We start from the raw sequence: 288,358 nt of genomic DNA, 5'->3' as shown, positions 1-288,358 counted from the left end.
ATGCACCGCGATGGCCGACTCGCTCCGTTTCACTAATTAATCATTCACTAACTCACTCACTCGTTCAGTGACTTACTGACGCACTCACATTTTCTCACTCAATCACTCACACTTATCGTTTTCGTTAACTAACTGACTCTGAGCTTTTTCCTTCATTACACGTTCACTTACCAGTTGAAAGGGGTGGCCCAGTGGTTGAAGCGATCGATCGTCACGCCTAAGACCCGGGTTCGATTCCCAATCTCATTAAAATCAGGTCTTAGTTCTCGCTACAGCTAAACATAGATCTGAGGACATCCCATTACGGGTCACGTCAGACCGACCTTGCACGAACTTTGACCGACCAATGGAATGACTAATCAGAAGGCGGCTTTCTCGTGCTTTACGTCACTAATTTCAAATTGGCGACTACGCTTCGAAACATATTTTGACAAATTCTCGATTGCAAATTTGAAACCTGAACAAAAGAAATTTCTGGAATGGCTAATAGATGGTCTAGATTGTAACTATTGTTCGGAATATCCCGTGTTAACATTTTCGAGAAGAAGGCAGAGATTAATGCGCCTTGAAGGGGATGAAATGGACTTCTCAGTTCGGGGTCAGTATTAATGTGTCTGAGCGGGGTGTCCATGTAAATCAGTGGGCTGGCACGATAAAGCCAGCAACAATCCGAACTAGTACAGGCAGCCACACACACAGACACACGTGCATGCACGTCGCTATGTAAGTGCAATAATCTTGCACGCGACGTTAAACCCAATTTCACCTCACCTCACATACATTTGTGGGGATTCCGGGATAGAATAGTGAGTGAGTGAGTATGGTTTTACGCCGCTTTTAGCAATATTCCAGCAATATCATGATCACGGCGGGGGACACCAGAAAGGGGCTTCACACATTGTACCCATGTCGGAAATCGAACCTGGGTCTTAGGCGTGACGAGCGAACGCTTAAACCACTAGGCTACCCGACCGCCCCCCGTGGTAGAATAGGTGACATGAGCTGGTCGTAAGAGGCGACTTAATGATAGTGTGGCCAGACTCGGTGACCTGGTCGTTAGCGTGTCATCGAAGCCTGACGGCGTGGATCGATGAGAACAACAACTGGATTGTCTGATCTGGACTCGATAATTTATAGACTGACTTAATATCTTAATATAGTTGAAATAGTGCGGCACAAACAACAAACAGACATACATACTTGAATCTCCTGTTATCAGTGGGATAAATATACGGTACAATTAACCATATATAAAAGCCAGTGTTATTATATCAATGATATTTTGAGTATGTTGCGAGACGTGAATTCCGTTTTTGAATATTGCTTTAATATATCGAAGTGCAGCAGCTTTTGACAATCATCATCAAAACATCTGGTGGCAATGAATTCAAAAATAATTTTCATGATTCCGTTTTTTGTACTGAAAAATCAGTGAGTCAAGTTGCGCTACGCTGGTTGCTGCAGAAGGATATTGTACCAGCCGTGTTGATTGGAGTTACCTCCCCTGAACAGCACCACGAGAACATTGTCGCTGGTTCGGGATGGAAACTCTCTATGGAGGTGAGAGGTCTGATGGATACGTGTCGATGAGTTGGGTTTAGCGCTGCTATGAAGACCCGTGGAAAAGAATTTGCATAGCGTGTGCGTTTATGTGTGTGCATGCGTCCGTCCGAGTGTGCGTGTGTGAGTGAGTGAGTGCCTGATTGCGTGCGTGTGTAATCCTGAGCCCATTTGTCAATTGGCGGAGGGGGAAGAATCCCCCAAACATCTTTTCGGCAAACGGTTTTTCACATTAATTTCAATGAAAATACACTTCCACGCGACGAAAGTTGGTTACTATCGAAAAATAATCGTTGACCTAACTATATATACCACTTTTGTATTATTTCATGTCCCAATAAAAGTCCTGAGAGATCTGGGCCCACTTGCACAGAACAATCTTAGTTACAATCGATCTTAGGCGGCTACAATCAACTTTACAATCACCATACAATTGTCCTATTCCACTTGCACAAACCGATCTTAGCACGATTGTAACACAGCTTGGAGTTAAGATCGTGATCTTAGCTAAGAATGAAATCTTCAACGGTGGAGGTACGAATATTTTAAACTCAACTCCTGTCTACAGTTGTCTGCAAACGCGCACAGTTTGCTGCGCTTACAACAAGTGGAACCAGTAACGACACGCAACACGTACCTCCCTCCATCGCACTTTGCAGTTTCAAGAAAGGTCCCAATTATTTGAAGGAAACCATTACTAGAATGAATTCATATATTCTTGTCGGCATTAATACTGTCGTGATTAAGGAATTGTTTTCTATTTCAACAAGAGAAATACCTACTCATGTTTTTATTCAAAGTATTGAAATACGAATAAATATATTATTTAGTAACACAACTATTATGAAAATTAAAACAAATAATAATAATATTTCCTAAAACCATAACGTCTAAATGCATGATCGTCATCTATTTGGGGGAGCTTTTCGTAAAATCCTAAATATATCCTTCATGTTTTCGTTTCGTTGCTACAACAAAGGATGTTATACGTTATGACTACCATTTCATAACACAGAAAGACGGGAACTTTCAAAAACGCATAGACGGGAAATAAGAATAATGAATAATGTTTTGAGACAGCAATTGTTTATATATATTCACTTGGTATTAATTTTATTTTATTTTTTAAATGTGAATTTTATTTTTGCTATTCAAATGTTTCATCATGTATATTTGCTTGTTTGATGAATAACTGTATTTTTTTTCTTTTTAACTCTGATATTTAACCGCTCGTCCCCGTCCCATTTGATTTTAGATTTAAACAGGTATGATTTGCTCTTCAGCTTGTATTTATTTGTAGATTACCGGTAATTTAATGATAAACTAAAGACAAAATAACTCACACAAATGTGACCCAAAAGAAATATAGGGGGAGCTCAGCGATTCAACAACATTGATACACTGGGTAAGGTAGATTGTACTCTATGGGCTTATACAAAGGGAAACCACACCCATCTAGAGTATAAACTAAGATTAGCTGCCCTTGATTTATCAAAAAGGTCACTGACGTTACAAATCGCTTGCGGGACGACTTAGGTTTTTATCCTTCCCTTGTTTAGCGAAAAGGTATGTTGTTCCACATTTCTTTCAGTATTGAGTCGGATGAGAGTATTCCTTTTAGCTATCGACTCGATAGTTACGTGTTTAACTATGGTAATTAACGATATTTATGACGTTAAAACTGTGGTGCGTTCTTCATGTTGTTAAAGTGTCGATTCGATTTATAAAGTTTAACAAGGTAAAGAGGCAATGTTGGAACGTAAAGCAGATTATTTATGTGAAACAGACCAAGCCTTGCACGCCATTTTGTCAAGTTTATTCAGGGACTACAACGATCTTAGCTACTTAAGATTGGTCCGAGCCAATTGTAAGTTTCGATTGTAGCTTACAATGATCTTAGCCAACAATCGCTTTGTGCAAGTGGATGACAATTGTAGCCTAAGCCTAAGATCGTTATCTTAAGGATTTACAATAATTGTAGCGCTAAGATCGCTTTGCGCAAGAGGACCCTGATCTAGTTGTATGCAATGTACTCAACAAATAAAAGAACATGGAGTGTGATTTTCTTTATGATTCCCGTTTAAAAATCTCAATACACCTTACGAATAATATCATAAACATCCTTTGCAAGGTGTTTCCACGTTACACACGATTTCTCTCCTGTTCCGATAGACCCGTGAAGATCCCGGGAGAGAATAGGTCTTCAGCAACCCATGCTTGCCGTAAAAGGCGACTAATGAGCTGTGAGCTTTGAGTATGAATTACGCATGGAAGTATCCTACATGCGTATAATTATTATGTACACATTAAACAATTTTAAATGCAGCAAAGAGGGTTTGAGTGAGCCTGGCACAGCCAGGCTGGTTAGGCTCATCATCAGCTCAGGGCCCTTGCCCCCTCTACACGCAGCCCAGACAGCGAATGGGACTTCTCCCAGGAAGCGCTGCCTAGTCAAACCCACCAAGACATTTTCGGAGATGTGAAGACTCCCCAACACTGCAGCCTTCTGCATTACCCAGATTGCTGTATTCCTGGCACCAAACTCGGCTACTTTCCCAATGTCAGTCAACAGACACGGAGGTACCAAACCTAAGGCACCGAGAACAATATAGAGTCGGACAACTTGGTACTTAGGATGCAAGCGTGACATTTCAAAAGCGAGGCCCCAAATCTTGTCAATAAAATGAGTGTCAAAAGGGACAGAAAACTTAATGATTTCATTGGATTTATCAAACAGGACAAGATCAGGTTTGTTGGCCTGATAGGTCTGTTTATGGACCTGTTCCAAAGAATTTTGTATTTAAACTTTTTCCATGACGCCCTCTACATATTCCGGGTCGTACACTGGGTGGACCTCTGTGGCAAAACCACGAGCATGGCGATTACGGTAATAAAATGATCGAGCCAATCGATCTTGTGTTTGTGCCAAAGTTGGGCATCCACTGACAATGTATTGGACAGTTTCATGAAATTCATCGCATGTTCTACATTTCATGTTGACATTTTGATGCCAAATCACACATTGACCTATTATTATGATTATGATTATTATCATAACTACTGTTATTATTTGTCATCACATTGTCATTCGGACTACTAGTTTTTTCTAGATTAATTTCCTACTCTGGTTGTGGTCATGATTCTAAGAAATACGGTTTTTCCTGAGCCATTTGACTGCTAAATATGAGTATTCAGTAGTACAGTTTAAAAACTTGATCTCTTAATCATATGGGTTTTGGTGTTAAACATATTTTTGCACATTATTACCGTGTTGATGAACGCTACACATCTTGACAATAATAACATGTATACGAGACTTTTCAACATGCTTCATAGGTTTCCTTTTCAGAAGAACAGTAACAGAGCCAACCCCTTCGTTGGACGACTGTTCATGGTAATAATCAATATCACTGGTCTTGTGGAGGAATAGGTCCTTAACAGTTCCTGAGTTGTCTCCCTTCCATCGTTTAACTTCAAGCTCCTTCCCAGCGCGTGACACCTTCGTTACATTCTCGGTAACATCGCTGCCACCAGTGTGGGTGCGGCCATTACAAGAATCTTGAAATTTGCCCTCTAACCCCAAATGTAGTAACGTTAATACTTTTGTTTATGTTTTGGGGAATGCCATCATATTTCATTTTGAAAAGGTTTACAACTGACCATGTTTTCCAGATGAATTTACTTTGTTTTTTTAATAATCAGATTGGTTCGAGATTGCAGACTAACGGAAAATCAACCAACTTCTCCCTTACATTCTTACTATATCAATGACATGATAGATTTAATGAAGTAGAAATTCAAATTGACAAACGGAGAAAGTAATTTAGCAGGGTTAAGTGTGTTCGGCGTCGCGACAGTCGTCACTTGTTTATAAACATAACGGTCCGTCGGTTGCGAGAACAACTCTAAGCATGGTTGTGGCCACCTATCACAGTGGGGAGTTTTGACAGGTGGCAGCGATTGTATAGAGAGCTCCGCGAACGGGCTATCGCTGTGAGGAGCTTGGTTCAACTTGATTCATAAACAGTGAGTGAGTGAGTTGGGTTCAACGCCGCTTTTAACAGTATTCCAGTTATATCATGGCGTGTCAGCTTCATGTGGAAGGAAAGTCCGAAGTGATGAGGTCTCAGACGTTTACCACTTCGGTGAAACCCACGAGCACGGGTATGGTGCTGACAAACCTGGAAACATAAACGGGGCGAACCGGGATTCGAACCCAAAGTCACAGGTTTCTGGCGTGCCCAAGGGACGCAACTCTGCACAGCGAATCGCGGCGCCTTTGACGACTGGGCCACCCGTGCCCCCGATTCATGAACAGAATAACTTAATGGTAAAAAACGGAAAATTCAATCACTATGATAATGTGATGTTGTCGTAGATGTCATTATTGGGTTTTAGAGGTGTTCTGTTGTTATATCAATCAGATCGGTTATCATTCAGTCAGTAATACATATGAATAAAATATGCTACTATTATTCTTCGTTATTAGTTGTAAATAGGCGTCAGTTTAGTTTAATATTGGACGCGACGTTAAACCCAATTTCACCTCACCTTTAGTTTAATAGCATCTGCTTGAAACACAGGACACGACGTATTTAAAGTGAATACGTGAATGAATGGTTGGATTTAATATGGCTTTCAACAGTATTTCAGTTATAATGATAAACTGAGATTATATGTACTTGAGAGAGAGTTATCAACATACAACTTGACAACATATATTTAACCCAAATTGAAACCTTCCATGACGTCATCTATTGTGTTATCCTATGTTGTATGTATTATAACTTTAGATTTGGAACCTCTGAGTTCCTAATGTAATCGTATGACGTTACTTTCAAACACCCCTCTCAGTTTACAACTACTCCGGTATTGAAGCGTTCTTGAGAAATATATCATTCCTTGTATTCTAGCCGATGTGTAAGAAATTATTACGTGAATGATTCTAAATCGCTACCCCCCGGGGTAGAATTAGGTCCCATAAGCTGGTCGTAAGAGGCGACTTACTGATAGTGTGGCTAGACTCGGTGACCTGGTCGTAAGGGGCGACTTACTGATAGTGTGGCTAGATTCGGTGACCTGGTCGTAAGAGGCGACTGACTGATAGTATGGCAAGATTCGGTGACCTGGTCGTAAGGGGCGACTTAGTGATCGTGTGGCTAGATTCGGTGACCTGGTCGTAAGAGGCGACTTACTGATAGTGTGGCTAGATTCGGTGACCTGGTCGTAAGAGTCGACTTACTGATAGTGTGGCTAGATTCGGTGACCTGGTCGTAAGGGGCGACTTAGTGATCGTGTGGCTAGACTCGGTGACCTGGTCGTAAGAGGCGACTTACTGATAGTGTGGCTAAATTCGGTGACCTGGTCGTTAGGGGCGACTTAGTGATAGTGTGGCTAGACTCGGTGACCTGGTCGTAAGGGGCGACTTACTGATAGTGTGGCTAGATTCGGTGACCTGGTCGTAAGGGGCGACTTAGTGATAGTGTGGCTAGATTCGGTGACCTGGTCGTAAGGGGCGACGTACTGATAGTGTGGCTAGATTCGGTGACCTGGTCAAAGGGGCGACTTAGTGATCGTGTGGCTAGATTCGGTGACCTGGTCGTAAGGGGCGACTTAGTGATCGTGTGGCTAGATTCAGTGACCTGGTCGTAAGGGGCGACTTACTGATGGTGTGGCTAGATTCGGTGACCTGGTCGTAAGAGGCGACTTAGTGATCGTGTGGCTAGATTCGGTGACCTGGTCGTAAGAGGCGACTTACTGATAGTGTGGCTAGACTCGGTGACCTGGTCGTAAGGGGCGACTTAGTGATCGTGTGGCTAGATTCGGTGACCTGGTCGTAAGAGGCGACTTACTGATAGTATGGCTAGATTCGGTGACCTGGTCGTAAGGGGCGACTTAGTGATCGTGTGGCTAGACTCGGTGACCTGGTCGTAAGAGGCGACTTACTGATAGTGTGGCTAGATTCGGTGACCTGGTCGTAAGAGGCGACTTAGTGATAGTGTGGCTAGACTCGGTGACCTGGTCGTAAGGGGCGACTTACTGATAGTGTGGCTAGATTCGGTGACCTGGTCGTAAGGGGCGACTTAGTGATAGTGTGGCTAGATTCGGTGACCTGGTCGTAAGGGGCGACGTACTGATAGTGTGGCTAGATTCGGTGACCTGGTCAAAGGGGCGACTTAGTGATCGTGTGGCTAGATTCGGTGACCTGGTCGTAAGGGGCGACTTACTGATGGTGTGGCTAGATTCGGTGACCTGGTCGTTAGAGGCGACTTAGTGATCGTGTGGCTAGATTCGGTGACCTGGTCGTAAGAGGCGACTTACTGATAGTGTGGCTAGACTCGGTGACCTGGTCGTAAGGGGCGACTTAGTGATAGTGTGGCTAGACTCGGTGACCTGGTCGTAAGGGGCGACTTAGTGATAGTGTGGCTAGACTCGGTGACCTGGTCGTAAGGGGCGACTTAGTGATCGTGTGGCCAGACTCGGTGACCTGGTCGTTAGCGTGTAATCGAAGCCTGACGGCGTGAATCGATGAGAACAACAACAACTGGATTGTCTTGACTCGATAATTTATAGACTGACTTAATATCTTAATATAGTTGAAATAGTGCGGCACAAACAACAAACAGACATACATACCTGAATCTCCTGTTATCAGTGGGATAAATATACGGAACAATTAACCATATATAAAAGCCAGTGTTATTGTGTCAATGATATTTTGAGTATGTTGCGAGACGTGAATTCCGTTTTTGAATATTGCTTTAAAATATCGAAGTGCAGCAGCTTTTGACAATCATCATCGAAACATCTGGTGGAAATGAATTCAAAAATAATTTCCATGTTTCCGTTTTTTGTTCTGAAAAATAAGTGAGTCAAGTTGCGCTACGCTGGTTGCTGCAGAAGGATATTGTACCAGCCGTGTTGATTGGAGTTACCTCCCCTGAAAAGCACCACGAGAACATTGTCGCTGGTTCGGGATGGAAACTCTCTATGGAGGTGAGAGGTCTGACGGATACGTGTCGATGATTTTGGTTTAGCGCCACTATGAAGAATTTGTATAGTGTGTGCGTTTATGTGTGTACATGCGTCCGCCCGAGCGTGCGTTTGTGAGTGAGTGAGTGCCTGAGTGCGTGCGTGTGTAATCCTGAGCCTATTTGTCAATTGGCGGAGGGGGAAGAATCTTTTCGCCAAACGGTTTTTCAAATTTATTTCCATTAAAACATACATCTACGCGACGAAAGTTGGTTACTATCGAAAAATAATCGTTGACTATAAATACAAGTTTTGTATTATTTCATGTCCGAATAAAAGTCGTGAGAGATCTGATCTTGTTGTATGCAATGTACTCAACAAATAAAAGAACATGGAGTGTGATTTTCCTTATGATTCCCGTTTGAAAATCTCAATACACCTTACGAATAATATCATAAACATCCTTTGACAAGGTGTTTCCACGTCACACACGATTTCTCTCCTGTTCCGATAGTGTTGGTATAGCCAGAGGTGTAGGTGGACCTGGGGTCATGGATGCAGCAAGCGTGTTTCATACACTTTATGTCATTGTTGTGAGAGGGTAAACCGCCTGTTACTTACACAAAACCCATCCCAACCCCAACCCCAACCCCACTACAAGGTCACGTCGACGGTCAGAAAAATACATAAAAATGAAGAAAACATTATTTGTCGTACATGAAATATTACAAAACTGGTAACTTGAGTTAAGTGAAAGAGTATTGTTCGATAATAACCAACTTTCGTGACTGTGTGTTTTCCAGAAACTAATTGTTAAAAACTGGGTGCCAATTTCACCTCACCTCACATGCATTTGTGGGGATTCCGAGGTAGAATAGGTCACATAAGTTGGTCGTAAGAGGCGACTTAATGATATTGTGGCCAGACTCGGTGACCTGGTCGCACGTTGGCATGTCATCGAAGTCTGACGGCGAAGCTCGATGAGAACAACAACTGGATTGTCTGGTCTGGACTCGATGATTTATAGACTGACTTAATATCTTAATAAAGTTGAAATAGTGCGGCACAAACAACAAACAGACATACATGCCTGAATCTCCTGTTATCAATGGGATAAATATACGGAACAATTAACCATATATAAAAGCCAGTGTTATTGTATCAATGATATTTTGAGTATGTTGCGAGACGTGAATTCCGTTTTTGAATATTGCTTTAAAATATCGAAGTGCAGCAGCTTTTGACAATCATCATCGAAACATCTGGTGAAAATGAATTCAAAAATAATTTCCATGTTTCCGTTTTTTGTTCTGAAAAATAAGTGAGTCAAGTCGCGCTACGCTGGTTGCTGCAGAAGGATATTGTACCAGCCGTGTTGATTGGAGTTACCTCCCCTGAAAAGCACCACGAGAACATTGTCGCTGGTTCGGGATGGAAACTCTCTATGGAGGTGAGAGGTCTGACGGATACGTATCGATGAGTTTGGTTTAGCGCCACTATTAAGACCCGTGGAAAAGAATGTGTATAGTGTGTGCGTTTATGTGTGTGCATGCGTCCGCCCGAGCGTGCGTTTGTGAGTGAGTGAGTGCCTGAGTGCGTGCGTGTGTAATCCTGAGCCTATTTGTCAATTGGCGGAGGGGGGAGAATCTTTTCGCAAAACGGTTTTTCAAATTTATTTCCATTAAAACATACATCCACGCGACGAAAGTTGGTTACTATCGAAACTTAATCGTTGACTATAAATACAAGTTTTGTTTTATTTCATGTCCGAATAAAAGTCGTGAGAGATCTGTATCCAATGTGCTCAACAAATAAAAGAACGAAGAGTGTGATTTTCTTTATGATTCCCGTTTAAAAATCTCAATACACCTTACGAATAATATCATAAACATCCTTTGACAAGGTGTTTCCACGTCACACACGATTTCTCTCCTGTTCCAGTACTGCTGGTATAGCCAGCTGGTGGTGTAGGTGGTGCATTCAGCAAGCGTGTTTCATACACTTTATGTCATTGTTGTGAGAGGTTAAACCGCCTGTTATACACCCAAAACCCATCCCAACCCCAACCCCAACCCCAACCCCAACCCCACTACAAGGTCACGTCGACGGTCAAAAGAATACATAAAAATGAAGAAAACATTATTTGTCGTACATGAAATATTACAAAACTTGTAATTTGAGTTAAGTGAAAGAGTAATGCAACTTTCGTGACTGTTTGTTTTCCAGAAACTAATTGTTAAAAACTGGGTGCCAGGATGATTGTTCACGGACTATAACATTGCTTATATCAAATACTAACAAGAAGGTATGAGGTTAGCCAGCTAGTGTTATATGATTCCCCTTCGTTGAACCCACGAGCATGGGTATGGCGGATGTTCATCAAGGGGAATGCTGTTATTAGATCCCACGATCATAGGATTCTGACACGACCTATGGCAGCCCTCGATACAATAAATCCTCTCAGACATTCCCAATCTGTAGCTTTGGGTTTTTGTACTCATAATTTGTCATTTATATTCCTGAAATGCCCGCACTATGAAATAGTCATGCCAACATCCAATGTCCTCTATAGTCAGGGATGTCGGCGTTATCCATGATGAAGAGCCCTCTCTGGATGACCACATTACTAAGGTTACCAAACTCAGCTTCCTCTTCTTCAGAAACATCGGTAACATCCGTAAATATCTCACAAAACAATCCTCATTAATATTGGTGTTATCCCTGGTAATGTCCAGACTAGAATATTGTATCAGTCTGCTGGCAGACTTATCCATGATACATCTGTAGCGGCCACAATATTTCAGAGGTTAACAACGTCAGCAAGCTGACGAGATGACATCCTTACCTTATCAGCTTGCTGACGGGGTTAACCTCTTTGGTCATGTCCGATCTCTGATTCGAAGGTCCATGGTTCGAATCCCATCACGGAATTTGGAAATTTTATGGCTGCTACACATCTCAGGGAGAAGTTTTACCCATTCTAAGAAATATGACCACCTCACGCCAGTGCTAGGAGAACTTCACTGGCTCCCAGCAGAAGAAAGAATTACGTTCAAGATGATTTCTTTCGCATATAAAGGCTTATCTGGAGTTACATCCGCCTTTCCGTACGACATGCTTGAACGCTTCAGTCCGACCAAGTCACTCCGATCAGACAACAAACACCTTTTCCAAACCACTGAAGTCAAGACGGTTCGTGTTGGTCAGATGTATTTGCCTCCACAGAAGCAACAACATGGAACACTTCAATGTCCAGAGCCAAACTCAAAATGCATCTCCCCAAAGCTACATCTAATCCATAGTTCTATAATCGTGCTTTTACTGCTGAACTTTATATTATCCCCACCATTCTGTGAGCTTTGAGAATGAATTACGCATGGAAGTATCCTACATGCGTATAATACAAATGTGCACATTAAACAGCGAATGGGACTTCTCCCAGGAAGCGCTGCCTAGTCAAACCCACCAAGACATTTTCGGAGATGTGAAGACTCCCCAACACTGCAGCCTTCTGCATTACCCAGATTGCTGTATTCCTGGCACCAAACTCGGCTACTTTCCCAATGTCAGTCAACAGACACGGAGGTACCAAACCTAAGGCACCGAGAACAATGAAGAGTCGGACAACTTGGTACTTAGGATGCAAGCGTGACATTTCAAAAGCGAGGCCCTAAATTTTGTCAATAAAACTAGTGTCAAAAGAGACAGAAAACTTAATGATTTCATTGGATTTATCAAAAAGGACAAGATCAGGTTTGCTGGCCTGATAGGTCTGTTTATGGACCTGTTCCAAAGAATTTTGTGTTTATCATTTTCCATGACGCCCTCTACATATTCCGGGTCGTACACTGGGTGGACCTCTGTGGCAAAACCACGAGCATGGCGACTACGGTAATAAAATGATCGAGCCAATCGATCTTGTGTTTGTGCCAAAGCTGACAATGTATTGGACAGTTTCATGAAATTCATCGCATGTTCTACATTTCATGTTGACATTTTGATGCCAAATCACACATTGACCTATTATTATGATTATGATTATGATTATTATCATAACTACTGTTATTATTTGTCATCACATTGTCATTCGGACTACTAGTTTTTTCTAGATTAATTTCCTACTCTGGTTGTGGTCATGATTCTAAGAAGTACGGTTTTTCCTGAGCCATTTGACTGCTAATTATGAGTATTCAGTGTTACAGTTTAAAAACTTGATCTCTTTATCATATGGGTTTTGGTGTTAAACATATTTTTTCACAGTATTACCGTGTTGATGAACGCTACACATCTTGACAATAATGACATGTATACGAGACTTTTCAATGTGCTTCATAGGTTTTCCTTTTCAGAAGAGCAGTGACAGAGCCAACCCCTTCGTTGGGCGACTGTTCATGGTAATAATCAATATCACTCGTCCTGTGGAAGAATAAGTCCGTAACAGTTCCTGAGTTGTCTCCCTTCCATCGTTCAACTTCAAGCTCCTTCCCAGCGCGTGACACCTTCGTTACACTCTCGGTAACATCGCTGCCACCAGTGTGGGTGCGGCCATTACAAGAATCTTGAAATTTGCCCTCTAACCCCAAATGTAGTAACGTTAATACTTTTGTTTATGTTTTGGGGAATGCCATCATATTTCATTTTGAAAAGGTTTACGACTGACCATGTTTTCCAGATGAATTTACCTTGGTTTTTTAATAATCAGATTGGTTCGAGATTGCAGACTAACGGAAAATCAACCAACTTCTCCCTTACATTCTTACTATATCAATGACATGATAGATTTAATGAAGTAGAAATTCAAATTGACAAACGGAGAAAGTAATTTAGCAGGGTTAAGTGTGTTCGGCGTTGCAACAGTCTTCACTTGTTTATAAACATAACGGTCCGTCGGTTGCGAGTTCAACTCCAAGCATGGTTGTGGCCACCTGTCACAGTGGGGAGTTTTGACAGGTGGCAGCGATTATATAGAGAGCTCCGCGAACGGGCTATCGCTGTAAGGAGCTTGGTTCAACTTGATTCATAAACAGTGAGTGAGTGAGTTGGGTTCAACGCCGCTTTTAACAGTATTCCAGTTATATCATGGCGTGTCAGCTTAATGTGGGAGGAAAGCCCGAAGTGATGAGGTCTCAGACGTTTACCACTTCGGTGAAACCCACGAGGGTATGGTGCTGACAAACCTGGGAACATAATCGTGGCGAACCGGGATTCGAACCCAAAGTCATAGGTTTCTATCGTGCCCAAGGGACGCAACTCTGCACAGCGAATCGCGGCGCCTTGGACGACTGGGCCACCCGTGCCCCCGATTCATAAACAGAAAAACTTAATGGTAAAAAACGGAATATTCAATCATTATGATAATGTGATGTTGTCGTAGATGTCATTATTGGGTTTTAGAGGTGTTCTGTTGTTATATCAATCAGATCGGTTATCATTCAGTCAGTTATACATATGAATAAAATATGCTACTATTATTCTTCGTTATTAGTTGTAAATACGCGTCAGTTAGGTTTAATATAGCATCTGCTTGAAACACAGGACACGACGTATTTAAAGTGAATACGTGAATGAATGGTTGGATTTAATGTCGCTTTCAACAGTATTTCAGTTATAATGATAAAGTGAGATTATATGTACTTGAGAGAGAGTTAGCAACATACAACTTGACATCATATTTTAAACCCAAATTGAAACCTTCCATGACGTCATCTATTGTGTTATCCTATGTTGTACGTCATATATTGTGTTATCCTATGTTGTACGTCATCTATTGTGTTATCCTATGTTGTACGTCATCTATTGTGTTATCCTATGTTGTACGTCATCTGTTGTGTTATCCTATGTTGTACGTCATCTATTGTGTTATCCTATGTTGTACGTCATCTGTTGTGTTATCCTATGCTGTACGTCATCTATGGTGTTATCCTATGTTGTACGTCATCTATGGTGTTATCCTATGTTGTATGTATTATAACTTTAGATTTGGAACCTGAGTTCCATAATGTAATCGTATGACGTTTTTACTTTCAAACACCCCTCTCAGTTTACAACTACTCCGGTATTGAAGCGTTCTTGAGAAATATATCATTCCTTGTATTCTAGCCGATGTGTAAGAAATTATTACGTGAATGATTCTGAACTCGCTACCAAATCAAATGAATTTTGAGGGAAATGTCCTTGAAATTTTACTCACACCCATTCGGAATCAACAGTGATTTCTCTGACAGATGTTATAGTGTAATACATGTCATGTAATATGTATAATTTATCTATAATTTTGCGTAATGGCTTATAGCTTTACTTGTTAAAAATACAGGTTCAGAATGGCCAGTGAACTCCTGGCCCAGAATCAACTGCAAGAACGATAGCGTGACGTCATCGTGATGGTTCAAGCAAGGCTAACTCATTCAAACGAGTTGTCTCCCTTCCACGTTCAGTCGATGATAAGAAGGAACGCTCAATATATTACATCCATGCAGTGTAACCATACTAACGCCATAAGAGTCGAATGTTGTATCACTGTTTAACGATGTACAGGTCTTGTTGACACAGGTGCATCAGTTAGCTGTGTCAGCATGGGCCACTTAAACAAAATTGGCATCAAACCTTCTCCTTAAGGCCGATCCCCCCTTTCCGAAATGATAGATGTTGGTGGTGAAAAACATTCTGTTAGGTTCTGCCTCTCCGGGGATTACAAAGGACACGTCTATCTAACATATTGTTCATGTTAATTCATCGTATGTCAGATACATTATTATTATTATTATTATTATTATTATTATTATTATTTAGCTCTCACCTTTTCTCTCTGATTCGTTATCTCTTACTCTCATTCACTCTCTCATTTCTCTCTCACTTTCGCTGATTTATTCTCTTAATCTCACACTCTCACTCACTCGCATTCTCTCTCTTTCTCTCTCTCTCTCTCTTTCTCTCTCTCTCTCCCTCTCTCATTCACTTACCAGATCACTGTCACTTTCACTCCTTGTTATTAACTAACTCACTCACTTGATCACTTTTCCCCTCTTTAGTTGTTCAACTGGCTGACTGACTCTCATGCACCGCGATGGCCGACTCGCTCCGTTTCACTAATTAATCATTCACTAACTCACTCACTCGTTCAGTGACTTACCTACGCACTCACATTTTCTCACTCAATCACTCACACTTATCGTTCTCGTTAACTAACTGACTCTGAGCTTTTTCCTTCATTACACGCTCACTCACCAGTTGAATGGGGCGGTCGGGTAGCCTAGTGGTTGAAGCGTTCGATCGTCACGCCGAAGACCCGGGTTCGATTCCCGATATGGGTACAATGTGTGAAGCCCCTTTATGGTGTCCCCGCCGTGATATTGCTGGAATTCTGGTAAAAGCGGTGTGAAGCCATACTCACTCACTCACTACGTTTGAGGCGTGTATGTGACAAAAATATCCCCATGCTAAGCATTCCCAGATTGTTGACTTCAGCTGAATTGATCTTGTTCGTGCATGAGTGAACTCATTCGGAATCGTTAGATACCATGGAGGATGGAGTCATATCCCGGAACAGACACTGGCCTCAGGCCATGGGGAGGAAACACGTCAATAACACCTGCATTTGCATTAGTCCCAGCCACTCCTGTTTGTCGTAAAAGCCATTACTCGATTCCAAAGTAGTCCATGCATCGTTTGGAAGGGAGACGAACCAAGTACCGCATGTTTGTCGCAAAAAGTAGAACAGTTTTGCAATACACCATACGCGTCTTAAGCGACAGAACATATGAATAGTCTCAGTTTCACATGTTTGTCACAACTGACAGTACACAACCCCAGTTTCACATGTTTGTCACAAGAGACAGTACATAACTCCAGTTTCACATGTTTGTCACAACAGACAGTACATAACTCCAGTTTCACATGTTTGTCACAAGAGACAGTACATACCCTCAGTTTCACGTCTTTGTCACGAGAGACAGAATATAACCCCCACAAGAGACAGTACATAATCCCTGCTTCACGTGTTTGTCACAACAGACATTACACACCCTCAGTTTTACATGTTGGTCACAAGACACAGTACATAACCCATGTTTCACATGATTGTCACAAGAGACAGAATATAACTCCAGTTTCACATGTTTGTAACAAGACACAGAATATAACTCCAGTTTCACATGTTTGTCATAAGAGACAGAATATAACCCCAGTTTCACATGTTTGACACAAGAGACAGTACATAACCCAAGTTCCACATGTTTGTCATAAGAGACACTGCAGACCTTCAGCTTCACGTGTTTGTCACAAGAGCCAATACACACCCCAGTTTCACGTGTTTGTCACAAGAGACAATACACACCCCAGTTTCACATGTTTGTCACAAGAGACAGTACATAACCCAAGTTTCACGTACTTGTCACAATAGACAGTACATAACCCCAGTTTCATATGTTTGTCGCCAGAGACAGTACATAACTCCAGTTTCACATGTTTATCACGATAGACAGTTCATATTTCCAGTTTCACATGTTTGTCACAAGAGACAGTACATTATTCCAGTTTTACATGATGATCACAACAGACAGTACATAATCCCTGCTTCACATGTTTGTCACAACAGACAGTACACACCCTCAGTTTCACATGTTGGTCACAAGACACAGTACATAACCGATGTTTCACATGATTGTCACAAGAGACAGAATATAACTCCAGTTTCACTGGTTTGTCACAAGAGACACTGCAGACCTCCAGCTTCACGTGTTTGTCACAAGAGACAATACACACCCCAGTTTCACATGTTTGTCACAAGAGTGAGTACATAACCCAAGTTTCACATATTTGTCAAAATAGACAGTACATAACCCCAGTTTCCCATGTTTGTCACAAGAGACAGTACATAACTCTAGTTTCACATGTTTGTCACAAGACACAGTACATAACCCATGTTTCACACGTTTGTCATAAGAGACAGAATATAACTACGGTTTCACATGTTTGTCATAAGAGACAGAATATAACCCCAGTTTCACATGTTTGACACAAGAGACAGTACATAACCCAAGTTCCACATGTTTGTCATAAGAGACACTGCAGAACTCAAGCTTCACGTGTTTGTCCCAAGAGACAATACACACCCCAGTTTCACATGTTTGTCACAAGAGACAGTACATAACCCAAGTTTCACATATTTGTCACAATAGACAGTTCATAATCCAAGTTTCACACGTTTGTCATAAGAGACAGAATATAACCCCAGTTTCACATGTTTGTCACAAGAGACAGAATATAACTCCAGTTTCACATGTTTGTAACAAGACACAGAATATAACCCCAGTTTCACATGTTTGACACAAGAGACACTGCTGACTTCCAGCTACACGTATTTGTCACAAGAGACAATACACACCCCAGTTTCACATGTTTGTCACAATAGACAGTACATAACCAAAGTTCCACATGTTTGTCACAAGAGACACTGCAGACCTCCAGCTTCACGTGTTTGTCACAAGAGACAATACACACCCCAGTTTCACATGTTTGTCACAAGAGACAGTACATAACCCCAGTTTCACATGTTTGTCACGCGAGACAGTACATAACTCCAGTTTCACATGTTTGTCACGATAGACAGTGCACAACCCCAGTTTCCCATGTTTGTCACAAGAGACAGAATATAACTCCAGTTTCACATGTTTGTCACAAGAGACAGTACATACCCTCAGTTTCACGTCTTTGCCACAAGAGACAGAATATAACCCCAGTTTCATATGTTTGTCACAAGAGACACTGCAGACCTCCAGTTTCACATGATGGTCACAAGAGACAGTACATAACTCCAGTTTCACATGATGATCACAAGAGACAGTACATAATCCCTGCTTCACATGTTTGTCACAACAGACAGTACCGCATGTTTGTCGCAAAAAGTAGAACAGTTTGGCAATACACCATACGCGTCTTAAGCGACAGAACATATGAATAGTTTCAGTTTCACATGTTTGTCACAACTGACAGTACACAACCCCCGTATCACATGTTTGTCACAAGAGACAGTACATAACTCCAGTTTCACATGTTTGTCACAAGAGACAGAATATAACTCCAGTTTCACATGTTTGTCACAACAGATAGTACATACCCTCAGTTTCACGTCTTTGTCACAAGAGACAGAATATAACCCCAGTTTCATATGTTTGTCACAAGAGACACTGCAGACCTCCAGTTTCACATGATGGTCACAAGAGACAGTACATAACTCCAGTTTCACATGATGATCACAACAGACAGTACATAATCCCTGCTTCACATGTTTGTCACAACAGACAGTACATAACCCATGTTTCACGTTTGTCACAAGAGACAGAGTATAACTCCAGTTTCACATATTTGTCACACGACACAGTACATAATCCATGTTTCACGTTTGTCACAAGAGACAGAATATAACCCCAGTTTCACATGTTTGTCACAAGAGACAGAATATAACCCCTATTTCCCATGTTTATCACAACAGACAGTACATACCCTCAGTTTCACATCTTTGTCACAAGAGACAGAACATAACTCCAGCGTCACATGTTTGTCACACGACACAGTTCATAACCCATGTTTCACGTTTGTCACAAGAGACAGAATATAACCCCACTTTCACATGTTTGTCTCAAGAGACAGTACATACCCTCAGTTTCACGTCTTTGTCACAATAGACAGAATATAACCCCAGGTTCACATGTTTGTCACAAGAGACAGAATATAACTCCAGTTTCACATGTTTGTCACAACAGACAGAACATACCCTGAGTTTCACGTCTTTGTCACAAGATACAGAACATAACTCCAGTTTCACATGTTTGTCACAACAGTCAGTACATACCCTCGGTTTCACATGTTTGTCACAAGAGACAGTGCATACCCTCAGTTTCACGTCTTTGTCACAGGAGACAGAACATAACTCCAGTTTCACATGTTTGTCACAACAGAGAGTATATACCCTCGGTTTCACATGTTTGTTACAAGAGACAGTACATAACTCCAGTTCCACATGTTTGTCATAACAGACGGTACATAACCCCAGTTTCACATGTTTGTCACAAGAGACACTGCAGACCTCCAGTTTCACATGATTGTCACAAGAGACAGTACATAACTCCAGTTTCACATGATGATCACAACAGACAGTACATAATCCCTGCTTCACATGTTTGTCACAACAGACAGTACATAACCCATGTTTCACGTTTGTCACAAGAGACAGAGTATAACTCCAGTTTCGCATGTTTGTCACAGCAGACAGTACATACCCTCAGTTTCATGTGTTTGTCACAAGAGACAGAATATAGCTCCAGTTTCACATGTTTGTCACGCGACATAGTACATAACCCATGTTTCACATTTCTCACAAGAAACAGAATATAACCCCACTTTCACATGTTTGTCACAAGAGACAGTACATAATCCCTGCTTCACGTGTTTGTCACAACAGACAGTACACACCCTCAGTTTTACATGTTGGTCACAAGACACAGTACATAACCCATGTTTCACATGATTGTCACAAGAGACAGAATATAACTCCAGTTTCACTGGTTTGTCACAAGAGACACTGCAGACCTCCAGCTTCACGTGTTTGTCACAAGAGACAATACACACCCCAGTTTCACATGTTTGTCACAAGAGAGAGTACATAACCCAAGTTTCACATATTTGTCAAAATAGACAGTACATAACCCATGTTTCCCATGTTTGTTACAAGAGACAGTACATAACCCATGTTTCACATGAGTGTCACAAGAGACAGAATATAACTCCAGTTTCACACGTTTGTCACAAGAGACAGAATATAACTACGGTTTCACATGTTTGTCATAAGAGACAGAATATAACCCCAGTTTCACATGTTTGACACAAGAGACAGTACATAACCCAAGTTCCACATGTTTGTCATAAGAGACACTGCAGACCTCCAGCTTCACGTGTTTGTCCCAAGAGACAATACACACCCCAGTTTCACATGTTTGTCACAAGAGACAGTACATAACCCAAGTTTCACATATTTGTCACAATAGACAGTTCATAATCCCAGTTTCACATGTTTGTCACAAGAGACAGAATATAACTCCAGTTTCGCATGTTTGTCACAGCAGACAGTACATACCCTCAGTTTCACGTGTTTGTCACAAGAGACAGAATATAGCTCCAGTTTCACATGTTTGTCACGCGACACAGTACATAACCCATGTTTAATGTTTCTCACAAGAAACAGAATATAACCCCACTTTCACATGTTTGTCACAAGAGACCGTACATAACTCCAGTCTCACATGTTTGTCACGATAGACAGTGCACAACCCCAGTTTCACATGTTTGTCACAAGAGACAGTGCACAACCCCTGTTTCCCATGTTTGTCACGATAGACAGTGCACAACCCCATTTTCCCATGTTTGTCAAAAGAGACAGTGCTCAACCCCAGTTTCCCATGTTTGTCACACGACACAGTACATAACCCCAGTTTCCCATGTTTGTCACGATAGACAGTACATAACCCCAGTTTCACATGTTTGTCACACGACACAGTACATAACCCCAGTTTCCCATGTTTGTCACAAGAGACAGTATATAACCCCAGTTTCACATGTTTGTCGCAAGAGACAGAATATAACTCCAGTTTCACATAATTGTCACAAGAGACAGAACATAACTCCAGTTTCACAACTGCTTCTCAAAGCTGCAAACTGGTTTACTGGAAGTTAGCGTGGCATCGTCCCCGGATGGAGCTGACTGGTGTGCACACGACAACCTGCTTGACCTTGACCTGATCTAGCCTTGCTCCAGGCTGTACTGAATGACAAGACCATGGATGTAAAGTCATTGTATCATTACAATAGGCAAGTGTAGATTAGCGGACGCCTGTCTTTTAAAGAGACAACTTATTTTTATGATATATCTAGGGATTATGATTTAAACCAATCATCTCCAAATAGACTTGTGCAAGTCTACGCATGATCCCATATTAGATCTTACGGTCTGACAGAATTTAGAAATGTTGTAAACAGCAGCATCCAAAAGCAATTGGCTGACTTACCTCGAATTGCCTTGTCTTACATATGGATATACCAGTGACAAAACGCTTCCCATAATCATACGAAATCTCACTTAAAAGGTCCATTGTACGACTCCGACAATATCATAACTGTGTGAGCTTAGATGCAACAACTATATTTGACTTTGACCTGGAAACAAGGTGCTCTGGGTTTAGTACCATTTTAATATTAATCATGTCATATTAACCCCAAGTTAAAAATCTCAGACTTTGTCATATTCAAAAGATCAAATAAATATCTCTTAATACACTTCCAAAAATCATTGATTACATCACAAGTTGAGCCACGATAATCTGTCCAGTTGAGATCAAAACGTCAGTAGTAATCATTTCCCTTGCCCAACATCGCCCGCAAGGTAAACATTCCGCATTGATGAGGTTCGTCTGGTGGAGGTTGAACTGTTCCCTATTCCCAACAGGACCTTTCATCCTACACCGGTCCACAGCACATCCTGCCATCCTGCCGATGACATCACCCGTCCTGGGAGGTCTCCTATGTTGTTTTATGAGCTCATCGTCCACAGTAAAGCACTGCACGCCCATGACACATTACCTCCATGACAACTTGTCCTCTCTCCTAATTCAATATATGTGTATGAAGGGACGACTGGGTTGAGAGACTTTTCCTCAGATGTAGAATGAAAAAGAAAGATTGTGCACGATCGATCTTAGGAGGTTTATTTCCAACCGGCATTGTTAGGGCCTCGGCTCCTTCTTCCAGCTTCAAAAGACTCTCATTGTAGAGGCTATGTGCCAATTGTCCTTCGCTGAAGAGGGCCCGGTCCAGATTGACAGCTCATTGTTGGGATGATAACGGTATTTCGGAGGCTTTTGATGATTTCTGAAAATTTCCAAGCAAAATCGACAGCGTAGATAAAGGCAAATTCCCGTGATGCCACTTATGCACTAATTGCAAGGCTGTCTTTTGTGGCTAGGGGTCGGATTATAAAATTTGCAATAATCTTACTATGCAAATAGTCGAACACCATGTGAGGGGCTCTACCACAAGACTCGGCTGTTAGCGCAAAGCTCGTGTCAGACACATTCAATTCCTCGATTGTTGTTCTCGACGCGAAAATTGCTCCCTTTGTAACTATACAAACGGATGGTTGATTGGAGATTTACGGGATGAGTTTCCCTTCAAGTAGGAAAATAGAGAGACTTTAATTTATGGTGGAGGCATTGTGCATGCATATTACTTCGTTTCTCACATTGCCTGGCCTGCCCTTTCCGGGTAGGGCTTGTGACGGCTCCGGGCGAAAGAGGAAGGCTTTTTGTTCCACCACATTCCTGACTCTTAGTCTTCCCTTGACCCGTGAAACACTTAGAAAATTTGTTTACACTTTTATATTATCGACTGCATTTATTAACTCGAGTCGATTTGAGTCTGACAACCGGGCGCTCAAGCAAGTGACTCCAGCAGACGAAGATTGGAGGGGCGGCAAGCGACAGGACGAATGTCGTCTGCTTCGCCCGTGTCACGTGACAGCGCTTTGATCTCGCCGTGGAAGGAGGGGCAGAGAGGCGGCTTAAGGTAGGTTCCGATTTAATGTTCTGTCAATCATATGCAGGTTATACTTTGACCTATGACCCTTTGATACGGATGAATTGACTTAATTGGTCGGGCTGAACGAAGCCGTTGAATAGCTGTGCTGTCAGATGGGAGTCGGACTACCGATATAGAGGAATTTACCGCGTGGTTCAAACTCGGTTAAAGGCGGAAAACAAATAACAAATCATATTTCTGATGAACTGTTTGCAAATCATTGTGGTTCTGTGTTGTCATGATATGGTTTTGAAGTAATTTCCATCCGAAAGCATCATTAAGTGATGTTCACTTACACTTAGCGAGTTCGTGAGAGTCAAAACGCTTTCAGCCTCCTTTCAGTCCTATCACAACGGGGTACACATATAATAAATATTTCACACATTCCCCCATGTGGGGAATTAAACTCGGGTCTGTGGCGTGACAGGCAAACACTTTAACCGCTAGGCTACTCCAGCGTTCCATTTAAAATATACTTTTTTTTATTGTTATACTTTTACAACTTTGACTATAGAACACGGTGTGTTAATAGATTTGGATAGTTTACATAATTACACACATAGTTTATCTAACTCGTTTCTAATTTCCCCACTATATTTTATATAAACCCAAACTGAAGCAGCCACTAAACATCGTTGATAATTTACGATTTTCCTCAACGATTTTAGTGTGTTCAGTGAACGGTACTGCAATGGTGACAAAAAACACATGATAATGAACCACGTCACTTGTTGCCCTGGGAAACGAAGGCCGCCACCATTATCATTATCATTAAACTTTATCTTGTTTCAGAAGGAAAATAACATTCAACAACTGTGTTCATACAAAACATTAAATGAAAGAAGTATAAATCAGTATAAAATAGCACGACATAGATACCATTTAGTCCAAACTATTTTTGATATTGATATTCAATTTATTCATAATGTTAGTGCGGGTGATAACATAGTTTGTGAAAATGACTCTTTTGGCTTTGGCTTTTACTTGTGGTGAGGCAATGACTAGTCACCCCTGGGATTCCACACCCCCGGGGGTGGGGACTTGTCATGAGTGAGTGAGTGATTTGGGGTTAAGGCCGCTTTTAACAGTATTCCAGATATATCACGAAGTCCGAAGTGATGCAGGTCTCAGACGTTTACTACTTCGGTGAAACCCACGTGGATGGGCATGGTGCTGACAAACCTAAACACATAATCGAGGCGAACCGGGATTCGAACCCACAATCATAGGTTTCTGGTGTGCCCAAGGGACGCAACTTTGCACAGCGAATCGCGGCGCCTCAGACGACTGGGCCACCCGTGCACCCGACTTTTCATGAAACCTTTGCAATGTTTTCCCAGCATTGCGCTATTAATAAATCAGTGTAAAACAGCACCGGTCCATTCTTTGCCCCTAAGGTAAAACCGTATACCTAATGAACGGGTAGCAAATCAATGAATATCCAGTAAACTATTGTATGTATCTAGTCGGCTGAAACTAATTGTAGCTCATTTTGACCCCAGGTAAGTGTCGCGAGACCCATACATATTTCACTTTAGCAATAGCTGACTATAACTGACTATCTCACTTTGACAACATGTATATGTAACTACATCTCTCATAGCTCGAGTTTGACCCGTGAAGATACGGGTTAGAATTGGTCTTCAGCAACCCATGCTTGTCGTAAAAGGCAACTATGCTTGTCGTAAGAGGCGACTAACGGGATTGGGTGGTCAGACTCGCTGACTTGGTTGATGCATGCCATCGAATCCCAATTGCGTGGATCGATGCTCATGATGTCAATCACTGGATTATTGGTCCAGACTCGATTATTTACAAACCGCGGGGTCACAAACAAACACAGCTAGAGTTAGTGAGTGAGTGAGTGAAAGTGTGCGCTAAAGATACATGATACAATGAATTCGAGCAGTTGATGTTTCTCTCTTCAAGTATGTCCGGAAATCGTCATGATGATTAACAAATCATATGTCATGAGTACTTCAATAATATTTATATTGATTTTCCCACGGATATCGTCAGGGAGGTATGGTATCTGGGTTCCAATAGTGATAGATCTATGGGTCTTTAAATAAATTGATCATAAATACCAAAATTGTTTATCCCTGGACGACAGTGCAGCAATATATATTTTCTTTCGTCATTTTCTAAAATCGTATCCTATTATAATATACATTTATATTTGTTTACAAAGTCACGCACTCAGATTGAAATACCAAAACAGAAATATATTTTCTAAAAACATATTTTGTAAAGTTATTTGACTACCATTTAACTGCTTACTCTTTTACTTCGCATAAGGCGTGGTGTGGTAGCCTAGTGGTTGAGGCGTTCACTCGTCACGCTATACACCCGAGTTTGATTCCCCATAAGGGTACAATGTATGATGCACATTTCGGGTGTTCCCAGTCGTGATATTGCTGGAAGCTTGCTAAAGCGGCGTAAAACCATACTCACTCACTCTTCGCATCACACGATATGACCCAGTATCATCAGCATCTGTAGGAACGTACAGTGATCTAGTAACAACTGTGTCGAGAAGGTATCCGTTGTACCTATGACATGTATCTAAATTATTTCAATTTCGTATACAAATATTTCCAAAAGATACACGGAAGTTGGGATGCGTCATAATAAGGTGAGGTGAAATTGGGTTTAACGTCGCGTCCAAGATTATTGCTCTTATATAGCGACGTGCATGCACATGTGTGTGTGTGTGGCTGCTTGTACTAGTCCGAACTGATGCCGATTTATAGTGCTAGCTCACTGAGATACCATGCCGCAGTTTAACATGAATACCCCACTCAGACACAGTATACTGACTCCGAGCCGACCAGTCCTTGTTTTAGCCCCTTAGTGCCGAGCGCCAGACAGGGTAACAACAAGTACCATCTTTTAACGTCTTTTGGTATGACGCGGCCGGGCATCGAACTCCGGACCTTCAGCTCTCCGGGCGTGTCTCCACAAAACCACGGAGGCGGTCTGCGTCATAATAAAGAAGGGTGGTGCTTAAGGGGTTTTTTCACGGCGAATAACGCCCCCATGGGGATTCCGGTTAGAATAGCTTCCCAGCATCCTATGCTTACGCCAGAGGGTGACAAGAGTCATAGCGTGTCCCCTACCCCGACGGCGTGGATAGTTGCTCTCAATATTCTTCACTGGATTGTCTGGACCAGACTCGATTATTTACAAGCCGTCGTCATAATTATAGATTGAATATTGTTTGTGTGGCGTTAAACAACAAATAGAGGTAAATACGTGTTGAAAACCGATCAATTTCTCAGATAACAACTTCTCGTTTTGTTAAACGTACGCCCATCACACATCACGTGAACATAAAAAGAAGGGTCAATGATTATCTTTTTTTCCGCGTGTATGGCTCGTGGAAACTTATCAATTTCTCAGGTAATTCCTTTTCATTGTGTTAACGTACACACACCACGCAACCCGACTCTCTGGGAGTGTGAGAATCGGAAGGTAGAATCACACTGATGGTATCGTGTAGCAACCACCTCCAAGCTGTTGTCACTGTCACTGACACAATGCCGCTATCTTAGACACTCTTCTTAACTCCGTCTGAGTCATGGAACCTGTCCTTTACATGCAAATCTGCGCCATTGTGGAGGCACAATAGCCAGCCATTGGACTTTCATCTCTCAGACAGGTATAAAGGTACTATCTGTCAGAAGACTGACCGTCATTGTGTTCCTTATCCCGGGCCCAGCAAGGTGTCCTCAACTGATTCTGCCTACAGTAACGTAATGCTTCGCTCATATATCATTAACGTTCGCCATAACCCCGCAAGACCCGTGAAGATCCGGGGTATAATAGGTCTTCAGCAACCCATGCTTTCCGTAAATGGCGAGTATGCTTGTCGTAAGAGGCGACTAACGGGATCGGGTGGTCACTCTCGCTGACACGGTTGATGCATGTCATCGTATCCCACTTGCGTGGATCGATGCTCATGATGTCAGTCACTGGACTGTCTGGTCCATACTCGATTGTTTTTAGACCGCCGTCATATAGCTGGAATATTACTGAGTACGGCGTCAGTCCGGACTTGTACAAACAACCACCCGCGTGTGTGCACGTTGCAATGTAACTGCTCTATTCTTAAACGTGACGTTAAACCCTTTTTTACCTCGCCTTACATGTAACCCTGTGGGGGTTCAGCGTCAGACCGGGTGGTAATGGCCTGCGTCAGTCAGGCTGTGAGAGTACCCGAATGTGTGGATTCATGGGGATATGAACTGGCCTTAACATAAAATGAGTGAGTTGGGTTTAACGCCGCTTTTAACAGCATTCCAGTTATATAAAGCGTGTCAGCTTAATGTGGGAGGAAAGCCCGAGGTGATGCAGATCTCAGACGTTTACTACTTCGGTGAAACCCACGAGCACGGATATGGTGCTGACTAACCTAGAAACATAATCGGGGCGAACCGGGATTCGAACCTACAATCTTAGGTTTCTGGCGTGCCCAAGGGACGCAACTCTTCACAGCGAATCCCGGCGCCTTAGATGACTGGGCCACCCGTGCCCCCCTTGAGAGAAAGGGTGACATTGGAAGGGTAATTAGAGATAGTACTTTATGACCCGTTGAACTTGTCAATGCCTAATTCTTTTTAACTTGGAGGTGATGTGTGAGGATAAGTATTTCATAATACTGGACAATATACTTACACTACATAACTGACACGCGTGGAGATTGAAGGTCAGACAAGGTCGCCAGTTACTCACACTTGTCGTGGGCGCTGACAAGACGAGAAACGACTAATCAACCTGTGTGGACCAGCTGAAAGCTCGCCATCGTAAAGTTGTTCATGTCATCAACCACTGGGTTGCCCAAATGAGATGGATTATTTACAGCCCATCCTGATAGAAATGTGGTCCGGACTCAAAGGAAATTCAATTTTATTGCAAGGATGGACAACAGTGTTTCGTTCAATTCTTTAGATTCACAGTGGTAAGATACGCAAGAACGTAAATTTCATTATTGTGTTTTGAAGTTCCGAATAATCCGCGGACAAGTGACAGACATCGATAAATTAATACGTATACTGTATACTAGTTCATGGGGCTATCATGCTATCAACGCGTGGCTAGCCATGGCTATATACTTTAATTAATTCAGACTAAAGTTTCGAAATATGATGCTGCGGTGTGCATGTATTTCAGGTATTTGTTTTCATTAAAAAAGCACCATTTTGTACAATATTCCTGTTGTAATAATGATGGCCGTAATAAACTGTTCTTGGCGTGATTGTGCCTCATTTTCCGCTGGAAGTTAAATTAAACAAAATTAAACAAAAGACTTGTTGTGTAGCTGACTTTGGGAAAAGCTCCGTCCACTATGTCACAAGGTTTTATGTTAACGACGTGGGGCTCAAATGTACGTCAGCATCACGTCTGAAATAACAAGCTGTGTTTTGTACCACTGACCGAAAAACTAACCAGGCCAAACTTGTGACAATACCTCAATGTCACATGTGTGTCACCTCTTCAAGGGCACAACTGACAGACACGTGACAAGCTCTCACCAGCTTGTGCGTGACGTGACTTGTCTTACGATTGTTTGTCTTTGTAAAAGCTACGTTAAACCATGTGATACCTTTGTTTCCATGCTGGAATGTTTTCAGTATTCATCACATATAGAAGATATAGCAACAGGGATGGTTGCACAACAACCTCGACGCAAGTGAGTGAGTGAGTGACGTTACAAGGTGAGGTGAAAGCGAGGTGAAATGGGGTTTAACGTCGCGTCCAAGATTATTGTACTTATATAGCGACGTGCATGCACGTGTGTGTGTCTGCTTGTACTAGTCAGGACTGATACCGATTTATAGTGCTAGCCCACCGCAGTTTAACATGAATACCCCACTCAGACACAGTATACTGACTCCAAGCCGACCAGTCCTTGATTGGCCCCTTAATGCCGAGCGCCAGACAGGGTAACAACAAGTACCATCTTTTAACGTCTTTTGATATGACGCGGCCGGGCATCGTACCCTGGACCTTCCGCTCTCCGGGCGGACGCTCCACCACTAGACCACGGAGGCGTTCCCAACCAGACACACGCAGGTGTCAGTAACGGGCTGTCTGGCCCGGAGCAGACACACCACTTGATGACACTGTGAGCATCGATCTACGTCATCCGGAGGCGATGACACGTTAGACCATCCAGGTCAAAGCTGTACATCCAAGTTTAATGATTTCTTTTGTTTGTTTAGTGATGCACTCAGCAATTTTCCAGCTTTATGACAGCGGTCTGTAAATTATCGAGGTTGAACAGACAATCCAGCGTTAAACATGAACATCGATCTGTGCAACTGGTATACAAATAACACGCTTCAACCTAGTCGCCGAGTCTGACCACCCTGATCGGCCCGTACATCCAAGCAAAACTTGGCAAGGCCAAGCAGAATTCCCATTTCGATGTCTCCACCCCACCCCAATAGATTAAGAACAAGGTGTAAACAATAATTTGCTTTGCAGTCATATCTAAAACTGCTTTTAAGTGCATTTATAACGATTTCTATTTCCCTTTCAAGACCAGAAAGCAAACAATTTGACAGTTTATCTGACAGACGTACAGAACGTCTGATAAGTGTACTTCCTCCGCTTGTTTTCACACATACTTCGGTTAGGAATTATTTCACAGAGATTAATAGGAGGATTAAACATGTCATAAAACATGACATAAAACATGACATAAAACATGACATAAAACATGACATAAAACATGACATAAAACATGACATGGGGGGGGGGGGCACGGGTCGTCTAAGGCGCCGCGATTCGCTGTGAAGAGTTGCATCCCTTGGGCACGCCAGAAAACCATGATTGTGGGTTCGAATCCCGGTGCGCCCCGATTATGTTTCTAGGTTTGTCAGCACCATACCCGTGCTCGTGGGTTTCACCAAAGAGGTGAAACGTCTGAGACCTGCATCACTTCGGGCTTTCCTCACACATAAAGCTGACACGCCGTGATATAACTTGAATACTGTTAAAAGCGGCGTTAACCCTAATCCACTCCCTCACTCACTCACTATCCCTGTATTCCAGATATCCGAAAGTTAGCAATAATTTAAGCCATAATTTACCAACACAAAACATGCGATTCCAGGGTACCCGACAGAAAGACGACGAGTATTTAGCAAATGAACTTACTGTCATTTCGATCTGTCTATCAATTGGTTGATATAGCTTGATCACCCTTCTTGTGTACTGGCATGCGTTCCCTTATTTATTTCCGTCAGTATACACCGTCCATTGAGGTGAATTAGTGCTGCTGCACTGTAGACTCCTTACACAGATGCATGTCACCGATGACCCAATGAATGACCGCCACTACCCCACTCCCTCTCGACATATTGAACTAAGACACAATAACATGATATGAACTCAATAGTAAACATGTATCCCGGAAGATCTGGGCGCCCGCTCAGAGGTCTGTTTTCGTGGCAGTAGTGAATAGACATCAGATTATTGTTCCTGGCGCAGGGACACGGAAGCGAGTCGCGGTCTAGGATTCATAATGCCGCGGGGTGATACGTGAGTTCAAACGCCATCCGGAGAATTATCATCGGGGCGCACTTTTTAAAGTTTTGTTTACAAAAGTTGAAAGTTTGGTGGAGTGGAAACAGTGATGTTATATACGGGATCGGCGAGGCTGAAGGTAAGGATGTAGTGTTGTGTGATTTATTGAGTTACTCACTGATGTTGAGTGAGTGAGTGGGTTTTACGCTGAGGTAAGTTGTGTTCCAGCAATATCAGCTATTGGCATCACGCATTGTGCCCATGTGGGGAATCGAACCCGGGTCTTCGACCTGACAAGCCGTTACTTTAATCTCCTGGCTGACCCATTGTCCTTCTTCGTTACTTGTCTGTCGGTTTGGGAGGTTTTGAGGAGCACGGGTGGCACAGAGGTCCGAATTTGCAGTGCAGAGTTGCCTCTCTTAGTCATGCTTGTATCTGTTGGTCGAGGATTCGAATCCGAAATTTTTCCCGACCAAAATTATAAACTACGACCGCATCACAACATGATTTCCTCCCAAATCAGGGGCGGTCGGTGATGTTGCTGGAATATTGCAACAAGCGGCGTAAAACCATACTCACTCACTCCTACCAAATCAAGCTGACACGCCTTGATGTGTGATATACTGAACAATAACAGGCTATATACCAAACACACTCACTCATGAATTACACGTGGCTAATGGAATTGATAATTTGCCATGTTCTTAATTACTGGGGGGACAGTCATCGCGCGGAAGCTGCAGTTCGATTCCCCACATGATTATATAGTAGGAAGCCCATTTCTGGTGATATTGCTTGAATATATCTAAATACGTCGCAAAACCACGCTCACTCACTCTTTACTTGTGTCATCATGGTATAAGTATAGTGGCACGGGTTTGGCGAAGGATAGCATGTTGTTCACGCCCCAGCTGCCTGAAGAGACTCCGGTAAGTGAGTCGAGGAATATAACTTGTCATTAGGATTTATTTCCTCAACTAGTGTATTTATCAACTATACTGATGGAAGCGAATAAGATTACGATGAAAAATATAAAGAAATAAGATTAACTGTCACTACATTTGAAATAGCGCGCATACAAATTCAACACGTCTGAATCAAATGTTGAGATGTGTGATTTTGTGTTCGTGTGTGTGTGTGTGTGTGTGTGTGTGTGTGTGTGTGTGTGTGTGTGTGTGTGTGTGTGTGTGTGTGTGTGTGTGTGTGTGCGTGTGTGTGTGTGTGTGTCATTTTATTGTGTCTAAAACAAAGAGTCCCCTTGTATATTTCCATCTGTATATTATCAAGTCATGTTATTTTATGATTAAAAGGTCTAGTCACTGCGTTATTCCTTTTAGCTGATTGTGTTTAGTTTACGGAGTTGTTTGAATGAGAGTGTCGCTCACAGTAGCGAGGTAGTAAATCATCCTTCGAGGCTGTAGTATGAAAGTGAGAGTTGTAGTAGTAGTAGTAGTAGTAGTGGTAGTAGTAGTAGTAGTGGTAGTAGTAGTAGTAGTAGTGGTAGTAGTAGTAGTAGTGGTAGTAGTTGTAGTAGTAGTAGTGGTAGTAGTAGTAGTAGTAGTAGTAGTGGTGGTAGTAGTAGTAGTAGTGGTAGTAGTAGTAGTAGTGGTAGTAGTTGTAGTAGTAGTAGTAGTAGTAGTCGTTTTAACAGTTATAACGGAGTAATTGAGGTTATAACGGAGTAATTGAGGTTATAACGGAGTAATTGAGGTTATAGTGGAAGAATCGAGGTTGTAGTAGATTAATAGAGGCTGTAGTTGAAGTGGAAGTAAATGGTAAGCGTAGCAGTAATGGTAGTAGTAGTAGCAGTAGCTGCAGTAGCTAAAGTAGTGGTTGGAATAAAAGTAGTAGTAGTTGTGATATAATTAGTAGTAGCAGGAGTTGCCGTCGTAATAGAAGTATTCAGCAGTAGGTGTCGCAGTAGAATACTTCTTCTAGTAGCAAGAGCAGCAGCAGTAGTAGTAGTAATAGTAGTAGTAGTAGCTGTAGCTGCAGCAGCTGAAGTAGTAGCTGTTGTTATAAAGGTAGTGGCAGTTGTGATATAATTAGTAGTAGCAGTAGTTGTCTTCGTTGTAATTAGAAGAAGTAGTACTGCAGTAGGTGTCGTCGTAGAGTACTTCTAGTAGTAGTAGTAGTAGTAGTAGTAGTAGTAGTAGTAGTAGTAGTAGTCAAATAAGTCGTTTTATTCATCTAATGACGACATTCAGTGGCAACACTGATTTCATGGGTCATTGATTCGTCTCCGGGTGTCGTTGAGATAGCATTGTATTATGGTTAGATTGATGTCTCAAATATCAAAAACAATACCATAATACTTTCTCGATTTCCAATTCCAAATTGAACTTCATTGTACATAACATTACAGCTGTACGAAACTTGTATATACGTCGTTCTGAATGCATCAAATTTGGGTAAAACGAGTGTACAGAAATCATCGGTTCCCCCAACATTTGTATTCTGAAATTCTGTGCCGATATTTCTGGAATGGTAATTTTACGGTTTATGTGCTTAAGTAAAGATGTGAAACCCTTGGTCGATCTGAACCCTTACTCCTGGTATCTTCACACCATATCTAATTCCTTGGACCAGAAGCTTAATGGCAGGCTCAATGTACTATGGAAACAGCAAATCCTAGTTGTAGACGAAATTACATCATTGAAGCTGCTTCACCGCGCTGAGTAATCACTCAAAATTCCCGTCATTCAAGTCGTTCTTTCATTCAGCGCACGACCCAACTGTCAGTCTTGAGGTTGTTCCCTTTAGTTGGATCTCTGCGCTTTTCTTTGCGCATGTCACGTGACGGAAGTGGCTGTCAGGGACATGCAGCGCCCTCTTGTAGTAACAACCAAGACGGAGGAAGTATACAAAAGACGGCTGTGTAGTTAGGGCCAACTGCAGATGAGCGGAGAAACGACTTAATTGAGAGGCTTTAAAAGAGACCATATCGATTTCTTGAAGCGGTGATAACCAAGCTTAAGAGCTTAATGAATTACCACAAGCTTAATCTGACGGCGATCATATAATTGGCCACATCTATGGCATTACAGCGATCTCTGCAAGATCTCTAATCCGGCATACTATGAGAGGCGCGGATGGGAATGTATTCTATGATTTCTATACCCAATCCTATAGCAAGTAATGGACCTTTGTTGCAGAATAATATGGTCATTTGAAAAGTACCCCCTTAGGCCTAGCTGCTTCTAGATTGATGGGCAATACTCCCAAGCATGAGTTTACTAATAAAGGAATGGTTTGCAGGAATAGTGCATAGAATATGGCTTCTGTGATGGTTCATTATAACATACTCTCTGTGAACATATTCAATTTCTACTCACTCTTTAGAATATGCTCGTTTTGAGCTTAGTGTCGTTGCTTGAAACATACGGTTTTACTGTTATTCCCCAACTAAAGGACGCCATTGAGTGATACTCAAAGACTGGAAGACATAAGGTAGCACGTGAATTAAAACATCACAATAGAATCCCCTTATGCACACGGCATTTTTAAGGCTTCAAGTTAGGACGTGTATGTAGAAAAAAACAGGAACGCTAAAAATAGCATGATGATATAAGATCGTGTGTTTTCTGATGGACTACACACTGCAAACATACCCCACTACCGCCATGACATACCACACTACCGCCATGACATACCACACTACCACATGCCATACCACACTACCGCCATGACATATCGCACAACCGCCATGACATACCACACTACCACCATGACACACCACACTGCAATCATGACATACCACACTACCACCATGACACACCACACTGCAATCATGACATACCACACTACCACCATGACATACCACACTACCGCCATGACATATCACACTACCGCCACGACATACCACACTACCACCATGACATACCACACTACCACCATGAAATACCACACTACCGCCATGACATACCGCACTACCGCCATGACATACCACACTACCGCCATGACACACCACACTACCGCCATGACATACCACGCTACCGCCATGACACACCACACTACCGCCATGGTATATCGCACTTCCGCAATGACATACCACACCTCAATGACATATCACATTACCGTCATGACATACACACTACCGTCATGGCAGACTACACTTCCACCATGACATATCTCATTACCGTCATTACATACACACTACCGTCATGACATACCACGCTACCTCCGATACATTAAAACACCTCAAGACACACCCCCACTACCGCCATGACATACCACACTACCGCTATGACATATTACACTACCGCAATGACATACCACACTCCCGATATGACATACCACACAACCACACTTCCGCCATGACAAACCACACTACCGTCATGACATACCACACTGCCGCCATGACATACCACACTACCACACTCCCGCAGTGACATACCACGCTACCGCCATGACATACCACGCTACCTCCATTACATTAAAACATCGCCATGACATACCACACTCCCGTCATGACATACCACACTACCACCATGACATACCACACTACCGTCATGACATACCAAAATACCACACTCCCGCCATGACATGCCACACTACCGCCATGACATACCATGCTACCTCCATTACATTAAAACATCGCCATGACATACAACACTCCCGGGAGCACGGGGGGGGGGGGGCCAGTCGTCTAAGGCGCCGCGTTTCGCTGTGCAGAGTTGCGTCCCTTGGACACGCCAGAAACCTATGATTGTGGTTTCCATGCCCGATTCGCCCCGATTATGTTTCTAGGTTTGTCAGCACCATACCCGATCGCGTGGGTTTCACCGAAGTAGTAAACGTCTGAGACCTGCATCACTTCGGGCTTTCCTCCCACATTAAGCTGACACGCCGTGATATAACTGGAATACTGTTAAAAGCGACGTTAAACCCAACTCACTCACTCACTCACTCACTCACTCACCATAGTCCCGCCATGACATACCACACAGCCGCCATGACATACCAAACTACTACACTTCCGCCATAACATACCACACTACCGCCATGACATACCACACTAACCACACTACCATGACATGTAACACTGCCGTCATGACACAACACACTACCACCGAGGCAAACAACACAACCAGCATGGAATACCAAGGTCCCACTGAAGTCCATTAGTACGGAATGTGAAATGGGTGGCTCGGACTGTTATAGTGATTGTTGTGTATGAATACTACTTGGGTGACAACCAGTGTCTGCTGTTCCGTGGCTGCCTGGGTTTCCTGTACCACCGAGTGATGCTCAAAGTCGCCCACACAAAGCTTCGCTCTTCGCGCAAAATAACGACATTTATCACTCTTTGAGTGTGCAAAGAAATTAACTTCCGGGGTTTTTTTCAAATAGGTTATATGGTGGGTGGTATGTGACAATTTCTTCGTGGTATGTCACATGTGTTGGGTGGCATGTCACACGTTTTGGGTGGTATGTCACACAAGTTGGGTGGTGTGTCACACAAGTTGGGTGGTATGTCACACGTGTTGGGTGGTATGTCACAAATGCTTGGTGGTATGTCACACGTGTTGGGTGGCATGTCACACGGTTTGGTTGGTATGTCACAAGTGCTTGGTGGTATGTCACACGTGTTGGGTAGTATGTCACACGTGTTGGGTGGCATGTCACACGTGTTGTAGGGCATGTCACACGTGTTGGGTGGCATGTCACACGTGTTGGGTGGCATGTCACACGTGTTGAGTGGTATGTCACACGTGTTGGAGGGCATGTCACACGTGTTGGGTGGCATGTCACACGTGTTGGGTGGCATGTCACACGTGTTGAGTCGTATGTCACACGTGATGGGTGGCACGTCACAAGTGCTTTGTGGCAAGTCACACGTGTTGGGTGGTATGTCACATGTGTTGGGTGGTATGTCACACGTGTTGGGTGGTATGTCACACGTGTTGGGTGGCATGTCACACGTGTTGGGTGGAATGTCACACGTGTTGGGTGGTATGTCACACTGGTTGGGTGGCATGTCACACGTGTTGGGTGGCATGTCACACGTGTTTGGGTTGCATGTCACACGTGTTTGGTGGTATGTCACAAGTGCTTGGTGGCATGTCACACGTGTTAGATGGCATGTCACACGTGTTGGATGGTATGTCACACTTGTTGGGTGGTATGTCACACGTGTTGGGTGGTATGTCACAAGTGCTGGGTGGTATGTCACACGTATTTGGTGGTATGTCACACGTGTTGGGTGGTATGCCACACGTGTTTGGTGGTATGTCACAAGTGCTCTGTTGTATGTCACACTTGTTGGGTGGCATGTCACACGTGTTGGGTTTTATGTCACACGTGCTGGGTGGCATGTCACACGTGTTGGTGGTATGTCACACGTGTTGGGTGGTATGTCACACGTGTTGGGTGGTATGTCACACGTGTTTGGTGGTATGTCACAAGTGCTGGGTGGTATGTCACACGTGTTTGGTGGTATGTCACACGTGTTGGGTGGTATGCCAGACGTGTTTGGTGGTATGTCACAGGTGCTGGGTGGTATGTCACACGTGTTTGGTGGTATGTCACACGTGTTGGGTGGTATGTCACAAGTGCTGGGTGGTATGTCACACGTGTTTGGTGGTATGTCACAAGTGCTGGGTGGCATGCCACACGTGTTGGGTGGTATGCCACACGTGTTAGGTGGTATATCACCAGAGTTTGGTGGTATGTCACAAGTGCTCTGTGGTATGTCACACGTGTAAGGTGATATGTCACCAGAGTTGGGTGGTATGTCACACGTGTTGGGTGGTATGTCACATGTGTTAGGAGGTATGTCACACGTGTTGGTTGGCATGTCACACGTGTTTGGTGGTATGTCACACGTTTTTGGTGGTATGCCACATGTGTAAGGTGGTATGTCACAAGTGCTGGGTGGCATGTCACACGTGTTAGGTGGTATATCACCAGAGTTGGGTGGTATGTCACAAGTGCTCTGTGGTATGTCACACGTGTAAGGTGATATGTCACCAGAGTTGGGTGGTATGTCACAAGTGTTGGGTGGTATGTCCCACGTGTTGGGCGGTATGTCACATGTCTTAGGAGGTATGTCACACGTGTTGGTTGGCATGTCACACGTGTTAGGTGGTATGTCACCAGAGTTGGGTGGTATGTCACAAGTGTTGGGTGGTACATCACAAATGCTTGATGGTAGAATATTCAATTATACATGATTAAACCTGATTATTTTATTTGCTCGACGTCTCATAAACCTTCCTTCTGGAAACGTGGCATGTGTTTGTGGGTTAGGATTGGCCCATCGTTTTGAACACCCGGTAACATCACTATTTCATTGTTATTCATTAACGTATGCTTATCATGTTGTCGGAATCGTACAATGGATTCTGTTTTAGCAGAGATTTCGTATGATTATGGAAAGTTTTCTGTCGCTTATGTTTGATAACACTTTTGTACCATTGATTGCAGCGGTGTCCTGATGCCGCGAATGTGTGACTGTGTGAGTGCGTGCACGCGTAAGTGAGTTATGTTGCCTCAGGAAGTAAGTACGTACTTGAGATTGTGTCAGTAACTACATCGGAGAGTGGTTGAGAGAGAAAGCATGCGTGAGTGAGTAGGTGTTGTGGCCAGGCAGTGATGGGCGGTCCTGTGCTTGCCTAAAACGAACCAGTGACAGTGCTTAAGTACGAGTGCGCGTGTGCAAGTTTTGGAGATCAACTGAGTTTCTGCTTCAGTGCTGGGTAAAGATGTGCGCGCGTCACTGAATTGTGAATGGCAGTGCGTAAATAAGAGAGTATTGTGAATAGCCTCAATGAATGAGTGAATGCATCACTGTTGAGTTGAGATTAAGAAAGAGTGAATGCTTCTGTTTGTGTTTACATGGGGGTGGGGGTGGGGGATGGCGGGGGATGAGACAGCGAGGGTGTGAGTGGGGTTAATTGGCACTGAATACATACACGGTTGACATTGTCAAGATGTTCAAAATAATGACGAATTTAAGAAAAAAGATGGGTGCATAGCTTCATCCGAGGTAGTCTGCAGTTTGTGAAACAAAAACCGTGACCTTCAATACACTTCTCCATACCACGCCATTGATACTGGGACTGTTTATAAGGCGTGTGTTATAAGATGAAGTAATATTCAAGAAAAGGTTCTGTCTATAGTTTCAGTCGAGTCGAACGTCTCCGATTATCCAAGGCGTCATATCTTATTCTGTTATGCTGAAGACCCTAGATAAAATTCGGCAACGTCGTTTTGAGTCCGATTCGGGTGACACGACCCTTATAGTTGCCGCCCAATCAAATAACATTCATGTGCGAGAGGAATACTGAGGCGCATCACTGATCAATATCACGCTCGGCTATTTCTTTTCAAGCCTTGAAAGAGGTCAATGGTTAGGCCAGCGCCCTCGGGTTACGGATTGTTTACTGATAAGGAAGATGGGGATGATGACATCACTTCCTAAACGCAACTATGGTAACGGTGAGGTGAGGTGAGGTGAGGTGAAATGGGCATAACGTCGGGTTCAAGATTATTCTACTTATGAGTTGCGACGTGCACACTCAGAGTACACAGACCCCGGCCATACTTTGTCTATTCCCCTTAAACCCGAGCGCCAGGCAGGGTAACAACAAGTGCCAATTTTTACGTCTTACGGGATCAAACCACCGACCCTCCAATCTCCAGGAAGACAGATCCTCTACTCACTGGACCACGGCAGCATGGCAGCCATTGAGTCCAAGGTGTATGTAATAGTGAGTGAGTTGGGTTTAACGCCGCTTTTAACAGTATTCCAGTTATATCACACCGTGTCAGCTTCATGTGGGAGGAAAGCCCGAAGTGATGCAGGTCTCAGACGTTTACCGCTTCGGTGAAACCCACGAGCACGGGTGTGGTGCTGACAAACATAGAAACATAATCGGGGCGAACCGGGATTCGAACCCACAATCACAATTCTGGCGTAGCCAAGGGACGCAACTCTGCACAGCGAATCGCGGCGCCTTAGACGACTGGGCCGCCCGTGCCCCCTGTATGTAATAGAATGTAAATACACTACACTAAATAACTGAGGACAGTAACGAATCTAGTATCAACACAGATGAATAATACTTCGCTAAAATCAAAATTTCTGGAACACGTAAATCAGATGTACGGTTGTTGTTCTTGCCTTCGTGATGATGACATTCAATAATCATCACTTGGGCAGCGTGGGACAGAACTTGGACATCTCTTACGCATGCATGTATTACGTTACTCTGCTGCAATCAGCAGCTTTAAGCATGTCGAATACACAAATGAAATCTTGATGTGAAACCTCCGATGATTGAGGAGAGCATTTCGTGTGGGGCGGAATAAGAACCCTTTGACCACCAAGATGGCGGATGTTCTTCACAAAGCGAGTCTCCACCCAGGCAGCTAAATGGCTTCACAAGCATAGAATTTCTTTTTCCGATTAATTGCGACAAAAAAGTGGAGAGTTTCAAACTAGTTTTCTTTGGCCCTTAACGAACTTTGGGGCTGTGAATTCCTTTTCGCTCCGGTGCCAGGAGTTGTCAAAGGAAAATCTGACAAAATATGGCGGCGATTCATTCCGACTGCCTCTCCAAAAGCAAAGTCGGCTTGCGTCCGCCTTGGAGAGTCTTTTCAAAAACAAATTTGTGGAGGCTGGTCCGCTTTGGAAGCTATTCACAACCACAGTGGTTGTTAAGAGCTTTTTCCACTTGCTGTGTCGAATTAATTTCACTGCAATAGCAAATGAAGGCATGGAAATCCCGACATTAGGCACGGTAGCGCTGCAGCTGAGACCGTTCTAAAGGCATTCATAGTAAACAATAAGCTTTTCACTTCTTTTCTTCGGGACTTCAATTCCAGGTTTTATACGCTGAAATTTCATTTCCGCAACTGTGAGACGTTTTTCAGCCCCCCAACAAAAGCTGTCTTTCTCCAGCGCTTCCCTATCACAGAGTCGCCATCCCTAGTATAGTCTAGTTTCGCTTATAATTGCTGCCAAGCCTGCATCTCAGGCCCCCTTCCCCTCTCTGGTCAGGCTTTTGTGTCCCCAGATTCCGGATTCGGAATACATTGCAATCTACACAGTCCTTGCATTGTCCGACGACATGTCCAAATTATCCCCAGCTTCTATAGGCCTTAGGTGAGGCATTCACCGCTATCTCTAAATTTCTGCCTCCCGAGGGCTCATAATATCCTTGTGGCCGGGATCAGGGGAATATGGGGAGGTTATTAATCATAAATAATGATGACGTGAATTATTTTATTGTTGGAACGGTGGCTGGGGAGTTGCTGGGAGTTGTGGAAAAATACTAAAAAATAGAACCATTGTGGTAGCATTTAAAAGGACGTGTTTATTTAGGGACGTGTCTTCATGGAGAATAATTGTTAGAACGATGTTGTATTCCAAAGAACTGCGATAACGCCAAGGAATGGAAATCGTGACGAAATTTTCTTGCAGGGGTATAATTCAAAGTCGTGTTGCTATCGCCATTGAGGCTATGATGTGTGGAAACGGCATATTTTAGATATTTAAGGAAGGTGGTTTTGTCATATCCGATCACGGATAGGTCTGGGAATCAAGCAGAAAGTGAAGCTAAAGACGGTGCCTACAAGTGGCGAACAGTCTTTGGTCTCAAAGTTAAGAATACTCCAAAACTCAGTTGGGATATATATATATATATATATGCCGCAGTTTAACATGAATACCCCACTCAGACTCCGAGCCGACCAGTCCTTGTTTTATCCCCTTGATGCCGAGCGCCAGACAGGGTAACAACAAGTACCATCTTTTAACGTCTTTTGGCATGACGCGGGCGGGGATCGAACCCCGGACCTTCCTCTCTCCGGACGGACGCTCTACCACTCGACCACGGGGGTGGTCCCCGAAATAAGGTGAAGTGAACTGTAACCTGCTTGTTGTGCGAGGTGACAAAATGAAATAGTGGTCATGTCCTGTAACTTTGCTGATAACGTGACAACGTATATGACCCATGGGAAGCTGCTCATGCTTTCTGTCACTAGTGTGTCTGACCCAGACTCCTGAAGTCATGATATTGCTGGAATAGTGTGTCTAAAACACTCAAACAAGAGATTGTTCCCCAGTCGATGACGGAGCTTGGTTGAAAAAAAACATATCAATGTTTGCTTCAATACGAAAAGGTGTTATGTTTTAATTATTTTTTTAAATATTGTTGATTTGTTTTGAAATATTTAAAATATACCTTAAATTACTTTAGCATATCTATTTATTATATAGCTTTTACATTGACAATCGTTCATGGCATCATGAGCATCGATCTATTCATTTGGGATACAATGACAAACCAATCAACCAAGTCAGCGAGCCCGACCACCCGATCCCGTTAGTCCTCTCATACGATTAGCATGGGTTGCTGAAGACCAATTCCATCCCGGATCTTCACGGATCTTTACGAACAGTGAGATCCGGGGTAGAATAGGTCTTCAGCAACCCATGCTTTCCATAAAAGGCGACTATGCTTGTCGTAAGAGGCGACTAACGGGATCGGTTGGTCAGGCTCGCTGACTTGGTTGATGCATGTCACCGTTTCCCAATTGTGTGTTTCGATGCTCATGATGTCAATCACTGGATTGTCGGGTCCAGATTTGATTATTTACAGACCGCCGTCATATGGCTTGAATATTGCTGAGCCCGTCGTTAAACAACAAACAAACAAACAAACAAACAAACAAACAAACAGCGGGCCTGACGACCCGATCCCGTTAATCTCTTCATACGATTAGCATGGGTTGCTGAAGACCAATTCTAGCCCGGATCTCCATAGGTCTTCAACACATGTACACACTTACAAATTTATATATACTGCTCAAAAGAAGTTTGACAGATTTGAAATGACAGATTAACTAAGTATAGTTATATAACAAACCCGGTGTTCTTTAACTTCTTTTCACTAGTATATGATATTTCAAACAATGAAGGGCGGTCGGGTAGCCTAGTGGTTAAAGCGTTCGCTCGTCACGCCGAAGACCTGGGTTCGATTCCCGACATGGGTACAATGTGTGAAGCCCATTGCTGGTGTCCCCCGCCGTGATATTGCTTGAATATTGCTAAACGCGGCGTAAAACCATACTCACTCACTCACTCATACAACGAAATTGCTTCACAGCGCTCAATCATCTGAGGCCTCAAAATCCATGTGTAGAGGCACGCGCAGCATGTTTTACACGGGAGCACGAGCAAACTTTATGCACTGTCAATCACCGTTCTAGGACATCCGTTGTCATATTTGTGACGCTGCGTATATGCACAGACGTGTTTATGTTCAACGCCTCCTCTATCCCTCAATCATATTTTCAAGCCTCTTTAATGTGTGTTTGAATAACGACAGCAAACCCCCATCTGAATTCGTAGTCGCTAAAACTGACATGTCCCTTGGGCGGTGTCATAGTCTCTCTCCATTCTCTCGGCACACGCCAACCACTGAAGCGTGTATGACACCGAACCGTTTAATCCGATTACGTGGACCATGCGGACGGCTGAAGAGTAAACACGTGTATGCAAATATACTCGCTCCTTGAAGATCAGTCAAGTACGGAGACTAACCAATGAGGTATTTTTTACTCTATTTTATTAAGTCATGTAGCTGGCGTGTCAGTATATGTTTCATTTGTCAATGGGCATAATAATTGTTTCTGAATCTGCAAGATTCGGTCATACTCTAATCTCATTTGCATATTAGTTCTTAGAATTAGTTTTTACCAATGGATCATTGTACATTCGTGGTCCTCATTTCACGGTTGATAATTTGACATTACGAATTAACCCTTTTATATTCGCGATGAGGTTTGAATTGCCAGGAAAGTATTTAGTTTCAGGAAACACTTTATTAACATATATTTTCGCATTTATAAATAAATAAATTGCGACACAAATGAATATATTCTTCTCTTCCGTCTTGTAGACAAAAGGCGGTTATAGCCTTGGGCTTATAGTGTTTGTTCCTCATCTCGAAAGTTCTGTTATATTCCCCACATGAGTACAATGTGCCCAGCCCATTCTTTGTTTCCTACGCCAGATTTGGCTGGAATATTGTTGAAAAGCTTAAAAACCATGCCTTCACCCCACGCACACATCTGATGGAAATACATGATTGTAAAATGACTAGAAAAGAATAAATTATGTTTTCTACTTTTTCTACCCTTTTTACGAATATTTCCAAGAACGTCATACGACTTGAGCTCAAAAGTTGTTAGATCAAGGTTACAACATTCAAGGCCTCATTAAAGCCCTCAAGAAGTGTTTTTTATGGTAGATATGTGGAGGACCAAATGCAATTCCTATATGTTTACCAGGGGAACAATTGACATGCTTTTGCATGTGTTTGTGATGGGTGCTACCTGTAAAACAGGATACGCTCCCCTTTTCGCGTAACCTCATATCTTCACTTTTAAATTTTGATAGTGATTCATTAACACATGCTAATGATATAGTCGGATTCGTACAATCGCCTCTGCTTGTAGCAGGGATTTCTTATGATTATGGAAAGGGTTTTGACGCTTTTATTTATTTAATATTTACGGTAGTGTATATTGGGGAGAATGTTCATTATCTGTTTTACATACAATGAGAAAGTAATATTTTGCCAACATCTGCTCGATCTTTGCATATAGTTTCGGAACAGAATCGTTGATAAATCTGAATCGACACACAGTTTAAGCGTTAATGACTTATAATGTAAACTAGTCCAATGGTATTAAATCACAAGCATATCCAGACACTAAAAGTAAATGCTACAAGCAAACAACAAAATCAATTATCGTCGCTGCGAACAACACCCGACCAAACCCATGCCATCTTTCGTTCAGAGACAACCTCAAACTGCATTTCAATACATACGTACGGAAAACTCCGTTAATAGCCCGACCCGAATAACCTGAGACCAAATGTCCCCGAATTGATGTCTGCTGTTGCCAAAGCAGAGTTTCAGCAAGAGTTGGAATGAAGGTCTTTCAAGACCTCAAGAGCAGAAACATTTACAATTGATAGATTCTGATTCATATATAATTCACATTGAATCCGTGTGTATAGAAGACATGACGGCCATGCTTGCTGACGTCTAGAACACTCGTCCAGCCTAGAAGCCCTGAATACACGCCGTCATATTTGTGTCGCCCGATGGCTCTTAGCAAGGGAGTCGAGAGAGGCGACTCAATACACATTATTACAAGTTTTGTCAGATTCAGACAAGAACCCCGAAGCTCATGCAGCTCATTCAGGAAAATTGTCAAAACACAATACCGAGGACGCGGCTTCAGACAAGGGAGCAGTGAAACTGGGCACAATTCATTCCGTCTTTAGAATCTCCCCTCGTCTATATTGAAGAAGTCACCTCAAGTCATCTCCGAATTGTCTCTTTGCGGACAATAAAACCTCCGCATCACAATATCATCCCAAAGTTTAATTAAAACAGAGAAAGACACGCGAACAGACATATTATCAGATTAATTACTGGCTGAAAGAAACGCAAAGGATAATTGATATAAAACGTGATTTATGATTGGTGGTTGTCTAGAAAGGGGTCCCGGAGCGACCGACAGAGGGGAATATTAGGATTATCGGCCTTTATGGTCCAACATGTCCGTTAAAGACACCTCCGGACAATGAGACTCAATTGAACCCCAATGACTGGCAGCGGGCTCCGGCACTCTAAGTGCGGACCCTGATGAACCAGGGCAAGACCTTAGTCAGATTGGGCAATATATTGACGCACCGGGACTTGGAGATGACGGGGCCCTAGGATTGCCCTGCAGTCGCTCCTGTCGACTGGACCATGCGCCTGTGACATGCTGCAATTCTGGAGATCCAATCGTAGGGGTTATTGTTAAAGCTGTTTAAAGTGTGTGTTTTTATGTGTTGTAACTGGTAATTTGGTGTGGTAGTCTTCAGGTGTAACGTGTGTGGCAAACGTCAAAAAAATGTATCAGTGCTTTGTAGAGGAACTTCCTTTGTGTTGATATACAATATTTGTTAACGCGAAATGGAAGGTAGTATGGTGTATTTGGGGGTGGGATTGGGGGAAATAGTATTGGCAAAATAAAGTCGTGAATATGTCAACTTCATTAATATGCAACGGCATGTTGTCAGGTTTGTCATAGATGTAACACAGCGGACTAGAGAGTCGCCAAAGTACCACGTTTTCCACAAAGTCATGTTGTCAGCTTTATCATAGCTATAAGAGTGAGGCCTATCGTCATCAAAGTACATGTTATATCACATCGGCATGTAGGCAGGTTTATCATAGCTGACCCGTAAAGTTCCGGTTGAAATATGTCTTCAGCAACCCATCCTTGCCACAAAAGGCGACTATGCTTGTCGTAAGAGGCGACTAACGGGACCTGGTGGTCAGGCTCGCTGACTTGGTTGATGCATGTCATAGTATCCCAAATGCGTGGATGGCTGCTCATGATGTCAACCATTGGATTATCTGGTCAAGACTCCATTATTTACAGACCGCGGCCATATAGCTAGAATATTGCTGAGTGCGGCATTAAACAGCATACAACAAAACAATTTATCAAAGCTATAACACAGCGGCTTATAGTCATCAAACATGTTATACCACATCGGTATGTAGGCAGGTTTATCATAGCTATAACACAGCGGCATAAAGTCATCAAACATGTTATACCACATCGGTATGTAGGCAGGTTTATCATAGCTATAACACAGCGGCCTATGGTCATCAAACATGTTATACCACATCGGTATGTAGGCAGGTTTATCATAGCTATAACACAGCGGCCTCTAGTCATCAAACATGTTATACCACATCGGTATGTAGGCAGGTTTATCATAGCTATAACACAGCGGCCTATAGTCATCAAACATGTTATACCACATCGGCATGTAGGCATGTTTATCATAGCTATAACACAGCGGCCTATAGTCATCAAACATGTTATACCACATCGGCATGTAGTCATCTTTAGCATAGCTATAACACAGCGGCCTATATCGTTATATCGCGATGGCTTGAACTGGTACTCAGCTATTTTACAGATATATGGCTATTGTTTGTATTCGGCTATATAACAGATATATCGCGATTGCTTGTAGTTCGACTGACATTTAGCCTAGAAATAAAATCATCTTATTTAATGATTTTCTAAAAAAAAACAAAAAAAACAGAATCCCCGAACAATCCCAGAGCTGACGTTATCTAGACTTGCCAAATAATTCTAAGCTTGAAATCCTTTTTCATTTTTTTCTCTTGGGTCTGGTAGACAGACTAGCTTGTGCACAGCTACATTACAGATGTATGGCGATGGCGTGTAGTAAGCTATATTACAGATGTATGGCGATGGCGTGTAGTCAGCTACATTACAGATATATTGCAATGGCGTGTACTCAGCTATATTACAGATGTATGGCGATGGCGTTTACTCAGCTACATTACAGATGTATGGCGATGGCTTGTAGTGAGCTATATTACAGATGAATGGCGATGGCGTGTAGTGAGCTATATTACAGATGTATGGCGATGGCGTGTAGTCAGCTACATTACAGATGTATGGCGATGGCTTGTTGTCAGCTATATTACAGATGTATGGCGATGGCGTGTAGTCAGCTATATTACAGATGTATGGCGATGGCTTGTTGTCAGCTATATAACATGTATGGCGATGGCTTGTAGTCAGCTACATTACAGATGTATGGCGATGGCGTGTTGTCAGCTATATTACAGATGTATGACGATGGCGTGTACTCAGCTACATTACAGATGTATGGCGATGGCGTGTAGTCAGCTACATTACAGATGTATGGCGATGGCGTGTAGTCAGTTACATTACAGATGTATGGCGATGGCGTGTAGTCAGCTACATTACAGATGTGTGGCGATGGCGTGTAGTCAGCTACATTACAGATGTATGGCGATGGCTTGTACTCAGCTACATTACAGATGTGTGGCGATGGCGTGTTGTCAGCTACATTACAGATGTATGGCGATGGCGTGTAGTCAGCTACATTACAGATGTTTGGCGATGGCGTGTACTCAGCTATATTACAGATGTATGACGATGGCGTGTAGGCAGCTCTATTACAGATGTATGGCGATGGCGTGTTGTCAGCTATATAACAGATATATGGCGATGGCGTGTAGTCAGCTATATTGCAGATGTATGGCGATGGCGTGTTGTCAGCTATATAACAGATATATGGCGATGGCGTGTAGTCAGCTACATTACAGATGTATGGCGATGGCGTGTTGTCAGCTATATAACAGATGTATGGCGATGACGTGTAGTCAGCTACATTACAGATGTATGGCGATGGCGTGTAGTCAGCTACATTACAGATGTATGGCGATGGCGTGTAGCCAGCTACATTACAGATGTATGGCGATGGCGTGTTGTCAGCTATATTACAGATGTATTGGCGATGGCGTGTAGCAAGCTACATTACAGATGTATGGCGATGGCGTGTAGTCAGCTATACTACAGATGTATGGCGATGGCGTGTAGCCAGCTACATAACAGATGTATGGCGATGCCGTGTAGTCAGCTATATTACAGATGTATGGCGATGGCGTGTAGTCAGCTATATTACATACATATCGCGATGGCTTGACTCAGCTATATTACAGATGTATGGCGATGGCGTGTAGTCAGCTATATTACATACATATCGCGATGGCTTGTAGTCAGCTATATTACAGATGTATGGCGATGGCGTGTAGTCAGCTATATTACATACATATCGCGATGGCTTGTAGTCAGCTACATTACAGATGTATGGCGATGGCGTGTAGTCAGCTATATTACAGATGTATGGCGATGGCGTGTAGCCAGCTACATTACAGATGTATGGCAATGGCGTGTAGTCAGCTACATTACAGATGTATGGCGATGGCGTGTAGTCAGCTATATTACATACATATCGCGATGGCTTGTAGTCAGCTACCTTACAGTTATACGGCGACGGCGTGTAGTCAACTATTCTACAGATATATTGCAATGGTTTGTAATCAGCTATACTAGATATATATCGCGCTGTATTACAGATATATCACGGCGGTTTGTCATGTCACAGCAGTGTCGCAACAGCCTGTGGTGAGCACTATTACTGATATACCACGACGACCTGACATCATCAGCATACTCCGGCGGACTTTCGTCAGCAATAATACGGCTATACCACAGCGAACCTTCGTCAGCAATTAATATCACGGCTCTATTTCGCTATTTTCATTTTACTGTGTTGACCAGAATTTTGATTATTATTTTCTAATATTATTGAACCTAGTCCTCGTCAAGGAATGTCCAGTTTTCTATATCAGAAATGTTATAACTTTAGATGAACGTTGTGTCGAACTCGAAGAAACCTGAAAAAGGTTCGACTTATCCGAGTGTTGGACACATCCGGATGCAAATTCACAATGACAGTCACAACAACCAAAGAAAGGGGCGTGTGCACTCAGTTCGACACAGCCGAGTATTCGACACATCGGAGTTCGACACAACGGTGCTCAACTGTAGATCAAGCATTCCGTCAAATAGCTGCGAGCATTCCCAGGCCTGTCCGAAGTTGCGTTAACAATCTGACGGTGACGTTACATCGCTACATTTGTAGTAGTGTGCTACACCATTGTTACACCCAAATTAGAGACTCGTTATGTACCCAGGCCGTGGCCCGCCTTCCCTTTGATCAGGTCTCCGGACTGAACGTTTTCACAGCGTCATCCACAGCTCCTTACAGTGTATCCGATGTAGTGGGCGTACCAGAGCGCTGACAGTTGTCTGTCCAGCCCACCCCTATCATTACCCCAAGGCCATGACCCGACCAACCCCGAACACACAGCACCCTACTACCACCTCCTCGATCGGTGCCAATTAATTCAAATTAGTTAACAAACAGGTAACGCAGGTCGAAGGAGCGAAAACAGGACCGCTGTTGATGGGACAAAATGGCGCTGCAGGGAACTGCTTGCTTTAAACACGATCTTAGAAGATATCGCCCTTGGCGTTGATTTAAGCAACATGGTCCCATCAGCAGTGATTAAAGATAGTACTGTATGGTCGAACTAGCGCCTTTTGTTGTGAGGGTGCAGTTAGCGACAAAAGGGGACGACGTATTTACAATGTTATCTTCGAGCTGGTACAATGGCGTGCTTGGTGGCTCACTGAAGGCTCTTGGTGTTACCCGGATGTTAATATCACGTTTTATGGGCAACTGGTAAAGGTCAAAGGTCGAGATAACCAGATGATGACATCCATGGTGCGGGTCTGTTCGCTAGATGAATATGAATGGCTATAACTGGGACTCGTTGTAGCAAATCTGTGTCATTAGTGGTGGCTAAAGACTAACGTTAAATTACGCCGATCGCGGAGTAAGAGCGTGCCTTCAGAAAGCAAAGCATGGGATGCAGATAACGTCAAATTTGAACATGTGTACGTTTCACTCACTCACTCATTATATTCAGAGAACATCGGTTATCCGAACGGCTCTGTCATCGTCCACATGAACAGATTTCTAACTTCATGAAAAAGGAACACAAACATTTGTTGTCTTTTGTTTTTTCTTGTCTGACGCAGAAAGGCAACCCGAACGTACACCATCACGGAGTCTGGACCGGACCAGGCAAACATGAGGTTGATGTTATGAGCAGTCTGAATACAAGATCAACCAAGTCAACAAGCCTTTTACGTCACGGATATGTTGCTTGGGACCTATTCTAACTCGGAATTCGCACGGGGATATTTAAACCTGGGTCCTCACGGTAACTTGCTGACGCTTTAACTACTAGGCTACCTCTGCGCACCTAGCAACGATGATGATGACCATTATGATTATGGTGATGATAATGGTCATGGCGATTATGCCGCTGCAGATGATGACGATGATGATGATGATTATGATGAGCATAATTATATGCTGCCTCTGCTTCATGTTCTTATTAAAATGGCGCTGCTGCTGCTGATAATGATGATAATGATGAAGATGGGGATGATGATGGTGATGATGATGAATCAGATGATGATGAGCATAATTATGCTGCCTCTGCTTCGTATTATTTTTTAGATGACGCTGCTACTGCTACTGCTGCAGATGATGATGATAATCATCATGATGATGATGATGATGATGATGATGATGACACGTCAGCTACATTGATCACACTTCATCACAACGCTACCTATCGGAATCAGTGACTCACAAACCCCCAATGTTTACAACATGACATAAAACATCATCATCAATATGATATCACATGTCGCAGGTTTATGAGCGATGTTCAGTAACGCTAACTCACAAGTGATGAGAAGGGATCCAGCCCCACGCTCTCAATGACGGGACCACAATAGAGCCGTGTACCATGTGGACGGTTCTCCAAACATATAACCATCCGCCCATTGTCATGGTCGTTCAGTAGACACGGGATCTATATGGTCTAAAAGGACTAAAGACAATAGATGCTGCGACAGGTGGCAGCCCCAGTACATACACTCCAAACCTTGTTAAATAAACGCGCCTGAAATAATTAATGTAAAATGGTCACGCGACGGAGTCAAACAGAGGTATTCAAACGACAGCGTGTAAAATTTGAAAACAATATTAAAGCAATATTGACGTCAGTATTGGATTGCTCATTGTATACCGAATACAAGCATTCAATTTGTCAACATGCCACAGAGCTGACAGTGATATATTGCAGGTTGTTGGATGAGTGGACTTCAGATAAGTTCCAAGTCATAGATGAATTCCCCTCAGCCGAATGCTGAATGTGTACAAATCTAAACCGTTTTACACAACTAAGTTTCAAAGGGCGGAGTTAATGGGCATCCGGATCTTCTCAAAATTGTGTTCTCTCTCCCTCTCCACCCCCCCCCCCCCCCTTTCTCTCTCTCTCTATCCTCTCTCATCTTCTCTAAACTAGATTCTGTATAACTCTCTTCCCTCTCTCTCACACATCTTCTCAATAAGGCATTCCCTCTGTCTCTCCTCTCACTCTTGTTCTAAAAATTGTATTCTCTTTCCCTCTCCCCCTCTCTCTATCCTCTCTCATCTTCTCTAAACTACGTTCTGTATAACTCTCTTCCCTCTCTCTCACATCTTCTCTAAAACGTATTCTCTCTATCTCTCAACTTTCTTATATTCCCTAAAATGCATTGTCTCTCTCCCCCCTTTCTCTCTGTGCATTCTCTCCCATTTTTTTTCTAAAATGCCTCCTTTCTCTCATTTTCTCGAAAATACATTCTCACTCTCCCTCTCTCTCATTTTCCCTCAAATGCGTTTTCGTCTTCCCTCAAATGCATTCTCTCTGTCTCTCTTGTCCCTCTCTCATTTTCTCAAAAAGGCATTCTCTGTCTCTCTTCATACCTTCTCTCTCATGTTTAAGCCCTTACTCGACCCCATAACTATCAATACATACAAAACCCATAATAACTTCAATGCAGAGTAATCGTTTGTTTAAATTCCAACAACTCCGCCAACATCCTCTTATCGCTGTAGGCGAGTAACGATTACTTTTAGTACACTGGGTGTCGTATATCAGTTTTTACGTATGAAAGCCGTGAATTAACACGACAAACGATGTTCCTAGATGGCATGGAATTGTTCTATAGAACTGTGCACGTTCAGTTGGCATCCGACAATAGTTGTCGGTCTCAGTCTGTCTCCAAGCTTTGTTTCTAGCTTACAAAGCAGGAAATCAACACGGCAGACAAGCACAGTCTATAGACACAGATGGTACATACTGCACAAAATTGTTGTAGTGCCCTGAGGGTACGTGTCAAAGTCTTCACGGATATTTTAACTTCAGTGTATGAAACATAACTGGACGTATATCTCAGAAGTGGATATTCTCATCGAGTGGACGTCCTTTTGGAGGTACCTACAGTCATTAGATATAGTAACGTACTCCTGGATATACGTTAAGATGTCATTCTCATCAAGTGGACGTCTACCTGGAGGTACCTACAGTCATTAGATACAGTAACGTACTTCTGGATATACGTTAAGATGTCATTCTCATCAAGTGGATGTCATTTGGAGGTACCTACAGTCATTAGATATAGTAACGTACTCCTGGATATACGTTAAGATGTCATTCTCATCAAGTGGACGTCTTTTTGGAGGTACCTACAGTCATTAGATATAGTGACGTACTCCTGGATATACGTTAAGATGTCATTCTCATCAAGTGGACGTCTTTCTGGAGGTACCTACAGTCATTAGATATAGTGACGTACTTCTGGATATACGTTAAGATGTCATTCTCATCAAGTGGACGTCTTTCTGGAGGTACCTACAGTCATTAGATACAGTAACGTACTTCTGGATATACGTTAAGATGTCATTCTCATCAAGTGGACGTCTTTTTGGAGGTACCTACAGTCATTAGATATAGTAACGTACTCCTGGATATACGTTAAGATGTCATTCTCATCAAGTGGACGTCTTTCTGGAGGTACCTACAGTCATTAGATATAGTAACGTACTCCTGGATATACGTTAAGATGTCATTCTCATCAAGTGGACGTCTTTCTGGAGGTACCTACAGTCATTAGATACAGTAACGTACTTCTGGATATACCTTAAGGTGTCATTCTCATCAAGTGGATGTCTCTTGGGAGTCTCGACGGTCAAGTGTCCTGGAGGGAAGAGGGTGTGGTCAACTTAGTCCTGGAGGGGGCACGGGCAGTCCAGGCGTTTGAGGCGCTGCAATTCGCTGTGCAGAGTTGCGTCCCTTGAACACACCAGAAACCTCTGATCCTGGGTTCAAATGCCTGTACGCCCTGATTATGTTTCTAGGTTTGTTAACAATATACCCGTGATCGTGTTTTTTACCAAAGTGGTAAACGTCCAAGACCTGCATCACTTCGGGCTTTCCTCCCACATTAAGCTAACACGCCGTGAAATAATTAAAATACTGTCCAATGCTGCGTTAAACCAAACTCACTTACTTAGTACTCTTGGATATGAGACAAGTGGTCATTGTCATAAATGGACGTCTTTTGTTGGTCGCTACAAGAGATAAGAGGATAGACCTTTTGACATGAATCCTATCTTTGCTGCATTAAGCACTGATTCGTGGGAATTAAATCTAACTCATGTTTAGTTCGTCTATCAAGAAAACGTATCTTGCCAGTCAAAAAGGTGGTTGAGTGGACACACGACAATGTCCTCGGTAAACCAGTGATTGGTTGAATCAACAACGGTCACACTTTCGGAAACGATGACGAAATCAGCTTGGTCTCACATTGTTATCATCGTTTCAGTCGGCACTATTCAAGTACTATTCCAGCACTGTTCCAACACTATCCAGCACTGTTCCAGCACTATTCCAGCACTGTTCCAGCACTATTCCAGCACTGTTAAAGCACTATCCAGCAATATTCCAGCACTGTTGCAGCACTATTCCAGCACTGTTAAAGCACTATCCAGCACTATTCCAGCACTGTTCCAGCACTATTCCAGCACTGTTCCAGCACTATCCAGCACTATTCCAGCACTGTTCCAGCACTATTCCAGCACTCACATCCTAGCCTCTTACATCTCAGCCAGGTGGTCTCGATTAAGGCACAAGCGACCAGTGCTTTTTGCCCGAGTTATTAGGTTGTTCCCCCTTCCCTTTGCATAAGTCCAACGTGTCGTATATAGACGGAGCCCAGTCTCGTTCGTGACGTCAGTTAGTAATATTTCAGCCCAAATTTCCTTTACACTCTTATTTTGAGATGCTTTTCTTAGGTGAATGAATGTTTCGGAAATAATTAGAATATTAGTATCGCATTCATGTCCACCTCACAATACCGTTGCCACCTGATATTCGTGAAACAGACGCTCGGCATTATGGGAGTAAAACAAGGAGTGGTCGGCTCGGAGTCAGTATACTGTGTCTGAGTGGGGTATTCATGTTAAGGGGGGCACGGGTGGCCCAGTCGTCTAAGGCGCCACAATTCGCTGTGAGTTGCGTCCCTTTGGCACGCCAGAAACCTATGATTGTGGGTTCGAATCCCGGTTCGCCCTGATTATGTTTCTAGATTTGTCAGCACCATACCCGTGCTCGTGGGTTTCACCGAAGTGGTAAACGTCTAAGACCTGCATCACTTAGGGCTTTCCTCCCACATTAAGATGACACGCCGTGATATAACTGGAATACTGTTAAAAGCGGCGTTAACCCCAACTCACTCACTCACTATTCATGTTAAACTGCGGCATGGTAGCTCAGTGGGCTAAAAAAAGGACTGGTCGGCTCGGACTCAGTATACTATATTTGAGTTGGGCTTCCATGGTTAACTGTAGCATGGTATCTCAGTGAGCTAGCACTACAAAATCAGCATTAGTCCGGACGAGTACAAGCAGCCACATACAAACGCACGAAAGCACAACGCTTTTATAAGTGAAATGATCTTCAACGCGGCGTTGAACCCATTTCACCTCACCCCACCTTATTCAAATGTACACCATGTTTCAACACTTACAAAAGCCATCAAGTACGTTTGCAATATCTAGTTCAATTGAATTCAGACGAAACTAGACTTGTATCCTCACGCCTTTATTCTAAGAGGAAATGAGGGACACTCGGTAAGGAAGTGTACTTGTTTGAAATGAAGTTATTTTACAAAACCTTATCTCAAACGAACAAAACTATATAACCTGAAAGTGAAACCAGATTTTATTATAAATAACCAATACCAATATCTAATACAACACGTACTTCATTACCTTTAATACTTCCTCACGCGTGCTGGCGGATATGTCTAACGAAGGGTTGTGGCAGATGCAGGACCCAACCCTTAACTGTGTAACGGTTCATTATTCGATTTTAATGCATTGAGATGGCCCCCGATTGCTTACCAACATATCATCTATATATGGCGATCGACTTGATCTGAAAGGCAATGATTTTATTTTTAACAACCCACTGCATTATCACTGAGTGTGCATGGAAAGACACATCGTAAAGGGTGAGTAGTTTTTTATGTATCCCTGGTTTATGGAATATGTTTCGGCAGATATTTGAGACTTATTATTCTCTGACGTTAACATTTTGATTTATATGTGTTTTTTGGTCCACTTAATACCAGATTTAGTCTGAAGGCCAGACTCCTTCCCTCCGAACGCCTAGTATTGACATGTATTTGTTTAAACAGACCACTCACACAACTGTGATTGTTTTCGTTGAAACGTTTATTTCGGTTTTTATCGAAACGTGTCAGTCCGGTTTATCGAGGTTTTCAAGGCTATCGAGGTAACTTCAAAATATTGTATTCGTTAAAGAGTCGTTTCGCAGTAGAGTGTGCCGCAACAGAAGCGGTGTATGTTTGAAGGGGCGGGGGTGTTTGCCATACGTTACCGTATACATGTACGCGTAGGTAATGGATCTCGTCAAACAAGAGTCTGTCGTATCCGCAAAGGGTAGGGAGTTGGATTTAGGGTAGGGTTGTGACGGTGGGATTAGGGATGGTGGATAGAGGTGGGTGGGGGGTGGGGAGGTGGGGGGGGTGGGGGGGGGGGGGTGGGGGTAGAGTTTGGGGGGGGGGGTGAAATGCAATATTAGCGGAAGAGGGTGTGGGGTAAAGATACATGCATGATCTGGATAGGGCGATAAATTACTGAAGTGGAAGGGTAGGAAATTATTTGGGTGTTTCACATTATTGGAGCTAACAATGAAAGGAATAGGGGATAAGGCGGGTTGGTGAAGACACATTATTTGTGAGCGGGATGTAAGAAAGTGTGTCGTGATAAAGTAGGTGTTGAACAGGGGAACGCATTTTTTAACCCTGGTATTAACCAAAACACATTTTAGTATTATGTTTGACAAACATGAGGTAGTTTACACCAGTCCCATCCGGAGTCTCCAGGAGATCACAAGGGAAATCATGAACGTTTACTAATTGTTTAGAAATTTGAGGCAGAATCTAGCACCAACACAATGAAACAGTCACATATAAAATAGCAAGTTTTTAAATACTTTTTACTCTATGGCTAAACATCGGAGTGGGACGTCTCACGCTCTTGCAAACTGTAACGAACATCCTCGAAACACAGGGGAATACCTTTCCTAGAAATTCCAAGCTCCAAACCAGGGCTAAGATCCAGGGTAGAACAGGTCTTCAGCAACCCATGCTTGCCGTAAAAGGCGACTATGTTTCTCGTAAAAGGCGACTAACGGGATCGGGTGGTTAGGCTCGCTGCCTTGGTTGATGCATGTCATCGTGTCCCAATTGCGTGGATCGATGCTCATGGTGTCAATCACTTGATTGTCGGGTCCAGTCTCGATTATTTACAGACCGCCGTCATATAGCTGGAATAATGCTGAGTGCGGCGTTAAACAACAAACAACAACAACTAAACCACAGCAGGGTTCACAGCTATTATTCGACATGAATCAAAACAGGTGTCCGATGTTGACTACTAAATGGAAAATTTGAAGAATCGAACAGGGATCAGCATTAACCATTGTGCTACCCTACAAAAATGACGCTGTCAGATAGCCTGTCTCATGTAAACACCAGTGATATGTAGTTTCCTCACACCCTGGCGTAGCGTTACCTAGCAATACATGACAACGGATACGCCTCTTATTGTCAACAATATCGTTATTAATCTTATCACGTGCAGGTTCCTTCCCCAACCAATGGTTAACCTCGCGAATACAATCTCCCGTAATGCAGGGTACAGTTTACGATAACTATGAACGTCAACACAATGCCGCCATTGTGGCTGCGATTAATCAATATAATGATTTAACAACAAAAGAACGGACTTGAAGAAATCCGAACCTAAGACACCATCCACTAGAGATCTCTACATGCTCCTGTGCTTTAGTAGAGATATGAATAACGTCATTATCAAACCGCTAATTACGTTTAAATCGAACCCGCCATTACGTCGAATGACGTCGACCGCATTTGCACGCACTACCTCGCACCGGTGCGCTGTAAAATCGGAAATCAATTGCAGTGAATGGAAACGAAAGGATCTCGATCCGTACGCATCTTTGGGCTCTCTATGTAATGGGTAGAGTGAAAGCGAAATGAATAATGTATACCGTCTGTGCTTGCTGGCAAATAAATCAGAGTCGAAATAAACTTTCTTGAAGGTATAGTTGAGCAACGGGCCAGATATGATTACATATGAGACCAAATTGATTTGCTCTTTTTCCACTTCGATTAAAACGTTGCTTTCTTTTCACGAGACATTCCGCTGCTCGGCCACGTGCAAGATGACTGAACAGGGCGCTTGATGAGAAGCGGATCGAAAGTTTTACTCCCGAGTGTCAACTGCCAAATGACTCGTGGTATTTGCTCGTTGACGGTCGAGGTGTGAGAAGACCCCACCGAATCTATCTATAAGATATTTGATATGATTTTGCAATGGTGCGTTTATATACTACATTATTACTATTTGAAGTCGTGACGCTTGATATGTGCATATCTTTTTAAACCAGGTTGAGAGGCTATTGATTCGAATAAGATGCAAACCTGATCCCAATTCAATATCAACACTGTTTATTTAACCTTTAGATACCATTACAAAATAGGCGTGAGAAATATGCCCCTTGTTGAATAGTCGGAATTTTGAAAATTTTCAAAAGGGCGAGAAAATAAATTCGAATATATTGGGATTAGGTTTTGTAATAATTTATGTCACAGTGCAGCCGTTTAATCTGGACGGTGTCGTTCCCAGTGGACATATCCGAATGAAAGACTTATTGGTAAGGAGTAATGTCCCTTGCATATAGTCAGGTGTTCTCATTACAACCCGCCCGGGTGTGGGTTTGGGTGTTTGAAGGGGTGGCGTGGGATTAATTCAAGACGCTTGGGGTCTGCAATAACGGGATTTAAGTTTATCGCGGTATGTCACTGTTTGTCCTCACAACTTAGAGACACATATGAGGGCCTTTACGCGACACACATGGTTTACATCTGACAATAATCTTGTATGGAGCGTAAAGGTTATGATGAAATATTTTAATAACTTAATATAATCTTAGAGAGGATTATGTATAACACAGACGTTCCATCCTCATAGCGACCGTCCTCCAGATGACGCAATACCTAGAAATTAACTTTGAGAGACTTTCTCAACCTATGGGTGGTGCATGCAAAGGCCTACATGCATGTGTACAGAAAGTCTCTCTCTCTCTCTCTCTCTCTCTCTCTCTCTCTCTCTCTCTCTCATTACATTACATTATGGCACTTTTTGTTGCCCTGCCTGCCCCTCGTCATTAAGGGGACAATACAATATGTCCGGCATTGTATCTCTCTGGTCTAAAACTATAACGCCTGCATTAGTCCGTACTGGTACAAGCAGCCACTGACACACAAGCACTTCGCTATATAAGTGCAATGATCACCTCACCTCACCTCACCTCACCTCACCTCGCCTCGCCTCACCTCACCTCACCTCACCTCACCTCACCTCACCTCACCTCAGGTATGATGCAAATCGACCCACTGACCACCCAGCAGCTGCTCCATCCGTTAGACTATCATGATAACATCCTCGGCCAGGGAGGAGATTAAATGTGATTAATAAAGTACCTCAGATGTGGGCGATCAGGACAATAACATACAAATATCGCAATATTTAAGCAGCATATTCAAAGGAATGATAAAGTTGATTCCATAGCTGAGAAGAGTATGTTCTCGTTCATGACGTCAGTGTTTTACAACAAGAGCCTTTCATGATATGATTCCATCGTCATTGGACGAGGTATTATTTTCATAGTCTGAGTTGCGTGGCACCACATCGCCTGCCACATATGGCACTATACCGACTGAGACCGACGATGGATGAGAAAGAAGTATGAGCGTCGGAGTATTTTAAAATGTCAGCATACAATTGTTGGCAACTTTCTTCAATATTTGAAAGGTTTCCCTTAGAAAAGAAGAAAACTTCAATAGAAATTTGTGCCTTTCTTTTACAACGACCGTCAACACAGAAAATCTTACTGAGAGTAAAATTCGGGACGATAGGGAAGTGAAACGAAAATTATTCTTTTGAAATTTCAGTCAATTCCTTTAGATAGTTCGATCAATTTTTTTGAAGGAGCTTACTTTTAATACACTTGGACTCTGGGTTTGGATTGGGCATAGAAATGTGCCTCGTTAAGTCCAGCCCTCGACAAGCCAGCGACTCGTACAATCTCGTTAAAAACGGACCCTTAACTGTGACGTTGCAAACTTAGGTGAATACAACAGTGTTCGAATTGAATAGCTTTGATAAGGCCCCAGATGTTAGCTAGGCTTTCAAACGTTTGAAGCAGGTTTCATAAAAGCTCATTTTGTTGTAATCATAGCCAGTTGAAAACGGACAGCAATGCGCATGCGTGCGAGTTACTGGATTTCTAAACGTTGAATAGGCGTATTTATACACCGTACAATGTTCCTCGGCAGTGGCAAGGTTAAACATGTTAAAAAGGGAAATAACGTTATTCTTTCCTGATTTATGATGGAAACCAACTGAAAAGATGAATCTTAGCAACGACTGGCGGAAAGACATGAGATTATTTGCTCGATACTTTAATTAGGGGTCTTTGATCGGCGTTTTATACCTTATCGTATCTTTATTGTGAGCTACTAGAAGAGCATTGTTGGAGCTCTTGTAAGCATTTGTGTAGAATTGTATGGGACGGAAAATAGGCTGTTTAATTGAAAGACCTGAACCCAATCAATCATGTTAACCCGCGGCCGACCCACACACGGAACCTTCAAGCCTAAAGAATTGCACTGACATGCCTCTCTATTTAATAAATTTATGGACACCTAGGTTTTTCGATGACGTGTTTTAGTCATCGTAGACAAACTGCACACTGTGGGTCTCTCTGGGTGTTGGCGTGGACGGGCCGAGACGGTCACAAGTCAAGATTCTTTTGCATGCTTTTGTTAATGTTGCAAGCTGGATTATATTGTATTATGTGACATTGTGCTGCTGCGGACTGAACTACTGGCTTTCCCCCCACGACAATTATCTCTAATACACTCCCTGCATTCCCCATAGCTTCTGTGAGACTGTCAGCACCGTTTCGTAACGCTTTGCCTGCCTTGGTATTCTATTTCAAACAACAACCTCACCATTTATCTTTACTGTAATAAAACCTCGAATCTGATAGTATTTCAAACCATACACAGATATCTTTGTTGAGTAGCAAGTCTGCAGGGAAATTTATCACAAGCCTGCGAACAGCGATTGAAAGGCTCGGTTTGAATACGGACCATTGCCAATCTGCACGCACTTTCCTAGCATTGTGTTTCCAGCTACCCAAAGTACGGCCATAGAAACTGCACGGACAATTTGAAACTATGCCGTATTGAGCTTGCCGTTGGGCTGTTTTATTGTGATATGCTTTATACACAAGAGGCCTTGTTTCAATCCACGGAGACACATCTGGCACAGGAGACAACACCAGACTGTCTTTTTAACAATGCCATGGCGTTTTGGCCATTGTTGGTTTCTCTACTAACTAAGGAAGTATTCGGAAGCTCGGCGCTTGCTGCGTCCCAGGATCAAACTGTACAGACTGTGTGGCTCGGGGCTATTGTGATGCTTCGAGCGCGCCGAGCCGCCCAGACCCCTCTGCATCACTAGATGGCCGTGGCTCGGCTGGCAGTTGCTGAGCGTGGCAGCAAGCATTTCGGTGGCATCAGTGGAGCCGCGCAGGCGCTACCTACACATGTCGAGCAGACGATACCTTTACGTGCCGAGCAGACGATAAGTTGCACGTGCACACGGATCATACCTTTCGTGTGGATTACGGAGATGGAGGTGGGAGTGTTATTGGAAGAACCGTGGATTTTATCCGAGTTCTTTGACGTGGATTGGAAACTTTCCTTTAATCTTAAAGTTGTGTGTGTGTTGCTTGTGTGACGTGCTTGAAGACGTGAGCTGACTGTTTCTCATCATCTTGTGCCTTAGCAAATGACATCCGCGTTTCCAGTACTGTTTTGCTGGTTTGGGCAACGACAGTGGTCACGTTGGCAATCTTTGAAACAAATGGAATATAAGTTGGTACGGGTTTGATACAGGAGAACAAGTAGAGACTGCACCATTTCGCACCTGTCAGTTTGCTGACGTCCAAAAACAGCCTTAATCGGGACGTTTAAAAACAGAAAAGGATATCATAGTGGAAGTTGATTGGAAACCTAATAGACCCAACTTAGGGATGTTCAGGTGAAACATCTTAATGTGAGGTGAGTACGATGTGATGTCTGTATGTGTCTTTTTCTGTGTCTTTGGGGATAACATAGGTCACCCTTAAAGTCATTTAAATAAAAGCGACAAAATCCTTTCCATAATCATATGAAATCTCTACCAAAAGCAGCGCCCTTTTACGGTTCATGAGCATGTGCTTATTAATCAATAAAATTATCAAATAATGATCATACCAGGTGTTCGAGAAAAGGTGAGCGTATCCTGACCCAACGGTGGCACCCGTCATAAACACAGTCAAGGGCAATGTTCAAACCATCTGACTAGGGATGGGAAAATGCTAAACATTATTCAGTTCATCGGGGCACTTTTCACAAGGAAATATATTTCCTTGATTTGGTAAGATCTTTTTTGAAACCAAGGTATCGTGAAAGCAATGTCCACAGAGTAAGTTCATTGCCCACTGGTAGATAGAGAGGTGCACTGCAGGTCTTCTGTAAGGCCACAGGTCCATGGTAAGTAGTGTGCAAACTACAGAAGCTGATGTAGACTTTACAATGATGGAAAATATATTATGTAAGTAATGTATCACGGTCTATGGCCATATGGTCAGGTTCACATTGTGGAAATAAAAGCTACAAAACCCTTTCCAGAAGCACCAGAAATCTCTGGTAAAAACAGAGTCCACCATACAATTCCGACTCTATCATGGGCATGTGTTTATGAATCACTATCAAATAGTGATGATACCAGGTGTTCGCGAAAAGGTGTCCTGACACCCCAAACTACCCCTAACAATTGTGTTTCCAACAAACTACCCTAACATTTGTGTTGTCAAACATTTGTGTTTGTCGTTCACATGGGCCAAGCTCCTTCCACAGTTATGGGTAGGAGGGTGTCAATCGCTGGATTGCCTGGTCCAAACTGGATTATTACAGTCGCCGTCATATGGCTTAAATATTGCAGTGCAGCATTACACAACAAACAAAACACATTAACGGTGATAAATACCATTTATGTCAAACTCTTGTTATTAGTCATCTATACGTCTGGCTGTAATGAAAATGGTTCACATCAAAGCCGAAGGCAATGCACTCAACTTCACTTTAAGGAATTCTGACGTATTCTTTATAATCCCGCCGTGTATCAAGTAGCTAAACTTGGTTTTCATTATATTCGACCAAGTAAATATATAACATACAACAAATGACACATTAATTAATTTGAAATTATATTCAGATTTGTTCACATCTATTTTTCCATCCTTTTATATTTTTTGTATGCTCAACACAAATACAAATGCGACAAATAGTCGTACATGTAATAACTACATTTATGTGACCATTCCTAATTCCGAAATCCATTTAAAACGAATTCCGACATACCCTGCAGAAAATGCAAAACATTAAGGTGCTGTAGATGCAAGAGTTTATTGGTTGTGTGTTATTTCTGCATAGAATGCACTTCGGAAGCTTTCAAGAGATATTGTAACTAAAAATCTAAATGCCATTCCGCTCCCATATCGCTCTCACGTGAGGCATTTACAATGATGGCTAAATGAGAATTTCGAGTAGGGGCGACGAATAAAGCAATGCTTGCCTCATATACTAATTGATCAGTACCAGGAGAGGAAATCACATTGTACACTGGAGGGGTCGGGATGGGGGGTAGAGGGCATTAGCGATAAATGCTAGCTTGGTATGGCTGTGTTATCGTGGCAAATTGATCATGGTATGAACTGCTATGCACCGTGTGTGTCGGGATTAATCATTTCTTGTACAGAGATAGAGAAGTAAACGACGGTTATTTCCACGTGACATAACGGCCATAATGCAGCGGGGAAATGTGGCGTTCGTTGAGCGTGACAACGTTCCTTAGGCGTGACTGATAATGACACGACGCGGATTTATGACGTTATGTCGTGTCATTAAGACGACGAACACCCGGTGTTTCAATGCCGTTTCATAGATTGGTGTATTTTGTACATGCATTTCTTATTGTTAATATTACTTCTTCAAGTATCTGGTGTATTTTATTTATGGTTTGAAATCAGAATTTGATGGACTGAAGCGTTTGTAACCATTGCCACCTTGAAATCTCATTGCCTTTTCGGATATTTTTGTTTCGCTTTTTTTGCGAAAGTAGTTTTTCACTAACACATTATGAAGTTTTATTGTTGCCATGGGAAATCTGGTTTCATGTCTGACTTTAATCTGTACGTGACAATGCTTTTCGTTGAAAACGCTTTTTTTCATACGCTGTATTCGGTCCTATCAAAGTGAGCTATATTTGGGATACACTTGCGTTATGCCAAGATTTGATAGACAAAACATCGTTTATCCAAACCATGACCTTTCCCAGGAAGTGTCCAGATGGCCATGAATGGGTGAGTGTGGTCATATTGCCGCCAGACAAAACCGTAAAAGGCTTCTATGCTTATCGTGAGAGGCGAGGGATCGGGTTGTCAGGCTCGCTGACTTGTAGCATGTCATCGACCCCATTTGCGTGGATCGATGCTCATGATATCAGTCACTTGATTGTCTGGTCCAGACTCGATTATTTACAGGCCGCCGTCATATAGCTGGAATATTGCTGAGTGCGGCGTTAAACAACAAACCAACCATCCACACCGAGGAATACCTGGAATCACATTGTGTACCCCGCCGAGAATAACCGAAATTGCTGATTCGGCGTTAAAAAATATTCACTCACTCAAATATTATAACATGTGATCAATCGAATCCGTGATTTTGGTGAGGAAAGATTACTCCATCGCCCTAGAGGAAACGAGCAAGGGTAGGGAACATGAGGACTGCGACCCCCTCCCTTTCTACAACCCACACATCATCTCACCACACACCCACACTCCAACCCACCACTCCCGTTTCTGTGACTACAATGAGCGGGGATCACGGGTCTCCGGTATCCTATACCTACTGGTGTTCATGCTATCAACCACTGATCTGCCCGATCCAGATTCGAGTATTTACATGCCGCCCTGATGTTGCCGGAACCTTGCTGACTGGGGCGTTAAACCTCATTCACCCACCCCTGTCAGCAGATTATTTCGGCCCGCTTGTGCAACTGTTAATTGTTATGTATAAAGAGAATCTCAACCTTGTGTCTTTTGATATCAAATATATCAACAATCGTTGATAAAAGTGGATAAACTCCGAGGCTTGTCTTGTCCAGACTCGATTATTTACAGACCGCTGTCATATAGCTGGAATACTGCCGAGTACGGCGTTAAACAACAAACGGTCAAATAAAAAGTATTCAACACAGAGCGTTTCGAACTTTTTTTAATGAGTGTTTGGTGTTCACATTCATATACAAACTTTATCGTCTCCACGATTTACACAATCGTAATGGCTAAAGTAAACCAAAGCGATGTATGAACAATATGTATTTGTGCAATCATCGACTACTTCCCAGTTGTGAGGATAAATCGGCATGTGCAATAAAACGAGTTTATTTTTATTAACAATAAAATGGGTAATTACAAATTTGTTAACAGGTATATTTAAAGAACAACGGTCGCTCAATATTTTTTCGTCTAACTCACATTAGATAACACTGGTCCAACGGCCACAATCTGCCCGAGACATCCCGTTCCCACTAGTCATATAACGAATCTGACAGAGTTGCAGCAGATAGACACGTACAATTGCACTGCCAACGTTTCATATGAACAATAGCAGCTGTCGATAAGTTAAAAAGCCAGAAAATTATCAATGCGAAAACAACAGCATATCTGTGTTGTCCATGTCGACCTCACGGTTTAGTGATAATTGACAGAGAGATCAATCGCATAATTAAACTAGCCTTCGGCTCAGGCCTCGGAAAACAACCATTTCATGGAACCGGAAGATACTGCGCGTTAACAGGGAACATTTCGTGACTGTTCGCAACTTGTCTTTTCCGAAAACGTCATATTTCTGTCAACAAGCTCGTACAAGATATCCTCGGAGCCAAGTGCCTTGGTGTTTGTTTTCCTTTCAGTATCGATGTTGTTAATTACACTAAGAGATGTCTTAAAGGCTTCGAGTAATCGTCGGTGGCGTTCTTTCCTATTGATTAAACGTGTTATCCTTATGTAGTTTGTATTGCAGTCAGAAGTGGGTATGACTGGCGAGCATTGGGTGGAGTCACAGAAAGGTGGTATTCACGCAGCCATGTGATTCAGTAATTGGATTCAGTCATTCGCGGGTTCGTTTAAATTTTTGAAAACCTGTCAATGTCAATTATGGACAATTGTCTTGGCACCGACGGTGTGGTTCATTCCTAGATTATGATTATTTCACATAATAGTGCGATAGGGACCAGTCATTCATAGGTTCGTTCTAAATTTAGAAAAAAAGTCAGTGTCAGGGAGTGGCCGACCATGTGATAGTTTGGGAGTGATGTGGGGGTGGGGGTGGGGGAGGGGGTGGGGCTTCTGGGATGGTATCGAAATATATATTAAAGCCGAAAATGCTTGACTGTTGAGATAATGGAAATTATCTGTTTTTGCAGCCTGAGCTGAAGCACAATATCTCGTCACAATACACAATCCAAATGTCCATGCCCATCAAACTCCGACCCCCCAACCCCCCAACCCCACCCCCACCCCCAACCCCCACCCCACCCCACCCCCCACAACCCACACACACACACTCCCAGACGGTGTAAGTCATTCCAAGATTATGATAGCGTCAAATTATGAAGTGAATCAGAGTGGCTTTGTCAGATAATAGTGAAATCGAGAAGGTTATGTCAGAGGATAATGTGCTTCAGCGTAAATTATCATGTCAGATAATATTGTGGTTGAATCCTAGATTATTACTTCAGCCATTATTGGAGTTCAGTATTCACATGTCAAATAATAGAAGTATTCAGTAATTACCATGTTGGGTTAAACCCAACTAACTCTCTCACTATCTCTGGAAAGGTATAGAAGAATTGTATTGTTTGCTTTAATGAGTTAGAAAGTGAAATACAGATGTGCACACGGTGTACATCTGGGCTCTGTGGGTACGGCGGGGTAACCTTCTAGGTTTTGGTGGAGGTGTTAGGTGGTCAGCTCCAAACCCGTGATCGATGGGTACAATATCTTAAATCTCATAAATAGCAGATCTTTTACGCCTATAATATGCATCTCTGCGTGAACATCTGAAGACGCCTGCATAGGAGGCAGCGTCAGGTGAAATGTGCGCGAACCATCACCGCCCAATCTGAATGAAGTATACGTGCGTTTTTCAGTCTATCAGATGTCAGTTTTCGGAATTTCCAACTAAAGAATACACCATACATACAACACAAATATTCCTTCGATTGTATTCCCTGCTGGGTAGAGGTGAATGTAGTTCTCACGGTGTTAAGAAACGACAGGTACATGCTATATTCACAACAATATAATGCCTCGGCCTTTATCATTTACATTCTGAACTGATCGATTAACTTCGTTTTAGAGATACAGCATCAGATATGCTTGTCTGAGTGCTTTGTTCATTCGTGCCGAGAATTTAGAGGCCTCGATGCTGATTGGTATATTAGAAAGGTCAACTGAAGCGACCTCCAAGAGGTGTCCTCATTTCTAGACGCAGAGAGGTGTGTATCAGAGTAAAAGATCTGGTTTTAATGAGATTGCAATATGTGAATCCTATTGTAAGTGTCGACCTCCGTGATATTGCCTGACTATTCCTAACGGTGGCGTACAGTCGCTTATCCATATCTTCTCATCCGTTGATCGTCTTACTATCGGTTTTCTATATGTCACCAATGGGTTTGCGAATCGTCCCGTTGATAAAGTCGGCCAATATGCGCTGAAAGTACACAAGGACTTCTCGGATTGGCTTCAAATCATAATATTTCTTCTGTGATTTACCAACCAATCTGTCCCTTAATCAAACCAACATGCAAACTCACGGAAAACATCTCGTTTTTGTAGTTGTCTGCACAGTTTACCTTCAATGAAATACAGTATTGTACATTTGGAGGTAAGTGCATACGGAAGAGATTCGGTAACCTTAGAAACTCCTCTCTTCCCCCATGTGTGCAGAAAGTGAGACTGAAATAGACAATCTCTCCCTCTCTCTCCCCCTTGTTTGGATAGTAAACGTTATGATAAAGTATTTAAATATTTTAATGACTTAATATTATCTGAGCCAGGATTACCAGGTAGACGTTCCAGATAGACCGTCCTCCAGATGACGCAATACCTGTAAAATAACATTGATAGACTTTCTGAGGGTGTGGGTGGTGTATGCATACGTTAACATACATGTGTACAGAGAGACTGAAATAGACAATCTCTCTCTCTCTCTCTCTCTCTCTCTCTCTCTCTCTCTCTCTCTCTCTCTCTCTCTCTCGTTGAAAGACGTTAAAAAATTGCACTTGTTGTTGCCCTGCCTGGCCCTCGTCATTAAGGTGACAAAACAAGGACTGGTCGGCTCGGCGTCAATACAATACGTCCGGCATGGTCTCTCAGTGGTCTAGCACTATAAAAACGGCATTAGTCCGAGCTGGTACAAGCAGTCGCTGACACACATGCACTTCGCTAAATAAGTGCAATAATCTTGAACGCGACGTTAAACCCCATTTCACCTCCCCTCACCAAAGCCAACCTGACAGCTACAGAGATAATTATGTTTGTGTACCTGATCAGGGACACAGGTAGTGTATGGTAACGACGCTATACCTCCCCCGACCCACGTGTTGTATTGACATCCATTACGTGGCAATGAAATGCATGACTAAGAACGTATGGCATGAGATGTTTATTCTGAACACATAACATTCGATTGGTTGCGCTCTGGGCCGTAAACCCACTTAAAACCCCCAATGTTGCCATGTTAATAAGATCATTTTCAGCATTGCAACTAATTGTGTACTGCAGTATTACTGCCGACAGATTTATGACGTGATCAAAAATAACGTCAACAAATTTCTCATAAATGGAATGTCGCTTTTGTCATAATTTGAATAGCGGGTCACGTGACCAAGACTTCAGCCATGCGTGGCAGCAAGCTTCGAGAACAAATACATTTCGCGATATGTTTTGAAAAGTTACCAATATCATCACAAAAGGAAAGCAGCCCCCACTCACGCGAGTATTGATTTGCAATGTATGAAAATGAAACCACTCTAGTTCTCTATCTTGCACCTATTGTTTAGGGTACAAACCGACTTTATTGTCTGTTTGTGTTATGGAAACTCTCTGTCATAAACCTAAAACCTCTTCTCACAAGGCTTGTCACCGCAACAATGGAGGTTCGCCGTGGCGCGTTCCCTTCATACATGGCGTAGATATCTGACTACAAAACGTCACAATAAAATTGTTTAGCTATCTACTGAACCATTGATAGGCGAACAATCAATATGCCTTTACTCTACAGTCTCACAATGTTCGTCCATCTCTGCAGCTCTAGTCTATTATTTCAGCATCTATGGAATGAAAGCTAACTAGCCGGGTGTCGCTGTTAGAACAATTACGTGACGTCACCTTCATAGAACGACGCACGTTCACAATCACTTTGTATTTCATCGTCCTTCGGAAACTATTCTCAACAGCCTCTTGACAGACATGGTATCACAAAAGGATAGCAGGAAAATTAATATTGGCAACAATTTCTTAGATGGTCTTGATCAATATGAAATTGTATAGAATCTCGAAACGCTACGTTAACGTCAAGTGCAGAACGCTTCACAACAAGTGTCTCTCTACCTAGAATATTCTTTCTATTGAAATTCAAAACAGTATGACGTGAAACAGTTTACATGTAGCTGTTTAAGGCCCGTTCACACCGTTCTTCTGGGAACACAGCGGTGACCATGTGAGTAAATTGGTCTTGTATGTAATGTGTAAACTGTTGAATATTTTTGTTTGTGGGAAATTAGCGGTTAAGGAAAGAAATAGATCATTGTTTTCATGACATTCGATGACAAACTTTAAAAATATTTACCCTGAACAAACATGGCTGCTTTCTCTGTACCAACGTTTCTCATTAGATTGTATCAAAGACAAATGATGACTCTGTGTTAAGTATTCAACAACCCGGAAAGATCCGGGTTAGAATAGGTTTTCAGCAACCCATGCTTGCTGTTAAAGGGCTGTGCGTGCCGTAAGAGGCAACTAACGGGATCAGGTGGACAAGCGCGCTGCCTTGCTTGATGCATGTCATCGTATCCCAATTGTGTGGATCGATGCTCATGTTATCAATCAATGGATTGTCTGGTCCAGACTCGATTATTTACAATCCGCTGTCATATAGCTGGAATATTGCCTAGTGAGGCGTTAAACAACAAACGAACAAATAAAATGTAATCAACACAGAGACATTCGAACATTTATTTTTGCTGTGTTTGCTGGCGACACTCCCTCATTTGTTTTTGCTGTGTTTGCTGGCGACACGCCCTCATTTGTTTTTTATGTGTTTGTATTCTGGTTATCATCCCCGTTCTATTTTATTCTTGATGATGATTGTTTTATTTGTATGTGGTCTAGGTTATTTGAATCTGTTGAGTACGTGTATTGTGGTATTCCTCCCGGATGTTTTCTGCGGGTTTTTTCCGGAATTGGATATGATTGATTTTTGTCTCGTACGTTTGATGTATAATAGTTATAACCATAACTAAAACGATAACTATAGCTATAGCTATAACTACAGCGATAACTACAGCTATAACTATAGCTATAACTATGGCTATAACTTTAGCTATAACTAAGTAATCATCTGTTTATTATTTTGTGGAAATGTTCAGTCTTTTCGTTATCTACCTTCTGTGGACACCAGATTCTGTCTCACTCGATTACAACGTGTAGTATTTATTCTCACAAAATCAGTGTATGACATATATTTGGATTAATTCAACACATTTCAAATAAGCGTTTACATTCGTGTGTACTATCATCCACAAGATAGATCGCATTTTACGCTTTAGCAATTCGCGTTCAGTTGTCGTGAGATTTTGTTGAAAATATATCTCCAAATGAGTCAGTCATAGTGTAGTTGTAGTTTACTTTTGAACCAAATCATAACATTTCCGAATGTATTAATGTTTAGCATGCTTCAATATTGGGATTGCAAACCTGCATACCACCTCATGACCTGCGTATGAGAGTACACTCCAACACTCTCACCCACTCCCTCCCTGGCAGTGAAACCGACACGATTCTACCTCTACACTCAGGCCACACAGTCGGGAATGTCGAGACGATCATCATAATTGGTACCGGGTATATGACAGACAGTCGTTGGAACATAGTAGATACTTTGGTGACACCCAACCTTGACTTGGGTTTAAAAAGTGATATCGTACCCCCATGTCGCTCCTCCCTTTGCTCCTGCTATCGGTCACTAATCCCCGCCCTCCCGATCACATTTCACACGACGTACGTCACTTCTCGGTGTAGCGGAAACATTGCTGGCCGAGCCGTGAAACGGCCTGCCCTAACCCAGCCGTCTCGCAGGAGCGTGCGCCGAGTCTGAATGGTACAGCAAGTCTCTAACTGAGCTGGTGATGTACAGCAAAACTGCATCCAGTCGGTGGACAAATGGTGTTGTTTGTTTGTTGTTGAACGCCGCACTCGGCATTATTCCAGGTATGTGACGGCGGTCTGTAAATAATCGAGTACTGAACAGAATTTGGATCGATGACATGTATCAACCAAGTCAGCGAACCTGGCCACCCGATCCCGTTAGTCGCCCCTAACGACAAGCATAGTTGCCTCTTACGACCAATAATAATGATGATGACGATGATAATGAAGGAAGATGATTATCACTATCATCATATTCGTTGTAATTACGGTACTTCACATCAACATCATCATCATCATCATCTTTATCATCATCATCATCATAATAATAATAATAATAATAATAATAATTAAAATAATAATAATAATAATTAAAATAATAATAATAATAATAATGTGAAGAAAAAGAAGAAGAAGCGCGTGTGATGACATTAATAGTGATTCAATGTTTCAAAATAAGCATGCTCTACATTAGCAGTAAATTTTTGCATAGTGCTGACTATGCATGGACACTCACTCACTCACTTACTTCACTTACTCAACTTAACAAATAATGTCACAATGTTGACGGTGTGTGCGTATGTACTGGATAATTAATACAACCTCGTGACCGAGGCAACCAGACAACTGATAACAATACTTGGCCGGATTAACGAGGTTTTACTGTACTGGACAGACCTGTGAGACTGACATATGTGAGAAGTGCCGATCGCTCTCCGCTGTATAAGATATTAACCCATCTTCATATTGGAAAGATATCGCTGTTTGATCTGCGTCAATAAACCCGTTTTGTTGCCATTCATACCATAAACCACAAAACAGGTTTTGCAGCAAATGTGTGCTGAAGGATTTGACGCTGATCAGGACTCTATTGCATAACCACTTATCCTCTCCCAGCTATCAATAACTGCTCCGCGCATGCGCATAATCATAGGAAGTATACACGTCGCTGTGTGGCCATCTTCCGCTTCTGACATTTGTTGCAGATCGCGCTACGCGCCTCGATTTTCATGGCGCCAAAGAAATAGTGTGCGTTTTCCGCACGCGAAACGTGTCGTTTTCTATGCCTTGAGCTAACATCGACGACAAAGTCGCTTTTCTCAAATATTTGGCTTGCCGCTTTGCAAATATGTGCAGTATTCATTCGCTCATGCTTCAAATAACAGGGTAATGGAGCTAGGCTTTGTTACATTTTCCTTCGCAGTATCTTCCATTCAATCAGCCCGCTTATAGCAGCATAGAAAATTCAAGCACTTTGGAAAGATCCGAATTCCCCCTTTCAAACATTTCAAACAGTAGCCATAATAGGGCAGGAGAGATATTTTACCCAAAGCATTCAAATCCACGATGATATTTTACGCGATTGAATAGAGGGGCATGAAAGGGACTTTAGGCTGAATAAAGCCCGTGATAGCAGGTCGGGCCCAGATTGGAGTACATTTCCTCTCAATACACCGATTCTTTATCATGGCGACGATGGACAAAGAAGATATTTATCATCCCCAGCCCTTGGTTCTCACAACCTCAGTAGCAGCTCCGATCTGCACATATTTCATTTCTGCAAACGTGACGACTCTTTTCAAAGTTTCAGATAAAGCTGAAAAGACCATTTCTATGGTTCTTTGAGAACTGCCAAAGCCTTGATGAAACTCGGTCATCCCTACGTCGGCTCTCATTCTTGTAGCTTGGAAGCGATTACCACTGAGTGACAGACCTAACATTGTAACGAAGCTTTCCATTAAAATCCCCATAGTCTCCTCGCGATTCATCTCTCGAGTTGCACGTGCTATTGTGTTCTGATTCAATATCATTTCCTCTGTATCTTCCTCGCCAGAACTATACAAAACAGGCAAATCTATAGCTGGCTTGTGGAAAGTCGTAACCTAGCTTGCCTTATACAAAACGTGGGGATCTTGAGCCGTTTTCTTAGATGTCGTTGTGTGGCTTGTTCGATGCAAAATATGAAGGAGTTGATTGTCTTGGTTAGAGATGTTGGCGATGCTGGTTGTAAACTGTGGCCGTGGTTGAACGGGAGGGTATGTAAACCTATTATAGAACCAAACCAAATCGAGGAGAATTGTATTTGTCCTAAATGACATTAAGACCCTGTGGGTGGTGTTATAAATGTGGGTTGACTTTTTAATCTGAAGGTGTGTGAGTTGGGTTAAAGGCCGCTATTAAATGTATTTCAGTTATAGATTCAGTATCAACATGATGTAGGAGAAGTTTGTTACTAGCTAAAGACATTTTACCAATTTCTCAAAATCCACGAACAAGGCTTTGGTGCTCACAAACCTAGAAACATAATCAGGGAGAACCTGGGATTCGAACCAATAAATCGATCGCAACTCTGAACTGAAAATTGTCTGTGTTGATGAATGGTAATGAATCATCGTTTTCAATGTACGTAGTCGGGATGTTTTTTATCGTGTCACAGACACTGTATTGTTTGTTTCAATCAAGTGAGTAATTATGGTTTTGTTTGTTGTTATTTGCTTGGTGGAGGAAACCGCAGGTGTATCTGCCTCTGCCGCCACAATAGTATCTGTTGTTATTTAACGCCGCACTCAGAAATATTCAAGCCATATGACGGCGGTCTGTAAATAATCGAGTCTGGACCCAAAAATCCAGTGATTGACATCATGAGCATCTATTTTCGTAATTTGGATGTGATTACATGCATCAACCAAACCAGCGAGCCTGACCACCCGATGCCGTTAGTCGCCTCTTACGACAGGCATATTCGCCTCCAACAAGCATGAATTGCTGAAGACCAATTCTGAACCGGATCTTCACGGGTCAGTTATAGTTTTGCGCCGCTTTCAGCAATATTTGAACTATGTCGCGACACAGGACGACAATTCAGATTCATACGCTTTACCCTTGTGGGAAACTGAACCTTGGTCTTCAGCGTGACGAGCCAACGGTTTATCCACTGTACTATTTCACAACCACATTCAATCTAATGCACAGATACATCATGAGGTATTATTAAAAATAACTGACCATATCTAGAACAGGATCAAGAACAAGAATTACACCCGACATGAGATTAGGCATTGCTGACAAGATCAGATTACAAATCTTCGGGGGGCACGGGTGGCCCAGTCGTCTAAGGCGTCGCGATGCGCTGTGCAGACGTGCGTCCCTTGGGCACGCCAGAAACCTATGATTGTGGGTTCGAATCCCGGTTCGCCCCGATTATGTTTCAAGGTTTGTCAGCACCATACCCGTGCTCGTGGGTTTCCCCGAAGTGATAAACGTCTGAGACCTGCACCACTTCGGGCTTTCCTCCCACATTAAGCTGACACGCCGCGATATAACTGGAATACTGTTAAAAGCGGCGTTAAACCCAACTCACTCACTCACTCACTTCAAATCTTGGAGAATTACGATAAAGTCGTGGCTTGGGTTCTTTGTCCATTTTACGAAGTGTCGTGGTTGTCGTGTTGGAACAAAGCGATCGTAGCGCAAAGACTGTCTTTACTCCAATATTTTAGGATCGACTAACGAAGGTCTCCGCGCAAATATCGCTTTGTGAATGCGAATAGTTATATTTAATGTAGAATGTTTGTCACTGTGAAATCATTGCTTCCTGAGAGTTAGGTTAACCAGATGCGTGACGTTTGCATGTGTGTTTATCGGGTGGTTTCATCTCGCAGCAGTCACCAGGAGGTGAAGGGGTGATGCTCATCCTGCTGGGCAATGAAACAGGAAGTCAACAGTAGTCCCATGACTGTGATTTAGCGCTGGTGTGGTTTCAATAGTTATTTCAGTTGTCAATTTAATCTTTTGTTGGCCTCTTCGCCTGGTAATGTTTTGTTTGTTATGTGAGGTGAGGTGCAATAGGGTTAAACGTCGCGTCCAAAATTGTGTGTGTGTGTGTGTGTGCGCGCGCGTGTGTGTGTTTGTGTTCGTGTATGAGTGTGTGCGTGTGTGTGTGTGTGTGTGTGTTCGTGTGTGTGTGCGCGTGTGTGTGTGCGCGCGCGCGCGTGTGTGAGTGTGTGCGTGTGTGTGTGTGTGTGTGTCTGTGTCTGTATGTGTGTCTGTGTGTGTGTCTGGTTGTACTAGTACGGACTAATGCCGTTTTCTAGCGCGATCCCTATGCGAGATCATGCCACAGTTTATCAAGACTACCCCACTCAGACACAGTATTCTGTCTCCGAGCTGACCAGTCCTTGATTTCTTCCCGTAATATCGAGCGCTTGTCAGGGTAACAACAATTAACATCTTTTAACGTCTTTTGGTGTGATGCGCCCGAAGATGACACCCGACCTTCCGCTCTCATGGCAGACGCTCTTTCCACTAGACCATGGAGGTTAACGTAACAGTATTATTTCCGTCTACATAAATGCATAACATCAAACTGTTCTCATTCTAACGCTGCAGCAATACTGTGATGAAAATGTAACTACAGTAAACTACGGTTATAACGAACACGCTTATAACGAACTGACGGACATAACGAACTTACTTTTTGGTCCCGACTACTTGCTGTAGTCATGCTCTAATGTACTACGGTTATAACGAACTAAAATTAGTAGTCCCTTTGAGTTCATTATAACCGTAGTTTACTGTAATTCCACATTACGGTACATGCTATTCCCGAACACCAATGAAGGCTTGCATTCATGTCCAAATGTGCATGTCAATATGCCACGTCAGGTGGCGACATGAAGCAACGGTTTAATCACATACAGTTGAAGTGTAAAAGGGTGTATGTTCAAGTTTGCAAACAGAAGATCGTCCTAATCATGTTCTATGGGTTGGCAAACGATGGACGTCTCTGTGGCGTAAATTACCTACCATCGTGTACACTTACAGTAGAGTAGAGAAGTGTTTGATCAGGGACGACCCACCCTCTCATGTCAAGTCTGTTTCACGTTACTTACAACAGGCTGACCCGGGATATTCTAGTCCACCAATATTCCAGGCTTCTTGCCTCCTATTCTACGTGTCGATCAGTCTCCCAGTCTTCTGGTCCACCAATCTTCCATTCTGCTGGCTTCCTAAACTTCTGGTCTCCCATTCTTCTAGTCTCCCAATCACTAAGTCCTCTGACCTCCAGTCTCCAAGTCTCCCAGTCGTCTGACCTCCTAGTCTACCAATCTCCCAGTCTTCTGACCTCCCTGTCTCCCAGGCTTCTGACCTCCCAGTCTCCCAATCTCACAGTCTTCTGACCTCCCAATCTCCCAGGCTTCTGGCCTCCCAGTCTCCCAATCTCCCAGTCTTCTGACCTCCCAGTCTCCCAATCTCCCAGTCTTCTGACCTCCCAGTCTCCCAGGCTTCTGGCCTCCCAGTCTCCCAATCTCCTAGTCTTCTGACCTCCCAGTCTACCAATCTCCAAGGCTTCTGACCTCCCAATCTCCCAGTCTTCTGACCTCCCAATCTACCAGTCTTCTGGCCTCCCAGTATCCCAAACTCCCAGTCTTCTGACCTCCCAGTCTACCAATCTCCCAGACTTCTGACCTCCCAATCTCCCAGGCTTCTGGCCTCCAAGTCTCCCAGGCTTCTGGACTCCCAGTCTCCCAATCTCCCAGTCTCCCAATCTCCCAGTCTCCTGACCTCCCAGTCTTCCAATAACCCAGTCCTTTGACCTCCAGTCTCCTAATCTCCCAGTTTTCTTACCTCCCTTAATCACAGGCTTCGTGTCTCCAAGCTTCCCAGTTTCACAGTCTATCGTTCTAACCTCATACGTTTCTTCTCTATCAATCTTCACACTTTCCATGCTGCCAATCTACCAGTCTACCAGTTTCCTAGTTTCCCATGCTATCAGTCTACCAGTCTTTTAGTCTATCAGTCCTCCGAGACTTCTATTTTCTTCCTCTTTCAACAACTTAGCCATTAGCTTGATCCTCCAACAACCTTGGTCTTCTCCCAGCTATTACACCCAATGAGCCAAATCGCAGATCCTAACCACCAACGATAATAGTGGCGTTAAACCCACCACACTAACATCACATTGAAGATTCTATCAGCTTGTTACCACACTCAGCAAATAGCCCAGCTGTAGGATAGCCGCCTGTAATACAATGAGTCAGAACCAGAGAAACCAGTGGTTGACATCGTGAGCAACGTCCAAAGGCCGCCGGGTACAAATACTCGCCACCAAGTCACCGAATCATACAACCCAATCTATCACTCCTGTTAACACGAAATAACCATGTAAACACCTGCCACATTCGAGATACACATACGTTGTTCCGATGACTCTTTCGAGACACCAGGGGTCAACTGTCTGTAGATATTATTGTGCCTCCTTGATGACTTACCCCCGAATTGAGACTTGGTCTTCAGCAATCCACACTCGTCGTAAGAGGCGACTGACGTGATGGACTGGTCAGGCTCGCTGACTGTGCTAATGCATGTCATCATATTGATGCTCATGATATCAATCACTTGATTGTCTGGTCCAGGCTCGATTATTTACAGACCGCCGTCGTATAGCTCGATGTTGCTGAGTGCGGCTTTACAGAACAACCAACAAGTAGTATTGTGAAGGAGATGGTAGATGCACTCGCGGTCACACGACACCCATTTCGCCCACCAAGCAAATAAATGCATGAGCATTTATCTTCATAACTCACTTTTCATGAATTCCGTCTTCTCACATGTCACGCTTCATTATCCGTCGATGAATATCCCACCGTGCAAAACAGGCTAAAGTAATTGTTGCTGCTCAACAATACAACAGTATGTGATTTTATCTATTCCAGCTTGTAAACAAAGGCCCAGTCTAGGGGCAACTTCCCGTGCTATAAACAACGCTATTGTGTGCTATTGAGCTTTTGTTCAGCCTAACAATGAGTTGAAATTCTTCATATGTTTCCTATTTAAAGTAACTGTATGCTTCGTGTTGGCTTTTGTGATAGACCACGTCGTTATGAAGTGTGTTTGTATATGGGTTTAACTCTCTCTAGAGTCGAGAGAATTGTACTATCTCACGCTATAAGCAATAACTAAGAGGAAACGCCACCACCATGTTCAGATCATCAAATGCTTTCGCCATGAGGATAACGAATATGTCAGGATGTTCTTTTTACCGCGTTGAAAGTAATTGAAATAAGTTTCAAATTATTGTTACACGTCTGAACCTTCTGTCATCGTTTTTTATGTTAGATTAATTTTACGTTTATATCAATATAGCCAAGCTCAGAAATAGAACGTAGCAAGAACATACGGATGTATATGAATATTATTTTGTGTGACATTTAGGGCAACAAGATACGCTCTAAAAAGTTCATTTTTTGTAAAAGAGGTGGAAATGGACAGACTTTATGAAGCGGTGGGGTAGCTAAATTGTTAAAATGCTGGTTACGACGAGTGACCGGGTTCGATTCTCATTGTTGGTCTCCAACCGTGATGTAACTGATATTTCCAAACGGCATAGTTGCAAACTCATTCAATCAATGGCCTAAGAGATTAAATGTTGCTCAACGAGTTCAAAGAAGACTGAGCAGTCTATATGACCGGTAGTATTTGTGTGTCATCATACCACAAAGGTTTTGGGCAAATATCATAATATCCCGAAGACACTATGATACTTTTTTAAAAGTTGGATGAGATTTTTGAAACGTCAATGTATTCCCCTAATGTTTTAATATATGTCAATAATGAAATCAGCGTCGTGATACAATCAGGTCAAAATGTGACCCGATCCGTTGTGCCCGTGTACGTTTTATTCATATCGATTAAAGTTCTTTGTGAGAACGCAGGTGCATGCAATTTGGCACCAGTTTGCGTTGACACAACGCTCACGAGCACGGCACGCGCAGATTACAAATCAGCACGTGCATACAAGGATGGCCATTTACACGGGTATTCTTGACTACACAACAAACGGAGTATACATGTATCTAATCATGATGAACTTAGTAAAAGTACCCCCTTTGGGAACCGACCTAAAATTAAGGCCTTAGTTAAGCAGATAGGCAGGGGTTGTCCCCCGTGAAAATCCGGGTTAGTATTGGTCTTCCACAACCCGTGCTTGTCGTAAGAGGCGACTAACGAACGGATCGGGTGGTCTGGCCTGCTGTATGAAGGGTCACAGCTCTGTACGAAGAGCCACATCTCTGTATGGAGGGCCACAGCTCTGTATGGAGGGCCGCAGCTCTGTATGAAGGGTCACATTGCTGTATGAAGGGCCACATTTATTTATGAAGGGTCACAGTGCTGTGTAAAGGGCAACATTTATGAATGAAGGGCCACAATGCTGTGTGAAGGGCTACGGTGCTGTATGAAGGGCCACATTTATGTGTGAAGGGCCACATTTATGTATGAAGGGCCACATTATGTATGAAGGGTCACATTTACGAATGAAGGGTCACAAGGCTGTAGGAAGGGCCACATTTATGTATGAATGGCCATATTTATGTGTGGAGGGCTACATTTATGTATGAAGGGACACATTTATATATGAATGGCCACATTTATGTATGAAGGGTCAGATGTATGTGTTGAGGGCCACATTTATGTATGAATGGCCACATTTATGTATGAAGGGTCACGATGCTGTATGAAAGGCCACGACTCTGTATGAACGGCCACATTTATGTATGAATGGCCACATTTATGTGTGGAGGGCCACATTCATGTATGAAGGGCCACAATGTTGTGTGAAAGGCCACAACTCTGTATGAAGGGCCACATTTATGTGTGAATGGCCACATTTATGTTGGAAGGGCCAAATTTATGTATGAATGGCCACTTTTATGTATGAAGGGTCACGGGGCTGTATGAATGGCCACATCTCTGTATGAAAGGTCACGACTCTGTATGAAGGGCCACATTTATGTATGAAGGGACACATTTATATATGAAGGGACACATTTATGTATGAAGGGTCAGATTTACGTGTGGAGGGCCAAATTTATGTATGAATGGCCACATTTATATATGAATGGCCACTTTTATGTATGAAGGGTCACGGTGCTGTATGAATGGCCACATCTCTGTATGAAAGGCCACGACTCTGTATGAAGGGCCACATTTATGTATGAAGGGCCATATTTATGTGTTGAGGGCCACATTTATGTATAACGGACCACGACTCTGTATAAAGAGCCACAATTCTGTATGAAGGGCCACAACTCTGTATGGAGGGGCATAACTGTATGAAGGGCCATAACTCTGTATCAAGGGCCACAACTCTGGATCAAGGACCACAGCACTGTATGAAGGGCCATAACTCTGTATCAAGGGCCACAACTCTGTATCAAGGGCCACAGCACTGTATCAAGGGCCACAACTCTGTATCAAGGGCCTCAACTCTGTATCAAGGGCCACAGCACTGTATCAAGGGCCACAGCACTGTATGAAAGGTCACAACTCTGTATCAAGGGCCACAACTCTGTTTTGAAGGGCCAAAGCTCTGTATAAGGGCCACAACTCTGTATGAAGGGACACATTTATATATGAATTTCCACATTTATGTATGAAGGGACACATTTATATATGAAGGGACACATTTATGTATGAAGGGTCAGATTTACGTGTGGAGGGCCAAATTTATGTATGAATGGCCACATTTATATATGAATGGCCACTTTTATGTATGAAGGGTCACGGTGCTGTATGAATGGCCACATCTCTGTATGAAAGGCCACGACTCTGTATGAAGGGCCACATTTATGTATGAAGGGCCATATTTATGTGTTGAGGGCCACATTTATGTATAACGGACCACGACTCTGTATAAAGAGCCACAATTCTGTATGAAGGGCCACAACTCTGTATGGAGGGGCATAACTGTATGAAGGGCCATAACTCTGTATCAAGGGCCACAACTCTGTATCAAGGGCCACAGCACTGTATCAAGGGCCACAACTCTGTATCAAGGGCCTCAACTCTGTATCAAGGGCCACAGCACTGTATCAAGGGCCACAGCACTGTATGAAAGGTCACAACTCTGTATCAAGGGCCACAACTCTGTTTTGAAGGGCCAAAGCTCTGTATAAGGGCCACAACTCTGTATGAAGGGCCACATTTATGTGTGAAGGGCCACATTTATGTATGAAGGGCCTAATTGTGTATGAAAGGTCATATTTACGAATGAAGGGTCACAAGGCTGTATGAAGGGCCATTTTTTGGGAGAAGGGTCAGATTTATGTGTGGAGGGCCACATTTATGTATGAATGGCCACATTTATGTATGAAGGGTCACGATGCTGTGTGAAGGGCCACAACTCTGTATGAAAGGCCACGACTCTGTACGAATGGCCACATTTATGCATGAAGGGCCACATTTATGTGTGGAGGGCCACATTTATGTGTGGAGGGCCACATTTATGTATGAAGGGCCACAATGTTTTGTGAAAGACCACGACTCTGTATGAAGGGCCACATTTATGTATGAAGGGCCACAACTGTATATGAAGGGCCACAACTCTGTATGAAGGGCAACAGCTCTGTATCAAGGGCCACAACTCTGTATGAAGGACCACAGCTCTGTATGGAGGGCCACAACTCTGTATGAAGGGCCACAACTCTGTATGAAGGGCCACAATTCTGTATGAAGGGCCACAGCTCTGTATCAAGGGCCACATCACTTTATGAAGGGCCACAACTCTGTATCAAGGGCCACAGCTCTGTATCAAGGGCCACGGCACTGTATGGAGGGCCACAGCACTGTATGAAGGGCCACAGTTATGTATGAAGGGCCACGACTCTGTATGAAGGGCCACAACTCTGTATGAAGGGCCACAACTCTGTATGAAGGGCCACAGCTCTGTATGGAGGGCCACGACTCTGTTTGCCGGGCCACAACTCTGTATGAAGGGCCACAACTATGTATGAAGGGCCACAGCTCTGTATCAAGGGCCACAACTCTGTATCAAGGGCCACAGCTCTGTTTCAAGTGCAACAGCACAGTATGGAGACCCGCAGCACTTTATGAAGGGCCACAACTCTGTATGAAGGGCCACAACTCTGTATGAAGGGTCACAGCACTGTATGAAGGGTCACAACTCTGTATCAAGGGCCACAACTCTGTATCAAGGGCCAAAGCTCTGTATAAGGGCCACAACTCTGTATCAAGGGCCACATCTCTGTATGACGGGCCACAACTCTGTATAAAGGGCCACAACTCTGTATGAAGGGCCACAACTCTTCATGAAGGGCTTTCCTTTCACATTAAGCTGACACGCCGTGATATAACTCGAATACTGTTAAAAGCGGCGTTAAACCCAACTCCCTCACTCACTCACATATACATAGCTTAGTATTAACCTTGTGTTCAAACAGACCCTACTCCCTGCTACTGAGCTGTGCATGAAGAACTAAAACTCTACATGCACATCTACAGAAGTATTCAAGCAAAAAAAGGGTCATCTATGACAAGCTGAGATGCTGTATTTGTGTCGACAAACATCAAACATCTTAAACTAATATGTCAGCCGCGACCCCTCTTTTAATATATTTCGAAGTACTGAGGGGTTTATAACCGTTAAGTAATTACTTAACTCGTCAATACAAATATAATTTATGCATCGTCAAGCAAGTGTAAAATTTAATTTAATCGTTGATTTTATCATCCTCTTTGATATGACCACTTATCCCATCCATCTAGTCACATAAAGGATGCTTTATCTCACTTTCATTTGTAGCCACGGAAACCAGTGATTCATGAAAATTGTGTAATGCTCCCAAAATATGCGTCATAAACGAGTGATTATATGCTATGGTGTTACTCTTTGAACTGACTGCCGGAGCGTTCAACAAGGTGGCGGCCCAGGTAATCACACGGTCTATTTTTTGTGGCGGATGAAAAGACTGTTCGGCGAATGTGCGTATTCTGCCGCCCGGGTTTAGTACCATGTACTGTACCGTGTCTACGAGGAATGTCGCCGACAGTTGATTGCCGGGCCGATAGTGGAACAGCCCGATTTTTATAGACGGCTTGTGTGAATGAGTTCTTTAAAACTGCTCACTGAATAAAGATCCAATTTGTATACCTCCTTTGATATTCTTTGTACATTAGAGGTGGTTTCTACTGAGGATATTTGTTCACTTGTAAACATAGCCCACACAATGGCCAATACAAGCAGGGAGAATGACACAATGCCGGCCGCAGCTATAGACCTTGCAGGAGTGGACTTTGTTGCTCTGAGTTGGTTCCAATCTAAGAGTTACAGCCAATGATTTTCTATACTCAATTCTACGGGCTTTTAAAAGGAAGAAAAAGCCTTTGGTATTGAAAGACCTCCACTCAGTAATAACTACTCTACCCTGTAGTGTTGGAAATGCCTCTGCCATTATACGAGTTTAGTCGACGCGTTTTAGAATCAGACTGTAGTTCATTTGTGATATGTACAACATATTTAGAAATGCTGGCTATTGTCTGAATACAATGTGGCCCCTCTTCAATGTGACTTTTTTCAAGTGCCCTATTCACCGGCAGACAATACGGCCACGGAAGGTACATTATTACGAGGCAATGTGCGAAATGATACACTCGTCTCGCCCGAAGCCCGGGCCTGCCTTTTATATGGTCACAATGGCCAAAAGGACCCTGGTTGGGGCATTGTTAGCATTTGAAAAGCAGGAGACCGAGCGAGGATAGCCTGACGTGCACCCACACCACAAGCCTAGATACTTCTCTGTTGGGAGGAGGTAGAATACACCACTCGGCTATTACAAATCCAATTCGATTTTCTCCTGGCGATTGCGCTCCGAGTCAGGTAGGACAAGTGAGCCGACCAGAGAGGGTGTGTTGGACTGAGCTGGGATATTTACCTGTGGGGTCCTGATCTGAGGGGGAGTTACCCTGGCCGCTGTCACATGTTCCAGGTATGTACGAAGCTTACCTTCGCTGTGTCCTGTATGTTAATACGGTGTTTGCTCTGCGACTGAATGTGCATCTGGCACTTTTCAAGCCTGACTCCTGAGGTCGAAACAGCTGTTACAGTTGACCGGTGGGGATACAGGCATTAAGGGGGAGTCTCCGCTTGTGCTCCATCCCCGACCCGGAAACTGAGAAGGGCGGGAGGGGGGTACTTTGGGACCGTTATCAAATGCAACGCCTTGAACATGTACATTACACGAACATGTGTCACACGTTCCCCCGTCCATGCTGTAATCGGCGTTATTACCTTGTGACATGGCTCGGAATTGTGATATTTCACCACAGCTGCATGTCAATTTCACGCACACTGGAATAGCTCTCGGTTAATGTTATCAAGGCATGGTCAGTGTCCATGATGGGCAACTTAGTAGCTTACAATGTTGGATTGTGTTAGTGAAACATGTATTCAACACCATCTAGTGAAGGGTGTGTGTCACTGGTATTTCCATTACAAATTGTGTTTCATTCAGTGAAGATGTTATCATCTTTTTTCGTTGTCTGTGTTGAGTAAACATGTAAACAAGTAAACAATCTAGTGTGTGTTTATGTCACAGTATGTCACCCTGTGGCATGTCCAGAATATTGTGTTTCATTTTGTTTATTTTGTATCGTTTGAGATATATGGGGATGGGTGTCTGTTTGTTTACTAGTTTACATTTTTACTTAACACAATTACAGTATTATGTGTGAGGGTATGTTAGGCAAATTGTGTTCGTTTGATACATATAAGGATGGATAAAGCATTTTTGTTTACTTGTTTACTCGACACAAACTGCTGCGTGGGTTGGGTCAGGGCAGTTCAGACTATGATATTTTCAACTCAAATTGTGGTCATGTACCAGATATAAATAGCATGAGTATGGTTTGGACATCTAATGTTGGATAATTATTGCCTGTCTGTTGACTTGTTAACTCGACACAACCAGCTGTACGGTATGTGTCAGGGTAGCTAGCTATGTCCTATGCTTTATCCATACCGTACATATCAATGTCCTCTGTATCATTTGATATATCTATGGGTGGATGATGTCGGGGTTCTATTGTTTTGTATGAGATCGTTAGCAAATAACCAAGTATCTTGTTCTTTACAAACAGTATTAGACTTTTTCTATCATTAATACACCCTTATTGACACTGATTTAGTGAAGCAAACGATTTGGTTATTCCTAATGGCTTCCATAACTATCATATATTAGGATATATAGGTGGTTCAGTTTAGACTGCGGGTTAAATTAATGGTCAAATTTTCATTCAGAATGTAAACCTATCAAACGAAAGTCAATGGTTATATCGTGTTTACGTCAGCATAACATTTCCTCAGTCATCGTAATAGGCACACTTAATGTGATCAATATTTCGATAAAATATCTTAGTCTTAAATTTGTTGGTACCAAATATATGACAAGTACATAGAACAACGTTGAATCCTGTTAGTATTATGACTAACACCGCATCATAATTTTTTTATTAACACACTTCAGTAAGATTCCTGTTGTTTGGCTAAACAATCCCCATGGCAATAGCATCACCAGTTTACTGTGGACAGAACTTGTAAGGGATATCGATTTTATCAAGTTTCCATATCTTGAATATTTTAAATTTGAATTTATGTAATGAACACTGATAAATTACTGGTCTGTGTGCATTAGGGGCAATAATCAGTGGTGAAGGATTAATAAAACAAGGTGTCTTAGCAAGGAAGTTGATTGGTCCTATTAACACTAAATTCCTACCAAATAAGGAAAGATATCTTTACTTTCTGTGAGGTTTTGTCATGTGGTCGCTACAACAGCACTACACCCTACACCATTTGAAAATATACTTCACCCCAGAAGACCCTAAGTGCCCTAAATAACATCACTACACCTCACAGCAGTTGAAAATATGCTTCACCCCAGAAGTCCCTAAGTGCCCTAAATAACATCACTACACCTCACAGCAGTTGAAAATGTATTTCAACCCAGAAGACCCTAAGTGCCCTAAACAACATCACTACACCTCACAGCAGTTGAAAATATACTTCAACCCAGAAGACCCTAAGTGCCCTAAACAACATCACTACACCTCACAGCAGTTGAAAATATGCTTCACCCCAGAAGACCCTAAGTTCCCTAAACAACATCACTACACCTCACAGCAGTTGAAAATATGCTTCACCCCAGAAGACCCTAAGTGCCCTAAACAACATCACTACACCTCACAGTAGTTGAAGATATAGTTTCTTGTTTGGTAGGAATTGAATGTTAATAGGAAAGTGTTAATAGTTCATCAAAACGCCCCATCAATATTGATATATGCAAAGTATTGTGTCTTTTCCAACCCCTCAGTTCTAGAGGATCTTTCCCTTGTTCCACGCCGCATCTCAAACAGCAGAGTATCAGCCAGAAAGTGTCCTCATTTAAAGGCTCTTTTAGTGTAATACAAAAGCATATAGTTAACTGAACAGGTATAGCTCGAGGCTGAATAGCTTTTTGTATATATCAGGCGAGACATTTTATAAGCTTTGGAAACTAGCCACAGTCAATGAACCCACTTCAATCCATAATCCCACTATTGTTGTCCCTTGTTGTCGTAAGACTCGATAGTCGGGATGAAATGCATGTATTGCATGCACAGCTTATAACCATAGCTTCTATATATACCTGCCTACTTCATGATATATTAAATGCGGTTGTCTTTGAAGAAACAATAAAGATGAAGAAGCTTGATGGATTATCCCGCCTTTTGATATTGACCATACTCGATATGTGTCGAAACCTCGGCTTTCCTAACATCGTCAGTGATGTATAGAGGTGTTTCTAATCCACCCTACAATCCCCCATGTGGCTTGTCCCAAGTCTGCATAAACGGAACTATAAGGATGAAACGTGTCTATCTTGTTTATCGTTTATATTACCATATCAGGAAATTGGCTCTTCTTTTCTTTTCACAAAGCTGTATTCTATAGCTTTGTGTGTAAATAGCAATGATAAAGGGGTATTAATATCGTCATACTGTATGCAGTACGTGGTGGTGAAATGGGGTTTAACGTCTCATCCAAGTTTATTGTACTTATATAGCAACGTGCATGCACATGTGTGTGTGGCTGCTTGTACTAGTCTGGACTGATGCCTTTTTTTAGTGCTAGACCACTGAGATACCATGCCGCAGTTTAACATAAATACCCAACTCAGACACAGTGTACTGACTCCGAGCCGACCAGTCCTTGTTTTAGCCCCTTAATGCCAAGCGCCAATCAGGGTAACAACAAGTACCATCTTTTAACGTCTTTTGGTATGACGTGGCCGGGGATCGAACCCTGAATCTTCCGCTCTCCGAACGGACGCTCTACCACTAGACCACGGTGGAAGTCGCATGCAAAAAATGCACAGCTGAGTCGTTAGTACGGGCATAAAGTAACTCCAGACAATGGTCATGAAGGGTTATTCCAAGTGTCAGGGTTAATTCTATGATATTTGTACCATGTTTGTGTCATTGTTTGGCCATATTTTGATTCATGTTTAGTATTCCAGAGCACTTGGTATAATTGTGTCAGAATATTGGTATATTGGTATTGGTAGATCAGTGGGTCAGAGAGCTGACACTACTTTTGACAAAATTCTTGATAATTCTTTGGTCATAGTTTGGAAAAAATGGAGACATCCCTGTTGTTACCATTGAGTCAGTATTTATTTTTGTCAAATTGGCTGATCTAAGATTGATGTGTCTTTACTTTGTCGCAGCCCTTCAATATCTGCATATCACTGAGATGTATGTGTATATGGCTGTGAGACATGTGTACATCACTGACAGATATATGAGTGTGTCTCTGAGAGACACATGTGTTCACCCCTGAGATGTGTATGTAGACATGTATATTATTCAGAGACACGTGTGCATGTCAATGAGAGCACTATCTGTATATCATGATCACTGAGAGATATATGTGTGTGTCTCTGAGATATACATGTGTTCATCCCTGAGATGTGTATGTAGACATGTATATTATTCAGAGACACGGGTGCATGTCATTGAGAGCAATATCTGTATATCACGATCACTGAGATATATATTGGCATGTCGCTGCGTGTGTGTGTGTGTGTGTGTGTGTGTGTGTGTGTGTGTGTGTGTGTGTGTGTGTGTGTGTGTGTGTGTGTGTGTGTGTGTGTGTGTGTGTGTGTGTGTGTGTAACTGAGAGATATTTTCACTCATGTATATCAAATTGAGGAAATATGTATACCTCGCTGAGAGATATGTGGGATGCCATTGAGAGCTATATGTAAACATGTATATCACTGAAAGATATCTGTGTATCTGAAAAATAAATGTGTATCACTGGGAGACATATGTGTATAGCACTGAGACTTATTTATGGCACGGTACTGACGGATATATTTGTATATATCACAGACAAAATAAAAACATTCGTCCCAACCAGCTACCATCATTCACCAAGCATGTATAATAGACACTACATGGATGGATGGTGAGTAGGTTAGAATAGCTAAAACACCACATTAACCTCTGTGCTATCCTTGGGCCCAGCTGTAAAAGTACAGTAAACTACGGTTATAACGAACACGCTTATAACGAACTGATGGATATAACGAACTAACTTTTTAGTCCCGACTATTTGCTGTAGTTATGCTGTATATATGCTTATAACGAACTACGGTTATAACGAACTAAAAATAGAAATCCCTTTGAGTTGGTTATAACCGTAGTTTACTGTAGTAAAATAGTGACTTCTACTTTCTGTGAGATTATCGACATATAAACGTTCCGAACGTGAGACCAAATAATACCAAGTGACTTTTCCATATGTGACATATGGTGTATTAAAACTAGTCGCCTATAAACGTATAACTGTACATCTGCTGATAGAACATATTGATTTTAATAGCATGTTCAGTCACACAGTAAGTGTCATTTAAATTCTTAATTACATATTTACATGTTCATTGTTGTATAGGCTTTTTTAATTCGGGATGTAAATATGCAAAATGAGGTTGTCAAAGAATATGTGTTACTTTCATCCATTGATGGAGCTTCATCTATCCATGTAACCATATCTCCAGTCAATTTAACTCTTTTCACAGTAATAAGCTTATGCAAGTATATAATGAAAGCATTTCCAGACACTCCAAGTACATGAATGCATTCAATGTACCATGACAATGTATTTCCATTTATTTTATTAATAATCTATCACTTTTTGCGAATTATACATCTGAATGAAAAAAACATACGTCATTATGCTGTGTGGTTTTTAGTAACAGCCAATTTATTTTATGACGAGGCATAATTTCATAATTTTATGCGACATGTTTCGTACTTTACAACAGATATCCGCAGCAGGGAACGCATGCAATATGACCCAAGGCCATTCTTGATATTGAATAGATATTATTTGGGAAAACATCAAATTAAGTATTGAAGCAATTGGCAGATTGAATGTTATTTTTCTGTACATAAAGAGTACTTAACGGTGGCGGCGGTGTGCTTGTTTCTTTCGATGTGATAGATTTAGTTCTCCACAAGGAAATGTCCTCTTAGACACCATTGATATGAGAAGGGCAATCAGAGGAGGTTAGTATCAGTGCTACATTGTTAGAATAGTGACAAGCATGTTAGTAGTTGTCATTAATTCCTGTTAAACACAAAGCTTTCAGAAAATATTCTTTTGCTTTCATTGTAATGGTCGAAGGTGGAATATCATCTCAATATTGTTCCTTAATTCCTTAGGTTTGTTTGACACTTCGGTTTAAATCTTGAAACGTTATGATATGTGCAAAGATGTACATGATAAATATTACTGGACTTAAACATAGTTTATTGATTAGCGCCTCTTAATTTCGCTGAAACTACAAATATATTCCGTCTGTTATAACCAGGAAATAAATAGTGTTGTCCAGAAAAAGACATACTTCCTTGGCGATTAGGTTAACTGTCACTTCTCGTTATGTCAAATAATGATTTGGTATCTATTTTGTGAATATTCGAGGTTCACGGTGTAGTTAAATCGTGAAATGACATGATGTAAAGTGATAAATACAGCACTATGCTCTCAAAGAGGGCGTGTTATACATCACATGTTAACGCATGGTCCATATCATCTCACAGCCCATTGTACCTATTCAAATGTCGAAGAAACATCAATTTCAAAACACATATCCTCTACAACCATTTGTGAAGAAATAAAATTAAGCATTCAAGTTGAGGGTCTTACAATAACACAATATGTGCCTATTCTAAAAGCCAGTACTGAATCTTTTGATAAAAATCGTGATGATGTGCTTCATGTTTTTGTACCACCCGGATCTCATGCTGATTGAATATGAATGATGCATTTCAATACCAACATTTTTATTGCAAACAATTGCCACTGAGAGACTAGGTGTCCGGGTTCAGGGATGGTAAATCCGGTGTATGCCCCTGGAGAGAGAGTGAGAGTTAGATTTCTTGTTTCTTCTTTTGTCGACCTGATTATACCATTTAGATACCAACACCCTGTTATTTTCCTTCGGGTGTAATATTCACCTTTAGCTGAACTATCCCACCTAGCCTCGTAGTCTCCCAGTCTGACGGGACGCTGAAACCCAGTGCTCGCTTTTCAGCAATGAAAAGACGCCTGTCGACCTACACTTGATTGCATTCGAAAATGATTCATACTTTAAAATGAATATTGTTAAACTTGCCTGATAAATACGGAGCACTGATGTGGCCATATTGTTGGCTTATCACAACTTGGCGGTTATATTGTGAATGTGTCACGGCAAAAGACTGCAGCCCTTGGTATCCTTTATTCACTTCAATTCGCACGTGCTGTGCCTGTATGTCGCTTTCTCATACAACAAGCTACAGTTGTTTTGGAGATTTTTCTATCAGTCTGATTGGTCGTACAATGCCGGTTCAAGTCGTTAGTGACTGCAAGTAAAGGGTTACTCCATGCAAAAGCCATAAAATGCACAAAAGAACTGCTTCCTTTGTCGTTGAGTGAATATGGCCGTTTTTAACGTGGGTCTGTATTGTGATAATGGTTGTCGAGTAGCATTATCCTCGTAAGACCCAAAGCCCATGAATACAAGGGCTTTCTGTTAGGTTCAAATACTAATGGACAAAGGCCGTATTTTCCTTCACCCTACTTTTCAAACGAGTCGGTGACAGATTACAGCCGGGACGAGTTTCCACTGGGCCGACGCTTTATGCCAGAGCTCGTCCAGGTATATCTTCTATTCAATGGACTCAAGGTCTACCAAACAAATATGCTGTCAAGAGGCAAAGCAGCGACACCCCTGAGAGCTACAGGATTCTATTCTATACACAAGTGTCTTGTTATGTAAGGTAAACCTGGTGATTGTGGCAATAGCATGGCGTAATTATATACCCGGTAGAGGTAAACAGTAGAAGTCTTATCGTTCCACTATAATTTAACAGAAAAACTAGCAATTAGTAGGTGTATAAATACGACTGATGACTTAGATATTTGTTTCCAGTTTCTATGAAGAATATTATTATTTTTATGTTTTATATTACACTTTAATATTTTGTGTTTCTTTTTTAAACTATATCTGGTCAGAAAAAACAAACAGTTCAAAGTAATATATTTACATCTTGTTTGAACATTAAACGACATTGCCAGAAGTAATGATAATTTCGGAAACAAACAACAGTGGTCATCTACATTAAAAATTATTATAATATGGATTAGTTAGTATTATCTCTGTGAGAGGTAGATTTATCATCCTTATTGTCATGTATCAAGTGTGTATAATAAGTAAGTTAGTTACTTACTTACATACAGATGGAATATTGCAGAATGCGACCTTAAACAAAACATGTTATTTTTTTTCAGAATTGCTGCAACTCAACATGGGTTTGACATGCAATATATATATATATATATATATATATATATATATATATATATATATATATATATATATATATATATATATATATATATATATATATAATGCAAACTCATGTACAGTTGCAGCAATTCTGAAAAGATAACATGTTTTGTTTAAGGCCGCATTCAGCAATATTCCATTTACATGTAAGTAACTAACTGATTTATATGATACTTATATTTTGTCGAACAATTGCATTTGGTTGAACATTTATACTGGGGTTAAGGTAAATAAACCATTCTGCAGCATACGAGGTTTTTATAGCAACCAACTTTACTCCCACAGAATATTTTACTTAATGTTACACATATATATTTACAGCCACTTATAAATACCAATATATTTTTCAAGTTAAAATTAAAGTGCACTTACGTACGTATAAATGAAAATTCTAAATTATTTGTTTACTTTCATAAGTAGCTATTATTTTCATCACTAAAATCCTACCCAAGTAATAGAGCTTGGTCCACTCGACGTCGTTAATATTAAAACCTATAAGATAAAGTGTGAAAATATGTTTTCTTTATACTAGTATGTTCATATTAGGGTTTGTAGATACATTAGGTATTTCTCAAACCATATCATGCATTATTGTGTATGTTCTGCTTAAGTATATCAATATGCATTCTACGAAAGAAACCACGTGTAGATATTGATATGATCTATGTGCATTTTAGATTAATGCGAATTTTATGTATGAGGTACTTGCAAACATATTTCTAAAAACGTAAACGACATTATTCTGTCTGAACTAACAAAGAAACTTTTTCAGCAGAGTTCAAGTGGGGATACGTACATGTATTGAAGTAGCCTCAGATGCAGGGAATACTCTCAACGGTTCTGAATATTTCAAAAAGTAAACTAGTGCTAAATGTATGGAGGTATAATATATGTCTCGCAACAAATGGTGTCTACAAAGGGAGAACAATTACCTATATACTGTCTTTGTTCTTATAAAGGTTACATTTTACGACTTTAAGTCTCAATCTACTGTAATGATAGGTATGAATTATTCAACATGCAAGAGAGACCCCTGTTTGAAACATTCTGGAATGCTTTAGAGAATGAAAACTGTTATGATGTTTTTGCCAGATTAGGTTACTCTACCGAGGAATATTTCAAATTAAATAATTAAAATGTGATATTTTGGATTGTGGAATTTGAATGTGATATTTGAAATCATCTGAAATCATTCTCGTATCTTCGCTGGAACAAACAGAATTATCTTGATAACAAACTTGCCATGTTATCATACACCGCCAAGCAAACTAAAGTATACACTTCAAAATAGGATTTGATCAACAAAATACAAACGTCATCAAATCGTTGCTCGGCTGAAGACGAAACACTGCAGCCTTAAGGCCCAAAACACAACTATGATACCCGTATTAATTACATCGCAATCGAAAAACCATTTTTTGCTTGTTGCATTTTTGGCCAAAATCAGCCTAGGATGCATACTCTCCTGTGCCCTGCAGTTTATTTCAGTATTAAATATCAAACCTAATTGTGCCCTGTTGTCAATGTCGATCATTTACTTTTCTGATAAAATGAGGTGATTATCTAACATGAAAAAGCAACGTGAATATGTATATACCAGTGTAGATTAATACATATTTTGAGTTCACAAATCCACGTCGCAGTAAGACACGAGTAAGACACATTTACAAATGTTAAACAACTATTTTGAACATCATAATACGTATGAGTTAGGACATGCAAGTAAATACGTATGAGTTAAGATATGCAAGTAAATACGTATGGGTTAGGATATGCAAGTAAATACGTATGTATTAGGATATGCAAGTAAGTACGTATGGGTTAGGATATGCAAGTAAATACGTATGGGTTAGGATATGCAAGTAAATACGTATGAGTTAGGATATGCAAGTAAATACGTATGTATTAGGAGATGCAAGTAAGTATGTATGGGTTAGGACATGCAAGTAAATACATATGAGTTAGGATATGCATGAATAACGCTTTCTGAACAATACGATCTGCACGTGCCTTGGAATAATTAGACCAATAAAACTTGTGAAGGGCAACATGACTCATATTAGAACACCTGCACGTGAAGAACATGGTACACGGGCCTTAAGGTCATTCAAATTTCCGATATATATGTTTCTTAAATTTTCTCTTATCTGCTAAAAATTATCCTATACAAAATTTGTCAGTCCAGCTGACAATGTTTGTCCTGAAATATATTCAGAGCCTCCATCGAAGGCGCAAAATCTATAGTTGATAGCTGATTATTCAATATCTATTCTCTGCTTAAAGTTCGTATTTATTCTGTTAACTACGACATTTAGTCCAAACGAGACGCGCGTTCCGTTCCGTGTCTATAAAGATCCCAATCTTAGCAGTTAAGTGTTAAAGACAAATAGAGTGGGCGGAGTCGAATCCCTTGTAACTTGAGAGTCGCGTGCCGAGCGCCGGTGCGGTTTAAGTATCTCAACAAGCCTCGGCTCGTGTCGTGCTCCGAGATTTGGCGAAAGTAGCCGAATGGTTGATCGGGGGGAAAGCATTGACTTTGTGACAGGTCGCGAATTAGCGCCCCGTATCACCAGCTTGGGCAATGGTTAATTTTGTTATTGTTGCCGCCCATTGCAAATCGATGATGGTATTAATCGTCATCTGACATATTAAAGAGCATCGTCATCCTATGCTTCATCTGTGCGCTGTTGAGCCTGAATCATTATCTTGTTGACTGAATCTCTGGGTTTCCTTGGCGAACACGTTAAATAGTCCTTCGATCGAAATATGAAACTATTGTGTTTGAAACAAACATTATAAAGTTTACGTTTCACGTTGTATTAAGCAGCCACTTAATTGTGCGCCATGTGGCCTGTGTGGTGCTCGTGATGGGATGTACGGTTGATTTGTGAATCGTTCAGGATATAAGTGGTTACTCCATGGTGTATATTCAGGTTCATATGCAGTAATACAGGACTGGGATTTCGGGTTAGCAACCTGTGCTGGTCGATAGCCCCGACCCAATGGATCGGGTGGTCAGGCTCGAGGACTTGGTTGACAGCGTATCATCGTGCCCCGACGATGTGGATCGTTGTTCACGATATCTTTTGGTGGATTGTCTGGTCTAGATTCATCATCATCAATTGTTATTGTTGTTGGTATTATTTATATGTTGTCACAACATATAATAGTATTTATATGTAAGCCAACTTCCCACACCGGCAAGCTGCTCATTCAATTATGTTTTGGGTTTTTTTCACCCGCGTTTATCTTGCAAACTTGATACTGAAATTCTGTCAGTTTGTTCTTGATTAATATATCATCAATATTCCAGCTAAATAAATCAGACCAACCAATTGAGTACGATGAATCAAATCACCGAGTGATTAGCCACAAACATAGGCTGCTTTGGACCAAACCTAACCGGGAATACCCAGGAACGGCATTTAAACCCATGTAATATATATGTAGTTGCAAGTTAGATATATCGTTGCAAGTTGCTAGCATTTACCTAAACATATAATGTTCATCATATATTAATGCAATGTCAACAACAAAAACACAATACAATAAATAAATGTCTAACATGACATGAATTTATCTTTTCATGTTACAGATGCCATAACATGTAAGTCAAGTCATAATTTTTCTGAAACGTTGACTTCAGATATAGCCAAAATATTTTTAAATGTAACTAATTTGCAGTCATAACATAATCAGAGATGATTAGTCAAATCGTTCTAATGTGTCTACTTTAGCCATAGTCATTTCCTTCGCTAAAATATACTTCAAGGTGTAATATAACTCATTTGTAGCAATAACATAATCACAAATGATTGGTCAGATTGTTCTAATGTGTCTACTTTAGCCATAAACTCTTGTCTCGCTAAAATAGACTTCAAGGTGTAATATAGCTCATTTGTAGCCATAACATAATCACAAATGACTGGTCAGATCGTTGTATGTGTCTACTTTAGCCATAGTCACTTGTCTCGCTAAAATATACTTCAAGGTGTAATATAGCTAATTTGTACCCATAACATAATCACAAATGATTGGTCAGATCGTTGTATGTGTCTACTTTAGCCATAGTCACTTGTCTCGGTAAAATATACTTCAAGATGTAATATAGCTCATTTGTAGCCATAACATAATCACAAATGATTGGTCAGATTGTTGAATGTGTCTATTTTAGCCATAGTCACTTGTCTCGTTAAAATATACTTCAAGGTGTTATATAGCTCATATGTAGCCATAACATTATCACAAATGATTGGTCAGATTGTTGAATGTGTCTACTTTAGCCGTAGCCATTTGTCTCGCTAAAATATACTTCAAGGTGTTATATAGCTCATATGTAGCCATAACATTATCACAAATGATTGGTCAGATCGTTGTATGTGTCTACTTTAGCCATAGTCACTTGTCTCGCTAAAATATACTTCAAGATGTAATATAGCTCATTTGTAGCCATAACATAATCACAAATGATTGGTCAGATTGTTGAATGTGTCTATTTTAGCCATAGCCACTTGGCTCGCTAAAATATACTTCAAGGTGTAATAAAGCTCATTTGTAGCCATAACACAATCACAAATGATTTTGGTCAGATTGTTGTATGTGTCTACTTTAGCTACAGTCACTTCTTTTAGCTAAAATATACTTCAAGGTGTAATATAGCTCATTTGTAGCCATAACATAATCACAAATGATTGGTCAGATTGTTGAATGTGTCTACTTTAGCCATAATCCATTCTTTCACTAAACTATACTTCAAGGTGTAATATAGCTCATTTGTAGCCATCATATTATCACAAATGATTGGCAAGATCGTTGTATGTGTCTACTCTAGACATAGTCACGTATCTATCCTAAATATACTTGTAATGTAACTCATTTATAGTCGTAACATCATCACAAATGATTGGTCCAATGTTTCAAAGCGTTTACTTCACCTATAGTCTCGTCTAACAAAAATGTTCTTTGAATTCTACTCGCATACACTCATAACATTCGAAAATGCCCACCCAATTGTTTTGAAATGTCTCTAGTAGACATGTTCAAATGTCTAACCAAAACACTCCTGAATTCTCCATATTTATTGTCACAATATCTATCAAAATGTCTTGTCAAACTGGTGTGTTTAAAGTGTACGTCTATATTCCTGCACGTAGACAAATCTCCTCGTAGACAAGCCGGTATGTATGTTTTGAGTAACATATTTGTGATAAAATGGATAAAAGGGTTTTATAAGACCAGTAGCGGGGTTGAAAAGGCATTTTGAGACGGCTTATTCTAATGCCACAAGCGTCTCAAAATGCTTTTCAACTGCACTTCTGATCTTATAAAAACGATTCACCCATCCTATCACAAACATCGTTCATACGATATAAGCCATATCATACCATCCTGCCAAACATTGTCACACATGCTGTGAAAGCAATCCCACATATCGAAGCACAATATTTACTGATGCACCCAGTCAAAACAGACTCTTCCCACTGCATGAAATATCCTCATGCCAAGCTAAATATTTGCTGATCCTTTGATAAGGGACAAGAATCTTTATTACAAGGTCAAGGTCGTGAGATAATGGAAAACGGCATGATTGCGCAATTCTTAATAGGTCACGGTGCACGAAATGTTAAAGGTAGAACACTGCTTACTGCAATTACTTAGTAACGATTCAATTTTGTTATCTCCTTATAGACATTGGGGAGATCCAGGGACAGAATTGGTTCCCTTGCCCCCATGCTTGTAAAAGACGACCAGTGAGGATTGGGTGGCCACAATAAGTGACCTGGATGCTTGTACGTCATTTTGCACTGTCAGTGAAAATCCTTTCTTTTTCACTCAGCCGCTGCTTTACTTGATCCTTTACCCGTGAAGATCCGGGGTAGAATAGGTCTTCAGCAACCCATGCTTGCCGTAAAAGGCGACTATGCTTGTCGTAAGAGGCGACAAACGGGATTGGGTGATCAGACTCGCTGACTTGGTTGATGCATGTCATCGTATCCCAATTGCGTGGACCGATGCTCATGATGTTAATTGTCTGGTCAAGTCTCCATTATTTAAAGACCGCCGTCATATAGGAGGAATATTGCTAACCTGACTTAATCCAACCCAACCCAACCCGATTATTTAGAGGCAACCGTGATACAGCTTGAATATTACAACTCACCCTTACGTCTCCCTTGTGTGGCATGAAATATATTTATATAGGAACGATATCAATCGATTTTGACCTCAAATTACGCAGAAGATAAGTCCAATGTGGTATTCAAAATACGTTTTTGTGTTATAAATAAACACCAATATACCGCCCAGTATTCGTTTAGCTTCCTGTCTTTATGTATGTCAATTGAAAACATTTAGGAGCCCTTTTCCTCCAGAGACGTCCCGTTATCTTTCAGGCTTGTTCGATAAATCCATCTCTTGATGTGAATGTAAGAACATTTTAATACGGATGATTCCATTAAATAAACTCTTCTTTAAAACGTTTTTACACTAACAATTTCACTGTATTCCACGAATCGTCCATTTGTACAAGATTCGAACAAATATAACAAGTTTCCTCTTTGTGTGACACCCTTTTCCGTCTGCACAACAGGATGCAAACAGCATTAAATCCAGATTCAAATATCGGTATCTACGATCTCTTCGTATTCAATCCATACCATACAAAACACAGCTTTAAATGTATTATTCATTCCCGTGCCTATCACCAATGTGTTTCTCGGTCTACAAAGCTATAAACGCTTTCACAAGCTGTTCAAGATGTAGAAATAAGACAGATACTCCGTCTCCCTCCTAGTACCAGGTCTGCCCTACCACCATTGTGTACTGCTTTTTACCTGCCGGCCAAGACGCTTGTATTTGTTATAAGCCCTGTTACCACTGCAATGAAGTTCTCTCCACTGGTACCTATTGTATGGGGAACAATTACCGCTATAAGGTAAAATGGAGTCTGAATTGGCCAGCTAATTCGCCCCTCGTCACTTGGGAGTTTTTACGTTGTAGAGATTACTCATGCCTTTATTTGCAGTTACACTCCAACAGTTTGCTATAGAAATTCATCTTAATTTTATTGAGGGCTGAAATTGTATGGTCGGATGCCCAGTCATAATTCCTCCATTCTGACGTTTTAGGGAATAAATAGAATGCTTTATAACCCGCACCTGACGCGACAAAGCTTACAAAGTATGTTTGTTTGCCTGTGTTTGATTCGTTTTAAGGATGGAGAAGAAATTAGTGTCATTTTCAATGCAGGGGGAGACAGTCTTCTGCGTGGCAAGGTCGGTTGTGATAGAATGAAAGGACGATTGCAGCACTCGGATTCTGGGATTAAAGCCTCTCATTTATTTAATGACATGAAAAGATTGGTTCCTACCGATCAAGGATATGTTCAGTTTTAAATGACGACGTGTCAGGTTTCTTTAATATGTTTACTCCGTGAAGTGGATTACTCAAAAAACGTACATGATTGTTAAGCCGAACTGATTTTACCACGTGTGTGAAGTAAAATGTGAAAAGGTTATGTAGCCTCACACAAATGTATCCTCGTCAAGAAGAATAATCTAAAAATAATTTAGAACGGAATAAACGATTGATGTATATTGTTTTATTAACTCTGTGTTTATATATATAATTATTGATTAGGAAAATATAACCGGAATGTCTCAACTTTTCAACCATGAATTATTTATGTAGCATTTCAAATTTTCAAACATTGTTTGCCTGAATGGGAACCGTTTGTTCTTCAGCACGAACAATCACGTCTTCAATATAGCATGTGACATTGTCGTCCAGTGGGGATTCTGCGGTAAAACATGTCCCAAGTACCACATTCAAATTAGGATCAGGTGATTGCATTTTATAACCTGGCAACATTTCCCAGCATATTCAGTGTATATATTCAGTGTGTAACACACACTATCAAACTACTGCATGTGCTGCCACAGTCTTAACAACTATAACACAATCACACCACTGTATGTTCTGCCACAGTCTACACAACTATAACACAATCACACTACTGCATGTGCTGCCACAGTCTACACAACTATAACACAATCACACTACTGTATGTGCTGCCACAGTCTACACAATTATAAAACAATCACACTACTCTGCTGCCACAATATACACAACTATAACACAATCACACTACTGTATGTTCTGCCACAGTCTACACAATTATAAAACAATCACACTACTGCATGTGCTGCCACAGTCTACACAATTATAACACAATAACACTACTGCATGTGCTGCCACAGTCTACACAATTATAACACAATCACACAACTGTATGTGCTGCCACAGTCTACACAATTATAACACAATCACACTACTGTGCTGCCAGTCTACACAATTATAAAACAATCACACTACTGCATGTGATGCCACAGTCTACACAATTATAAAACAATCACACTACTGCATGTGATGCCACAGTCTACACAATTATAACATAATCACACTACTGTGCTGCCACAATATACACAACTATAACACAATCACACTACTGTATGTGCTGCCACAGTCTACACAATTATAAAACAATCACACTACTCTGCTGCCACAATATACACAACTATAACACAATCACACTACTGTATGTGCTGCCACAGTCTACACAATTATAACACAATGACACTGCTGTGCTGCCACAGACTACACAATTATAACACAATGACACTACTGTGCTGCCACAATATACACAACTATAACACAATCACTACAGTGTTGCCACAATGTACACAACTATAGCACAATCACACTTCTGTGCTGCCACAATATACACAACCATAACACAATCACACTACTGTGCTGCCACAATGTACACAACTATAACACAATCACACTTCTGTGCTGCCACAATGTACGCAACTATAACACAATCACACTACTGTGCTGCCACAATGTACACAACTATAACACAATCACACTACTGTGCTGCCACAATGTACGCAACTATAACACAATCACACTACTATATGCCCTGCCCAATCTTACACGACCCGTAACATTAAAATGAGAAAAAACGTTCCACGAAAACCAAATAACATGCAGTACCTTCGCAAACGTAATTACCAATCGATCTGTTATTATGCAAAATAAAATCATAACGTCATGCCCTAGTTATCTAATGCTAAGCAGAAAGCCTATCATTTTCCAAAACGTAACACCTGATTAACTGAGTGGCAGCAATAAAGAGAGTGCTGTGTGTACCTTTCAAGCAGCTCGTGTTGGCCAATTACTAACAGGCCTTCGTTACCCAACCTATTTCTCTCCCATTTCAGCATCCAAATGCACCAGTTAGTATCAAATGACATCAATGTGTATATCAAGTTGCACGTGCATAACGCATTCTCTATTGTGACGTCATCTATGAATATACACAATGTATACGTAGCACCATTACAAACAATGAAGCTGGAGACCAATATAAATTATACTATAATGGATCAACACGAATCAGCATTATATGATTCGATAAAACACTGAGCGCTAGTTGCCCATTAGGCTAAAGTTTCGCCTTTTCATACGGCGCTGAATCTAAATATTACCGTTGTATCATATTTCACACGTATCACAATGGTTGTAACAGGCCCCTAATGGTCTGCGCATGTCCTCGACGTTTACTATCTTTGTTTAATTGGGGCTGGACTTCAAACGGCTTCACGAAGGCTCGGTACTTACCGGCTTTCTATAGTAAATGGTGTTGGAAGACACAATATATAGGAAACGTTACCAAAACACTTCTTGACAAGCAGTTGACATCACTGGCGCCATGGTGCTTGGTATCCGTCAGGGTTAATTGTCTAATATCAGGTTTAGATATGTCTGTGAATAGCATGAATTTGTGGATACAGGGGAAGTAATACACACCTTCAAAGTGTCATTCTTACTGATGGAGAGATGTTATCAATCTCTGATTCGTTTTACAAACTGAGGGCGTGTGTTAGTCCTTCAATAATAATCTGAATTTTCTAACAGGTTTATCCTCTTATCTTTATCGTAGGGGCGGTCGGGTAGCCTGGTGATCAAAGCGTTCGCTTGTCACGCCGAAGACCCGGGTTCGATTCCCGACATAGGTACAATGTGTGAAGCCAATTTCTGGTGTCCCCCCCGCCGTGATATTGCTGGAATATTGCTAAACTCACTCACTATCTTTGTCGTAAACCTCGCTGACTTGGCTGACGCATGTCATCGTATCCAAATTGCGCAGATAGATGTTCATAATGTCAAGCACTGGATTGTCTGGTCCAGGCAAAGTGTTACACCAAATATAACATTTGTTAAAACGAAACAAAGTTTATTAGTGAATTGGGTTTAACACCACTTTTAACAGTATTCCAGTTATATCGCGGCGTGTCAGCTTAATGTGGGAGGAAGCCCGAAATGATGCAGGTCTTAGACGTTGACCACTTCGGTGAAACCCACGAGCACGGGTATAGTGCTGACAAACCTAGAAACATAATCGGGACGAACCGGGATTCGAACCCACAATCATAGGTTTCTGGCGTGCCCAAGGGACGCAACTCTGCACAGCGAATCGCGGCGCCTTGGACGACTGGGCCACCCGGGCCACCATATATAAAGATTTCATAATGACATAATACGTACAAAAGGTTTCGGGCCAATTGGCAACCCGAGAAGAAATTTCAAACCATTCAAATCCCATTTCGTTTGTTATCATGTTTTATATCAATCCAGGTAGTAAGTGAATGCCGTGCTAAACACACAGACAACACAACACAGATATTTTTACTCTGGCATTTGCGTACACAAATCAAAGCAGTCTTCCCGTCACGATAATGTATAAAGTACAAATACAGTATTAATGTTGTATATGTCGCGTATTCTATAACTAGGTGAGGTGGGGTGAAATGGGGTTTAACGTCGTGTCCAAGATTATTGCACTCATATAGCGACGTGCATGCACGTGTGTGTGTTTGTGTGGCTGCTTGTACTAGTCCGGACTGATGCCGATTTATAGTGCTAGCTCACTGAGATACCATCCCGCAGTTTAACATGAATACCTCTTTCAGACAGTATACTGACTCCGAGCCGACCAGTCCTTGTTTTAGCCCCTTAATGTCGAGCGCCAGACAGGGTAACAACAAGTACCATCTTTTAACTAGGAATGAACAGGACATTATATTTTAATTATATCTTTATTTTCTTCAGGCATGTTACCAAGACTTAGGAATGACCCCATGGCAATAATCTAGACTGTGTTAAGTCATTAACTCTGAAGTTATATTTCAGGCGCGTGGACAAGACAGGCAATGATATGATTGCGATAATGTACTGTAATAGTAACCCTGTCCTGGGTGTAAGTGACACGACCCATTGTGATAGTGCTCACTGTAGTATCCCTTCGTTAATTTTTCAGGCGTGCGGACGAAACATCGCAATGAAGACTTCAACGAACTATATGTCGTCATTAACTCTCCATCTGGTAATCACTACCCGTCTACGTCGTTATCGGCGACGTTGCCACAAACGTCTTCCACAACATCTGGAAGGCCACAAGTCATCAACAATCACCATCACAACAATGCAACCATATGCATCAACAATGGTGAAACAACATCAAAGAAGACGCAAATTTTCACATCAACTGACCACCAACCGTAATGGCAGCCCTCTGGTCATTTGCACTAATGATGCAAACATCAAACGCCCACGTGACCACACCCGGAAGTGGCTACTAAAATTTGACCAGAAACTTAAAGGCGGACATGTCGCAAGAAGGCGTAATACCTCTGTTCCTTGGGATTGATCGCCATCAGGCTATGTATTTCCCGAGGACGTCCATGATAATTGGTGCAGGTCTAGCGGTAATATTAGGGGTCAGCCTAAGTTACTTGAGAGGGACTGAAGCGTATGGCATTACTGGAATACTTGCACGGGAGACGTGGTTACAGATACAGCACAGATACGGATACAGAAACAGCGAAACTGGATAATTCACGTACAGGTAGGTCTGTTCGCTTCAGTGAATGACGTGTACCTGGCACTAGCTTTATGAAGTGAAGTCTGAAAGCATGACGTCTCGGTTCAGTCACCTGTCTTGTTGTGGCTCGACCAGGTGTCTGTGCAAATAACTTCTCTCACAACAAATGGGGTTTTTCTAGTTGGTCTTAAACAGTTATATCGTAATTAACCAGTACTTTTGTGAATATTTAACATTTGATCATACGTTTTATAAATGCTATTACATGAGGATTGGTTTCCAGACGAAATGATTTTTTTTATGAAGCCCAAGCTCCTAAGCATACAGAGACGTCCTTAAATTGAATGACCTTATTACCGAGTCAACTGTTCAGTGTGTATTAAAGTCGCATTCGTAACTCCCTGGGGAGTATGTAACCCCCATGCAGGAAATAACATGAAGTAAATATGTTCATGGACGGGTCTACAGTCATAGCTATGATATTACTAAAAAACGGTTCAAAGCGGGTATAAATTCAACTCGCTCACGATACTGCTTATATATGACCGTTATACTAATTCCATTAAATTCCCCTCTGTCGGCAATATTATTTCATATAAGTAACACAAATAATTTGAAGCTTTGGTCCACTTTTATGTTCAATATGCATAACATATAAATTTGAATGCGCCGAAGACGCTGTCAGTCCTTCTTCTTAAACAGTGTATAGACAGCGAATATAAAATCGTTCACGAGTCCCATATAGTTTTGACCATTGTGAAAGTTCTTTTAAGTGAAAGCTATAGATCATTATCGAAGTCAAGATCGCATGATGTATTGTGCCCATACAATCGTTCAGTAGATAGGTAGAGAATCCGATAGTCCATGGGAAAATTTGATTAAGTGAGTTTATTGTTAGTCAACTTTATCATGGGACAATCAAGGGTTGGGGTGTATTCACATAACCGACAAACGGATTTGCAAAACCCAAATCCGATCTGAATAGCTATATTATCTCGTAGGTCTTTCACTACAAGTTGTGTGCGAAAGCTCCAACGAACAATGTGTTAACCGAAGGAGTAATGCTTAGCAAGCAGACTGTACTACAATTACACCACGAAAATAACAAAGTTAAATTCGAACAATACGAAAAAGCTTTTGCTATTCTCTACCCAAAGCCTATAGTCTTGGCTATTGTTACTGGAGGTCTTTGGGGAAGAATGGCTGGAGACTCAAGCCGGGTATTACGTATCGCATTTCGCGCTTGGAGAAAAACTCTTTTATGTCCTATTCAGCTTTGCAACATTCCAGCGTATTGGGAAAGAGAAAGAACACTACCTGGCTACTGAGAAACGCACATGTAAAAAGAGCTAGTCTATCTGTCAAGAGCCCGATCGCCATTCAATTTGGACAAACGATACGTGAAATGGCTGCCTCGAATCACAATATATTCCGTAAAGGTATATTCACGCTTTTCAAATGGCGTTGTCCAGGCTTTGCCGAAGTCGTTGTTCTGTCTACAATAGTATCTTGATGGTGTATGGGCTCTTTTAGTGTTTCGGGATAAGGGACCTGACCCCGTTTCCAAATGTGGGCTCCAGTCAATAACTCAAAGCCTTTTGTTTCCTACAGACCGTAATGCACAAAACACTAACATGGGTCTTTTGTGGCTGTATTTTCGAGCTTCTTAGTCAGGATCATTTTTTCTCGGTGTGATAGTTGATGTGGAGGGATTGCTTGAGTTGCGCTGCGTTTGGTAACCTGCCGAGACTGCGTTCTGTGTGAACATCTACAACTGCAGCTGGTGTCTCAGCTGTAAGACGTGTGGCTCGTGTTTTAAGACACGGCAGTGGTGGAAGGAGTCCCCGGCAACGGAAATGGGATGTTTTTTTATGGCGACAAACATACGTGGGTGTCACAGTTTTGAGTTGGAGTATTTCCTGCCATCTGAACAGGTTTGTATATGCTTTCTCGGATCATATCATTCTTCTTTTCGTGTGACGCTCATTTTATATATTAAGCAGTCTCCGTGTCCTTATTACCAGGCCATAGAGGTTAAAGCGTTCGCTCGTCACACCGAACAATGTGTGAAGCCCATTTCTGGTGTCCCCCGCCGTGATATTGATTGAATTGGCTAAAAGCGGCGTAAAACCATACTCACTCACTCACAATGACAAGGCAAACCATTAATGTACCTTCGTGATGAAGGTTGTGATGAAACTTGCATATTTTTTATTTTAAAATAATAAAAAAAAATTCCTCATGTTTCTATTTGGCACAATATTTATACAGATTTATTTTGTAACGTAGGTGTGCCGACACCAGCACCGTAATTCGCTGTGCAGAGTTACGTCCCTTAGGGACGCCAGAATGCTACGACCGTCTGTTCGAATTCCGTTCGCCCTGTTTATGTTTCGAGGTTTGTTAGCTCCATGACCGTGCTCGTGGTAAACGTCTGAGACCTGCATCAGCTCGTGCTTTCCTCCATCATCAAAATGAGACGCCGTAATATAACGGAAACACTGTGAAAGGCGGCGTTAAACCTACACCTCACTCATTGTCAACATGTGAACGTTATCAACTTCTAGACAATTACACACCCTTACACTTTTACCTTGGATCAGGCATAAAAATTGAGCGTTGCCCAATTGTACCCCAACATAGCAGAACTGTTCTGAAATATTGTTGTAGGTTGCAAAGATACTTCGTCTAGGAGGTACAACAATCATTCATATTTATGACATAATCCTTCTTTCTGGATTTGGGGCGGTGGGGTAGCCCAGTGGTTAAAGCGTTCGCTCGTCACGCCGAAGGCCCGGGTTCAGTTCCTACGTGGGTACAATGTTGAAGCCAATTTCTTGTGTCCCCGCTGTGATACTGCTGGAATATTGCTAAAAGCGGCGTAAAGCAAACCCCACTCTTTCTGGATTTATAGTATAATGCAAGTATAACCCAATGAATTGACCAAGTGACCATGGATGTGGATGAGTTTTATGGACTGCGCTTATCAAACCGAATTAATATCATCTAATGTGGACCACATACTGACCGTCAAATATTTGTGATAAACGACGCATAAAATTCGTTTAGCGTTTCTGTGATCACGTAGTTCATCACAAATATATTTCATGAAATATTATTTTTGAATACTCGTCACCATTTTCTTTGTGTACCACTTTTACGGAACGCCTAAAGATAGAGAGAGATATATTTATTCGAAACGTTCAACATTTGCTTTCTGGTATTGAGGTAGTAAGACGGTTATGAATCGGATCTACATGGGTGGTGTCTGGTGTTTGTACATTGAACAGCTGTCTTGAACAGGCCTGAAGCGTTTCAAAGCCAGTTATAATACGCACAAATATTTATTCACGTCTGGAGTACTCCGGTTAAAATAGGTGTCGGTTCTACATGTTAGTACGGAGAAATTAATATCAAGTGTGATATTATTCGCTGAAGCACTTAAGCATGAAGATGAGGATGGGGATGAATCAGAAACCTGGTAGGAGTTTAAAGGATTCTGCCGAGTTCTTTCCCAGGGCTGCATGAAACTTAATTGGTTGGCTGTTTATAAAATGTGATTGGGTGGGTCAGAGAGTGGGCGGATGAGTGGATCAGTGAGCAGATGGGTGAGTGGATAAGTGACTGAGTGAGTGAGTGAGTATGGTTTTACGCCGCTTTTAGAAATATTCCAGCAATATCGATAGAGTATCAATATGTGATATCAGCCCCCGATAGAGCATCGATATATGATATCAGCACCCGATAAAGCATCGATATGTGATATCAGCACCCGACAGAGCATCGATATGTGATATCAGCACCCGATAAAGCATCCTTATGTGATGTCACCGCCCGATAGAGCATCCTTATGTGATATCAACGCCCGATAGAGCATGGATATGTGATATCACTACCCGATAGAGCATCAACATGTGATATGAGCACCCGATAGAGCATCGATATGTGATATCACTACCCGATAGAGCATCGATATGTGATATCACTACCCGATAGAGCATCGATATGTGATATGAGCACCCGATAGAGCATCGATATGTGATATGAGCACCCGATAGCGCATTGATATGTGATATTACTACCCGATACAGCATTGATATGTGATATCACTACCCGATACAGCATCGATATGTTATATCACTACCCGATAGAGCATCGACATGTGATATGAGCACCCGATAGAGCATCGATATGTGATATCAGCACCCGATAAAGCATCCTTATGTGATGTCACCGCCCGATAGAGCATCCTTATGTGATATCACCGCCCGATAGAGCATTGATATGTGATATCACTACCCGATACAGCATTGATAGGTGATATCACTACCCGATACAGCATCGATATGTGATATCACTACCCGATAGAGCATCGACATGTGATATGAGCACCCGATAGAGCATTGATATGTGATATCACTGCCCGATAGAGCATCGATATGTGATATCACTACCCGATAGAGCATCGATATGTGATATGAGCACCCGATAGAGCATCGATATGTGATATGAGCACCCGATACAGCATTGATATGTGATATCACTACCCGATACAGCATTGATATGTGATATCACTACCCGATAGAGCATCGACATGTGATATGAGCACCCGATAGAGCATTGATATGTGATATCACTGCCCGATAGAGCATCGATATGTGATATCACTACCCGATAGAGCATCGATATGTGATATGAGCACCCGATAGAGCATCGATATGTGATATGAGCACCCGATAGAGCATTGATATGTGATATCACTACCCGATACAGCATTGATATGTGATATCACTACCCGATAGAGCATCGATATGTGATATCACTACCCGATAGAGCATCGACATGTGATATGAGCACCCGATAGAGCATCGACATGTGATATGAGCACCCGATAGAGCATTGATATGTGATATCACTACCCGATAGAGCATCGACATGTGATATGAGCACCCGATAGAGCATTGATATGGGATATCACTACCCGATACAGCATTGATATGTGAGATAGGTCCACCCTGTGCAGCGTTAGTGTGTGATATCATCAACCAGTAGAGCGTCGATATGTGATATCCCTGCCCTATAGACTGTGAAAATGTTATATCACCTGTAGTATGTCGTATTATGATCTCATCCCTAGAGCGTCGATATATGATATCCCTATCTTATAGACTGAAAACTTGATAGATATCACCTGTAGACTGTCGACATTTGATATCACCACTTGATAGAGACGCGATATGATTTGATCGACTTTTTCGATAATGTCCATGAAGTCGATTTAACGTCATCATGTCAATGATATGTCGAAGTCGACATATCAGCTTGTCTCGAAGTGCGGAAAACTCGACATACGTTGTATGGCCATGGGGTTTCCAGTTAACCCAGTGTCAGAATACTGTCGAAGTACTTATTAAAATCAGAAAAGACAGATCTTTGTCCCGCTGGTATTATATCGTGTATCTCGATCAGTTATATTAATATGTATGTTTGTTATCACGTACAAATAGTTTACTCGTAATGCTATTGTCGTCCATCCAACCAACACCTGTCTAACAGAAGCACCGACAGTTACCAAGCACATTCAATCAGCACGCCTTTATATGAAATGTACACAAAATGTGAATATTCATCTGTGTATAGAAATACATTCAATAGTCTATGTTATTCACAATAAAAAATGCCAGTAAATATTGATAGGTACAAACCATTATGACAATAACTACACCCTCGTGAATCCGGTGTGATTGTAAAACAACAATGTGTTACTACGAGAGAAAAGACACACCGTTTCACTGACAGAGAGCCATCCTCCATATGGTGTCGAGCATCTGAACTTGTGAATAGCGCGACAACAATACTTAGAATATTTAACAACACAACTACTGTTCGCTTTGTTGGCTGGGATCGAAATGAATGTTTGTAAACTGGCTGAATATGCCGGTCTGTCATTATCATGTATATTTCAGTAAGTGTCACATTATGCTGCTCTGTGGTGATAGATCTGCATGGCTGAAATAGGCACCGGTTGTTGATAGCTTGTCTGTTTCACCTCTAATGAAATAGCTATCACTTGAGGGTCAATTAGTACGCTGAGTTCTACTTGAGAACGTAGGATCAACGAACGAATGGGTAAGATAAGTGTATTGTTTTATGTAATTGAGCTCAGCATCAGCTGATGACAGCTTGTTTGTTTCATGTGAGACTGTTTAGTGAAATAAGTGTCGCATGAAGGTCAGTGAGTGCGGTCTGGTTCCACCCGAGAACATACTAACAACGACGTCATTTACTTCAAATGAATGGTGTGTTTTTAAGTTAATTGTATATTGAATCTATTTTTGAAAATGTGAAATCCGAACCTTTGGCCTTTAATGGTGAAGATTTTATTTTTAATTGTAGTGACTTGAGCGTCAGCGAACTCTGTTAATCTGGATTGACAGAGACAAAATATTGTCTATTATGTCCTATACTGGATGTACAGGTGCAGGTTTTCGTAGTCCAAAGTCCATACATAGTCCATAGGTGTTTCATATCTAGGTGAGATGCAATGGGGTTTAACATTACATTCAGGATTATAGCACTTATATAACGCATGCAGTGTGTGCGTGTGTGCTTGCGTGCGTGTGGCTGCTTGTACTTGTACGAACTAATACCTGTTTCATAGTGCTAGCCCACTGAGATACCATGCCGCAGCTTAACATGGATACCCCACTCAGACACAGCATGCTGACTCCGAGCCGACCAATTATCTCCCTCAATACGCCAGGCAGGGTAACAACAAGTACCATCTATAAAAGCATGTTGGATTGACGCTCCCGGGCAGATACTCTATGCACTTGATCGCTGAGACGGTCTGTTTGATATCTGGGAGCATATGTTTCAAGTAGTTTCTATTTTGTTTATTATTAAAGCAAACACATTTTTGTAAGGATCGGATCACCGACTTTAACCCTAACATGACGGTAGATCAGAATATAAGTTCTTTGACCATGTCATTTAGCAGTTATCTGTATGAAACTGTAATTTATTGGCGATAAATTGTTGCTATATCCATAACATGCCCGACTGTCCTTTGAGATAAAAATATCTACCTGTGTATGATTTGAATAATTTAGACGTGAGTGAATTAAATACAATGTACAACAAACTACGGTTATAACGAACTCAAAGAGACCACTAATTTAGATCGTTATAACAGGAGTTCGTTATTAGCGTGTAAGCATGTAAGCAAACTCCCGGGACCAAACATTGAGTTTGCTACATCCGTCAGTTCGTTATAAGCGTTTTCGTCATAAGCGTAGTTTACTGTAGTTATGTTATTACCTTGTAATAAGAACAATAATGAACTGAGCGAAGTTTGTGGGAGAAGCTCCTATACAGTCGAACCCTTGTATAACGAAATAGCAACATATTAGCCACTACCGGTTAAGGACCACCCAATTCTGTCATGTTACTATAGTTACGTTTTCAATATTTGGCGACTGTTTTCAGCGTAGCAACATTTTCAAAAAGCTTGTAATTTGTTGGTAAAATCTAATTGTCAAGTGTATACTTTCTTTAGCCTGGCCGTTTATATATACACTGACTTGACAAGATTAAACGTTTACGTTAGTCATTTAAACTAAAGTATAACACTATGAATGATGTACATGTGTGTACGACGTCTGTAATTAATACCTAGGTTAGGTTTGTTTAACCAATAAAGCAATGATGACGATACGGTGAACTGGAAATAGTCGTCATTTGCAATGGTGTTTATAAAGCAGATCCTTATACATTATGATGAAGTCAAGCCCTTTAAGGACGCCTTCATACAAGGGTGAAATATCTTTACAACAATATAAAGAATCTGGTTTGAAAGGACATTGAAATACCGTCACCTTCAAATGTAAATGTATTCATATCTCTCTCACACACTCTCTCTAACTCTCTCTCTCTCTCTCGCTCTCTCCCTCTCTCTTGCTCTCTCTCTCCCTTGCTCTCTCTCTCCCTCTCTCTTGCTCTCTCTCTTGCTCTCTCTCTCCCTCTCTCTTGCTCTCTCTCTCGCTCTCTCCCTCTCTCTTGCTCTCTCTCTCTCGCTCTCTCCCTCTCTCTCTTGCTCTCTCTCCCTCTCTCTTGCTCTCTCTCTCTCTCTTGCTCTCTCTCTCTCCCTCTCTCTTGCTCTCTCTCTTGCTCTCTCTCTCCCTCTCTCTTGCTCTCTCTCTCGCTCTCTCCCTCTCTCTTGCTCTCTCTCTCGCTCTCTCCCTCTCTCTCTTGCTCTCTCTCTCCCTCTCTCTTGCTCTCTCTCTCTTGCTCTCTCTCTCTCTCTCTCTCTCTCTCTCTCTCTCTCTCTCTCCCCTGTGTCCTCTCTCATTCCTCCAACATATGTCATACATCTCAGCATTATTAGCCTGTAACAAATACAATGACACATTCGAGTAGTATTGACCTTGTGTAAGATCAATATATACACTAGCGCTGTCTAATTAGACAACAAAACGATATGTAATTCATATCACGCCAGTATTTATCATAACAAAAGACGACAATTAACAATCCGAAATGAAACTGAAGCGTATTGACGAGCAATGTCGGGTGCCAATTAGGGATAGACATTTCATCAATACTCGTCTCGTTTCTCAATTCACCAATTGATATTTTTGAATAATGAGCATTGTATTTTATACAATTTGACAATTATGTTGACACCAAGTCGTGCTATTTATTCATTTGATTGACATTTACCTTCGGGTTTGCTAAGAATTGAATTGTGATTAAAATTGATCGAACATGGGCACACCTTTTCATCTTGAATTTGTAACAATAGTCGAATTCGTAGATGCATTAGGGAAGGACATTTATAAAGCATTTTTCAACGTAGAACTAATCTGTTTCCCATGGGTAACGAAGGCGTGACACTGTAGCCGGTTTGACTTAACGCGTATGATATCTAGTTGCAGGTGTTCTCGTGTTCGCATGTGGGTTCACTGGTGAGTCGTTTATGTTATAATTGGTAAGAGAAAAGCAACATATTTTTTTTTAATCGGATCACCGACTTCACCCGCCACACGCGGCGAGTGTTGCCGGTAGATCGGGATATAAGTTCCTTGTCGGCGTCATGTAGCAGTTACTTGTGTGAAGCTGATATGTATTAGGTTGTAATTTTAATTTTTGTTTTGGTTGATCACACTGCTGACACTTTCGGAATTTCTACTTTTCTATCCACGTTTGCCAGGAACGTGGAACTCCATTAATTTTTATTTATTTTTTTCTTGACTTTAATTAAAGATAAATATTTATGTCATTTAAGTTCTTATTTTATTTAGTTACATATGTTCTGACAATTATTTTTTACTATTTTTTTTATGCTTCTATGTTTCACTTCATGGCACGAACACTTAATAAGAAATAATTAAAAATGTCTATAAGAAATGTGTTATATGGTTTTTATTATTATCATTATTATCATTATTATTATTATTATTATTATTATTATTATTATTATTATTATAATTGTTGTTGTTGTTGTTGTTGTTACCATCATCATCATCATCATCATCATCATTATTATTATTATTATTATTATTATTATTATTACAGTTAATTATCAACGCGGAAGTCTCAGTTGTAATTCTGTTTAACATGAAACGAGTCAACACCACTTATTTGTTTTTCCAAATATGTTTATTTACAGTCGTCATATCACTGACTGCGAAAAATATTCGTTATTCCTTGTGTTTTTGTTATTTAACGCCGCACTCAGCAATATTACAGCTATATGACGGCGATCTATAAATAATCGAGTATTGACCAGACAATCCAGTGATTGATTTCATGAGCATCGATCCACTTAATTTGGATACGATGACATGCATCAACCAAGTCAGCGAGCCTGACCACCCGATCCCGCTAGTCGCCTCTAACGACAAGCAAGGCTTGCGGAAGTCCTATTCTCTACCCGGATCTTCACGAGTCTCGTTATTCCTTACATTATATTTTAATATTATGAGTATAGAAATATTGTTGAGTCATTGTGAGGCTAAAGTGACAGGTTCTATTTTCCAGATGTCAGTCGTGCTTATCTGAATCAAGGAAGATGCCTGTGTGTGGATGTAGGATCAGCTCACGTGGATTTAACCTGCATGAGATAACAACGATGTGCCTATGCCAATCAACAATCGGATTAAAGTGAAATCGACAAGGATGCTGGATTTCTGACCTCGAATGTGTGCAATTGTGCAATATCATAGTTTGTCTTGTGTGACAGGACAGCGAAACTAAAACGTAAATGGTGAAGAAATTCAGATGGATAATGATTATAATTATTATTTGGATTTCCATAAATGTGTTTAAGAGAAACCGAAATTCGTCGACGTGGTGGTGTGGAAAGACGTCCATGTGAAGTTCCTGAATGTGGTACGTGAGTGTCTGATCCAGGTCGGTTTGCTGTGACACATGTCACATATATCTGTCACGGATATCTGTGGTTGTGGCATCATGTGACCAGATGTGATTCAATTCAATTCAATCATTAGGAATAAGGAAACCGTCCATGTTGTTGAAATGTTGGTCACAGACCTGTGAAGTAGCGTACGTCGACAACAAAAGACAACATTTTATGGACAGAAGACTACATTTTATGCACAGAAGACTATATTTTATGGACAGATGACTACATTTTATGGACAGAGGACTACATTTTATGGACAGAAGACTACATTTTATGGACAGAAGACTAAACTCTATGGATAACTGAGTATCTCATGTGAGTGAAGACGACGTGAAATGAATGAAAGCGCGCCTGAGAAGACGCACTGGGTTTGAGATGGATTTGAGTATGCCATGTGGATTTTCATCAGGAGCTAAAGGTGCGAGATATCCCACTTTGGGGGAACCCCAGGGTGAACATGTTGCATGAAATATACTTAACAATATTGGGGAGCAGAGCACCCAATAACATGGATTAGACCTTTCTACATGTAAATTTGAAATGAATATGTTACTACACCTGATGGATGTGACATGGATGGGATACTACACCAGATGGATGTGAATAGGATGGAATATTACACCAGATGGATGGGATATTACACCAGATGGATGTGAAATGGACGGGATATTACACCAGATGGATGTGAAATGGATGGAATATGACACCACATGGATGTGAAATGGATGTGATATTACACCAGATGGTTGTGAAATGGATGGGATATTATCCAGATGGATGTGAAATGGATGGGATATTATCCAGATGGATGTGAAATGGATGGAATATTACACCAGATGGATGTGAAATGGATGGAATATTACACCACATGGATGTGAAATGGATGGAATATTACACCACATGGATGTGAAATGGATTGAATATTACACCACATGGATGTGAAATGGATGGGATATTACACCAGATGGTTGTGAAATGGATGGGATATTACACCAGATGGTTGTGAAATGGATGGGATATTACACCAGATGGATGTGAAATGGATGTGAAATTACACCAGATGGATGTAAATAGGATGGAATATTACACCAGATGGATGTGAAATGGGTGGAATATTACACCACATGTATGTGAAATGGATGGGATCTTACACCAGATGGTTGTGAATAGGATTGAATATTACACCAGATGGATGTGAAATGGATGGGATGTTACACCAGACGGATGTGAAATGGATGGGATATTACACCAGATGGATGCGAAATAGATGGGATATTACACCAGGTGGATGCGAAATGGATGGGATATTACACCAAGTGGATGTGAATAGGATGGAATATTACACTAGATGGATGTGAAATAGATGGGATATTACACCAGATGGATGCGAAATGGATGGGATATTACACCAAGTGGATGTGAATAGGATGGAATATTACACTAGATGGATGTGAATAGGATGGGATATCACACCAGGTGGCTGTGAAATGGATGGGATGTTATCCAGATTGATGTGCTGGATGGAATATTACACCAAATGGATGTGAAATGGGTGGAATATTACACCAGATGGATGTGAAATGGATAGAATATGACACCAGGTGGATGTGAAATGGATGAGATATCACACCAGATGGATGTGAAATGGATGGAATATTACATCGGATGGATAAGAAATTCCTGGGACATTTAATCAGATGTGAAGTTGTTTGTCAAGGATCAAAGAATATTTCTTTTAGAAAATTCATTATCATGGATAGGAAAGTACCCCAGATGGATTAAAGATGGATTAGAGAGTGCCTCAAATGGAGAGTACATGGTGTGGATTCTTGTGGTTCCAGCCTTGTGGATGGTGTATTCGCGATGGATCACTGCGGAGGCAGTCGGGGATTCAGTGGATGGATGTACGACACTTTGAGTGATTCTCAGCGTGACCTCTCACTGGGGTCACCACAGCGCCGAGCGTCAGGTTGTTTACCTGTCTGATCAATCAGCTGGACGCGGGAACGATTACAGGTAAGATTCAAACAAATTGACTTTGTTTTTGTTTAATCTGCGATCCACATTTTCAGGGAAGACATCGAATTATCGCGTTGCTACCGTTTTCCTCGTAACATGTAACAGTACATGTTTGAAGCATTCATGGTCGTAGATTCTCACAAGAAATATGGACTTTCGTAAATTTTCGTGAATGTATAGCCGAAATCCTATGATGAGAAATAGTTAATGCGCTTAAGCAATTCGAGTCATGAATAATCACGCAGAACTTCTGCAATGCGATGCGAAGTGTTTGCAATGGGAATTACATTATTATTTACTTGCATATTTCACATTGTTATCGGTTCGTTATCATCGTTATCACATTGTTATCATCCAATACACAAGGGGTACGGGGCCTCCACACAGGAACTCAGGCTCGTCTGTTCACGTTACCCATCGCCACCCATGCTGGCGACAAGCCTCTTCCCCGCTGATAGAAAGTGTGCCAGTTCACTAACTGTCTGACAGGGGCAGTATGAAGTCATTTTACGGGCGCTTCCATAGCTTCATACCACTATTCAATATTTCGAGGACATTAAATGTGTGTCCCCCCATTCCACATTGGACGATCACATGACTTTCAACACGAGCTGATAGTATGGTGCGCTTATTTACTAGGTGTTTTTTAACCTGGATTTTTTTTTCTGAGCCCAACACATATATACATATTGCAACTACGTTGGTGTAAATGAAGTATAGGCTAATGTTAAAATTACATTTGTATTATTATTTTTTTTTATTAATTATATTAAATCGATCACCACAAGTACTAGTGGTTTTAAGCGTTATGCTTTGTGAATTATTCAGTGGTTTTATGGGACAGACGGTGGTTATTACAAACAGCTTTGTGTCCTCATTTCTACTTTATGTGAAGGGCATTTTCTTAACGAGATGAGACCGCTTCCGTGGTGTAACGGTAAAGCGTCTGCCCGGAGATCGGAAGGTCGGTGGTTCGATTCACTGATCGGGCACACCAAAAGACGTGAAAAGATGGTACTTGTTGTTTTCCTGCCTGGCGTTCGGCATTCAATGGGATAAATCAGGGACTGGTCGGTTCGGAGTCAGTACACTGTGTCCCAGTGGGGTATTGATGTTAAAATGTTGCATGGTATTTCAGTGGGAAAGTAGTATGAACCCAGCATATGTCCGGACTAGTGCTCGTCGCTGTAATCTTGAATGCAACGTTGAAACCCATTTCATTGTCCAACTAGAGTATCCGAGAATATCATTTATATGCATAGGACAAGAAGAGTTATCTCCCTTACAAATGGTGCTCTAAATATTTTCCGAGCGCTTCAACTAGAAACGGAAACCATCTTCTGTCTCGCACTCCTGTTGTTTGTATATGTGATGCTGGGGATTCGTGACGTCATGTGGTTGAAATATGTCAACTAACTTACTAACGAACGTTGCAAAGGAAGAGCAAGGATGTGTTTAAAGTGGGTGTTTCTGGCGCGGATAGTTTTAACATATCTTAAATGTAACCCCGTTTTTGACAAATCTGTTAAGCTACATATGCATATGTAATTCTCTATTTTGTTTTGTGGAACGTGTTAACAGATGTTGAGTCTCATCCATTATGTGATCCATATTTCCTAATCATATAAAAATCATTTTGAAAAAAGTCGTAATGAGTGGATAAGGTATATGCAGTTTGAATTATATTTAGATCATGTGATCAAACCCTATTTCACCTCACCTGAATCAATGCCCGCAATAAGTACTTGTTGTATGAGTGTAATTAATCTGTACACATGTTGCTTTGGTATCGAGAGGAACGCTGTACAAGGCATTTGTTTAAATACAAAACACGTCATCTGACACACGCACGCACGAACGAACGCACACACATTCACACTTACATATATTTACACACACACACACACACACACACACACACACACACACACACACACACACACACACACACACACGCCTCAATATTTGAATATTACTGGGCGTAATGTATACGCTCACTCAGGAACAGGTCTTAACTCTTTAAACTTTCCATCGTATAATGGAATTTATCAATATCACACAATGACAACAACGTAAAAGTTTAATTCATAAATGGATGTCTACCTTACAGTTAATTCACAAAACATTTTCATTCTTTTTTTTTCTTTTCTTTTTGGATACCAAGAAAGGGTATTTTGGCTATAAAAAAATATTAGTGATTGGAGAGAATTGAACCCTCTTAACTTTAACTGATAGTTTCATTCAGACGATAAGGAAGATGTGAAAGAGTTATTTCCCCTGGGAAAGAAATTTTCATTATTTTACGTACGCTTCTTACAACAATTGCGCTAAAATACATGTATTTATCTACAAAATATGTTACTTTGTAGCTCCTGGCCATGGATTTGAATATGTTAATCATCATGAGTGGCTGAATGAAAGTAATATTAACAATCTTCGAACAAAGACGAAAACATATTCAGTTAAAGTATGTCGATCCTTCAGAGAGTTGACGAATGTATGTTCACTCGAATTGGCCTTGGATCCGATAGTATGACATGGCAACAGACGTCCTGCCACGATCTTCACCCCATGTTCTTTATCCATTGTAATGGTGCCTCTTACGTCGATTGAATTTTTTTAAACATCACCGTATCCTATTAAAAGAATGGTGATATTACTGCAGTACTGTTCAACGTGTGATGCTGTTGTGTCTCCCACCTCATTCACTGGTCTCACGACTGAGGACATTAGCCCTAATGTAGTGTAGGCCTTGTGTAGTGTTGCCCTAGTGTAGTGTTGACCTTGTGTAGTGTTGTCCTCGTGTAGTGTAGCCCTTGTGTAGTGTAGTCCTAATGTAATGTAGCCCTTGTGTAGTGTAACCCTAATATAGTGTAGGCCTTGTGTAGTGTTGCCCTAGTGTAGTGTTGCCCTCGTGTAGAAGTGTAGCCCTCGTGTAGTGTAGCCCTAGTGTAGTGTTGGCCTCGTGTAGTGTAGCCCTAATGTAGTGTAGGCCTTGTGTAGTGTTGCCCTAGTGTAGTGTTGACCTTGTGTAGTGTTGTCCTCGTGTAGTGTAGCCCTTGTGTAGTGTAGTCCTAATGTAATGTAGCCCTTGTGTAGTGTAACCCTAATATAGTGTAGGCCTTGTGTAGTGTTGCCCTAGTGTAGTGTTGCCCTCCTGGAGTGTAGCCCTAGTGTAGTGTTGCCCTCGTGTAGAAGTGTAGCCCTCGTGTAGTGTAGCCCTAGTGTAGTGTTGGCCTCGTGTAGTGTAGCCCTTGTGTAGTGTAGCCCTCGTGTAGTGTTGCCCTCCTGTAGTGTAGCCCTAGTGTAGTGTTGCCCTCGTGTAGAAGTGTAGCTCTCGTGTAGTGTAGCCCTAGTGTAGTGTAGCCCTTGTGTAGTGTAGCCCTCGTGTAGTGTAGCCCTAGTGTAGTGTAGCCCTCGTGTAGTGTTGCCCTCGTGTAGTGTAGCCCTAGTGTAGTGTAGCCCTCGTGTAGTGTAGCCCTAGTGTAGTGTAGCCCTAGTGTAGTGTTGCCCTCGTGTAGTGTAGCCCTAGTGTAGTGTAGCCTTAGTGTAGTGTTGCCCACGTGTAGTGTAGCCCTTGTGTAGTGTAGCCCTTGTGTAGTGTAGCCCTAATGTAGTGTAGCCCGAATGTAGCGTTGCCCTCGTGTAGTGTAGCCCTCGTGTAGTGTTGCCCTCGTGTAGTGTAGCCCTAGTGTAGTGTAGGCCTAGTGTAGTGTTGCCCTCGTGTAGTGAAGCCCTAGTGTAGTGTAGCCTTAGTGTAGTGTTGCCCACGTGTAGTGTAGCCCTTGTGTAGTGTAGCCCTTGTGTAGTGTAGCCCTAATGTAGTGTAGCCCGAATGTAGCGTTGCCCTCGTGTAGTGTAGCCCTCGTGTAGTGTTGCCCTCGTGTAGTGTAGCCCTAGTGTAGTGTAGCCCTAGTGTAGTGTTGCCCTCGTGTAGTGTAGCCCTAGTGTAGTGTAGCCTTAGTGTAGTGTTGCCCACGTGTAGTGTAGCCCTTGTGTAGTGTAGCCCTAGTGTAGTGTAGCCCTAGTGTAGTGTAGCCCTCGTGTAGTGTTGCCATAGTGTAGCGTTGCCCTCGTGTAGCGTTGCCCTCGTGTAGTGTAGCCTTAGTGTAGTGTTGCCCTCGTGTAGTGTTGCCCTCGTGTAGCGTTGCCATCGTGTAGTGTAGCCCTCGTGTAGTGTTGCCCTCGTGTAGTGTAGCCCTCGTGTAGCGTTGCCCTCGTGTAGCGTTGCCCTCGTGTAGTGTTGCCCTAGTGTAGCGTTGCCCTCGTGTATTGTTGCCCTCGTGTAATGCTGACACATCATACAGTCATTACAGTCTGGGTTTAGCTTGCAGTCACATGTTCTGTTGTCTTGGGTGTCGGACTGCTGTACACCCTCTATCCTTCACCTACACTCTGAGCTTCACACAAGACAAACACCTACACTCTGTGCTTCACACAAGACAAACACCTACACTCTGAGCTTCACACAAGACAAACACCTACACTCTGTGCTTCACACAAGACAAACACCTACACTCTGAGCTTCACACAAGACAAACACCTACACTCTGTGCTTCACACAAGACAAACACCTACACTCTGAGCTTCACACAAGACAAACAAACACCTGCACTCTGTGCTTCACACAAGACAAACACCTGCACCTGTAAGTTTCGTCCATCAGGAGACATGTTTTGATGTTGAGCAGTGAACTTGCCCAGTAACCGTGTAAAGTAATTATTTAAAGTAACTGTATAAAACAATTGTTTAAAGTAACTGTGTAAAGTAAGTATTCAAACTAACTGTGTAAAGTAATTATTCAAAGTAACTGTGTAAAGTAATTGTTTAAAGTAACTGTGTAATGTAATTGTTTAAAGTTGCTATTTGAAGTAACTGTATCAAGTAATCATTTAAAGAAATTATTCAAAGTAAACTGCAAGGTAACAGTGTAAAGTAACTTTATGTAAAGTAATTATTTGCATACATTCTCCTTATCACTTGGAGACATTCTCCTGAATGCAAAATTATGACACAAACACGCAAACACAAACACAACCACACATCCACAAAACAAACACACACGCGCACACACAAAACAAACACACACGCGAAAACACACACACACACACACACACACACACACACACACACACACACGCTGTGTGAAGGCTAACGGCCATCAAGTATATTGTTCTTCTATTCTGAATGTATTGCTTGTCTCACCTTGACCAGGTGTTTCATGACGTGTCGCCAGGTCGGGAGCGGCTCCTTTGATCATCATCAGCTGCTTGTCATGATATATCCTCCTTATCACATCCTTGTTTATGACATTATTGTATCACCTTCCATGAAGATTCATCACAGCTAAAACAAGCACAACAGGTCAAGTTCTTATTGATCACTCGGGTCACAGGATAACCGCATCGAATTCTTCTAAAGTTGATCAACGTGAAGTTAGATTAAATAAACCGCTGACTGGACAGAATGTCTGGTAGCAGTCTGTAAACAACGACCACGCACCCTTTTCGACATTTGTTTCATAGGCTCAAATTGAGTATAGTATGTGCACTCCTTTGTTGCTACTGACCCTTGAAGATCCGGGGTAGAATAGGTCTTCAGGAACCCATGTTTGCCGTAAAAGGCGACTATGCTTGTTGTGTCACTTTGAACGGGATCGGTTGGTCAGGCTTGCTGACTTGATTGGTGCATGCGTGGGTCGGTGCTCATGGTGTCATTTACTAGATTGTCTGGTCCAGACTCGATTATTTACAGACCGCCGTCGTATAGCTGGAATATTGCGGCGTTAAACAACAAACAAACAATACAATACGTCAAATAACATACACTGCAGTTCACCTTTTTCCATCTTTATAGGCACATCTCATAATCTTATTTGGTAAGTCTAGTGTTGGAGTAATATATACATCCAACTCTTTACACCATCCACACAACATAGGACTTGGTTTGCCCACTGCAATGTCTCCCCAAACACCTCCATAACCCGAGTAAGAGAGTCAAAACGATACATCTATATAGGTGAACAGTATATTATTATAACGAGTATCATCATCATTTGTGAATATGGTGACAGTGTTCGGGTTTTGCCTTACCATGAAACACAAGACAAAGACACTGTATTACAATGCGAGTTGGTTCAGCATGGGCCGGATAGTGAGGCGAACCGATAAACAAGGTTCATATTTAATAATAATGATAGCACTCAGTGTCCCCTGGTTTCTTTATAACCATTTGTCTCAAACGCCGACGAACAGGTACATATACCAGCTTGGAAACTCTTGTATCGTGAGTGAGTTGGGTTTAACGCTTTGAACAACATTTCAATTCTATCACGCTTACTGCGAGAGCAACGCTCGAAGGGAGGAGGTCTCAGACAGTTAACACTTCGGTTAAACTCACGAAAACGTGTTTGGTTCAGCTTGTAACATTATAAGGACGAATCTTATCCAATCGGGAAAATGTCCGCAATTCGCTTTACAGAGTTGCGTCCCTTGTGCGTTCCAGGAACCTACGATCATCGGTTCCAATCCCTCATTCTCCCTGATTATGTTTCGAGGTATGCCAGCCCTGTGTTATGGTAAATGAGGCCTGTGTCACTTTGGTTTCTCCAACTATACCTGAGCTGTGATATGCTACTCAAAAGAAGTTACAGACATGTCAGATGAACTATTAGTCATAAGAAAATATCGGGTGTTCTTTAACCACATGGCAGATAAACTACCGTCCTATGAACACAGCGGGTGTTCTTTGGCTGACAGGACATATTGGCTGTCGTCATATGAAACAATCTGGTGTCCTGTTACTGACGACAGTTTAACCATAGTCATAAGGGAAATACGGAGTTTCTTTATATTATTTTGAGTGGTACGTGTGTATAACTAAACTACCACTAAATCAAACTCACTGGGTCCACTTTAAACTATTGCAGTGGAATCAGAGAGTGGGATAGCCTTGGGACTAGTTTAGTCGGGGGGCACGGGGGGCCCAGTCGTCTAAGGCGCCGCGATTCGCTGTGCAGAATTGCGTCCCTTGGGCACGCCAGAAACCTATAATTGTGGGTTCGAATCCCGGTTCGCCCCGATTATGTTTCTAGGTTTGTCAGCACCATACCCGTGCTCGTGGGTTTCACCGAAGAGGTAAACGTCTGAGACCTGCATCACTTCGGGCTTTCCTCCCACATTAAGCTGACACGCCGCGATATAGCTTGAATACTGTTAAAAGCGGCGTTAAACCGAACTCACTCACTCACTCGTAGTTTAATCCGTTCATTTGGAGGTCCATGTTCGAATCCTAAGTTTGGTTCACTGAACACACGGTTTCTGCTGATCGGGTAAAGACTGTGCGACGTGCCCAGTTGTATACTCTTGCACGTGGCCTATTGTATACCATTGTACGTGGCCTATTGTATACCCTTGCACGTGGCCTATTGTATACCCTTGCACGTGGCCTATTGTATACCCTTGCACGTGGCCTATTGTATACCCTTGCACGTGGCCTATTGTATACACTTGTACGTGGCCTATTGTATACCCTTGTACTTGCACGTGGCCTATTGTATACCCTTGCACGTGGCCTATTGTATACCCTTGCACGTGGCCTATTGTATACACTTGTACGTGGCCTATTGTATACCCTTGTACGTGGCCTATTGTATACCCTTGTACGTGGCCTATTGTATACCCTTGTACTGCACCAGTGTCACCGCCACTCTATCAACCATCCTTTTGCCTGTCCAAACTCGATCAGCTTAAGTCACAGCGACAGAGCTGTCATGTTTCAAAATCAGCAACTCTCTTGCTATTCACAGTATGTCAGAACAGAACGCACGTTCTAAATTCGCTTACCTTAACACACAAAGCATCGGGAAGATTTACACAACATAATTAAAAATATGTTTAATTTCGGTTCAAGTACGTTGTCAAAAAAATCCATATTGACGTTTATTTGCGAAATGTGCCGGGCACGTGTCGGTGTCAGCTCTCAATGAGACATATCACTTAATACAGGATGATGATAATAGACCATCGTCTCGCAGATGTACATTTCTATAGGAATGAAACCTGTCGTTTTGTCATCATTTGTTCTCAGTCAGATGGTCTGTGTGCTGTTGAAGAGACATGTGTTTCGCCTTACATTTTATGGGGCGATATTCACACCAATGTATATAACATGTATTGTGTTATCAATTGCAAACTACAAGATATTGGTGTCACGTTGCCGAGTCGGAAAATCGACTCAAGCTGGGGTTAATGTGTCAGTGTAGCTGTGTTTAGTCCATAGATGCAATAGCATTTTTTCTACATAACTGGTTTTAAACGTCGCCTTGTTACTTTTTATTGAAGTACAACATACGGCGTTATATTAAGATTTTGCAGTCTAACGCATCCATTTGGGAAATTAAACTGCCTTGCAAAAAAAAGTATACACCCATGTTTTATGGGGGCTGTAAAGGAAACAAACAAGAAACGGATATTATATGTGATGATACGGGTATCACAGTTATATTTCGAACCATACGTTTGCAGTGTTTCGGCAACTGTTTTCAGCCTAGTAACGTATTGATAACGTTTGTAATTTCTTGGTCAAATCCAATTTTCAAATTATGCTTTCTTTAAAATGCACATTCCCTTGATTTGTTTCTCGTTAAGCCAATGATATTTTTATCATTGAAAATATGTGATTCTTTTAACTTAGGAACGTAATACTATTTTACAATTGTTTGAAAAAATACACACGGTATAAAACTGCAATCACAACTACTATATTGCCTTCACAGAACTGTTTTCACGAACATTATTGTTGTTGACTGTGTAAGGGAGGTAATTTTGATTAAAAGCACCCAAATACCTAGAGTTGCTCCCCTTTGGTCGTAGTCGTGATGGATCTGATTTCTGATAAACCTTGAACTTTACTTGACGGGTTCTGTTTCGCTGCATGAATATTTCACAAGTTACTGGATTATAAATTAATTTATATGTTCCTTAACATGAATTGTGAGCCTTGAGGGAAGTTATAAGAGAAAGATTTATGTTTGATTCGTGTTCATAATTCACGAAGCTTCAATGATTGTCACATACCAATGCATATCCCGGCTTTGAAATATTTGCCTGCTTTTGTTTATAACGAGCTAGCTTTGTAATTTTTCAAATTCCTCTTCAAAACAACACAAACAAAGGAAGGATATCTGTGGTTGATCTTTCCTCGTCAAGACATTAAGTATTTCTCCTTGTCAATCCAGTAACGACCGATGGTTATAGTTAATATAATATACAGGTATCACTGCTGTGACCTCTTTGTCTGTAGACATAGGTATGTATGTATATTTCGTATTCACAGTCTAAGCTTCATAATTCATAAACATGTTCGTTAATTTTCGATGTAATTGTCACCGTGGAATGTTTATCACCATCAGATACAGGATTAGAAACGGTGCTCCAAATTCTAGTTGATACATTTAGAGCTGGAAAATTATTTGTATATTCGTGTTTCCCATTTTGTATATTGCCAACGCAAATTGATACCTGGCCAGGTGCGACAATTTGGTTAACCGGTTGGAATATGATTTAATTTTGAGTTATCATTTTGATATTTTCATTTTGGATTATTTATTGAGAGTAAATTTCCCAAAATAATAGTAATGAAACTATGAAGCAGATGATGTTTATTACTTGGTCGTTCACTTAGAAATTTAATTAATTAAAAAAGCAAGCTTACCCATGTACAATCTAACCAACATGTTAGTCACTATATATTAATAATACATTTTTTTATGAAAATGCTTCGATGGTATTTTTGTATGTAGTTGTATAATTTGCAGGACATGTAGTAATATGTATAATTCATTTATTCCATATCATGACATAAGTATACACATATTATATATTAATAAACTCAATTTCGTGATTGTTATCTATATTTTTCAAAACCCGTTTTTATTTCATATTTATTATTGTTATATTGCTTCGTGTAATAAATATCAAACCATATACTTGTAAAGATTTACGTTTTACATTTGATATATATTCCTAACATCAAATAGACATTTTTCATGAAGACACAGTACACGAAAGCTGATCTGATCCGAAGTCAAATGTTTGATCTTTGTTGATATTTGCTGTTGTCAACAGCTGAAATCAATATTCACTTCAGTGACGAAACTGTGCCTCATTTACAATGCAATATCAATATGTCTTATTATATCAGTGTTCAATAAGCTTCACAATATTGCACAACAGGGAATCGTGCAGTTTATTACAGATCCGTGACTCGCAAAGCATTTCATGTAATAAACTCAGCAGTAAATGTTTATTTTATATCATTTATAGATTAAACAGTTTCTGTATTAAATTAATATGAACCTATCGTCGAGTTCCCACTGGAAATATTTATCCTTCAATTTGATAAGCGATTGCTTCATCCGAGCTGTACCTTCCCTGTATACAACACAGTGGGCAATGAACCTGACTACTGTAAATCTTCGGAGGATTTATTTCTTTGCATGATTAATGGTCCATTTAAACAATGGAATATTGAACGTGTATCGTGTATTATTCAACTTCTACAATACCGTGGAATGGCTTGTTTGCTAACAATGCAATCATTCACATCGGCAATTTACTATGTCACAGTTAAACTGATGCAAAATGATCATTCGTTTAGAAAAAGAAATCTGTTTCAATTAACAATATAAACTTAAGCGATACCATTGTTTTTGCAAGTAACAATCTAGAGTATTAAATGTGTGTAATGGCGTACGATGCACATTGATTTATATATTTTATGACATTTTTTGTAACTATATCTACTTATTAAAACTATTTCAAATTTGCAGAAAGCAGAACTTCTCTTTTACGTTTCCGTTTGAGATTGTAAGTTTATGTGTTATGTTGGGAAAAATATTATTTGAAAAAAATTAAAATTTTGCATTTGTACTATACTTATGCGATGGGATATTACCTACTAGTATAACGCGACAGTGTTTACATTGTACACTATAGTACATTTCAAAGAGTAGACATAACTGCCGTACAATATGTAACTATATACATTCGGGACTATAAAAGGAACTTTCATTTAACGGTTTAGTATTCTTAGTCTGGAGCTTTACTGGTGTTTACTGAACGTTTCTCATTGAGAGATAAAGCGCAGGCTTACAGTGCGATGTTTTATGGGACTGCCGTGCACAGAATCTAGTGTAACAATTAGAAGTAATATTCTCTTCCTGTGACCTCCATCACAATACCATGCGCTACAATAGTAAATGGTATTTGTTAGGTAACACACGTACTAGAATCTATCATGGATGTAATGTTTTTGTGGACCGTGTGCTTTAAGTGTAAAGACTGAGTGATTAGCGCTGCGTAGATTTGTATGCAAACGTTAAAGCACATATACTACTTGTACATGTTAGTCTACAGTTTTTGAAGTATTTGAAAACAAAACAGTAACTCGATTACTATTATCAAACGTATAATTACAATGAAGTTAATATTTTACTGTTAATAAGCATCGTTATAGACATCATATAATAAATCTAACATATTTATTATATTTGTTTTGGTATTCATCAACAGTATCTTATCATCAATATTATCAATTTATAAAAGCCAGGTTTTATTTTCCTTCATGCATATACTTAAAAGTATTAAATATTATATTCCCATTATAATCCCTCGAGTCTAGTGTTAGTCTGTGTTGGTCAATATCTCATCACGCCAATGACAATATTTGTTCGTTGTTAATTAAAGTTGGCAATAAATATTATAATATCATCATAATATGCAATAACCGCAAATCCTAGTGAACCTGATAATGAAATATAAGCCCAAGTCACAAACTGTTATTAGTACCATAAACAGCAACTTCACAAAACCTGATCAAACATATGATTTGCCATAAGTGTCACGTTAATGGTGCAATGATTATATTTTCATTGCAAATAGTTCCCCAACTTAATGACGTGTGTCGGCTCTGAGAGTGCTTTAAGTAAGGTATGGTTATCTTAAGGAAACAAACATGATATCGTAAGACGGTTATTCGAAATATAGAACCGAAGTTGAGGCTTGATATTTAAACATAACCCGATCGTAAAGTGTTTATAAAACCAGCGTTTCCCGTGTAACCTATATCGATACATGTGTCCCTTTTGTACCAGCCAATCTACTCTAATGTCAGAACAAATCTTCAGCTATTGTTGGGACGGGTTTGAATCGGGGAATAATGCGAAACTGCTAAAAAACAGCGTCCCTTCTCAACATAAATATGTCCCGTGTGTTCACAACTTGGAACCAAATGTGTAAAAATACAGGGATCCTGGGTAGCTCCATCGATAAAAACCCCATCCTCCATAGTAGCTTACTGTGCAGGAATTTATATTAACCCCGCACCTAAAGAGTAATGGTCGTCTCAAAGCGACCCCTGGCGGGTTTATCACGGCGGCCATTTTGAAATTTGAATAAATGTTTAACACACATGTAAATGTCATTAATCTTTTATCGGTTGAGTTAACGTGTAATCCTCCACATTAGCTTTCTGACCGACAGGCATTGTTTAACTTCCTTGGGGGATAAGTTTTCTACCGTCATCTATACGTTTACTAACTGTCATTTGTCTCTCTCATAACAGTTTGTAATAAAATTTAAATACCTGTCCTAAAATAATATATTATCTGTCTCAACACGTAAAGAATTCCTAAACACGACCGTTAAAAACTTTAAACCCATAATAAAACCTCTAAGAGGTGGGAAAACACCCATTAAAGAGTTACCTCCCCCTGGTGTGGACTCATTTCGTTTAGCCTTAGTAGTTATTTGTTTCTATCCACATCTACCAATAATTGTACCATACGCTTGGATGTCTTGTCAGTCATGCCACTCGAATAAAAAATTCAAAAATTCAAACAGTTAATAATGTGGACCACTTATTCTTTATCTTAAGCCAACTTGAAAAAAAACAGCAAAGTATGTTGCTTTTGTGGGGATTGTTTGTTCGTGGAGATGAAGTGTTAAAATTGCCACGGTACCTAATACAATATCAAATATGACCACATATACTATTATATAATGTAATGTGTGTGACATTCATCGCGGCATGGCAAAACGCCATAAAAGATTATTCAATCGAAATTGAGGACATGTCGACTGGGTCGCTTGGGGCTATGTCGAGATTAACGAATATTTACTGCAACAGAATAGGAGGACTTGTTGAATGTACAATATCAGCATGGTAACATGTCGAGATGGACAAGTATTGACTGCAATAGGAATAGGACATGTCGACTTTGCAATATCAGCATGGTAACATGTCGAGATGGACAAATATTGACTCCAATATGAAAAGAAGGACATGTCGACTTTGCAATAGCAGCATGGCAATATGTTGAAATGGACAAGTATTGACTGCAGTAGGAATAAGACATGTCGACTTTGCAATATCAGCATGGTAACATGTCGAGATGGACAAATATTGACTCCAATATGAAAAGAAGGACATGTCGACTTTGCAATAGCAGCATGGCAATATGTCGAAATGGACAAGTATTGACTGCAATAGGAATTGGACATGTCGACTTTGCAATAACAGCATGACAATATGTCGAAATGGACAAATATTAACTCCATTAGGAAAAGCAGGACATGTCGACTTTGCAATAGCAGCATGACAATATGTCGAGATGGACAAATATGGGCTCCAATAGGAATAGGAGGACATATCGACTGTGCAATAATACTATGGGGATATGTCGGTTGTGTAATATCATAACTATGTACGTATGCTATTATTATCATTTTATCGTATCACCGATGCCCCCTGTTGTTGAGCAACTGGGTTTCAGGTCAATGCATGGTTTCATAACAGCAAACACGCTTGCCATTTTGAATTTGACAACACCTCTCTCTGTGATAAGTTAATAACAAAATTCGAATTTCACCATTTATTATTGCAGCCGCCAGCTTCCAAATATTCCTCCACAAGATTACCGATACTTGTCAAATATTGCTACAATTTATTCCAAGTGCGTTAGTGAAATATTAATATTTTCACCTGTTCGAGAGACTTCTTCGCGTTAACGCCAGTGTTGATTTTTTAAGCAGGTGGGGGAATGAGTGATTGTAGTATAGTTACATGAGCTCATTTTTTCTTGAAATTATAAACCTTTAAGTTTGTGGTAGCGAGCTCGGTGTGGCAGGTAGCATTCTCCATGGGAACAGGGTAGCTCACGATGCCAAAGTTTCCACCTATTAATAAATGGACCCCCTGGAGTTAGTGACGATCCCTAGAACAAAGACGATTGGTCCCTGCTGTGCCAGGTGACAACGAGGCAAGGTCAAGGGTCAGATCTCGCAGCAATCTCCATCACTTTGTAAGTGGCACCTTTGACGTTGATTACAACTTTTCTCAATTCCCCTATTGTGCCCCGTCTCAAAGGGCGCAGCGAAGCGTACGCAGTGTCTTATCCCTCCACCCTGGATACCCAGAGATCCGCTGGGTGGAAAACACACGGCAATTCACAAGCACACAGTTCAGTGAGCCCGTCTTCCTATTTCCAAATTATGCATTAAGACAGATAATTTCAGGTACTGGTGTAATTACAGCGTGGCTTACCCCAGTACTTGGTTGGACGGTGCATCGGTACAAGGAGACCTCGAGTGAACCTTTTGCTTGATAAATTAAAACCTTCCCGTCACGCTTCAACGTCGGTTGACGTTTTCAGATTATTAATTCATAAGAAATGGCGATGCAAGCAAGCGTTGGGTTTCCTTTGTGGGCTGTTCGGGTTGCGATCTGCCAATGTTCCCCATCAATGGGTTTGGTTGATAACTTAGCGCAGAGTATGACTTGTATTATACATCACTCTGAACGTAGACACAAATATCGTTATCGTAATTGGTATTAATAATGAATACTCAAGACAACGCTGCGCAGGATAATTATATCCATAGTTGGTACATTTGCTCTTAAACCACAATTTATACCAGTCTTGACTTTCATTGGATGGAGGAACTGTGGAACGAATTCCTTCAGCACGGATTGCACGTGGTGTCAGAATGCGCAATACATGTACACTTCAAAACTGAATCAGTTACATGCACGTGCATCACGAAGAAATTGTTCTGCGTAACAAATCCGTGCTTTATGCATGTGAATGTGGTATATTGCATGGTATGCACGTGAGCCTCGTGGTTATTTGTCACAGATGATAAAAAATACTCCGATTTAATGACAGTTTTCACGTGACGCTACAGTTAATTGGAAAGACTTCTAAATACGGCAACCGCGATGATCAATCAGCGTTCACCTAACGTCGTCTTCAACTTTAAGATTCGTCTTCATTATGAACATAATTATACATGCTTTACAAACCTACGCGTGTGACATATGCAACGAATTACTACCACGGACCTACTTCTTTACGCGTCTTACATCAACAGTGATTAAGGTGGGAAATTGGGGTTGTCTTTCGAACGGAAGTTTTTGCAAACATCTGCACAATGAAAGACTTTTTGTAATTCATTTTCAACAAAAAACAACTTCTGGGTCGCGGTTCCTTTGAAGTGTGTCAGTTGCCGGAGAGAAGCAGTGGAATACACTGGCATTAGATTCTCTTCCCATAGCCGGATATGCCTAAAACCCTCAAACTAATTTTCAGCCATGTTCTCTGTTTCGAAAACCAAAATTTGCCAATATTTTCTGTCATCTTCGCATATCTGATAAAAACGCTTCCGACGGAGTGTCGATTTGGGGTGAGTATCTTTCGGGGGATAGAAGGATGTGAAATGTAGTCACAGACGCCGGGGGAGTAATTAACAGAGGGCCGCAGCCCGGAAGCCTTTCTAGCCGAGCCCAGGGATAGAATTAAAGCGGGCACAAACACTAACCCGAGATTTGATGTAATTTCTCTAAGAGTTACATGAAATCCCTTCTTACGAAGGAAATGATTTTGAAGAATCTATTCACATACCATCAAGAAATATCCGGAAGAGAGGTGGAGCGGCAACGAAGGGTCACGTGACCTAGCGGCCGCCGCTTCGAAGCGGAAGTGGCCCTCTCCTAATGGAAGATGTGAAATTTCACGAAAATTTTTATTCCAAAGCATTAACTTCCCTTCCCGGTATTCTGTTAGATGTTTGCCCAGCTTTATAAGACATTCCTCTGGAACTCATCTTCACTTGAGCTATAATAAGCCTTTCTGTTTGCCCTTAAAGCTGACCTCTAGTTCAAAGTATTCATTTCGGTTGGACTTTGAAGGATTTCAACAAGGCCCGAGGATATTTAAGCAACACAGATTTGATATTGCCCTGCAAATACTTCCTAAAGCTCTACATGTAATTACGTGCCATTACCAGCCATTTTGGGATATTAAGTCATTTTCGGTTCAGATCTTTTTTGAATATTTTTAATAACTTCGTCTTCGGCGATTTTTTTTATTTCCCTACAGTGAGGAACCTGACTGATTAATCTGGTCTTATGTCATGTATATCCATAGACCACACAAACTAGACCACTACCTAACCTCACAGCACGAGCCGAACAGAACAAGAGTCCGACAACTTAGGAGTTCAAGTCATCTGGAAAGAGGACAATGCTCTGTGCTTGTGAGTTACCTCCCTTGACAGTTTAAGTGGACGTAATTGCGCGGTGTATTGATTAGCGATTTAAATCCCATAAATGTGTCATGACAGTAGCACACAGGCCTCCACAATGTAATGATGATCACTGTCCAACGGTTGTTGTGAGCCTGGGATGAGATCCGTATCTCAGGCGTAAAACGCAGGAGAATATTATGGATAATTTACATTGGAGTTTAATATTGAATAAGACACTCGCATATACTATTTCATTAATCACCGCAGGGATTCCAGCGATGGGATCCGGCTGGTTACGTTTCGTTGTGTGTTGAATAATTGGTAGAGTATTACACTCTTTATTACCAATAGTTTTAATAAAACTGTTGTCACAGTGAGACAATGGCTTTTTTGTAGATGCATATTGTCGGTTTGAAGATCATTAAAGTGACAATCACACCACGCATTTTTATACAGTGGTAGATGCAGTAGAAGTTCGTATTTGTGTATATTTTAAAGAGATGATCAAACATCAGATAAGGATGATCTTTTGTATTCTATATGAGCTTATTACTATGTAGACTGCATGATCACACGTTTCATACAGAAGTCGTTGGTTCTTATCAAAATACTACTACTTACTACTACAAATAATAATAAGAAGAAGAAGAAGAAGGAGAATATGGGCCTAACCAGGCCAGCTGTGCCAGGATCACCCAAACCCTCTTTGCTGCATTTATTTATCTTTATAAAAATAAAAGCAACAAAACACTTTCTACAATCTCACGAAATCTCTGCTACAAACATCACACAAAAAATGACAACCCAAACTTTCTCCTACCAACACGACTGTAAATTCAAATAATAAACACGAACATCTAATAAGGCTGGCCCGGGACTGACTTCCACCAGTTGATGTGTGGTGGTGCCATTATTCCCTCATCATTATCAATGATTGTAATGCGAAAGAAACTTTAACCATATGACATGTCAGAAGGCAGTGACGATGCGCAATGACACTGACAAAGGTTCAGAAAACAGCCTTCTATCTTCCAATACCATTGTATTGCCTGTAAACAGTTCAATTTCTGTATCATTGTATTACCTGTAAAACCAATGACTTCAGCTTCAGTAACCTTTATCCATTTCTGTTCTTTTCATGTTTAAAACATTTAATAAAAGCGACACACCCCTTTTTATAATCAAAAGACCATCATTTGTACGATTTCGACATCATCAGCATGTTTATGAATCACTATCAATAGTGATCATACCAGTTGTTCGCTAAAATGTGAGCGTATCCTGCTCCTCCGGTGGCATCCGTCACAAACACATGCAAACGCAGGTCAATTGTCCAGTCAAATCGTTACTTATCACAGCTTTGCTGGTGTTGCCGCAACTTACTGTCAGTATGATGCTGCTCAATGTGTGTTAGTTATTTACTACCGTTTCGAAACTTTAGGACAACAACGAAAGAGCAACTCTTTCAGATTCATCGAAAAGTAAATTGTCAGATGTGGCAAATGGTGATTTTCACTCCCTCACACAATCACCCGCATCTTCACGTCAAAGAGACTAAATATGTTTAACACTGTTCTAAACACTTTCTAAACAATCCTTTCCACGAATTCCTAAAAAAGATATGTACTTGGCTCACCTATTCTAAATATTAATACTGTTGCTATAAGAACTTGAAAATCTCAACTTGAAACGTCCAAATATGTCCTGAAAAGAATTGGTCGTATATCTTAAATAGGCGAAGTAAACAAGTAAATTGCACTTTTTATTTGACATATTTGAATCAAAGTTGGCAGGTAATTTACCGAAAGGATGTTATCGCTTGGTTTGATATAAATTTCCCTGTACAATATCTTCGATAATAATTTCCTGTACAATCGTCAGAGCGCATCATAAGATGGTGGTGTTTGAGAACGAAAGAGCGAACACCTGTGGAACCTGAAGGCAGTAATTGGGGGGCTCTCGGGAGGGGGTAAATACCTGGTGACTCAGGTAAGATGGACGCAGTCGCGCGTAAACACCCAACGTACATCGACCTGGTGCGTGCGTGTAACTTGTTATTTTTGAAATATTCATTTTCCATTTAGTCTTTTAATCACAAGATTACTTAAACGAAGTTCCATGTACCTTATGGTGCCTGGAGAATAGTCATGGGTTATTGGTAGTCCAGTTAAACAGAAACCAGTTGCCACGTCGCTAAACTCGACATACGGATATTAAGAAACAATTAATTTGGTAGAAGATTTGTAGATGGATTATTTCTAATAAACACTTGTTTTTCTTGTTAATGTCATAATAATCAGTTTCTTGATCTAGGTTTCTTCTCTCCACATATATCATAATGTGAGTTTAAATAAGTCATATGTTATTGCCTGTCTCGACACGTATCCTAATTCCGGTATAAATCAGTTTAAGATATATAATTACCTATCTCGACATATACCAAGCGAATATACTTGTAAATCGACGCGTGATATATTATTGCCTATGTTGACATGTATCTTAATGCAGGTATAATTCAAAATGTCAACGTCTGAGAATAATCAGACTCTACTCTCTGCCGATTCCATCGGTTGTAAAAGGCAAAATAGTGATGACTACTGTTTGAGAATACTGTTCGACATATTCCTTAAAGTGAATATAAATCTGTTTGTGCAATACAATTATCTATCTCGACAAACATCTTAATGTACATGTAATCAGATTGTGGCATTTAATCATATCAAGACTCATTTTAATAGTGGAGTCAGTTTGCGATCAATTATTATGTATATCGACATCTATCTTAATGTGAATATACATCGCTATCTCGACACATCAAAATATGATTAATGGTGTGACGTTTACTTTGGCTTATTTCCTTGCGAAAATATTGTCTTGGGGTTTGCTAACATTAAGTTATATTTCAAATCGTGATTTTATCCTGAATGAGCTATATATAACGATTATTCCATTACGTCTGTTTCATATAGAAGATCGTGTGGACCGTGTGACCAATGTATTTATGCTGTGACAAACGATCACTTTTTCGATATTAATTCTCGATTGTTGGTTGTCAAATACTCTTTACATCACCCCGGTAGAGAATTCCAACCTGTTTGGAATTCATCAGATCTCAGAGGGTCTTCTCGGATCACTAGTCATCAAACCCTTCAACGTGAATGAATAGACGAACCGGGAGGACAAGAATCACACCTGCAGTGCCTCCGTACCCCCTCCCCCTTACCCCGACCCCCTGGAGTTTCCTGACACCCTCTTATACCTTGATACTACCCTTTAAGACAGTTCACCTTTCACGATGGCCTTGTTTTAAGTCCCTCTCTCATTACCCGTGTTCAAAAAGTGCCTTTGGCAAGGATAACTTCTTTTCCCTTTCTTCTTTATACAAACTGCGCGGTTTTTCACGTCTCGCTTGTTTCGGCGCTAGATTAGTAGTAATCCTCTTGCACAACCCTCAGACAAAAATAACGAGTGGGATTTCAAGTCATTATTCCATTACAGAGTTTGTTTAATCTCTGGAAATGTATTTCTAATACTTTGTAATTTTACATCACATTTGTGGTCATACCACACGTCCTGGGGGCATCCAGCGTATCTCAACTGATAGTTAATGTGATCCGCCGGTGCAATTAATTGAGTGGCTTGATTTACGAAAGAACACCAACAGACTTAAAATATAAAACTTGTATATGACAATAGTTAAAACGAACGATGATTTGTATAATGCCTATTGAAGGGGGAAAGGAATTGCCCCTAACAATAACCACAGGTAAATTGTTAAAGTTTACATTTGGATCTATGCAGGTAAATGTAAACATAGTAAATGAAGATTTCAGGTACCATGGGCCATTAACTTTTCATTTATGTAATACCACCGAGCATTTATATAGAAAGATTAAAGAGGCATTGTCAATTCACTTTTATTTTGATTCATCCAGATCTAATTACGTCATTTTGATAACACAGTAAATGCACTTCATGCCTATGCCCTACATTAAGGTGACGTATTATCAGTATTAAGTTAGATGTCTTTTACAAATTATTCACCATGCCTGAGCGTATAAAAAGGCGACAAATCTTGGCGAAACTGAATGCCCCGTTTGACAAGGAATTAATAATGACGGGATAAACGTTTAATTACAAAGTGGCTAATTACACGCTGTCACCAAGGCTGTAACTATCGTCAGAAACAATCTCTTGCTCTTGAGGACTTAAACGCTCGAATTTCCTCCGTTCATATTTCATCGATTGTCCGGTGAAAGATACAAATTATATTGTCGGACGCACCTCGCTAATTTCACATAATCACGTGTAATTTAGCAACTAGCATTCGTCTTACAATAGTCATACATCAACTTAAATATTGCGTTCTCTTTTGCTTTATTTCAAATTACGATCACGCAATCGAGACATCTTCGCATATACATAAGAAGTATTTGAGGGCACGGTGTAGATGCTGGTGTTGTTTGCCCGATGCGGAATATTAAGGCCATCGGTGAAATAAAAGTGCACTTATCGATCAGTTTTTCAGAGTTTGCCACATTTTCAGTTGGCTAGTTTTACCAGTTAGTTGTGATTACTAGCGGAGTGTCACAGCTGTGCAACCATTACTCTTCGTTCCACTTCGAAGGCGGTTCTACTTTTATGTTTACCCGGTGGAACAGACATGCTTGAATGCCGTAATTAAATTAGATACGAAACGAAATGAACATTTTTGTAGTGGCAACTAAAGGCACCATGCTGACATGTATTTGAAACATGTGTTACTTTATTGATGTTTTCCAATTTCAATTTAATGGTATCACTAATCCGGAAGATTCAACCCGAAGCTCGAAATAAAGTTGTCACATGATTTCATTTTTTTATCTTAAGCTGTATGTGTAGAATTTTGAAGTTTTAAATTGTAATGTCTTTCACGCGATTTCAGTCTGAGCAAGGTACTATACTCGAAACTCCTTCAAACCTGAAAACACCCATCTTGACAAGCATCGTCTTGCAAATATCGTAAATTGTTCAAGCTCAAAGGTAGATTTTATTTCCTCTTTAACACCCTATTTCCGAGAAGGACATAGAAGAGAAAGATTTAAACACAGGATCCATCGCGTACTGCATAGAAAATAACACTGGCAAGCTCTTAAGGGATCTAAGTTGTTTAGAAGCGTGGAGGGGCCGCATTGTTTATGAGCACGATATTGCCGCGATGTTCTTGTAACGATTTTGGCCATTGACGTGATGTCCCCTTGTATCAATGGCTCTTTGACACTGGGCAGCTTGATAACTGAGCTCCATTGTTGCTTTTATTTTGCCTTTGCTGACAGTGTTGAAAAGATTGCCATGAAATATTAAGCAGACAAGTGCCTGAGTCCCGTTTGCGCCATTCCTGAGCCAAGTCTACCCTGAACCCGTGGAGACACACTTGGAGAGAATGTGACGAGGCGGTGTATTGAAACTTGCTAATGCGTCGCTTGGTCGATTCTTTTCGTGAATTGGAATTGGCATCGCTTCATATTAAACATGCGGCTGGATTATGGAGACGAGGTCAGACTTCAATAAGAAAGGTAACGAGAAAGGGCAAGGTGTCGTCACGTGTTGAAACGGTACTCATCACACCCACCGCATGGGCTGCACGTGCATGTGCGCACACGCTGAAAGTATTCCGATAATTAGGCTCTTTAATTACGACTTAAGCGTTTATAGCTACCACCAATTGATTAAAACGTAGACGGGGAGAGAAATTGTGTTTTAAACCTTGGCAGCATGCTGCGATGTTGACAGGTTCAAGGTCGCCGACTTCATTTTATATTTTTCAATAACTGTGGTTTTGGTAAGTTGACGGAGGGGGCGGGTGGCCGGATAGACTGAAAGTATTTTGCAAATAAACTTTTTTGGTCGATCTCTTTTTTTATTCCTCAAAGTTGGTGCTGTAAAGAATCGAGTTACTCAGAGGCGCAATGTCAGTCCCCACATTGGAACATTCATATTTGTATCCAACATTATTTATGAACTTCAATTTGTTCTATTTAAATACACATACAAGTTGGAGGTAATTAATGGACACTACCCAACTTTTGAATGAGGTTATCATATCATTCTAGATATGACAAACTGACAGAAAATATTGTGAACAAGTGAACGGAATCTAAGTCACGAGTTGAGCAATACATTACGACCCGCAGCAATCACAGCTGCCTTGCATGTTTTCTCATGCTATGTGAGAAAGGATTGCACATGATGCTTAGTTTAAATGCAATTAACCCGGAATTTTGTAAAAATAAACAGTTTAAAAAATAAATGGACATGCTAGATGTTCAGGACAAATGTGTGGCCAAAAACATTTCGGCTGTCGGAGAAAGAAAATGAACAGTGTCACCCCGTCAATGCTACCCACACCCCACACCCCACATCCCACAAGTCATACCCCACACCACACACCACACCACTAATACCCCACACCACACAACTCATACCCCACACCACACAACTCATACCCCACAACTCATACCACACACCACACACCACACACCACACAACTCATACCCCTCACCCCACACCCCAGATCTCATACCCCACACCACACAACTCATACCCCACACCCCACACCACACAACTCATACCCCTCACCCCACACCCCAGATCTCATACCCCACACCACACAACTCATAACCCACACCCCACACCACACAACTCATACCCCTCACCCCACACCCCACATCTCATACCCCACACCACACACCACACACACCCCATCACACCCCCCACACCCCACATCCCACAACTCATACCCCACACCCCACACTCCGCACCCCACAACTCATACCCCACACCCCACGCACATGTATTGTAAATGCTACACGCGTGTCCATAAAATCTTATTTGAAAATGTTTCTTTTGTAACGTAAGGCATTGAGGCATATTAGAACAAAAACGAACCCGAAACCGCATATTTCAAAAAATGTATTTAGTATTCTAACACCAAACGAAACAAGAGTCGGTTCAAATTTTGAAGTTTTTTGTGATACTGATATTACTAAACGACGAGTTTCGGGTAATGGAACATATTATGTTTGTTATTCCTCGCTGTTCCGGCAGTGCAAGGATAATACCCCCGAGGAGTCAAATAATTTGGTGCAGGATCTCCATCATCGTCTCGTCCAACATCTGAAGGAAACTATCACCTATGCCAGACACGGAGGACGGTATAATGATTAGGGATTAGGGGTGTTTCTTCTCGCATCTTATGAAGTCGGTTAGATAGGCAACGCGAGTGTCCTGTTGCGCCTACGTTGCCTCACCTGCTCAAGGATTCCTTGGCGGCCATTTGTAATTAGCGAGCAGACGACAATGGCGTGTCGGCAGACGACAATACCAGGTTGCCTAATAGAGCCCTTGGGACGAAGGATTAGATTCTAGCTTTATCTACGAATATCAAGACGATGAAATCCTCGGGCTTGTTTTCACAATAACATAGGTCGTCATTGGATAATGAATATCAAATGAACACAATTTATGCCGGCAGAGGAGCACCCTGTTAGCTCCAAATGAGAATGCGAGAGCAATCAAAACACATGAAAATGCCAATGGTTACCATATCCCAATGTTGTCTGCTATGACCTGGGCCCCGTTCACAAAGCCATTGTTGCGCTACGACAGTCGTAAGTCTAGAATGGGAGTTGCGATCACCTCCGCGCTACGATCGCTTTGTGGAACGGGGTCCATCATGGACTTGGTCTGGAATCGAACCCAATGCTGTCTGCTATTAACTGGGCCACGTTCAAAAAGCGTTCGTTGCGCTACAACAGTCGTAAGTCTAGAATGGGAGTTGCGATCACCTCCGCGCTACGATCGCTTTGTGGAACGGGGTCCATCATGGACTTGGTCTGGAATCGAACCCAATGCTGTCTGCTATTAACTGGGCCCCGTTATTAAAGCGTTCGTTGCGCTACGACAGTCGTACGTCTAAAATGGGACTTGCGATCACCTCCGCGCTACGATGGCTTTGTGGAACGTGATCCAGCATCGTCTTGGTCTGGAGTTGATCTCCTGCCCAGGGCCCGTTCCACAACGCCATCTTAGCATTAATACAAGCGTAACTCCCATTCTAAAACAATCACATAAGACTCCATCGGTAGTGCAGGACAGGCTTACCCTTTTTAGCAATTTTCAGCGATCGTGTCATATAATTTTCACCAAAACTTGCCTATTACGCCCAATGGAATCTGTTTCAGCAGATAATCGAGACTGGTTGTTCTCTGGGGTTGAAGTAATATGTTTACCACAGTGGAACGGAAAACTTGGTTCCTTACCATAAAGTAATCTTAGTGATACGAATGTCGTAACCTCGATAAAACCATTTACGATAGTCGTAGCGCTAAGATAGTTTTGATAGACACGAATACACAATGGGAAATTCCCATTTCCTCCATGTAGACTTTCAGTGCCCTTTGTGAACGTTCGGAGAAGTCAAAACGTACAACTAAGGGAAGTCCATTAAGCGATTCATGCTTAATGGATGTTAACTTACATCAACAAAAGGTACATTAAGACACAATAAAAATACATATCATAACGAAATAAACATTGCATCTTTGTGTCAAACGTTCCAAGTCAGATAAATATCGTAATTCCTTCAGTTTGAGATTCTCACTTATGTCACATCAACTGAAACAATGTCTTATTTTAGTTATTTGATAACTATATACAATGTTTTAACATTAAATCTTACCTTTAACAATAGATAACATGTAAAAGTTCATATCGTGACTTTCGAAGTCTCAAACAGTGCTCCCGGACGCTCGATTTGATTCTATTATAGATATCTCGAGTGTAAAAGACTATACTTTTGAATTTAGCGCCTTGCTGACAATAAAAAATATCGATTTGATCACTATTGCGCAGGTGCTATTTGTTGACGAGTAGTTTTACGATGGCCTTTTGTTTTCAATGCGAACCACACGACAATTGTATTCATTTGCCGTCACTCATACCATCACACTGTTGCAATTACAATTCACTGTTCAGTGATAACGGTACACAATAGGATAAAGAATAGTCACGGGGTTCCTTTTGTAACCCATCGCTGTTGCTTATAGTCATCCATAAGGGAATTAATTTCACGGTTTCTCTGTAGTATTTCGCAATTAGAATTATTCACTGTTCCTCAACAGTTTCATAATGCATGATTCATAATGAATCCCACTAACTCACAGATTAATTGTACTCGTTTATCGTGACAATAGCTTTGTTAGCTAATTTAGACTTCAACAATTGTCCTTGTACACAATCACCCTGCCACACACACTTATCATCACCACAAATTCTATATTGACACGACTGTCTTTGTCTTCTACAATAGTTGATGTTTCGTATGTTAATTACTAAATAGTTCCACAAAAACGAACGCTGAGTTTAATCCATTAATATTATATGGTTCATATTTGGCGCTGGCTTAATTGTGCGTCAACAAAAGGAAAGCTATTTTCCGGTCAGTTTTTGACATTTGGTTGATGTGATCCGTCCTTAACAAGACGCTCCGTTGGCATTGTTTCAGTTGATTGTTACCTGCCCTGCCCGGGATGTGATTATAGATTATATTTAATAGAAACAGGCAGGTAGGGAGAGAGGCTTAGGAATGCATTTAGCTCCCATTATCCCTCGGTTAAATATTTAAAAGCCTTCACGTAGGGGTATTGTTCGAAGGCAGTGATGCACGGCTTTGCTAAGTCTCTCCTGGAATATGCGACCGGGAAAATATCATTTGCCCAGACCGATACTCATATTTCGATGGATGCGGGATCGCCCTTATTTACCTGTGAAAATAAGGATTGTCAGGTTGTAAAATCGGTGTATCGCTTTGTTTTCATCAACCTCAGCGGGGCTGGCGATATGTGAAGTCGAAGTTACGTTCTCCGTCAATTACATAGGAGCTGAAATAGCAGACTAATTCTCAGTATCATCATTAATAAGTGTAAAGTCAATAAATAGTTTCAATTTACACAAATGAATATTACATGTCATATGACAAGTGAAGGGTACGAAATGCTTTATTGTTTGTTTTGTAATTTAATGTTAAACAGGGTTTTGTGTTCAGGTGTTTTAAACAGAAACTGAGCTTGGTTTTTAACAGCTTTTAGCAATAATGTAGCCATATCGAGACGGGGGACACAGACTATAGGCTTCACGTTGTGCGTTTCTGTAGGAATGAAACACTTTACCCTCGAGGCAAACTTATTACTAGACTGTCAAGCAGGGTAGGGGTGGTGGGCGGTTAAAACGTTCGATTCCCTCACCCTTTCACTCACTCACTCTCCACTGAACAGAATTCTTTTTTCTGTATTGACGGAGGGGTAACCGTAAGGGTGGTGAAGCAAAGGGTATCTGCTTGAATATTGGAAAAAGCCGAATGAAACGATTCTCACTGACTTTTTTCTATGCTTTTGTTTCTATAAAATCAAAGACCTTAATAGTTCTCGAAGAAGGTTATCTGACGTCGACGACACCTGAGTGCATGTGTTTGTGAGTGAGTGAGTGAGTGAGTGAGTGGGTGGGCGTGTGAGTGAGTGAGTGAGTGAGTGAGTGAGTGAGTGGGTGGGTGGGTGGTTGGATGGATGGATGGATGGGTGAATGTTGTTTTTACGTCGCTCTCAATAATATTCTAGCTGTATCAAGGTGGCATGATCAATAATAATTCGGTCAAGGTCCGGTAACACCATCGACAAATATTTGATACTTTGCATGTCGTAGAATCGCCATTTAGAAGTGGAGCTTAATTGAACGTTAGTTTCACTAGACTCTATCAGTGCACATTTGTTTAATTAAATACTCAACGCACAGATAATTCTACTAAGTCTTTAATATTGCATGGACGTCGTGCTTCATATGGTCATAAATAGCAGTTGTTTCCATCCGCCATTGTGCCAAGCTGTTTCTACCATATAAAAACAGCATAATATAGAATTTCAATCATTTCACTGGGTGCACGATTATTGCTAGAGAAATCGAAATTAATTCATTAACAGGAGTTAGTTGTTGTGAGTGTATGCAGATGATTCCCGAGTTGAATAACGAGTTTCATACAATATCATAATTATACTTCTGTACAAAAGAGTATTACATATGCTGCAATGGTGACATTCTCGGTTGCACTTCTTTCATCGTAGTGTGATGATAACCATTGTGATTGTATTCCACGGATTTAGGATGAAATAATTCCTTTTTTCATAATACTAAGTTAAATTGCCGACCAGCGTTCGTTAGAAATATTCCCTCTCGTAGATATAGGGAGAATTTAATATCAACGGATTAGTTGTGTATTTAATATCTGCCTCAATGCGACTATTGTGGGGGCCTAATGATTATCGTCGATAATATCAACACTCTCTTCTATACATCTCCCAAGTCACAATGGACGCCACAATAACGAAGCAGCGCGACTAAAATGCGCTGGGATTATTGGTTTCATGCGGACGCATTAGGACTGGGGCCGTTCTTTACAATTCCTAGTCACTCTCAATTTAGCATTTTCATTGAGAGTCGTCAGGTAAATGTGATGCCGTATTGTCGTCTGCCCGTCTTTCAAATGTCGTCTGCTTGGCTTACCTTGGTGACCTTACCTGTAATTTGGACGTTCGTCAATTTTCATTACACTCTGTGACCCCTCAGAAGCGGAATGAGGTCAGAAAGGGGGTAAGGGGATGCTTAATGGGGTCATGGAGTGGGGTTAGGGAATTAGGAAAAGGTTTTAAATCTGGAGTCAACACAAACTCATTATTGCTCTATTGCAACAAGATAGTTGATGGCCTAAACAAAGTTCTAATCCAGACTTAGATTAATATTTAGTTACTGACCATTATGAAAAGCGCAAAATGCCTGAGATCACTATTTTATCAAACACTCCTGGCAGTTAGTACACATACTCTTTGTTGGAGTGTCGGGGCACAACCACAAAGTTGCCCGTATAATTGTTATAAGTCAAATTGTCAAAATTACTTGCCCAGTTATCCGCCCAGTTGTGGCATTATCTCCCTTGGATTAAATTACCCGTACGAGTTATTTCCCCTTCATCATCTCCATTACTTTGATTTTTTTTAATTCAAGGCATCACCAAATATTAACTCATGCAAATTAAAAATATGCAGGTGAAGCTTCAGCAACCTCGAGCAATTCATTGATTTGAATTTATTTTTATATAGTTTATATATTTTTATTTCTCCCTCTATTCAAAACTAAACGATTTTCAATAGTGTTGTTCAACTTCCGTCTGTGAAGTCCGCCAGATTCAACTTCATTGAATTTTGTCTCTAATTCGAGTTTATTTATGACTGGATATCCTATGGATGCTCTACATCCAATATGCTGCATCGATGCTCCTACTCCACGTAGGCATTAGTTTGGCGGGAAAACCTGGCTAATCCCCTGCCACATGTGTAATGACAAGCAATTAGAGCAGACGACATTTTCCCCGCCAATTACGACAATGTCGGGTTACAGCTATCCCATTTATGGCACTACTTCCTTCAACCGGAGCGCCATCTTGCGTTGGGATCAGGTTGATAGCGGTCCGAAAACCGGGTTTGCATCAAATTACTGTCACCTACAGATGAAATCCGGAACACGGTGTCATCTGATGCGGATGTGGAAAATGATTGTCTGGAGCTGTCTGTGAGCCACCTACGGACAGTGGTACATGTGGACTATGTACATAATGACAAACGATTGCGCTCGATGTTTGTAATACTGAAGTCTTTGATTGGTATTCAGAAGTTGGTTTGACATGAAAATATGAAGCTTTTAAAGGACATCAACATCTTTGTTTCTGCAGATGCTTTTGGGTTACTTGCATCCTCATCCGGTGGTCTCACCTACCATTACCTCTTGCCCTTCTATCAGATGAAGGAGCAAGAAGTCCCGTTGAAACCTCAGAGGCAACATTAAAGAATTTGCTATGCATAAAATGGTTCATATTGTCGTGTCTTGTACTGCTGCCATTGATATTCGACCAATTTGTAACACATTTCAGCCAGTTTATATTTTTTAAAACAATGTCATTAAAACATTTGGCCCATGTTTTAACATTTAAGGTCAATTGGCTAGATAATAACAAAAACAATAGTAATTGCTTTGATTATTACAGTCTTTCTAGAAATATGTATCTGGAACTGTTACACCTCACAGCTCCGACAGTAATTTGTTGGTTTTTTTGTGGATTTTTTGTTGTTTAACGCCGCACTCAGCAGTATTCCAGCTATATGACGGCGATCTGTAAATAATCGAGTCTGGACCAGACACTCCAGTGATTGACATCATGAGTATCGATCCACGTAATTGGGATACGATGACATGCATAAACCAAGTCACCGAGCCTGACCACCTGATCCCGTTAGTCGCCCCTTACGACAAGCATAGTCGCCTTGTACGGCAAGCATGGGTTGCTGAAAACAGTAATTTGTAATAATCTGTTTGCGGTTTAAAGTAGGCGTAAACTATGACCAACATAATACACAGTGTTGTCCTGAAATGTTTCAGTACACGCAAATATTTGTCTTATTATGCAACTTTCAACTCGCGTTTCAAAGTACCCATTTGAGGTGTGGCTAAGTTGTTAAAGCGTCCGCTCGTCACAACGTAGGCCGGGTTCTATTCCCGCATGGGTACAATGTGAAGCCCTTCATACCCTATTCCGCGTGGTATTGCTGGAATATTGGTAATGCGACATTAAACAATATTCACTAAGCCGTTCACATGGCTTACATGTTTTAATACATTTAACTGCTCGGCAAAATATAGTATACACTTGAAAAGTGGATTTGACCAAAAAGTTACAAAAGTCGCCGAAACACTGCAATATTAAGGGCTCCAAACACAACTATGATACCCGTATCGAATACATCAACATCGAACAACCATTTCTTGTTTGTTTCAATTTTTGCCACCATCAAACACGGGTGTATACTTTCTTTTGCTCGGCAGTGTATTGTCTCTGGAACCCCCATAGTCTTTATGTGGCGAGATCCCAGTGACTTTCAACAGCATGGCTACTAAAAGTTATTATGAAATATTGGTGACTCATCTTTTATTTATAAGAGTACATGGTTTACAAAAACAAAGAATGCCACAAGTATTTTAGGGAAAAAAGGTACATTTTGCATCTACGCATATGTACACTTGATGTCATAAACGTCGTGGATACATGACATGTATTGACAACACATTCATAAACAAACTAGCCCATTGTGATTCATGGAATACCGAAACACTCTTATAGTTAACGCGACACTTTTACTGCTCGTTCCCAGAGACGTTTGAAGCAAACGACCGGTCCATGTACCTAAGCATTTTTTGATAGTTAGATTTCTGATTTACGACGCTGTTCCGAAGCCGGCCCTATCAATAGATCATATCGTGACCTTGAGACCGGGACTCTACAGGTAGCTTCTGTTTTACCTGTCCACTCATTCTTTCAAGTTGCCGAAATTGGGCTTTAGACAATGGTAATTAACATGCCTTAGTAGCAACGTAGGAATGCTTAAGCCTTCACCTGAGACCGACAATAATCAGTCCGCTGCAGCCCTAGCCTTCGTTATACCTCCTAGCTGAAACATGAGCCCGGAGTCTACCCGTTCTCACGCGAGTTTACAATACACCCGACTCCTCGCTTCACTGATAAAGGTGATAAGGCCACGGTTTAATTATGGGGAGTTTTCGGAGTTTATCCATGCGCGAAGGAAAAAAGTCCCTTCAACGCTGTTATCGGTTCTTAAAAACAGTGGAAATGTGTGTCGTCAAGTACAGCAAGGACTGTCTATCTTCGTTAACATCGCCAAATTGAGTTAATATCTTCATACTCGATAGATCTCAAACAGGAACGGGGTATTCTTATGCAATATATTTATATTTATGGAAAGATATTATAATGTTTTGTCAATTTGATGGAACGTTAATCCTCCTCGTTCGTAAATTATCTCGTGTTGGCTTTCGGGACGGTACACTCATTGCTGTAGAGATACGGGCCCCTTAAAGGACTAACGCATACCTACAACAATAGACGGTAACACTATAAGAGACAGTGAATCGTTAAACACCCACGACTATACAACGCTGTTTAGTGAATACTGAAGGGTAACTATGAGCTAGTGAAAAGGCTTGTCATTGAATCTTGGCGATATGTCATCACACCTCTACAGATTGCTAATAATCGTCAATGTAAACACTCTGTATTCAAAACAGTTTGGATCATAATTTGGACAAAGCTAAGCTGAATTCTCGCCTTTACGAGCTACAGTTAAACGTGTCATTGTCACCGAGTCTCAATACCCTATTCTTGTGTATTTCACACAGTCAAAAGGCTTCAACGCGGTAGGCTCATTTGGAAGTAGTCTATGACTTTTTATTGTGTTTGATGCCCGTTTGTGAAAAGACATATATATGCAATGTAGCAGATTTTCTATTGAAGCCGTTTAAGGTTGTTTTTATAACAGTACTTAGGTGATAAAGAAAGTCTGGGCCCTGTGTGTACGAGGACATCGAACAGAAGCAAGGCCGTTTATTATTTTATATTGACCATCGGTGTGTTTGTTTTGGATTTGAAACTGTAGCAATTAGTATGAGCGGATTCAAGGACTGTGTCTATTGACAATACTACTGCGGTGAGGGTGTGATGTTGGGTCGGTTCTTATGAATAATATCACGGCGTTTGTTTGTATATACAATTCTTCAGTTGGGCGGCCATTCTCATGTAAATGTAATGTCGAGAATTGAATTTTCAATTGCGTGATGAGAATGTTTGGGGTTTGGAATATGAATGCGGCCCCACTGTCTATTCATGGTGATGTTTTCGTTTCTTTACCTCTTTATTTGTCCGAATACGATGTTGTGTAACTTCTGAAAGATTGGGCACGCAACAGGTGACCTGTAACGTTTGGATACGTTTTGACGTAAGCAGAGTGATAGTAAATGTAATGCGTAGTATTTGGTGTTGACATTTGCAGTGATATTCAGTGTTATATTTCACATACAGTAGACATCCATCAGCATCTCGTCATATCATCTCCATCCCTCTTCCGGGGCGGTCGGGTAGCCTAGTGGTTAAAGCGTTCGCGCTTCACGACGAAGACCCGGGTTCGATTCCCGACATTGGTACAATGTGTGAAGCCCATTTCTGGTGTCCCCCGCCGTGATATATCTAAAAGCGGCGTAAAACAATACTCACTCACTCACTTCATCCCGCTTCCACCTCTATGTTAATCGAAACGTGGGTTCGAATCCCAGATTTGCCCTGATTATGTTTCTAGGTTTGTCAGCACCATAATGATGGTGGGTTTCACTTCGAAGTAAACTTCTAAGAGTTGTATCTCTTCGGGTTTTCCTCCCACATTGAGCTGACATCGTGACATAACTGGAATATTTTCGCCTTAAAATCAAACCCACTCACTCATATATTTTTTTTTTTCGTAAGTCCAATACTCCACGTACTTCACCCCGTCGCCCGCCTCCGTGGTCTTGTGGAAAGCGGAAGGTCGGTGGTTCGATCCTCGGGCCGACCGTTCTAAAAGTAAAACGATGGTACTTGTTGTTACCCTGCCTGGTGTTCGGCATTAAGGGGCTAAAACAAGGACTGCTCGGCTCAGGGTTAGTATACTTCGTCTGAGTTGTCTATCCATGTTAACTACGGCATGGTATCCCAATGGGCTAGCACTATATCACTACACATGTCTGGGCTAGTACAAGCAGCCACACACGCACGTGCATCTACGCTGCAATAGTCTTTCACGCAACGTTAAATATGCGTCAACACTATTCCAAAACAACAAGCGGATGGTAGCACCAATTGATACGTTATACTCATTAAAAGATTCGAACCCGGATGACACGGGGCAAGCAAACACTTTAACCCCTGTACCACCTAGTCATCTCTTCCCTGGTCACGACAAACGATATTCCCAACACCATCCTATCTGCGCCATCAACATGTCCACGTAGGAGTGGTTTATGTATAAACCAGGATTGTCGAGTGATGCAGTTGAAGGGTCAAGTCATCTTTTATCAGCAACATAGTTTATTACTTCATCCAAGTAGCATCTGCATGAGGGTCTTTACTGACGTCTGAGCAATAGGTAATGAATCAAATAAATTCCTCTGTCGTTTTTTTTTTGGGTGAAGCTCGCGTCAATAGAATGCTGTCCCCGTTCGTCCAATTTAAACCGTTTAATATTTTCACTGAATAGGCACCTTATCAGCTCATCGGTGGATTGTATGATGGGATATATAGTCGGTTTGCACTGTATATTTATCAGATAAGAATATGTGAACATGCCGCATGGGAAAGAGTGGGTATTGTTTAACGCCGCTTTTCCAAGTTGTATTACGGCGTGTCAGCTTAATGTGGGAGGAAAGCCCTAAATGATGCAGGTCTCAGACGTTTACCACTTTGGTGAAACCCACGAGCACGGGTATGGATCTGACAAACCTAGAAACATAATCGGGGCAAACCGGGGTTCAAACCCACGATCATAGGTTCCTGGTCTGCCCAAGGGACGCAACTCTGCATAGCTAAGTGCCGCAACTTAGACGACTGGTCCACCGGTGCCCCCTGCTGCATGGGCAATGTATAAATAGTCAGTGAACAGTGTACATACAGACCACAACAAGCATTGGTATGGAGTTCTTGAAATAGCAGATTTGGTGCTTGAAAAATGATCATATAGTTTATTAAAAAGTTACGTGCAGCTCCTAACTTATGTAGGCATACTCCATGGACACTGGGCAAATAGCGCAGGGATATTGTACATTTTACCCATGGACATTGTACGCATAATCAATGAACATTGTACATACCACCATGAACATTGTACATATTACCCATGAACATTGTTCATATTACCATGAACATTGTACATATTACCATGAACATTGTACATATTACCCATGGATAACGTACATATTACCCATGAACATTGTACATATTACCCATGAACATTGTTCATATTACCCATGAACATTGTTCATATTACCATGAACATTGTACATATTACCATTGACCCATGGACATGGTACGCATAATCCATGAACATTGTACATATTATCATGAATATTGTTCATATTACCATGAACATTGTACATATACCCATGGACAGTGTACATATTACCAATGAACATTGTATTTTAAAGCCCATGAATTTTGTTCACTGGGCCTATGAATATTGTACATTAGGCCATATACATTGTACTTTAGTCCATGAACTTTGAACGTAAAGTCTTACAAAACTGTACATGGAGTCAATGAACATCCAACCGGCGAAGACATACATTCCATACGCAAAATATATGCTGCTGCACACAAGACCATATCAGTTACCATCAACCTTACCATTCCATTGTTACCATTCTATAGCATGTTGCCTGCCAGGAGACACATCACCCCCACCACCCTACAAATTCCCACTCATCCGCCCATATACCCTACACACATGCCCTACTCCCTAGTCCACCGCTCATCCTGCAACACACGCATGATCTGTGCTCACCACCTCCCTCGTGTCATCTCGAAATATGTCAGCACGGCTGCAGCAGGTGTCATCGTGCGCGGTGACATATCTAGCCCTTTGGCTGAGTGGGAATGGTTCCGAGACGCTGAGTCTCCAACCATGCAGCAAACCCCGTGAGGCGAGAGTTGACAACAGCTGGCATACAGCCCCATGCACATTCTTGCACAAGCAAACCTTCACTATTTTGGTGTGGTCTTCGTTGTTCTTAGAATGAAGCACCTGCTTGGAGGCTTGAATGCTTTTAATTGTTCCTGATTTCAGCCTTCACACGCCATGACCGTTTGGCATTACTGCCAGGAATACTCTAACAATAAACTGGTGCTGTAGAAGCTTAGTAGATGCAAGGCTGTGTCCTGGCTGTGGGAGATAAACTTCTGTTTCAGCACAAGTTTTCAATATCAAAGTTCTCATTGTTGCAGATACTGATCCCATTTGGTTGAGTGGCCAACGACTTCTTTTTATGCGACTGTCCTTCAAAAACGTTCAGGACAAATGACAACCTTAATCCGCCTATTCTTCATTGATTTATCAGCATCTGTTTGTATCTAATATCTGCAACTCTCGCAATAAGTGGATAACATGTGGCGAGCGTGCTTCTACAGGTGGTGTAAGCTATCATTCCTACTTCTTCCTAGATTGCCACATGGTAGATTGTTGAGATATCCTTAAACATGATATCGCATACTCTGGCCGAGACGTGTTTTTTAACTAAACGGATATAGCAAATGATTACACATTCATGAAATAATGGCAGCCATTCCGGCTATTGGGTGACCTATGATCGTACATGAGCCATGATATAATGCATTCAAATGGTTTTATATCGCCTCTTGAATGGAGTCGAAAATGGAAGTGGAAATACAGAACATGTCAACCCATGGTCGGCGTAAGACGATTTTCTTATTATTTTAGAGGTCTAAATCTTGTATTTGAAACCTCTGATTCTGAGGTCCAATGGTTCAATGGTGCATACCATATGTTCATACACTATTGTGGCCCAGTGGTTTCGAATATCTGCGAAACCGATTCCATTGGTCATAAAAGACAAAATAACCCTTAACAAGGGTAAACATATCTTGCTCTCCTTGTAGCACCTGCCTCTCACACAATATAGAATTGAACAATTAAGCCTTGTTAGTACAGTGTTATGATCCGCCGATATAATACAGAAATGTTTATGGCCCAGTTGTGAAAACAAACGTATTTTCGCCCAGTTGATATGTGACCCAATTGTTTCAGGCTTATGTTTATGAAGTGTGGTGGCCCAGTGATTTCACTGAGTTAGTTACAATTAACGTTACTTCGACAATATCTCTGAGATAGAGCGACGATTGGTTTCAAGACGGCGCTGATTCCATGATTTAGCATACCCATGTTTAGGCGTAGAGAAACCTATGTGGGTTCGAATCTAGTTTCTAGTTTTGTCAGCCCCATAGCCGTGCTCGTGGGTTTCACCAAAGTGTTAAAAATCTAATTTAGGTGTAATGCCATGTTCAAACTACATGAGGAAATACGGTAAAAGGCTTTTCAAGAATGTTTTTCAGATGTTCATATGTACTAATTTGACACGTAGTTTCCAACGCTTTGCCATGATATTTTGTCATGTTAGTGTTTCATTAGGTATGGGCGCACAGAGATAGTGAAATGGGTACATGCCGCTTTGAACAGTATCGCAAACATGTAATCTGTACAGCCTGAATTAACGGTTGTCCTAACACCTTGATGAAACCCACGAGGGTGGGTATGGTAGGGTATGGTGGTTTTAACACGTGTGTCAGAAGGTGGCTTTAACACGTGTTTCATAAGGTGGCTTTAACACGTGTTTCATAAAGTGGCTTTAACACGTGTTTCATAAGGTGATTTTACTCGTATGTCATAAGGTGACTTTAAGACGTGTTTCATAAGGTGGCTTTAACACGTGTTTCATAAGGTGGCTTTAACACGTGTGTCAGAAGGTGGCTTTAACACGTGTTTCATAAGGTGGTTTTAACACGTGTGTCAGAAGGTGGCTTTAACACGTGTTTCATAAGGTGGCTTTAACACGTGTTTCATAAGGTGACTTTAACACGTGTTTCATAAGGTGATTTTACTCGTATGTCATAAGGTGACTTTAAGACGTGTTTCATAAGGTGGCTTTAACACGTGTTTCATAAGGTGGCTTTAACAGGTGTTTCATAAGGTGGCTTTAACACGTGTTTCATAAGGTGATTTTACTCGTATGTCATAAGGTGACTTTAAGACGTGTGTCGTTAGGAGCCTTTAACACATGTGTATTGGTGTGGCTTTAACACGTGTTTCATAAGGTGGCTTTAACACGTGTTTCATAAGGTGGCTTTAACACGTGTTTCATAAGGTGGCTTTAACACGTGTGTCATAAGATGGCTTTAACACGTGTTTCATAAGGTGGCTTTAACACGTGTTTCATAAGGTGGTTTTAACACGTGTGTCATAAAGTGGCTTCAACACGTGTTTCATAAGGTGGCTTTAACACGTGTTTCATAAGGTGGCTTTAACTCGTGTTTCATAAGGTGGCTTTAACACGTGTTTCATCAGGTGATTTTACTCGTATGTCATAATGAGTGAGTGAGTTTGGTTTTACGCCGCTTATAGCAATCGTATGTCATAAGGTGACTTTGAGACGTGTGTCGTTAGGAGCCTTTAACACATGTGTATTGGTGTGGCTTTAACACGTGTTTCATAAGGTGGCTTTAACACGTGTTTTATAAGGTGGCTTTAACACGTGTTTCATAAGGCGGCTTTAACACGTGTGCCGTTAGGAGCCTTTAACACGTGTGTATTGGTGTGGCTTTAACACGTGTTTCATAAGATGGCTGTAACACGTGTTTCATAAGGTCATTTTACTCGTATGTCATAAGCTGACTTTAAGACGTGTGTCGTTAGGAGCCATTAACACGTGTGTTTCATAAGGTGGCTTCAGCACGTGTTTCATAAGATGACTTAAACACGTATGTCATGAGGTGACTCCAAGACGTGTGTTGTTAGGAGCCTTTAAGACGTGTGTATTTGTGCGGCTTTAACACGTGTTTCATAAGTGGCTTTAACACGTGTGTCTTAAGGTGTCTTTAAGACGTTCGTTGTCTTCCGTCAGGAGCCTTTGACACGTGTGTACAGTTGTGGCTTTAAGGTGGTTTTAACACGTGTTTTATAGGTGATTTTTACACGTGTGGCAATGGGTGGTTTTAACATGTATGTCATAAGGTGACTTTAATACATGTGTAAGGAAGCTGGTTTGCGTCGTGTGTCTTGAGGCGGTGTTTTAACACCGTGGTTTTATCAAACGTATGGATGTTGTATTATTTTAAGAATAAATAACTTATACACAAATCAATACACTGAAAACGTTGATAACGCATACTCAACTTTAACTCGTAATCAGAAAAACAATTGTGCACAAGTCCATCTCCAAACAAAATTGAATGTTGTGTTGTTATTTTATAACCTCAGGCCCAAATACACAGAACAACTTAATTTCATTTTGGTGGTCATTTTACCAACTATTACAACAAAGTCTAAAATGCGTTTTCAAAGTGTTTCAGTACATTATAGAAAGATAAACCAATAATTATTAAGACGCTTTCAGCTGATTAATCTTCCAATTTATTGTTTGAATCCAGTATATATACATAAACAAAGTTAACAATGTACCTCTTGCACTGCACTGGGACATTTTGTTTCCAATAACGCTTCCCCATATATTATATTCACTAAAATCCAGACATACAAATATATTTTAACATGTACTTGCATACATCAAACAGATAAAATCAGTTTAATATTGACTGACAACAAATCGAATCTTGACATATCGATACATGATCCAGTTTCATGATACATCATGTTTCTGTCAAAGGTATTACATGTGATACGTACATGAATAAACATGACGGGGAAACACTAACTGCCCATGTGCTTTAGATAAGGTTTTTGTTTCAATACTTCCTAAAACATTAATTCACATTATGGTACTAACAGAACCCTATCGCAAATGGAAGACCCCTGTGATTGTTTTGCCCGCATCTGCTGTAAACGTGTTACAGAACACAGCACGAGCCATAATTGTTTCCCATCCGCCTGAGTGAGTTTGGATAAATTGAGTCATAACTGTTGATATCATATTTTCATGATCGATACAATCCTACATTAATAAATATATTTTAAAACTCGGTTTTGTTTTCCCCATTTTGAAACAACATGTTTTCTGCACGGGGAACAAGACGGAAATTTTAATATCCTATGAAATGTAAATCATTAAATCATTTTTGTATTTAATCAAATACAAATTACATGATCTAAATATAATGTTTTTGGCATAGGTTTCATGGCAATAAATATTCACAAAGGACACATGCACTTTAACTGAACATGAATATATGTCGACGATGGTGTTGATTTTAAATGGCCATCTTTGGTAGATGGGATCTATGCTTAATGTCTTTCTGAATTCTGACACTGAAACGTTCCTTGACAAAGGACGCGCAAAGGAAATTTTATTTGGCATTCACGATTCCTAACTGACTCTCTTTAAGCCTCCGTAACAATTAAAGGCATTTCAAGCCAATTTGCAGATCTCTTCTCATCTTATAATTACCACCTGTTGCATTGAAAGGCGCCATTACCTGTTGCAAAGAGATGGGATGGACCATCCAACTTGACCTGTCACATAGGAATTGCATAATTATGTCCGGCAACCCTCCCACTTTTAAAACAACGCCAGCCCGTTAGCCCACACAGGGATATCGTGTGTCCCCCTTCCCATAAATCATCCCATATGGCTTCCCCATTTCCCCATCTTACCTGTCAGGTAGGTTACCCCCTAATCAACGTCGGCTACCTGTCCTACACCTTTGTTTTATTGGTTGTCATGACAGTTGATTATAATCACGTGGAGTAATTCGAACGCTACAGGTAGGTCCGCCGGTCTGGTCTGTCAGGGGGTGACATGACCTTCAGGGTACCCCCCTCCCCTTCTCCCTCTCGCCTACAGATGTTATCAGCGTCGGGAGATGGGGGGTTTCTCGGGACGGGGCATGCCAGAAGCTGAAATAGACACGAACAATGCACGTAAATACACGAGTCTCATTCCAGTTGACAGTAATAAGGCTTGTTACATTCTTCACACATTTTAGCGTACGCTTATACACGGAGGAAGATGCTTATCGAAGGAAGAATGGGGATTATGCGAGTTCCTGGCATATATGTGTCAAGTGTACACCCGAAACAACTTGTACATATTGTTGTCCTTGCATTTCAAACTTTTAAGCTTACATATTATTCTGTCTGTTTGTATCATGTCTCTGTTTGGCGTTTTTCAACCAGAACATGCATGGTAATAACAACAGTTGTTTGAGTGATGGAGAACGTTTCGAGTTATCAGAGGTGGTAATAACACATTGTATACACGTGTATGCTACAAAGGTAAGGCTATATATTGGCTTACTGATGCATTTCTGAAAGGTGCAATTAACATGTGCATCACATATGATGTTTATGGGATGTAAAATTCATATAACTTCATTATTAAAAGAGGAATTGAAATAAAAAAATGGATTTCTTTTTAAGTCGGCATTTTATTACTTGTAAAACGTAGTTATTGATAACTTTTGACACTATTTCTGCGCAGGGTGGATCTATGGTATTATGACACGCTTATTCGGCGCTTATGTAAACGTTCTTTATCTGTTGTTGTCATTATGAGCATCGATCTACGCAATTGAGAAACGATAACATGTATCAACCACGTCAGCGAGCCTGACCACCCGATCCCGTTAGTCGCCTCTTTCGACAAGCATAGTCGCCATTTACTACAAGCATGGGTTGCTGAGGACTTATTCTCCACCCGGATCTTCACGGGTCGATTCCGGAAGTAGAACCTCCTTTAGGGATCGAGGGTTCTACTTCTGAAATCAACAAATTCTCATGATTTCTCCATTACTGAATTATTCCACAAAAACCGCTTTTCAAACAAATCACCCATTTTTGTCGATTGGGTCGTGTAAAGGTCTTGATATTTTTGTTAATGCTCAAGAAACAAGAAACGTCATTTTGCGCCTTGATCGCGATTGAGCGGATGTTTGTTTAGAGCAGTACTGTATGTATTCTACACAGCATATCCCATTTTGGAAACCTTAGTGTCTCAACATAGTAATCAGCCATATATAAAACATCTTCGAAATAAATATCTGTCGGTTTTTTCTTCCTTTCTAACCTCTGATAAGATCTACTTTAAGAGTAAGCGTCCGTCTCCGAAAAAGCAATAATTTTAATCAAGACGATAAACAGGGTACTTTTAATCTATATGTCAACAATTTAAGACGTTACCTAAGACGGTATAAGAGGTGGTATTAGAGAAGACCTTAGGAGATCTACCCAACGTTCGTGTTTAATGTGATTGAGAATGTAGCCTTCCGCTTAGTCGTACACTTTATGCAATCGCGCCTGGAAACACCAAGTTAGATCCGGTATTGGATTTCCAGATACATGGAGAGTTTGAGCCAAGCCGCCTGTCAAATATGTCGTAAATCTATTTTCAAAGCTGGTATTTATTTCATTAACCTTGAAGCCGTGCATACCAATTAAAAGAACATGACAAACAATGCACGGTAAGTGACAGGGGGATCCATCTGATGTGATAGCACGTCACAGGCCCTGACCCTCTGGTCCAAGTTTCACGCATGCCCAGACAAGCTTAGAAGGATGTGAATGGGCTTATTTCAAAATAATAGGCAATTATTTGCAAGACGACATTCCTTTGTTGCTCAACCATAGGTGTTCCTCTGTCCATAATTTGACGTTGGGTCAAATCAACAGGATCCACACCCATCCCCCGGTAGTAATACCCATCCTTCCACCTGATGGACTCCAGGGTATATGTACGCCTAATTTGTGCAAACAGCCATAATGTGGGTTAACCTTAATGACTTCAACTTGATCAGCTTGGTGTGTATGCATGCTGCGTATAGTAGCCAGGCAGTAGTTAAATGGGTTTATGCCTGTTATTCTTTTTGGGTTTACGGATTTGGCTAGTGAAAAATTTGGTCAGTTGGTTGCATAAAATGGTGAAATGTATTGTGCAGGATCTTTGTTATCATCCTAAAGTTATGTTTGGATCGGAAGGTGATTAAACGGTTTGGTGCAGTTAAATGTTTTGTATAAGTGTTTGCATGGCGTTTATTGTTCAATTGTTTTCTTGGAGAACATTAAACAATTGGTTTTCTTAGCATATTGTACAATTGTTTTCTGGAGTATATTGTAAATTTGCTTTCTTGGAAAATATTGTATAACTGTTTTCTTGGAGAATAGTGTACCATTGTTTTATGGAGTATATTGACCAATTGTTCTCATGGAGTATATTGTACAAATGTTTTCTTGGAGTATATTGTACGATTGTTATCTTGGAGTATATTGTACAATTGTATTGATGGAGTATATTGTATGATTGTTTTCTTGGAGTATATTGAACAATTGTTTTCTTGGAGTATATTGAACAATTGTTTTCTTGGGGTATATTGTACAATTGTTTTCTTGGAGGATATTGAACAATTGTTTTCATGGAGTATAGTGTACAATTGTTTTCTTTGAGTGTATTGTACAATTGTTTTCATGGAGTATATTGAACAATTGTATTGATGGAGTATATTGTACAATTGTTTTCTTGGAGAATATTATACAATTGTTTTCTTGGAGTATCTTGTACAATTGTTGTGATGGAGTTTATTGTGCAATTACAATTATTGTGTTTACACATTGTACTATTATGTACATGGAATACATTATACAACAGTTTTCATGCAGTGCATGGTATACCCGTTGGCATGGGGTGTCATAACGTTTACATTCAGTTATGACTATGGAAAGGGTTATGTCTTATATTTACATACAGCGTCGTGTACACGTGTTATGTTGGAAACCGATTTAAAAGAGATTTTATTGACAATTACCAATATGTTTTCCTTCAAAACTATCTTAAATTATGTCTTATTGATATCATTGTCAGCCCATTCAACAAAATAATGGCGCCAACATTAATTCAATAATCGTAAGGAATCTCGATTCAGTTACGTATTTTACATATTGTGCATATATAAGTCACAACCTATAGGCATACACACCCGTCATTGGTTTATATGGTGTATGGTGCTGATAACATGTGTACATGTAATATTGTTTTGATAAAATTTCAGTTTAAGAATACGTAGTCGGTTTGAATATGCTCGGTTCCCTAACACATATCAAATTGTGTTGAAATTATATATCATTTTTTTTAATCCCTCCATCCCTAGATAGACATCTTTCCTCATCTGTATCAATAATGCCAGCTTCGTTCCACAAACAAACACAATATTTACTTATGAAATTGCAAAACTGCGGCATTTAATTATTCCTACACGACCACAATGTTTTCCACCCCCCATCCCTACCCCCCACCCTTCTGCCACCACCATCCCACCCCAACCCATCTCCCACCAACAGTCTTCTCATGTCAACCCGTTCAGGTGTATCTGAAAGCCGCGGGCTCCGCCAATTATTGAATACACGTGTTCCCTTCAAATATGAGTTTCCTCCAAATTACAACAGCTTAAAAGCTTTTGTGTCGACGAATACCCCGGGGACAGATAGACCCCAGCACGACCAACTACCAACGGAGGTTCATTTTAAGCCTCGGGAAATTTTACTTCGGAATTTTCGATAGTAAATATGTTCGTCCACAGGTATAAAGCCAAGGAGCAAATAGCCTCTGCTTGCAATGTTTGTTTTCATACCTATTTGTAGGTCTTGATAAAATATAAATAAAGGTGGCACCGTTTCGACACACAGCTCCAGGCTATGGAAACGGTGTTCTTGTGATCCTTTTCAACTTGAACAATAGCTTCATATTCGTTCATTGAGGATCTAAACCCGCGACACTAGTGTAAATAACGAGGCCTTTGTTCCAATGGTATCTGGGGCATATACGCTTTAACGACATACTCATGGTATAGCCTTCGATCTTTTACATTAAGTCCTTAGAGGTATTAAATACTGATTACATTAATTTTCTAACAGTTTGGATTCCTCGAGAACCCAGCCAGATACGAAATGCGAAATATGCAGATATGAGAAATTAATGTACATAACATATGCGTTATGAATATCATATTATTCTGAATTTGTGAAGCGTGTCCGTGATATAGTATATGAATAATGAGTGGTATAGACGCGTAGTCCAAGCACTTGCATTAAAAAGTTGCCCCTCGTTAATCCACACCTCGGTAATCAGAACACCTTTATCGAAAAGTATCGGATTAGTTGGTTATCTCAAATAGATTAATTATAAAGTTGACCCTCTTTAATCCACAAATGCGTATAAAGTTTATATTCAGTCCATTTAAACACCAGACATTCTACATGCATTTAATTGCATTATTAAAGTTCACCCTCGTTAATCCACACCTCGGTTATCAGAAAACCAATATCACATACATACTGGAAAACACATGACATTAAAACAACAACCAGTGTAAACAACAACAGTCAGTCTAGCTCAAACATACTGAAAAAAACATGACAAAACAACAACACGTTTGAACAGCAATCAGTTTAACGTATACATAAAGGAAAATACATGTCAGTAAAACAACAACCTGTTTAAATATCAACAGTCAGTTTGGCTCGTCCATACTTGACAAAGCACATGACATTAAAACAACAGCGACAATAAGTTTAGCGTACTGGACAATACATGGTATTAAAGCAACAACAGTCAGTTAAGCACATACATACTGGACAAAACATGACATTAAAAGAACAACCTGTTTAAATATCAACAGGCAGTTTGGCTTGTACATACTGCACAAAGCACATGACATTAAAACAACAGCGACAGTAAATTTTTCATATAGCACAAAACATGACATTACAACAACAACAGTCAGTTAAGCACAAACGTACTTGACAAAACATGACATTAAAAGAACAACCTGTTTAAATATCAACAGGCAGTTTGGCTTGTACATACTGCACAAAGCACATGACATTAAAACAACAGCGACAGTAAATTTTTCGTATAGGACAAAACATGACATTACAACAACAACAGTCAGTTAAGCACAAACGTACTTGACAAAACATGACATTAAAAGACAACCTGTCTAAATATCAACAGGCAGTTTGGCTGGTACAAACTGCAAAAACACATGACAGTGTAAAAACAACCACTTTAAACAACAGCCCGTTTAACCGATACATAAGGCGAAAAATATTAAAATATACACAAATAATGGTCACTACACGTACCCCTCTGAAACTTTGGAACATGATTAAATGTGTGTACTGAATCGAGTATGGATAGACTCCGAACATGACCTGACATATAAAGGATTGTATTGCATTATAATTAATAGGGTGATTATTTATGTAACCGAAACTCTGCTTGGATAATAGCAATGCCCTTCGTCTGTCAAGTTCCGCGATACTCGATACGGAAACTCCATCACGAATCGCACAGTGAAATGGATCTCCGGTATGAGGTAACTCGCTAATGCTGCATTAGTAATCAAGCCAGGTGGCGAAAATAGTACAGGTGTAAAAGGGTAATTAATAGCTCCAACACTTAGACATGGTACATCGTACGGAAAGCATCTGGCCGAATGAGCCTGTAAATATTTACTGTGCATTCGTCATGCTTTGTATATATGTCCGGATGCGTATTCATTGGCATTGTTGAGTTGGCATGATTCAGTGACATTGTTGAATTGACGTGATTCAATGGCATTGTTGAATTGACATGATTCAATGGAATCTGTGGCATTGATCACTAACACATATGTGTAATAATGATTTGGAAAATCTGAATTACGGTTATAGCGAGTTAGTGATGATGTTTATACTCACAGTCATAAGTAACGATGCCTAAGTTATTGATATTTGAAATTGAGAAGCTAGGATGAGTTGGAACTATCAACAAACAACAAACAACAAACAACAAACAACATGTCAGGGCAGACTAGGGTAGGTTGTTGTGTGTCAGGTTTCTCTCCCTATCGGGGGGGGGGGGGGGGGGGGGGGGGAGGGTAGCCTAGTGGTTAAAGCGTATATACGCTGATAACCCGGGTTCGTTTTCTCACATGGGTAGAATGTGGAAGACATGTCTGGTGTCCCCCGCCATCTCCCCGATCATACTCTATCTCACACTGACTCCCCTTTACACCACTAAACATCTTTTATTGGGATTGAACACATCCGCATAATCTGTGTAAGGATCACAAATACTGGTAAGCAGAAATGACGAATAAAAGTTTTGATTTTTTGTTAATTTCAATATTAAGAAATACAAATGTTTATAAAGTCTATGTTTAGTCCATTAAAACTCCAGTCCGTACATCATAAACAGGAACATAAACGCACTTATCTTTGACTATGTGTGTATCTAACAAGACTTTAAAGCCCCTGCTTCGAATATGCGCTTATTAAGAGTTGAGTATTACATTGAATATGAATAGGAAAAATTAATCTGCAGTAGAGCATGCACTGCAATCGTTTCATCACGACACATGCATATATTTGCACTGTAATAGAAAAGTAAAATTGGCAGTTATCTAAAAATATATTTGTGAATACCAGCCATTTTATTTGGCTATCATAAACACATTGTGATCAAGGGCAGGAGAGATATGTTATTGAAGATGTTATCAAGTAATTTCGGTTGGTTATATATATGTTCTTAAGTACTCACTAAAAATACCAGCAAATGTATTCAAGCAAGTGAAAATTCTATAAGCATATCCCACCAGTGTAAAGTACATCTACGAAGGGCTTGAAGCGTGACTTGTATTAATAAGGTTCGATATGGTAGGCGGCTGACGGGGAGTTTTATCATTCCCCCTGTGATGCAATTTATAGTTTTAATTTCAATATATAAATAATATCTTGATATAAATGTTTGCGTTATTCCCCTACGGGAGCACGAGTTTGACGCATATTATCAATATGGATAGGTAAACGTGATGAAGTTTCGGTAAATATTTATAACATTGGATGTCCTCTCCCCAATAGTGTATAAAAATGTGTGTTTGTGTGTGTATATATATGGAGAATTAGCAGTCCGTGCAGGTCGGAGTACAGATCAACGTGTCAGAATTCAGACCAGGACAGGTACAAACAGGTGCGAGGATGCCAGGTATCGTGAGATGCGTTCAGGCGACATACTCGTGAGACACGGCCTTTGGTTCTTCGTTGATCGTGAGTGTGAGGTACGCCGCTTCGTGCAATATTCAAGCAATATTTAAGCAGTAATCATGCAATATTCAAAAACATTCAAGCAGTATTCAAGCAATATTAAAGCAGTATTCAAGCAATATTTAAAAATATTCAAGCCATATTCAAGTAATATTCAAGCAATATTAAAAAATATTCAAGCAATATTTAAGTAATATTCAAGCAGTATTCAAGCAATATTCAAGCTGTATTCAAGCAGTATTCAAGCAGTATTCAAGCACTATTCTAGCGATATTCCAGTACTATTACGGCCGGAGACACCAATGATAGGCTTCGTGTACCCATGTGGATAATGGAACTTGTGTGTATGACGTGGCGAGCGAACACTTTAACCATTAGACCACCCTATGTCCCTCTGTGTGTATACAAGTAAAAAGGTAACTGTGTTATCCCGTTGCCTCGCCATGCATAATGTTTGAGTTCAAAACTTTACAAACAAAAATAAAACTGACTAAAATACCCACAGGAGAGTCCTTTTCACTGTTGATTCACAGAATAGGCCTTTGTGTACGTGTATTCGTAAATGGAGTCATTTTGTCCAGATATACGAACGATATACCCATTGTTTCTCTTCATAAATAAGATATACATACTTATGACTCAAATGTGACTTATGCCAAATCTGTACGTTACCCCTCGATGGAACTATCGTCAGAATCACGAACAAAAGATGATGAGTGAGTGAGTGGAGTTTAACGCTGCTATGAACAGTTATATCACAGCGTGCCAGCGGGAGGAAGTCCCGACGTGATGCAGGTGTTAGACGTTAACCATTTTGGTGAAACCCGCGAGTACTAGTATGGTGCTGACAAACCAAGGATCAATATCGGGACGAATCTTGGATTCGAACCGAAGGCCATAGGTTCCTGGCACGCACAAGGGATGCAACTCTGCACGGTGAATTGTTGCACTTTGATAACTGGGTGATCCGTGCGTGCCACACAATTCTGAGTTGAAACCAATCGGTTAACATTCGATCCTATTTACGTCAGAGATGCTTAGAAGAAATATCGCCATTCCCAAATGTAACTTTGTTAAAGCGGGGGCACGGGTGGCCCAGTTGTCTAAGGCGCCGCGATTCGCTGTGCAGAGTTGCGTCCCTTGGCCACGCCAGAAACCTGTGATTGTGGGTTCGAATACCGGTTCGCCCAGATTATGCTTCTAGGTTTGTCAGCACCATACCCGTGCTCGTGGGTTTCATCGAAGTGATAAACGTCTGAGACCTGCATCACTTCGGGCTTTCCTCCCACATGAAGCTTACACGCCGCGATATAACAGGAATACTATTAAAAGCGGCGTTAAAACCAACTCACTCACTCCCTGCTCAAGCAATGATATTATCGTTGATGTGTTCCAGTTCATCGCTACGAGCATGGCCGGAGAGGACCCGAATTGTTACTAGGTATATGACCAGTGAAAATATGCATAGCCTTCACTCCGTCCATCAAGTGCTACCAAAATCATAACGCTCGTGTGTTTTAAGGTGTTGGTTTGGCCAGTGGTGTGTGGCCGCGTGTATTTGTTTGTTGTTTAACGCCGCACTTAGCAGTATTCCAGCTATATGACGGCGGTCTGAAAATAATCAAATCTGGACCAGACAACCCTCGGATTGACACCATGAGCATTGGTATTCGCAATTGGGGTACAATGACGTGCATCCAGCCAAGTCAGCCAGTCTGACCACCCGATCCAGTTAGTCGCCTCTTACGAAAGCATTGTCGCCTTTCACGGCAAGCATGGGTTGCTGAAGAACTATTCTAACCCGGATTTTCACGGGTCGGCCTCGTATGTCAGGCATAAGACCTTGTTGATTCTCCTTACGTGAACACCTTATTGTTATTGTTTGCGGTTTTTAATCAACACACATGTGCAGTGTATCAATCAAAATCTCAATACCTGAGACCGCCTCCGTGGTCTTGTGGTAGAGCGTCCGCCCGGAGAGCGGAAGGTCCGTGGTTCGATCCCCGGCCGCGTCATACCAAAAGACGTTAAAAGATGGTACTTGTTATTACCCTGTCTGGCGCTCGGCATTAAGGGGCTAAAACAAGGACTGGTCGGCTCGGAGTCAGTATACTGTGTCTGAATGGGGTATTCATGTTAAACTGCGGCATGGTATCTCAGTGAGCTAGCACTATAAATCGGCATCAGTCCGGACTAGTACAAGCAGCCACGCACACACACGTACATGCACGTCGCTATATAAGTGCAATAATCTTGGACGCGACGTTAAACCCCATTTAACCTCACCTCAATACCTGAAGGCATATCAAATCCAACCCCATTAAAGAGATTAAAAATCGCATTGGCATTCCAGTACATTCCTATACCGATCATCTTTTAAATGCCTGCTTCTGACAAATTTGATACATATAATTTAAAACATTGTGTTTGCTGTTGCCTTCTCGCAACATCTAAAAACTTTTCAATTGAAGGACCAAAATCAAAGTTTCACGGCCCTGCAAAAATAATTCACCTTGAAGAACGTGTTCTCATTTTTTGGAGAAACCCATCTTCGAAACGCAGCCATGGTATCAACAGGTATATTACCCTGAGAAAGCCGGGTAGCTGGTAACAGGGCATACCTGAAGGGAAACACAAGCAGAACAAAGGAACTGCCCAGGTGCGCGATTCAATCTGCCTCCACCCCAGCCTCTTTATTGGCTATAAAACTAGCAACTACCCGACCGAATCCGTATTCCAGAAGATAGTCGCTCCGAGTTTTGTTTTTGTAACCCAAAACTTTTCCCGACTTGTTGATAAAGCCCAAATGACATCAGTCTCAATTCTTCGCTTCTGTTTTGTCTAAAAACAACAGCAAGACCGTGTAAGAAAGACAGCCTTTTATGACCGTGTTTCTTGAGGTGGAGGGTATCCGGTTTTAGACGACCGGAGTGTTACAACACACAGGACACAGCTTTTCTTCCGTGATGGCATATTAGAGACTAATGCTGTATAGACTATCCACCTCCTATAAGCGCCAAATTTTAATAGTAAAAGTCGATAAACTTTACCATGTAACTTTATAATGTAACCGAACTTTATTTCCATTGTCGAATATTTGTTTTTATTCGCTGTAGTCAGCAATATGACAATATGACAATGTTCAAGGACTTAGGAACTCGCCCCGAGTTATATGTAATTCGCTATACATTGTATGTGTAATTCGCTATACACGTGTATGTAATTCGCTATACACGTGTATGTAATTCGCTATACATTGTATAAGTGGTTATTGCTGTATTAATACAGGGGGAGACTTGAATAAACAATCTGTGTTGTATATGCCAATTAATGACAGCGGAGTTGTTTATAAATGACATCATGACAGCATATTTCGTATTTTCTTCGTCATATACAAAGTTCGTGCTTGTCTTAATTCTGTTTGGTTAAAGAGTTGATACATTGTTTCCCTCTGTCGAAGCACCTGAGTTCAGTCTCTTCTGATAAAACACGTTGTTTCCATGAAATGTTCACAAATTGCGAAAATATAACTCAAAGTTGACCCAACGATGTCCAGACCAATCTGTTCCGTCTCAATTAATGTCGTTAGCCAGTGGGCTTAAGCAGTTTGCTGGCTAATGGTTTGACTCGCGCGTCATGTGCCAGGAAGAAGGAGACCCTGAATGTATCTTTGAAAGTGTAAGTAGTGATAATGTATATACTCATGTCGGAGTCTCTAATGTGTCATATAATACGACCGCCATTGTCACCTGGGTGTGTGAATCAGGACTGACTTTGAGCAAACAATGAGCCGCATAAAGCTCCGCCTCGGTAGTCGGGCAAGGTGGTAGTTGTAGTCGTGGTAATAGTAGCCGGTAGTGTAATGACTTCATGTGTGTTAGACACGGTAGAAGTAGTAGTAGTAGTAGTAGTAGTAGTAGTGGTTGTAGTAGTAGTAGTAGTAGTGGTTGTAGGAGTTGCAGCAGTGGTAGTGATAGTAGCAGTAGCAATAGTAGTAGCAGCAGTACCAGTAGTAGTAGTAGTAGTAGTAGTAGTAGTAGTAGTAGTAGTAGTAGTAGTAGCAACACAAGGAGTGGTGACAACAGTAGTCGTGGCAGTAGTTGCCGATAGTGTAACGATACAGGTATGTTCGACACCAGTAACATCACTTGTTGTAGTAAGAAATTGCCTCAGTTGTGGAGAAGACTGAGGTTATTTGAACACATATTTTGCAGAATGTGGTGAAGGATTTGGTAGTAGAAATAGCGGCAATAGATGTAGTAATTGAAGAGGTTTTAGTAGTGCCAAGGTTACGGTAGATTGTGTAGTAGTTGTAGCAATGACGTCGCATCACTAGAAGTAGGCCTCAATTGATGAAGTAAGTTGGTGTCGAGGTTGTACGTAGGTGTTGATCTTGTTCGTGAGTGTCGATATAGTATGTTTGTGTCGAGGTAGTACGTAGGTGTCGAGGTAGTACGTATATGTCGAGGTAGTATGTTGGTGTCGAGGTAGTACGTATGTGTCGATGTAGAACGTAGGTGTCGAGGTAGTATGTAGGTGTCGGGGTAGTATGTAGGTGTCGAGGTAGTATGTAGGTGTCGGGGTAGTACGTAGGTGTCGAGGTAGTATGTAGGTGTCGGGGTAGTATGTAGGTGTCGAGGTAGCATGTAGGTGTCGGGGTAGTATGTAGGTGTCGAGGTAGTATGTAGGTGTCGGGGTAGTATGTAGGTGTCGAGGTAGTATGTAGGTGTCGGGGTAGTATGTAGGTGTCGAGGTAGCATGTAGGTGTCGGGGTAGTATGTAGGTGTCGGGGTAGTATGTAGGTGTCGAGGTAGTATGTAGGTGTCGAGGTAGTATGTAGGAGTCGGGGTAGTATGTAGGTGTCGAGGTAGTATGTAGGAGTCGGGGTAGTATGTAGGTGTCGAGGTAGTATGTAGGTGTCGAGGTAGTATGTAGGAGTCGGGGTAGTATGTAGGTGTCGAGGTAGTATGTAGGTGTCGGGGTAGTATGTAGGTGTCGAGGTAGTATGTAGGTGTCGGGGTAGTATGTAGGTGTCGAGGTAGTATGTAGGAGTCGGGGTAGTATGTAGGTGTCGGGGTAGTACGTAGGAGTCGGGGTAGTATGTAGGAGTCGGGGTAGTATGTAGGAGTCGGGGTAGTATGTAGGAGTCGGGGTAGTATGTAGGTGTCGAGGTAGTATGTAGGAGTCGGAGTAGTATGTAGGTGTCGGGGTAGTATGTAGGAGTCGGGGTAGTATGTAGGAGTCGGGGTAGTAGTTGAAGCATCTGCAGGGATGCAGTAACAGCAGCAGTAGCTGAGTGACTAGTAACAGTAGCAGAACATCACCAGTTATGACAATAATTGTAGAAGTAGTAACAACAGCATGTATATTACTTAAGTAATAGCACCAGCAGTGATATTTGTTCTGTAAAAAGGTAGCTGCGGTAACATCTTGTTCTCGTAGTGATGAGACTACAGCTACTGTGAGTTGTGCTGTCATCAAGATGTACTTGTAGTATCTGAATATATCTTGCAGGGTAGTGATGCTTCATTATAGTTTGTGCCAAGGCCACGCATTTAATGTTTTATTAGCTAGGTATTATGTGATGCCCAAAAGTGTTCTATTACGCAACATCTTGATATAAAATAGTTATTTAAGATCACGTCAGAATGGAAAACACAAATGGTCGCAGAAAACATGCTTAATCTTCATCTTATATTTCATAAAGAAATATATCGCTGCCCGAGTTACAATCCTAATATCCAATTACAGAATGCTTGAAGGGTACTTCTACATTTTTGGCAATATTCCACCACACTTTATGTTGTCGTAAGATTATTTTATGCATTAACTATTTTAGCAGAGTATGACCCCATGGTAGCCATTGACCCAATACTGTTTTAATGACAAATCTAATAGTTTCAAATATTTTTTTTAGATTATAAGCGCCGACATAAACTGAGCTGGGGAGATATATGATATGTTTGGAGTTTACGGAACGCCGCGCTTAGTCATTATCACACCAGGAATCTCACGTTCCACCCGGATGCCGAAACACAAAGGGTGGACGGGTAGAGGCCGGGTAGGTTCCTCTAAACACCCTGTAAAATATCGTCCTTTTTCTGATGTAGCAATGATTGTCATAGCGCCTATTTACAAGTCATTGTGCGAAGCTTTGTCGTGATTGTGTGATAGTGGTTGGTCTTCAGTACAAGGTACAATGCCAACTTAAGGAAACGCAGACTGGTGTTTCACGATAACGGAAATTTGTAAATGTATATATAATACGAAATTGTCAAATATAGGCTCTCTTACACTGCCTATTGTAATCTTTATTGTGGAAAAGCGTTAAGGTAACGTCGATGGTGTCAGCGGACACTGAAGCGAGCCGTTATGGTATTGTGTGGGTTTATACTTTGTGCGTTAGGACACATATCTTATGTCTATGGCGTTTAGTTTGTATTTCGCTTTCACTTACGGCGACCGACACTGTATATCGTGATATACGGCTACACACGATATGTATGGTTTACTTTTTTATCTTTGGTTTGGGTATCTGGGAAAGATTTAGTAATTTGTTACTCAGAAGGAAGATAACTTATGGATGTCAACTTCTTTGTTATGAGGAACACAACGTTTCGGAGTATATACATACTCCTTCATCGTACACTTGATGAAGGAGTAAGCATATACTCCGAAACGTTGTGTTCCTCATAATAAAGAAGTTGACATCCATATAGTTTCTTCCTCATTGGTGTCATTTATAAATGCCGTTCAAAAACTTGAAGTTATTCAGGGTTATGAATTTTAAATCATTTAGAACGATGGACTGAATTCTGAATACGCTGTACTTTGAAGTAGGATTCAAATTTGATTTGAGGAGCCCATCAGCGTCAAAATCAGTCTTGACGTCGTAAATAGTGCGGCGTCAAAAGCAAGAGCGACGTCAAAGCCGAAACGACGTCACAATCAGAGCGACGCTAGAAGCAATAACGAGCCAGCTACGTCAATATCAATGTCATTACTCAATAATCATCATCATTATCATCGCTATTCCCTCCACCCTTCAAAAAAGGCCAACATCACCACCTGTCAACGCACAATGAAACCGACATACATCACGTCTGGGTGTGTCATTATACCACAGATGATGAAACCGACATCTCATGAAATATACACCATCCCCGTGACCGCGCTATCATGTACACACATCACCCTCCTCTACTCTTTGCCGTCTACTCCCCGTCCTCACATAAAGTTGCCCCGCCATGGGGACGACGGGGACAGCATGGCGTCTGAACGACGACACCAGCATGGTTTATGCCATCTACAGAAACTTACATCCATGTGTAAATCTGCAATCAACGCATCTGAATGAGTCCCTCCTCTGCAGCCTGACATCTGGTAGTTATCTAATGATATGCTTGCTCTAATAATATCCCCGGCGATGCGCCCGGCGTTTTAACACTTTGCTGATATCGTCTGTGAGCCTGACAATCTTTTTCACATTCGTGTAAATCATAAATCATGGTTATTTTTTGCTGATGGTGATGTGTGCTAGACCTCTCTTTGCAATTACGAGGAGGTTGTGTTTTACCCTACCCTACTTCAAAGGGGTCACGCAATTAATGTGGACTTACATCAGAACATACATCAAGAATTTGCATTTTCTTGGCTTAAAACTTCGTCTGAGATATGATCTGGAAGGCTTTGGGAGCAGAAAAGATAAAGTACGGTAGATATGAGTGTAGCCTTGTCGTTAATGATCGGCTTTACGAGCGGGAGCTGGGATCAAAGAGAGAGCTTCCAACCTGGCAATGCCTGGGTAGATGAATGTCGGGTGTGTTCAAGAGGGCTTCACGTTCGTGAGCTGGAACATACTGTTACCATAGTTACTTCAAATACACCCTGCGTCAACACTAATACACCAAAAAATCATCTTAGACATTGACTGCACCCAACCCAGGCCCGTTTATGGGACCATCCCTGCAAAAAGTAGATAGTTTATCATATAAAGGTACGCCGGAATAACAAAACATGGCAGTTTCGTATGTAGCTCAATGTATTGTGACATCTTGAAAGATGGCTGCAATTTCATAACCAGGTAGTTCTCTGGCACCATCCATTGCCAGAATCATTCAGTTGTCCGTGTATAGGCACCGTCCATTGCCACAAGACAGTTGTCCGTGTATAGGTACCGTCCATTGTCACAAGATAGTTGTCCGTGTATAGGCACCGTTCATTGCCACACGACAGTTGTCCGTGTATAGGCACCGCCCATAGCCACAAGACAGTTGTACGTGTGTAGGCAGCATCCATTGCCAGAATCATTCAGTTGTCCGTGTATAGGCACCGTCTATTGCCACAAGACAGTTGTCCGTGTATAGGCACCGTTCATTTGCGCAAGACAGCTGTCAGTGTATAGGCACCGTTCATTGCCCCAAAACAGTTGTCCGTGTATAGACACCATGCATTGCCGCAAGACAGTTGTCCATGTATAGGCACCGTCCATTGCCACAAGACAGTTGTCCGTGTATAGGCACCGTCCATTGCACCAGGACAGTTGTCCGTGTATAGGCACCATGCATTGCCTCAAGACATTTGTCCGTGTATAGGCACCGCCCATTACCACAAGACAGTTGTCCGTTGATAGGCAACATACATTGCCACAACCAGACATATTTCCGTGTGTAGGAATATTCCGAAATATCGAGGAATATTAAGCCTTTTGGGATAGGAAAAGGGGTGGTGCGTTATAGTTTGTAATATCAGCATCTATTAAGGTATTAAGGGTTTTCGATATTTAGGGAAATATTCAGGATATTGGTAAATATTAAAGGATATCGAGATATGTTGAAATATATCGGTAGTTATTAAGGGATATCGGAATATATAAAGGTATCTCGAGTATATTAAAGGGATGTGCATATAACTGGGGATCCCAATCCCGTATATCCAGTGAGTGAGTGAGTTGGGTTTAACGCCGCTTTAACAATATTCCAGGTATATCACGGCGTGTCAGCTTAATGTGGGAGGAAAGCCCGAAGTGATGCCGGTCTCAGACGTTTGCCACTTCTCCATGAAATATCTCTAACTGCAGCATGAACACTTTTCATTCACTCTCACTCACTCACTCACTCACTCACTCACTCACTCACTCACTCACTCACTCACTCACTCACTCACTAGTTCATATTCCGTCATCACACTATTCCCACCATCTGTACACAATCACACTATCAGATTACTGGCAGTCCAGATTGCTTATCTGCTTGTGCCATTATGTTATCTATGTATTATAAACCTTTTTGAAGTCCTTATCTATACATCACGTTAATGGAGTGTCCTGGAGATAATATCCACAAATGAGCGTAATGTTCTCACCCGACGTGGCAATCTACACCTGCTGCCGACGTCACCACGGGATGTTTCCCGCCAAATTGTAGACTGATCACAAGCACCACCTGTCGTCACAACTGCCGTAGGTTCTTTGGTGTCATAAACTATTTGAGATTATTTCAGTGGTTGTTAATTCACATCATGCCGGGTAACGAGCTACGCAGTTTAAAACAATTGCGATTTTTTAACGGTTTGATACGGGCATTTAATGAGAGTTATTTCCCCTGTTTCTTTTTCCGTTTGGGAGTTTCGTTTTCGAACTGCGATTTCCCTACAGTTACATCCCATTAGTTTTGACACCTGTTAGTCTGGAAACCGCAACATTTTGGGCGGTTAATTCTGGGAACAAAGGAAATTACTGTTTTGTTGACTCCTGGGATTTTTTACGAACGGGATTTACAACATTCGACCACGGTAATGGTCAGTGTATGTACGTCGTGTACGTACATTAATTAATTATCTCTAATAAATATTGTTTTGTAATTTGGATAACAATTCAAGCCGTTCTATACTAAGACGGGGATAGTGTGCCTTCAACGTGATCTTTATCAGGTTAGGAAGTTCTTTTGTGTGCGTGTTTTTATGTTCAAATATTGTCCTGGGAAACCACTTTCGTGTATTGTTGAATAAGAAATCTGACATTTGTCCAGAATCCTCATTTGTCTTTTACGATACAATCAGGCAAATGTTACATCGTTCAACCTTTCTATATCTACGTGCTTGTCGACAATCACCATTGATGCTTTTGTTCTTCTAGGTATAAAATCTAAACTTTACCAATTAACGTTTAATAGGGTTTAAAAAATGTAAACTAATAGCCTTTAAACCAACAAGCTCTTTTCTTTTAACTTAATTACTCTGCCGAAACAGATTCCATTGGGCTTAAAAGGCAAAATAGTGGTGAAAATGATATACACGGATCAGTGATGACACCAGGTGTTCGCGAAATGTGTACGCCTGTCCCCCCTCTACCTCTGTCAAGCAATTACCTCACTGCTTTCTGCCCTCTGGCCGACGGGACAGTTTATGACAACAGAGTTTTGACCACCTCCAATATTCGAACACTTAAGTGCACATACATGCCACTAATATTCATTCAAACATTTATTCTCTTTCATAGCTCACGTTTGTCCCCGAGTATAACTGTATAAGCCTTTATTAATAATAACATCACCTGCCCCTGAAAATAAACATGTGTAATATCGGCCCGTCCATGCACTCGTATGGCCCAATATTCACAATATTCTGTTTATCAGAAACCAAAAATGTCCATCGCCTTGTGTACATGCCCCCGACAAAGTACAATGCACGCCCACCCTAACTAAAGTCCCCCACCCACCCTTTCCGTCCGAATGTAAGTTCAGTTCCTGTTTGGCGTATTCCGTGAAGGTATCGATCGTGTTAATTGGTGTAGACGGTTTATTTGATGCCAGTGTTAGCCTCAGACAGAAACCTTGGAACGTTACGCTTGGGAAACAAACAATTTCGCTAGTAATTGTTATGATTAATTATATATGCCTTAATAACACGTGAAGATGAAATGTAAACACGTTGATCAGGAAATGGTTTAATGGCTTAGATCTAATCTTTAGCCACAATGTACATTGCTAACTTCACCGGTATCGATATATTTAAAAAAATGTAAACGCTAATTATGCCCGCTGTGTGTATAATTAGGGTTGATGACTAAAATACATTAAATAGCTTTTATACGACTTGTTACAGTTGTTTTATGCAGTTTTATTCCACGCCCACTTTTCTCTATCGAACTGAATTTTGCACCATCAGTTGCAGCAAGAACTAAAGAGGGAAGCAGGAAAATTGTCGGTTTTTTGTGTATTTGCACATATATTATATTCAGAGGAACTATACTGTTTGTTTATAATGTGCAAATAATGGACACGCCTCCTATTTCAAAGCTATTTGTATACACTTGTTGGATTTTTTGCAAGTTTAGGCATTTGATATGGGCTGATATATTTGAATTGAAATACATATTTGGGTCAGTATTATTGTCATGCACTTGTCAGAAGCATAGTTGTAAATTTGTGAACTCTATGTTCCAGTGGGTTGAAATTGACAACCACCTGTTTCAGGAACTCAATATAATACTATTGATTTCATATTATCGCCTTTCACAATGTTATACTGAAACTAGAAAATGCAACACTCACTGTATGGTATATTTTTCAATCAATCATGGAGTACTCACTAACACTACCGAGGTGAGTTCGGTACCAGAGGTTGGGTACGTCAGCTCTGAATGATACGCTGGGTGAAATCGATATCAAATATTTATTACCAATGCAATGTATGTAGCATGTAGAGGCTATGTGAGAGTGAAATAGACACGAAATGTACATGATTTCCACTGAGGTTCAGCTGCAATAAGCATCGTTCATGTAATCTCGGAAATTGGCTCCGATTCAAATAGTGCACACTCATTGCACACACTTTCCACCTCATCGGCAGAATTTCTGCCATATAATAAAGACGCAATTTATTAAATATCATAAATAAAAACCCATCCGGATATTGCGCATCACTACACATAGTTTACCTCATCATACCGGAATCGTGTTATTACACGTTAAAACTCAAGTGTCCGTATTAAAGAAATATCACTACATGTCCCAGGGTGTGTTGAGGTAAATACTTGACTTGCCTTTGCATGTGTTTGATAAGGGTTTACTTGTGGAGCTGAATAACCCAACTTTTCGCGATCACCTGGTATCATCACCAATTGATAGTAGTTCATAAACACATGTTTATGATTGTGGAAATGGTTTTACCGCTTTAATTTATATACAAGTATATATCTGACTTTATTTTTACCACGTGGTATACTTTCTTGCTTCAAGCTGTTGTTAATGTTGATTTTATATTTCCTCTTCCTTTAAATGGAGGCAACTGTTTATTAAGAAAAAAGTAGCAAATCAAATGACTTCCGAAAACATCATCAGAATCTAACTAGATTCTTTTGGACGAACAAAATACTTGCTGTAGTGTTTGTTGGATATTTATTAAAAGTGTGTGTTGTTTTGTTAAGCAAATATATCTAAATAGGTGAGACCTTTCTGCAAAGTGTGTCATTCGATAAAGTATACAAAAGGTTTCTTTGATTTCAGAGAAGATTAAATTACGCGTAGGGATTCAAATATTGACTGATTTATCAAGTAATAATTACTCGTATTTCTCACTGATAAATCTTTGGAATTGCAAAGAAAAGGGAATAATATTCACAATAGCCACTTAGAACTGCCACAACGAATTCAACACCTTTCTATGATAATTATTACTTTTGCCGTAATTAATCTTCCCCGGCAACCAGGTGTCACTAGAAAGACATTTCGTCAATTAACGATTTTCCCAACTGTCAAGTCAATATGAGGGTCCCTTATGAAAAAACCCTTCACCAAAAAAGATTTATTCAGAGAAGAAAATGCTATTTTTGTGCTGGAAAGACTTTATTAAATCTCCCAGGCACACAGGTGCTTTTAACCTTTTGAAAAGAACTTATGAATATGCATATCAATGTGTTCCTCCCTCGTGTGAGCCACTCGAAGCCTTCATTGGCGATTGGACAAGCTCATGTCGACAGCGAACCATGTTAACGAATTTATTGCGATTTGGTTATTAGAGAAACTATTAATAAACTAGCTTAATACACGAAGTGACGTTTGGCAGATTGTTGAGAGCCGTGTGTCTTAGGGCGATGCTAAACATCAATCATTAAGAGAATTAGCGATCCCCGTACAATCCCCTGGACATTAAGGGTCGGAGCTAGGGTCGAGTTCTAGGCTAGGATTTGTTTTAAGGCATAATTGCGGATAATTCCCCTGATCAGTTTGTGTTACGGGCGAGCCCCTGTGAAGCGTCCATGAGCGACTGCGATCAGCGACGGCAAGGTTGAACTTAACGGGAAGGATACTGGTGATAGCTACATAATTGACGTATCTTTTAATTTGAAATATTTCTAATTATTGAGATTAATCTATTCTGATTAATGGTTCATGGCCAATTTCGTTCGGTGTCCTGCACTCATAAAGATGCCACGGCATTCGGAATGACACAATGAACAGGGTATCAACATGTCATGTTGACTACCTATACAGCTGTAATTAACGCGTGATGGGTTCACGTACGACGACATCTGTTTGCTAATTGTTAATAATTTTCAATCACCTCAGGGTACGCGTTGAATTGATTATTTTTACAGGTTAAACTGCTGATACCGAAAATTTATGACACGCTCGGAGTATGTCATTTCTCTGCTTGATAAACAAGCGAGTGTGTAAAAATACAGCCGTAGCATTGCAACCGTATTGCAGTTACTATATACAGTCGAACCTTGTTGTGTCGAACATGGGTGGGTCGAATTTCCGGTTGTCTCGAACTGATTTGGGAGTCCAAAGAATCACATTAAGCATAAAATTCCCCTGGTGTCTCGAACCCCGGATAACTCGAACTTTTTTCCAGGTCCCCGCGAGTTCGATAGAACGAGGTTCGACTGTATACTGAACAAGAAAACTTAGGGATCATGAATATTTGGGGGAGTTTTTGGTAGTCAGCACACACATTTCATAGAAATGTTCGTAAAAATATTCATGATCCCTAACTTTATTCGTTCAGTCTAGTGCCAACTCAACTTCAGTAAGTCTATATTGTGTATGTCGTAATGGTTCAACAGAATTCGCCTTTATTTATCAATCAGAAGTCAGGTGTAACGAACATGGATATGTCGATATGTCGGATTAGATGTTGCTGAAGGTCATATACAAAATGCATGAAACTTTTGCCTCCTGTCATCGAAGACACTATCACAGATCTGGGATTTATTTGTTGTGATAAAATAATCATAACATAACTGAAAATATACAATATGTGTTTATATTCACACCTGGTATTACACCTTTGTTGGAAATCACATTTATGGTGTAACAAGATCAAACTTTAGGTTATGTAAATGTGTTTATATTCACACCTGGTATTACACCTTTGTTGGAAATCACATTTCAAGATCCAACTTTAGATTATGTAAATGTGTTTATTTTATTAGGTTTCATGTCACGTTGATCTCTAAAACCCGATTACTCGACATAAAATTGCTGACATCAGGAAATTTGTTTTTTACATCATAGTTTTGCTTAATATGAGAATGTAATTAGGATTGCCTGTGGTGATTTAATAAAATAAGAAAACCTGTTTTGTTCCAGTGTTTTGTGTTATAATGACATATTTAACAACCACAGTCGCCCATACTCAGTAATATCATACCGGTGTGATACACTTAAATATTTGTTAATTCGACGTAAAATATCATTCATTCTTTTAATATTAACTCAACCAGGAAATACCTTTGTCAAAGTTTTCAACGAAACATAAAAAAGTGAAAAATGTTTATTAATATTTACCGACGTCGATTCTCTCGACTTTTTTTCCGGTCATAATTCAATGTCATTCATAACAGCTTCAATTCAGATACCAACTCTTTCCTAAAGCTTTTATTCAAATTACCCTCCATAACACATGTGAATTTTCAATGAAGCCCACTCGCCCCAACGTCCATACACACGCCTTTACTGTAACATAAGTCATTGATGGGGCCTAATTTGTGAATGACGGTTGTAAATTGTCCTGATGATACCTACAACCATTTAATACCTACAACCGCGACATTCTTCTGTACAGTTGTCAATGAAGCTACGACTTCAATACAGCTGACCTTGTTTCCATTGTTACAGTGTCTTTTACAGCTTTTAGCAGATTCAGTTTATTTCCTGGCTCTATCATCGACCATGCGGCATGACCTATCCAATGGTACCAGTACAATTGGCCAAGCTGTACCGGCTGGGGATGAATAGTTGCTAGAATTGCCCATTCTTGGCATGCAGCATGTGTTCACGTTGTTATACAGTGGGTCGTGTGACATAGTGGATAGACACCTGGTTTGACGAGCATGCTGGAGTAATACGTGGTCAGTAAGACATGGGATAAAGACTTGGTTAATGTAACATGTTTGATAAAAAGAACTTTGTGTTTCACGTTTTGAAGAAAATTTGGGTGGTTACACATTGGACATATACTTGGTTTTTTAAATTAAAGTTGATAAGTTCACACGTGGTGAGTAAGGCGTACTGGATTAACACGTGGTAGGTTAGACATACTGGATTAACACGTGGTGAGTTAGACATACTGGATTCGCACGTGGTGAGTTGGACGTACTGGATTAACACGTGGTAGGTTAGACGTACTGGATTCACACGTGGTGAGTTAGACGTAGTGGATTTACACGTGGTGAGATAGACGTAGTGGATTAACACGTGGTGAGTTAGACGTACTGGATTCACACGTGGTGAGTTAGACGTTCTGGATTCACACGTGGTGAGCTAGACGTAGTGGATTAACACGTGGTGAGTTAGGCTACTGGATTCACACGTGGTGAGCTAGACGTAGTGGATTCACACGTGGTGAGTTAGACGTAGTGGATTAACACGTGGTGAGCTAGACGTAGTGGATTAACACGTGATGAGTTAGACGAACTGGATTCACACGTGGTGAGTTAGACGTAGTGGATCCACACGTGGTGAGTTAGGCTACTGGATTAACACTTGGTGGGTTAGACAAACTAGATTAACACTTGGTGAGTTAGACATACTAGATTAACACTTGGTGAGTTAGCCATACTGGATTAACACGTGGTGGGTTCGACATACTGGATTAACATGTGCTAAGAACTTAGTGAATGTATTTGATAAACACATGGTTAGTGAGACATTGCATATCAACTTTGTTTTATTAACTGTCTTTAATATACTCACACTAAGGAAGACAATGGATGCAGATCTAGTTGATGAAGTGAGTTAGATAATCGTGTGGTTAGTAAAAGATATTTTATTAACACATATGTATGACTGGTGTAGTGACATGTCACTAATAACATTATTAAGGATAGTGGTGACAAATAGAACATGTCACTAATAACATTATTAAGGATAGTGGTGACAAATAGGACATGTCACTAATAACATTAAGGATAGTGGTGACAAATAGGACATGTCACTAATAACATTATTAAGGATAGTGGTGACAAATAGGACATGTCACTAAAAACATTATTAAGGATAGTGGTGACAAATAGAACATGTCACTAAAAACATTATTAAGGATAGTGGTGACAAATAGAACATGTCACTAATAACATTAAGGATAGTGGTGACGAATAGAACATTCACTTATATTTATTAAGGACAGAAGTAACAAACAGTATATGTCAATAATAACATTATTAAGGATAGAAGTAACAAACTGTATATGTCAGTAATAACAATATTAAGGATAGAAGTAACAAACAGTATATGTCAGTAATAACATTATTTAGGATAGAAGTAACAAACAGTATATGTCAGTAATAACATTATTAAGGATAGAAGTAACAAACAGTATATGTCAATAATAACATTATTAAGGATAGAAGTAACAAACAGTATATGTCAGTTATAACATTATTAAAGATAGAAGTAACAAACAGTATATGTCAATAATAACATTATTAAGGATATAACGTGTACACATATAATACACGGTGTGATTGAGGTTTGCTTATATGATGCAACAGTGTTTATGTTCTGTATCTTTGACTATATCATATAACTGTGTATACATACACTGATGTATGTTATTGTTATGTATATACAATGCCAGTATGCATTAATATGATGTGATTATACGATTATATTATATGTGTTGATTCTCTGTATTTGTGATGCGAATGTGTACAAATGAAAATGTTTTGTGAATGAACTGTAAGTTAGACATCCACTTATGAATTAAAATTTTACTTTGTTGTCATTGTGTGATATTGATGAATTCCATTTTACGATTAAAAGTGTGTGTGTGTGCGTGAGTGTGCGTGTGTGCGTGTGTGTGTGCGTGTGTGTACATGATATGAGTGTATATATTTGACATGGTTGTGTGTACAATATCTGTTCGGCGACAGGTTCCTTCCCTTGTCCAGCAGACTTCCAATATGGTTATTTGAACAACGTTTCACGTATCAGAGGGTGAGGGGATCTGATATGAGGGGTTTCGTGTGTGTGTGTGTGTGTGTGTGTGTGTGTGTGTGTGTGTGTGTGTGTGTGTGTGTGTGTGTGTGTGTCTGTGTGTCTGTGTGTGAGTGTATCTGTGTGTCTCTGTGTGTGTCTGTGTGTGTATGTGTGAGTGTCTGTGTGTCTGTGTCTGTGTCTGTGTCTCTGTGTGTGTCTCTGTGTCTGTGTTCCTAGTCAATTTGTTCACATTCATAAATTCACATGGGGTGGGATAAATATTTGTTATCGGTTTACTTTAAAACTAGTGAATAATGATTTTCGATAAAAAATTATGACTTAGCAGAAAAATAACACCTTTCGTTGTTTGATTGGCGACTGTCTCAGACATAATTATGTAGCACTTAATGGAACAGTTCTCATTATATTGAAACACAAATGCCAGGAGCCTGTTTATGAACTGTGTAAGTTATGACAGTAATTACTGAAACACGTGTACAAATATGACAAAAGAGTAAATAACAGTTAATATGAAAACCTCATTTACGAATACAAAATAGATATTTGAAGTAAAAACATCATTTGCAGAACATGCAGTTATTTTGCTTTGGGTGCATAATTGAATATGAAATCCAACACGCCCTCTGTTTGTGGAGTATTATTAAAGTGGTGTTTGTATTTGAGCAAGCTGGAGTCGAAAAGGTGATACGTAATAATATATGTAATTCGATAGTCGTATTCATTTACACGTTCATTGCAATATGGTATCATTTCAACCCTGGGAGAAAGCCATCAATATACACAGTTATCACTGTTATTACATATTGAACCTTGACGCCGTATCCGGATAAATGACATCTCGTTAAACCGAACAACATCACAATTCGGTTTACTAGGTGAAAGAATTGATAAATTGTCTCCCCGACATGGACAAACCATAAAGGAAGGCGTCCCTTGTTTGGATGGCTGTGTTAAGAACATTTCAAAATACAGATACCGAATTCCAACAAAACTTGTGTCCGGAAATGGCTGTTAAATTTGCACTGAATGAAATGAATATGTTTTACAGCAATAATATTTTACCTCATATTCTATATTATTGTTCATCCACCAAGTGTGGTTTATTGTAAACGATTTTCAGCGTTCACGCGAAGTTAAACTTACGCCGGATTAAGGCTGGTTTGGAAGAAACCACACGTAAGTCATAACGTTCTTTGTTAAGACCATCCACTCTTTCGTCGTCAATGATGTAGAATTTATTAAATGTGATAATTGCCATTCAAGAGCAAATGTTCAGCCCTTCAATGGCGGTTTTCAACATGTGCGTGGCAGGACATTGACGGAGTACAAAAGGTTTAATTCGTCACAAACATGACACCATTTACAGCCATATCGGACTGTGTTCTCCAATGTACCAGGTAACCATAGGTAAAAGGGTGATGCACCTATTCATGTTGCATATTAACAATAGATTAGTTTTTTTCTTTCCAACATCAATATCAACACGTGCTTAAATGACAAACATTTAGAAATACCGTTATTTCTCATAGGTGTAGTTATTGATTAGCTTGTAAGGAAATCTTTATTTATACAAATGCGGCCCTACAATAATGTATTGATTTCTCACATCTGATTTTCCTGATTCCCAATCCTGACAAATATCCATATAATTCAAATAAAACGCCTTGGATCATACGACGTGATTAACATTCTTCTGACGGGTATAATATTCTCTCTTTATGACTGTTTCTTGAAACATATTTCGTTTTATTTGTACTCTTCTGTAGAGATAATACAGAAAATGATTCCATTTTTCCAAAAATGATATACTCCTATGAATTGTTCTGTAAATATTATCAGTGGAATTAAACATAGTATGATTCATATCTGCAAACATGTTCGTTGCTTTGTGTAAAAGGAAGGACAGTTTGGGAATCACTGTGTTGTTTGGTTTAAAATCGGGGGATTTAAGGGGCGCGTCTGGTTTCCATCAAAGATCCCCCACATCCTTCCCGACGTCCGATAACATTACCATACTAGAAGAAGAAATGTCAAACCCACCCAGCATATATCCAGTGTTTGCACGTGCCACGTGCTTCGTGCCGATGGACGTGTTTTGGCGCTCGGACCGGCGAACCTCACGTGCTTTTGTTTCTAAATCCACTCCTCATAATGACGATTTTTAGTGGAATCAGGAAAATGGTAAATTAGCCTCAATTGAGCCAAAGAGGGATCAGAGATGGAAAGCTCCCGAAAAACGTGTCGCTCTTATGAAGGGCCTCTTCCTATGATTATTGAATATTGTGAAGCATTTCCCCAATTACCGTGCCGAAATAGAGTTCTCTTTGAGCAATAAAAGAATTAATTGCTTCGTTGATGCGCCCATTTCAATTAAAATTATTCCGAAATAGACCCCAATGCAACTACCCATGATCATTGGTCTCATCACGTTTGAACGAGATTTGAAAGTGAATTATCGCGAATTAATTTGCACGCCTTATACTGGCAGTGTTCTCGGACGCCTCAATGGTGTTTAGAGTAAGCTACATTACTGTCGTATATCATTTCAGCGTTGGTTTGAATTAATGCGTTTTTGATGCCAACTTTGAATCACTAATAAAGATCGCCATTTGGATCTCGTTAGCCGAACGGCTGCCAGGGGGAGGGGGTGGAGCATACGCATTCCTGTCCCCTACCAACAAGACGAGCCACCGCGTCTAACATCATCACTCATATGACAGGGACATTTTTCTCAGCGAGTAAATCTGCCATTGAGACACCAACACACTGACAAGAAGCAGATTTCCCTCCCCTTGTCTTATAAATTACCAGATATATTTGTTTTATCTTACATGTGTCTTAGTGTAGACAAGGGTTAATTTATTACATTTTAGATTTATTTTCATATTGATTTGCACGGTTTCACGCCAGCAAACAGGACGAGACGATGATATTGCCGTTGGTTTGTCAGAATGTTATGTACCTGTGTTAATAATTAAAACAACGTTTGAATATCGTCAATATATTGTAAGCTGCTGATAGGGGCTTAAAGTATTTATCTAACGCTACAACAATACATCTTCGACATATGATTTATGATGAATGAATACACATATTCATTAGAGGCGCGTGTATATGATTGTCGAATATGACTCTCTCTCACTCTCTCTCATTCTCTCGCTCTCTCTCGCTCTCTCTCTCTCTCTCTCTCTCTCTCTCTCTCTCTCTCTCTGTATATATGAATATATACGTTTGAAATATCATATATATATAAGGGGAAAATAATCATATTCATAACAGAATAATATATAATTAAGTTGCATTTCAAGTAATAACATTTTGAAACATGCAACAATGTTGTACATATTATTTTCGGATATAATAAAATTTCATAAAAACATTAAAATAGTTTATATTTATTTCACATGAGTGGAACTGTATTTCGATCAATAATGTTTTTATGTTCCGCAAGCCGAGAACAGCTAGAGTTCACGTCCTAACCTAGGGAAGATATAGCCATTTGTTTTCAACTGCTTTCCTTCCCAAATGATTTGTTATAAATTTATTCTTGGACGTCAGCGATAATGCCGTTTTATGGGCCTTGAAATTGCTAAAACAATTCAGATGATAATAAACAATCTAGGTGAAAATAATCCCCCATCATCCGATGTTAACATGGGGTCGACAGGGTTGTGATTGACTGCCCTCGTTGCTATACCTGTAATCCGTCCAATGCCACGGTAGTCATACAGCCTTTCGGGATGTCGCTCATCATAAATTTCGAACTAAGAATTATGATTTAATAATTCCATATTTTTAAACTTAATGACATATTGATGCCAAATTAATCTGTTAATTAATAGGTCGTTAATACTTGATTTAGTAACCATGTTGATACCTGATATTTTATTTCAAGTTTTTAAACTACACTTTTCAAACGATTTTCAATATTTACGATATTTGAAGATCAGTTGTTCTTGTGATGAACGTATTGTTTTTATGTGGATATGGTTTGGCTTTAAATCGATTCTCAAATTTTATTTATATCAGCGTTGTTTTGAAATCAATCTGAATGAAAGTTTGTCCCTTATCAAATAAGTGTGGCTCTGAATGTTAATGTCTCATTCACTACATCACCTGATTTGTGTTGTATGTCATAAGGACAGTCGTTCGTTATTATGTTAACTTATGCTGTTTTATACCTGTCACTTTTTATTATACAAAGTATTCATTAACATGCAGTTGGATGAGATTGTATTTCATACATATTTATACGTATAGAACACATGTCCTGTATCAATCAGTTCACAACCTTTGAAACGGGGACAAAAAAGCAACGATGCATTGATAACGATGCAAATTAGGCAGATACAAATCGTATTTTTTGCCAAACACGACATAAATATTTTCACAATTCTGATCGAATATCGGTGAAGGTATTTAACCAAAAGAATAAAAAAGAGCGTGCTAGTTACATTCATTTCACGTTCATTGTCTGTGATGTAAAATGCAATCTGTGTATAGCCTTAGGTATCATGTAAATATCACATCTATATTCTTTTCAAATTTCCCTACAAAAAGAATATACACGCAAATATTTTTATTTCTAAATAATCAAGTATTGTAACTGTTTGAAACTTTACAAACCAATCACTAACTACACACATGCTTCACGAAAACACTCGAGACCTCATCATCGGTAATAGACGTTACAACGGCATGCGCAAAACAAACGGTAAAACAAGCTTTGAAACAATCACAGCACCAAAAAACAACAAACTGAACACGGAAGGGAAATAAATTTATCAAACTGAAACTTACCAGCATCAACGCGATGTACCATTGACGACCTAGCTCAACCGCGGCCTAATTTATCTGGCCGAGTCGTTCAGCGGCTACAAGCATTCATCGCTGAACCAAAGCTGTTCATTCATACGTCGTGGTTCCCTTTGCTATGAAATCGACATGGTCCATTCTTTGACGAGTGAAAGAAATATCGTATTTCAAAACAAATGCATGCTTCTAGTGCCATTGCTTGCGTTCCTATGCCTTGTATTCGTTTGAAAATCGGATCGATTATCTGTTTATTGTGAAATACATACCGCGGGATAGATGAAAAGAACTAAAGACTAGATTATCTATTGTGATTGACTTGAGGACGTAAATTTATCACCGAGCTGTCAACTATGTGTCAATCACTTTGGTGAAATGTATGTGAAAATGTACGTATGCTTGTGTATTGTCCGTGCAGGTAACTTAATACGGCGATATGGTCGAGGTAATACCATCGTTTACAAAAACACCTGTTGTTAAGATTACCGTCCATATTGGTAATTTAATACGAAATTTTATTAACATAAATACAGATTCAAAATCCGCGTTGATTGTAGTCAGTCAACCAATAAATTAAAAATACAAAATGAAATCATAACATATTGACAACGAGTAAGCGTGATGTATAGTTTCAAAATTTTATGAAATAGGAATATGTTTACTAAAGTTCTCATTTTTTCAGCAGGGTTGATTATAAAAAATAACAAATGATCATGAAAGATCTTCAAAGAAAACACTTCTTTCAGTTATTTTAACGAGGTATCTCATCGAACTATTTATTGTGATTTTATTATAAAATATTCTTATTCTATTAATCACAATCAATATAAATTATTGTAATACCCCGTGGAAGATTAAACAACACCGACAAGCATTTTAGATTCTTTTCATGCTGGTGTTATATATATCATAGGCATACACGATAAAGGATAACTTATTTTGATTTATCGAATTGCCACACTTATCAATGCATTAGTAAATTAGATGAAGAATTTATGATGACACTTCCCGAATTAAGACTTAGTCTATTTGCTAACTTTTTACCTGATCAAAACTAAATCTTCGCCGGCGACGAAAGCAATCTTCCATATCAGTTGAAGCGGATGGAATATCCGTGCAATATTTGCAGATTATCGGGGATTAAAAAATCGATATAATTCTCGTTGATGAATTCATTTCTATCGTTGCGAATCAAACAGATTAGAGGGAATTAATTCATATTTGCATCTGCGTTCTGTGTGCAATTTAACGGATAAGAAATCACAAGGAAGATATTCACACAAATACGAAAGAGGAAACGGGGGTTCAGGAAAGAATTAAACAGCTCCGTGGTAACATCAAAGAAAACGCGTCTAGAAACCGACACCACCAAGTCATCCTTGCAGCGTACCACCATTGTATACAGGTAATCCTCCATTGCGGAGGAATTTTCCCAAAATCAGTATCCTGATAGCTTTTCATACTGGAATTAAATCATCCGCTCGAGATATAGTGCGCGGCCTGACCTGTTTCTGCAGAAGCTTTTTCTGTAAGAATGTGCTGACGAACCGTTCGCCCAATCTCTCGGCATTAATTGGCCTCTGACCCCCCGAGATTTTCTGACCATCCCCCTGTTACGGGTCGAGATTTTCTCTCTGCCCAGTGTTGTCTGTCTATAAAATTCATTTACGGCTGGATACGATGGACAAAGCATTATTGTCCGTCTTGACAGTTCTCCGCGGGACCACCATTGTTAATCTCTGATTGTGTTTTGGACAGGTATTCACGTGTAGTTAGCACGCCTCTGTTCTTAATAGAAAACAAAATTAATCCGTCAGCTTATTTCAATTTCAAAGCCATGGCGAAATTAGTATACATTGGCAGCCGAGTCGGACACGAGAGCGTAATCTCATATTAGATGTATGAGCGAGCGTTTTGGGCCGTGCACCAAACATCAAGGTCTAGTCTCGGCGATGAAAGGCCAGGGAGGAGATAAATCGCAACGGGGAGAAACTGGGTAAAATGAGAAAATCGCTAATTCTAATCTCCCTCAAACAAGCTCAGGTAACACACGAAATAAGTTGCCTCCCTTGATTTGAGAGTTACCTCCCTTTGGTGTTCAAAAGTGGGAACGGATCCCAAGAACGAAACCAGCGTCAGTTATTCGGGTCGCACGCCATGTTACACCTGAGCGAGGTGGAGTTCATTGTTTTAGTTGACTCACGTCTGCAGAGATCAGCCGGCTTCCCAGGGGACCGGTTATTTCATGAAATAAATGGCATCGGATCCCCAAGGACTTGTCTGCCATTAGCACGGATGAAACAATTTATCGGCTTCTGTGATTTATGTGGAATACTTCCCTTTATCCTGGTTTGGATAATTTGATTTGTCGTATTTTAATATAAAAAAAACGTCAGTTCCCAGTAATAATCGTTATGACGTCACAAGAGATCTTCGGCACTTGAGTGAGTGCGAGTGGTTCAGTATGGTTTTGCAATATCTCGGCGGGGGAAACCAGAAAGGGGCTTCACAATTTGTACCCATGTGAGATGTCGAATCCAGGCCTTCGGCGTGGCAGACGAATACTTTAACCACGAGGGTAGTACCCCACTGCCACTTCGATATTTTTGGCATTTCTTTCTCAGCTTTGTAGCAGTTCGATTGATTTCTTCCTTAATATGCTTTACCTCCCCGGGAATGAAGTCACGAAACGTCCATCGAATAGTTTTCCTCACGATTAGTTGCGACCGCCTCTGTGGTCTAGTGGATAGAGCGTTTGTCAGGAGAGCGGAAGGTTGGTGGTTCGATCCCCGGCCGTGTCATACCAAAAGACGTTAAAAATGGTACTTGTTGTTACCCTGCCTATCGATCTGCAATAAGGGGACAAAACAAGGACTGGTCGTCTCGGAGTCACAATACTGTGTCTGAGTGGGATATCCATGGTAAACTGTTGCATGGTATCTCAGTAGGCTAGCATTATAAAACCGGCATTAGTCACACCAGCCACACACACACACACATGCACACACACACGCACACACACACGCAAAAAGTTCAATAACCTTGAACGCGACGTTAAATCCCATTTCACCTCACCTCATCTCTTTGATAGAATTTATCCAAAAAACGTTTTGTTGACATTTCTACATTTCGGTCTATATATTCTTTCCAATACTACATTTCTGATATGATATAACTTAATTGAAACTTTATACTTTTCCATATGTTTTTGAGTGACTGCCAAACAGATATAGAGTAATTTGGATACAGTAGGTATCGCATGATGATAGCCGGTAGACAGGTCGTATGTACAACAAAGTCCTCATCGTGAATAAAATATCCATTTCTTTGAACGTTCGGCGTGTTCAAACGCCTTTGATAGGTGTATAAATCCTTCAAAGTTTCAAACTCATTGAGGTGATGATTAGAAAGTACATCGATTTTGCAGGCGGTAGCATAAGAACGCCCCCTTTTCCCACAAGAAGCCAAAGAAATGGTGATTTTGATTGTAGAGCCGCACAAAGCTTCAGTTGATGGTACTGTAAACACGACGCATGCGCCAATTTCATTCAAGTGCTTAGAACTAGGTCAACTCATCATGTAATGTCGTTTGAAAAAACACTACAGGGCAACGTAACCTCGACCCGATACGCGGCTGTACGTTTTGTATGGATTACGTGAATATTCCGGAGTAAACTGCCTGGTTTAATTATTTACACACATTACCGAGACGGGTTCCACATTTGGTATACCCTTCAAAACCATTGGTGCCATGTTCTTTGGGAAATTGCACACACATGATTACCTGATGCAATGACGTCATTGACAAGGCTTCCCATATATCTCTCCATGGTCGTTGAGAACGAAACGGATTGTAAACCTGTTGGTGATGTGGTCTAGACTTGGGACAGCTTTAGCTCACAGAGCGTTAGTCTAATGTTGTCATTTCCTGCAAATGGAATGTCATTTATATTCAAGAGACGATGTGATGCCAAGAAAAACCATTCCATCCGACTTGCAGATCATTCCAGCTGGATTCCACGTCAAGGGATCTTTTTGTTTGTTTCTCCGATTTTCGATTAGTCGTTACCTCCTAGTTGACAAAGGCTTCTACCAGCTCCACGAAAAGAACACGGTGCTTGGTGAAGGACTCGCCGCTCTGAATAAGGTGTCATTTTCTGAGGAAACATTTGTATTCTGTGCGATAGCCGAGACTAGTCGATAAACATTCTGGCGTAAAATCTAAACAGTAGCAAGTAGTCGGATTTGGTACACAATCGTAATTGAATATGCCATACCGAATGAGATTAGAACAAACAGGGACAAGCCATAGATTGATTCTGTGACCACAGAGAGTGTCAGGAATTAAACAGTTACAGCCATTGTTTAACCAATTGTCAAGCCTACGTTGCGAGTCAGTCCCGCTCGGCTCGTTTTCGGCTAATATTTACCTCTGCATCAATTTTAATTTGGGAATAAAATTAATAATCCGTGCTATTGACAGTGTCGCTGAGGGCAGCCTTGAGTCAATTCCGATTGACATTGGAGGGACGAAAGGGGACATGGTACGTAAAATAATAAAATTTATGGAATGAAGCAATTTCTTTTCGTTGACACAAGGTCGGGAAAGGGTGTTAGGGGGAGAGGGTGTTTGTCATGAGGTCCCTAAGTCGGGGCCGGAGGAATCTCGACAGAAAGAAAAGGAGTGTAACAAAGCAGAAAACCTGATAGAGTGAAATTGACATCTCCGGGTCGGCCATGATGGGCGCGAGAGGCTGATAAGCAATGCAATCAGCGATCACTTAAACACTGCTCTCCCCTCTCGGGAAATTCACATCTAATCCAAGATGTCTGCCAACTTGGCGTACAAAACAGTTCCCTCGACCTTGTCAATCGTTCCCTTCTCAAGACGTGGCTATTGAAGGCCTATCACCGCACAGCTTCGCTGTCTAATTTTATTTTGGTCCTGATCAAGTTGTCTTCTTTGAGGTCCGCGCCCAGCTTCTGACACCGAGTTAGTTGCTCGACTGCTTTTGGCGTTGTCTCCGCTGTTTGGCAACCGTCAAGAGGTTAAATAGCTGTGGTCTTTCATTAACACTTTGGCCGATATATTCCCTCCATTTTGATGAACACGATTCCAGGACATCTGTTTTCAAGTCCCGCGTCATGTAAAATTGCAATTAAGTCTGTTCGCGCATACATCGGCAGTCCACTCACGTGTCTGACAGGTGCCGGCTGATGACGTCATGCTGCGCAAAACTATTACCATCCGTGAAGACTTGCCAGTGTCCACTGCCACACTATCCAACGCGTGAATATCGACGCAAGTGATCCCAAGTACCCCATGAACACACAGTTAATGGTCTAAACTGAAGTATTGTCGAATTAAGGCAAATTAAGACATGCAACAGGGAGTGGAACCCGCTGTGCTCGCAATTGATAAAGATACGGACCTGGCCGAAGTAATGGTCGGACAGCTTTATGTAACAAGCTTCGCAAGGTCAGGTGGAGGAGATCTGATGAACCTGGAGTTGAGATATATGTGAGAACAATGGTCAGTTCTTGAGGGTTTTGGCAGTGGTGGCCTATTGTTTAAATCGCCTCAATAAAGCGGACTCTAGCCGAGCCGATCATGTTGGACCAATCTGTGTCGGTTTATATTTTCAGTGTTTGTCTATGAATGATAGCATGTATTTTTACTGGGACTGAAATGGATTTTTTAGTTAAGAATACATGGACTTCTAAGATGTCGTTTTACACAATGTCCCCAAATTATGAATTTTTTTCTTGATAGAACTCGTGACGAATTTATGTTTTATCTTAAGTTACATCTTTAAAGCCTTTTTGGTCTACCTGACATAGATATTTGACGTACACATCACACCCTCGCCAAACCGGTCTCTCTGTAATCCATACACCTACGCACAAGCATGTCTCCCCCCCCCCCCCCCTCTCTCTCTCTCTCTCACTCCCCCATCTCTCTATCTCTCCCCTTCTCTCTCCCTTTTTCTCTCCCCTCTCTCTCTCTCCCCTCTCTCCCTCTCCCTCTCTCTCTCTCTATCTGATCACCAACCTGATAACGGTTATATATATATATGAAATCACTCGACTTCAATGAAAGCTTGAAACCCCATTTAGTATACAACTTTTCATGTGTAGGTTTTTTTCTTATTCCCAAAATTTAATCAATTACATTGTCAAGTTTAACATCCTGAATACAACTTTACGGTGTAACACTTTTTCTCCTGCGAGTAACGACAAAGATATTTGAAGTATATTACTTCAAACGATGCCTGGTTAATGGTTTGAAACAGCCAGAGTGCTTTCCTTGGCCATATTCCCCGACCACATTCTTTGTGTCTGTTTTGTCATTTTCACTTGAAAAGGACAACATTACGAATATATCACGAGTGCAACATGAGATAGAAAATGACATACACTGTTTGAACATTGAAACATTTGAAACTGTTCAAAAACCGTAAAAAAGTGTCACTTGTCGTCACTCCTTCGTTCCTAGACAGTGACTGTTGTTTTCAGATTGTTCGGTTAAACCGGAAAATGTGAATTCTGAAAAACGTTTGTAGTCCGTAAAATACTTATAGAAGTAATGTAAAGAGACTTCTCCATTCTGTGTAATATGTGAAGCATGCTTTTCCCGAGAAAATGGAAGATGCAAACTGCTGGGAAAGCTAGTGGAAAACCTTTCTAGTATACAATACTTGTCCTGAAATCAGAGATCATCGCGCTTAATGTTATTGGATGAAACCTGTGCTTGTTAAAGCAGTTGTTGAAATTTGCTGATCTTGCAAAAAAAACCTTCTTAACATCTCTTGTCATACGAGAATCATTAATCACGTACGATCAAATCTCTTTGATCATGTATTCAGCATTAGTCTCACCAATAACATTTGCACTTTATTCAATAATATGGTTTTCTGATTAAGTCAAGGGTCTCGTTACCCTCACAATAACGTGGAGCAAACCTTTGGCTCGGGGAACCGCGGGGACAAAATGATTTAGATTCTATTGTTCGGCAAGGGGTGTGTGACACAGTGTTTTCTGTAAGAAAACGCTTTCTGTGTATTCCTCTCGGGCACAGAGGACAGCTGGTTAGCCTAGTGGTAAAAGCGTTGGCTCCTTACGGTGAAGCCAGGGTTCGATTCCCAACATAGGTGCCACTCACTCACTTACTATTCGACCTGTGAAGATCCGGGGTAGAATAGGTCTTCAGCAACCCATGCTTGCCGTAAAAGGTGACTTTGCTTGTCCTTAGAGGCGACTAACGGGATCGGGTGGTCAGACTCGCTGACTTGGTTGATGCATGGCATCGTATCCCAATAACGTTGATCGATGCTCATGATGTCAATCCCTGGATTGTTTGGTCCAGATTCGATTACTTGCAGACCGCCTTCATAAAGCTGGAATATTGCTGGGTGCGGCGTTAAACAACAAACACACAAACACTTACTATTCCCGTATTTTGTTTTTGAAATAGGATAAAGTGCAAAATGTATTAGTACTGTCTTCTTTCGAAGGTTCTTATCGCGAATTCGTTTTTAATCGAGATGTCGGCTTCAAAGCCTAAATCTCGATCTCACTGATCAGCATTGTTGATCTCATTTGTAAAAGTTAAAGTGTGCATGTTTACATGTGCCGATGTGAATGTGCGTGCGTGCGTTCTGATCGGGTTTCTGTCTGCTCGTAATGTCAAAATTTATATTGACAATAGAAACCTAATTGAGTTATAATAACAAGCGACATTCCGTTGGAAACAGGTTTGTTTCGAAATTATTATTCCAACGATTAAACACTGAGCACAAAGTAGAGTACTGAAGGTGTTTTAAGACCCTTGTTGAGAAATCTTGTACTCGAACACCACCGTTACCATCAAGCTGTAACACTACGGTAAATCATTGTGTTTTTTTATGGAATGAGGTCTTAAGATTTTCTCCTTTTGTACTTTTATAGTCTGAATTTTAACACGGCGCATTTTCAAAAGAATCTCATAAATGCACAAACAGGGAACAATGGGGGTTGCATTTTGTTGCTGAAATGTCAAAATGATAAATTTCGTGTCGTTTTCCAGTCCTTTGAAAAGAGATTCACACAGAATAGAATGCAAAACATTTACAAACATGGGGTCAGATGTCAGGCCGTTGTCGGGTCAGAGGTCGCCCCCTTAAAGAGGCGATGACAGCGAATTCGCAATAAATAGATCGAGTATTAGAGTCCTCCGTCGTGATTTCTGGTGTTAATCCAGCGTGCTGGGCAATTAATCAAGTCGAGGGAGATTGCCAAGGATGAAAAAGTCAGGGACCGCGACATTGGGTCACAAAGTCACCCATTTAGTGTGTTTTATCCGAATTACCCGCATATTAACGCGTTGTTTATAACGAAGCAACGTCAACGATGCGCAATCCACGCACGATTAGAACCTGCAAGTGGCTTCACGTCTCGTGGACTTAACGTGAGATGACGAGAAGATGAGATATTTGCCGTCAGTTTATGACAAGGCCTCAACACAACCCCGCCGTCGCTACACGTACCAAATCACAGCCAGCAATTCCCCCCATAGCTACCAGCCAATTCGACGACAGGTTTTGTTATTTTAATAAGTTTCTTTCGCTCCAAGTAGGTGATGGGTATTTTCCCAAGTTTAATCATTGCGAATATGGATACGTCTTAATCATGGATCCTTCTGAGAGAAGATTTTATACCCTTTCATATCTGTAATGTGCGCACTCGTAGATTTAAGATGCAATAAAAATAGAGGAATACCGAGCAATTTTCCTCCGGTCATATCGTAATGCCCGTTAACAATAGGCGATGAGGTCAAGACAAAAATGTGCTTCACAACAACTTCGCTCTCGAAGTTTTAACATGTTTTAAACCTGGTTTTTATTTCTTAAACCATCGTATTATCGCTGCAGCATGAAAGTGCTTTTAGTTTAATAATTTGGAAATTAAATTTGGACCACTTCCCTTCTGACTAGGCTCTTTAAGACAAATTAAAGTGATAGGGAATACTCACACGTCCTGTATCGAAGCGTGTTTGGGCTTTTTTTGTCCTTGACTGAGAAAGCAAGATGATAAAATATCGCGTAACGCAGAATCTCAAAGATCTGCAGTACAATAGAATCAGACTCGATGATATTTACCAATAGGTCGTAACTTATTATTCAGTTTTATATTAATGAACTAAGCGATATTGCAAATATGTTTTAGAAGTTATGACATTCCTTCTTTTGATTCCACAAATAGTAAAATTGAGTCTTTCACTGGAGACAGTTTCATGTGTTCATGTTATCGAGCTGGACTTTATGAGGCCCGGGGCTTTCGTCAAATATATAATAGTTTCAATCAGGAATTGGATAGAAGGGCAATACTTTTATGATATCATCCTTTACAATTTCCTCACATCGTACGTGTCTTTATATCACATACATAACAGTTGTAGCGTACAAGAGTGGATAAATTGTGAGTATTTGATGGTGATGCGTGTTTTGTTACAGGAATGTTCCCAAATCGATTCTGAATCATACACCGTGTTTGCTTACATTCATATTGTTTCTACCCAATGTCATAAGGTCAGGACCCTTGAAGATCCGGGGTAGAATAGATCTTCAACAACCAATGCTTGCCGTAAAAGACGACTTTGCTTGTCGTAAGAGGCGACTAACGGGATCCGGTGGCAGGCTCGCTGACTTGGTTGAAGCATGTCATCGATCCCAATTGCGTGGATCAATGCTCATGATATCAATCATTGGATTGTCTGGTCCAGTCTCGATTATTTACATATAGCTTGAATATTGCTGAGTGCGGTGTTAAACAACAAACATAATACGGTCAGTCTCAATTCGATGAGAAGAGTTGCGTCTCTTTGGCGCACCAGAATCCAATAATCGAGGGTTCGAATCCCAAATCAACCCTAATAATTCTTGATTTATCAGCACCATACCAGAGCTCTTGGATTTCACCAAAGTGATAAACGTCGACCATACCTTAACTATTGTGTCGACTCGTCGTGGTATAACTGAAATATTGCTCAAAGCGGCGTTAAACCAAACTCACTCACTGATTCAAACGTTGAGCTTCAATTGCAGGACATAAGGATGGTATCATCATCTTCCTTGATTTGTTAAAAATACATTTATGTCAATACTCTCTGTATTTAGAGCTATTCATTGTTAATCCTAAATCATTAATGACATTTTTTTACCATACCCAAGTCTGTTTTGTCTTGTGTTTCATTCCTTCAGATAAATCTATATTTCCATCATGTAATACATCACATTCATTACCTGTCGTGTAACAATTGACTATTTGCCATGTTTTTGCAAACAAATATTAGATTATGTTTTTTTAGCAATAATTGCAATTTTATTAATGCACGCAAAAAGCAGATCAAGCCGCCCCTCTGTCGTATCGCTGACACACGCACACCAAGCCCTGCTCGCGACTTTGAAACAATCAAATATTTGTCGCCTTCAGTTTCCGTGCTGCGTAACGATCTAGTCAATGATACGGGCGCATTTACGAACATCCCCATCTCGTCCTGAGCAGCGCCTTCATCAGACCCGACAAGCAGGATGAGGCTGTGAGGATCGTGAATGATGCGGGTCGTATTTGATTTACTGGTTGAGAGTGTAGTTTTCTGCAAGTTTACCAATGCATTTTGCGTTAAGAGCTTTTGTGATTGATTGGGTAAAATATGTAAGTGTTGCGCGTGCTGCACGTGCTGCGCGTGCTTCACAAGGCGAAGGCTCTGGCAGGTGGTCGCAGTTCGTCGGTACTTCAAAGGTCAAGCCAGTATGCACGCGTTTCACGTTTTCTATCCCACAGGAATCTTTGGGTAAGAGTGAACATTGCGAGTCAAACGTGATTGAACGTTGTCTTGTCACATAAATCGGACTACGAACAATCCTAACATGTTGGTGATGTTGAAACACATTTTACGTACTTTTTATCTTCAAACAATTTCATCATGTTACTTAGCCAAACAATTTGTGACCTTGATCTACATCCACGATGAAACCGCTTCCGGAAGGTCGGGGGTTCGATCCCCGGCTGCGTCATACCAAAAGACGTTAAAAGATGGTACTTGTTGTTACCCTGTCTGGCGCTCGGCATTAACGGGCTAAAACAAGGAGTGGTCGGTTCGGAGCCAGTTTACTGTGTCTGAGTGGGGTATTCGTGTTAAACTGCGGCATGGTATATCAGTAGGCTAGCACTATAAATCGGCATCAGTCCGGACAAGTACAAGCAGCCACACACACACACAAACACACACACACACACACACACACACACACACACGTGCATGCGTGTCGCTATATAAGTGCAATAATCTTGGACGCGACCTTATACCCCATTTGTAAGAGGCGACAGACGGGATCTGGTGGTCAGGCTCTCAGACCTGAATGATGCATGTCATCGTATCCCAATTGCGTCGATCTATGCTCGTGATGCCAATCACTGGATTGTCAGGTCCCGACTCGATTATGTACAGACCGCCGTTATATAGCTGGAATATTGCGGAGTTAAACAACAAACAAGCGGTAAATGTATCAGCTGAGAAGAATATCTAGTCCCACACTTCCGTTTTGCAAAACATTGTTCTCGATGAAACCGCTTTTCACAACCGTCAAATTCCAAAGTACTTGCGCCGAGTTCCAGCTCAAGTAACTAACACATCAACTCTCCCTTGCCAGCACGTCAACTTCAATCAAGTACAAGTAAATATATAAGTATAATTTTACTTACATACGCGGTAGCGGTTCGTGAATAAACTGACAGGTAAACACAGCTCCGAGACAGGTGTGAAGAGCATCGCTCGAGAGGTATTTCGCAGGTACCGTTACACAGGTGTCGCCAGTGAAAAGGTGTTAGATGATGAACAATGTTGTTTGTTTCATGAAATCGTCACATTGAAATCCCATTTCTTTATCTTACGAACAAATAATGTCCGCACTATGCGAAATATTAATATATATTTTTATACTAATTTCATAAGGCCCTCCTGAAAGCAAGCGCTCCTAATCCAACTGCAACTTCGGATGTCGTTTACAACGAATAGCCGGTTAATACGAATAGTCGGTTATAACGAACCTTATTCTAGTATTGCATTATAAGTAAGGAATTATATTGTTTTTGTGAATATCGAACTGACGGGGACCTGGGCACTTAAACCCAAGTTAAACCTTTTCCGTTGGGAACCGAACTGATTCAACGCTCACAATATCGATCACTGGATTGTCTGGTCCAGACTCAACACTTAACAGGATGACGTCATATAGCTGGAATAATGTTAAGTACGGCGTAAAACAACACAAGCAAACGCACAAGCATGGCTATCAGAACTGGAATATACACGGAGTTGACAGATTAACTCTACAGTCATCGCCACCTGCTGATTAATTAACGAAGATAACTGCATGTGTGCTAATACTTATAACGGAAAACAAGCCATTCCGTGGATAGGAGGGTACCATTCTGGAAGCAGATGTACCGTAAGTCCCCATGGCCCCTTGTTTGGTGGCCTCACTTTGGTGATCACTAGCCAATTTGTAGTATGTGTTGCTCCGAATGGTCACATTTTTATGGTAAAATACTAGTTTTAAATCTACACTGTGATAATCTAGTGCTTTTACTGCCCTCGTCGACAGATTTTATAGTTTATGATAATGCATTATTTCTGTACAACTTGATATTGTCACGATATGGCTGAAATACTGCCGATTTTGACTATAAATCTAAACTCATTCACACTCCGCCGATAAGGAATATTACCAACAGTAATGACAAAAATTACAAAGTGTGTTTTTTTTAAAGAAGTATCCGTTTAGCGATAAACATCATCATTGGGCTTTGATCACTGAAGGAGTATCCAAGCCTCGCAATACAGTGGTCGCGATTCAGTAAACCGGTTCAGGGTCACATATAGTTTACCAAAATCACTCCAACGCAACGCATATATCCATAAACCTTGAAATTCAAATCTATTTTAATGAAGCTGACCAAAATGCAAATTCCATAATATCACAGATTGAACGTGTAACGCAGCTGTAGTTTTGTTCCCGTCATTGTCAGGAATCATCCAGCATCATTGTCGTATGCAACACTTGACGGGAATCCCGGAAGGGAGTAACGGAACCTAACTGACAACGATACATTTCAACTGATTATTTACAATACACGACTCCATCTTCTCCGCATCATGCAGCAGGAATGAAACAAATATTTGGTACCACATGGCCCTTTCGTATATATCATTGACTGACATTCCCCTGGAAACAGCTATATGCTTATTTCACCATGTCGTTGGGGTTGGAGTGGCTATTTATGTGTTTTTATTTGCTGGGAGAGCACCTGTCGCGAGACTTTCCATTCTTTGTCAGATATAGCATGATCAGGGACTGCGATTGCTGAACGTGTTTCGTCGGGACATACAAAAACCGTTAGGCGTTCTTGTAAAGTATTAGCTGTGTCAGTTTGTATACAAAAGAAGAATCGTTTGAAACACGGTTCTCTCGTGCGAATTGACGGTCTTCAACGAAATCCTGTTATATGATGACTTTGAGTTTTTTGTTGACATTCGCATTAAACTTTTTATACATGGGCACTACAGAAAGCCATTTTGGTTTTACATTTCAGCCCGTGCTTACATAAATACAACTAAGAATGCATAAATGTTTTATACTTCATTTATTTCCCATCATATAAAAGGTCAATACTGAAACATATCCTCAACGGGACTTTTTTATGATTTGTATTCCGATGTTTCGTTAGATGAAGGATTTCGGATTTCGTCGTTCATACAACCCTGGCATATTTCTTGGAACGTTTCACGTCGAACATTTGATCTCCTTTTTGTGGACGAAAAACGCAATTAATTCATCTGGGTTTTTTACCTCATAAATTATCTTCTTTTTCTCACTTATTCCAGATTAATTCCGATACATGGATTTTTAAGACTGTTGTTTTTAGCTAATTCGTCTAATACCAGACAAAATCTATAGTGTTGATTTCAAAAGCCTTTATATTTTATTCCATAAGCCTCGCGTGTCAGAATATTTTTTCACACCTACCAGATTAAACCTGCCATAGTCTTCATACTCAGTGAGTTTCCCCTCGCACAAGTTAGTTTCCAAACGACGCTAAGAATATTTATTTAAGATTAGGTAGCAAGCGTAAATATATTTGTTGGAAGGCGCTATAATGAGATTACATCATCGCAGTCATGATAGGCAGTGCTGAAATGTACACTTGAGTGACAAGTGTAATTATGTTGACACAGGCACGTGACAGGCGAGAGTCTCGAAGTTTACATTTCGTAACCGCACTAATCATATATGCATTAGCAGTCCCCAGTAAAACAGTCAAAGCAAGTAATTAAGGGTGGACTTTGCTGATTTCTTTTATTGTTACGCGACCAGCAGTGAAGGGAAAACATTTATAAGTAGCGTCAGGTGTTAATGACTTAAAGACCTATCATCGGTTGTCAATTTCCCCGTGTTGGGCCATTGTCGGTTTTGTCGTGGTGGGGCTTAGGTACATAATATCTAAACAGTGTGATAACTTGACAGTTTGTGACATGAGAAACGAATGTAACACTATGCAATTAAACATCAATTTCATCTGATTACTCATCCGAAACTTGCTTGTGTGTTATCACCAAAACCCAATTTCGTTTTTTTTTAAATACCAACTTTAAAATAAGATAGATAAATCAACAATATAGAATGATATTTTTCGTTTTAACTGTTTTTATGTTAATAATATCAATCACATTTTAAATTTTATTTCTTCTGAAAGTCTGAACTGAATACGGACCGAACCGGGAAATCACCCAGACACCTTTTGTATTGACTTGCACTTCTCACCAGCATGACCTGTAACATCATGGAATATGCATGTTTCACGAGTGCTATTCACGTGGCTCTTGGTATGACGTGATCTTCAGAAACGAATTGGATATTCAAAAACGATTTTGAAACTTCGCAAATGAGTGGGTTCTCCACATCGTGTAAAGCATCTATTTTCTGTAATTGCACGACCCTGAACCCGCGGATAGAATTGCTTGATATTAGATTTTAGCGAGAATGGATTGATTTTCAATCTTTTCCCACCATAGTTAAAAGGATTCCATCGGATTACTTTTTTGGCATTAATTACTTTCGATTGGCCAATTGTCCATCGTATACCTTATGGCGTTCAGCAAAAAATGAATGTTTCTATCGCGTGCGATTTCGATTAAGAACCGCACTACCTCCATCCACAGACGAGGCAAAAGGGGGTACTGGGCAACGAATGGGGAGATGCGGGGAAGGAGGGGTGGGGGTAGACTTAAACATTTAACGGTGTGCGTCGTCGGAGCGACAGACTAATCTGGTCTTTACCAGTATGAAATATTCAAAACTTTTTATTCAAATTAAATTCTTCATATTTGTAAATACACGACTATCGACCTGAAGCCTGGGGGTCGGAAAAGGGCCATGTGGCAGACTTTGTGTAAACTCGGGGAGAAGATATAGCAGCGAATTCGAGTCCACATAGGTGAGGGGATTAAGCACAGGGCGAACGTCAAGCGCAGAGATCACGTTATTTGGGGGGCATTGCATGTCATAGGATGTATTTATTCAAGATACTCTCCTCGAGAGCTCTGAGTGGCACAGATTAGTTGACAGTATCGAATGCCGCGGCAACAGGGCACAATTTAGGCAGAGGTGTGTTCAATGTGAGAAGATGGCCCTGAACTATCACTGAACCTTAAACCTTGAACCTCAACAATCCGGACACTGCTATTCCGGCTGATACAATTGGGTATAGTTGGTTCGGTTGTTGTAAACCCCCTCTATCTGGAAGGGAAAATAGATACGTCCTGTTTAACCAGGTGAAGTGAGGTGAAAATGGGTTTAACGTCGCGTCCAAGATTATTGCGACGTGCATGCACGTGTGTGTGTTTGTGGCTGCTTGTACTTTTCAGGACTGATGCAGATTAATAGTTCTAGCTCACTGAGATACCATGCCGCAGTTTAACATAAATATCACACTCAGACACAGTATCTTGACTCCGAGCCGACCAGTCCTTGTTTTAGCTCCTTAATGCCGAGCGCCAGACAGGGTAACAACAAGTACCATCTTTTATCGTCTTTTGGTATGACGCGACCGGGGATCGAAGCCCGGACCTTCTGCTCTCCGGGCGGACGCTCTACCACTAGACCAAGGAGGCGGTCCCTGTTTAATCAATGTACGTTATATTTGTTTCATGTCAACAAAGCGACATAGTCATAACCAGCTCTGCGTCACTGCCAAACTACGTGTTCTACAAAGGCAATTAAGCTTGTCGTAAGAAGTGACTAACGGGATCGGGTGGTCAGGCTCGCTGACTTGGTTGATGCATGTCATCGTATCCAAATTGCGTAGATCGATGCTCATGATGTCAGTCACTGGATGTCTGGTCCACATTCGATTATTTACAATCCGCAGTCACTTAGCAGGAATACTGCTAAATGCGGCGTTAAGCAATAAACAAACAAACAAATCCTCCTGACCACAAATGTAGCATTGCTCCCGCCAACAAACCCTGACCCAAACCACCAACCCCAAAAGACCAAAGGACGATGACACACAGACATACGGATAAGCAAGTGGTTATTAGTAGACAAAGCTCCACTCTGTCCTGAATGCTTGAAATCTAAGAATGATGGAACCACTGACAAAACGGTGTCTGGTGTTTCACTGTTCCTCCGGAGATCAGGAGTGGATATTACGGAACACACAAGCCCGGGATTGGTAGTTACTGCTACTTCCAGATGCTATGGCAGTGCTGTAGACTCATCAGTGTAGCAACTATATGGAGACCTTTGCTGTGTTGGTCGTAGTCGTTTAACATAGCGGCGCTGAATACGTCTTCAAAGCATTGATTGACATTTGAAAGTTGGTAGAACACGAACCCTAGATGCCTATGTGTGAAACAACTTGTTCAGTACTCAATCTGTCTTCATAGTTAATGTTTCTAATTGTAAAAGAAAAGAAAATATCCTATAAGTGAATTTAACAGTGGTAGGCGTCTATTAGCAATTTTCAAAATTGTTATCCTTGATAGTTTCCCGTCTTCTGAGTCAATGCTACTTCTGTAAAACGACAACAAGCGTGTGATATCGGTAGGCGTCTATTAGCAATTTGAGAAAGTGTTATCCAATAAAGGTTCTTGTCTTCATAATCAATGTTACTTCTGTTAAAGAAAGACAAACAGTAGAAAGGCGTCTCTATTTCCATCGAGTCTTCTCAAAGCAACGGGGCTGCTTGTGTACAGTATCACAATACCCACCATGCAGAAGACGTATCAGAACAGCGCGATCATGGTGCTCGAGAACCTTCAGAATAGCGTCAAGGCAAAGAAGGCGATATGCTTGTTGACCAAGTGCCAGAATTGATACCATGGCACTTGTTGACACGACTGAGAGGGCAGAAGGGACCGTGTCCCCTCTCTGTGGCTCACTGCAGTCTCTGAAACCAAATCCCAAGTCGAGTCAGTGCTTTGAGCTCTCATCGGCAGATGCCTGGGGGAAGAACCCGTGATCTGTCCACGGAGTATTTAGGTTCTCCGATATCTATTCTTTACCTCACGTTTTTATTTTAAATTATATTCCTCCTTCGCTTGCGTCATGCTCCGAAAGCATTTTAGATATTTGTTTTTAGCTTAGGCAAATATGCCCGACTCTTCGGTGTTTGAACAGCGATCGTCAAGTTGGTTCGCTGAGGTTATTGTTAAGTAAACATACTATAAGCATTAGAGGTTGCAATACCGGCCCCACACCCGTTGTTTAAAGACTATGGTATGGGTAATAAGAAAGAGAATCTACCCCATTTGACTGAGAATATGCTGGGCACAGAATATTGTTTACTTCCAGCGGCTACACCAGTTGAGCCGACCGCAGAGGAAGGTATGCACTCGTCGGCCCCTGGCGGGTACACAGATAGGGTTACAGCTACTCTAGGGGTGGGGGAAGCGAGGGGGACGCAGGCGTCTGTTATCACTTTCATCATACACCGTAAGAATCCGGTGTGTATCGTCCGTGACTTAAGTGGTCATATGTACACTGCCGGGACATAGCAGGAACTTAGCAATATATACACTCTTGGGTCAATTAGAATCACTTTCAGTACAAGGGGCATTCTTTTGTCGTTTACAGGCAATACAGCATGTTCTTTTGTTTAGACATAAACACAATTTAATGGAGGTTTTTATTCAATATTTTGTTTTTCTTGTATGGGTATTGGTAATTTTCAATTCTTATCATTGCGCACTGCTCTTGTACTATTTGATTGTTTCATGATTAAATGACGACGGTGGTATGCTCTGCGACATGCATTAGTTAATGGTGATTTGATTTATGATTGTTATGGTAGTGGTGGAGTGGATTAATTGACCCGGAGGCGATAATTCCGCCTTGAGCTCCTTAAAGACATTCCAAGTAAACATGGAATGGTAAAATTGAAGAAACGGTCGTTAAATATTTAAATATTGACGATGTTGACATCTAATGTTCGAGAATACCCTGCTGGTGAAATAAATGACCCCTCGGTCTCTACCACGACGCTATGTATTCGCGCCGTGGTGACATTTTTATGACCAGCGGAGTACAAACAAACGTTCCATTATCGCGAACACTTCGCGGAACGGTCGCGATCAAAGGGGCGTGTGTTTTGTGCAGTAGTGTAGTTGGAATTTGGCTCTTCAACGGACGCCATCGTTAAAATTAATCGTCCAATGGTACATTTTAACACTTGTCATACTTGGCGAGTGATGGACGCCAATGGGGGGTCCGATGTAACATCATTAATGTGCTGTAGCATCTCTTACGAAAGCGAAATGCTTTATATCTTCGTATATTGCTGCGTGGTTCACGAAACAGACGTTTCACTTGTATGACTTCATCGTAAGGTATCTCATCACAACCTTTCATAACTTACGCCTTTCGCTGTGCATTTAGGTAGATTGTATGTGTTGGAGTTACACTACTGTTCAAAATAAACGTTCCCTTGAATGCGACGAGTACGCGATCGCTGAGACTTGTTTTGACCAGTAGTGCAAACACAAATTTCCCAACTCCGCGAACGGGGGCACACAACTGGCGCTGCGGTAGCGATGTTGGGCTGTTTGTTTTGACTAGTAGTGTACCTCGCCATTTTATATGGCTTAGGTCTTGGATGAAGGATCCGGTCTGTTCACAGCAAACTGTACATATTCAACGTCATGTTTTTCAAAGTGGTGCGCCCATTTGTACTCAAACTTAGGAGTCATGGTGAAATTCAAGTGAACATGACTGACTCATTTATATCTGCAGCATGCGTCTACCTCAGTAGCACATTAATTGCTGGTTACAAGAGGGGAATGACATTGGTCACGTGATATGTATGTTGATGCTAACTTAAGTGCATCCTGCATCTCGGGAAATATAAACGTGAGCTATGTTAACAGTACACAATTATTTTTGTTTCTGAAGACATATTTGAAAACAAAACATTTCTTTACAAGATTTGTCTACACAGTCCTGTTAAATCGAAGTGGTACTGATTAGTGGAATTATGGACTTGGCTTATCCGTATCGGTATATCTTCTGTTGGCTTCACTAATACTGAATGTCATTATGTGTGATGCGATGTTGAAATGTCTGTCTGGTGGACCGTCAGGTGAAGTGACGTGAGAAGGCGTTTTTGTTTCACGTTAGATGCTGTGTCTGAGTCATATCAGTCAGCGGTGTGATGAGTGAGTGAGTGAGTATGGTTTTACGCCGCTTTTAGCAATATTCCAGCAATATCCCGGCGGGGGACACCGGAAATGGGCTTCACACATTGTACCCATGTTGGTAATCGAGCCCGGGTCTTCGGCGTGACGAGCGAACGCTTTAACCACAAGGCTACCCGACCAGCGGTGTGATGAATTATTTCCCCAAATGCTAAATGGCACAGCTTTCAACAAACCTGACTTCACGTATAACATTGATAGCTTTTAGGTCTCAAGACCTTTACAGGCGTTTTAAATTAATGAACAACATGATCTTGGATTGAATATTATTATGTACTTGCTGAAATGTTTACAAATGTAATTTTGTTTTGAATTGTTCTTATCGTGTCTGTATCGATGATTTTTTATCGACTTCTTTTTTTAAATCGTCTTATTGTATTTTAACGACATTACAATTTCACGTTTACCCTACAAAACCACACGTCCTTACAGTTTTTTGTGGGTGATCCATTCATTCATTGACAGGACAGAATGAAATACGCCAAAAGCTTTTCAGCACCTGTCCTACAAAAGAAAAACATCTTCTGTATAGTGGCTTTAAATTACCCCAGACAAAAACCTCATTACCGACTAAGCGTGTCTACTCACTTAAAGTAATCTATTTCAGTCCTTGTGTTCATTTCATATGTCAGTAAACCGTTGACGAGCGCAACGATGTTAATATCACTGCCAGAGACAGGTGCCCGTTGCTTGGTAACCTGATATACATCAAAACATGTACATTAAATTGCATTTTTCAATTTAAAAGACACTTTGAGTCAGACATGGAAATGGGGTCTTTGTATGAGAATGAATTCCAATTGAAATGGGTTGAATTCTCTTCTCAAAGTTTTTCTGTATTGAAATGTTCTTTTCCTTTTCTCAGTTGATGCGAAGTTTCAACTTTTGTAATTTACTCGAGATTATATCAGTGAATCTTTAATGGCACGTTTTGTAAGTTAACCTTTCTACTGTCAACATATATTTTTCAGATGACAGCATAAATAAGTTATTATTTTCAATATATCGAAATGGCGAATTGAAACAAAGAATCTCGTCTTGACGTTTTAACAACATTTAGTTGACATTCTGAGCACTGTATTTTAATTTTTTGTCATCGTTATCCATAAAGAATCTAATGAAGTATTTTATTCTATTTTCAGAATGGATTACTTTTATAATAATAAAGGATTTTCCACAAAGGTAAGCTTGATTCTGTTCCAAATTACAATTGTACAGCGTGCTACTACAATCATTACACAACGCAGTGTGTATGAAGCCGTACAACCTATATCATATGGAAGACTAAATGTATAACATTTCTAAGACTAAAGCATATAGCATATAGAAATATATTGCCTTAAAAAAAAGTACAATGTATAAATCTTCATACGTTTATGTGTATACAGATTCCTCTGTAAAGCATTTGAAAGACTAGGGCCTATAGTAAATAGAAGGCTAAGTGTGCAGCATATAAAGTTCACGTACTAGAAAGTAAAGAATATAAAAGACTTTAAAATACAGCGCCAACAACGTATATAGCATGCATAAGACAACAATGAATAGAGACTTGGGCGTATGGCATTTGTAAGACTACAATGTATGGTACATGTAAGACTAAATCTTTTTATCACATGGAATCATTTGCGAGCATTGTTCGGCGCCGTTACGGTGTCAGTGCAGGGAACGTGATAGTATCGGGAGACACCAAGCCCTGTACCGGGGGAGGGGAGATACAATCTGGGGCAGGCCACGGCTCCGATCACCCTTACCTGGCAGTTTTACGTTGTGTGCTATTGTTAATGGATGAGTGAGTGAGTGAGTGAGTGAGTGAGTGGGCTACTATTGGTTTCACACATTATACCCATTATATGAGGGGAAGCGTGTTATATTATTATTATTATCATCATCATCATCATCATCATCATCATCATCATTATTATTATTATCATCATCATCATCATCATCATCATCATCATCATCATCATCATCATCATCATTAGTAGTAGTAGTAGTAGTAGTAGTAGTAGTAGTAGTAGTAGTAGTATTATAGCTGACGAAAGCTATAGTATTGCTTATTGAAGTCATTTTCATAAATTCCGCTTCTCCATGTGGTCATACTGATATGTGTAGCTACCTAACCCATCAGCACACTCCAGCCAACCCATTAGGCGTAGCTAGTTGTTGTATAGTGCTATACCGTCGCTGCAGACCACGTTAAACTTCCGTCCCTCACCCACTCACGATGTCACAGTCGTAGCGCTGAGACTGAGTTCAGAAAGCCATCTTAACCGCTGAGACAGTTGTAAGCCCAATACTTTAACACAGTCTCGACAAAATCGCTTTGTGGAACGGGCCGTTACTAACAAAGCAGCCTCGGCGCTACGACTACCACAAACCAGTGTTACAATAGGAGAGTTACGACGTCTTAGTGCTATTTGCGGCTTGCATAACACGGCCCTCGACCGCAAGTTCTCATGTTGATAAGCACTCAGATACTCTTATATCAGAGTGCCGTTGACCAATCCTCAATTCGGGACGAGATTTTTCAACTTGTAGCATATCCTATAAACCTCACGACCTTTCAGTCTACTTGGGTAGCGCCTGGGACATGGTGTACACCCAGCCCGGCTCGTCCTGCGTGCTAACATGCGACTTCAGCCGTATGAACTGATACTCAGCTAGGAAACGGTTCACTTGATAAATTACCCCGAACTTGAAGCAAGTATTTGGAATCTCGTTCATCTAAGAGTAAAGTAGTAATTTCTAGCTATCTATCCCCCTCCGTGACTGTGTCGCCGGGGAGGAGGAATTCCCGCATTCCTGGGGGTAGCGGGGTATCTGAGGGGGACGCCGCACACCCCCTTATTTCTGGCTATCTGTGACACGGGTAGATAACAACAGGCTTAGGCCTACCTCATTATCAAACCTGGTCCCTCGTAGGGTTTACCATACCCTGCGGTACTTTGATTTAGTTGCCCCCTTGTTTTCCTTGTTTAACAAATTTAGCGGGTAACGGTTCAGTTTAGATAAAGCTATTAACACCTCCGATAATGAAGGTCTATTCTGTGTGCGTCGTGCTTCCAACAGCACTACTCGTGTGTTCTGAAGAAGGTTAAGTGTGTTAAAAATTCAGTTCTAACCAAATCCTTTAAATTTCGATATGGTTTGGGGTTTATTGTAAGGGTACCGGGACTCAGCTATTTTTATTGTGATCTGGTTTGAGCAATAGCATTATTAAGTAATATTACATTTCTAACACAAATAACAACACACGGGAGTTACCTGACAGGTCGACCTGAGGGAGAGGCTCGATCCAGAGTTCCATCCATGGTACGACCCAGAATATGTAGAGGGCGTCATGGAAAATGATAAATACAAAATTCTTTGGAATAGGCCCGTATGCTGCCGCAGACCTATCCAGGCCAGCAAACCTGATCTTGTCCTTTTTGATAAATCCAATGAAATCATTTATATTATTGAATTTCGCTTTTGACACAAATGTTAATGACAAGATTCAGAAAAGACATGGCAAATATGCAGACCTCGCTTTCGAAATGTCACGCTTGCATCCCAAGTACCAAGTTGTCCGACTCTCGATTGTTCTCAGTGCCTTAGGTTTGGTACCTCCCAATCTGTTTTCTGACATTGGGAGAATATCCAGGTTTGCTACCAGGAATACATCCCTTCCGACAGTCTCGGTAATGCAGAAGGCTGCAGTGTTGGAGAGTCTTCACATTCTCCGATAAGTTCTGGGTGGGTTTGACTAGGCAGCGCTTCCTGGGAAAAATCCCATTCGCTGTCAGGGCTGCGTGTAGAGGGGGCAAGGGCCCTGAGCTGATGATTAGCCTAACCAGCCGGACTGTGCCAGGATCACCCAAACCCTCTTTCCTGCATTTTTCATTTTTATCTGTAAATAATAATAATGATAATATAATAATGATGATGATGATAATGATGATGATGATGATGATGATGTAAGCACCATACCCAAGCTCAAGAGCGCGACATCGCTAAGAACGAATATACCAAACTTAACATAATAATTTTATTTTGTAAGCATACCATCGCTTTCATGAGGTCATGATGACATATATGAATATGTACGCAAGTTGGTCGTGGGTTCATAGTGCACGCGGTTAGCGAAGTTCACTGGTGTGTGACAGGTAGTCAGGTGCTTATATTGATTTTTGATTATGAATTTTTATAGTTTTAGTTTTTATGAAATATTATGTATTATTAATTTTCATTCATTCGGCAGGAGCGAGATTTAGAAAATGCATATTTCAAGAAATATTAGGATTTTGTAGTTCGCTCGTAAACTTGAGCATTCTCTGTGTGCGTGAGGAAAGGAAGGTCGTTATTACATACTCTGCGCTGTGTGACTAAATCCTTTGTCTCGAACTCCCAATACCCTGGAGATAGAATATGGAGAACCCACGTTGTCTCGAACTCCCAATACCCTGGAGATAGAATACGGTGAAACATCGTTTTCTCGAACTTCTTAGACCCATGATACGAAATATGGTGAATCCTCGTTTTCTCGAACTCCCTAGAACCTGGGGATAGAATATGATAGACCCTCGTTGTCTCGAACTCCCTAGACCCTGGATACGGAATATGGTGAATCCTTGTCAAGAAATATTAGGATTTTGTAGTTCGCTCGTACACTTGAGCATTCTCTGTGTGCGTGAGGAAAGGAAGGTCGTTATTACATACTCTGCGCTGTGTGACTAAATCCTTTGTCTCGAACTCCCAATACCCTGGAGATAGAATATGGAGAACCCACGTTGTCTCGAACTCCCAATACCCTGGAGATAGAATACGGTGAAACATCGTTTTCTCGAACTTCTTAGACCCATGATACGAAATATGGTGAATCCTCGTTTTCTCGAATTCCCTAGAACCTGGAGATAGATTATGATAGACCCTCGTTGTCTCGAACTCCCTAGACCCTGAATACGGAATATGGTGAAACCTTGTGGCTCGAACTCCCCATAACCTGGAGATGGAATACGGTCAAACATCTTGTACTCGAACTTCCTAGACCCTGGAGATAGAACATGATGAGCCCTCGCTGTCTCGAACTCCCTAGACCCTGGAGATAGAACATGATGAGCCCTCGTTGCCTCGAACTCCCTAGACCCTGGAGATAGAACATGATGAGCCCTCGTTGTCTCGAACTCTCTAGACCCTGGAGATAGAACATGATGAGCCCTCGTTGTCTCGAACTCCCTAGACCCTGGAGATAGAACATGATGAGCCCTCGTTGTCTCGAACTCCCTAGACCCTGGAGATAGAACACGATGAGCCCTCGTTGTCTCGAACTCCCTGGACCCTTGATACGGAATATGGTGAATCCTAGTTGTCTCGAACTCCCTACATCCTCGAGATCTGATGAAACATCTTTAACTCGAACTCTCTAGACCCTGAGACAGACTACAGTGATCCCTCCTTATCGCAAACTCTTCAGACCCTGAAGAATATTTGTATTTGTTCTATTTCGACACTCGACATCGCGACTTATATTCGGGTTATTGAGATTCGACTGTAAATAGAAAGTATCAATATAGTAGTTTTATGACACATGAAGACCACGACAAAATACTAGAGCGGAGATACAGGTTTGTCATAGTTAGTGTTTTACAAGTACAGATCAAATCCATTTAATGAAATTCTCAACATTTTGTGAACTCGTATCACGTGCTCTGTGATAACATACAAATACGTGGGATATCATAGGTGTTCGAAAGTTCATCGTCAAAGCCGTGTTTTCTATATTATATTTTACTTTCATTTTATCATTCAGAAATTTTAATACATTGCTATCATATTGCTGATGCAAACTGATGCCGGTCATACAAAGTCAAAATATATGTAATATGTTCGAAAACACCTATCCCGTCCTGTTTGATCAATACTAGATTCCCACATCATAAAAAGAATAAAAATACATAGATAAAAAGTAGTACAGAAAAACAAAGTCATTACGCTCTGAATAACATCATGTATTTTCCACGAGAATCCTATTTTGTAAATTGTCAGCAAAACATGTCAATCTGTCCATTAACATATTTAACTTGTTTGAATTTCGTAACGTTGTAGAACCTATTAACTCATGTGATGCCGCTGTCCTGTTTAAACAGTTAGAATCATAAGCGTCTGTAGTCAGAATGACACTCGCTGGTTTGCGCCAGAACTGACCGCTATATGTCAGAACGCTGTTATTACGGTAGTTATTCGACATTAGACGCTAACGGGTCATGTATTACAACCGTCAGGGCGAGATAACACGCCATTAGTGGCCGGCTAAGTGGGTGGTAATGCCAGTCCCTACTGCGAGTGTTATGCAACACCCGCTAAAGTTAGGCGACATTAGGCTCTCGATGGGGTAACAATTGCAATTGGGACTCTTCGTTTTCCCATCAATAAAAATGGACAATCGGGGACCTATTCATCTCCGCTAATGGTCAGCCTTCCTATTCAATCTGACCACTGTCCAGTAGCCTTGTGTGACAACAAGGGTATAGGTATCCAGGGTCACTGTCCGTTGTCATTTTCTGTAAGAATGATCTGATGATAATGGTAAGAAAACAGAATAGCCTTCAAGAACAATGATCTATCGGCGCGCCGAAGATCTGATTACATGAATAGAATTGGGAGGGTAATGATTGCGTATGAGGAAAATGATTGTCTATATCGGTGGCAAAAGAAAATGATTACGTGTTGGCCGATATCTTATAATAATAAAAGAGGTGGAAGATAGAGAGATTATTAGCATCATGGGATGAACCTTTGATGCCATGGTAGAAAGGTAGGGTTGATATGGGTGTACATTATTCGTTGCCGTGATAGAATGACCGAGTTTATGAAAGCTGTAATTTGAGGGTGGCTGTGTGTTTGGATGCAACATTAGATAATGCGAAGTAACAATGACACTTGACGTGATGATATAACGACATTACCGTTTTCCCTCTTTGAATAATGATTTGTCATTTCAACAAGGAGAACATCAGAAATTCACATTGAATGGAAGTCTACAAAAATGAGGTTGCATGGTTGCGTATATTCACGTCACCGGTGCATTGTGATAAATCGTTTAGTTGATTTTATTGCATTTTAGTTACATGTACGTATATCTACCGGATCACGTACCTTGTTCTTAATGTTAGATAATCATTGTTTCAGATTTTATTTTCATGCTTATAAATTCATATAATATTCATTACACATCTATACCACAAGCAGAGTTCATGGTACGATTACGGCTATATCTTAAGCGTCTTTATGAATCATTATTAAAAAGCGATTAAACAGGTGTTCGCGAAAAAGTGAGTATATCCTGTCCCACCGGTGACCCCCGTCACAAACACATGCAAAGGCAAATAACATTACCGATGACACTTTATTAATCCGGGTTAAGTGCACGTGTAACGAGTTTCTTTAGAATCCAATAATTGATTGATGCTTCACTGATTGCAAGCCAAACAATCTATACAAGTCATATTTCAACACAAATATTACACACAATAGCTGTCTATACACGGATAATATCGCTGCGTACAATAAAGAACACGACAATAGGTAGACAATATTTACTACGTGGAAATTCTAAAGCCTCTTCATTGTGTGTGCGATGGTGACATTGTCGTGATAAATTGGTGAAATCCTGTAGTATAGGCCGTCTAAATAGAGGGAAGATTTATTGGAGTAAACATTGCTATTTTAAAGTGGTAGGCTTTATGGCTTTTTAAATATGAGTATAATAGTAAATAGAAGCGACAATGTTTTTCAAATATTCATAAGAAATCTCTGCCAAACAAAGTGTCGGTTGTACGATTGCGACCTATTATGAGCATGTTTTTTTATGAATAACTATCAAATAGTGATGATATAAGTTGTCCGCGAAAAGGCCTCTTGTCACATCATAAATCTCTACTTGTACCTTCAATATGTCATAGCTATGACCTTGAAGCGTGGCACCGGTCACAAACACATGCAAAGCCAAGTCAACGGTTCACCTGAAATAACACTGGAGCAGATGGTACATGTCAAAACAGGGAATTGTATCGGACATAATTCTTGTCACTGATGCGTCAAATTTGGAAATTAGTTAGTAATGCCGTGGAGCCTCTCATTCAATAAACGTGACACATGAGGAAGATGCAATGCAAATTACCAAACTTAAGCAGCTGCAATTAACGTTTGTTTACAGTTGATGAAATACTTGATATGATTTAGTTGGTTCAGTGAATTTACTTCTTTATCAATGCGTTTGAAATCAATCTTTGTTTGCATATAGTTTTTGTCGAGAACTAACCCTTGTATTCAGTTGTATTCCTGGTTAGAATGGGTCTCCATTATGTTGGTTGTACGAGATGACTTAATGGATCAGGTGGTCAAATGTGGTGAACTGGTTGTTGCCTGTCATCATACACTGGCGGCGTTAGTTTGTTGCTCATGATATCAATCACTGCTTGGTCTCGAATATATACAGGCCGCTGTCATATACCTTGAATGTTGTTTAAACAAACAAACAAAACTGTATTCTAGTGAAATGGCTTTCGAAAATTCTATAACTATCTTTCGATCTGTAGGTAATCATTTGGGAAACATCAGTTATAAGTTGTAATAATTCTAGTTAATACGATAAGATTAATAAAGATGTTGCGATGATTGACAGTAACGAAGCAAGTGTGCCGCATCACAAAATGATGCAGAAACACAGACAATGCTCATGGTACATCGATGTTCTTTCTGTAGGAAGGTCTCTGGCCTCTGAAACTGGTGGTACTTTTGATTTTATTCATTATTCCTGTCTGATTAAAAACAACTTTTTATAGAGTCAACCGAGCATGTGTTAATGATATATGCTCAGTGTGTTTTTGTGAATACATACTGCCCAAATGAATCCAAAGAACAGTCGATTCTTTCAAACTACTATAGTTAATCTGTTATGGCATGCCAGATGAACTATAATAATATGAAAGAATCGGGTGTTCTTTCACTTCTTTTGAGTAGTATATTTTACAAGAAGCTTCTCCATAAAGTATAAGCTATACAGCATATGGGTAAGAGACACTTGGAAAAGACTCCAACACACGTTCCCAACACTCCAGTATCTTAATCAAGGATTCCCCATATCTCGCCAACAACAGACCTACAATCACGTTGTTCGGGATTAGACGAGATTAGACGAGATTTCTACCATGTCCTCTCAGCTATGATATATTTACAGAAAGTGTAATGGATTGTATAATCAAGTGATAGCTGCTTGGTTCGTTTGTGAAAAGGATGGCGACCTTTCCATCCAATTTTAAATTACCACACGTAATGTCGCATAGTGTTCGCATAGTGTTATCACCCTGTCATTACAGGTTTGTAATAGGTCGTACCACGCGGTGCATCTTGCACTCTATGTTAGTATGGATCTTCACATCTTGGTACTGTGTTAATCGGTTCGGTTTTGTTGTTAGGTTATTACAACTAATATTAGAGCTAGATATTGTCTGGTCTTTGATGGGCATTTAGAAGTTGGAAGAACATTAAAAAAATGAGGGAGAACATCGGTGAATGATGACTAAGGGGCACAAAGTAGTCATGAAACCTCGTTACAATGAATAAAGAAGTTGTTATCCATAAAAAAAAGTTCCATGTCATAGATAATTTCCATATGAAACAGAAGACATTGAATGAGTGTAATAATATTTTGGGTTTGGCCATCTGTGGATGATGATCTGGTGATAAGGTCAAAAAGTATGTTTCCAGCTTGTATTTCATAAACAATGGTGATAAATATACACTGTTAAATATTGAAAGGGTATTGGTACGGTGTTATTATTCTCTTCGGATTCCTTTTGGTATGGTGACCTCTTCATATGACTCATGGTAGTTTTAGCTCTTCGTATATCATAGGTATTTGCAGCTCTCCACATATCATATGGTTTTGGGACCTCTTTCTTATATTGATCGCTGTCTTGTAACTATTCAAAATGCATGTGTCACCTCTTACATTTCTTGAGGTATTATAAACTCGTCAGATTGTTCATACAGTTATGTAACCTAACTGTTTTATTGGCATTCTAGAAGATGGCAAATACTAAGAAAAACGTGCTACTTTATGGATAACAACTTCTGGTTTATTGCACGTAGCGACGTTTCGATGTACTTCTCATCACTTGGTTGTTGTCACTCCAGCTTGATAACGGTGTAAGAATCTACATTGAAACGTCGCTATATGCAATAAACCAGAAGTTGTTATATATAACGTTGTACGTTTTTCTTAGTTATGCAACCTGTTTCCAATTGTGACCTACAAATTAACTGTGACATGTTCAGATTCACGAGGCATGGTGACCTGTTCAGATTGTGCATCTTCTCCTGACCTGCATACACAAATCGCACCAAACAGTTGTCGTACCATTGAACATATCAAAGCCAATATTATGACGGTACCTATGAATTATGATACCACACTTCAAGTTGTCATTAGGATGCCTCCAGAACCCTCGGCGTTGCAAGTTGAACGTTATACAAATACCCCAGTGAACAGTCGGCCATGCCATTTGTACATACAGGTGACAACTTCCTTCTCTGAAGATTGACACCAAGTATTCTGAGCCTCCCGGGGCGAGAATAATTCCGATATTTAAAATGCCAGTCAGGGATGACACTAGTGGGTGCTCTGTTTCAGCAGAACTGCCAAAAAGTGAGGTTCTGGCCTGTTCTCTGCCGTCAGCTTAGATTTGCTGAAACGTCGCTCCCGTTGCCTAATTAGACGAGGGGAGAGGAGCTCTCCCGGGCAAACCCAGTGCTGCGGATGAGAAGTGATTTCCTTATCAATAGGCTGTAATCACCCAGCGGTCCCCGGAGCCAAGTCCCATCTCCCGCCACGAACAGGGACAACAATGGTGGGACAGAGAACAATGCCTCCAAATGAATTCAAGTTCGCTCGATGCGGGGAATTTGGCGAGTGGGGCCAAATAGAATTTCTTCACATGCTAACAATGGACTGAAGATGAAAATTGTTGCTACAAGTGCCCGTTGGAATGACACTCCTTTGTCCCAGGAAATAATCATCAAAAAGATAATACAACTCATTTTGGATGTTACACCAATCGTGGGTGTTGACTTAACACGTCAGCGCATTCAGATTCAGATTGAAATGACGTTTTTGTGAGTTGTACGTGAGATTCGGCTCTCCCGTGCCGAACATTTCATTCTTGGCACATCATCCGTGGGTAGCGCACAATACGTCTGCTTCAAGTGTTACATATACAAATTTCAATCAATTTAATCGTTATTTCGATCAAGGAAGTGGTTGATTGACATCTTGTTTATTTCAGTGTCTTCTTGACCTAAATATTGATCCTGATAATAATTGGTTAAGTACAGACAAGGATGGAAATGCCTTGAATTAGTAAACAAGCGTTATGCTAGTTGACTTTCTTCAGGACAGTGTTCTACCCAGGTCCAGTGTTTACTTACGTTAAAGGGGCGAGGGGAGCTCAAGTAAGCAAGCATACCCTTCTTCTGCTTCTTATTAAGGCTCCCTTTCACCATAACGAATACACATAATGTGTTGCTTTCGACATTTCAGTGAAAGGGTTCTGTTTGTATTTTTTATTAGATGTTTGGATGTTGGTTTTGACTTCAGAGAGAGGTTATTATACGAGAATGTGTGTCATACTGATGTTACGAAACGAGTGCCAGAACTCTTGTATTTCGAGACCGAGGGCGAGGGTATTACGTCAAATCTTGCACGAGTTTCTTAAAATCAGTATGACATACATGCGAGTGTAATACTTTCTTAATTACTCATTACTTCCTAATCCTTTTGAGCTAACCTCAAATAAATGCCCTGGCCATAACCGCCGTCTCAGAAAACCACAAGTCTTCAGCTGTGACGTCGTTTCTGGTGTGACGTCATTCCTACCTTACGTCACAAAAGGATTCAACGCCGCTCTGAAGAGTATTTATATTCGAAACTGCCAGTTTCATCCAGCTGAATAATACACAGGTAATTCTCGTTTACCATCTGACAAACCAAGTATCATAATCAAAGTTTGACTTCTAACTAAGAATGCGTACATTAATATACGTCTGACAATGTAAAAAAGCGACAACCCCCTTTCCATATTCATAAAATAAATATATGCTCAAAGCAGTCCATTGTTCTATTCCGACTGTCATAAGCATGTGTTTATGAATCATAAACAAACAGTGAGGATATCGGGTGTTAGCGAAAAGGTGAACGCATCACAAACACATGCAAGGACAAGTCACAATGCTTACATCCTATGTTAGTTTCAATGTGTTTTACATCGCTTAACACACACCCTTATCATGATTGCATAAATATTATAGAATATATTGATTCCTTTTTGATGACATTCATGCAAGAGACACTTAAACTAATGCAAACGTCTTTTTCCGCTGAGAGTTCGTTGTAGAGCTGGTCTGTTTGTCGAGTTAAAAATGTCTCCAATTTAAGAAGGAAATGGAAGACCGCTACTAAATCCTTAATAGTGTGCACGTTGTCAATTACATAATGTTGTCTCAGCATGACCCATGCTTTTCCTATCAAACAAAAACATCGGAAGAGGTGATTATTAAATCTACTCTCTATCGCAGCATCAGTTGCATCACGTACAAGATTCAGTAGCACGCATTCTTAAGCATCTCTCCAAATAAATGAAACCGCTCTCGTGTATGCTCTATTGATGAGAAACATCAAAATATGTCGTACATTCATCCAATCAACCACTTGTGGCGGTTGTAACCTCTCACGACCTGCAATATACAACCCGTTGTCAATAACAAGGGCGGGGCACATGTCACAACTTATAGAATTTCTGCCAAGACATTAATGGCATGACACTCCCTCTTAACCAGATCCCCGACACAATATGGGAGAATCAATGAATCGCTGAACTGGGGAGAAATCGGCGTTTTAAAGAAATGGGTTAAAAAGCAATCAATTAGTTAGTTGATATACCTGAGTGCGTTGATTGGCATGAGGTGCATGTGAGTGGAAAATCAGTTCTGTGTTGATGTCACCTGTCAGGGTTGTCTGTTTCAATGACAGATGATTCGTAAGGTTAGCTTGCCCTCGCCTCTGTTTTGGGTTCAGACCCCGAGGACAACGGCTCCGTACCATTGTACAGCCTGGTCATTGTCTAGCTTAGGGACTCGTTGTGTTGGGCTCGCTTTGGCGTTACTTAATTATATAATGTACATCTTGTAACTGCAATAGGGACATTCGAAGCTGCGTAAAACACGACTCACTCACTTTTAGAAAAGAAACTGTGTCAAAGTCTTGAATATATCGTTTTCCAGTTCTGTTGAAAGCTGTTTTCAAGTTAAATAAACCAATAATATTCTCACAATCAATATCTTCTTTTTTTAAAGATCTGATTCGCGATTGTGAGTATAATTTGTTTATGTATAACTTGAAAATGATTTGTTTCAAAACTGGAAAAAGGCTTTATTCAAGACTGGCACAGTGTATTGTCTCTGAGTGAGTGCGATGTGTGTTACGCCGTATTTTTTTTTTTTTTTTTTGGGGGGGGGAGGGGCAAAACGAATGGGTATGGTCGTGAAAAACTAAGGATCACATGGTTGATAGCATGCCATCTTACCCCAACAGCAGGACATGCTCCTTACATTAATCACTGGATTGTCTGGTCCGACTCGATTATTGACACGCCGCCGTCATATGCCTGGACTTTTACAGAGTGCGGCGTAAAACAACATACATACTGAATGATATTTATGTTTGGTCTATCAGAATTCACATATAGTGTAATTGACCGTGGGTAGTGTTTGTATTGTTTGTTGTTTAACGCCGCACTCAGCAATATTCCAGCTGTATGACGGCGGTCTGTAAATAATCGAACCTGGACCGGACAATCCAGTGATTGATATCATTAGCAACGATCCAGACAATTGGAATCGATGACATGCATCAACCAAGCTAGTGAGCCTGACCACCCGATCCCGTTAGTCGCCTTTTACGACAAGCATAGTCGCCTTTACGGAAAACATGGGTCGCTGAAGACCTACTCTATTCTACCCCGGATCTTAGGATAGGTAGGAGCAGCCTAGGGGTTGACCCATTTCTCATTACCCCGTGAGCCAGGCTTCCAGTCCCCACAGGGATGCGATTTGTGAACCTCATCCTTAATGACCCCCAGGGGCGGCCAGGTAGCCTAGTGCTGAAAGCGTTCACTCATCACGCCGAAGGCCCGGGTTCGATTCCCCACATGAGTAAAATGTGCATGTGTAACCCATTTCTGGTGTCCCCCGCCGTGATATTCGGAATGTCGCTAAGGGTGACGTAAAACAACACTCACTCACTCTTTTGTCTTGTACAACAAAAGAATCAGTAACTCTCCATCGGTTTACACGGAAATTGTGATGGAACGAGGCAGAAATTCTGCAAACAATAGTTCGCTAACATTCTGGTTTGATGACGTCCTTTTCGTTATGGTCATTAAGGGCACATGGTTATACAGTTAGTATCAGCATCCTTTTATTAAATCAAATCAATATCATGCTGGCAGTTTAGCACACGGAATTACTTACAAATGTATTCATCAAATAGTCATATACCGCTACAGATATCGCACGGGAGTTTGGCGTGGATATTGATGAAAACAATGTTTTTTTGCAAGATCTATTGAAATGTTTAATTGAATGCCTGTTTGAAACTGTGTGTCCTAGAGGCATTTATCTTGTAACATGATCGTGTTAAATGCGCGGCGACACATGTACAGCCATTTTCCACACAAGTTGTCAATGATCAAGTTGCCGTGTGCACATACGTGACCCCTTGTGTCCAGCCTGTTCAAGTCCACTGCATTATTGTTATTAATATGTTACACGTGACCAAGCGAGACGAGAGACATAAATTATTTTAAAACAAAATGACAGTTTAATAAAATTCAGATAACAAAGCACGTGTTGCCAGTGCCTTTCCAAGCTCTGCGCTCCGCTTCCATATCCAACCATATGCACATCTGTTAAGAAGCGTCGGTCCGACCTGTACGGAGCTATGGTTAGAGTGCTAATGGCGGGCTAGCGTGAACATATGTCGCTATGCCACTTGAGAGAATCGGGTGGGGTGGGGTGGGATTGCTCGGAACGACAGCTCATAAATTTACCTGTGGTAGGATATGCTGTTCCCAAGGCGAAGGGATCGGTTTTGAAGATAATATTTCCACACAAAAAACTCCCTTCACATTGTCATGCGGTGATGACATCCGTCACGAACGATTTTGCCACAACAAAGATTAATTACATATAGATTGCTCCAGATAAAAATACATAACAAGAGATCCATTATTATTGATATAAATCATATATTAAAATATTACTAGATGTTCATTTTTTTAATATAAATAAATGCACTAAAATACAACTAGTACCTATTATTAGGGATATCAAGAATACACTTCAAAATGAAGAGTTTACCTGCCCATGTAATTGCCTTCAAAATATACACATATTTTTTCATTTAATTTTGAGACAAGAGCATCATAAACTCGCTACATATACTACTCCGCTTGTGATAGGGGTGATTTTATCTTTCCGTTATAAACAAATTTTATTTTCACATGTCAAGTGTATATTTAAATATGGTATATCTGATTATACCTATCACAAGTTAGTAGTGTATATAGTATCTATTGAGTAATATATATATATATACATATATATATATATATATATATATATATATGCGTGTGTGTGTGTGCGTGCGTGCTACTGGTCAATTTGGTCACACTCATCAATTCATATGGAGTGGGATCAATATTTTCTATCGTTTTACTTAGAAACTAGTGAATAATGATTTTCGATAACAAATTATGACTTAGCAGAAAACTAACACCTTTCGTTGTTTGATTGGCGACTGTCTCAGACATAATTATGTAGCACTCAATGGAACATTTCTCATTATATTGAAACACAAATGCCTGGAGCCCACTTATGAACTGTGTAGGTTATGACAGTAAGTATTGATTATTAAGTGTACGAATCTGGCAAAAGAGTAAATAACAGTTAATAAGAAAACCTCTGTGTGTGTGTGTGTGTGTGTGTGTGTGTGTGTGTGTGTGTGTGTGTGTGTGTGTGTGTGTGTGTGTGTGTGTGTGTGTGTGTGTGTGTGTGTGTGACTGAGAGATATTTTCACTCATGTATATCAAATTGAGGAAATATGTATACCTCGCTGAGAGATATGTGGGATGCCATTGAGAGCTATATGTAAACATGTATATCACTGAAAGATATCTGTGTATCTGAAAAATAAATGTGTATCACTGGGAGACATATGTGTATAGCACTGAGACATATTTATGGACCGCGTTATGTTCCCTTACACTGGTTTTGTACGACTTGAGTTGCGTGTAATATTAGTCCAATATCGCCAGCCCTCTCAATCACTGCAACCGACAAGACACTCTGTAAAGTGACATGTTTTTGATTTTGTCAATTTATTCGCTGATTATGGGCAGATCCTACTGACAGGCGTTACATTGGCTGCGACGTTCTCTGTCGTTGATTTCGCCAGACAGGTCTGCTTAGCACACAACCTGAAATTGTTTTTGAGTTGTTGGGTGACTTCTCGATTGCAATAACTGTCTGTGACTTACAAAAGCGTTTCGTTAGCCTGTTCCTATACTTCACTGTGAAATGACGTCATTGGTGACGTCATTGTGACATCATGGCTGAACAACGTAGTAATGTCAATTGTTGAAGTGTATACTCGATCAATCATGTCATTTGTTTTAGTTTTATTTCGTCATCTGGGCATTTTTTTCTGTAAGTGATTGCGGATGCGGAAGATATTTGATGAAAAATGAAATCAATTATTAATATAAAACATGACATTATTTTCAACAGGAAGGTCCATGATGATCCAAGCTTGCAATAAAATTGTCATTTGTCTCTTTAATACGTTTATTTTCAAGAGTAAGTTAGTATTTAACGTCCCAGCGGCAATACATCAGCTGAATAGCGACGAAAACCTACATTACTTTTTGTGACGAGTGCCACCGGTGGGGCAGGATACGCTCACCTTTTCGCGAACATTTGATATCATCACTATTTCATAGTGATTCATAAACACATGCTCATGGAATAGTCGGAATCGTTCAATCGACTCTGCTTTCAGAAGACATGTCTTGTGAATATTTAAAGGGTTTTATCGCTTTTCTTTACATATTTTAAAATCATTCTCATTAAAACACCCAGATAAATATAAACACCACTGATTCATTATGCAACACACAGACTAAGTTAAATACTCATGGGCCGACATGTTTTATTGTTTCTCCTCGGAGAGTCGTCTCAGAGATATCTGTACACGGACCTTGTGTTTCTGATTATAAACTATCTCTAACATCAGCCACACAGTAACAGATCACCGTAACACGCATCAGGTTCATCCCGACCTGGAACAGTTTCAAACCAGCGTACCGGAACACGGATCTTGGCTTCTGGTTAGCTTGGCCGCCATCTTGGATTTTTCAAACTTGGGCCACTCCACGCCGTTTCGTTCAAACAAGCCTACCACTTTTCATACAGCCGATGTATCCAATATTTAACTATTTAACAATCCGTTGGTCTCTTCAAAACTAGAAGTGCTTCTGATGTTACCGGCAAGGTTTACTTTGAAAATATTACTCATTCGTTCCGGTCTAACTAGCTAGTAATCTGCCATTGGGTGAATACACGGACACATGTTGTCACAGCTTGGAAAGCTGATTACCGTCAGATTCCCGTAAGACGGTTTTAGCGTTGAGTAATACGCCTCAGCAGCTTATAACCTCTGGCCGTATTTTCAAGCCCTCTTGGTCAGTGATGGTCAGTATGATGCTTAACAAGCCGGACTAGCAATGGTGTAATTGACTCATTCACTACAGCAACAAAGCCCAACCGCGGCCACCAACAAGCCGCATTTATTGTTTTCCTCTGAATAGCAAATTAAGCAGTTTCATAACATATCAATGTGGCGCATTACGTTCATTAAATTTTATATTTGCTCGACGGTCATAATGAATGAGTTAGGCTGGTTTAGAATGCCTCGCTGACGAAAGCACCTATTCTTTCTCGTATGCCCGAGCTAGCATATTGTTGCTACATAGAAATCTATATTCTCTGCCATTGACAAAGCTGAAAAGACTTAGCAACCATTATCTCGGCCCGTAAAATATATTGTTAGAAATTTGAAAGAGACTTTTCTTATCGCGTTACATATTAAATTGCCTAAGAGAGCTTCGAATAGAGAATGGGGAATAAAAGGTATTGATAGTATGAATATTTGTGAACGAGAAGTCCGTGGTAAGGCTCATTTAGTTAGACTCTGAGAGTGGAGGGAGCATACGTGGGTCTAAAATGTTCAATTTGATGTCAGCTGGTGACAAAACCGTCTGTTGGTTAAAGGTCGTACAACCAGGGCGGTTTTAACCGACTGCAGCAGGCATGGAATATACCATACGTCATTTCCCAACACATATACTTAAGCTTGGAGCGTGTACCTAAAACCTATCAAGGTAAGACGGGCATCGCTGGACGTGGTTTATCTGGGTAAAGGGCTGTGGCTCACGGATAGGGCTGTACGGAGGAGGGTAGGGTGATGGGGGTGGTGGGAGGGTGATTAGTGACCCCACCGTGGGAGGGGGGTGCTATCTCTCTCACCAGGGCTGGCGTGTCTTAATTAGCCGGTGAAATATTACACGGGTGGACTAAAGTGCCACCCGAATTTGTTGTTGATTCTGGGGTATATTTCACGATGAAATTGACATGAACTGTGAATACAAGTGGGACTATATTTATTGACGTGCCACATCCAAGATTGGACGGAAACATATGCCCAAGAAATGCATTTGCTTGTAATTGACCATACTTGAAGTGTGGTTTAGCTGTGATGGACAGAACAAATAATGACGGTATTGGATAGACAGAGTACACGAAGGATTTCGAGGTTGTTTGGTGCACGTATGTCGCATGGCCTAGTTCTATTGTCATCTGTTGAAAACATAACTTGTCAATTTCGTTTGGCACATATTTCACTGTCACTGTTTATTGGGTATTTCGAAGGCAAGTGACATATGTGTTGTGGTTGACCATTTTGTTTAAATAAAAGTTGATAATGATATATTTTCCGACGCTTTTAAACTTTGAAGTTCATTCACACACTACAGGAAGTGACGTAATGATAAAGGTGACGTCACAGATGTTAAGCTCAATGATTTTAACAAAACTTATGCTTTTGAAACATCACTGCTTGTTTCAATATATGTTACGTTTCTTGAGGGTAAAGTGATAAAATTGTAATTAATAAAAATGGGTTCGTGATATCCAGTAATATTCCCGTAGCTTTAATTGGGCGAAAACTAAAGTCAGTTTTGAGCAGCGTGTTTCTGATATCATAAAAGGGTCTCCGAAATGAAGCGACTCATCTAATGAATATTTAATGTGTTTCTTTGATGTTGGTAAGCGCCGAAGCATTGCTGTTCACACCTCGCAAGATGGAATGAATTATTAATCTAGATGAAATGTTGCCTGACGAGAGATGGGCGGTGATAATTCGACAGCTACACAGCCCAATGTGTTTTGTGGTTACAAGATTTTTTTCGGTTCTTCTAGATATATCAATTATCAAATTTCTGATGTATACTTTCAAGGTTATGATTGATATGCCTTATCAAAGTTTCAAATGCATCTGTCCACATCCTTTTTGTGTAGCTTTTATGATCGCCGAATATCAGCATATGGAAATCTTAATTTGAAAACATTTTTCATCACCAGCTTGACAATAAACGATATCTTTTAGACGTAGAGTCAATTTGTGAATGGGTTTTACACTTTTGAAGAATAAACGTTAAATATATCTTGTTGTATCTATAAAATTGTCAAAGCGAAACAAAATAATGGAGCTATTCTGAAAGTTTACAAAGCCACGCCCACTTTTGACAAACCACAAAACGGGTCGTTATCAGTCTTTTCTCACGACTCTCTATTACCGCCATGTTCGACTGGGTCGTTTACAAGACTAATGTTTGTTATTATATATGTATATATATATATATATATCCCTGGCTGGTACACTCGTTCACCTTGTCACGTGACTCGCAACGTAGGGAAATTGATGGTGAAATGTACATAAAATTTACAAGGTCGCATGTCACCAGTCAATCAATTCACTTCTTTGGCAGTAGGAAAACTAGTTCTTGTTCAAGGGAAGTACTATTACAGGTCAACATTGGTGCATAACGAAATAATTGTTTTGTTTATCCTTGTTGATAAAACATTGTTAAATATTATAACAATAACATATGTTTCAATTCCATGTATGACAATATGAATCTGAAACTAAAACATTGGCATAAAAAAATAGCTTAATTGATTAAAAAAAATAAAGAATGTTACATGCAATTTCGTTTAGTTGTTACATAAAATTTCTGCAATAGCGTTGGTCATTAGATGAGTCTTTTGACAAATTATCTTCATTATATTTGTATAAAACAATTAAGCTATCAAATGAATATGAAAATTATTTAAGTGTTGTGAATATTGCTGCATTTAGGATTACTCTCTCACAGTTTCGCACGTCGAGCAGTGATCTTATGGTATCACAGGGTAGAAAGTTAGGTATTCCAAAATGTGAAAGACTTTGTCCATTTTGTATCATTCCAAATGTAGAAACAGAATACCATGTTTGTTTAGTTTGTCCGTTTTATGACGATCTTAGAAGAAACTTTCTGCCAAGTTATTATTATACATCTCCTTCAGAGCATAAATGTAACGTTTTATTTACCACTAGTAATGCTTTCACAATCAATAATCTTGCCAAGTTAACATTCTTTGCTCTTAAAATGAGGAGCAAGCAGTTGTCCATTATATAAACTATTAATTCTACCATCATATGTATATGGTCTCAGATACCCTTGTACTGATTAGTATTGATATTACTACATGCACTTGTGGCGCAACATGTTTGAATGCTTGAATATATAGTGTAAAATGGGCCTGTGGCCTGATTTACTGAAATATACCACTACTACTACTACTATTAGATGAGTGACCCGTCAGTATTGGTTTTAAAGCAGCTCTTTCTGAATTCATTGATAACAAAACTGATTCAACAATAACCATTGTCAATCACAGTTCCTCACGCAAGATGATTTTTATGTACCTGTTCACTAACCGTTTGCCACACTTATGCATAAGGTATTAAACGCAGCTTATACAAAATTGTACCGCATCATTGCTGATTGGTATAAAATTAATTAGACATCTGTCGTCATGATTTTGCTATGACGTAAGTCACAAAAGCCTTCCCGTGCTCTAATTAGTAGACCTATTCAGACCCCAGTCATCTGTTTTGTCTGAAATTAACAATGACAGTGAATGACATGAGTGAAATCAGCAACCGCGTCAACCGCTGACGGGAGTAATGTTTTAAGTGTAAGGAACGCACACACACACAAGGGTCACTCTGTGCTAATTAACGACGACTGTTTGCGACAGCGAGAGCAACGTACGTGACTACTTAGTGGTAGGTTTCACTGATTGAGACATGCCATCACTAACGACAACATATGGCACTCCTAGTGACATCTAGCGAGTCTCTGGAGTAGCCTGCCATATTAATACACATCACATAATTGGTTTGTTAATTTGACAACCTAGGGTTGTGAAAATACATGTTTTTTTCGAATATATGTTATTCTAAATATATATTGATCTAACACTGCATATGTCAACAACAAAATATTTTCAAACATGCAATTAATATTTGTTTCAGAATAAAAACATTATTTGTAAGCACCTGAATAAGTATGACAATAAGATATGTCAAGTGGTAAATTCGCTATCCTTAAATTTATTAATAATATATTTTCTTAATATTTAAAAATCAAATCCTTTAAGCTGTATTCTTTAGAACTTAGAATGCAATATACATCCATTCAAATGTACTGTTAGTTGTACACAAATGAACGAAAGCAAACACGTGTATTGTAGCTTTGGCTCTTTGATCATACAGCGTTATGAAGCACAAATGGCGTTTTCGTTGAGGTGTAAATTTCACATTGTTCTGCAGACCCCTTCCCATGGCGAGACTGACCCAGGCGTTAATACCCTGGGAAGTAATTGTCCGACACCTTCCCCCTCGTCATCGCCACCTCTTTGGTCAACACATTCATCAAGTGTATGGTAATTAATTTCCCTGATCATCTGAGCTGTGATCAGTAACGCGCAGCAACAGGTCTGCACTTTGGGGACGACACAACAGCTTCTGAAGCTGGTCGCAAATACTCCGCTGGGGTGGCGGTAGGGGGGAATTCTGGGGGGAGCAGGGCCTTGGGGGTGAGGGTATTGTAATTATTTTGTTGGAATGTTTTGATGCAACAATGTTCATTTCTTCCTTTCGTTGTTCATGTATTTTTGTCAATTCTTTAGTCACCTCAACCTGTTTCAATGTTGTTGAAAGAGTGAACCTGGTTGGTTATTTATTGAATTCCAAATGTGTTTGATATTTACGTTAATAAATTGAATACCAGGACACTCCTTGCTTTCATTTTTTATATTATATTTTAAAAACTCAAACAAACCGGAGCTTCGTGTAATAAATGATTTAGAATGTACATTTAATAATGCCAGACGAAGAAATGAGTTAATAAGTATTTTATTCATCGTGAACGGTTTTGATGTTTTATAGGAGGAAAGCCAAACTATATGGCAACGACATTCTTGGTAACAAACACGCTGTCAACCATGTTGCTTTTCATTCACATAACGTGACAATGTTTTCCCTGTATCTTATAGTATGTTTATATATACCAACATATCAACGTATTCGATATTTATCAATTATCTCATCACTCTCTCAAAAACTCTTATTAATTATTTTGATGTTCATTCCCTCTTTCAATCCATCAATCTCATCTCGTACTTTCTCAGTATCCCCATTTATTTCTTCATTTTTTATATTCATTCTTGTCCAACCAGTTCTTTCCTTCTTTCCCATTAGTTCCTTCAATTAGTATGAGATGTGAAGTACGTGTAGAAAACGACATATATCGAGGCAGGACCTCTGGTTAATATCCCGTTTGGTTGGCTTTATACCCCCTGCGTCTTTTTTTCATATAAAGCACATGTTCAATAATCACAGAACCTATGTACGAATCACGATCAGTAAATGTCATAATTGATTTGCACTAATACCTGCTTCACAACATTAATAAAACATTATCACCAAAAATTCACCCTGACTACTTCAATGCATTTAGCCCCGGGTTTAGTTTTACTATTCATATTTTTTAGTTATGTTTTATTCATAGTCACCTCCTTTGTTATTCAGTGTTTTATTACATTTCAAATGACAAATGCATACAGATCTTATTTTAAATATAATGTTTTAAAAAGTCATTTAAACTTACCTGCAAACTATTCAGCATCAATATTTACCCCATGAATGATGACACCTTACACAGCGTCTGAGTTTTAAGCATATTTCATGCATGTAAAACATGCTTAATTAATATCAATAAATCTTAGGGAGGACGTTGACGGCAAAATCGATTTTTAACAAGTGGGGGCATTTCGCGAATTGATATTGAAATTGACAACAGTTATTTATCACTCTGACATTAACACTGTATTCATATATTTCAACCATAGGCATCAATGATACACGATCCTGGTCGCTCACTTATTAAAACATGGTTCATAACGGAATTGTTCCCAATGGTAGCAGTTTCTCGGTAGTCGCAGTAATTAAAATAACCGGTAGCAGTGATTATTAATTTTGAAACTTGATCTCCTCTCCGCTGTATTTCACATGGATTCTATTTCATGAAGCTGAAATGGCTAGGGTGGCGTTTCTTGAGTTGTTAAATATACGCCAGCATGCGTGATTTGTGCTCGTAAAAGCTCCAACTTCACATTGTTTGAATATTTTCTTGCTTAAATTAACTATTCATTTTGCGTGTGAGTCGACCGCGCATTTTTCTCTGTAGCATAAATCCTCTAACGAATTTCAGATATTATTCATAACTATGTCTTAAGTTACAACGGGCATTGTTTTAGAGACATTGCGTTCATTTTTCTGTGTTGTCTTTAAAATCGAGTTCCCAAAGTTAAAACGCTGTCATGATGGGGAGGTTAGGACTGACTATCGACCGTATCTGACCGCTGACCGAATGTGTACTCTTATTAATATCATATCGCAGGGCAGTGATGCACGTGTTCACAAAACTTGTCCCATCAGCATCTTTAGACTCAAGCAAATGAGATAGGATTTGTAAAAAGATGAATGTCGATTGTGACCACTTGATATATCATCTATCATATATCATCTATCATATATCATATATCATATATCATATATCATATATCATACAGAAATGAATACGTAACCCATATCAGCAGGTTGCGATGACATGTCTTTGAATATACAAAGGTGCATTTTTCTTATTCCATTCTCCATACGCCCTCGCCTTCGCCCATTTAAACACCCCTCCCGACACGTCCCCACTTGTTGGCCTCCACAGAATAATTAATACTGAGCCAATGTAATTTCTGGTGTTATCAACTAAATCGCGACTCCCCTTGAGGGATTAGCGAGAGATGAATAGTTAAAGCCGATAATCTACGGGCCTCGTTCCCTCGCATCCCCATGTCGCTGGGGAGAGACGTTCCCCAGGCCGCAACTTTACAAGAGAAGGGGGACTTTTAACCTGAACATGTAAACAAACTCAGATCGACCATCATGGCTTCAATTCCGTTGAAAAATCGATATTGAGTGCGATCAGATTTGGGTCTATAGAAAAATAGTGTAGAGACGTTAGGAGGCTGAACGTCGAACGACATATACCAATGAAGGTGTGTGGGGGGGAGGGGGGAGGGGGGAGGGGGGGGGGGGGGGTTGACAATTGTTTTGTAAGGTCTAGCCTTAAGAGTTATCCCCGCTAGCTTCAGCTTCGTGTCAGACAACCAAAAACTTGAACAATATTATAATACGTCAACGCTGTATTCAATTTGTGTACTCTAATATACCGTTGTTCTTTGAGCTTAAGCGTATGTGATGCGTATTTATTTGGTCATCAAATGCACACTGTCTGTTAAAAATATAACTACATGCTAGGAACGACAACCACGAACTATAAAAAATAATTATCAATCATTAGTTATTACCTCATGTACACCAGTCGAGAAAAGTATATTGTGTCATTTTAACAGGTATACACAATGATGTAATGATTTAGTTAAAAAAAACATTGGCTGGTACAATGCAAAGTTTTTTACGGCAGTCAATCAGCAATACGTGACGATAGAGATGCTTATTCCAGAGTAAATAACTTCATCTATAGAATCAACTCGCTAGAAATTAATATCAGTAACCACAGGTGGCACTGCGATCCTCGAGGTTAATTCATAAATCGAACAGAGGTTAATAAATTGGCTTAAATGATAAGGTTTGTGTTCGGACGGAGGAGGACACAATGCTAATGTAATCTTTGAATTAACCCTAACGGGTCTGTTGTTTATTGGGGGTATTTTGGGTCAAGTTGTTGCCCTGTATGTTGTTTGTGTTAATATTGGACATGAATGAATGAATGAATGAATGAATGAATGAATGAATGAATGAATGAATGAATGAATGAATGAATGAATGAATGAATGAATGAATGAATGAATGAACTACATTTCCTTCGTTATGGTGTAAGCAAACTGCATTCTTTGATGTGTTATCAACAGTAATCACACTCAAGCATGCCCATTCACCAAAGCGAAACGTACGGAAGTTAGAAGCGAGATAAACATTATTCATTCACGGTCGAACTTGAAAACATCGAAGTAAGAACTTCTTCAGATGAAGATGTCACGGCTGTCTGCAGCCAGTGACCATTTTCTCCCCATTAAAAATATTCTAATAAAGTACCGTCTTGATAATTTCACAAGACACTTCATGCACAGAACAGATGACTGATTTCACAATCTCATTTTGCCCGATTCAAATGAACCAAATCATAATTAAATTTACCTCATGGGTGAAATAATTAAGTCAACAACACAACACATTATTGATTTTTACGTGCATTTCACTCTCAAATTTCCGTTCTGCAAACATTAATTTTAATTGAACTTTTCCCCAACCTTGTGTGATTTATTGATTTGCTTCTGAAAAATAATGTAATAATTACCAGCAGTATGGTAAACTTAATTTGCTAGTCTGATTTTCCATTCATGGTTGTTTATTTTGAAATATTGTAATCAATATTAGGCTTATTGCACTTTTAGTACCTTCATATTTCATAAATAGTAAGTTTTTATAATTCGATAAAATTGTAAACTTTGAATATAAACATTAATATCCATTGGATTGATCCTCATTGGGACGTACAAGCTCAAACAAATCAGAAAGAAAATAACAATATCAAGTATGTCATATTTCGTGTTATTATATTTCAGAACTCTCACAAAAGAATAAAATCCTACTTATCGTGAACAATATTTTGTAATTCACCAGTAAAGATATACATATCATCAAACACACATTCATTATACGCTGCGTTTTGTAATAGACAATGTAGAAATAACCTCTCGGCCCATGTTCTACAAAATGTCTTGATATTGATCCTTCAGCCGAATCGGCTACTGTTGTCAATTTCATTGTAAACGTTATCTGCTTTTCACAAAAATACAAATGATAATCCGTAATTGACTAGAATACAGACGCTGTTCACTGGTCCTAAGCACGTGTGGCGCATCCGATTCCTATTTTCACGCGCAACAATGAACGTAATTTTGTGTTGAAAAGCTCGTCATAGGTGTAAGAACGCATCTGCATTATCATAGGTGTCAAAAAACTTGCGGCGACACAAGCAAGGAAATTCAGGAACAGGAAATTCATTGTGTGGGACTTGGATTAGTCGACTGGGGTCTTTGAAATAAAAAGCCCAAATGTATCGCCTCGAGCTATTTGTTTATCCAAAAGCAAGTAGCGACAACTTACCTGTTTTTCTTCCGCTAGTTATCCGTTTCCGGTAATTAATTTTAAGATTATCCTCGTGCATGTTTTACTGGTAGATTATCTATCGTGATCCATTGATATCGTGACACAGTGTTTCCTCCTTACCCCGTCTTCCTTGTAATATTCGCGGAAATGACGGCTCCTCTTTGTAGTTTGTTTATCAGATAATTTTCAAATGTGTTTTTTTATTGGGTACACAGTTTACTTTTCCCTTTCTTATAATAATTATACCCATGATAACAATCTTCAGCGTTTGTTAAATATCGTTTTGTTTTATGTCACAACGATTGAATCGACACATTTATTGAAGCATATTAACCTTTCAGTTGGAACATGTCTTGCGAAGTTGTGGTTTTAGTACACGGAAAGAAAAATCTACAGATGTTTACATTTTAAAAACATCGTTAAAATTCATCCCCATATTCAACCATATGAATATATAAGCGACGAACATAGCTATGTCAACACGAAGCCATCATTCTGCCTTTGATAAATTGTTGAAACATGTCCATACATTGTACGAATGATTATTGTCGGATGTGAATGAATTGTTAATAGCACAACAATTAAACCTGTAGCTAAATAGACAATCATGGCGAACACTTTTGAAAATATGTTTTTCTGTGACATTGGGGCCCTTAACGGAATCCTGTCTATTTCAGAAGCCCTATAGCATGTGTCGACAGTGGTAATCCTGTACCGCTGTGTGTAGCGACACTGTCCTTGTGATATAAACAGCGGTTTACTTGATACATATATTGTTTGTAACGTGACAATTGTCTGTCTGATCGCCAATTATTCTTTGTCACTTATTCAATCGATTGCATCAACACATTTGTTAGGTACATGGCGATCCCCTTTCAAAAGCGCTTGTCCTGGAATAGGTTTAATCGCATTGATATCTGTTACAAATATCCAGAACTCCTAATGTGGAAAATTCGCCTTTCACTACAAGCGCTCCTAAATACATTGAGAGAGCTAGCATCGAGCGGGCTTTGGTTTTGAAAATATTGTTTTGACGGGAGAAATGGACTAGATTGAACAGAAGCCGGCCTATTGAGTGTGTCTATCTTCTAGTTCTCGATTGACACGTTTCCTAGGCAACACACAGTGGGGACAAAAGCCCCGTGCTGTGACGTCACTTGATTGGCACGGGATTTGAGTGCTTGTTTCTCTTCCCTCGCCTGCCACCTGCGAGTAGAACGAATGGTAATCCACGATTCGCCCGAGATCCTGTTTTGCCCGAGCGAAGCATTCAGCCGTGGCTCAGCGAGCGTCAAGCTTTGCTATTAATTAGATTTACTCCTTATTTCGGGAAACGGACAAAAGCACGTATCGTACAAGCCCCGCCTCCTTCTTTTGAGAGGCTCGGCTAAGCCCCGCCTCCCATCGTCATAGCCTATTGTCTAGCGTAGACCACTCGCTGAAATTACCGTCCATCAAAACTGTCACTCTAGTCGGCTCTGATTGGCTACCGCGGAACCCTATTTTGCGCGCTTGATCAATAACAGATGACTGTATGGGATATTAGAGTAAGAAAAGGAGTGTTTCTCCTCAAGTGTGGACGTTTAGATCTGTGGTGAAAGCGGCTAAGATTTGGCACATTATCTACCGTCACTGTGAACAGGACACACAGAACAGTATTGACTACCTGAATCGCTGACTGTCAGCTATAGTGAGAGCACAGTCCGGGTACCAACTACCGGGTGACACTCTAACAGCGTGCATGTACGTGGAAACTTTAGATCGCGGAAGAAGCATGGAAGTCGACATGAAGCCAGCGGGTCCTCCGCATGCTAACACTACCCTACCCCCTTCGTCTACCCCACAGCACAGCGGCCAGGGTGTGAACCCAGCCCATTCGCAGGGACAACCTAACCAAACTCAAAACGGACAATCAAATACTTCGCCCAATGTTCAAGGTAACAACAACTCGAACAGCAAAGCAGTGGACAACAGCCGTGTTAAGCGGCCTATGAATGCTTTCATGGTGTGGTCTCGTGGACAGAGGAGGAAAATGGCCCAGGAGAACCCCAAAATGCATAATTCGGAAATCAGTAAGAGACTTGGTGCTGAATGGAAGCTGCTATCTGAAACGGAGAAACGGCCGTTTATTGACGAGGCGAAGCGCCTCCGTGCTATTCACATGAAGGAACACCCTGATTACAAGTACCGACCAAGGAGGAAGACAAAGACTTTGATGAAGAAGGATAAGTACGCTCTACCCGGAATGCCAGGTAACCCCCAGATACAACAGGTTGGACGGGAAGCTGCTATGTACCCCCATGCTATGAACGGCTATATGCCAAACGGGTACCCCATGATGACCCACGACCCTAATGCCTATCACCAGCAGATGACGGGTCACATGGCTTCCTTAGGGGGTCAGTACGGGTACCCCACCCAGCCTATGGCATCTCAGATGACCACGGGATCGTATATGAACGGAAGTTCAAGTTATACCATGTCGATGGCACAAATGGGACATTATATGCAGCCATCTCAAGTTACCCCCAACTCGATTAAGAGGGAAACGAATACCCCCGGGCAGCAGGGGATTGGGGCACCTACCTCAGGAAAACAGTACCCAGAAGACCTCCGACAGATGATCCATATGTATCTCCCAGGGGATGGAAGTCATCCCGACCAAAGTGCCGCAGCCCTAGCGGCACAACAACGTCTACAACAGATGCAAGGACAATATGCAGGAATTCCGACAACGACGGACGGTTCTGTTAACAACACCGTTCCTCTCACGCATATGTAGACAATTTTTGTGAACCTCATAAAAAAAACTTTGGGCCATGTGGCCGATACAAGCCTGCCAACCAGATCTGTTCCGTGGAACAGACATGTTTTTGCTCATCCTCACCATAAACTGTGCTGAGACATGTGGTGTAAGCCACGAAATCCTGACTTTTTACAAGAAAAATGTGCTAAAGCGTTTCCTTTGATTCAAGGAGGTGTATTCTGTGGCGGAGTGGAAGCAGTTGTGTGACGTAGTGAGTGACTTTAGAACCATAATCATGGTAGCACGAATCACGCCCCCAAGTTTTACAATGACATTTTAGTGATATGAAAGTAGCATAATATGTTTTATTTTCATTATTTTTTTCTTTATAAACGATTCATAGTTTATGAAAAACTCAGTCATTCCAAGAGCGAAAGACCATTGTTGTTTATATTTCATAATTTTTGAAGATTTTTTGTACCATTTAATTGTTATAAAATGTCGCCTTGTATAGATAAGAAGTTAGATATATATTGTACGTACTTGTTCGCAAGCGCCATTTGCAACAGTAGGACAAAAGTGAACGACTTGCGTGAGTTCGGTCGCTGCTAAAAAATCGCCTTTTCTGACATGAACATATCTCTCAACTGACAACAATGTCAACTAATTTATAAGATATGATTTATTTATGTAAGTTCATTTCTATTTATGCGTCAGATTTCTTTATTACAATATTCTGTTTGAAACCGGCAGCAAAAATATCAATTCTCACCTGTTCATTTTTGTTTAAATTTGGCTTTTTATTGTCGCCTATTCATTATATGTATATACAGCACAATCATTGTTAATTTTGGCGCATTATATCTTCTTTCTTCCCTGGTTATGAAACGTAAAGACAATAAACACGATCATCAGGGACCAATTTCTTTGTTCCTATGTATAACTAGTTGCAGACCCAAGGCGGAAAAGGATCGCGTACTTAGTCACCGAATTTCGCTTTGTTTATTCAGTGCGAAAAATTGTCTTATCATCCCTGCTTGTCAATATAAGGTTGGAGAGAGGTTTGGACCGTCAACTGCGCATAACGTCTTTCGTCTGTTTAAGTAGCAAATGTCATATGTTTAGATTCAACTTGAAGTGGTTTGTTAAAAAACTTCGACCGCTCCTCTCACCGGAGACGGTAGGATCAAATTTTGTGATCGGAAATCGAAATGGGAGCATATTTTCACTCAAATTAGGTCAGAGGCACGGCAAGTTGTTTTCAACTTTGCGAGGACGGCGTGCGTTGGATTAAACCTTTGATGTAGCCTAGGTTACAAGGAAGGGAGGAAAAAATCAGGTGTACATTTAGACTTGTACCTATGTCAGGTGAAGTCGACGCTCTATGCTTGATTCATCACGTTCGTCTAAATTCTCCAAAGGGTGTTTCCTTGAGAGCAACTGTAGGTTTTCCTTTACAAAGTCCCCGTACTAACCTGGAGTGGTAAATCTTGTATATTTAGGTCGCGCTTTTACATATTTGTGTAATTATTTTCCAACAAGTGTAGATGTAGATCTTTGTATGCGCCTCGGAGGTAGGATTTGAAGGCTTTTGCCTCGCGGCAGTATATGTAATAACTCGATTTACTAGCGGCAGGTGTAATAACAGTGGTAGGAATTTAATTACATCCTTTGTTGTTGATGTAGATAACAATTCACCTGGAGCTATGCTTAACGTTCATGTAATACATTTCATGTCGATTTCTCAATCTGAGAAACTTACATCGTGTTAGTTGTTTACCTGGTGAAAGTGACATCGCAGTCAAAGCACGTGCTTTAGCCGTCCATTGATTAACGATATTTGCATTGGCTTTGCTCTTAATATCATCAAATATCGACGCTCGACTGCCTCGCGCAAAGAATTTAAATTCCCCCCGTAGTCATGTGTTTTAAATTTGAAACCCTAGAATCTAAAATCTGTTGTGACATTAGAGAAAAAACTGTCAAATTGTTTGAACCTTGATTCGCTGACGTTAACGATATAGTCTGCCCTCAAAGTTTTATTTTGAAATCGGTCACAGGTATCTGTTGTCTTTACAAATGGATGTTAGGGGGCTTTCAGAAAATTAAACGTATGTTTGACACGCCAGCGTGAAGCACTAATTAGATGTTGTGGGGTTTGTCATTAGAATAATGGTCCGTAATCGATCGAAATTCAAGATTCGGTTCATTTAATCCCGTTTTTGCTGGCCTCCTAAAACAACAGCCAAGCGTAAGTAGGCCCCGCTTCACTTCACATGTCGATTTCATTTGGGTAATTGATAGAAATTGGAACGGCGGGATACAATTGGTTTTGTGTTTTTTCCCAGGATCGTAAACCAGAAAAGGATTCGTTTACGGTTTATGACCGAGCTGAAATGAATTTGACAAGTAATGTCAATACGATATCTACTTTTTAAGCCTCCTCCACCTTATAAAACAAGCATTGGCCCCATGTGTGGATTTACTTCAGCACGTGATCCCCTCAAACTGACTTCTCGCGTGCAGTTCACGAGATGAAATCGACATGCCATGGACATCGCACGCAAAGGAAATTGGCGTTAATAGATTCTCTTATCTTTACGATGCGTATTTCCCTCTTTCAAGGATCTATCGCTGCATTTTAATGCAATAACAACAGTAATTACAACGACAAAGTGATACAATTTGTTAGATTTTAATATTTTATGTAAAATCTTTCCGCAGAATGATTGACGACTGTTTCCATTTGGCGAGACAAGGTTCCAGTTCTCGCTCATTTTGTTCTTATTAATCACTATTGTCTTCCTTCGATTAAATAGCATACTTTCGCAGATTATATAAATACTTCCGAACTACTTTTCCAATCGTTCAAGGATGTTTCAAACAATTGAAATTTACGCTGGGTTTACACATGTCGATTTATGTTAATAGTAACTATTTAACAGAAACAACACTTTTACGTTTTCAGCTGATGAAAAACCTTGAAAGTACTTTATTGAATACAAAAGTATTGACGGGGACGTAGTTTTTTTCTGTCAGGTTATCAAGTAATTTATTGATACACAAAAGTGTGCAATAACGACAAAAAAGCTCTGTTGTATTTCCAGGAAAATACACGCCGCTGTAGTTTTAGACAGATTGTTCAGTTAAAGGTTATTTTGTTCAAACAATTTTTAATTTGCACTCTTTCGATTGAATAAGATTAACGCCATCATTCTCTCGTCAGCATTAGATACATTAACGTGTGACTGATTTATTAATTCTAAAAATTACAATTCAAACAGAGTGCTTCCAGCTCCAATTAAAGTCAAACGCCAAGGATATCTCTTTTAAAAGCTTTTGAAAATATCTGGCCAGGTTGTATGTGGGCAACAGTAGCTGATTTTAGACACACATGACACTCTCTGTGCTATAGATTTTAGTTGTAGATAAATTGATTTTCTTCCAGCAAACATGCCCACTGTCTACAGCGCATTGTTCCGGGCAAATCAACCTTCACCATCAAACTTGTTTCATATAAACTCGAAAACGTACAACTGTTATATCTCAGTTTTCTGCCTTTGTTAATGAACATTGTTTAAGATATTTCTAAAATAAAACTAATATTTTTAGATTAGCTTCATATCAATTTACTTCTTAACCGTTGGTATTCCCTGTATGTTGTATAACATGTTATATCAACATCGGAGAAAATGTCTTAATATGAACTTAACAGTTCCCGTTCACAGACCAAATACACGTATTCGTTTATAAGGTTTATAACTTCATTTGACGTGTTATACATTTTTTAAAAAACAGCCGTAGACATAAAGATTGAACCTTCGTTAATAGGTGTCCTTGGGATGCCATTAAACTTCGAACGACTAAATAAACTTTCAACATTTGAAAACCATAGTTTCAAGTTCATGTATGTGTTTCTGTTCCGACACAGGGATTGCCTCACGAGACCGTCACAGAACGCTTCAAAATTGGCTGGAAATAAAAAAAGCTATTCAACAAACAGTAGGTAAAACTAAAACGTGATTTTCTCTGTTATCAGTTGAATGTCTACTGTGACAAACTCCACAATTCTGGTCACGATTTTGACGTTTCGTTAAAGGAGTCATATGTTTTGATCGAACAGGACTCCTTTAAATGACGTCTACAACGACTATTTTCATACTTTCCCTATGCTTGTCAAACACATGTATGAATCATATTTCAAATACATAATAAATAATATCTCTATCGGTACGACTTCATTAATATAGAATTTTGCGTGGAGCAGTTGGTTGAATTTCAAATGAAAATTGTGAGGACATGAAGTATGATGGTTTGAAGTATTTCCTCGCGTTGGTTGTCACCGTCAGGTTACATCAAATTCAAAAACATTTATTCTGATTTCATCTGTTAATGGCCACTGCAAAAAATAGATAGGTCCAACTTCAATTTAGCAGATCGTACGTCTGATAAAACCTTACAGTTTTATGTACCTCATAAATTGTCTCTATGCTTCACATTCATCTGAGCTAAAAATATTCTTATTTATACAAATACACCACCTACAGAAGCGGTATGAAAAATTCAAATAGGTTGTGAAAGAAATAAAACGTTAATAAAGTTACCATTTCAAACCTTCAGTTTTAAAATAACCCGTTTCAAATGCTATTTCATACGAATTGCCACATGTATGTAATGTTCACAGATTTCAAGCTAAAATGATAAAACATTTAATGCCAAGGTTGTAAATTCCATCATGGTACACGTCGTGTTTTCCTATCCCTGGAAATGAGGATAGATTTGTTTATGGGTTTAGCAGATAAAGGAGTCATGAATATCAAGATATTAATAATATCACGAATATCAAAATATTAACATCCTAGGTGTTCATGACGTTGTTGTATTTTCCAGTCACGACATCTCGGCAATGACTTGATCTCTTGCCGTAAATTACCTAATTACGGTAATCTGTGTGCGTCACTTGTCCCCCCGACCACAGTACTAATTACCGCATCTCAGCATATGGGTCTCATAGCAACACTTGTAATTAGCTACTGTTGGAAAATGACAGGGCCTGTTCTGCAATCTCCTGTGTCCACACAAGTGTCCGCGGACACCGGTAGCCCAAGTCTTGGGTCAGCAGACTCGCACCTCAGGGTCTTATCTTAATTAGAGAAATTCCCAACAGGTGTGCGGGGAGTTTGCAATTGGATGCAAAGGGAGCGAGATTGTGTTTTTCTCAGTAAAACTGTCACTTGCGGTTGTAACGCAAGATCTTGACACAGTCCGCGGCCCTGGCGTGTCACGTGGATATAGCTACCCGATACCAAATCACTCGCAAGTTTAATTTCTTGCTGGGGTACGGAATGGAGTGATGGGAGGCAGTTACTGGTGGATCTCAACGAGACAGGTACGAGGCAGGGGTAGCGTGATATTGGATACCCCCCTCCGCCGAAACCTGTTTATATAGACCAAGGCAATTTGGAGTTAGGTTCTCTCGTCAGCTATTAGTAAAAACAAGCACAACGAGTAGGTGGGGGGTAGCGGGAGGGGTGGGGGGAGAGATGGTCGACAGGTGGCCCTTCATAGCTGCACACAGTGACCTGTTTATGTCGCCCAAGTCGACCCGATATAAAGTGGTTGATGACATTTAACATTGTTCGGCTAAATATATTTTCCAAAAATGAACCAACACAGAGTTCAAATCTAAGGACTAGATTTTGAAACAGAGTGATATTAAAGACTGTATTTACCAATTGTTGAGATCAACAAACATTCGGATTTCACATTAAATATACAAAGAAACGCGGCAACGTGAACTCGAAAGTTGCAAACATGATGAAGTGTTATTGGAAACAACCCAGATCAATACAGTAGAATTATCGATCACACGGAACAACACTGAAATCATACAACATGGTAAGCTGTTACAGAAGCAGCCACATTTTACCACGTACTCGTTATACGGCGCCAGTACGTATATGTGGAAATTCCGCTCTCCGGTGCAAACTTCAACACACATGACACCGAGCGTGATGTACATTCTTACAGTGAAATCGTGTCAACTAATATAATATACTTTACACTTTCTATTGTTTTTCAAAACCTACACTATATTCTCTTTAACCAGGTCGAAGCATAATTCCATGACATTGATGGTTGAGTTTATTTGAAGAATATTTTCACTGAACCATCCTTTTAGTGTTTATTAAAATACGCTGTTTTCTCAGTAAGCAGTATCGGCGTTTCATATGATGAGGAGGAAATTATGTTTTCAATATAACGCGAATGTTATTTTTTTCGTATCCTGAACCTGTACAAACTATTTTTATACAGACATCTGCAAAAACATCCACACGCAAACTCACACATATATACACACATAGGTAATGAACCAGAGATATAGTTTCTATGTTGTGTATCGTCACATTACTGTCAGTCAAAACACAGTTTTATGGGTGTCAAGTTCCTGTTGTGGACGAGGCCACTGCTTAGGAACACTGCAGTAGCTATCGAAAATAAGAACTTAATCCCCAGGCCTATCAAAGAGTTAACCATCTCTACAGGTACTAGTGTTATTGGTAATTATGGTATTTAGCAGCCCGTCATTTTACATATATTCTTTGAAACAGATTACAATCATAAACTTAGGTTCAATGTGAAAGTATTACAATGACTAACTTTGACATTATTAATCATGTCACATGTCAAATTGGAGAATAATGGCGAATATTTTATAAGAACAAATGTGGAATATTTCCACGGTAAAATTATAACCTGAACTGTAATGGGGAAAAATGATGTGACAGTAATTAGTCCTGCGTCTTTTTAATCCAGCTCGCTTTCTTTTATTCAAAGTTGAAACAAAAATTTATTTCAGGTATGTACTGATAGTGTTTAGTTTACTGAGTAAGTAAAGGTTATTTTACCCAGTACAAATATTCCAGCTATATGATGACTGTGTGTAAATACAAGACGATACAAGACAAACCAGTGACTGAAAGCATGAGCACCGATACACGCTACCGGGTTACGATGACACGCAAACAGCCAACACACAGGACCACCCAATCCCCGTTTTAGTTGGCTTTGGTATTGGGGACGGAAGCTGATCCTGAATTCCTGAACGGACACAATGTACTGACATCTATAATTAAATGATCAGGACATGGACGACAGAAGACGTGACAGTAATCCAACAAAGCACATTTGTATCTCCCTGTTGGCTAATTCCAGTAAAGCCAAGCTGAAAACATTGTATTCGTACCTCTGCAATTAACTTGATGTTCAACGAACTCGGGCCAATCGAATTGCCATCGACAGTTCCCGATATATACCACACAACTCAACGATATTTCGAAGTTTAGTCGATCTATATAATATTCATCACATACTCACACCAAGGGCGGATCCAGCATTTTAAAAGGGAGGGGTCTAAAATATCAAAATCCTCTCTCAATTAATTTTACTGCCGAGAACATACTACATTTGGTTTTTAAAAGGGGGTGGGGTGGGGGTTCCGTACCCCCCTGGACCTCTCCCCCACCCCCTCTGGATCCGCCCATGCACACACACACACACACAAACACACACACACCACGCCACACCACACCACACCACGCGCACACACACACACACACACACACACACACGTCTATGTGTAGTTGAATAAACATCTCTTCACATTCAGTCTCCAAATACACAACAATCGTATACTCGAACAATTAGCATCAACACAACACTGTTTTTACGGCGTTTTTTAGCCACATTCTAGTTGTAACACGGCGGGGGGGGGGGGGGGGGGGGGGGACACATCAGAAATGGGCTACACACATTGTACCCACCTTGGGAATCGAACCCGGACTTCAGCGTGATGAGTAAGCGCTTTAACCACTATTAAAGAATGGTCTCTTCTTGAGACTACCGATATCTGATGAAAAGCTGGTGCAAGATCACCATGGTTATCAACTACTGGATCATGTCATTTATTAAACAATAAATGTCAGGGATCGTGAATATTGTTGGGGACATTTCTATAGTGAAGACTGAGCATACAATATCATAAACATATTCTGATTCCGGACACTTGTGTTCAGTATATGACACAAGTAGGCAGAAGCACAATTGTATCCATGGAACAGATTTCTGTATTTCAATATGAGGATATAACTTTTTAAACGAAAACAAGTTGGTTTCATCAGAAACTTGGTACAGCATACGTTGTTTTTTTAAATGGCTATTTGATATGATAACATAATGTATTGACGGAGTCACATCACATTTTCAAGGCATTTTGTTTGTTTGTAATTGTCCTGTTTGTTTGATACTTTCTGTTAGCTCCCCGGAAGCAAGTAGGAGACGAATTCAAGAAGGAAGCCACATTTGCAACTTGCACATCGGAAGTGGTCCCAGATAAAATGAGTTGATGTCCTTGTTTCAGACAACTACGAAACGCCTTCATGTAAGGCATGCATAAACCTCATCTCCAGGGTATATCCGCACTCAAAATGAATTCCTGTAAATTTCTGTTGTTTAAGGCGGCACTCTGCAATATTCAAGCTATATGGCGGCGGTATGTAAATAATCGAGTCTGGTCCAGTGATTGACATCATGACCATCGATCTACGCAATTGGTATACAGTGACATGCATCAACCAAGTCAGCCAGCCTGGCCACCCGATCCCGTTAGTCGCCTCTGATGTTGCTCTGAACCAATTCTTACCCGGATTTTCATGGGGGCGGAATATATCAATGTAAAGGCGTGTATATATTTTGAAGATGTCCTGATTGAGTTCTAGCTCTAATGTTCACTTATACAGATGGGAAGTGGTCTGATTAGTGGTTAGAGGTTGTCACCGAACGCCCATTCCAAGAGCTGCATAGTCCCCAAACGAGGCTTACGGCTACTTAGTGATAGTCATAACACTGGGCATTTCTTTATGACGTATTTATGTCACGTGTTACTTCAGACCGTCCAGCCTATTGGTATCGTTCCATGGCTTCCTTTGAAACGTTCAATCTAAGACCTGGATTCGATTCCGGGTACTTTGATTAAAGTTCATCGCCTTCTTAACATAATGCAGGACTGAGACAGGCGGCGAAATTAGTGACATATACTCATGGCGAAAACTACGGGAACACAGTGTCATATACCACAAAAACTGCCACAACAACTACTACTAAATGTAATGAAAATTATGCAAGAAGGGAAATAATAGCATATTCGATGTCACCTCACAACCAGACAAGCACACGACCTTTGAGGAATATCGTGACCTTGGAGGAACATCGTGACCTTGGAGGAATATATTGTGAGACAAAGATTTCCCTTCTTATCTGTTCCCTTATTATTTCCCATCAGTATACAATATTACAAAATACATTCTATACAAGGAACATATGCAAGTTGCCCATGCACGAATAACATATAATTTCATATCCAATAGTTTATGATTGATTAAAAAAGACAAAATTGATAATCTAAACAATCAGGAAGGTTATATAGATTCGACTAGGTGATAGTACGTTCTGCACGGACGCACCTACTCTACGCTAGGTAGGATACGATGGATTATCGATCTGTGAATACCAACTCCACACCAGGCAATAGTAAACTCTTATATTTCTGCCCAAGTGGAAATAGAAATAAATGTCCCATAAAAATAAATCTAACCCAATTCGTTAGTCGTGCAGTTTGTCATACAACGTAATAGCGTCTCACACACGCATTCACTTTCTCATTCACACAGAAGAAACAACAGGTATTTTAGTGAATGATATATGACGCACATTGTGTATGCTACGTTCTGTATATTACATTGAAAATCACTGCTGCGTGTCAATGCTATAAATATACCTTTATATCGTGTCGGTAATACCAGTCCTACTCACGACGTTCTCAAGGAAAGGATATATGTTTCTAATAACAGGGAGGAAATGTTTAACTTAACGAAGGCCTTAATGTTCTGTGCTTAAAATAGATTATGCAGATTGGCGCAAGGGACTGGAGAGGTCGAGGTCAGAATAGACAGATACCTTACTTATTTTTACACTTACGTCGATGACATATCACATACCAAAAATAATATTTAACAGGTAAAACATTAAATATTCACACATCGAATTCAGCAAAATATTTCCTTTTAACAAGGACAAAAATTAATAAATTTAAATATGCAAATAAGGAAAGTTAAACCCTCCCTGAGCCACGATTTAAAAAAACATGTTTCGTTTAAAATCACATAATCCATTCCGTTTTTGATAAAGAGACATAAAAGTCGCACATATTCATACCTAACACATACTCATCGAAGCATTAACGTTAATAAATACGTTAGTGATAGTGGTAAGTTAGCCATAACGACAAGTTAGCGCTCACACCGGAAATGCTGCCCTGAAATAAGCAGATTGTCGCGTTTGATTCACAGACTTTACACTGCGTTTAAGTCCATTAACTCAACTAAACTGTCATTAAGAATTGTACAACCATTGCATGCGCTGGCCACGAAAAGCAGGGCTGATTTAAGCGCTGAGAGCGTGAATGCACGTGCAGCCAGCGCCCGGAACGTGTTTTTAAAAGCAACGTTATTGGATCACATCTCCTGTAATCTAAAAACACATCAAAAAGCATGTTGTGGAGAGAAAAAACTTTGTGTTGTACATTTTTACTTGTTCCGATTCAGTACGCTCTTTCATTGTGGCGATAACTTCAACTCTATCAAACGTAAGGCCCCGAAAACCAGCGGCCATTTTAAGGCTGCGTTTTCGCGCTCGTGTAACATGTGTTAATCCGGAAACACGATGGCGGTCTTGAAATGCTCTACAAGTGTTTTTTCTGTTCCCAGGAGTTTTGGTCCGACACATGCTATATAATTAATTATTCATATGAAAATTAAAACCTCTCCGTATTTCGACACTTAGCCTATGTAATGAATGCTGGCTATAGTAAATTATGAAATTGTCAACTTTGCTAAGCAATCATGCCTCGTTTATATTGAAATTTGTCTCCATGCTGTTACAGTGCCACTGCCGGTAGCTCTTACGCCTGTAGGCGAGAGGGGAAGCCCAAGCTTTATCTACTGGGAGTCAATCAACACACGTTGCCAAGATAGGCTTCTAATACATTTGGCGCTAGCTACGGCTAGTCTTTAACCACTGTCACGATAAGATCGCTTTTCGTATTAGTTTTGTTTTACATAAACATAGAGACATACAGTGTGGGTATTCATTTGAAATGTCTTTTCTTGCGCTCACGACTGGGTATATGATGTATTGATTTTGAGAAAAAAAAGTTTGAATTAGTTTGCATGAATTTGTACACCGCGTTTGAAGGGTTAATGTAATGAGCTTGTGTCTACACTGTATATGTAATTTCCTAACTGTAGACATGTGACACGGGTGGAAACACAAGAATATGAAACAGGGATTTGAGTTAGACTTGTAATGACGCACTGAGCTCAATCGCTTGAAACTGTCACCATGGTGACCGCCACACGGACACACCCACCCAATGTCAAATCTATTCCTGGGTAATTTCCAAGCTAAATTGAGTCCTGTTTTAACTGCCAAAAAGTTTCATTTAACCAAGCTGATAAAATCGCCATGTAACACGACACTGGGGTAGATGGTAGTTAAAATATAGGGCATTGTGTTCAGAAGCGTGACGATACGGATCCCGAAGCGGTCTGTGTGATTTTCTACAAGCAAATTTACAAACCTCGATCTAAAGTAAACCCCTTCCCGGAGTTAATGGCTTAGTACAATATCAAAATAAGGCAAAATAAACTAATCAATGTAGGGGAATTTCTGAGCACATAGTTTTATTGAACCCAGGTTTTCATTCGTCTAATTATTTCTCTTCCAATTTCATATGCTTTTTGAGAAGAAACGCACGGCATGGCCACGTTGCGGCCCCACTCCCGTAAGCCTGGTTGAGACGACGGCGATCGAAGCGCTTGAAGAAACTATAATTAGGAAATTTGATAATATCACTGTTTAAGCAGCACTCTTAAAAGTCAAAACAAGCGGTTTTGCTAGGCAATATATGCGACACGAAATATCATTACTTGGGGTCTTGAAATCAATGTAGCTATCACGTTACTCGCGTACCGGCGTCCGGGGGTCGAGCTGACTGGCCCGACACCCCTCAATGCAAGGGAGGAGGGACGGTGGGCTGGCGTTCTGTTTGCACTAGGGTACACAAGGTTAGGGGCGGTAAACTTGTGTTTGTTTGTTTCAGGGAATTTTGACTAATGAGGTTTAGAAGTCATGTTGATAACATGCGTTTGGAGCAATCAGAAGGGGGTAGACTTGGAGAGGCGAGACGTCAGGGTTTGGTGGGGGGTGGGGTGGCAAACGTGTGGGGGTTGGTGGGGTAGGGAGGGTGGTGTTGACGGAGTGGCGAATGTGTGTGGGGTGTGGGCGGGGGGGGGGGGTTAATAGGGATGTGATATGGTCAGGTGTTGGGAGTGGGGGGGGGGGTAATAGGGATGTGATATGGTCAGGTGTTGGGAGTGTGGTGGCGGGGGGGGGGGGGGGGTAATAGGGATGTGATATGGTCAGGTGTTGGGGGTGTGGTAGGTACATGGGTGCAGTACAGAGTTGGGGGTAACGGGGTATGGATGGGCGATGGGGTTGGGGGGGTCAGGGTAGGTCATGAAGGGGTGGTATGGGGCACTGAGTGACCATGGATGCGGCATAAGGTCGCCGTTAGGTGGGGGAATAGGTTTTCTTCACTGTAATAAAAAACGTCATTTATTTGACCCTCTTTTACAGCTTGTCATTATTTTTTTTGAAAGACCCCCAGCCCCGTTTTGCCCTTTACCCCCTGAAATAAACGAGTTTTTGAAACTCATGGCAGGGTACAGTTTGACATTAAATATGTGGCAACGATGTTTGACTTGGGAGGGGGGGGGGGGGGGGGGGGCATTTTGCAGACGTGGTAGGCGTGGTTCAAATGGGGGAACATTATTACCCTGGTGACAAAAATCCCTAGTCCCAATTAGACAGCTGTTCAAATGGTAAATTGGCTAAACAAGATAGGATTATACAGGGCGCAAAGCCATAGCCCTTACAATGTTTCTGGATGTATTTACATTGTATATATTTTTATACTTCCCAGCGTGATTTATCGTAATCAGTGTACACACATCATCTTCGTTAAGGAGTTCTATTGGCGCACCTAAAACAAATTTACTTGAAATAACAAATATTTTCTGTAAAGGGGTGTGTTTATTTGCAGTTGTCATTCGCTTGACAACCTGACATGACGTCATCACCACCCGTTGTGCCATCTTTCACACAGACCCATTTTAACCATTGGTAGTTCAGTTTTATGACTTTTATGAAATCTCGACTTTGACTCATACCGGGTATATAACGGGAAAAAAAAAAGATTTAATACGCGGAAAGATGTTTATCAACAATGGCTCTCTGCCTCATAGCATTCATTCACCTGATGAAGGAGTAAGCATATACTCCGAAACGTTGTGTTCCTCATAATAAAGAAGTTGACATCCATATATTCTCTTCCTCATGTGTATCACTTCTAAATGCCTTTCAAAGACCTAATGGTTATACCCGTACTCAGGGATGGGTTTTATGAATGTGGTAAAAATCTAAGATCTTTATTATGCTGTACTTCCTCAAAGTAGCGCTAAGCTGAAAGATCATATTGTCGTATTGTTGTAAAACGTACCTGATTCAAAAAAAAGAGGTTGATAGCATGAACACGGATGTTGTCTGGGTACGATGACAGACTCAGCCATGTTAATATATTGTATCAATCACGACATCATCCTAGCCTTGTGGTTAAAGCGTTCGCTCGTCACGCCGAAGACCCGGGTTCGATTCCCGACTTGGGTACTATGTGTGAAGTCCATTTCCGGCGTCCCCCGCCGTGATATTGCTGGGATATTGCTAAAAGCGGCGTAAAACCATACTCACTCACTCCTAGCCTTGTGGTTAATGCCTTCGCTTTTCACGCCGCAAATCCGGGTTCGATTCCCCACATGGATACAATGTGTTAATTTATTGTTGGTGTCCTCTGTTAAGATGTACCTGGAATATTGCTAAAGGTGGCGAAAAAGAATATTCAGCCCCGCCCACTCGATCCCTCATGACTAGGTAATGCTTCGAAGTCCCCGGCCGCGATATTGCTGAAAGCGGCGTGAAAACTCCCACACTCATCGACTCTCTCCCTCCCGTGTGTCCCGTCTCTTCCATTCTCTCCACATTTCTCTCACTCACCCACCCTCCCTCTTTCCATTCTTCTCCTCTCTTCCTGTCTTCCCCATGTTGACAGGTGAAGTCAATAACGAGGTATCGTAACGGTGCCGACTGGATTACGTTAGATTAGCGTCACTTGGCCGGATTAACCTTTGCCCCCTGTTGCTGTGCTGTGAGATCTGACACGGTAATGTGATTCTTGTACCCGATATATACTTTCCCCGATATATACTTTCCCCGATATATACTTTCCCCGATATACTTTCCCCATATATACTTTCCCCGATATATATTTTCCCCGATATATACTTTCCCCGATATATACTTTCCCCGGCATATGCTTTCCCCATTCCTCCTAACACTACAGCAATTAGTGCTGCTAAACACTACGCGCAATTACCGACGTAACGATTGACATGACTCAACGTCAGTTTGGCATAGACGTGAACACATGTGGCACGTCTCAGTTTCATGGTTTATGTTAGATATGTGTGTCTGATTGAAACGAGCATGTGAGTCTTACTGACACAGCGATGTGTGTCTGAATGACATGACTGCATGTGTCTGAATGACATGGCGTTGAGTGTCTGATTGACATAAGTACCAGTATGTGTTTCCATTGACATGGCGATGCGTGTCTGTATGACATAGATAGTGATGTGGCTGAATGGCATGACGATGAGTGTCTGATTGACAGCGATATGTTACTGAATTGCATGAGTATGTGTGTCTCATTGACATGAGTATGTGTGTCTCATTGACATGGCGATGTGTCTGAATGACATGGCGATATATGTCTGAATGACATGGCGATATATGTCTGAATGACATTGCGATGTGTCTGAATGTCATTGCGATATGTGTTTAAACAGCATATGGATGTGTGTCTGAATGACATGGCGATGTGTGTGAATGACATTGCGATGTGTCTAAATGTCATTGCCATATGTGTCTAAACAGCATATGGATGTGTGTCTGAATGACATGGCGATGAGTGCCTGAATGACATTTGGTGTGTTTGAATGATACCGATAAGTGTCTGAATGCCATTCGGTGTGTTTGAATAACCTTGCGATGTGTGTCTGAATGACAAAGCGATGTGTATCTTGAGTGACGTATGTGCGTCTTAATGGGTTAGCCTCGCGGCCAATGCCATCGCCCGACGCGTACAAAACGGGTTCGATTCCCCACATGGGTACACTAAATGAAGCAGAATCTACTGTCAGTAACAAAATGGCTGCAATTACCCAAACCCGGCCAACCACATATCCTAGCACACCTAGTTCCCAAATGATGACACGTCGATACCAGGACCGGCCACAGAGCTACCACTTGACCTAAAAACTGGACAGATGCCGAAGACACCTGTTCGGTTACCCTACTTTTCTGCCGCCAACCCATAAACTGGGTCCACGACCACGCAGCGACATAAACGATACCTAAAGACAGTCCCAAGTCAGCCGCATCGTTCGCACCTGGGACGCAGATGGCATTATTGGTTACTGTAGCAAGCGTCGGGTTTGCACATACAGATAACAGTCGTTTTAAGACTACATAAGTTGCTCTGTGCATCCCATTCTACTCTCAGAGACCCCTCGGGTCTGTTTGCTCAACACTGCCGCTATTGCCAATGACATATTAATCGTGGAGACGGGTCTCTTACCAGGTTGTACCGTGTGGCTTCGCCACATCACATCTCGTGTGGACCAGCATGGACGCCGATATGAATTTCCTAATAGTCTTAAAATCCATTGCAATCTCACCAGGGTGTAACAAATTACCTTTTCGTCGAGTAATTAAGCGCTGGCTTTGTGGCCGTTTATACTATTTTCTCAGAATTTTCTCTTGGACTCTCCACAGAGCCTGAATGAAAGGCTCCTCACAGGGACTGTCGTAAAGACATAGACGGGAGAAAACACCGCGGTCTAGACAGGAAGGACCCGTCACACATTTCAAACACGACATGCACGTGCGGTCGCCATTACGCTGTCTTCCGTTCACTTTTGAAATTTATTAATTGATAATCTTTGATGTGTCAAGACCTCTTATATTGAAGAGATCGTGCGTACGATTTTTAATAAGGTTTGAAAATACGAAGCGTATTCACAGTCGGAGGGAGTTTAATACTGACGTTTTATACGTTTATGACCAGTTGGACAAGTGATTTGTGAAAGTTACAAGCACATATTTCATGTTTGATTACCAGTTTATGGAGGAGCTTGTACCCAGTGACTCAATACATTTCAAGTTCAAGGTTACCAGGTTCTCACTGGGTCATTTTCGAAAAAAAGAACACGATGTTTGTTTGACGATGTCGCCGTTCAGAGTGCTGTTCCATTGTGGTAAATGGTAAATGGTAAAACACGTGTTAATGCTGAAATAACCAGATAATAATTAATAAAATCCAAAGGATTTGACAATGGAAATGTTACATCTCAAACGCCGTAATTTGACACGATTTGTGAATGTTTTCATCGTAATTGTTTCCGACGTCAGAATTATTCCACGACGTCAGAATTATTCCAGCTATACTACTCAAAACAAATTAAGGAGCGCCCGCAATTGGAAGGCTGTTACACAATACCCACCACGGGCGTCGGAGCTCCCTATAGCCACAATAGGCAATTGCCTCACTTAGATTTTCTGGAACAAAAATATATGATTGTTTTGTTTTTTTGTAAAATGTTTTAGTGGCTACATATCAATGTACTTGTGATAATGACCTCCCTTATGTGTGCACAAGGGGCGGTCGGGTAGCCTAGTGGTTAAAGCGTTCGCTCCTCACGTCGAAGACACGGGTTCGATTCCCCAAATGGGTACAATGTGTGAAGCCCATTTCTGGTGTCCCCCGCCGTGATATTGCTGGGATAGTGCTAAAAATGGCGTAAAACTCATACTCACTCACTCACTTATGTGTGCACAGACACATTCCTGTGAACATTCAGAGACATCGAAGAGTTCCTGGTCTGAAAAAGAGATGCTTGGCTTTATTTGAGATGACGATAGACAGTGGAGCATTGTCATATCAGGAAATGATCTTGACCTGAGGCTCGAATGAAGACTCGCCAAGACATGACTTTTCCAAGCAGGAACCTCTTCTATGACTCTCTCCCATCATATCTTCCGCCCAGCAAAAATAATGGGCACAGAACCCATCTATAATAATGCATAAGGTTAATCCTAATTTAAGGGGGCGGTCGGGTAGTCTAGTGGTGAAAGCGTTAGCTCGTCACGCCGAAGACCCGGGTTTGATTCCCGACATGGGTACAGTGTGTAAAGCCCATTTCTGGTGTCCCCTGCCGTGATATTGCTGGACTTGAAAATGATCGAATCAGTGGTCGATAGCATGAAAACCAATGATAATTGCTTATAAAGACAAGTCTACCGTCTAATCCTCATTTATGACAATCATGCAATACTAGGGACACTTTGTGCACCAGAATCTCGAGGATGGTATTAATTTCGACATTTACAACTAACGTCGACAATCATTGTCATAATGTCTATTTGGAGAAACGCAACAGCTTCACGTGACAATAGTTTCAATGAACAATGCGAAGATTCTAAATGAGTCTTACCGTTGGACCTGGCGTCTCGACCATTACTAGCACCCGTGTGAAGCCCATGTTGGAGGCCCGCCGCCGTGGTATTGCTGGAATATTGCTAAAATGGGCATAAAACCAAACTCACTCACTCACTCTAACACCTGGGTTATAAGATCACATGTAGATGAAATTAACACTTGAATATTTCCTGTTTCAAGTAGTGTGCTCTTACATTTCGTCTAATACACCACACCTATTTGAACAAATACACCCCAGTGCCCCTGTGTTTCAAACCTGGGATCTACCCGTAAAACAATGCCATAGGTTATGACGCAAACACCCCAACTACCCGCCATTGAGTAAGTTCCTATTAACTGCAAACACTTACACCGAGGGCGGGGCGGGGCAGTATGTGTTTTGTAAACACACATAAATACAAAAAGCATTCATCTTTTTAAATATCAATCGTCCAATTCACTTTTTTAAATCTAAACAAACAAAACAGTTTATTAGGACAGCACTGTCTTATCGTTATTGTCTAAATTGTCAATGGTATAAAAAATACTGCAAATGTTGTACGACAGGTGGTGATTTACAAGTGACATGGTACTTACAATGAAGAAAGACGATTTAATGGCATAATCCACCGCCCGTTTTATAATGAGGGTGATTTAGAGCGTTACACCAGGGTAAGGACGTCAGCTTGATAAGCACCGAGACACCTGTTGCTAGTACTGGCACCGACACGGTCCACTGAAACAGCCCGCGCTTATGTGTCCATATCATTATTATCAATTTCATATATCTCACTATACGATAACTCGATACCGCATGTCTATTAAGGCTCATGCGATATTCCTTTACACTGTGGAGTGTGTGTACTCCAAATTAGTGTTGTTGAGAGCACACTCATATTTGACCTACGTCGATATTGTATCATGCATTATTATCTGTGTTTGGTTGAGTGATGATTTAAGATTATTATTATGGACGCTATCTAAGCTGTATTGTTGGTTTCAGTGATGATATTTTTGGTTAAAGCATTAATGAAAAATGCCATCGCAACAGATTCCACAATACAATAGAAAAAAGTGATTGTACAGTGTTTTGAGTTAGTGATGAGATAGACAGAGGACGTACCATGTTCTCAGTATAAAGTGGATCCGATGGGTGAAATGTCTGCTATACTATTATTTTACATGGGCGTATCACATGCTTATCTGGTCCAATTTAATTGATATATACTATTCTACTTTTGACAGGGATATGTTTACACAAAACTGATTCTCATAATATGTCAAGTGTATATTTAAATAGGATTACCCCTAACAAAATTTGAGTAGTACTAGAATATAATACACTAACGTGTTTAAGCAGAAACTATCTCAATGACACCATTTTAGATACGTCCAATTACGGAATGCGGTTTTGTTTTGGATTACGTCCGGGTTTGTTTACTTATCTTATTTGGAAGAAAAAACTGACCATTTAATAAAACGGACTCTCGCTAATCCGACATCTACAAATTAGACACCGTCCATACACCGAAAAGACCGGAAATCTGTAAATAGTCGGCTGTAGCGAAGTCACTTCTGACCCTCAATCACAGATTGCGTTTAACTCTTTAGTTGACCAGCGAAATCCCGAACGGAATGAAGTGGCTTTAAAGGGGCACTGAGCTCGGACCAACAGCAAGTCCAAGCACATTTTGTTCAAGTCGTTTGATCACCACTTTTCTTGTTTGCAAATCCAGATGTTATTTGGGAGCAACTATTTTAGGTTCCGGAGATGGTTAGTCGCGCGATTTGTTCTGAATAATAAAGTCCTCATTTACTTAATTATTTTTACATATCTCTATCATTGTAGGAAAAAATAAAATGTTCCCTTTTCTTGATGACAAGAGTATTAAAAATAAAACAGTTCGTTAATTGCATTTATTTACAAAAGAGCATCTGTTTATGCTGGAAATAAAAATCTCACAGCCCTGAAATTAAGTGCGATTAATGTTGTTTTTTTCAATTACATAATGCACTTATTACAACGTCAAAACGTAAACTGGGCTGAGCTGAGAATGGTGGAACACAACCCCCCTTTAAGATCCCTGGAGTTGGTTGTCTCGCACGGAGACTGTGCTTGCTTGCAATGTGCAGGAACAAAGATGAGGGGGATACTGTGCACAAGCGACTGAACGAGCGATGTCCCTTCAGGTTCATTAGCTTTTGAATATCGTAATGTGTCGAGAACAAATGTATCTGGTCCGGGATCTTGCGGGAGTCCCAAGCGTTATGCAAATTCCAAGGGCAGACAACTCGTATATTTGGCAGTTGGCTGTGTGTGGTGTCAGGAACGGCATACGGCGACACATGTGCTTGTTGTCTCTGTCACATTAGCCTGTGATTAATGCGGACAGAAGACAGGTGACGGGTACACTGATGGATGATGAGGGAGAACATCTGTTGGTCAGGGAGATGGTCTCTGCTTCAACAGGAAGGCAGTGAGTGATGGCGGAAGTGTGGGGAGAGGGTGGGGTGAGGGGGTGGGGGGGGGGGGGGGGGGTGAGGGGAGTGGGGCGGGGAACAATGTGAGCGGGACGGGGTAACTGGATACCATTCCAGGGGATATGGCGGTACAGAGACCGGGTAGTTGGACGTTAGGGATGAGGAGGGGGTGCAAGAGGATTTGCTGCATGTACTGATTGAGTCTTGAAGCAAGGGTCCATAACGGGAAAAATACACCTACACCTCGAAAATAATTAGCACTGATAACTTTATATTTCGACATAAAATATTTATAAAATCAAATTCTGAGTTTTTATGACGGAGCGTTGTTGCTATTGTTTATAAGGTGAGATTCTGATATTGAACTCAGAAACCGATATCGTTTACATAATGATACAGTTGTCATTATTTCAAAGCAAAAAGTTACTTGACTACCTGTTCAGTTGTCTCTTTACAAGCCTTTTTGCATCATTTAATGTGATCAAACCCTTGAAACCATCCGGACGGACATCTGGTGTTCTCATACCAACACTTCATCAGGTCTCAGTGATTTTTAAATTTATCAAAATGAGGCCAATGGCATGTGTAGATATTTCCAAAGAGACATGGAAGTTCAGAATATGGTATTTGGTTGGTTGGTTGTTCAACGCCAGCCAATTCATTGAATGACATCATGAGCATCGATCTACGCAATTGGGATACGATGACATGCATCAACCAAGTGAGCGAGCCTGACCTCCCGAGCTCGTTAGTTGCCACTAAGGGCAAGCATGAGTTGTCGAAGATCAATTCTAACCCGGATGTTCACGGAGTCGGAATATATGAATATAAATGAGTGGTGCGTAACTTCTTTCCATGTGGATATTGCGGGGATGTCCTGACTTAGTGTTCAACGGATAGACGAAATGAACAAGACATTACTCCCTTATAAGGTCATTCGAGGTTATTGGTCTTTTCTAGATCAGACACATTTCGAGTTGTAGATGTTTACGAGAGGTCACTGAACTTCAACATATGGTTTTCATATTTAAATTGATGGGCTCCACCTTTCACAAAAAAATGCGTTTTTTTTAAATACCAAAACGGTATACTATCTCTAAACATATCCCAGCCCCCGCCCGATAAATGATTCGATAACATAACACTCAACTTGTAAGGTATCTATAAACATAAATCGTCAACGACAGATAATAGTCAGTCTCGTCTATTCGGCGAAACAGATTCCAATGTCAAAACAAAGATAAAATAGCGGTGATAATTAGATGAATTAGGTGTTATCAAAGAATTGTGACATATATGCATCATCCAAGGAGTAGCGACATAACGGGTTATTTTCTGCCGCTTTATTTAACTCCGACATAGCGAGGCTATTCTCCAGAACACGGGCCTGCTCCACCTCGTCCATACAGGCATAAATAACACACGTCTATGTTTATTGTATGATTGACGGTATATATCGGATATGACTGCGTTATCAAATCTTCACGGTTTCAACGAATAATTTATTGCCTGTTTACCCAAATACGCCACAAGTGACAGAGAGAAAAAAAAACGAGCTTGCTTGGTTACCGCTTTGGATACAGTGAAAAGTTGTACTGAAGTTTAAATTGGGCACTTAAAATGCGTTTGTCTTCTGAAACATAACCTTGGGTCGCTTTGTGTGTAAACAAAGAAATAAATGGGTTTTTACTTAGCTTAAAACATGGCTGAAGCTAAAACAGAGGATCAAGTAATTCCACGCACTTGTGCTTATGTTTACTTAACTTCCTCTAAGTAGGTACTATTTGATTTTGAGATACTACACCACAGCTCCCGGACCCGATGTTTACAGAAATAGTAAAGTTACTACCCCTTATATTGCGGCGTAAAAGTGATGATTCTTTTTATCCGTGTGCTTGTGTGGCTATTAAACCGCCACAAGAGGCGGTGTGATCTTCACAAAATCAAATATCTGCCCATGATTGAAAGGAACTCAGTCGAACTTCTTTGTGATAAAAATAGTTTTGTGGGCGTGTGTCATTACATACCACGTGACACGTTTCCGTCCCCGAGAACAACTGAGATGTGTTGCTTCAGTTACATGTTATCTGTAAATGTCGAGATGTGTTGCTTCAGTTACATGTTATCAGTAAATGTCGAGATGAGTTGCTTCAGTTACATGTTATCAGTAAATGTCGAGATGTTTTGCTTCAGTTACATGTTATCAGTGAATGTCGAGATGTGTTGCTTCAGTTACATGTCATCAGTAAATGTCGAGATGTGTTGCTTCAGTTACATGTTATCAGTAAATGTCGAGATGTTTTGCTTCAGTTACATGTTATCAGTAAATGTGGAGATGAGTTGCTTCAGTTACATGTTATCAGTAAATGTCGAGATGTTTTGCTTCAGTTACATGTTATCAGTAAATGTGGAGATGAGTTGCTTCAGTTACATGTTATCAGTAAATGTCGAGATGTGTTGCTTCAGTTACATGTTATCAGTAAATGTCGAGATGTGTTGCTCTAGTTACATGTTATCAGTGAATGTCGAGATTAGTTGCTTCAGTTACATGTTATCAGTAAATGTCGAGATGTGTTGCTCTAGTTACATGTTATCAGGAAATGTGGAGATGAGTTGCTTCAGTTACATGTTATCAGTAAATATCGAGATGTGTTGCTCTAGTTACATGTTATCAGTAAATATCGAGATGTGTTGCTCTAGTTACATGTTATCAGTAAATGTCGAGATGTGTTGCTTCAGTTACATGTCATCAGTAAATTTCGAGATGTGTTGCTTACTTCAGTGAAGACCACCTCCGTTGTCTAATGGTAGAGCGTCCGCCCGGACAGCGAAAGGTCCGGAGTTCGATCCCCGGCCGCGTCATACAAAATACGTTAAAAGATGGTACTTTTTACCCTGTCTGGCGCTCGGCTTTAAGGGGCTAAAACAAGGACTGGTCGGCTCGGAGTCAGTATACTGTGTCTGAGTGGGGTATTCATGTTAAACTGCGGCATGGAATCTCAGTGTGCTAGCACTATAAATCGGCATTAGTCCGGACTAAAACAAGCAGACACACACACACACATGCATGCACGTCCCCAAAAGAGCAATAATCTTGGACGCGACATTAAACCCCATTTCACCTCACCTCACCTACTTATCTGTAAATGTCGAGGTACTTTACACATATTTCTATGAGTTTATGATACCAATAAGCGTCGAGATACGTTACACTTACTGCAGTGAAATTATCCTATCAAAGTAGAATTATGTCATATAAACGTATGGTTTATCCAACTTGTTAACGCTTATATTTCCTTTCGAAATAGCAGCGCGTATCAAATCATTTTGTTGTACATGGTTACATATCATACAAACACTATAAATGTCATACAAACACTATGCCAGATTAGCGACTCTGCTTGTAAGAGGCGACTAACGGAATCGGGTGGTCAGGCTCGCTGACTTCGTTGAAGCATGTCACCGTATCCGAACTGCGTGGATCGATGGTCATGATATCAATCACTGGACTGTCTGGGCCATACTCGGTTATTTACATACTGCTGTCATATAGCTTGAACATTGCTGAGTGTGGCGTTAAACAACAAACAAACACACAAAATTAAATACGTACCGTTAACATAATAGTTCAGACAATAAAGTTTGGGGAAATGTCACTTCTGCAATATTAAATTAATTATGGTGTAGCAGTATTCAAGTGCCTTCACTGCTGACGTGTAGATACATATACGGAAGGTGAAGGCCGCTCCGTGTCTGGGCAAGGGCGGGGCTGTAGTGCAGTTTTGGCGCCAGTCACAGATTGGGTGAGGCCCTCTCTTCAAACATATGCCGTCGTTCGGAGGTAAGGCAGCACGTTCACACCGCCAGCCCCTCACGCATCGTTTTGTTCCTTGTCCCCGACTCAGCTTACAAAATACACTAATCAGGTTAGATTTTGTTTTCCTCGGTCCTTGTGAGAACTCATGAGCCAAGCGTTAGCCTTGCTCGGACAGTAACAGCAAGATGTCACCATCATAAAAAAATCAAACGTACCCGTTTGACTTTGGACTGATGGTTGAATGGCGACCCCAGGTTCACGTACCTTGCCTTAGGTAATGTGGGGGTGGGTAGGGTAAGAACAACGAGTTCATCTTTGTACCGCCATGTCAATTCCGTCAGAACGAGGCTCAGGGTCACGTCACCAAGGGAGATAACTCTAATTTTCACGCAATAAAAACAAGAGCTCCCACCAAGACTATCCGATGTCATCGCATGTGCAAAATGTTCTTGTCATTTATGTGATAAATATACATTTTTCACAATATTTTTCATTGATTGATAAAAACCTTCGTATGTATATACAGTATCAATGTTAAAACCTTATTGATAATATTTTTTATCACGTTTCATCTAATCAATATGGATATAGCTTATCAAACGACGATGCAATTTTTCCCCTGGGGTGAAAAATCTAAATTAATCATACACGATCTTGTGTAAATAACGAACGTAAGAAATCACTCGTAAGGTTACCAGCAAAATCAATGCCGTTTTATTCACCGTCGTCAGTGTTTAATGTAGTTTGCGCTTAAGAAAAACACATCCTTACAACAACACCACGCTTAACATGGCGATGACAAAGGATTGGTGATATATTTTTCCGGCGAGCAAAGCAAACTTCTGAAGTTCTACTACAGGTCATGACGTTCCCTAAGGCACTGACAAAATTCGATTAACACACAAATTAAAAGCGCCAATAAATTAAAGAAAAATAGCATGGTGTAACGGAGACTTTGTTCAAGCCTATGTCAATGGATGCAATCGCCTTACAGGTATTTTCGTTTAAGACAGGGTGATGAAACGGAAAATTCTGTTACCTTATTTCAATATTTTGACACAAATTTCAAGTGTTCACGTAGTGTAGGTCTAGGAATGGCCGCAGCTTTATCACCAGGCTTGCCAACGTCGATGGTGCAAACAACTCTCTGGTTATAGATTTTACGCTAAATAGGCGGGACAAAATGTTATAAGGTTTTCCTCTCGTTTGAAACATATTTTTTCAAACTGAATTAGTAAAGGTTGTTCCTGTACACTAAAATCCCATTATAACGGAACCCTCCTGTCCAGAAAGGATTACTGTTCGGAACTGTAATAATACAAATAATAATAATAAAAATAATAATAATGATGATGATGATGATGATGATGATGATGATGATGATGATGATGATGGGGGTGGTTGTGGTGGTGGTGGTGGTGAAATCATTTATATTATTGAACTTGCTGTCCCTTTTGACACTAATGTGATTGACAAGACATGGCAAATGTGCGGACCTCGCTTTCGAAATGTCACGCTTGCATCCCGGGTACCAAGTTGTTCGACTCCCCATTGTTCTCGGTGCCTTAGGTTTGGTACCTCCCAATCTGTTGACTGACATTGGGAGAGTACCCGGGTTTGCTACCAGGAATACAGCCTGACAATCTGGGTAATGCAGAAAGCTGCAGTGTTGGGGAGTCTTCACATTCTCCAAAACATTCTGGGTGGGTTTGACAAGGCAGCGCTTCCTGGGAGAAGTCCCCTTCGCTGTCAGGGCTGCGTGTAGAGGGGGCAAGGGCCCTGAGCTGATGATGAACCTAACCAGCCTGACTGTGCCAGGATAACCCAAACCCTCTTTCCTGCATTTTTTATTTTAATCTGTAAATAATAATAATAATAACTAAATAATAATAATAATCATCATCATCATCATCATCATCGCCAAGCGCTGATCTCCATGCACTATAAATTACTCGAAGTACTGATATGAAACCTCACAACAGACTGTCTAGTCAACTTACTCTGTCTCTGCAGGTAATATGTCAGTAACACGCGGTTGTTTTAAGCATTACGAGAGGCCTGCCACGCTGTGGATACACCTGACAATTCAAGGGACCTATATTCTATATTTAACTATAAATATCCCAGACTTTAAAACGTGATTTTTTTCTGTTGCAGAATTTCTGCACTTTTCGATTGTTAATGTTCATATGTTTATTTTCAACTTTAAGTGGCAGGTCAACAAATGCTAATACAGTGGTATGTGCAAGCTTTATTAAGTGCAGTGCCAGATATTCAATCATAAAGTCCTACATCTGTCACACGACGTGTAAATACTAGGGGGCGACAATTTGTTAGTGAGTGAGTGAGTATGGTTTTACGCCGCCTTTAGCAATATTCCAGCAATATCACGGCAGGGGTCACCAAAATGGGCTTCACACATTGTACCAAGGTCGGGAATCAAACCCGGGTCTTCGGCGTGACGATCGAACGCTTGTGTGATATACGTGCTGAAAAAACTAATTTCCCTGAGATTTTATTTTATACACATATAAATAACACAATAACTGTATTATTTGACCGTTAGGTACGAGGTGGGATGGGGAGAGAGGGAAAGAGAGAGAGAGAGAGAGATAGAGAGAGAGAGAGAGAGAGAGAGAGAGAGAGAGAGAGAGAGAGAGAGAGAGAGAGAGAGAGAGAGAGAGAGAGAGAGGGGTGGGTGGGGGTGGGGGTGGGGGGGAGTTTAATAACTACCCACCCCCACCCCTTCCCCAACCCCACCCGATAAGTGTAGAACGTCAAAAAGGCACCACTGACTCAATAACGCACATTAATTCAGTTATTACCACACAATAACCACATCACTGAGCCAGACAGAGACGATAAAAAATACTGCTCACATATGACTAATGTTTGTTTCTGTTTCAGATGGAAACGGCGATGACGTCATGTCGACACCGCACTCAAACACAGCCCCTCTGGTGCTCGTCCTTGAGTTACTCTTATAACGAGGTCGCCGTACAGCGAGGGAACCATAAGGTAATTAAGAGGGAGAAAACAATAATGACAGTGTGCGATATTGGAGGTGTGAGCCTGATTGCAGACTCATATGTCTGCCGATATTGGCAAACTGGGCCTTATAATGAGTTATGGACGGTGATAATAGAGGAGTGACACATGTTGGGACGGGCGAGATTGATATGTTCACTCGCAGAAATACTAGACTGATGCCAGGCGCTTGTACAGGTTATAGCAGCACCACGGATTGTATAGTTAAAGGCAAATTCCGTGTTGAATGTTTTTGCTTTTTGACGAATATTTCCTCGAACTGATCAATGTGTTTTTAGTTCTTATTCACAGCTCACTCTTGTATAGTGTGCACAGGCGCCTAACTAAAGATCCTCACAAGCAATTGTAACGAACGAAAATTAAAAACCTTAAACATGTAGACTGGTCCCTTGCTGTACGTGCATTGCGTCACTTTTATTTATCGTGAACATAGACGGTCTCTTGTATTCAATTTTAGCCGACATCTGTTTTGAATTACCTCCTTTTGAGCAACTAAAATAGGTTAACAGCTAATCTTTCAGATTTACCCTATATAGTAGAGTGTCCTGGATAGACTATCTTATGTTTATTGTTTATTTTTTATTATTTTGTTGTTTTTTTACGTAATCTATAACCATTTCGATTTAAAAAGCTCTAAAATCAATCAGCTTCACGCGTGGGATAAACAGATCTTAATTTGTTCTTTTTATATAGTTCAGTAATCATCCTAAAATTATCTCAACGAGAGCATTTCTAACAGATGCTTTCTTCCGATAAATCTTAACAAATACGCTAGACTGTACACGAAGCGTCTAAACGCTCACAAAATGTCTTACGATCAAATTCATGGCCCCGTCAGTGAAAACAAACACCTTTTTCAAACAAATTGCAAGTTACCAAGCAGGAGAGTGATTGACGTGTAGTAGTTTATTCCTATATTATTGGTGTATATATCCAGTCAAAAGTTAATAACAAAATAAATCAAGTGGAACTTCGACAATATAGCAGGTATGTTCGGGGGCTAATAAAGTTTATGAAAATGTTTATTGGAAATGTAACCCCAGCAAGTTCAGCTAGCAGCCCCGGCCACTGTCGACTCAAACGTTCACGAGCGTACGTATAGAGAATATTAATTATGATGTTTCGCTGCTTGGCAATTAAAGTCGAATACGGTTCTGTGCTCATTGTAATTGAAATTTTAATTGGATATACATGGAGTGTGATCTATTCACTCAGAGGTGTCTGTGTGAGAGTTTTATTAGTGAACATTCTAAATATGTATTGTTGGAGTGGCGTTGATAAGTGTAAGGAGATCCTTCGTCTTACACGTACTCTCGTCAGCGCAGAATTATTAATTGGATAGAGTTATGAGTTATTGAGTTAATATTCATGAGTTTATGATGGTTTGAATTATGTCAGGCCTGTATGAATATGATATAATTTCATGTCATATTTATATATATCAATTTGATATTGTACAAAATGTAGGCTTATCATATAATGTATTGTGATAAGTGATATGATACAAAGGGAGGGAGAAAAGATAAGATGTCAATACGATATTTTTACAATATGAAAATCCATTTATAGTGTAAGTAATATTAGACATGGTTCGAAATTGATGCCATATCGTCAAAAACAAATTCTATGTGATATGTACACAACGTGGGATGATAGATGACATGTAATATGTTTTGGTGTAATATGATGTAATACTATTATCGTAAATTATGGATTATGTTATATTTTTATATATTAATCATATATAATGTGATAGAGCATACAAGATGGTACATTGCATTGTATCAGACTGGTAGAAAATGTCAGATTTAATATTTACATAAATCAATACGATATGCTAAAACATGCATATCAATATAATATGATTATATAAATAGTAAGATGTCATATTATGATTTATTATAATGATATAAGACGGCACATCATGTAAACCTAAATAGTGTGATATGGCAATGTTTAATGGCATGGGACGCCAAGTGATCTAGCATGTTGTAGCTTTAAATGGTTGGTGATTTAATACATAGCTGATTTTATCATGATATGTGTACACATAAAAAAAAATCAGATCAAATAAAGTAAAAACCTTTTGAAAGTTTACCTTATCTAAAAAATATGCATAAATGCAACAGGTACTTCCTAATCGATAAAGTATGACCTACTATGTGATAAGTATGATTGAATTCATAGGAACATTAACGACTAGGCAGACCTTTCCAGTCCATCTGACCCGTGTGCAGTTAGGCTATCAAGAGGAAAGTTCCACAATTTCCTCGTGCATGCCTCACCCCCAGATGCGAATTGACGTAACGGAATTGAGGAAATTATATTAACAATAATAACTGAGATTTGTTTGCCCATCAAACAAGACAGGTGCTTAATGGGTGATAACAGTTCCTTCATTGATGCACAGACCTCCAAGACTCGCATTTGACTCAATCTTTGCTCTCTTTGAGCAGTAATCCATCACCCTCTACCCCCAAGATAACATCCCCCACCCACAAGATAAGATCCCCCACCCACAGAAACCATACCATCCCGTCCGTGATCAAAGACACCGATTTTTCGATGTGTTTGATATATCACGCGCTATTCTTGATATTGACAACTTTTGAAATAGATTGTTTGTAAACATAGCTTAGCGCACGTGCTTGCTTCAAGCCGCTCTCGTGCAGTGGCGTATATAGATAACATTGAATCATATGTTTACAATCGGGCGGAATTTGCTGTGCCTTTTGATGTGTCACGTACATTACAGAGACCTGTTGTCCATTTCATACGGCTGATGAGAACGAATAGATAAATAGACACCCGCTTTATTGCTCCTTTCAGAGTGGGAGGTGTTGATTTCATGTCATTAGCGACAACAGTGACTGTCGGAGGATAAATCGTCGCACGAGTACGAAATAACAATAGTACCAATGCGTGTTAAAGTCAACGAAATGAATGCCTTTGTGAAGATGACATTATTCAAGCTACACGAGACGGTTTCCAACATTTGTTTCATACAGATTCATGACACATTTTACTGTTACTTTATTGACAAGAGTGGCAATAATACAGGATGTTTTTAAAGCGTTTCTGAAGGAACACAATGGACTAGGATGATATTACGTTAAATCAGACTGCTGTGATATAAAAGGCAGATACGGTAATAATACTATTAATAAGTGATATTAAATATGATATGTTAATTAGTATACTGATAGAGTGAGTTGGGTTTAACGCCGCTTTTAACAGTATTCCAGTTATATCACGGCGTGCCAGCTTAATGAGGGAGGAAAGCCCGAAGTGATGCAGGTCTCAGACGTTTACCACTTCGGTGAAACCCACGAGCACTGGTATGGTGCTGACAAACCTAGAAACATTATCGGGGCGAACCGGGATTCGAACCCACAATCACTGGTTTCTGGCGTGGAAATACTTTGGAAAAAATCCTGTTATGGTTATTATTATTTAAGTACACCAAACTATCCTAAAAAATGTATACTTAACCTTGTATTAAATTGGCTAGTTTATATAATATTGTGTTGACTCGCCTTTGCTTGTGTTTGTGACCGGTGGGGCAGGATACGCTCGTCTATTCGCGAACACCTGGTATCATCGCTATATGATAGGGATTCATGTACAAATGTTTATGATATAGTCGGAATATGATATAGCCGTACAATTGAGATTTCTTTTGTTTATTAAAGGGTTTTGTCGACTGTATTATATGTTGTAAAGGACCGAGTTCAATTATGAAATACACCATAGTTTCCTTGTTTATCTAACTATCCACAAGTGTAATATCAATCACATTATTGTTTTAGTTTGAGTAAGATTAAGAAAACAAGTTACATCTTGCTATGGATACTAAAAAGTTACATTGTCAGTCCCAACCATTCTCTGATCAGATTCGTTACTAAATCACATGACTACGGGTAATAAAAAAGTAATAAAATCTTGTCTATTTTCTCTCTAATCGATTCTATTTGACATAGGTTTCAGTTATGTTGGAGTATATTTCCAGACATTTTTTAATATATTTTCTGTCCATAATATACACAACATTGCTTGTGTTAATTTTAGTAAATTGCATATGCTATAACGTGTGTATTGTGTATTCTTTTGTTGTAAACACGTTAGCCTTAACACTTGATGTCGAGATTAAGCGAACAATAACACTGTGAATGTATCTGGTATCGGTATGTTATTACAGTTGAATTCAAATACATTTCACATAGTCTGAAATAGACATTGTTCCATAACAGTGTGCTGAATGTTGCGATACACAACTAATGCAACATGTGGGGCATAGAGGCACACGAGTCATTGTTGTTAAGAGTTATGTCCCTTGACAGACAGGATCCGCTGGTCGTGGGTTCGAATCCCAAATTTGATACGATTGTTATCTTTGGTGTGTTATCATTAATTGGATGAAAAAGATATATTATTATACTTGGTCTGTGACCTCTTTACACGTGCTTTTTTCACATGGTATGGGTCAACCATCTTGGTTAATTCAGGCATTCCCTCAAAGCGTTGCGGGGTGGTCGGGGAGCCTAGTGGTTAAAGCGTTGGCTCGTCACACCGAAAACCCGGGTTCGATTCCCGACATGGGTACAATGTGTGAAGCCCATTTCAGGTGTCCCCCGCCGTGATATTGCTGGAATTTTGATAAAAGCGACGTAAAACCAAACTCACCCACTCACTCCAAGCGTTTCCTTATCCCCGAACCGATGTTTATTAAATCGTGTTACATAAGCACGAAACCCATTTCACAACAATATACCAGTAGATCTAGATCGTTATGTCCGAAGTTCGCTTAATCCACAGTTCGGTAAATATGAAGTTCGTTACATCCGGATTTTGTTATTCCCATGTGCAATTACGTGATTTTCCAATCATTTGATTAGGGTGTTCGTTTTAACAGTCTTTTACTCCCGTGAACGGCAGGCTTTGCACACACATGAAAACAACATACATCTACAAGTTATGTGTTTAAATCAACGCATGCAAACGAAAGAATAAATCGATGTTTCATGTCGGTGACAAGTGTAAATCAATGTTCAGTGTTGTTAATTATGTATTCTCTCTTTTGTCGTTCCATGTTATTTGGAGACAATGATATCCAGTAACAGCATTATTCAAATTGCAGCTTATTTGAATCTTCAAATCGTACATGCGTGGTCCGCCCTCACTGCGCACATGAAGATATTCCCGAGAAGGGCCTGCATATCTGATATGTCTCTTGGGGTGAGTGAGGGTGGGGGTGGGGATGGGGGAGAAGGGAGGCAGCATACAAGTCGCAAGGCGTCACAAGGCGATAGGATAGCCAAGTGGTTCGATTTGTGTGTGTATGTGTGTATGCGTGCGTGCGGGCGGGCGGGCGTGCGGGCGGGCTGGCGTGCGTGCGTGCGTGCGTGCGTGCGTGCGGGCGTGCGGGCGTGCGTGTGTGTGTGTGTGAGGGAGGGGGGTGGGGGTTATGACCTGGATGAGGAAGAGGTATGTTAGGGTGGGGGATATTTTATCAACAAAACCTACAGCTGAGTGTATTGTATTGTTCCAGTCACGTTAAATGTTCAGTTGCTGTCCCAACAAAACCACAAGACAACCACTTCAAGCCTATCACTTGAGTTTACACGTGTTTTTGTTTCATAATAATTGCTTAGAACACACAATCCAAATGGGAATAACATGTTCCTGTTGAAACATTGCGCAAACAGTTTCAATTCAATCACAGGTGGCCCAGTCGTCTAACGCGCTGCAATTCGCTGTGCAGAGTTGCGTTTCTTGGCTACGCAAAGAAACATGATTGTGGGTTCGAATCCCGATTCGCCCCGATTATGATTCTAGGTTTCAGCACCATATCCGTGCTCGTGGGTTTCACCGAAGTGGTAAACGACCTTCATCACTTCGGGTTTTCCTCCCACATTAAGCTGACACGATGTGATATAATTGGAATATTGTTAAAAGCGGCTCATTAACTCACTATACAAAGATGCTCTAACGCAAACTGCATCTCAAACAGTGATTCACCACTGGCAACCTGCATAGCCTTCATACTAAATCAACCTTCGATACACCCAAAACACTGATGTAATTCGCTAAAAATAAAACTTAAATTTAATCCTTCATTGACTCCATCCTGCTCAACAACATCTACGTAATCAGAAATACCCGAGTGCTGTCACATGTGTTGCTGTGACACCGAATATCTAACCAGTGAGTCATCCGCCACCCCCACCCCAGTCGCCCACCCGGTTCTCGTAGCAGCCTGAACGCACCCCAGACAGGACGCCCCACTGTGTCGAGGTAGCGGAATGCCCAGAGTGTCTTCCCAAATACGATTCCCATGACAACTCACAACACGTGCAATCTGCACTGTGGCAAGGGAGCGTGTCCATACTTGAGCTGCTCCCTCTAGACATTGTCAAAATTAGATGTCATCTCGTGGATTTGCCTCTATATCGGGCTTAATTCTCAAAACCTTTTCACCAGCCTTCTCTACGCTTCACAAACTCTCCACGGGTGAGCGACAAATTGAAAGAAACACCCCTCCGGGAATCTGTCATGGCGTGGATCAAGCTTGTCTAGGATCGTACGTTTATTATTAACCCTTCAACGGCCAAATAAACGGGTGCATGTTTGCCCCAAGCCCTGTGATATCTACTTCCAGACCATTTGGTTGTTGTGTGAACACATGATGGGGGCACGACTGCTAAAATCGAGTCGTTCTGATGGATACATACCTAGAATGTTCATCTCAGCGATTCTTACATGTCGTCTGCCCGTTGGCCGCCATTTTTGAAAAATGCTCATCAAAAAGTTATCATCCTCCCTCGTTGGAAATATTATGAGTGGCAGGGGAGATTTGATAGGTACTAAACGCTTGATGTATTTGAGGGATTTGGGCAAGCTGTTTTGGTGAATGTTGTGCCCTGGGCGTTGATCGGAATGGTTGTATGGTTTATTCTCGATTTATACATTTATGGCTTCTCGGGGCGGGTTTAAGAATTACAGTGCATTGTGGAAAATCCCACACTGAGCCTGTTCTAATTATTCCGACACGTGTGTACCTCGCCATCCACAGGCCATCCGTATGTTATTGTGTATCGGTGTTATTGAACATCGCGACAACGCCAATATATTACCTCACTACAGGCCATCCGTATGTTATTGTGTATCAGTGTTATTGTACATTGCGACAACGCCAATATATTACCACACCACAGGCCATCCGTATGTTATTGTGTATCAGTGTTATTGTACATTGCGACAACGCCAATATATTACCACACTACAGGCCATCCGTATGTTATTGTGTATCGGTGTTATTGAACATCGCGACAACGCCAATATATTACCACACTACAGGCCATCCGTATGTTATTGTGTATCGGTGTTATTGTACATTGCGACAACGCCAATATATTACCACACTACAGGCCATCCGTATGTTATTGTGTATCAGTGTTATTGTACATTGCGACAACGCCAATATATTACCACACTACAGGCCATCCGTATGTTATTGTGTATCAGTGTTATTGAACATTGCCACAACGCCAATATATTACCACACTACAGGCCATGCGTATGTTATTGTGTATCAGTGTTATTGAACATTGCCACAACGCCAATATATTACCACACTACAGGCCATCCGTATGTTATTGTGTATCGGTGTTATTGAACATTGCGACAACGCCAATATATTACCACACTACAGGCCATGCGTATGTTATTGTGTATCGGTGTTATTGTACATTGCCACAACGCCAATATATTACCTCACTACAGGCCATGCGTATGTTATTGTGTATCAGTGTTATTGAACATTGCCACAACGCCAATATATTACCACACTACAGGCCATGCGTATGTTATTGTGTATCAGTGTTATTGAACATTGCCACAACGCCAATATATTACCACACTACAGGCCATCCGTATGTTATTGTGTATCGGTGTTATTGAACATTGCGACAACGCCAATATATTACCACACTACAGGCCATGCGTATGTTATTGTGTATCGGTGTTATTGTACATTGCCACAACGCCAATATATTACCTCACTACAGGCCATCCGTATGTTATTGTGTATCAGTGTTATTGTACATTGCGACAACGCCAATATATTACCACACTACAGGCCGTCCGTATGTTATTGTGTATCGGTGTTATTGTACATTGCCACAACGCCAATATATTACCACACTACAGGCCATCCGTATGTTATTGTGTATCGGTGTTATTGAACATTGCGACAACGCCAATTTATTACCACACTACAGGCCATGCGTATGTTATTGTGTATCGGTGTTATTGAACATTGCGACAACGCCAATATATTACCACACTACAGGCCATCCGTATGTTATTGTGTATCGGTGTTATTGAACATTGCCACAACGCCAATATATTACCACACTACAGGCCATCCGTATGTTATTGTGTATCGGTGTTATTGAACATTGCGATAACGCCAATATATTACCACACTACAGGCCATCCGTATGTTATTGTGTATCGGTGTTATTGAACATCGCGACAACGCCAATATATTACCACACTACAGGCCATCCGTATGTTATTGTGTATCGGTGTTATTGATCATTGCCACAACGCCAATATATTACCACACTACAGGCCATGCGTATGTTATTGTGTATCGGTGTTATTGAACATTGCCACAACGCCAATATATTACCACACTACAGGCCATCCGTATGTTATTGTGTATCGGTGTTATTGTACATTGCCACAACGCCAATATATTACCACACTACAGGCCATCCGTATGTTATTGTGTATCGGTGTTATTGAACATTGCGACAACGCCAATTTATTACCACACTACAGGCCATGCGTATGTTATTGTGTATCGGTGTTATTGAACATTGCGACAAGCCAATATATTACCACACTACAGGCCATCCGTATATTATTGTGTATCGGTGTTATTGAACATTGCGACAAGCCAATATATTACCACACTACAGGCCATCCGTATGTTATTGTGTATCGGTGTTATTGTACATTGCCACAACGCCAATATATTACCACACTACAGGCCATCCGTATGTTATTGTGTATCGGTGTTATTGTACATTGCGACAACGCCAATATATTACCACACTACAGGCCATCCGTATGTTATTGTGTATCAGTGTTATTGTACATTGCCACAACGCCAATATATTACCACACTACAGGCCATCCGTATGTTATTGTGTATCGGTGTTATTGAACATTGCGACAACGCCAATTTATTACCACACTACAGGCCATGCGTATGTTATTGTGTATCGGTGTTATTGAACATTGCGACAACGCCAATATATTACCACACTACAGGCCATCCGTATGTTATTGTGTATCGGTGTTATTGAACATTGCGACAAGCCAATATATTACCACACTACAGGCCATCCGTATGTTATTGTGTATCGGTGTTATTGAACATTGCGACAAGCCAATATATTACCACACTACAGGCCATCCGTATGTTATTGTGTATCAGTGTTATTGAACATTGCGAAACGCCAATATATTACCACACTACAGGCCATCCGTATGTTATTGTGAATCGGTGTTATTGAACATTGCGACAACGCCAATATATTACCACACTACAGGCCATCCGTATGTTATTGTGTATCGGTGTTATTGTACATTGCGACAACGCCAATATATTACCACACTACAGGCCATCCGTATGTTAATGTGTATCGGTGTTATTGTACATTGCGACAACGCCAATATATTACCACACTACAGGCCATCCGTATGTTATTGTGTATCGGTGTTATTGTACATTGCGACAACGCCAATATATTACCACACTACAGGCCATGCGTATGTTATTGTGTATCGGTGTTATTGAACATTGCGACAACGCCAATATATTACCACACTACAGGCCATGCGTATGTTATTGTGTATCGGTGTTATTGTACATTGCGACAACGCCAATATATTACCACACTACAGGCCATGCGTATGTTATTGTGTATCGGTGTTATTGAACATTGCCACAACGCCAATATATTACCACACTACAGGCCATGCGTTTGTTATTGTGTATCGGTGTTATTGTACATTGCGACAACGCCAATATATTACCACACTACAGGCCATCCGTATGTTATTGTGTATCGGTGTTATTGAACATTGCCACAACGCCAATATATTACCACACTACAGGCCATCCGTATGTTATTGTGTATCGGTGTTATTGAACATTGCGATAACGCCAATATATTACCACACTACAGGCCATGCGTATGTTATTGTGTATCGGTGTTATTGAACATTGCGATAACGCCAATATATTACCACACTACAGGCCATCCGTATGTTATTGTGTATCGGTGTTATTGAACATTGCGATAACGCCAATATATTACCACACTACAGGCCATCCGTATGTTATTGTGTATCGGTGTTATTGAACATTGCGATAACGCCAATATATTACCACACTACAGGCCATCCGTATGTTATTGTGTATCGGTGTTATTGAACATTGCGATAACGCCAATATATTACCACACTACAGGCCATCCGTATGTTATTGTGTATCGGTGTTATTGAACATTGCGATAACGCCAATATATTACCACACTACAGGCCATGCGTATGTTATTGTGTATCGGTGTTATTGAACATTGCGATAACGCCAATATATTACCACACTACAGGCCATGCGTATGTTATTGTGTATCGGTGTTATTGAACATTGCGATAACGCCAATATATTACCACACTACAGGCCATGCGTATGTTATTGTGTATCGGTGTTATTGAACATTGCGATAACGCCAATATATTACCACACTACAGGCCATCCGTATGTTATTGTGTATCGGTGTTATTGAACATTGCGATAACGCCAATATATTACCACACTACAGGCCATGCGTATGTTATTGTGTATCGGTGTTATTGAACATTGCGATAACGCCAATATATTACCACACTACAGGCCATGCGTAAGTTATTGTGTATCGGTGTTATTGAACATTGCGATAACGCCAATATATTACCACACTACAGGCCATCCGTATGTTATTGTGTATCGGTGTTATTGAACATTGCGATAACGCCAATATATTACCACACTACAGGTCATCCGTATGTTATTGTGTATCGGTGTTATTGAACATTGCGATAACGCCAATATATTACCACACTACAGGCCATCCGTATGTTATTGTGTATCGGTGTTATTGAACATTGCGATAACGCCAATATATTACCACACTACAGGCCATCCGTATGTTATTGTGTATCGGTGTTATTGAACATTGCGATAACGCCAATATATTACCTCACTACAGGCCATGCGTATGTTATTGTGTATCGGTGTTATTGAACATTGCGATAACGCCAATATATTACCACACTACAGGCCATCCGTATGTTATTGTGTATCGGTGTTATTGAACATTGCGATAACGACAATATATTACCACACTACAGGCCATCCGTATGTTATTGTGTATCGGTGTTATTGAACATTGCGATAACGCCAATATATTACCACACTACAGGCCATCCGTATGTTATTGTGTATCGGTGTTATTGAACATTGCGATAACGCCAATATATTACCACACTACAGGCCATCCGTATGTTATTGTGTATCGGTGTTATTGAACATTGCGATAACGCCAATATATTACCACACTACAGGCCATCCGTATGTTATTGTGTATCGGTGTTATTGAACATTGCGATAACGCCAATATATTACCACACTACAGGCCATCCGTATGTTATTGTGTATCGGTGTTATTGAACATTGCGATAACGCCAATATATTACCTCACTACAGGCCATGCGTATGTTATTGTGTATCGGTGTTATTGAACATTGCGATAACGCCAATATATTACCACACTACAGGCCATGCGTATGTTATTGTGTATCGGTGTTATTGAACATTGCGATAACGCCAATATATTACCACACTACAGGCCATCCGTATGTTATTGTGTATCGGTGTTATTGAACATTGCGATAACGCCAATATATTACCTCACTACAGGCCATGCGTATGTTATTGTGTATCGGTGTTATTGAACATTGCGATAACGCCAATATATTACCTCACTACAGGCCATGCGTATGTTATTGTGTATCGGTGTTATTGAACATTGCGATAACGCCAATATATTACCACACTACAGGCCATGCGTATGTTATTGTGTATCGGTGTTATTGAACATTGCGATAACGCCAATATATTACCACACTACAGGCCATGCGTATGTTATTGTGTATCGGTGTTATTGAACATTGCGATAACGCCAATATATTACCTCACTACAGGCCATGCGTATGTTATTGTGTATCGGTGTTATTGAACATTGCGATAACGCCAATATATTACCTCACTACAGGCCATGCGTATGTTATTGTGTATCGGTGTTATTGAACATTGCGATAACGCCAATATATTACCACACTACAGGCCATGCGTATGTTATTGTGTATCGGTGTTATTGAACATTGCGATAACGCCAATATATTACCACACTACAGGCCATGCGTATGTTATTGTGTATCGGTGTTATTGAACATTGCGATAACGCCAATATATTACCACACTACAGGCCATGCGTATGTTATTGTGTATCGGTGTTATTGAACACTGCGATAACGCCAATATATTACCACACTACAGGCCATGCGTATGTTATTGTGTATCGGTGTTATTGAACACTGCGATAACGCCAATATATTACCACACTACAGGCCATGCGTATGTTATTGTGTATCGGTGTTATTGAACACTGCGACAACGCCAATATATTACCACACTGTGTCTAATATGTAATGGGAGCGGTCGGGTAGCCTAGTGGTTAAAGCGTTTGCTCGTCACGCCGAAGACCCGGGTTCGATTCCCGACATGGGTACAATGTGTGAAGCCCATTTCAGGTGTCCCCCGCCGTGATATTGCTGGAATATTGCTAAAAGCGGCGTAAAACCATACTCACTCACTCACTCACTCTAATATGTAATGTTTCTCATTTTGTCTCTCAGTGCGAATATGGTTTTGCATCCACGTGAAAAACTACCATTTGATATGAGTCTCCATTTGATATTAGTCTCCATTTGATATTAGTCTCCATTTGATATTATTCCGTGCAGTGTCAAACCATGCCATTTGCAAGTCAAACTGAAACAGTCTACATGTAGTTTGAGTTCAGACCTTAACATAAAAACTGTAGATGAATAGCGTGTATACATTCCAAATGTTTTCTGTTTGTGGAGATTTTTAAACGTTGTTTGACTTGACGTATGAGCATGTTTGACTTGAAGTATGGGCAATTATATTTAATTATCATTTAGTTGACTACATTTTAACGGATTCTTTTTCTACGTAATATCCAACTTTATTTGCCCATCGTGAATGTGTTGATATATTTGGTGATTTCGTCACATTCTTTTCAGAGGTATTACACCATTTAACCACAAAGTGTAACTAAAACACATTTGTACACACGTAGACGGATATACAAGCTGAAATATTATTGAATATTTTTTAATTGTAGTGAGGGTTTTATTCGCCGAGGATAAACTGCAAAGACTACACTTTCGGGATAAACCTGTGAATATAAAGTTAAAGTGAACTATAATGCCCCATGTTTAACGTAAGATGCAACAAATATACGTCAGGAATGTATACATTTGCGAATGTGAAGCTAAAGGGAACTATAGTACACAAGCACACACACGCACACTAACACACACACACACACACGCACGCACACACACACACACTAACATACACAGACACACACACACAAACACACACACACACAAACACACATAAACAAACACACAGACACACACACACACACACACAAACACACACACACACACTCTGAGAGCTTTATAGCAGGGATACTTTAGATGACCATCATTTAGTCTTTTGTTTATCTAAAAAGCAAGATCCTCTCCTGTCCCAATATATATATCATTCATTATACATCCGACACATCAATCTACCATTATCTGCACCTACACATTTATTGACAAGAGCTATTTCACCAAATAAATATCTGACAGTATCATCTAAAACCTGATACAAGAACCAACTCATCTGTTTCACACGGCTATCATTGTTTTTTTACGTTTTCGCTATTGTTTATTCATAAAAAGTCAATACCGTCAGCGATACGACAGGAAATAGCCAGATATTTAAATGTTGGGACGGCGCGAATATAAATAAGTAAGATCCGAGACCTTGTTTTGGCGTGTGTTCATATTACGGCGTCAGAGAACGCACTGATCGTTTCCAAGACCGTTGACATTTGGTGGCTCTTGAAGAATAAAAAGAGTCTGTTTTCTTTCCGACAGACACTAGATCGCCTCAACACGTTCTACAATTTCCAGGAAAAATTCCAGTAATGTTTTCGTTGGTGGATTCCGTAGCGTTCATCATTACAAGACGGGGCTTCGGTGTAACGGATGGAAGTATCAAACAGTGTATTCATGAATTCTTCATGAACACGAATGATGAAACTATGCTCGATGATTGTAACACATTCATGCATATTTGTTGACCAGGTGTCGTGAGGTGAAATATGGTTTAATGTTGCGTTCAAGATTATTGCACTAACATAGCGCGTGCGTGCGTGCGTGCGTGAGTGCGTGCGTGCGTGCGTGACTAGGCTAATGCCGTTTTTTATAATGATAAGAATAATCACTCAGTCATCGTTTAGGCTTTTTTTATGACTCCAAATTGTGTTTTAGATAACGCCAAGCACATCCACTCAAATCCACTAATGCCCGTCAATGACGTCATGTACAATGACGCACATCAGTGACGTCACTTTGTATGCACGCATGTTCTCCTTGAACCCTCGCAAAGCGATATCACATTCTCTACTGATATCGTAGCGACTATGTTCATGAATGGCGCTACAATTAAACCATTCTTGCATCGACTGGTTCGCGGTCATTTGGAAGTTGCGTCGCCTTTACATACACTGTGAGAGATTCTTCTCGCGATCTACTCTGATGGATCTTGGTTAATAGAAAATGGTGCATCGTGAATGGACGTATCAAATACAATTATGGTTTGTATAAAAAAAACCTCGTATTATAAGAATCTTGCACCTAACATGTAAAGGAAATCATCAAGCGACACCCAAGTGTGGAGGAATATAGTACCACGTGACCTAAATACAATGTACGTCACATTAGAATTATATATTCTATATACTCAGTAACTTTATTTAACCCGGAAATTAATTAATCCAGACGATTTAATCAGGCACTACGCTGTCCTGAATCGCGAGGTTTCGCTTTATGCAGTATACATATTGTGCTTTGTTGGTATTTATATCGTCCACACACCAAACTCCCTTTTTGCGTTTTTAATTTTAGATATTATCTTTCATACACAATTTTGTTCCACTCAAAATTATGTTCTCATTGACCTTTCAGATGGTCGTTTCTTTTGGAAAGGTTTATCAGAAGAATTATTACCTCGTTACTCCGACAGATCAAGGCGAACATCGGTACGTCTTGAAGACGTATCAGGTTTCATGTCTAAATCACTTTCATAAAAATACGCATGAACAAAATTGAAGAACACATGAAATTTAATCACACAAAAAACGATAGACTGATTCGTGTTTACAATGATTGCGTTTCACCGTGATATGGCCAAACCCTGCTTCAATATGGATTTCGCTTGATTTGCGTAAACGAAATATATGCATGTACGATTTATTCCTTTATTTGTGATGCGTGGAAGAGCCTTGATGATTTATCACATAACTATCAAAATACAGCAGATGAACCGCTTTGTCAAACAAACCGAACAACGCGTTTTGTTCTTTTAAGAAAGTTTTGTTTTGCATGTTAAACAAGGTATCAGACTGGTTCTTGTCTTAGGCTTTTGTTCATAGACTGTCGGTTTAAACGTTAACTTTCTATTGTTCAAAACTATATGAACATAGAATCGTTGGCAAAGCGCTCCGCCGACTCGGATTTATTTGTTGTATCGCAAGTACTGTGAATGGTTCAAACAGATTATTTACTCTTAATAGGAACGCACTTTGGAGTTGTTTGGGCTTGGATTTCTCTAATGGTGAAACAAGGGTCTCGTTTTCTAGTTCTCACCACGACGTGCTCAAAAGATGGCAATTTGCTGTATTATTACGCGCACGATTTATGTTATTATCTCTACCGGTTTTCAGATCCTTCCGCGATAAAAACAAAGCCACCACCGTTTCAGGGTCATGGCGCGTACAATATTCCTTCATCTACAATTTCGGGTGTCGGGTGCCGCGCTAATCCCTACGTTTCCCAGTATAGAATTTCTACCCTGTCGAACCGACCGAGCGGTTCGGCACATATCGGGCTCTCCGATCTCCGCAGCAACGTCAAAACCCACCTTGGAAAGACAAATGGCTGACTTGCGCAGCGCAGGGGCCAGTTGGGTCAAGGCGCGCAGTAATGTGAGACGCCGCGCTACAAACTATACCACGTGAGGACTACCCCCTGCTGAGAGGACCCGGATGAGCGATGAGCGGAACGTGTGCAAAAAAGACAGCGTTTGGTCGACTGGATGTTTCCGCATCGTTGGGCGGTCTAATTCGTTCTTCCGGAATTTAAAAATCCATATTTGCGCTTGTTTACTCTGACATTGGTGTTGTAATTTATTTCGTATGCAATTTCGCTGACAGCGAGTTATGTTTTTTGGATGTACTCTTTCCATCGTGTGCTTATTAAAATGAAATTGATGAACACGGATCAAGGTAAATAAACTCACAGTTAAGCTTCCTGCTGCCGTTTTAGTATTCAATCCACGTAACAAATTGTTTTAACCCTTTCACAAACAACTGCTGTGAAATTCAAAGTGCAACAACAACTTTATTAAAGCAATTCCCAGTCGTTATCCCCCAGCCGATTACAAAATTAATATCATTTGGATGAATTAACTTTGCATAAGTCTGCACCAATGAGCGCATTGTATTTTTGAGTCTTCAAACACTTTCTTATATATTATCTTACCATGTCTTGCGATTTGGATCAATATTAATTAAAACATAAGAAGGAAGATGGTATTTGATGGACATGAAACTGTTATGTGTGCAAACCACATCTGAGGCCTGATGGAAACAGTACCGTGATGGTCACCTAAGACGCAACGACACGAGTTGCTTCCCTTTTCTACCATGATCCGCAAATTCTGGTTCGAGTCCCACATTCACCTCAATACTATTCATTGGCCTTCATGAATCACCTCGGGATGGTATACACTGTACCGCGATAAAGACATCACGATCAGCATCTGAAACAATATTTACTTCTGATACATTTCTGTATGTGATTAAACCTAATTTAAACGCTTATGACGAAGACAGTTCTAATCCTGTAAAAGGGGGCACGGGTGGCCCAGTCGCCTAAGGCGCTGTGCAGAGTTGCGTCCCTTGGACACGCCAGAAACCTATGATTGTGGGTTCGAATCCCGGTTCGCCCCTATGAACGTCTAAGATCTGCATCACTTCGGGCTTTCCTCCCTCATTAAGCTGACACGCCGCGATATAACTGGAATACTGTTAAAAGCGGCGTTAAACCCAACTCACATACTCACTCACTAATCCTGTAAAAAAAACATGATGCCAGGTCCTTGTTTTGTATTTGTCATCGCCTTTCTAAACCATAATAATAATAATACCATAATAATACCATGATAATAATAAGAAGTCCATTTATGATGCGTCAAAATTCCATTCACCAAATGAAAGCCCTTTTCGCTTCATTATTATAACACCAGTCAGTGGATCAGTGTGAATTCGATTCTCAGCTCCCTGGAGCCCTAGAAGGTTAACAGTCACATTACAATCACATCCTGCCGGGTACCCATTCACTGCTGGATGTATAGAGTCATATTTCGAAAAACGATGCCTGCCTAAGGACATGCCACATATGTTACGTGTGCTTCAGTGTGAGGCAGGACCGAAGACCTAGAAACTGTCAAGAGTGAAGCTGGCGAACACGGTCACCCATCCACCTCCTCGCCGCGACTACTGTTGTTTACAATCGACTGATCTGTCACCTGTGCTCTGTACCCCTATGGAGATGAAATATTGATGCAGAGATCGACGGCATGTGACAGCATTTTGTTGCGCCATATTGGACTTGAACCCGGAACCTGATAACGTCAAGGACGAACGCGCAACACAGACACCTACACAACTGGCTGATATTATCAATAAATGATTACTGCAGTTTAATACTACCCTTATCACTTTTATCATGACCATATGGATTCTTAACTGGCTGGGCACACCAGAAACCTATGATTTGGGGTTCGAATCCCGGTTCGCCCCGATTATGTTTCTAGGTTTGTCAGCACCATGTCCGTGCTCGTGGGTTTCACCGAAGTGGTAAACGTCTGAGACCTGCATCACTTCGGGCATTCCTCCCACATTAATCTGACACGCCGCGATATAACTGGAATACTGTTAAAAGCGGCGTTAAACCCAACTCACTCACTCACTCACTCTTTACAGGCACTCGCCCCCAACCAATTACAACTCATTATTGGAGTTTATGGTTCAATGTAATATCTTTTACATAGATGCCACCGTTTACAATCTCTGTAAAAAATATGCCTCTCATCTTCTCACACCGGACATATTAAACATTAATGTATGTTAATCGAAATAAGAAAGATGGTTTATTATTTCATGTAAGCAGCATCATTGACATAGAGAAATTATTCAATTATTTATCGAGTGACATCTGAAAGTTTAGTCTCTCCGGAGCATCCCCGAATACAACTTTCCCACGGTTATACTGTTATCCCGTACAGGAAGATGATAGGAAACTGTCGGCGTCCCAGGAATGTAGGTACTATGCAAAATGTAGCAGTGCATTTAGTATTCATGACACGTCAACGTGAAACATGCTAGCCCGAAGACGCAGGCTCTTTCTTGAGGCCGGCACTGTCGGACTATGGTGTATGATGAGAGTAGAACATGTGTTGATTTGTCATTGGTTTGAATGTATGTTCGTTACTTTCAAACAGCTGATTTTGGATTCTCAGAATGTGTTTTATTGAGTTGTCTGTCTCGGTTGTTGTTGATAATCTAAGCTGTACTTCGTATTTAGTGAAACCTCTTTAAGTCTTTACTAGCGGGGTACATAGTCTCCATAAGGAGTCGTGACTAGCAGGGTACATAGTGTAATAAGGAGTCGTGACGAGCGGGGTACATGGTGTCCATAAGGAGTCGTGACGAGCGGGGTACATAGTGTCCATAAGGAGTCGTGACGAGCGGGGTACATAGTGTCATAAGGAGTTTTCACAAGCGGGGTACATTGTGTTCATAAGGAGTCGTGACTAGCGGGGTACATAGTCTTCATAAGGAGTCGTGATTAGCGGGGTACATAGTCTTCATAAGGAGTCGTGATTAGCGGGGTACATAGTCTTCATAAGGAGTCCTGACTAACGGGGTACATAGTATGTATAAGGAGTCCTGACTAACGGGGTACATAGTCTTCATAAGGAGTCGTGACTAGCAAAGTGCCTCTCTCTCTCTCTCTCTCTCTCTCTCTCTCTCTCTCTCTCTCTCTCTCTCTCTCTCTCTCTCTCTCAATGAGGGTTACCCTATATAACCACACTGGTCGCCTTTCTTCATCCATTTACAAAAAGGTGTATTAGATGTTCGTACATGTTTTTTGGACATATGATAACATAATAGTGGATGTTTTTTAAATATTTTATCAACTTTCGTTGTAGTAATGCTTCTCTACAAACGATATGCCGTGGTCCTATTTCGTAACCGAAAACCTGCACCTATTAAACAGGTAATAGTGAAGCTTATTTGTGCAACATTTTACACATTAACATACATATTACCCACGGATCATCGCCGATACCAATTACATGAAAAGAAATATCTGCATTATTCAGGATCGTTTCCAGTTTGGGCGAGCTCAGTTTCCAGTATTATCTGAAGTTAATGACGTTTTATATCAGCGTTAACAATGAGTTGGAATTAAAATCAATTATCAAAGGGATTAGATAAACACAGGGCTTATCGTTTTAATAGAACGTAACAAACACCCCGAGCTGTGTCAGGAGCTTGTGGTGGATGGTGACGGTCCTTCACAACACCAGACAGGCCGTCTACAAGTTCGCGATGCTTGGTATATTCAAGCCTCGTTTTCGGATTCTTCACTTCCGTTTTGGGTCATAAAGTGCCCGGATGAGTTAAACTGACTCTCTTTCGTTTTCCACGTATTTAAAGGGACACAGGCTCCGTTCAGTCCAACAAACTGAATTTGTACGATGAATAGTGAAACTCATTAATCCGGACGGTACCTACGCTGTTAAAGCATCCGTATCAACGACTTGTCTGGGTTATTGAAAATCACTGGTACGTGGTAATGCTCCTTTTTGTTGTACGTAATAAATAGAAAAGTCAAAGTAACTACGATGTCAATATTCATATCATAAAAAGAAGATTATTTTTTATCGTAGTAACTTTGTTTTATACCAGTTTACAAACAGGCGTATTAGGTTGTAATGTAGCGCTTAGCCCACTAAGATACCATTCCCCAGTTTAATATGGATACCCGGCACAGGCACAGTATACTGACTCCGAGCTGACCAGTCTTGTTTTATCCCCTTTTTGCCAAGCACCAGGCAGGGAAACAATAAATACCATATTGACGTCAGGGTGCAAACTAGCCGGGTCCCAACTAAAGGAGATTTGTTGTATACAATTGGAGGGTACTATAGGCCAATTTATACATGTGTCTTGACGTGTATACATAGATAATCCACAGTTGTTGGTTGAAGTTTTGTTTGTTTGTTGTTTAACGCCGCTCTCAGCAATAGTCTTACATTTTGACGGCGGTCTGTAAATAATCGAGTATGGACCAGACAGTCCAGTGACTGACATCATGAGCATCTATCTGCGTAATTGAGATGCGATGACATGCATCACCCAAGTCAGTGAGCTACACCCTGGATCCCTTCAATCGACGCGTCAATCATGGGTTGTTGAAGACTGACCGATACTAACCCAGATCTTCACGCGGCTGTTTGTAGACGTGAAGTTGTTGATATGTTGACGTGTTGAATATTACAAGTACGAACAATATTTCCCGTGGGAAGACATTATTTAAATGCTGAATTACAAATAATTTCAAAGTCAAGCTTATATGATTTTTACTAGAATATGTGCATAACATTACATGTGTAATCTATCAAATATATTCCTTGACCCAAACACAAATATATTTGAAATAATCAACGCGAGCCTTTAATTCCAGAGTAGGTATTAAAAGAGTTAAATTTAATCATGGCTAAATCTTGCGTGATTAATCAGAGCGTATTTGACCGAGAATTATTCTTAAAAACAATTTCATGTTTCAGCCAAGCGAGACGAAAGTGAGGTTGCTTAGCCACCGCGCAGCGACCTCTACTGGGCGGGAAGAGCAGGTAATTACCACAGGAAGACATGAATGCGCATGCTCAATGGAAATTAGGGGTTAATTGAGGGGTCACTGCGTGTGTTAGGTGAGTTCGACTCATATTTGAATTTTACAAGGCTCCAATCATGATCATGAATGGGCCCCTTTGTACCAGTCTATACGAAGAGCCAAGGCAATTCTGTTCGCTAGCTTGAGTGATTACTGCTAATATGAAACTAAATAACGCAATATTTAGAAAAGATGGCGCTGTGTATCAGGGGATTTACTCCCAGATTCGACAGAGCCACGGTGCAAACTATTTAACAAGGTCTCTGAGCAGAATTGATAATCCTGTATCAAATATTCTATGCAGCTTGACACTTTTATGCTCGAATGAACTACAAATCATTTAGTGGATTATATCGTCCTTGTTTGATTGATTGACATCGAGAGTGGTAGATTGCAATAAATTTCACATCTTTGATTTCATGGCAAATGAAATTTGTTGATTTATTTTGACGAGGGTAAAGCACAGGACTGAAAAGTCTATTGTGATTCCGAACCTTTAATAACTGTTCGCTATAATTATTTGATGCTAATTTTCGCGTCTACTATTGTCAAATGTGTGTGATGTTTGGTTGCAATCTATCATTGTATATTTCTCATCACAACGATTGTATGTCAAGAAGAGCATCAAAGCATCTACCATCACCTCGTTAATTATCTTATCTTTTATGTATGTAGAGCTTATCGTGATGTTATTAAAATTCCAGTAGCACCGTAATCATACGATTAAAGTATTAATTTACAACGCAATTGGTATCAATAGTTCTCTTCATTCCAAGAACTGAAAAAAGAAATTCAAATAGAAAACGTATTGGTCATCAGTCGAAGTCGCTAAACGGCATTTTCTCTTGTTCTAGATGACGCGTATTGTCTCCATTGACGTAGCATGCTGGAATGTTTGTATTGCTGTTAAATGTTTTAGCGTACAGTGTTGTATGGCTTGTAATAAATCAGATATCATTTGTATTATTCTTTGTGTTCTCGTCGTTCTGTCACATCCCCGAGTCTACAGAGATGCTCGTCCCTCTCAATGTAACTTTCCGACTCTCAAAGTGACCTTCTGAACAAATGGATGTTAGTTTGCAATTTTAACAGAAATTCTGCAACTTTCAAAGTAGTGTTTTATATGTTAACGTCGGGGCAATTAAAACTTACTGGAGTCCAATGGAAGGCATAAGAGTTCCAACAATGGCCATTTCTATGGGCGATATCAAACAGTCTAGTTGTTATGAGTTCGCCTCTAAAACATATATTATATGGAAGTCATATAATTTACTGAAGAATGGGTTGAAATTATATTATTTTCGTAATGCTATAGAATCTGGGGTTGTTTTTTTTCGGGTTGTTTTGTAGTTGTTGTGTTGGGTTTGTATTGTTTGGTGTGTGGAAGGTTTGTAATAATGATTTTGGGGATGTATTTTGTTTTGTGTTAACACAGTTAAAAACAAAATGTGTTTCGGGTATTGATATTTACACTATTTCCCTATTTTACACAAACACAAATAAATAACACAATAAATGTATTATTTGGCCGTCAGGTACGAGGTGGGATAGGGAGAGGAAAAGATAAAGAGAGGGGAGGGGGGGGTGGGGGGTGGAGAGATGATTTTTTTTTCAAGATAACATTCAATAATAAGCAAGTTCATGAGCCAAGAGGAAATATTTTTAAGTATGTTTGTACACTTTATCGATATCACTCATGTTGAAAAATATTTGATACATGCTTCCTGAAAACCACATTAAGCCTCAACTATACAGTTAGTGTCGTTTTGAAGTCCAATGCATGCAGATGTTTAAATGAAGACGTCTTTCAGTTTCATATAAACGCACTTTCAAAAAATAATTTTAAAAAGCTCAATTCTTTAAGTATTCAGATCCCGTTAATCAAAATGGGACTCTTCCTACATATAATATTCAACGCCCGATAATAACCAGTCTCAATTATCCGACGAAACAGATTCCATTGGGCGTGAAAGGCAAAATAGCGGTGACAATTAAAGGAAAATACGACTGTCTTTTACATTTTTATGGCTAAATTAAAACGTTTAGTGTTATTTCAGTGGTAATGAGTAGTTCCAACGGGTGAAGGAACCGCACAAGGAGACGCGTGGATGCCACCAGGTAGTCACAATCGTATCTGCGACACCCGTGTAGAATGGTGAATGAGTGAGTGTAGTTTTAACGTCACATTAAACAGTGTTTCTGTTATATCATCCCGCGTATCCTTGAAGTAGGAGGATGAAGCGAGAGGATGTTCATAAGCACCTATTACCTATCAGGATTCGAACTTACGATAAGCGTATCCGGGTATAACTAAGGGACCTAACTCTGTGTTGCGAATTGCCTCAGATGACAGAGACTTCCGTGTACATAGAAAAAGAACAGAAAACAAAGTTGCAGGATTTATTACTATAGAACAGATTAACTGAAATGAATCGAACGATGCAACATTTAGTGAGTGAGTGAGTACGGTTTTACGCCGCTTTTAGCAATATTCCAGCAATATCACGGCGGGGGACACCAGATATGGGCATCACACATTGTACCCATGTCGGGAATCGAACCCGGGTTTTCGGCGTAACGAGCAAACGCTTTAACCACTAGGCTACCCGACCGCCCCTGTAACATTTAGACAACACATACTCTGTTATGACCACGAGCTTATAATTTATAACCATTTTTTATATCTTAACTGGACAAAATGTAATATTCATCCCCTCCTTACGTTGCATGTCATTTACATCTATTCGCAAATTAACCAACGCTTTTCTCTTCTCCGTCTTAAATCGGGATAGCAGAACTTCAAGAAATATTTTCGAAACAGTCGGTCACAGAGAACATGGACCTCTGCGGTCATGAATACCTAATGTAATATGATGTACGTTCAACGTGTTTTTCGATCAATGGCGAAAACATATTTATCATGGATTAAATGATGCAATGTTTACAGCTTTGCACGTATAGATGTGAAGATATGTTTCCCTGTTTATTTTTATAAAAATGCACTTACATTTCTGAACAAGGACTGGGGTGTTGAATCAATCATTTCCAAACAAATATGTAAACATTTAAGGTAATGAAACATTATTGATAAATGCTCGAACATCCTAAACATTGACGGCGTTTATTAACCCCAGCAGTTTATGGTGGCCCTGTTATTAATCATAAGCATGTCAATTTCAAAACCAAAGAGCGGTATGCATTATTGAAATTACAACCAGGTCATAAATCACGCTTAGCAGGGTGACGGGCACTTGTCAGCGGCAGCCCTCCAGGATCGTGACTTGTAAATATTCCATGAAAAAGTCCAGGAATGCCATCAACGTTTCCAACCACCTCTGTCAAACTGATTTTGGGCTCCGGAGGAATTCGGAGGAAATAATTAACACGAGAGAATTGAGAACACGATCCGTTATTAATAAACTATAATGTCTGGACCGCACAAAGCGAGGCTCAAAGACAACGGACAAGACAGTATTTCTCGATAAAACTCACATTCCGCTTTAGTGTGGAATGGCAAAACTTTACTGAAACGAAATACTATTTATTGTGCTAACTTTTATGATAGTCTAAGACTAATATAAAGAGAACATTTATGAGTTTGTTAGCCTAACTTGTATTTTAAATACGTCGCATTGAAGATTATTTTAGTTACGTCATTGCTGTTAATGGTGCTGTTGTGAAAACCCAAAACCAAGGCAGGTCTTAGGCTTTTACTACTTTAACTGGATCCCATGATCGCATGTATGGTGCTGACAGACCAAAAATCATAAAAGGGGTGAACTTGGCATTCGAACTAACGATTGGCAGATCCAACGCAACTCTTCACACCAATGAGGCCACATAGCCACCCTTGAGATGGCTACAAAACAAAACCGAAACTTACAAGAATTCGATAACGAACGGTTTCATATTTATTTGTTTTAGTATCAAAATTCCTTTCAATGCTTTGAGCCAATGAGACGCTCCACACAGCTGATTGAAATTTAACTCAAAATAGAAAAAAACGTGGAATTACTTGAATGACAATAACAGAGAAACAAGTTGATGAGGATACCAGCTCTTCAAGTGTTTTACATAACAACGTCCATCTCGTGTATCAGCTGATAACTAAGAGGCTGAAATATACTCCATCTAGTTCTAAT

The 288,358-nt window shown here is 40.7% G+C and overlaps 1 protein-coding gene and 2 long non-coding RNA genes across 9 annotated transcripts; 2 read left to right on the top strand and 1 right to left on the bottom strand.

Annotated features, from left to right (window-relative positions):
* The first annotated feature begins 60,935 nt into the window (after positions 1-60,935).
* On the top strand, positions 60,936-285,182 carry LOC124111161. 7 transcript variants are annotated; one of them, XR_006857393.2, is made up of 8 exons: positions 83,514-84,100; positions 103,431-104,018; positions 114,036-116,436; positions 206,986-207,025; positions 239,528-239,598; positions 262,569-262,679; positions 282,466-282,533; positions 284,110-285,182. It is a non-coding gene; the product is annotated as an uncharacterized LOC124111161 (long non-coding RNA). The 7 variants fall into 7 exon arrangements; XR_006857394.2 differs by having other exon boundaries at positions 239,528-239,602; XR_006857391.2 differs by lacking the exons at positions 83,514-84,100; positions 239,528-239,598 and adding an exon at positions 60,936-61,836.
* LOC125377453 lies at positions 213,768-233,497 on the bottom strand. The gene is made up of 3 exons (XR_007219651.1): positions 232,848-233,497; positions 214,143-214,334; positions 213,768-213,843 (listed from the first exon to the last, which is right to left on the bottom strand). It is a non-coding gene; the product is annotated as an uncharacterized LOC125377453 (long non-coding RNA).
* Positions 234,378-236,514, top strand: LOC124111160 (transcription factor Sox-2-like). The gene has a single exon (XM_046470777.1). It carries the CDS (start codon positions 234,592-234,594, stop codon positions 235,630-235,632), a length of 1,041 nt encoding a protein of 346 aa, XP_046326733.1. The 5' UTR covers positions 234,378-234,591; the 3' UTR covers positions 235,633-236,514.
* Positions 285,183-288,358: the final 3,176 nt, after the last annotated feature.

Source organism: Haliotis rufescens, unplaced genomic scaffold, assembly GCF_023055435.1.
Source record: "Haliotis rufescens isolate VD_foot unplaced genomic scaffold, xgHalRufe1.0.p SCAF_9, whole genome shotgun sequence".
Lineage (NCBI taxonomy): Eukaryota > Metazoa > Mollusca > Gastropoda > Lepetellida > Haliotidae > Haliotis > Haliotis rufescens.
Note: the sequence above shows the minus strand (reverse complement) of the source record. Positions and strands in the feature narration are given on the sequence as shown.

Bases quoted from the DNA above. Each gene is read 5' to 3' on its own strand.
- LOC124111160 (XM_046470777.1), top strand. From the start codon at position 234,592: ATGTACGTGGAAACTTTAGATCGCGGAAGAAGCATGGAAGTCGACATG.